The 221,223-nt window shown below is 50.5% G+C and overlaps 2 protein-coding genes and 2 non-coding genes across 4 annotated transcripts; all 4 read right to left on the bottom strand.

The window, feature by feature from the left end:
- Window positions 1-45,868: 45,868 nt before the first annotated feature.
- On the bottom strand, window positions 45,869-168,505 carry INTS1 (integrator complex subunit 1). Its single transcript, XM_060260485.1, has 47 exons — window positions 168,432-168,505; window positions 161,667-161,957; window positions 157,337-157,533; window positions 155,587-155,724; window positions 152,813-152,975; window positions 149,036-149,141; window positions 148,033-148,219; window positions 146,243-146,388; window positions 142,960-143,101; window positions 138,016-138,192; window positions 133,578-133,686; window positions 129,021-129,141; window positions 127,212-127,289; window positions 125,826-125,983; window positions 124,063-124,159; window positions 119,447-119,538; window positions 116,953-117,013; window positions 112,982-113,179; window positions 112,706-112,835; window positions 110,435-110,614; window positions 110,205-110,354; window positions 106,397-106,576; window positions 106,168-106,272; window positions 104,092-104,259; window positions 103,879-103,990; window positions 100,317-100,478; window positions 96,242-96,388; window positions 93,526-93,624; window positions 91,862-91,986; window positions 88,762-89,016; window positions 87,692-87,851; window positions 86,250-86,390; window positions 84,056-84,236; window positions 83,829-83,952; window positions 82,482-82,612; window positions 80,376-80,463; window positions 78,068-78,300; window positions 76,351-76,474; window positions 69,679-69,812; window positions 64,984-65,176; window positions 62,023-62,150; window positions 60,200-60,312; window positions 59,710-59,823; window positions 58,979-59,049; window positions 56,574-56,665; window positions 55,674-55,783; window positions 45,869-46,493 (listed from the first exon to the last, which is right to left on the bottom strand). Exons 1-47 carry the CDS (start codon window positions 168,487-168,489, stop codon window positions 46,378-46,380), a joined length of 6,585 nt encoding a protein of 2,194 aa, XP_060116468.1. The 5' UTR covers window positions 168,490-168,505; the 3' UTR covers window positions 45,869-46,377.
- Window positions 75,487-75,615, bottom strand: LOC132588630 (U6atac minor spliceosomal RNA). The gene has a single exon (XR_009556520.1). It is a non-coding gene; the product is annotated as a U6atac minor spliceosomal RNA (small nuclear RNA).
- Window positions 92,850-92,921, bottom strand: TRNAR-GCG (transfer RNA arginine (anticodon GCG)). The gene has a single exon. It is a non-coding gene; the product is annotated as a tRNA-Arg (tRNA).
- Window positions 168,506-178,618: 10,113 nt separating the features above from the next.
- Window positions 178,619-220,471, bottom strand: LOC132588361 (lysosomal alpha-glucosidase-like). Its single transcript, XM_060260734.1, has 20 exons — window positions 220,375-220,471; window positions 218,184-218,715; window positions 216,158-216,303; window positions 213,221-213,386; window positions 210,075-210,171; window positions 204,747-204,866; window positions 203,739-203,857; window positions 202,308-202,439; window positions 202,079-202,189; window positions 201,804-201,917; window positions 196,263-196,347; window positions 195,493-195,610; window positions 193,703-193,836; window positions 191,994-192,145; window positions 191,500-191,648; window positions 189,172-189,313; window positions 187,782-187,880; window positions 184,224-184,388; window positions 180,406-180,552; window positions 178,619-178,788 (listed from the first exon to the last, which is right to left on the bottom strand). Exons 1-20 carry the CDS (start codon window positions 220,431-220,433, stop codon window positions 178,726-178,728), a joined length of 2,850 nt encoding a protein of 949 aa, XP_060116717.1. The 5' UTR covers window positions 220,434-220,471; the 3' UTR covers window positions 178,619-178,725.
- Window positions 220,472-221,223: the final 752 nt, after the last annotated feature.

Raw genomic sequence — 221,223 nt, 5'->3', positions numbered from 1 at the left:
GGGGAAGTCTAGTAATGGAGGGAGGGGGGATTGAAAATATCATATGGGTTTAGGGTTGCCAAGTCCAATTCAAGAAATATCTGGGGACTTTGGGGGTGGGGCCAGGAGACTTTGGGGGTGGGGCCAGGAGACATGGGGGTGGGGGCAAGAGCAAGGGTGTGACAAGCATAATTGAACTCCCAAGGGAGTTCTGGCCATCACATTGAAAGAGACAGCACACCTTTTCCTTCCATAGAAAATAATGAAGGATAAGGGCACCTTCTTTTGGGGCTCATAAAATTGGACCCCCTGACCCAATCCTTTTGAAACTTGGGAGGTATTTTGGGGAGAGGCACTAGATGCTATACTGAAAATTTGGCGCCTCTACCTCAAAAAACAGCCCCCCCCAGAGCCCCCAATACCCGCAGATCAATTCCCCATCATTCCCTATGGGAATCGTTCCTGGAGGTGCATAATGGCTGTGGGGGTGGGGCTTCCCCCGCCAGCCAGCTGGCTGGGGGAGGGGGGAAGGCTGTAAAACCGGGGGATCCCCCGCTGGGACCTGGGGATTGGGAAGCCTATGGGTTAGAGATAGAAAGGATATAATTAAATATTGTAACCGTATGTTATCAATAAATTGTTAAAACGACAAAAAAAAAAAAAAGAACTGGGGGCTTTGGGGGTGGAGCCGGGAGACTCTGGGGGCGGAGTCAGGAGCGAGGTTGGGACAAGCACGATTGAAGGAAGGCAATAAAACAGGTTGTTTTTAATGATGTACGTTATGATTGTATTTTTATTTTTAAACCTCGTTGTGAGAATTATTATGTTGTGAGCCGCCCTGAGCCCGCCCCGGTGGGGTAGGGCGGGATATAAATCAAAGAAAATGAAAATGAAATGAACGCCCAAGGGAGTTGCGGCCCTCCCGGTTCGAAGGGACCGCGCGCCTCTTAAAGGCCTTCTCGCCGCTTGAAAGAATGAAAGTGAGGGGCACTTCTTTGATTTTGGATTTATATCCTGCCCTATACTCTGAATCTCAAGAGTCTCAGAGCGGCACACAATCTCCTCTGCCTTCCTCCCCCACAACAGGCACCCTGTGAGGTAGGTGGGGCTGAGAGTTCTTTCATAGCAGCTGCCCTTTCAAGGAGAACCTCTGCCAGAGCTCTGCCTGACCCAAGGCCATTCCAGCAGCTGCAAGTGGAGGAGTGGGGAATCAAACCCGATTCTCCCAGATAAGAGAGCTCTGGCTGACCCAAGGCCATCTCAGCAGGTGCAAGCGGAGGAGTGGGGAATCAAACCCAGTTCTCCCAGATAAGAGTCTGCACACTTAACCACTACACCAAACTGGTTCTTTGGGGGCTCATAGAATCGGACCCCCTGGTCCAATCTTTTTGAAACTTGGAAGGGGCTTTGAGGAGAAGCACTGGATGCCCTGCTGAAAATATGGTGCCCGTACCTCAAAAAATAGCCCCACTTGCTTGCGGAGAGGGCGGGATAGAAATTTAATGTAATAAAGAAGAGCTTTAAGCGGGCCCTGTGAATCGCGTCTTGTGGTCAGGCTGCTGTTTGTACGCTGCAGCCGGGGGTGGAGGGGGGAAGCCAAAGGAGCTGGAGGTCAATGGTTTTTATGAATAATGTTCTAGGGGTGCCAACCTCCAGGTGTCACCTGGAGATCTGCTATTACAATTGGTCTCCAGATCTCTTTCCACGGGGACTGATCTCTAGTCTGAAGAATTCCAAGGACACTTCAGACGTTACCTGGGGGCGGGAAACCTTGTTAATAAACACTTTTTTTAAAATTTACAAAAATATGGACACGGAAAACATTGTAAAGCATGAAGACACATTCTGAGATTATAGATACACATTCACATTTTTAAAAAAACAAACCCAGACTTCTTGTCAAGCATGCTATTTCCACATACATAATAGGCATACCAAAGAGGAAACAGAACAGCTCCCTGGCCTATTCCTCTCCTCCACCTTTGTAATGAAAGGGGGCATAATAAACCCATCTGAACCCAGGATGTTTAGGGTAACCTTGCAGTAACGGTGTAGAGTGCCTCTCCCCCTGATTCACACAGACAGGTCTTATCGGCTCTCAGAGAAAGTGTGAGAAAGGGAGATGTTTTTATTAGCCGACATTCTTTAGCCATAAAAGAGATAATAGCTAGTAGTCTTTGAACCCAAGGCTCAAATAGCATCTGTATGTTATTCTTTTGAAGTTAACTGTACACTATCCTTTTGAAGTCTCCCTATAAGTAACTATGCAATGATATGTACGTCATTACTTACAAGGAATCCGTCCTTGACCAATCTATGGAGTTTTTACAACTTTTGATTCAAATAACAAAAGCTTGATTATTGAGAAATATCGATGCTTGACGCTGCTGAACAAAATGAATCCACTGTTCAGTAATCCTATCTAAAATTCAGGTGGGTAGTTATGTTGGTCTAAAGCAACAGAACAACGTTTGAGTCCAGCGGCACCTTTAAGACCAACAGCGTTTAATTCTGGGTATAAGCTTTTGTGTTTATGCATACTTAGAAGTGTGCATACACTACACATGAAAATTTATACCCAGAATTAAACGCTGTTGGTCTTAAAGGTGCCACTGATGCAAACCCTATCCAAAATAGCCAGATTATTCATTATTCTCCATTACTGTGTATGGGTGTGAAAGTTGGACGGTGAAGAGAAAAGCACATAGAAGGGAAAGTGACTCATTTGGCATGCTGTTGGAGGAGAGTTTTATGAAGACCATAGCCCAAAAGACAAATCAATGGGTTCTAGACTGAGTCAAGCCTGAACCTTCCTAGAAACTGAAATGACCAAATTGTGCATACACACAAAAGCTTATACCCAGAATTAAACTTTGTTGGTCTTAAAGGTGCTACTGAATCCAAACTTTATTCTAACCCTTTGTCCTAACCCAAAACAGCCAGATTATTCATTCTTCTCCATTACTGTGCATGGGTGTGAAAGTTGGACGGTGACGAGGAAAGCACATAGGAGGGAAGGTGACTCATTTGACATGTGCTGTTGGAGGAGAGTTTCATGGAGACCATAGATGGCCAAAAAGACAAATCAGTGGGTTCTAGATTGAGTCAAGCCTGAACTCTCCTAGAAGCTGAAATGACCAAATTGAAGTTATCGTCCTTTGGTCACATCATGGGAAGACCAGAGTCACTGGGAAAGACAATAATTCGACAATAATAAATCAGTTGGCTGGCTTGGAGACGGCATTTCTCTCTTTAAATCCAGCTGGTGGTTTGGAGAATGCATTTAAAGTTGCTTTCTTTCCACCTCTCCCTTCCCTCATCTATCTTCCTCCCTTCCCTTCCCTTCCCTTCCCTCCCCTTCCCCCCTCTCAAATATGATATTCATGTCTTGTGGTTCTCAAACATCTGATGTTTATTCTATACAGCTCTTACATTAAGCAAGACTGGCCACCCTTGATAAAGATCAGAGGCTCCTATCAGGCCGCAAGCGAAGCAACTCACTGTCATCTGCTTCCTTCTCCTTCTCTTGCTTCCTTCTGCATCACAGCTTGCTTTGCCAGGCTTGCTCAATCAAGTACAGAGCAAAGCCTCTGTTTTCCCCACTGGCTGAGCAGCACATGAAGTGACTTATGTACAAAAGCTCACAACGCCCAGCCATTTCATGTTTTCCTCTGGGTCTTAGGCTCAAAGCATTGCCCATGAGATTTCTGTAACGAATGTCAGTAAATCACAAGTAGGTTTGCAGCCTACAGATACACGCCTGAACAACACCTGAACAGCATAGTCAAGATTGCTGCAGCACAGACTTTGCCTCTAGATTTTGATGCAATAATAAATCTTCTAAACATGTTTTAAATTTGGGGGGTTTTTTAAAAGATTTTTGTGTTTGTCTGTGTCCTTTATAAAGTTTATATTTCTGCTACCTGGGATTACATTTTATGACACACAGGACCCGGACCGACGAGATGTCATTTATATCAGATCCAGCCCTCATAACAAATGGGTTCAACACCTCTGATAAATTGACTCAGTACAGGAAGCTTTAGCCTTCCCTTTACATCAGGGGTGGGGAACCTTTTTTTTCTGCCAAGGGCCGTATGGATATTTATAACATCATTCGCGGGCCATAAAAAATTATCAACTTAAAAAACAGTGCTCCGCCGAGGGAGAACGATTCAGGCTGGCAAAATTAAGGCAAAGAATGTTTTTTTTTCTATTTGAAGTCCCGTGGGGAGAGCCTAATCTGATACACACACACACACTCGACCCGCTGCCCCTAGGTAAATGCCTAGGTCCTGTGCTTTTTTTGTAGAAAAAGCCCAGCAAGAACTCAGTAGCATATTAGACCACATCCCCTAATATTAGCATATTAGGCCACACCACCTGGGATAATCAACTGCAAACTGAACTGTGACAGTAACTTTTCCAGGCCCTGCAGCAATTCTGGCCGGCCAGCCAGGCCCCAGGGAGGCTGCCGCACAGTACATCTGGGCCCTGTGATCCCTGCCTGGCCTTGGGGAGGCTGCTGCACAGCGCGGCTGGGCCTCACGATCCTCGCTGGCCAGCCAGGCTCCAGGGAGGCTGCCACATCGCTCAGTTCGGCCCTGCAATCCCCGAAAGGCACACCAAGTGACCTCGAGGGCCTTCGGGACAGAGGTTCCCCACCCGTTTTACATGGACAAGGCTGTCAATAATAGGACGTTTTGGAAGCCATGAGTTCACAGAATCGGCTTAAGTTGGAAGTAACTTGGTGGAATTCAACCCACCTACTCATTCTTCCAAATTTCACCCCAGTCAACAAACGGCTTCAGTTAGGGTTGCCAAGTCCAATTAAAGAAATATCTGGGGACTTTGGGGGTGGAGCCAGGAGACATTAAGGGGTGGAGCCAAGATCAAGGCTGTGAAAAGCATAACTGAACTCCAAAGGGAGTTCTGGCCATCACATTTAAAAGGACGGCACACCTTTTCAATTCCTTCCTTCCATAGGAAAAAATGGATAGGGGCACCTTCTTTTGGGGCTCATAGAATTGGACCCCCTGGTCCAATTCTTTTGAAACTTGGGGGGTATTTTGGGGAGAGGCACTAGATGCTATACTAAAAATTTGGTGCATCTACCCCAAAAAACAGCCCCCCCAGAGCCCCAGATACCCATGGATCAATTCTCCATGATTTTCTATGGGAATAAATCGCCATAGGGAATAATAGAGTTTCCAGAAGACATTTCCCTCCCCTCCCCCCGCTTTCTGACGACCCTGAAACGGGGGGGAGGGCCTCCAAACCGGGGGATCCCCTGCCCCCACCTGGGGATTGGCAACCCTAGCTTCAGGCCTCTGCCACAGTTCATTCTATGCAATCTAAAATTCCTTTCCAGTGGAAATCAGATTTAAGTAATACCTTTGTTATTTTGCAGAGCCATCGAGTTGTATTACAATAGAGAAATCGCCCGCTTTTTGTAAAACTGCTTTCCTACTAGGAATTCCCTTTTCTTTCCATAGTTCGGAAAAGACTAATTGCCGCGGTCACGACAAATGGCAATCCCATGGAACTGTTTTGGAACTGATTCAACATAGTTTACTAAAAAGTAGTTCTGATGTAGGTACAACCTTAAATCCAGTATGTGAAAATACGAAGTTGCCTTCTACCGAATCAGACCCTCGGTCCATCACAGTCAGTCTTGTCTACTCAGACTGGTAGTGGCTCTCCAGGGTCTCAAACTGAGGCTTTTCACGCCTATTTGCCTGGACACTTTTTAGTTGGAGATGCCGGGGATTGAACCTGGGACCTTCTGCTTACCAAGCAGATGCTCTACCACTGAGCCACCGTCCCTCCCTAACACTTATGAGGCTCTCCAGGGTCTCAAACTGAGGCTTTTCACGCCTATTTGCCTGGACTCTTTTTAGTTGGAGATGCCGGGGATTGAACCTGGGACCTTCTGCTTCCCAAGCAGATGCTCTACCACTGAGCCACCGTCCCTCCCCAAAAGGGATTCTTTGGGGTGATTTTCGATAACAATTAAGTGTTAAAAATGTTAAAATGAAGAATGAAGGTGAATTATAAAAATGAAATTAGAGTTATATATAAGTAATATTAGAAATATGCAATTTCTTGACGAATAATAATAAGATTCTTAAAGGAGAAAGTTACCTTCTTTTTATAAGTATTTTAAATAAATGACACCGGCGGAAGTCAAGATGGGGGGGGGGGGCGCGGAAAGGATGAAAAATAGTAATGTATGGGATAGATAATGGGTTTATTAATGTTTTATTGAATATGAATACCATATGTTAGTAAATAAAATTGTTTAAAGAAAGTTTATCTACGGGGCCTTAAAACTTATTAGTGAGTATGTATTAGCCTTCGGATAACCGCAGTTTGTTTTAATAACTGCAGGTCTTGATTTTGGCGTTTTATATTGTTGGGGCTACAATAAGAACATAAGAGAAGCCATCTCTTTTCTAAACTGGTTAACTGGCTAAAAGTCAACAAATTGAAACCAAACCCCGAAAAGACATCAAGGGTCGGTTGAACTCCGGTAAAAGTGAGGGGAAACAATAAGAGGGGAAGCAATAAGATCTCCACCTCCCTAGGCAACCACCTAATTTGCCTAGTGGGCACGCCGGCCCTGTCCGTCTAGTCACTAGTCCTCCACGAATCTCTCCAATTCCCTTTTAAAGCTGTCGATTCCAGCGGCCGTCACAACATCCTCTGGCAGCGAACTATTAAAGAGGGATTTTTCTCCTTAGGGAACTGTTATATACCGGACTTTAGTGAAGATTGTTTTGGGCATTCCTGCCTGGCTCATTGGAACCATGAGAACAGAGCTTGTGGTACTTGGGAACAATGGACAGCAGTATCCAAATTCCTGCAGCCCTGCACCAATCACAGCCCCTGGTGGTTTGAATGGTCCAATAACGTGCTTGCGTGGGAACCCAGAGTTATATACAGTCGGCCCCGTTCCTCAGCCTTAAGTAGAGCAGCGAATACCATGCTGATCCTAATGAAGAGCTGTTTATCACTGTTACCTTGTCTCTGCAATGCTTAGAACCCACTATATTATAGGAACAGAGTTGCACGGCACAAAAGAAGTGGGATGAAGTGTGCATGCACACAAAAGCTTCTACCCAGAAAAAAAACCCACCAAACTTTGTTGGCCTTAAAGGTGCCACGGGACTAAAACTTTGTTCTACTGTACAAAAGGATTCGCAGACTTGCTTGGATAATAACTGAGAGACTCGTGGTCTATTCAAGGTCGTGCGTTGCTTATTGCAAATAGGATCCTGTTTCTCAGGGCTTTCGTTGTAGAAAAAGCCCAGCAGGAGCTCATTTGCATATTAGGCCACACCCCCTGGCACCAAGCCAGGCGGAGCTGCCTTCCTGCTAAAAAAAGGAAAACCCTGCTGTTTATGTAATTTCTGGACCTCTCTGTCAGGTTAATTCTCATGCTGTGCTTCTGTTCTTTCTGGTGGTCCCAAATTCCCAAATAGGGGAGGGACGGTGGCTCAGTGGTAGAGCATCTGCTTGGTAAGCAGAAGATCCCAGGTTCAATCCCCGGCATCTCCAACTAAAAAGGGTCCAGGCAAGTAGGTGTGAAAAACCTCAGCTTGAGACCCTGGAGAGCCGCTGCCAGTCAGGGGAGCGACGGTGGCTCAGTGGTAGAGCATCTGCTTGGGAAGCAGAAGGTCCAGGTTCAATCCCCGGCATCTCCAAAAAAGGGTCCAGCAAATAGGTGTGAAAAACCTCAGCTTGAGACCCTGGAGAGCCGCTGCCAGTCTGAGAAGACAAGACTGACTTTGATGGACCGAGGTTCTGATTCAGTATAAGGCAGCTTCATATGTTCATATGTTCTAATATCTTAAATGCACTGGTTGCTGGATGTCCTACTTTGTGATTGAACCGGCTCACTGTGGCACAAAGGTGGCCAGACACATGTGGCTTTTTCACACATACTGCGTGGTTCTAGAAGCCCCCACCACCCTGTCAGCCGGCTTGAAGAATTTCTCTCTTTAAATCATTTCTCCAAGCCAAGCCAACTGGTGTCTTGGAGAATGCATTTAAAGTTGCTTACTTTCCACCTCTTTCTCCCCCTCCCTCCTCATCTCTCTTCCTTCCTTCCTGAGAGAGCCAGTTTGGTGTAGTGGTTAAGTGTGCGGACTCTTATCTGGGAGAACTGGGTTTGATTCCCCACTCCTCCACTTGCACCTGCTGGAATGGCCTTGGGTCAGCCATAGCTCTGGCAGAGGTTGTCCTTGAAAGGGCAGCTGCTGTGAGAGCCCTCTCAGCCACCACCCACCTCACAGGGTGTCTGTTGTGGGGGAGGAAGATAAAGGAGATTGTGAGCGGCTCTGAGACGCTGAGTGGAAGGCGGAATATAAATCCAATGTCTTCTTCTCCTTCCTTCCTTCCTTCCTTCCTTCCTTCCTTCCTTCCTTCCTTCCTTCCTTCCTTCCTTCCTTCCTTCCTTCCTTCCTTCCTTCCTTCCTTCCTTCCTTCCTTCTCTCAAACATCTGATGTTCATGTCTTGCGGCTCTCAAATATCTGACATTATTCTATGTGGCTCTTATGTTAAGCAAGTTTGTCCACCCCCTTTCACCCTTACTAAATAATGCACTTTCAATCCACTTTCAACGCACTCTGCGACTGGCTTTTACTGCTGGCAAAAAAGAAAACGGCAAAACCTACTTGCAAACGGCCGCTGGAGTGGATTGAAATTGCATTATTTAGCACGTGCGAAATGACACGATGCGTTATCCACCATGACTCCTCGTGAGAAAGGTGAATTAGAAATCATGCAAATCAAATGGAATAATAACGCATCGGAATAAAGCGAGCAAAAGCCTTCATCACAAAAGCAGAACATGTAAAAATAACAACTGTGCGCCAGCAAATTGCCACCAACTCATGCTGTTGTGAGGAACGTGGGGGTTTCGAGGCAGAAGAAGAACAGAGGTGGGGTGGCCTCCCTGTGGCTCTAGCCAGTTCTTGGTTGGGGAACCGCAAGAAGCCCAGGGTTGCTACGCAGAGGCAGGCAATGACCAAATGGCCTATATGTATCTTCTGACCTGAGCTGAAAGGCCCAGGCTAGCCAAATCTCATCGGATCTCTGAAGCTAAGCAAGGCCAGCCCTGGTTAGTACTTGGATGGGAGACCACCAAGGAAGTCCAAGGGTGGCTACGCAGAGGCAGGCAATGGCCAACCACCTCTGTTCCTCTCTTGCCTGGATGGCCAGGCTAGCCCCATCTCATCAGATCTCAGAAGTAAAGTAGGGTCCACCCCTGATTAGCACTTGAATGGGAGACCACCAAGGAAGTCCAAGGGTTGCTACGCAGAGGCAGGCAATGCCGACCACCTCTGTTCCTCTCTTGCCCTGATCTAGATGGCCCAGGCTAGCCTGATCTCGTCAGATCTCAGAAGCTAAGCAGAAGCTCACCTAAGCAGGGTCCTTGGTTAGGACTTGGATGGGAGACCACCAAGGAAGTCCAAGGGTGGCTACGCAGAGGCAGGCAATGGCCAACCACCTCTGTTCCTCTCCTGCCTTGACCTGAATGGCCCAGGCTAGCCCAATCTTGACAGACTTCAGAAGCTAAACAGGGTTGCCCCTGGTTTGTACTTGGATGGGAGACCACCAAGGAAGTCCAGGGTTGCTACGCAGAGGCAGGCAATGGCCAACCACCTCTGTTCCTCTCTTGCCTGGATGGCCCAGGCTAGCCCCACCTCATCAGATCTCAAAAGTAAAGTAGGGTCACCCCTGATTAGCACGTGAATGGGAGACCACCAAGGAAGTCCAAGGGTTGCTACGAAGAGGCAGGCAATGGCCAGCCACCTCTGTTCCTCTCTTGCCCGGATGGCCCAGGCTAGCCCCACCTCATCAGATCTCAGAAGTAAAGTAGGGTCACCCCTGGTTAGTATTTGGATGGGAGAACACCAAGGAAGTCCAAGGCTTGCTATGCAGAGGTAGGCAATGGCATAGCCACCCTCTGTTCATCTCTGGCATGACCCGGATGGTCCAGATTAGCCTGATCTCATCAGTGCCTTAGAGGTTTCCCCCCACCCCCCCGCAAATGCTACAGTGTCCTCATGTGACATCGCTTCTGGGTGATGTCATTGCACCAGGCATGTTGGGTGCCCAGAGAGCTCTTTGGAGGCGGGGCTCCCCCACCAGCCAATCCTGTGGCCCAAAACTGGGAGAATTCCCACCCCCAGCGGGAGGCTGGGAAGCCTACAAAGAACACTATGCAGAGGCCAGTAATGGCAGACAACTTGTGCTCTTCTTCTGCCTTGAAAACCCCACGTTCCTCGGGTCACCGTGAGTTGGTTGCAGATTGGTGGCCCACAGTTATTATTTTTACGTGTTCCCGGCATGTTATAGAAAGCCTTTTTCATTGCACGGCATAAGGGTCGGAAAGGGGGTTAAGTCCCTTACAAGATCTCTGTCGCATAATCTTGCCACCAATAAACGTTTTGCCTACAGAAAATGAAAGCCGGGTTTGATCTTATTACTATTTAATGAAACAGTGTTATATGATATTACAATCCCAGTTTTAATAAGGCCCCAGTGTTGGTCCATACCTGCAATCTTCCAATGCATGGAAAGAAGAGATAATTTCCTGAACCTTCCCAGAAGGGTCTTCTAGCATGGCCATGGTTGCCAACTCTCTATTGGGAAATTCCTGGAGACTTTGGGGGCAGACCCTGGGGAGAGCAGGAACCTCAGTGGGGTATAATGTCCCAGAAGGTAGGACCAGAACCAATGGGTTGAAATTAAATTAGAAGAGTTTCCAGCTCAACATTAGGAAGAACTTCCTGACAGTGAGAATGGTTCCTCAGTGGAACAGGCTTCCTCGGGAGGTGGTGGGCTCTCCTTCCTTGGAGGTTTTTCAATAGAGGCTAGATGGCCATCTGACAGCGATGAAGATCCTGTGAATTTAGGGGGAGGGGTTTGTGAGTTTAGAGCGGTTCCTCAGTGGAACAGGCTTCCTCCTCGGGAGGTGGCGGGCTCTTCTTCCTTGGAGGTTTTTAAACAGAGGTGAGATGGCCATCTGACAGTGATGAAGATCCTGTGAATTTAGGGGGAGGTATTTGTGAGTTTAGAGCGGTTCCTCAGTGGAACAGGCTTCCTCGGGAGGTGGTGGGCTCTCCTTCCTTGGAGGTTTTAAATAGAAGCTAGATGGCCATCCAACAGCAATGCTGATCCTGTGAATTTAGGGGAATGGACTAGATGACCCCGGAGGTCCCTTCCAACTCTATGATTCTAAAAAACATGAGTGCACCATCAAAGAAAATCTGAAAACGACCCACTGGATGGGGATACCACCATGTCCGCGCTAAAACATTTTAAAACCCAACGCTTGTATCCAAAAACAGCACAAAGAAACACTCCCGCACCTTATCTAGTCCAGGACCAGCCTAAATTCTATGTTCCTCTGTGACATTCCACTGCATTGATTGCCCTGTATAAATTATAAACACTAATATTCCGGCTGAGCAAGGGGGATGCAAGTGTAATGTGTCGGGTCGGCGTGTGCCAAAGTGGCACTCGGTGGCCTGAAACGGAGCTACCATAAGCCAAAGCGGGAGAGAGAGGGGGTGACGTTCAATGCCAATCAATGGGAAAGCCCAACACGCTCCGGGGGGGGGGGGGTGGGAGGGGGTGGCGGGCGGAAATAGAACTCCGGTGGCTGAGCTCACGAAAAAGGCCGAGGTAAGGCTTTCCCTATTCGAGAGCGGCTGCCTATAAATTGGGTGGAAAGGATTAATAATACATATCCTATAATATATTAATGACAGTTGTACAGGCCCGATATGGATAACATACATTAATATATAACCACCCTTACAAATAATTCACTGCCTTTCTCGCCGCCTAGTCAATGGTCACCGGCCAATGTATTTACTTTATGGTAAGGATTATAGATGGCGTTACAAATGGGCTCGCCGGCCCGTGTCCGCCGCGTCGTACCTCTCCCGATTGATTATTAATGCGCTCCCCAACAGTAACGGCGCAAACAATGCCGCATGAATATTTGATGCGGCATCTATAGCATTCCTCTCTCCGCCCCCCCTTCCTCCCCACCCATTCATCATTTATAACAGGCTACAAAAACATTATCAAACATTTATTACACATTTATAGATCATTTCATGCTAAAGCAAAGTTGTGTGATAAATGCATTATTAATCCAAGACGCTGTTTATAGGAATCCCTTGTAATAAGAGTCCAGCATATGTCGTCCTGCAGCCGGGATAATAAATAGGATGTCGGCTGCTGATGGGAAATATATTACGCTGTGGAAACTTTGCTTTCTCCAGAGAAAGGCGTGCTGTTTGGACATCTGCTTCTCTTTAGAGCAGCACTAGGAATTAATCGGCAGGTCAACTGGGGAAGACGTAGCGTTGGGTTGAGTTTCAGCAACGCACGAGGCTGTGACGGAAGGTGTCTGCGGTTCGCTGGCAGAGTATCTGCTTGGCATGCAGAAGGTCGAGGGTTGCCAGGCCTGCGTTGGAAAATACCTGGAGACTTTCGGGGCGGATCTGGGAGAGGGTGGGATTTGGGGAGAGGAGGGGAGGGGCCTTAGCGGGGTACAATGACATAGAGACCACCCTTCAAAGCAACCATTGTTTCCTCCAAGGGAACAAATTGGAAAAATCACCAGAGAAATGGTTTAAAATGACCAATCAACATGGCTTTTTTTGTAGCAGGAAGTCTTTTGCATATTAGGCCACACACCCCTGATGTAGCCAATCCTCCTGGAGCTTACAGGGCCCTGAGTACAGGGTCTACTGTAAGCTCCAGGAGGATTGGCTACATCAGGGGTGTGGCCTTATATGCAAAGAAGAAGAAGAAGAAGATATTGGATTTATATCCCGCCCTCCACTCTGAAGAGTCTCAGAGCGGCTCACAATCTCCTTTCCCTTCCTCCCCCACAACAGACACCCTGTGAGGTGGGTGGGGCTGAGAGAGCTCTCACAGCAGCTGCCCTTTCAAGGACAACCTCTGCCAGAGCTCTGGCTGACCCAAGGCCATGCCAGCAGGTGCAAGTGGAGGAGTGGGGAATCGAACCCGGTTCTCCCAGATAAGAGTCTGCACTCTTCACCACTACACCAAACTGGCTCTCCTACACCAAACTGGCTCTCCACCAAAGGAGTTCCTGCTACAGAAAAAAGCCCTGAATTCATTAAAGTGAAAGATACTACCACATACATATACAAAGGTATCATCCAAAATACAGTTCGATGATAATTTATATCCGTTTGCAATAGTTACTGTTCCGGGATTCCATGTTAACTCTGTTTTTTTAGAAGTTTTACAGCGCAAGACTGTACGAAGAGAGTCAAACCAAGGCCACTGTTTCTTGCTTCCAGTGTTCATATGGGTATCTAAGCTCCAATCGCTAATTTAGATAAAGTCTGTTCCTTATAGAGTGACGCAGAGCACTGGCGAGCAGATAAGAGAATCCGCAGAAAACAAATAACTGGAGAGAAAGAAAACTTGTCCTTCCGGAACGTAAAGACAGTTTCATAGGACTTTGTCAACTCGATCCCTCATAGTAATAAAAATATTCTTCTCGGATTTGCAAAGAGACAAATTTCATCCATAGCTATTGTAAATGTATATACTAGATTGTCTTTGAACTGTATTTTGGATGACACTTTATTGTTAATTTTGTATATGTTATGTGGTAGTATTTTTCACTTGAACGAATTGTAGAAAATAGTAGTGGCCATTTTAAACCATTTTTCTTCAGTGATTTTTTTTTCCCTCAGGGGAGGGGAGTTCTGGCCATCACATTTAAAGGGACTGCACACCTTTTAAATGCCTTCCCTCCATTGGGAATAATGGATGAGGCACCTTGTTTGGGGCTCATAGAATTGGACCCCCTGGTCCAATCTTTTTAATAATAATAATAATAATAATAATAATTTTTGAGACTTGGAGGGTGTTTTGAGGAGAGGCATTGGATGCTATGTTGCAAATTTGGTGCCTCTGCCTCAAAAAACAGCCTCTATAGCCCCAGATACCCACAGATCAATTCTCCATTAGGGTACAAGGGAGAATTGATCCGTGGGTATCTGGGAGGGGGCTATTTTTTGAGTTAGAGGCACCAAATTTTCAGCATGGCATCTGATGCCTCTCCTCAAAACACCGCTCCCCCCAAGTTTCAAAAAGATTGTTGTCGGCACTCCAGAGGAACTGGTCAGCTGCTGTGTACGACAGGATGCTGTCTTCCACCATCCTCCAAAGTCTGCTCAAATTCGTGTTTGTTACATCAGTAACTCTGTCCAGCCGTCTCCTCTTTGGCCATCCCCTTCTTCTTTTGCCTTCTGTCTTTCTCAGCATCAGGGTCTTCTCCAGTGAGTGCTCCCTTCTCCTCCATTTGGGTGGCCAAAGTATTTGAGCTTTAGTTTCAGCATCTGACCTTCCAGGTCTAATTCTATGAGCCCCAAAAGAAGGTGCCCCTATGTTTCATTATTTCCAAATGCAGGGAAGACATTTAAGAGGCCCGGGGTCCCTTTCAAAAGGATTGCCAGAACCCCCTTCAGAATGCAATTGTGCTTGGCACACCCTTGCTCCTGGTTCCACCCCCAAAGTCCTCAGATATTTCTTGAATCAGACCTGGCCAACCTTTTGCATCTCCTCTACCGTTCATTACATTTTATGACACATTAGTCCAGTCTGACAAGGTCTCGTTTATGTCAGATCCGGCCCTCATGACAAAGGAGCCAACCCTCCAAAGCAGCCGTTTCCTCCAAGGAACTGATCTCTGTAGTCTGGAGATCGTTTGTAGTTCTGGTAGACGGCCAGGCCCTACCTGGAGGTTGGGAACCCTACACACAGCACGGCTCAGAAGGTTATGTCTTACTCCGGGCTTTCTCCAAAAGCAAAACAACACTGGGGACATGTCTTTATTCCTTTCATTTCCCAGAAGCAATTCGAGCAGAGCTCCAGCGATAATCGGGTCGAAGTCCGAGAGGAACGAGATAACCCTCCGCGCCGTAGGGATGCCTCCTCCCTCCCGGTTTGATTCGGCTTCGGAAATGGGAATCAGGCCGCACCGTGCCCGCAATTAAGGAAAAAAAGGATGATTAATGCCCCCTCCCCGGGAGCTGATAAGAGTTATTTAGCGATAACCAACAAATAGGTATTTAGCAGCCGCTCTGGGTCGAATCCTCGCACAAATGCGAACCAATTAACCTCCCTGCCCTGGCGAGGATGGCAAATTAATACCATGAACACAGACCTAGTGGTTGGGGCTGCTTTCCTCTAGGGCACGTGCAGGCAAGGTTACCAACCTCTAGGTGATGACTGGAGATTTCTTAGGATGACAACTGCTCTCCAGGTGACAGAGATCGGCTCTCCTGGAGGGAACCCTGTGGCATTCGACCCCACTGAAGCCCCTCTCCTTCCCAAACCTTGCCCACCTCAACCTCCACGCCCCAAATCTCTAGGAATTTCCTACTCCAAAGCTGGTGACCGTAACCAGCGAGAAATGAACGAGCCCCAAGGTTTGGTCCTAGAAGGGTATAATGGAGAAGAAGATATTGGATTTATATCCCGCCCTCTACTCTGAATCTCAGAGTCTCAGAGCGGCTCACAATCTCCTATATCTTTTCCCCCCACAACAGACACCCTGTGATGGAGGTGGGGCTGAGAGAGCTCTGACAGAAGCTGCCCTTTCAAGGACAACTCCTGCAAGAGCTAAGGCCAATCCAAGACCATTCCAGCAGTTGCAAGTGGAGGAGTGGGGAATCAAACTCGGTTCTCCCAGATCAGAGTCTGCACACTTTACTACTACACCAAACTGGCCCCAATCGATTGGGGTGGGGGGAGGGTTGAGGTAGATGTCCCAGATTCTCAACATAGTATCTGGTGCCTCTCCTCAAAAAAAATTCCCAAATTTCGAAAAAAATTGAGCCAAGGGGGTCCAATCCCATGAGCCCTCAAAGAAGGTGCCCCTGTTCTCCATCATTTCCAATGGAGGGAAGAAGAAGAAGACTGCAGATTTATACCCCATCCTTCTCTCTGAATCAGAGACTCAAAGCAGCTTACAATCTCCTATATCTTCTCCCCCCCACAACAGACACCCTGTGAGGTGGGTGGGGCTGAGAAGAAGAGGAAGAAGACTGCAGATTTATACCTCACCCTTCTCTCTGAATCAGAGACTCAGAGCGGCTTACAATCTCCTATGTCTTCTCCCCCCACAACAGACACCCTGTGAAGTGGGTAGGGCTGAGAAGAAGAGGAAGAAGACTGCAGATTTATACCCCACCCTTCTCTCTGAATCAGAGACTCAGAGCGGCTTACAATCTCCTATATCTTCTCCCCCAATAACAGACACCGTGTGAGGTGGGTGGGGCTGAGAGAACTCTCACAGAAAGCTGCCCTTTCATGGATAACCTCTGCAAGAGCTCTGGCTGACCCAAGGCCATTCCAGCAGCTGCAAGTGGAGGAGAATCAAACCCGGTTCTCCCATTTAAGAGTCCGCGCACTTAACCACTACACCAAACTGGCTCTGGGATGGCAAGGCATGTGGTCCCTTTAAATGTGATGGCCAGAACTCCCTTTGAAGTTCAGTCGTGCTTATCACAACCTTGCTCCTGGCTCCACCCCCAGAGTCCGCAGATATGTGTGCGGAAGGATGCTGGACCAGATGGACCAGTGGTCTGATACAGCAGGACTCTTACATTCTGATCTTATGGAGCCTGCTGGAAAGGATCCCATTGGCCGGAATCAGGCTGTTTCCTAGTAAGCTTTGAAATCAAGACGATGGACACACCCTTTTTTGCTTTGCAAGCAGGGCGGGAGAGGAGTCTTGAGAGCAGATGGGTAACAACACAGGAAGGAAGGACGCTTGAAGCAGCGACGGGCCTTTGGGCTCAGCCGCCGGCAGGAGGAATTAGGTCAGGCCATGCCACCTCAGCGACTACAGGGGCCCGGCTAGAGTTACCAGCCTCCAGGTAGGTCCTGGTTATCTGCCAGAATGTTAGCTGATCTGCAGACAACAGGGATCAGCTCCCCTGGAGGAAACGGCTGCTTTGGAAGGTGGAAAGACTGTGTTTTCTGGTATTCTCTAGTTCTCTAGGGCTCTGTTTACACTGGGCCAATGCTAAGGGCAAAAAGCCATGGCGGGTGCCCCACAAGAACCAAGCAAGCTATCCTAGAGAACGCCCCGTGGCCTCTAAGGCTATCAGCTCTGAGTTGGGAATAAAGTCTGAGTCCACCTTTAAGACTAACAAGGTTGTATTCAAGGTATGAGCTTTCTTCAGATATATCTGAAAAAGTGTGCATGCACTAGGGCTGCAAGCTGCCATGGGGGGCGGGTGATCCCATGGTTTTGTGGGGCCCAATCCGTCGGCATAGAGCACGCTGCTGGGGGATCCCCGCCCCCAAACAGCTCCGTCGCTGCACGATATGCCCTGCACATTGATGTAACCTGGAAGTGACATCATCGTGCCAGGCACGTCACACTGTGGATGCTCTAGGATTCATTGTAAAACTCTATGGTACCATAGACTCTTTACCTTGAATCCTTGAATGTCGCTATGGGGATAACCATAGAGTTTTTACTTTGAATCCTAGAATGTCACTATGGGGATAACCATAGAGTTTTTACCTTGAATCCTAGAATGTCGCTATGGGGATAACCATAGAGTTTTTACCTTGAATCCTAGAATGTCACTATGGGGATAACCATAGAATCTTTACCTTGAATCCTAGAATGTCGCTATGGGGATAACCATAGAATCTTTACCTTGAATCCTAGAATGTCGCTATGGGGATGCTCTAGAAGTCATGGTAAAACTCTATGGTTCAATAGAGCTTTACTGCAAATCCTAGACAGTCCATGGTACGATGTACGGGCATTATGACATCACTCCCAGGTGATGTCATCTCATAGCACGTGCATAGCACACATGATTGTTAGCTGCCCTGAGTCCGCTTGCAGAGTGGGCGGCATATAAATTGAAGGTAAATAAAATAAAAATAAATAAAAACATGAGAAAAGAGTCCCCCGCCACTTGGCAACCCTAGTGTGCACACAAAAGTTACACCTTGAATAAAACTTTGTTGGTATTAAAGATGGACTCTAACTTTATTCTAGGGTTGCCAGCCTCCAGGTGGGGCCTGGAGCTCTCTCGCTTGGACAACTGATCTCCAGTTGGCAGAGATCAGCTCCTCTGGAGAAGACGGCTGCTTTGAAGGATGGACTCTCTGGCACCGTGCCATGCTGAGGCCCCTCCCCTCCCCAAACCCCGCCCTCTCTCAGCTCCGCCCCCAAAGTCTTCAGGTATTTTCCAACCCAGACCTGGCAACCCAACTTTATTCTATTGCTTCAGACCAACATGGCTGCCCTACCTGTATCTGAATTGGGAAGATCCTGGAGATTTCCAGGTAGAGCCTGGGGAAGCGGAGCATTTGGAGAGGGAAGTGACCTCAGCAGGGCAGTGATGTCACGGAATTCACTACCAGAGATTGCTGGGATGGAATAAACAGATTGAAAAAGGGATTAGGTAGAGTCATGAAGTCTATCAATGGCTACTAGCCATGCTGACTGAGGGGAACCTCCACATTCAGAGACACTGAACCTCTGAATCCCAGAGCCAGGTGGCAACATCAGGGGAAGGCCTCAGTCTCTATATCCTGTCCTTGGAGAAATTGGCTGGCCACTGTGAGGCAGGATGCTGGACCAGAGGGACCCTCACTGGTCTGATCCAGCAGGGCTCTTCTGAGGTTCTTCTTGGGGGAAGGCCTCGGCCTCTCTGCCCTGTTGATGGCCCTCCAGAGGAACTGGTTGGCCACTGTGTGAGACAGGAGGCTGGACTGCATGGACCTTCACTGGTCTGATCCACAAGGGCTCTTTTTATGTTCATATGAAGGCCTCGGCCTCTATGCCCTGTTGTTGGCCCTCCAGAGGAACTGGCTGGCCACTGTGTGAGGCAGGATGCTGGACTAGAGGGACCCTCACTGGTCTGATCCCGCAGAGCTCTTCTGAGGTTCTTCTTGGGGGAAGGCCTCGGCCTCTCTGCCCTGTTGATGGCCCTCCAGAGGAACTGGTTGGCCACTGTGTGAGGCAGGATGCTGGACTAGATGGACCCTCACTGGGCTGACCCAGCAGGGCTCTTCTGAGGTTCTCAGGGGAAGGCCTCACTCTAAGCCCTGTTGTTGGTCCTCCAGAGGATCTGGTTGGCCCCTGTGTGAGACAGGATGCTGAACTAGATGGATTATTGGTCTGATCTAGCAGATGTCTTCTGATGTTCTTATCAGGGTGAGGCCTCAGCCTCTATGACCTGTTGTTGGCTGACCAGAATTACTGGCTTGGCCACTATGGGGAGAGCCAGTTTGGTGTAGTGGTTAAGTGTGCAGACTCTTATCTGGGAGAACCGGGTTTGATTCCCCACTCTTCCACTTGCACCTGCTGGAATGGCCTTGGGTCAGCCATAGCTCTGGCAGAGTTTGTCCTTGAAAGGGCAGCTGCTGTGAGAGCCCTCTCCAGCCCCACCCACCTCACAGGGCGTCTGTTGTGAGGGGGAAAAGGTAAAGGAGATTGTGAGCCGCTCTGAGACTCTTCGGAGTGGAGGGCGGGATATAAATCCAATATCTTCATCTACCTCACAGGGTGTCTGTTGTGGGGGAGGAAGGTAAAGGAGATTGTGAGCCACTCTTAGACTCTTCGGAGTAGAGGGCGGGATATAAATCCAATATCTTCTGCTTCTATGTGAGACAGGAGGCTGGACTAGAGGGACCATTGGTCAGATCCAAGAGGGCTTTTCTGATGTGTTTCTCAGGGGAAGGTCTCAGCCTCTGTGCCCTATTGCTGGCCCTCCAGAATCACTGGCTGGTCACTGTGTGAGACAGGAGGCTGGACTAGATGATGCTTGGGGGGGGGGGGGGCAACAGTGGGAGGGCTTCTAGTGTCCTGGTCCCACTGATGGACCTCCCGATGGCACCTGGTCTTTTTGGCCACTGTGTGACACAGAGTGTTGGACTGGATGGGCCATTGGCCTGATCCAACATGGCTTATCTTATGTTCTTATGTCTGGGGCAATGATGTTCTGTATTCTTGGTGCTTGGGAGGGGCAATAGTGGGAGAGCTTCTAGTGTCCTGGTCCCACTGGTGGACCTCACTGGTGTGACCCATCAGGGCTCTTCTGAGATTCTTATGTATGCTCTTCTGCCATATAGTCCTCCCTCTGAAACTGCCATTCTCTCCCAGGGAACTGACCTCCATCATCTGAAGATCAGTTGGAAATCTGAGAGATCTCCAAGCTCCATCTGCAGGTCGGAAATCCTAACCAGCCGTCCTAACGGGGGGAAAACAACCCAGCTTCCTGGGTGTCCTCTCCAGACTTTCCATAACAAGACCAACGCCAGTCGGAATACATGCTCCTAACAGCTTAATGTATTTATTTAGGTTGAGAGATCTTATCAGAGGCTATGGGCGGGTGCTGACAAGCTAATTAAAAATAGCTACATGTGCATGGGGGTATAATTGCTGATCTGCCCCACGGCGCAGAAGGTAAAGCTGCAGTATTGCAGCCCCAAGCTCTGCTCACAACCTGAGTTTGATCCCAGCGGAAGCTGGTTCAGGTAGCCGGCTCAGGTTGACTCAGCCTTCCATCCTTCCGAGGTCAGTCAAATGAGTCCCCAGCTTGCTGGGGGGGGAAGTGTAGATGACTGGGGAAGGCAATGTCAAACCACCCCGTAAAAAGTCTGCCGTGAAAACGTTGTGAAAGCAACGTCACCCCAGAGTTGGAAATGACTGGTGCTTGCACAGGGGACTACCTTTTACCTTTATCATGATGTATCGATGTATTTCCAGGGTGGGTTTGCTTTTTCATTCATGAGGGAAAGTCTCACGAGGGAAAGGTTCTAGAGTGTCATTGGCTGTCAGTCGAAAGGTGAGCTCAGACTTACCTGTCAAGTCTGTATAAAACTCTGGTCAAGTCTGTACCTAACATTGGCTCAGGTGAGAAGCATCCTGGGTAAAGCCAAACTGTATTCCATTGCTGCTAGCTCGAACTCTCCCCACCCCCCTCCTTTTCTTTGTTATGTAGTATTGCTTTGAAATGGGAATATGTGAACGTTTTATCTGAGCCTTCTCAGGCCTGGCACCGGGGGAGGTTGGAGCCAGAGACGCTCAAGGCCAAAGCGGGCCTTAGAACGAAATGGTAACATCAATGTGTGAATGTGCCCTGCATAGTACCCCTCCCTAAAGAATCCCTTTGAAGTGTACCTTATATGATTGCATTCTACTGTATGGACTTTAGTCTTTCAATACCAACTTAGTCGAGAACAACAGTATCAATAAACTAGTTATTTTGTTTCAACAACGACTCGTTATTGAATCTGCCGACTTGACATTACCTACCTCACAGGGTTGTTGTGAGGCTAAAATGGAGGAGAGAAGGACAGTGTGAGTCCCCCGTTGAGGAGAAGTTTGATGATAAGTGAGGTAAATAGCGGGCCCGTCTGTTCCCTCTTCCTTCATCACTAGATGCATTTCCAGCACAGCCTTTGAGAATTCAGTTTTGATTCCCACGAAATGTTGGGGGAATCAATTTGGGGCTGAAAAACCGGAATGAAGGCGGGGCTTTTTGGGAGGGGTGGAACGCAGCAGAATGGAGCTCCGAAACCTCTTGGTGGAAGCAAAATTCTAAAAAAAAAACAGTTTAGACGTTCGTGAGGGGCACCCACGTGTTTCCTCCTTCACTTCCCTCTTGAGAATTGCGGCACTTCTTTTTCCAGAAAAAAAAGCCCCGCGTCATGGGTGGCCAAATCTGCTTAACGTAAGAGCCGCATAGATAGGGTGGTCAAGAAATATCTGGGGATTTTGGGGGTGGGGCCAGAAGACTTGGGGGGTGGAACCTGGAGCAAGCTTGTGACAATGCAACACCGAAGGGGGTTCTGGCTGTCACATTTAAAGGGACCACACTCCTTTCAAATGCCTTCCCTCAATTTGGAACCATGAAGGATAGGGGAACCTCCTTTTGGGGCTCATAGAATTGGACTCTCTGGTTCAATCTTTTTGAAACTCGGGGGATGTTTTGAGAAGAGGCGCCAGATGCTATGCTGAAAATATGGTGCTTCCACCTCAAAAAACAGCGTCCCCCAGAGACCTATGAATCAATTTTCCATTGTATCCTATGGAAATTGGTCTCCATAGGGAAAAATGGAGTGCCCAGCAGACATTTCCCTTCCTCCCCCCCCCCCGGCTTTCTGATGACCCTAAAGTGGGGGGGGGGAGCCTCCAACCTGGGGGATCCCCTGCCCTCACCTGGGGATTGGCAACCCTACACACAAAATAAACATCAGATGTTTGAGAGTTGCAAGAAGAGGACAGTGGGGAGGGACAGTGGCTCAGTGGCAGAGCATCTGCTTGGTAAGCAGAAGGTCCCAGGTTCAATCCCCGGCATCTCCAACTCAAAAGGGTCCAGGCAAGTAGGTGTGAAAAACCTCAATGAGACCCTGGAGAGCCGCTGCCAGTCTGAGTAGACAATACAGTTCAGTTTTGGGCACCGCATTTTAAGAAGGATATAGACAAGCTGGAACGGGTCCAGAGGAGGGCGACGAAGATGGTGAGGGGTCTGGAGACCAAGTCCTATGAGGAAAGGTTGAAGGAGCTGGGGATGTTTAGCCTGGAGAGGAGGCGGCTGAGAGCTGATAGGATCACCATCTTCAAGGACTCGAAGGGCTGCCATATAGAGCAGGGGTGGCCAATGGTAGCTCTCCAGATGTTTTTTGCCTACAACTCCCTTCAGCCCTAGCCGTTGGCCATGCTGGCTGGGGCTGATGGGAGCTGTAGGCAAAAAACATCTGGTGAGCTACCGGTGGCCACCCCTGATATAGAGGATAGTGTGAAATTGTTTTCTGTGGCCCCAGAAGGTAGGAACAGAACCAATGGGTTGAAATTAAATCAGAAGAGTTTCCAGCTCAGCATTAGGAAGAACTTCCTGACTGTTAAAGCAGTTCCTCAGTGGAACAGACTTCCTCGGGAGGTGGTGGGCTCTCCTTCCTTGGAGGTTTTTAGAGGCTAGATGGCCATCTGACAGCGATGAAGATCCTGTGAATTTAGGGGGAGGTATTTATGAGTTCCCTGAATTGTTCAGGGGGTTGGACTAGATGACCCTGGAGATTCTATAATTCTACTCTGCCATGGAGGCTTGCTGGGTGGCCGATCTCGGCCCAGTCCCACACTTTCAACCTGACCTACCTTACAGGGTTGTTGTGAACGTAAAATAAAGAAGGGAAGAATGTTGTGCTGTGATCCCTGTTTGAAGGGGGAATGTGGGATATAGCTGAAGTAAGAGTTAAATAACCATCACTAAAGCACAATAAAGATTTTTGTTTGAATTGCCAAACAAAATTCCAGTTTGCCTCTTTTCTAGAATATACCTTTTTGTCTCTTTTCTCATCCTCTTCATTCTGCCCTCCACTTCGCCTCCCTTGAACGTCTCCTTTACAGCAACCGGCGACTAAATGGGGGGAAAAAACCCCTAGCAACAATTAAGAATTTCATTATGATACAATAGGACAGTTATGGCGGCGGCGTAATTATTAAGCTATAATTGCTAATTGTCTTATTAGCATTTTACAATTATGCAAATAATGGCAAACAGCCTGTAATAGCAATAAAATTACTCTCTTTTATTTTTTAACACTAATAAAGAGATTGCAGATTGCGGCAACGGCGATTTTCGTCTCCAGAGTTTATTGGGAATTGCGAGCCGAAAGAAGACCTGGTTAGTGCCTCTCTCTTCCTCTCTTTCTCTCTCTGCCCTCATGGCCAGGAAGGGGGGGTGGGAAGGAGGAAGAAATTGTCTTTGTTCAAATTGAACTAATGAATTTAGGTTAAAGGCCTAGCCTGGGCAGGTTACCCAGCGTCCCTGTGCTAATTCTGCACTGGAAGTGATTGAAAGAGGCAATTGCCCATGCAGCAGCCAAATCACCTGACCTCTAGCGAGATCAGAGCAGTATATCATGCAGAGAAACAGTGGGCAGCCTCCTCGGGGAGGAGAGGAACTTCAGGCTCGCAGGTGCCGTTTGTCATTTAATTATTTTTGCGTGGCACGATGGCAATCCTCTCCCATTTACGGAGGTGGGATTAGCCGTTCTGTCTCAGACCACAGGCTCATCGAACTCTGTTGCCCGTAGGTATCTTTCCAGAGGGAAGGAGTCCCCTTTTAGTGTGATAACAGTTGCATTCACGCACACAAGATCTCTGCTCCAGTCCCCAGCATCCTTAGCTAGCAGGATATGAGGTAGAAAGAGGAGGACCCAGGCAGAAAAGGGCAACTAGAAGGATTCAAGGGTTGGAACACTTTCCCTGTGAAAAAAGGTTAAAACGCTTGGAGCTCTTTAGCCTGGAGAAACGTCGACTGAGGGGTGACATGAGAGAGGTTTACAAGATGATGGGACAGAGAAGGTAGAGAAAGAAGGACTTTTCTCCCTTTCTCACAATACAAGAACTCGTGGGCATTCGATGAAATTGCTGAACAATCGAGTTAGAACTGATAAAAGGAAGTACTTCTTCATGCAAAGGGTGATTAACACGTGGAATTCACTGCCACAGGAGGTGGTGGCGGCCACAAGTATAGCTTCAAGAGGGGATTGGATAAGCATACGGAGCAGAGGTCCATCAGTGGCTATTGGTCATAGGGTATAGATGGAACTCTTTGTCTGGGGCAAGTGATGCTCTGTATTCTTGGTGCATGGGTGGGGGGCAACAGTGGGAGGGCTTCTAGTGTCTTGGCCCCACTGATGGACCTCCTGATGGTGCCTGGGGTTTTTGGCCACTATGTGACACAGAGTGTTGGACTGGATGGGCCACTGGCCTGATCCAACATGGCTTGTCTTTTGTTCTCATGAGACAAGGCAGTGTGGATGACTGGGATAGATCAGTTGTCTTCATCCCATGGACTGTGACCCTTGGGTGGCAGCAAACTCCTACAGTTAGCAGTCGCTAGAACTACCTCAGTAAATACCAGGAGATTTCAGGGTGGTGGCAGGGGAGGGAGGGTGGAGTTTAGGTAGGATGTGATGTCACTTCCAGGTGACACCATAGGAATTTCCCCTCATCTTTATGGTATAAACCATAGAGATATGGGTAACTTTCTAGAGTGTCACTACGGAGGCAATTTTCTAGTCAGTTTGCTCCTCCTGCTTCTCAAAGGTGGGAGGACTGGGGCTGAGGTGGGGGGGGCAGGTTTGACCCACTATGGACTGGCAAATGGCCAACCTAAATACAGTCCCCCAATTTTCTCTGTTGCTTTTTGAATTGTAGGATTTGTTTTTAAAGCGTCTTCTTTATTTTTCAAAGTCATAGACAATTCTTCAAGCCTTCTTTTATTCTGTTTTGCATTAAATTTTATCACTAAGCCTTTAAAAAAGGCTTTTCTAGTATCCCAAACTACGGCCCCATGGCGCAGAGTGTTAAAGCTGCAGTCCTGCAGTCCTAAGCTCTGCTCACGACCTGAGCTCGATCCCGGCAGAAGCTGGGTTCAGGTAGCCGGCTCAAGACTGACTCATCCTTCCATCCTGCCAAAGTCAGTCAAATGAGGACGCAGCTTGCTGGGGGGAAAAGCGTAGATGACTGGGGAAGGCAAGGGCAAACCACCCCGGAAAAAGTCTGGCGTGAAAACGTTGTGAAAGCAACGTCACCCCAGAGTCGGAAACGACTGGTGCTTGCACAGGGGACTACCTTTACCTTTAGTGTCCCAGACTACTTTATAAGGTGTCTCCGTCCTTGTATTAATTTCAAAAAAAAGGTCAGCGGTTCTTTTTGTTTGTTTGTTTCCGTAACAAAGTGTTCATTTTTCAAAATCTGTGCATTGAGTCTCCATCTAAATTTCTTTACTTCGCTTTTCAGCACCATCAACGAGGGACTGCGACCTGCAAACGTGATTTCTATTTTTACAAGTTCTTTCATCATTGTTGCAGTAAGCCAGCGCATGTCTATGCGGGACCATCGCTTGTGTCTTTGAGAATGAAACGGATAGTCTTTAACTGTAGGATTATGCGTTTTCCACAAGTCTACCAAAGCGTATTCTTCCGCCATCATCAGAAAACCTTTTGGTAATAACTGACCACCTCTTTGGACTTGTTTCGATGTTTTTCTGTCCTCATGATTATCAAATACCTCATTGTAATCACCTATTATACAAATATCATCATACTCAAAGGTCTTTAAGGTTTCCTGGAGAGTTTAAAAAAACCCCACACTCTTGATTCTCATCTGGCGCATATATATATATTCACCACTAATATATGGAAGGATCTTTCTGGAAGGAACTCTGGGCGCTTACAGAGCACCTAACCCTGGTAAGGTGAACTCAGTCACTGGTGGATTCCTCTTTAGCAAAGGCAAAGAGCAGATCTTGCAGATGCAACAAACAGATTTTGGTCAGTCGTTTTGACAGCTGGAAACAAACTCCGCCTTCTGAATAAGATGACCCTCGTCTTACGGTTGCCATTTCCCAGGGGGAAAATACAGCAGAGAGAATCACGGAGAGAGAGAATGAGAACCCAGTGAAAAGCCGTGAGAAAATAGCGAAAACAGTTATTAATTCATTTACAAATTATTTAAGTATGAAACTTAAAAACTTCAAAGCACTGCAGAGCGCTTGTAGGTCAAAGTGCCTGCGCAGATTTTTCTCCAAGAAAGAATATATCTGAAGATTCCTCGACGTCCCTCTGACGGAGCCCGGAGCTAGCAGGAAGCTTGGAATACTGTGTGCAATTCTGGTCACTGCACCTCAAAAAGGATATTATAGCATTGGGAAAAGCCCAGAAAAGGGCAACTAGAATGATTCAAGGGTTGGAACACTTTCCCTATGAAGAAAGGTTGAAACGCTCGGGGCTCTTTAGCTTGGAGAAACGTCCACCGCGGGGTGACATGATAGAGGTTTACAAGATAATGCATGGGATGGAGAAAGTAGAGAAAGAAGAACTTTTCTCCCTTTCTCACAATACAAGAACTCGTGGGCATTCGATGAAATTGCTGAGCAGTCGGGTTAAAACAGATAAAAGGAAGTACTTCTTCACCCAAAGGGTGATTAACATGTGGAATTCACTGACACAGGAGGTGGTGGCGGCCACAAGCATAGCCACCTTCAAGAGGGGGTTAGATAAGAATATGGAGCAGAGGTCCATCAGTGGCTATTAGCCACAGTGTGCATATATGTGTGTGTGTGTGAATATATATATAATTTTTTTGGGCCACTGTGTGACACAGAGTGTTGGACTGGATGGGCCATTGGCCTGATCCAACATGGCTTCTCTTATGTTGTTATGTGACCCAGAGTGTTGGACTGGATGGACCATAGGCCTGATCCAACATGGCTCCTCTTATGTTCTTATGTGACACAGAGTGTTGGACTGGATGGGCCACTGGCCTGATCCAACATGGCTCCTCTTATGTTCTTCTGTGACACAGAGTGTTGGACGGATGGGCCATTGGCCTGATCCAACAGGGCTTCTCTTATGTTTTTATGTGACACAGAGTGTTGGACTGGAGGGGCCATTGGCCTGATCCAACATGGCTTCTCTTATGTTCTTAAGTGACACAGAGTGTTGGACTGGAGGGGCCATTGGCCTGATCCAACATAGCTTCTCTTATGTTCTTAAGTGACACAGAGTGTTGGACTGGAGGGGCCATTGGCCTGATCCAACATGGCATCTCTTATGTGACCCAGAGTGTTGGATTGGATGGGCCATTGGCCTGATCCAGCAGGGCTTCTCTTATGTTCTTATGTGACCCAGAGTGTTGGATTGGATGGGCCATTGGCCTGATCCAACATGGCTTCTCTTATGTTCTTATGTGACACAGAGTGTTGGATTGGATGGGCCTTTGGCCTGATCCAGCAGGGCTTCTCTTATGTTCTTATGTGACACAGAGTGTTGGATTGGATGGGCCATTGGCCTGATCCAACATGGCTTCTCTTATGTTCTTATGTGACACAGAGTGTTGGATTGGATGGGCCTTTGGCCTGATCCAGCAGGGCTTCTCTTATGTTCTTATGTGACACAGAGTGTTGGATTGGATGGGCCTTTGGCCTGATCCAACAGGGCTTCTCTTATGTTCTTATGTGACACAGAGTGTTGGACTGGATGGGCCTTTGGCCTGATCCAACATGGCTTCTCTTATGTTCTTGTCGCACCATTTCCACTGTCTTTATCAAAGAGGAATATCCAAATTGTTGTATTTCACAATAGCACTACGGGCAAAGACTGAAGCTAAAACAAGCACGCAGTATCATTCCATAGGCCATTGTGAAATACAACAATTTGGATATCCCTCTTTGATAAAGACAGTGGAAACGGTGCGACAAGCATCCTGCCGGCTCTCGGACGTCGGGGAAGCTTCAGATATATTCCTTCTTGGAGAAAAATCTGTACAGGCACTTCGACCTACAAGCACTTTGCAGCACTAGGCACTTTAAGCAATTTGTTCTAATGAAGTTTGCGCTTAGATGCGTTTGGTAAATGAATTATATGTACTTACCTTAATATATTAATTGTCGAACTGCATAATGATAATCAATGCTTTGAAGTTTCATACTTAAATAAGTTGTAAATGAATGAATAACGGTTTTCGTTATTTTGTCACGTTTTTTCCACTGGGTTCTTAATCCTCAGGTGGGGCAGGTGATCCCCCGGTTTGGAGGCCCTCCCCCCGCTTCAGGGTCACCAGAAAGCAGGGGGGGAGAGGAAATGTCCGCTGGGCGCTCCATTATTCCTTATGGAGACCGATTCCCATAGGTTATAATAGAGAATTGATCTTTGGGTATCTGGGGCTCTGGGGGGGGGGCTGTGTTTTGAAGTAGAGGCAGCAAATTTCCAGCATAGCATCCAGTGCCTTTTCTCAAAACACCCTCAAAGTTTCAAAAGGATTGAACAAAGGGGTCCGATTTTATGAGCCCCCAAGGAAGGTGCCCCATCCTTCATTATTTCCAGTAGAGAGAAAGCATTTCAAAGGTGTGCAGTCCCATTAAATGTGACAGCCAGAACTCCCTTTGGAGTTCAATTATGGTTGTCACCACCTTGCTCCTGGCTCCGCCCTCAATGTCCCCTGGCTCCACCCCCAATGTCTCCTGGCTCCGCCCTCAATGTCCCCTGGCTCCACCCCCAAAGTCCCCGGATATTTCTTGAATTGGACTTAGGCAACCCTACCTCATTTGCTCATCAACAGCAAACACTTTTGACGAAATTTGTGCAGAATGTATTTCCGCTACGTGAAAGCAGTAAGGATCCCCACCCGCAATCGTGTTTCTAGTCCCTATGGAGTTTATTTTGTTTTCGTCTCCCTCGCAATGTGACTTGGGGGAAAGGGAGGAGGCAAAATTTTCACAATTCCTTTCCTTAAGGAGAGCCAGTTTGGTCTAGGGGTGAAGTGCGCGGACTCTTATCTGGGAGAACCGGGTTTGATTCCCCACTCCTCCACTTGCACCTGCTGGCATGGCCTTGGTTCAGCCACAGCTCTGGCAGAGGTTGTCCTTGAAAGGGCAGCTGCTGTGGGAGCCCTTCCAGCCCCACCCACCTCACAGGGTCTCTGTTGTGGGGGAGGAAGGTAAAGGAGATTGTGAGCCACTGAGACTCTTCGGAGTGGAGGGCGGGATATAAATCCAATATCTTCATCTACCTCACAGGGTCTCTGTTGTGGGGGAGGAAGGTAAAGGAGATTGTGAGCCACTGAGACTCTTCGGAGTGGAGGGCGGGATATAAATCCAATATCTTCATCTACCTCACAGGGTGTCTGTTGTGGGGGAGGAAGGGAAAGGAGATTGTGAGCTGCTCTGAGACTCTTCAGAGTAGAGGGCGGGATATAAATCCAATATCTTCATCTACCTCACAGGGTGTCTGTTGTGGGGGAGGAAGGTAAAGGAGATTGTGAGCCGCTCTGAGACTCTTCAGAGTGGAGGGCGGGATATAAATCCAATATCTTCATCTACCTCACAGGGTGTCTGTTGTGGGGGAGGAAGGTAAAGGAGATTGTAAGCCACTCTGAGACTCTTCGGAGTAGAGGGCAGGATATAAATCCAATATCTTCTTCTTCTTCTTCCAGAGCAGGGAAGCTGCCTCTCTGCTACTTTGGGTCAGTCGCTGACACAGCGAGAAGTAAAAACCATCCGCCAGGCCTGCACTTCAGATTCATCATTCTTAAGCTGCCCAGGGAAACACCTCCAGAATTAGCCTCGGATTTCATTTCAGGCCCGCTGTGAGCACTAAAGCCGTATGCCGAAGCGGCCACGGTCGAATATAAACGGTTAGTTTTTCTCCAGAGGTGGCAGCAATCTCATGTTATGGGGAACTCGCAAACTGATATAGCTAAGGCGGTGGAAGGAGCGGGAGAAGAGGAAAGAGGGGATTTTCAAGCGTGCCGCAGATGGACACAAAGTTAATTTCTTGGAGGCCGGATCTGACATGACCCCAGCGCTCCACGGCCAAACGGTTTCCTGAAGAAGCCAGCCTGATGAATCTGGAAGATCTTTACGAAGCGAATGAACTGCAAAGTTTGTCTCCTTTGGTTTGTCCCCCACCAGAGAGAGACTGCCACTGAACACGGAGTCTCTTTTTGGTTGGTCGCCCATTTTATAGCTATTTTATAACTGGCATATTCACCACCATTGCTTGGCTTTGACAGAGAAGCGGCGTATAAACAATTTGAACAATTAAAAGGTCAGTTCTACGTAGTGCAAAGAAGCCTTTGCTTGGGTCTGGCGTTGCCAACTCTGGGTTAGAAATTCCTAGAGGCCCTGAGGGGCAGAGCCTGTGGAGGTAGGGTTGCCAGCTTCCAGGTGGGGCCTGGAGATCTCCTGCCTTTACAACCGATCTCCAGCTGGCAGAGATCATCTCCCCTGTAGAAAATGGCTGCTTGGAAGGGTGGGCTCTAGGGCATTGGACCCTGCTGAAGCCCCTCCCCTCACCAAACCCCACCCTCTTCTGTCTCCATCCCCAAAGTCTCCTGGTATTTTCCAACACAGATCTGGCAATCCTATGTGGAGGGCAAGGTTTGGTGAGGGGCATCAGTGGGGGACAATGCCCCAGATTCCACCCTCCAGAGCAGCCATTTTCTCCAGAGGAACTGATCTCTGTTGTCTGGAGAAGGGTTGCAATTGCAGAAGAAATCCAGGTCCCACCCGGAGGTTGGCATCCCCACAAACCACGGGGGCAACTATCCTGTTTCCTTCATTTATGCCCTTCTTTTCTCCGGAACGGGGATCCAGAGCGGCCGATCACATTCTCCTCTCCCCCCATTTTGTCCTCACAACAACCCTGAGAGGTAGGTCAAACTGAGAGCATGTGACTGCCCCAAGGTCATTGGACAAGCTTCTGTGGCCTTGGGGATTCAGCCCTGGGTCTCCCAGATCCTTGTCCAATGCTCTAACTCTTATGCAAAACTGTCTGCCTGCCCCTATAGAAATGAATTATTGGCTGCACTTTATACATGTGGCAAAATCAACTTTTCTTTGGGGTAACTGGAGACCGAGTCCTATGAGGAAAGGTTGAAGGAGCTGGGCATGTTAGGACATTATATGCGCAGTTGTGGAAGCAAGAAAAAATACCAGCGAAATGGGATTGGATTATAAAAGTTATGACATGGAGTGAAATGGACAAATCAACAAGAATATTAAGAGACTATGATTTAGAAGTTTTTAAGACGGAGTGGAAAAAGTTTAGAAGATATGTAGAAAAAGAGTGGAAAATAAAAGGACATTGGACAATTTTTGATAATGATTCAGTTTTAAAAAGAAGAAGAATATAAATTTTTGTTTTAATAGTTAAGGGTACCTTTAAATATTTGCATTTTAAGTAAATAACACTGGCGAGGGTCAAGTAATGGGGGAGGGGTGAATAAAAAGTAATATATGGGGTAGATAAAAGAAGTTTTTAAAGATGTAAGAAATAGATTTATTAACATATGTTACCAACAAAATTGTTTTAACCACGAAGGAGCTGGGCATGTTTAGCCTGGAGAGGAGGCGGCTAAGAGGTGATAGGATCACCATCTTCAAGTACTTGAAGGGCTGTCATAACAGAGGATGGGGTAGAATTGTTTTCTGTGGCCCCAGAAGGTAGGACCAGAACCAATGGGTTGAATTTAAATCAAAAGAGTTTACGGCTCAACATTAGGAAGAACTTCCTGACCGTTAGAGCGATTCCTCAGTGGAAAAGGCTTCCTCGGGAGGTGGTGGGCTCTCCTTCCTTGGCGGTTTTTAAACAGAACCCAGATGACCATCTGACAGCGATGAAGATCCTGTGATTTTGGGGTAGGTATTTGTGGGTTTCCTGCCTTGTGCAGGGGGTTGGACTAGATGACCCTGGAGAATGCATTTAAAATTAAAGTAGCTTTTTCCCTACCTCTCCATCCCTCCCCCCTTCCCCATCTATTTTCCTTCCTTCCTTCCTTCCTTCCTTCCTTCCTTCCTTCCTTCCTTCCTTCCTTCCTTCCTTCCTTCCTTCCTTCCTTCCTTCCTTCCTTCCTTCCTTCTGTTGCCTTGCAGATCTCAAACATCTTATGTTTATTCTGTGTGGCTCTTACATTAAGCAAGTTTGGCCACCCCTGTTTTTAAACTTAATGCCTGCTCCTGTCCTCCATTATTGTTCCCTGCAAAAAAAAAGGGTGTGTGTGTGTGGATTTTGCAGCATCTCAAAAGACCTGTAAAGAAGCCACACTGCGGGAGTCACACGGATCTTGTGATTTATTCATAAAATTGCCCAGCGATAGAAAACATCACCAGCAGTTTAGCCTCCTGAAGAAAACGCTCTTGGTTTTCCAAAGCGATTTCGGTTTTCTGGCACTTGGAAAAGACATGCAGAGGAGGCAAAATTAGCATCATGAAATTAGGGTGGCATGAGATAATGGACCCGGAAGATGGGATTTTTAAAAAACCCCTATTTTAAGCAGTTATTTCCTCCCAAGGCTCACTGGTAAGAGAACTGCCAGCACTTTGCAGAAAAAGAAAACGGCTCATGAGCCCAGTTTCCACTCAAAAGAGGCTTCCTGTTGCATCTCTCTATGAATTCCTGTTCGAGAATGCCTGACTTCCAATCTGTCCCTGACAGGGAGTGGGTGATTCTGCTGTCTTTCTACATTAGTTGCTCCTGATCCAGAGAAGCAGAAGGATTATCGATGCCCCTTCAAAGAGGCCGGCTGCCGGCTCTCTGCCAGCAATATCAGTAAGCCTTCATATCTGAAGGAGGCAGAATCTTTAAAGGGTGGGTAAATCTTACTCCCTCACATTTAAAAAGTGCACATTTTTAGGTGCAACATGGGCCTTTCATTTTAACAAAATAGCTCGCCATAGCTACTGGACCAGGGGTGTCAGATACGTGGCCCATGGGCCAGATCAGGCCCCCGGAGGGCTCCTATCAGGCCTTCGAGCAACTGGCTGCCATCCGTTTCCTTCTCCCTCTCTTGCTTCCTTCTGCATCATAGCTTGCTTTGCCAGGCTTGCTCTATCAAGCTACAAGCTACAAGCAATGTTTTCTCCATTGGCTAACCAGCACATGAAGCGACTTACGTACAAAAGCTCACAACGCCCAGCCATTTCATGTTTTCCTCTGGGTCTTAGGCTCAAAGCATTGCCCATGAGATTGCTGTAACGAATGTCAGTAAATCACAAGTAGGTTTGCAGCCTACAGATACACGCCTGAACAACACCTAAACAGCATAGTCAAGATTGCTGCAGCACAGACTTTGCCTCTAAATTTTGGAAAGGAGGGTTGATTTCCCGCCCCCCCCCCCCAGAACCCCTGAATTTTTGCACCCCTTCTACAGAACGGTGGCAACAAACATGTTTGTTTATTGACATCCCAGATCTCTTTGGATACCAGCTAGGGTTGCCAATCCCCAGGTGGGGGCAGGGGATCCTCCAGTTTGGAGGCCCTCCCCCCCACTTCAGGGTCAACAGAAAGTGGGGGGGGAGGGAAATGTCTGCTGGGCATTATTCCCTGTTGTTGCACACACCGTCTGTGCCCAAAAGCTGAGTCCCTCCAGCCCAATTGGAGAGACTCAACAGCCAGAATTCCAAGTGAGTTGATCCAGAGATTCCTTTATTACCACCGGTGGCAGGAGGGGAAACCATATCTTTCTATACCACCATCCTTCCTGCGTTTTTCCTCAAACCCATCTTTACAAACCTAGCATATTTATACAATTCCTGATAACAAAGCAGGTCTCGCTGATGGGTTACAAACCCTCGCTCTTAGCCTTTTGTGGCATCTCATTGGCTTAAAGAAACCCGTATCTACCAGGGTGAGGTAATTCTTGGGGAGTTAAGAACATAAGAGAAGCCATGTTGGCTCAGGCCAGTGGCCCATCCAGTCCAACACTCTGTGTCACATAAGAACATAAGAGAAGCCATGTTGGATCAGGCCAATGGCCCATCCAGTCCAACACTCTGTGTCACAGAAGAACAAAAGAGAAGCCATGATGGATCAGGCCAATGGTCTCTATAGTCCAACACTCTGTGTCACATAAGAACATAACAGAAGCCATGTTGGATCAGGCCAGTGGCCCCTCCAGTCCAACACTCTGTGTCACACATAAGAACATAAAAGAAGCCATGTGGGATCAGGCCAGTGGCCCATCCAGTCCAACACTCTGTGTCACAGAAAAACATAAGAGAAGCCCTGTTGGATCGGCCAATGGCCCCTCCAGTCCAACACTGTGTCACAGAAGAACATAAGAGAAGCCAAGCTGGATCAGGCCAATGGCCCATCCAGTCCAACACTCTGTGTCACATAAGAACATAAGAGAAGCCATGTTGGATCAGGCCAATGACCACTCCAGTCCAACACTCTGTGTCACATAAGAGAAGCCATGTTGGATCAGGCCAGTGGCCCCTCCAGTCCAACACTCTGTGTCACAGAAGAACATAAGAGAAGCCCTATTTGATCAGGCCAATGGCCCATCCAATCCAACACTCTGTGTCACATAAGAACATAAGAGAAGCCATGTGGGATCAGGCCAGTGGCCCCTCCAGTCCAACACTCTGTGTCACACATAAGAACATAAGAGAAGCCATGTGGGATCAGGCTAGTGGCCCATCCAGTCCAACACTCTGTGTCACACATAAGAACATAAGAGAAGCAATGTGGGATCAGGCCAGTGGCCCAACCAGTCCAACACTCTGTGTCACAGAAAAACATAAGAGAAGCCCTGTTGGATCAGGCCAATGGCCCCTCCAGTCCAACACTGTGTCACAGAAGAACATAAGAGAAGCCCTGTTGGATCAGGCCAATGACCCATCCAGTCCAACACTCTGTGTCACATAAGAACATAAGAGAAGCCATGTTGGATCAGGCCAATGACCACTCCAGTCCAACACTCTGTCACATAAGAGAAGCCATGTTGGATCAGGCCAGTGGCCCCTCCAGTCCAACACTCTGTGTCACAGAAGAACATAAGAGAAGCCCTATTTGATCAGGCCAATGGCCCATCCAGTCCAACACTCTGTGTCACATAAGAACATAAGAGAAGCCATATTCGATCAGGCCAATGACCACTCCAGTCCAACACTCTGTGTCACACAGTGGCCAATATGTGTGTGTGTGTACATACATATAGATACACACACACACACATATACATACACACAAACATATATATATATATATATATATATATACACACACACACACACACACATATATATACACATACATATATACATACTGTGGCTAATAGCTACTCATGGACCTCTGCTCAAGAGTTCTTTGTTCCCTACTCCCAATCTCCCGTCTTCCCGGCATTTCCAACACTCTGTGTCACATAAGAACATAAGAGAAGCCATATTCGATCAGGCCAATGACCACTCCAGTCCAACACTCTGTGTCACACAGTGGCCAATATGTGTGTGTGTGTACATACATATAGATACACACACACATACATATATATATACACATACATATATACATACTGTGGCTAATAGCTACTCATGGACCTCTGCTCAAGAGTTCTTTGTTCTCTACTCCCAATCTCCCGTCTTCCCGGCATTTAGCACCTGCATGGAACTTTGTGGTTAGATGTTCCTCTAAGAATGTGCAGAGAGCCGAAAAGATGTTTTGGATCTCTGGCTTGGTTCCAGAGAATGTGTCAGTAAGTGCAATTTCTACTGCGTGGGCACGATGACTTCTTCACGCTAGGGGATCTTTCCTGAGGCAGGGGGGAAAAGCTTTTCTTACCAAAGGATGCTAACAGAACTCTGACAACATTTTCTTGCTAGAGAAATGTGCTTTGCGATACGCGTGCTTTCTTTCATATCTACTCTAACGGAGGCCTATTGTCCTTTGTTCCCCAGACCACTTCAGGCCTGGAATAGAGAGAAGAGAAAAGGCACTATACACTTGAAGGCAAGTTACTGCAAATGAGTTCTATGACCAGGATTAGTGCAATTCTATTTGGCACTCTGTCCATGCCCTGTCCAATGCAAATGTGAATCTGCGTCCTACACTGTGGAGACAGATTCCCATAGGGCCTAAAGGAGAATTGATCTCCGGGTCTCGGGAGGGGGGGCTGTGTTTTGAGCTAGAGGCACCGAATTTTCAGCATAGCATCCAATGCCTCTCCTCAAAACACCCCCCAAGTTTCAAAAAGATGGGACCAGGGGGTCCAATTCTAGGAGCCCCAAAAGAAGGTGCCCCTGTCCTTCATTATTTCCAAATGGAGGGAAGGCATTTAAAAGGCGTGCGATTCCTTTGAACTTGATGGTCAGAAGTCCCTTTGGAGTTCAATAATGCTTGTCACAACCTTGCTTCTGGCCCCACCCCCAAAGTCTCCTGGCTCCGCCCCCCAAAGTCCCCAGATACTTCTTGAATTGGACCTGGCAACCCTAATACCAGTTCTCTGAGTCCATCCGTTTCCATTGAACTGCCCAAGCAGAACTGAATTTACAGGGCTGGGAGAATGCTATTGGATTAGCGGGGAACAGTCGATCACAAAAGGCTTGCCTGGACAGAGACGAGATGCGGTGATGAAGACGGACTGCTGTCACTGTTCTAAGGAGCCCCTGCCATTTTGAAGGATGCCAGCTGTCCTTTTCCTAATGCTGAGTGACGGAAGAATGCCCGAGGCCACCCGGAACTTACCATAAACCAGTTTAGATCCTCCGTCTATCAAGCGCTGTCTTGTAACTATGGACTGGCGGTGGTTTCCCAAGGTCTCAAGCGGAGGCCTCCACATCGCCTTGATGCAAATATTTTTCACTGGAGATGAAAACCAGGTGTTCCCCGCATGGTGCTCCCCAAATGTTTCTGGGAGAGTGGCTGGGGCCAGGTGAAGCTTTTCCCCTGTAAGGCTTCTGATTGGGCACTGGAGATCTAAGTAGCTATGTAGAGTTTTAAAGAGCCAGTTTGGTGTAGTGGTGAAGTGCGCAAACTCTTATCTGGAAGAACCGGGTTTGATTCCCCACTCCTCCACTTGCAGCTGCTGGAATGGCCTTGCGTCAGCCACGAGTTCTCTCAAGGCTGTTCTGCTCAAGCTCTCTCAGCCCCACCTCCCTCACAGGGTGTCTGTTGTGGGAAGGGGAAGGCGATTTGTAATCCACCTCCCCCACAGGGTGTCTGTTGTGGGGAGGGGAAGAGAAAGGAGATTTGTAACCCACCTACCTCGCAGGGTGTCTATTGTGGGAAGGGGAAGAGAAAGCAGATTGGTAACCCACCTCCCTCACAGGGTGTCTGTTGTGGGAAGGGGAAGGAGATTTGTAACCCACCTCCCTCACAGGGTGTCTGTACTGGGGAGGGGAAGAGAAAGGAGATTTGTAACCCACCTCCCTCACAGGGTGTCTGTTGTGGGAAGGGGAAGGAGATTTGTAACCCACCTCCCTCACAGGGTGTCTGTTGTGGGAAGGGGAAGGAGATTTGTAACCCACCTCCATCACAGGGTGTCTGTTGTGGCGAGGGGAAGAGAAAGGAGATTTGTAACCCACCTCCATCACAGGGTGTCTGTTGTGGGAAGGGGAAGGCGATTTGTAACCCACCTCCCTCACAGGGTATCTGTAGTGGGGAGGGGAAGAGAAAGGAGATTTGTAACCCACCTCCCTCACAGGGTGTCTGTTGTGGGTAGGGGAAGAGAAAGGAGATTTGTAACCCACCTCCCTCACAAGGTGTATGTTGTGGGAAGGGGAAGGCGATTTGTAACCCACCTCCCTCACAGGGTGTCTGTTGTGGGAAGGGGAAGAGAAAGGAGATTTGTAACAAACCTCCATCACAGGGTGTCTGTTGTGGGGAAGGAAAGAGAAAGGAGATTTGTAACCCACCTACCTCACAGGGTGTCTGTTGTGGGGAGGGGAAGGGAAAGGAGATTTGTAAGCCACTCTGAGACTCCTTTGGCTAGTGCAGGGTGGTGTATATATCCAATCTCCTCCTCTTCTTCTTCAGCAGCAGCTGCCACCACAACACAAGGTTCTCTGCTGAGTGACAGAAGGTAAGCCGCAGCAGCCATTTTGTCGCTGCACCCATATTGTGTCAGAATTTCAAAGCTGGATGCCAGCTCAAAAGGTTTGGGGGCCTCTGTTGTACTTGCTAAGCAGATACTTACCCCACTGAGCTAAGGGGGTACAAAACCCTTCCTAGCTCTCTGGCCATCCTCTGAGGGGCAGCACGGAAAGACAAGGTGACCCACCATCTTCAAATGTATGTTTCCGGGCGCATCACTATGTGAGCCTGATCTTCTAGCTCAATTGGACAAAGTAGTAGATGATATGAAAAACCTCTGCCGGAGACCCTGCCTATGAGAGAGCCAACGTGGTGTTGTGATTAAGAGCAGCGGACTCTAATCTGGAGAACCAGGTGTGATTCCTCACTTCTCCTCCACATGTAGTCAGCTGGGTGACCTTGGGCCAGTCACAGCTCTCTCAGCCCCACCTACCTCACTGGGGAGAGGAAGGAAAGATGATTGGAAGCTGTTCCAAGACTCCTTCAGGCAGGGAAGGACAGGGCATAAAACCTCCTCTTCTTCCTCCTTCTCCCTCATCTTTCTCCTCCTCCTCCTCTTCCTCCTCCTCTTCTTCCTCCTTTCTCCTCTTCCTCCTCCTCTTCTTCCTCCTCCTCTTCCTCTTTCCTCCTCTTGGTGGAACCAACCAGGAAGTGGCTGCTGCAGGAGGTCAAACCAGTTTGGTGTAGTGGTTAAGTGCGTGGACTCTTATCTGGGAGAACCAGGTTTGATTCCCCACTCCTCCACTTGCAGCTGCTGGAATGGCCTTGGGTCAGCCATAGCTCTAATAGAGAGCCAGTTTGGTGTAGTGGTTAAGTGTGTGGACTCTTATCTGGGAGAACCGTGTTTGATTCCCCACTCCTTCACTTGCAGCTGCTGGAATGGTCTTGCGTCAGCCATAGCTCTGGCAGAGGTTGTCCTTCAGAGCGCAGTTGCTGTGAGAGCCCTCTCCAGCCCCACCCACCTCACAGGGTGTCTGTTGTGAGGGGAGAAGATATAGGAGATTGTGAGCTGCTCTGAGTCTCTGATTCAGAGAGAAGGGCGGGGTATAAATCTGCAATTCTTCTTCTTCCTCCTCTTCTTCGACAAGACCGAGTACGACACGCCACGGACCTGATTTCAGTATAAGGCAGCTTCATGTAAGACTCTTTGAGAGCAGGTGCGGGGATCGAACCCGGGTCCTTCCACCTACAGCCTTCTGCTCCTAGAAACTCTGCTCACGTGTCCCTTCTACATTAAGGGAAGCACACTGAAATCTGAAGTGTAACTAAGAAGCCCAGAAAGCCTCTGGCTGAACCACTTTTTTCAACACGGACCTTCTTGCTGGACAAATGGTCATCCCAGAGACAGACTGAAGGCAGGCGCTGTCCATCTCCCCTCAAACAGTCCTGAAGTTTATCAATCCCTGTCGCCCGCTGCCTTGGGAAGGCTAACTTCTAGCCTGGAAACTCCTTCCTACTGGGTGTTTATTTCATTAGTATCTGATCGTCTCTTACGGCAATTTAGTCTTGCACAGGAAGACAGAAGAGGCTTCTCTGACTTCTCCAAGAGGCCCTTCGACGCATGAGGGATGAGCTGGTAGGTGCTGGCTTTCAGTGGGCGGTTGGAGCTCCAGAAATCACTAAGGTTGTTCCTCCAGGTAGTTCTGCCTTTTGCTATTGTCAATTTCAAACAGTGGAGACGGTGAAGGACACTGTCCCCTGCTAGATGTGCCAAGACAGGGGTCCCTAGCCTTTTTGAGCCTGTGGGCACCTTGGGAATTCTAACACAGTGTGGTGGGCAAGGCCAGAAAATGGCTGCCACAGGAGGTGGAACCAGCCAGAAAATGGCTGCTGCAGGAGGTGGAACCAGCCAGAAAACGGCTGCCGCAGGAGGTGGAACCAGCCAGAAAACGGCTGCCGCAGGAGGTGGAACCAGCCAGGAAACGGCTGCCGCAGGAGGTGGAACCAGCCAGGAAACGGCTGCCGCAGGAGGTGGAACCAGCCAGAAAATGGCTGCTGCAAGAGGTGGAACCAGCCAGGAAATGGCTGCTACAGGAGATGGAACCAGCCAGGAAATGGCTGCCGCAGGATGTGGAACCAGCCAGGAAATGGCTGCCGCAGGAGGTGGAACCAGTCAGGAAAAGGCTGCCGCAGGAGGTGGAACCAGCCAGGAAACGGCTGCCGCAGGAGGTGGAACCAGCCAGGAAACAGCTGCCGCAGGAGGTGGAAGCAGCCAGAAAATGGCTGCTGCAGGAGGTGGAACCAGCCAGAAAACGGCTGCCGCAGGAGGTGGAACCAGCCAGGAAATGGCTGCTACAGGAGATGGAACCAGCCAGGAAATGGCTGCCGCAGGAGGTGGAACCAGCCAGGAAATGGCTGCTGCAGGAGGTGGAACCAGTCAGGAAAAGGCTGCCGCAGGAGGTGGAACCAGCCAGGAAACGGCTGCCGCAGGAGGTGGAACCAGCCAGGAAATGGCTGCCGCAGGAGGTGGAACCAGCCAGGAAATGGCTGCCGCAGGAGGTGGAACCAGCCAGGAAATGGCTGCCACAGGAGGTGGAACCAGTCAGGAAAAGGCTGCCGCAGGAGGTGGAACCAGCCAGGAAATGGCTGCCGCAGGAGGTGGAACCAGCCAGGAAATGGCTGCCGCAGGAGGTGGAACCAGCCAGGAAATGCCGCAGGAGGTGAAACCAGCCAGAAAATGTCATACCACTGCCTCCTTTAAACTCCCTGGGTAGACCCCTGAATGCTCCTTTAAACTCCGGGGTGAATCCCTGAACTCAGGGACAGATTTATAATTTCTGCTGAGGGTTGATGGTGGTCCGTATTCCATCTCCACTGCATTTAAGCAGGAATGATGGATACAGGCCCAGGAGGCAAGCTGTCAGTTTCACAGCTCCCAGGATCCTCTTGACATCATCCCAGGTGAACAGGCTCAATTGATCCAGTATTAGACCTGAAGACGGCCAAGGGGCCTCCGGTTCACGAACTGGATCAATATTGGCAGGCAGGTCCTGATGGAGCATCAAGATTTTATCAGCAAAACAAGCTTGCAAATGATTCACCGCAGATTTCCAAATGTCTGATTCTTGGAGTTCCCTCAGAGATGGATGTTGAAGACCTAATTGCCCTAAACAACTGAGCTGGCGGGTGGGGAGGGGAGAAATAACGGATGCGATGGAAGCGGTAGAGCATCCTTTCTTCACTGCCATCTGCTTCCTTCTTTCTCTCTTGCTTCCTTCTGCATCAGACCTTGCTTTGCCAGGCTTGCTCAATCGCACAGGAGCTACAGAGCAGAGCCACTGTTTTCTCCATTGGCTGACCAGAACATGAAGAAACTGATGTACAAAACCTTGCAATGCCCAGCCACTTCATGTTTTCCCCTGAGTCTTAGGCTCAAAGCATTGAACATGGGATTTCTGCAATGAATGCCAATAAATCAAGAGGAGGTTTGCAACTTACAGACACATACCTGAACAGCATACTCAAGATTGCTACAGCGCAGACACTGTCTCCAGATTTTGATGCAATAATTCGGAGCAAGAGGTGTCAGTGATCAAAATCTGTTAGATAAACAAAATATTGCTAATCTTTTAAGCAGGTTTTTAGGTTTTGGTTTTTTAAAAAAAATCCTTGTATCTGTCTGTGTCCTTTATAAAGATTACTTGTCCACTACCTGGCATTACATTTGATGACACACATGGCCCGGCCCAACAAGGTCTCATTTCTGTCAGATCCAGCCCTCATAACAAAAGAGTTTGACACCCCTGGTCTAAGCACCCTCTTCATCCCACGTTGCTCTGAGATATACCAAGGGGTTCAGTTGGTGTGGGAGGTGAAGACAGCATCCGGGAACGATCTCATAGGAGGGGTCAGAAAGACAGCTACGCCAGTCTTCTACCAGCGCATCCAACAGGCCACCAGGGGGCATCAGTTACCACAGAGTATTCTGGAAACCTACTCGATCCATTAGTCTCCACTTGCCGCCTAAGCAGAAAGGGGTTGAGGTACTCCGACAAGCCTTAAGAACGGAATGGCCTGACCACGGCACTGCGTCAATTGCCATCAGATCCATGTCAATTTGTTGTTGTTGTTCAGTCGCGCAGTCGAGTCCGACTCTTTGCGACCCCATGGACAAAGTCACGCCAGGCCCTCCTGTCTTCCACCATCCTCCGAAGTCTGCTCAAATTTGTGTTTGTTACATCAGTAACGCTGTCCAGTCATCTCATCCTTTGCCGTACCCTTCTTCTTTTGCCTTCTGTCTTTCCCAGCATCAGGGGCTTCTCCAGGGAGGGCTCCCTTCTCATTGGGTGGCCAAAGTATTTGAGCTTCAGCTTCAGCATCTGACCTTCCAGGGAACAATCTGGGATGATTTCCCATAGGACTGATTGGATCTTCTTGCAGTCCGAGGGACTCTCAAGAGTCTTCTCCAGCACCACAGCTCAAAAGCATCTATTCTTCTGTGCTCAGCCTTCCTTATGGTCCAGCTCTCACAGCCATACAGTACTACTGGGAATACCATCGCTTTGACTATACGGACTTTTGCTGGCAGGGTGATGTCTCTCCTTTTTATTATACTGTCCAGGTTCGCCATAGCTGTCCTCCCAAGGAGCAAACGTCTTTTAATTTCATGGCTACAGTCACCATCTGCAGTGATCTTGGATCCCAGAAATGTGAAGTCTGTCACTCCTTCCATATCTTCCCCTTCTATTTGCCAAGGAGTGATGGGGCCGGATGCCATGATCTTAGTTTTTTTTTATGTTGAGTTTCAAGCCTACTTTTGTGCTCTCCTCATGGATACTTTTGGTATAACCATAACTCCAGAAGCCCTCCTTTTTTTGCCCCTCACAAGTACCAAGAATACAGAGCATGACTGCCCCACACAGAAGAGAAGCCATGATTGATCAGAGCATGACTGCCCCACACAGAAGAGAAGCCATGATTGATCAGGCCAGCGGCCCATCCAGTCCCAACACTCTGTGTCACACAGCGACCAAAACCCAGGTGCCATCAGGAGGCTGCCAGCAGGGCTAGAACTCCAGAAGCCCTCCCACTGTTGCCCCCCAAGCACCAAGAATATAGAACACCACTGCCCCACACAGAAGAACATAAGAGAAGCCAAGTTGGATCAGGCCACTGGTTCATCCAGTCCAACACGCTGCATCACACAGTGGCCGAAACCCAGGTGCCATCAAGAGGTCCACCAGTTAGGAGGGTTTAAAAAAAAAAAAAAGAGGTCCACCAGCAGGGCCATAACTCCAGAAGCCCTCCCTTTTTTGCCCCTCACAAGTACCAAGAATACAGAGCATGACTGCCCCACACAGAAGAATGTAAGAGAAGCCATGATTGATCAGGCCAGCGGCCCATCCAGTCCAACACTCTGTGTCACACAGCGGCCAAAAAAACCAGGTGCCATCAGGAGGTCCATCAGTGGGGCCACGACACTAGAAGCCCTCCCTCTGTTGCCCCTCCAAGCACCAAGAATACAGAGCATCACTGTCCCAGACATAAGAACATAAGAGAAGCCATATTGGATCAGGCCAATGGCCTATCCAGTTTGACACTCTGTGTCACACAGTGGCCAAAAAACCCAGGTGTCATCAGAAGGTCCACCAGTGGTACCAGAACATCAGAAGCCCTCCCAATCTTGTCCACCACCCCCCAAGCACCAAGAATACAGAGCATCACTGCCCCACACAGAAAAATGTAAGAGAAGCCATGTTAGATTAAGCCAATGGCCCATCCAGTCCAACACTCTGTGTCACAGAAGAACATAAGAGAAGCCACGTTGGATCAGGCAAATGGCCCATCCAGTCCAACACTCTGTGTCACAGAAGAACATAAGAAAAGCCATGTTGGATCAGGCCAATGGCCCCTCCAGTCCAACACTCTGTGTCACAGAAGAACATAAGAGAAGCCATGTTGGATCAGGCCAATGGCCCCTCCAGTCCAACACTCTGTGTCACAGAAGAACATAAGAGAAGCCATGTTGGATCAGGCCAATGGCCCCTCCAGTCCAACACTCGGTGTCACAGAAGAACATAAGAAAAGCCATGTTGGATCAGCCCAATGGCCCCTCCAGTCCAACACTTTGTGTCACAAAAGAACATAAGAGAAGCCATGTTGGATCAGGCCAATGGCCCATCCAGTCCAACACTCTGTGTAACACAATGGTTAAAACCCAGGTGCCATCAGGAGTTCCATCAGTGGGGCCAGAACTCCAGAAGAACTTGGGCTGTGCCCTCCCCCCCACAGCACCCAGAATACAGAGCATCACAGCTCCAAACAAAATGTTCCGTATATACCTTTTGGCTAATAGCCACTCATGGATCTCTGCTCCAGAAGTTTCTCTAATCCCTTCTTGAAGCTGTCCGTGCTTGTAGCTACCACCACTTCCTATGGCAGGAAATTCCAGGTATTAATGACTCTTGGTGAATACATGATAGCTAGTTTGGTGTAGTTTTTAAGAGTGGTGGACGCTAATCTGGGAGAACCAGGTTTGATTCCCCACATATCCATACAGCTATTGGGTGACCTTAGGTCAGACACCCTGTGAGATAGGTAAGGCTGAGAGAGCTCTGAGAGAACTGGGACTGTGATTGTAAGGGAATGAAAGGTGATTGTAAGCCACTCTGAGACTCTGAGTGAAGGGCGGGGTATAAATCCAAAACCTTTTTCTCTTTGGGTGAAGGACTTCCTTTTATTGGTTCTAAGCCAACTGGTAATTAATTTCATTGAGTGCCCACAAGTTCTTGTATTGTGAGAAAGACAGAAAAGTACTTCTTTCTCTTACTTCTTCTATCTGCACTACTAGAATATTTTCAGGTGTTCCTCCATAACCATGTAAATGGGATAGATTTGCAGTTTGGTGTAGTGGTTAAGCGTGCAGACTCTTATCTGGCAGAACCGGGTTTGATTCCCCACTCCTTCACTTGCAGCTGCTGGAATGGCCTTGGGTCGGCCATAGCTCTTGCAGAGCTGTCCTTGAAAGGGCAGCTTCTCTGAGAGCTCTCTCAGCCCCACCTACCTCACAGGGTGTCTGTTGTGGGGGGAGAAGATATAGGAGATTGTAAGCTGCTCTGAATTTGATTCAGAGAGAAGGGCAGGGTATAAATCTACAATTCTTATCTGGGAGAACAGAGTTTGATTCCCCACTCCTCCACTTGCAGCTGCTGGAATGGCCTTGGGTCAGCCATAGTTCTCGTAGGAGTTGTCCTTGAAAGGTCAGCTGCTGTGAGAGTCCTCTCAGCTCCACCCACCTCACAGGGTGTCTGTTGTGAGGGGAAGGAAGGTAAAGGAGATTGTGAGCCACTCTGAGATTCAGAGCGGAGGGTGGGATGTAAATCCAATATCACAATCGTCGTCATCATCATCTAAATAAACTAAATGAAATTTAAGATTTTTAAAAAAGGATGATATATACCCCACCGGGGGCAGCCCAGACTTTACTCGCAGTGTGAAAATAAAAGGGAAACGGAATTGAGAGGTATAAAACGTAACAGTTGTTAACTTGTTTTAATTTAAAACAAAGAGGAACAAACGCTTTAAGGTTCTGTGAGCTACGGCTTTGGCTACGCTCCCGCCCACGTTTTGGAAAAGGCAGCTGGCCCAGAAGCCACGCTCCGGGGAAGTCAACAGACAACCCCAAAGAACAGGGGTCGCCCCGCGCTGGCTACCATTTCAGCTCTCCCACTTGACAACAAGTTAAAATCTTAAAAATCCTGTTTTCCAGCCTCCGAATGCGTTCGACTTCCACATACAGGACACTCAGAGGAGGACGAGAGCCAGCATCCTCCCAATCCAAGCCGACTTTTCCTTCAGTCAAGGCTGTCTCGTGGATCCGTCGCATCCGTCGCCCCGCTCTGGGAAGTGGCAAGTGTTTTCTCTTCAGCTGTCCTCTCAGCGGAATCACGGCACCGGGGAGAGGGACAGACGAGCCTCAACGCTTTCCTCTCTCCGGGTTTGGGGTCCTCCGATCCGACTCCTGTTCACATCATGGCTTCCATATGCAGAATCTTCAAGGCCTCCGAAATCTGGGAGCTGGTGTCGATCTGCCCGTACATCCCAACGAGGAAGGCCCGGTGCAGCAGGATAGCCGCGTGCTCTGGGAGGAGGAGGGAAACCGCTCGTTAGGAAGACCCATCTGAAGCAGAACACCTCGCCCTGCCTCACAGCTCAGCATCCAGATAGGCTGCTTCTGAACAGGGAGTTTCTATTTAAGTTTTCCCGGCTAACACTCTGACCGATTCCCCACCAGCCTTATGCTGCTCTCACGCTCCTCTTCTCCACGGGGCTTTTTATTATTATTATTATTATTATTACTGCTACTAATATATCACAGCGGATAAACAAAATATGGGAATACTTTATATACTCCAAATTGGCTTTTTTTTTAACATCAGCTCTCCTGATAAATATGAAAAAAGGTTGTTAAAACCTGGTTTCTGGTTACTGAATATCTGTTACACAATGGGATTATACCTAATAATCCCCTGTATGCAAAGATGTTATACTTCTAGTAATTGAAACCATGTAAAATTTAGATATAGATAGATAACAATTTATTAGGAAACTCTTAACCTACTATGCTAAAAATATGGCTTTGAATTTTGTTTTGTATTATATTTTATAATTTGTTATTGTGGCGGAACCGGCCCGATTCTGCCTTCAGGCCCGGTCCCGTCAGCTCCCTATTGAGTCGCCAACTCCTGGAGGGAGCTATGTCTCCTCCTGCCCCTTGGGCGCGCTGCCACCACCTGCTCAGTCCCGGGGTTCAGATTGAGAGGAACAGGACTCCCAATCCCCCTCTCCAGCTGTGAGGCTAGGCCTCCAGGTCCTCTGCCACCCTGCACTTGGGTTTCACAGAGACCTCAGCGCTTCTTTGGGGCACCCCTGGAGGATTGGCACCTTATCCAACTGCATGCCTTCCTCCTTCCCCGGGGCCCCCTTCTCAAAAACAGCGTGGCCTAAAGCGGTTTGGGGATCTATGTGGTACAGAGATTGCCAGTATTTAAAACAGAAAAAACATTTATTTAAAAGAGAAAAATATAGGAAAAGAAAAACACCAAAACAAAAGCAGTTGCATCTACAAAATTAGCACAGCACAGCCCAGCACAGCAAAGCCCAGCACAGCAAACAGCATAACAAAATAAAGTTGATTATAAACGCATCCGGCTGGCCCTGATCTAAACTTGCCCTGTCTTGTGAAGTACTTACTTAGTCTGCCTGCCTGGAGGCCTCATTTTCCTGAGCAGGCCTCCCCCACAGGCAGGAGCCTCCATTGCTCACCACATGCTCGCTCAAGCGCTGGCTTCCAACTGAGAAACTCTTCCTGCCTAGCACATGGCAAGAACAACAGCACTTCCTGCTTCTCTAGGAGACTTTCCCCCTAGCGTTGTTGGTTTGGCTCTGGAAGGGAGGGGGGGAGTGAGGGGAAGGCTACAAAGCCGGCTGAATGGATTTACTGATCCCTGCCTTTTTGGATGAAGCACCAACACTCTCAGATGGCGTTTCTCCACACGTCCCCCTCCTTAAATTCTGAGCCGGAGGGGTTGCCTCCTACAGAGGTGACCCCGTAGCAGAATCCAAACAAACAAGGAGAAACCCATTAACCAAAATATTACACAAACATTACACAAACATTCAGGTATTTCTCCAATAATACACAAAGTCCAGCACCCTAGGTGCTCATGTCCTTTCTGGACAAAACGTCGCATTGCTGCATGCAGCAGGAATGTCCAGTCTTTAAGATGTACTCCTCCGTCTCCCAGGACCACCTCTGGAGTTTGGTGCTCTCCCTCCGTTGCGGCTGTTGCTGGGGTGAGTGGCCCATCAAAGGAGCAAATTCCTGGCCCCACATATGGGGTTGGAAACTGCCCAGTTCCCACACAGTTGCTTCTTTATCCCTCATTGGTGGAATGTTCCCTCTGTCCACTCTGTCCTCCCAGAAAACTACCTCTGGTGCTCCAAACAATTGCTGTCCCAGCTTCTTTTTGTCTCCTTCCTTCCTACCTATATGCACCACCATGGACCTCGCAGAGACTGGCTGTGGTATATTCACCTGCACCACTTGAACTGCCTTTCCCATTTTCTCCATAGCTACCACATAAGTAGCATCGCCCAGGTCATCCACAATCACATGGGGTCCCTCCCATTCCACTTTCCATTCACCAGTATGAAGGGGCAGGAAATCCATCACCCTATCCCCTGTCTCAGCTTCTGAGAACTCCACTTCCTGGTCCCTTGCCAACTCACACAGTGGATCCAGCCTAGGGTCACTTTGAACCTCAGACAGGAACATTTCTGGCTCCCCCAAACTTCCTATCATCTGTTCCTTCAAGCCACCCCTAGTCCCACTGTTTCCAGAACACTCAGCCAAAGTTTGATCTGGGTTCTCCGCCACCTCAGTTGGTTTTTCAGCGTCAGCCAACTGAGCTCCTTCCTGCCTGGAAGGCCCCACAGCATGCTGCTGCCCTTGTGGAAATTGGCACCCCTCTTCCCATTGGGCACACCCTCCTGCAGGGCTTGAGACAGGCTGGTCCTCCCCCTCCCTGGTTAGTGGTGAGGTGGCTTCCCTAAAGTTGCCTTCCTCCCCCCACCTTCCCCTGAGGGTTTGGCTTGGGTTCTCAGTCCCCTCGGTTGGTTTTTCAGCACTACCCAGCTGACCCCCTTCCTGCCTGGAAGGTCCCACAGCTTCCCAGGATTCCTGTCTGCCCTGCTTCAAGACGACCTGTTTTGAGAGCATCTCGGACGATCCCACTTCCTGATCCACAGCTACTTGGTGAACCGGTTCCAACCTAAGGCCGCTCCGGACCCCCTTCTGGAACCGCTCCCGTCCCCCCAAGCCTTCAGCTATGTGCTCCTCTGAGCCCACATTAGCCTTGCTGCTCTCAGACCCTCCTGTGAAATCTCCACTCTCCACCTCGGTCCCTTCAGCTTGCACATCCTTTACGCTAGACAGGTTCCCTTCCTCGCTAGGAACATCCACAGCCTCTTGCTGCACTTGGGGAAAGCTACACCCCTCTTCCCCTTGGGAACACCCTACTCCAGGGCTTGAGATAGGCTGGCCCTCCCCCTCCTGGGTGACTGCCCTCTCTTCGTCCTCAGTAACCTGGGTTATTTCCCCCTCCCTGGTTGGTGGTGAGGTGGCTTCCTTAAAGTTGCCTTCCTCTTCCCACTTCCTCCTGAGGGTTTGGCTGTGGGTTACAGCATTGATAGAGTACTGGCCCACCAACAAATCCCGACCCAATAGCACTGGAACTGTCTGTTCCTTCATTACCCCACATTCAGAATAGGATTTACCTTCTTGTGGAGCCAAACCCCTGAACTGCCTTCGGGAGTGGTCTGGCCCCAGTTTAAACCTTTTAAACACAGTGGCTTTATAGGCCGCAAAAGTTATCCCCCCATCTTCCATAGGCATGCTGTAATAGATGGCTGATAGCTCTCCAGTCAGGTTGCTACAAAGGTAAGACATATAGTCCTCCTCTGCAATCCCCCACTGTTTGGCTGCCCTCTCAAAGTTGGAGAGGTATGTGGAGGGGTCTTCTCCCTCCTTGTACACTGCAAAGTCCTTGGGGGTGACTTGGATCTCTTTGCTTAGTTCAGCTTCCAGCCGTAGCACCTCAAGCTCATGGCGACGTTGCTCTTCCCGCTCCCGTCTGTGGATCTCTGCTTCTTCCTGTCTGCGGATCGCATCCCTCTCTGCTTGTCGTTCCTCTCTCTCTCTTTCCTCCCGTCTGCGCTCTTGGTACGCCTTGGTACGTATTCTTGCCAGTTCCAACCGTAGCCGCAAGAGTTCTTCTGACTGGGTGGGGAACACTTTTGCAAGTGCCCCTGCATGCTGATGATACTCCAACAGGAGGTCTTGCATATCTACTACAGTCATGTTGTCACACTCCAGCTTGTGCTTTGCACACTCTTCCTGGAGCTGTGGCTTTGTCATCTCCAGGATTTCCAGCCTCTTAGCACGCTCCATCCTAACTAACTAAACTTTCCCTACTCCAGTTGACCCGAAAATAAAACAAAACCGCTGTTGCTTCCTCTGGGTGCTTGCACGCATCAAAAACCAAAAATGCCTGGCCAATCAAGTTCTCTGTTTGTTCTTATCCCACCGCTGCCGCCAAGTGTGGCGGAACCGGCCCGATTCTGCCCTCTATGGAGTCGCCAACTCCTGGAGGGAGCTATTCCTCCTCCTGCCCCTTGGGCTCGCTGCCACCACCTGCTCAGTCTTGGGGTTCAGATTGAGAGGAACAGGACTCCCAATCCCCCTCTCCAGCTGTGAGGCTAAGCCTCAAGGTCCTCTGCCACCCTGGACTTGGGTTTCACAGAGACCTCAGCACTCCTTTGGGGCACCCCTGGAGGATTGGCACCTTATCCAACTGCATGCCTTCCTCCTTCCCCGGGGCCCCCTTCCTAAAAACAGCGTGGCCTAAAGCGGTTTGGGGATCTATGTGGTACAGAGATTGCCAGTATTTAAAACAGAAAAAACATTTATTTAAAAGAGAAAAATATAGGAAAAGAAAAACACCAAAACAAAAGCAGTTGCATCTACAAAATTAGCACAGCACAGCCCAGCACAGCAAAGCCCAGCACAGCAAACAGCATAACAAAATAAAGTTGATTATAAACGCATCCGGCTGGCCCTGATCTAAACTTGCCCTGTCTTGTGAAGTACTTACTTAGTCTGCCTGCCTGGAGGCCTCATTTTCCTGAGCAGGCCTCCCCCACAGGCAGGAGCCTCCATTGCTCACCACATGCTCGCTCGAGCGCTGGCTTCCAACTGAGAAACTCTTCCTGCCTAGCACATGGCAAGAACAACAGCACTTCCTGCTTCTCTAGGAGACTTTCCCCCTAGCGTTGTTGGTTTGGCTCTGGAAGGGAGGGGGGGAGTGAGGGGAAGGCTACAAAGCCGGCTGAATGGATTTACTGATCCCTGCCTTTTTGGATGAAGCACCAACACTCTCAGATGGCGTTTCTCCACAGTTATGTTATAAAATTTAATAAAATTTGAATGGGAAAAAATTACTTCTGCTATTAGTATATCTTGAGGACTTTCCCAGGAATTATTGCCTGGCCTCCCGGGGCAGTTTTGGATTTTCTGGCAAGGTCGTAGCCTGGGCTGGCCCCAATCTGTGGGGTTTTTGATCCACGTAGAGAGTCAGTTTGGTGTAGTGGTGAAGTGTGCGGACTCTTATCTGGGAGAACCGGGTTTGATTCTCCACTCCTCCATTTGCAGCTGCTGGAATGGCCTTGGGTCAGCCATAGCTCTGGCAGAAGTTGTCCTTGAAAGGGCAGCTGCTGTGAGAGCCCTCTCCAGCCCCATCCACCTCACAGGGTGTCTGTTGTGGGGGAGGAAGGGAAAGGAGATTGTAGGCTGCTCTGAGCCTCTGACCTTGAAAGGGCAGCTGCTGTGAGAGTCCTCTCCAGCCCCACCCACCTCACAGGGTGTCTGTTGTGGGGGAGGAAGGTAAAGGAGATTGTGAGCTGCTCTAAGACTCTGTCCTTGAAAGGGCAGCTGCTGTGAGAGCCCTCTCAGCCCCACCCACCTCACAGGGTGTCTGTTGTGGGGAAGGAAGGTAAAGGAGATTGTAGGCCGCTCTGAGACTCTTTCCTTGAAAGGACAGCTGCTGTGAGAGCCCTCTCCAGCTCCACCCACCTCTCAGGGTGTCTGTTGTGGGGGAGGAAGGTAAAGGAGATTGTAGGCCGCTCTGAGACTCTGTCCTTGAAAGGGCAGCTGCTGTGAGAGCCCTCTCCAGCCCCATCCACCTCACAGGGTGTCTGTTGTGGGGGAGGAAGGGAAAGGAGATTGTAGGCTGCTCTGAGCCTCTGACCTTGAAAGGGCAGCTGCTGTGAGAGTCCTCTCCAGCCCCACCCACCTCACAGGGTGTCTGTTGTGGGGGAGGAAGGTAAAGGAGATTGTGAGCTGCTCTAAGACTCTGTCCTTGAAAGGGCAGCTGCTGTGAGAGCCCTCTCAGCCCCACCCACCTCACAGGGTGTCTGTTGTGGGGAAGGAAGGTAAAGGAGATTGTAGGCCGCTCTGAGACTCTTTCCTTGAAAGGACAGCTGCTGTGAGAGCCCTCTCCAGACCCACCCACCTCACAGGGTGTCTGTTGTGGGGAAGGAAGGTAAAGGAGATTGTAGGCCGCTCTGAGACTCTTTCCTTGAAAGGACAGCTGCTGTGAGAGCCCTCTCCAGCCCCACCCACCTCACAGGGTGTCTGTTGTGGGGGAGGAAGGGAAAGGAGATTGTAGGCAGCTCTGAGACTCTGTCCTTGAAACGGCAGCTGCTGTGAGAGCCCTCTCCAGCCCCACCCACCTCACAGGGTGTCTGTTGTGGGGGAGGAAGGGAAAGGAGATTGTAGGCAGCTCTGAGACTCTGTCCTTGAAACGGCAGCTGCTGTGAGAGCCCTCTCCAGCCCCACCCACCTCTCAGGGTGTCTGTTGTGGGGGAGGAAGGGAAAGGAGATTGTGAGCCGCTCTGAGACTCTTCGGAGTGGAGGGAGGGATATAAATCCAATAGCTTCGTCTACCTCTCAGGGTGTCTGTTGTGGGGGAGGAAGGTAAAGGAGATTGTGAGCCGCTCTGAGACTCTTCGGAGTGGAGGGCGGGATATAAATCCAATTTCTTCTTCTTCCCCTTGTTCTGCTAAAAGGTTTATTTTATTTTTGAAAAGATCTATCGGAAAAGGCAGAGAACGACTTGCGACACGCTCGGCAAGGGGCGACGAATAACTGTTGCTCTTGATTCCCACCCTTCCCTTCTTAGCAGGCCTGTCAAGTTTCTCTTCCTTACTCACCTGTGGTGAGTCAAAACAGCTTCCCAGGCGAGCAGGGAAGGAAATTTTGAAAACTGGATGTGAACAGGATATTTTTCTCTTCCCACTTGGTGTATGCTACAGCAGGGGTGGCCAACGGTAGCTCTCCAGATGCTTTTTTTGCCTACAACTCCCATCAGCTCCAGCCAGCATGGCCAATGGCTGGGGCTGATGGGAGTTGTAGGCAAAAAAACATCCGGAGAGCTACCGTTGGCCACCCCTGTGCTACAGAATACTTTGGCGATTCACGGGCAAGGAGGCTTGTAACATTTTGGTGTGGGCTAGTGAACCTGGATGCGTTTTCTTTTTGTAAGACAAGCTTCTGCATCTCCTTTTTAAATTATCTAAATCATGGGGTTTGGGAGGCCATTTCAAGGGGGCAGAACTGCTTTGAGCACTGCAAAGATGGGAGCAAAAATGTTCTCAGCATATAAAGAGAATTTCACACTCTCTTCACTGCTAAAGACGGGTCCGGGAGCAAGAAACCGTTAATCAGGGACAGCAATTGATGCATTTGTGAGACTCTGGAATTCTCACATGCCCAGAACCCCTCCATAGCAGCCAGCCTCAGGTATAGGAAAACTTCACCCTCTGCCATGGCAACTGGGGGTGGAATGTGCCATAAAACTGTAGCTGACTTCCGGCGACCCCGTCTGGTTTTCAAGGCGAGAGCTAGACTTATTTTGGGGGCTGAGAGAGCTGTGACTGTCCCAAAGTCGCCCAGCTGGCTTCATGCGGAGGAGTGCAGAATCGAACCCAGTTCTCCAAAATGGAGTCTGTTGTTCTTAATCACTATACAGGAGGTGGTGGCAGCTGCAAGCATAGACAGCTTCAAGAGCGGATTGGATAAACATCTGGAGCAGAGGTCCATCAGTGGCTATTAGCCACAGTGTACTGTTGGAACTCTCTGCTTGGGCAGTGATGCTCTGTATTCTTGGTGCTTGGCGGGGGGGGGGGGCAACAGTGGGAGGGCTTCTAGTGTCCTGGCCCCACTGATGGACCTCCTGATGGCACCTGTTTTTTTTTTGGCCACTGTGTGACACAGAGTGTTGGACTGGATGGGCCATTGGCCTGATCCAACATGGCTTCTCTTAAGTTCTTATGTGACACAGAGTGTTGGGCTGCATGGGTCATTGGCCTGATCCAACATGGCTTCTCCTATGTTCTTATGTGACACAGAGTGTTGGACTGGAGGGGCCATTGGCCTGATCCAACATGGCTTTTCTTATGTTCTTCTGTGACACCGAGTGTTGGACTGGAGGGGCCATTGGCCTGATCCAACATGGCTTCTCCTATGTTCTTATGTGACACAAAGTGTTGGACTGGATGGGCCACTGGCCTGATCCAACATGGCTTCTCTTATGTTCTTATGTGACACAGAGTGTTGGACTGGAGGGGCCATTGGCCTGATCCAACAGGGCTTCTCTTATGTTCTTATGTGACACAGAGTGTTGGACTGGATGGGCCACTGGCCTCATCCAACAGGGCTTCTCTTATGTGACTCAGAGTGTTGGACTGGATGGGCCATTGGCCTGATCCAACATGGCTTCTCTTATGTTCTTATGTGACACAAAGTGTTGGACTGGATGGGCCATTGGCCTGATCCAACATGGCTTCTCTTATGTTCTTATGTGACACAGAGTGTTGGACTGGAGGGGCCATTGGCCTGATCCAACAGGGCTTCTCTTATGTTCTTATGTGACACAAAGTGTTGGACTAGATGGGCCATTGGCCTGATCCAACATGGCTTCTCTTATGTTCTTATTGGATTTATATATCCCGCCCTCCACTCCGAAGAGTCTCAGAGCGGCTCACAATCTCCTTTACCTTCCTCCCCCACAACAGACACCCTGTGAGGTGGGTGGGGCTGGAGAGGGCTCTCACAGCAGTTGCCCTTTCAAGGACAACCTCTGCCAGAGCTATGGCTGACCCAAGGCCATTCCAGCAGGTGCAAGTGGAGGAGTGGGGAATCAAACCCGGTTCTCCCAGATAAGAGTCCACGCACTTAACCACTACACCAAACTGGCTCTCATGTGACACAGAGTGTTGGACTGGAGAGGCCATTGGCCTGATCCAACAGGGCTTCTCTTATGCTCTTCTGTATACCACACTAGCTCTTGGTCACTGCAACTAACTTATCCTAATACTACTTAGTGCTCAGATAGCAATTGTGGGGTATTTAACATTCATTATCTGCATAACTCTTTGACAACAACCCTGTAAGATCAAGACAAGCAGTTCCAAGCATCTTGAGTGCCAGTTTGGCGGTCAGAGGGTTGGACTAGGATTCTGGAAGACACAGATTCGAATCCCTTACTGGGCCACAGAATCCTGCTAGATGGCCCTGGGCCAGTCACACGCTTCCCCTAACCTACCTCGCAGGGTTGTCGTGGGGATACCATGGAGGAGAGAACGACAAGAGCTGCTTTGGAGAGAAAAGCAGGGCCTAATGAAGCGGATCTGTCTCGCTCACCTTGGCAAAGGAGGGTGTATTCGGGCAGGTTCCTCAGGGCCGTCTGAACGACCTCAAAGTCGCGGCTGCCGAGGCAGTACATGAAGGTGGGAAGGAAGTCAGCGGCCATGCTGGAAACCCAAAAGAGACAAATACTTTAGAAAGGGATATCAAACAAGTGGCCGAATCAGCCCCCCGAGGACTCCTATTAGGCCCTCAAGCAACTGGTGTCATCTGCTTCCTTCTCCCCTCTTGTTTTCTTCTGCATCTCAGCTTGTTTTGCAAGGCTCGCTCAATCACACAGGAGCTACAGAGCAAAACCTCAATTTTCTCCACTGGCTGAGGTTCCTCCCTTGGGGAGGAAGGGGGGGTAGGCAGAGCTTGCTTTGCCTGGCTCTCTCAACCGCACAGCAGAGCTACTGAGCCAAGCCTCTCTTCCTTCTATTGGCTGAGGCTCCTCCCCCTCCTGGTCCCCTGGGGAAGGAAGGAAAGAGCCAGAACTTCCTTTGCCTGGTTCCCTGGATCCCATAGGAGAGATGCAAAAAAAGCACCTTTAAGTGCTAACGTTTTAAGCATTTTAATGTTTAAAGCATTTAAAAAAAACATATATATATATATATATGGACATATGAAGCTGCCTTCTTCTGAATCAGACCTTCGGTCCATCAAAGTCAGTATTGTCTACTCAGACTGGCAGCAGCTCTCCAGGGTCTCAGGCTGAGGTTTTTCACTCCTATTTGCCTGGACACTTTTTTTGGAGATGCCAGGGATTGAACCTGGGACCTTCTGCTTACCATGCAGATGCTCTACCACTGAGCCACCGTCCCTCCCCATTAATTCTGCTTGTCTATGTCTCAAAGGGAGCTTTATCCCACCTGTCCTCATCCCCTTCCCGCCTGCTGCTCCGCCTTCGCCTCTTACCTGGGGTTGTTTTGGATGGAGCGGAGGGCGAGGCAAAAGGCCAGTTTCCGGCAAGTCTCCTCGGGAGAGCTCATCAGCCTTTGCAGGTGAGTCTGGGTGGGTGGGAGAAACGGAGGTGCTTAGAATGTTCCCTCTGAGCTGCAGAGTCTTGTAAGCAAAAATGCTGTTTTGTGAGCCACTGGCATTCAAGTGGTGAATAAATAAATTAGTTTTGCTCTGAGGCCGCATAAATTAGTTTTGCTCTGAGGCCGTCCTTCCTGAGCTAAGATGAAAATCTGTCAGCCGGAGGCTAAAATCTGTGAGCTAGCTCACGCTAACTCATCTTAGAGGGAACACTGTTAGAGAGTTACCCTCCCAGAACACCCAAACGTGACACAACTCCGAGCAATGTAGTGGGTGGAGAATCAGACTAGGATCCGGGAGACCCAGGTTCAAATCCCGACCCTGCCATGGAAGCTCTTTGGGTAACCTTTGGCCACTCGGTCTTTCCTAGCCTAACCTACCTCACATGACCCCAGGAGGGCCCATAGGGTTCCACAAGGCTCAATAAATGTTGCCAGTTACAGTTCCTAAGTGTGAGCGGACTCTGGTGTTCCCTGCGCCCCGTGGGCATCTAGACCCTCCCAGAGTCCCGCTTTCCCAAATGTTATTAAAACCCTTTGCTGCCAATTACACACGTCCCTCTCTGCTAGACACTGATCTCAGGCCCTACCTCGTAGAGTTGTTGTGATGATAAATTGGAGGAGGGGGGAACATTGTAAGCCACTGGGGGGGGGGAGGGAAGGCATGGCATAAAGGAAGTAAATAAAATAAGCTTTCTCTGAAGGTGGGCTTCCTCGGGAGGTGGTGGGCTTGGAGGTTTTCCAACAGAGGCTAGGTGGCCATCCGATAGCAATGTGGATCCTGTGAACTTGAGCAGATCATGAGAAGGAGGGCAGGAAGGGCTGCAGCAGGGCTTTGTTCTCGTGGCCCCTTCTGACACATCCGGGGAGATGCTGTTCACCATTCTGGGGTCAGGATGCAATTCCCCTCCAGGCCAGTTTGGCCAGGGATCCTGGAGGTTTCTGCCATCTTCTGGGGCTGGAGCAGGGGTCACCAGGGGCGTGTGAAGGAGGTATTTGTGAGCAGTCTGCTAAAGTTCCCATCCCACAAAACATTACGAGGCTGTCTCTCAGCCCACCAGTATCACTAACTCAACACAACAGAAGAATCCAGGGAATGGGATCCAGGGAACTGGGCAAAGGAAGCTCTGGCTCTTTCCTTTCTTCCTCAGGGGACTGGGGGGGGGGGAGCCTAAGCCAATAGAAGGAAGAGAGGCTTGGCTCAGTCGCTCTGCTGTGCGGTTGAGAGAGTCTGGCAAAGCAAGCTATTCCTCCCCAAGGGAGGAGCCTCAGCCACTGGAGAAAACAGAGGTTTTGCTTGTAGCTCCTGTGCAACTGAGCAAGCCTGGTACAGCAAGCTGTGGTGCAGAAGGAAGGAAGAGAGAGAGAGAGAGGGAGAAGGAAGCAGATGACAGCCAGTTGCTTGAGGGCCTGATTTGGCCCCTCGGTTGCATGTTTGACAGTCAGCCAACTCCTACCTCCCACCTAAGAAGCTCCCCTAATTCTCTTCCAAGAGCCCCGTGGCGCAGAGTGGTAATGCTGCAGTACTGCATTCCAAGCTCTGCTCACGACCTGAGTTTGATCCTAGCGGAAGCTGGGTTCAGGTAGCCAGCTCAAGGTTGACTCAGCCTTCCATCCTTCCGAGGTCGGTCACTTGAGTACCCAGCTTGCTGTCGGGGGGGGGGGGGGGGAGTGTGTAGATGACTGGGGAAGGCAATGGCAAACCACCCCGTAAAAAGCCTGCCAAGAAAACATCCTGATGTGACGTCACCCCATGAATCAGTGCTTGCACAGGGGACTTTAATACCGAGCCCCACGGCACAGAGTGGTAAGCTCCAGTACTGCAGTGGAAGCTCTGCTCACGACCTGAGTTCGATCCCGGCAGAAGCTGGGTTCAGGTCATAGGCTCCAGGTTGACTCAGCCTTCCATCCTTCCGAGGTCAGTCAAATGAGTCCCCAGCTTGCTGGGGGGAAAGCGTAGGTGACTGGGGAAGGCAATGGCAAACCACCCCGTAAAAAGTCTGCCGTGAAAACGTCGTGATGCGACGTCACCCCAGAGTCGGAAATGACTGCTGCTTGCACAGGGGACTACCTTGACCTTTTTAAAATTCACTTCCACGAAAACCTTTGTTCGCCACAGACCATCTGTTGCTCTGGTTAAAGGGGTTAACCGTGGTATACTCCCCCCCCCCCGCTGCCCCAAAAGACCATGAAAATGCCCCAGCCGGGGAGATCCAAAGGAAGGAACGCAAATCAGATTCCAACGTGAAAAAAGCCCTGCACAAGGAATGGTGACGGACGTACAGAAAAGAAGGAGAGGATTTCGGGCCTCCGCCGGGACATCTCGTCGATATCGGTCAGCACCTCCAGGATATCTGAGACGTGGGAGAAAAAAAAGAACAAGGCCGGAGAGAGCTGTCAATTTTGCCTTGACAAAACTGGAGAAGTTGATGGATCTAACTCGAAATTTCGGCCCGTTCCGACCTCGACGAAACCGAACGGGTTCGCTGTGAGACTAGAGGAAGTCCTGATATTGGTGCTTGTAGGTGATTGGCAGGGTAAGTGGTGGCTGGGGGGAGGGTCCTCCAAAATGCCCTCTCTCATGCAAGAATTGGGGTGTATGCGTCTCAAGGAATAACAATTCAGTGCCTCTATGCTACGAGTTTAGTGTAGTGGTGAAGTGTGCGGATTCTTATCTGGGAGAACCGGGTTTGATTCCCCACTCCTCCACTGGCACCTGCTGGAATGGCCTTGGGTCAGCCAGAGCTATCGCAGGAACTGTCCTTGAAACGGCAACATCTGTCAGAGCTCTCTCAGCCCCATCCACCTCGCAGGGTGTCTCTTGTGGGGGGAGGGGGAGAGGTAAAGGAGATTGTGAGCTGCTCTGAGACTCTGATTCAGAGAGAAGGGTGGGGGTATACATCCGCAGTCGTCGTCGTCTTCCACTAGAGCCGTGCAAACATCAACATTTGGAATATTTATCATTCCCCTCAACCGCCATGTCTAGAACATTCCCGGCGGCCCACTGCCCGTACCTTCCACGGTCTGCCCTCTGGAGAGCCTCTTCATGTAGGGGGCCATTTCTGCCGGGGTGAGGAGGGTGAACAGTGAGATGCTGACCAGGGGCAGAGATCCTGCTGCGGCTTCATCTAGACAATGAGAGAAAAGTGGGGGTTTTTTGGTGGGAGTCTCACAACTGTACTCTAGCGCCACCTCTGCGGGTGGCCGAAAGGTGGGACTGCAGCCACCGACTCCGCAGCTGTCATCTGACCCCAGGAGGGCCAATAGCAGGGTCCCCCCCCCTGCTTTGATAAATGTTTCCAGTTGCGGTTCCTAAGCGTGAGCAGACGGCACTCTCTGTGCCCCTCTGGGCATCCAGACCCTCCCGGATTCCCACATTCCCAATTGCTATTAAAACCATTCGCTGCCTGATACGCAGATCTTTCTCCCTAGAGAGTGATCTCGGGCCCTTCTGCGCGGGGCCAACTCCTAAAACTAAACTCAGCCGGAAACCATGAGACTCACCGTCTTTTTCACTGTCGGCACCCCGGTCGGCAGTGCCGTTCGTGGTGGGCAGGCTCAGACCTGCCAAGAGGGACTTCAGCATTGCGAGGTCACTGTTATCCGATGAGAGGTCGCTGTGGAGAAAGGGCGTGATAGTGCATTGGAAGTTAAAAGTTGCTTTCTTTTCACCTCTCCCTCCCTCTAGCTATCTTCCTTCCTTCCACCATCTGATTTTCGCATCTTGCAGTTCTCTAACATCTAAAGTTTATTCTCTGTGACTCTAAAGCAAGGGTGGTCAAACTGTGCCTGGGGAGCCACGTGTGGCTCTTTCGCACATATTGTGTGGCTCTTGAAGCCCCCAAACGCCCGTTGGCTAGCTTAGAAAAGGCCTTTCTCTCTTTAATCGCTTCTCCAAGCCAAGCCAACTGGCAGCAAGCAGAATGCATTTAAAATTAAAGGATAACAGCCTCATTTCCCCCCCTCCCCATTTAACACTGGCCAACCATGCGGGATTGTTGTTTAAAAGGCGGGCAAGGCAGCTGGCTCCCTTCCTGGAGTGTGACGACCTAGCAACAGTGATCCATGCAACGGTCACCTCGAGGTTGGACTACTGCAATGCCCTCTACATGGGGCTGCCCCTGTGCCGAACCCGGAAATTGCAGTTGGTGCAGAACGCCGCCGCCCGGTTGGTATTGGGGCTCCCAAGATGGGAGCACATTCAGCCGGGACTTCGGGCTCTGCACTGGCTGCCAATACTTTATCGAGTTCGGTACAAGGTGCTGGTCATTACCTTTAAAGCCCTATATGGCCTAGGACCTGCCTACCTGAGGGACCGTCTCTCCCCACATGTTCCCCAGAGAGTACTGAGATCGGGATCTCAAAATCTCCTTGTTGTCCCCGGGCCAAAGGAAGCCTGTTTGAAATCTATGAGGGATAGGGCCTTTTCCGTAATGGCCCCTTCCTGGTGGAACCAGCTGCCGGAAGAGGTAAGGGCCCTGCGGGATCTTGCTCAATTCCGCAGGGCCTGTAAGACAGCCCGCTTCCGGCTGGCTTACAACTAGCCGGCACTGAAATTTGAAATCGAGTGTAGTTTTATAAGATTGCTGTATGTTTTAATGTTTTAATTATGTAAATCGTATGAATGGTCTAAATTTTAATCATGTAAACTGTACGAATGTTTAAACTTTTATATTTCTTTGTTAGATTTTATATGCTGTAAGCCGCCCTGAGCCACCTGGTGGGAAGGGCGGGATACAAATTACAAATAAATAAATAAATAAAATAAATAAAAGGGCAGGGGAAAAAATCACATAAAGGATAACAGCCTCATTTCCCCCCCTCCCCATTTAACACTGGCCAACCATGCAGGATCGTTGTTTGGCCACCCCTGCTCGAAAGCAAGTTTGGGCACCCCTGTCCTTGACTTTCTCTCCCAGCCTAGTTTACGGGGACGTCGAAAGCACCGGCCGGCTTCCGTGTAGCTGAAATTCGGCCCTACGTTTCTCCCAAGGCCGCTGACAGGAGAGAAGAACCTCCCAAAGCCAGAGACCCCTGCATACAGCGCCACAAGTGCATAACAGGATTCCAACGGTACCATTTGTGGAACAGAGAATGGGTCCTGGGTGGGGGAAGGCCAGAAAGGGACTCCCCCCCCCCTGCCGAATCCAGAACATTTACAGACCACTGAATTTGCTACTCGCTTGGAGAATTCCAGGAGTTCGGCAGGCTCCTGACGTCCTTTGGCACCCTCTGCCCCCCCCCCCACCGGCCCCATTTTCCAAACCACACCCCCTAAAGCGGAGTTGGGGTGCCAACAAAGAGAGAAGCCCGGTAAGGGTACATACTGGAGGGGATCCGAATGCTTCTGCAGGAACAAAATGGCCGCCTGGGCGTTGGAGGCGACGTACTTGTGGATGAACTGCACGAACTTGGAAATGAAGGCTGCCAGGTGGCGAGAAGATTTCCGGTAGCTCTGAAACGGCACCAAGGGGGGTGGGTGGATTTCAGAAGCTCCCCGGTCTCCCCCCCCCCCGCCCCCGTAACCCGTCAAACAGACATGGAAATCAAACTGGCTCACTTCAAGCTAAGTTCTCCCAAACTGCAGGCACGAAGCTGAGGAGTTGTGGATTGATCCCATACCCTCCACCCCTCCGAGCCGCTGGTCTTCTAATGCTGCCAGACCTCATGAATCGCTGCTCTCATGCAAGCTTCGATGTAATAGCAACAGAAACAAATCGCATCAAGCTGCAATGCAGACGATATTTTCTTATCAAAATAATACAGTATCACAACATGCTGCCAAAATTCATGCGGGAGTAACGATTTACAATAGCTAAACTGCCAGGACTCTGTCTCAGTGTCTCTTTAAATTCACGTTCTGCAGAGCTCTTTCACCGTAAACAGCCGTAACGTCCATCAAAATGGTTCAAAGTCCACCTGCTGTTCTAGAGCTGTGCGCTGAGAAGTTTTCTCACAGGTTAAAACGGATAAAAGGGAGTACTTCTTCACCCAAAGGGTGATTAACATGTGGAATTCACTGCCACGGGAGGTGGTGGCGGCCGCAAGCATAGCCACCTTCAAGAGGGGGTTAGATTAAAATATGGAGCAGAGGTCCATCAGTGGCTATTAGCCACAAAAATTTTTTGCCACTGTGTGACACAGAGTGTTGGACTGGATGGGCCACTGGCCTGATCTAACATGGCTTATGTTCTTATGTTAAGCCCAAACTTGGGAGAGAAAGGGAACTCGTCCTTTCCGGAACTTCAAGACAATTTCAACGTACTTCCTCTGCTCAATCTCTCATTGGGGAGGGATGGTGGCTCAGTGGTAGAGCCTCTGCTTGGTAAGCAGAAGGTCCCGGTTTCAATCCCCGGCATCTCCAACTAAAAAGGGTCCAGGCAAGTAGGCGTGAAAAACCTCCGCTTGAGACCCTGGAGAGCCGCTGCCAGTCTAGTAGACAATACTGACTTTGATGGACCAAGAGTCTGATTCAGTAGAAGGCAGCTTCATATGTTCGTTAGTAAATGATCATTCCAGATGGAGCCACGTAGTTTTCTGGTACATGTTTTCTGGTACGGATCAAAGCCTATCTTTCAAGGTTTCTGCAAACCAGCTCTAGAACAGGAGGTGGACTTTGAACCGTATTGACTGAAGTGACAATCGTTTACAGCGAAAGAGCCCTGCAGCGCCTGAACGTAAAGAGACATTTAAAGAGATACAGACACAGAGACCTGGAAGTCTGGTGATTTCTATATGAATTGTGGCACTATATTGTGATACTGTATTATTTTGATAAGAATATATTATTTGCATTGCGGTTTGGTGCAATTTGTTTCGATACCTTATGAAATCGCAAGATTTGAACCCAGGCACCCCTTGCTGCGTTCTTCCCCTCCAAAGCAACGGCACGGTCCCCCTGCTCTTTCCTTGCCTGCTATTCCATCCAGCCAGGAAGAGAAGCATTTTCCGGGGGCGGGGGGGGGGGGGAGCAGGTTGGCTTTAAGCAGGTGAGATGGGAAACGCGTATCAAGGAAATCCTGCTTCACTTTGGGGATCACATAATTCACTGTTCTTCCATTAAAAAAAACACCTTCTGCGGAGGACAAGGCAGGGGCGTGAGTTCTAATTCTGCCTCCCTGAAAACACTACATTTCCATGTGCAGGGAACTTAAACCCATTTGTTTCCTTGAACCAACCCTGGGGGGGCTGGATACACAGATACATGAGCACAAAGTCCCAGGCAGTTGCCAGATATCTGCTTCCCCTGCCTCATGTGTGCTATGGAGTATCCATCATGCTTAGGAGACGGTGGCCTACTGGGGGTGGGTGCGTCTGTGGCTCAACACATCTGCTGGGTGTGCAGGAGGTCCCGGGTTCAATCCCCAGCATCTCCAGTTAAAAGGAGCAGGCAGGAGGTGATGGGAAAGACCCCTGTGAACTCGGAGACCTTACATACGAATATACGAAGCTGCTTTCTACTGAATCAGTCAGTCTGTCTTGTCTACTCAGGCTGGCAGCAGCTCTCCAGAGTCTCAGGCAGAGGTCTTTCCCATCACCTGCTGCTTCGTCCCTTTAACTGGAGATGCTGGGGATTGAACCTGGGACCTTCTGCATGCCAAGCAGAGGCTCTGCCACTGAGCTATGGCCCCTCTCCATGGCTCTCCAGGGTCTCAGGCAGAGGTCTTTCCCATCACCTGCTGCTTCGTCCCTTTAACTGGAGATGCTGGGGATTGAACCTGGGACCTTCTGCATGCCAAGCAGAGGCTCTGCCACTGAGCTATGGCCCCTCTCCATGGCTCTCCAGGGTCTCAGGCAGAGGTCTTTCCCATCACCTGCTGCTTCGTCCCTTTAACTGGAGATGCTGGGGATTGAACCTGGGACCTTCTGCATGCCAAGCAGAGGCTCTGCCACTGAGCTATGGCCCCTCTCCATGGCTCTCCAGGGTCTCAGGCAGAGGTCTTTCCCATCACCTCCTGCTTGGTCCCTTTAACTGGAGATGCTGGGGATTGAACCTGGGACCTTCTGCATGCCAAGCAGAGGCTCTGCCACTGAGCTATGGCCCCTCTCCATGGCTCTCCAGGGTCTCAGGCAGAGGTCTTTCCCATCACCTGCTGCTTCGTCCCTTTAACTGGAGATGCTGGGGATTGAACCTGGGACCTTCTGCATGCCAAGCAGGTGCTCTTTGGCTAAGCCCCGGCCCCTCCCCTTGGAGAGCGGCTGCCAGTCTGAGTAGGCAATATTGACTGTGATGGTCCGATCCCAGAGGAGGCAGCTGCTTGCGCGTTCAAGAGGGCCCTCTTTCTCACCAGCAGCAGATGGATGAAGGAGAGCAGGCAGTCCCACAGCGCCCCCTGGTGCTCGCTCTGGAAGACCTGTGGCTGGAGGAGCTCCAGGATCCCCAAGACGTGGCTGAAGAAGGCCAGGTGGTTCTGCTGGCGGAACTCCTGGAAGTTGAGGTGAACCCGGCCATGGAGGAGGGCCGCAATCATTGGCAGGTGCCTGAGAAGACGACCCAGAGAAGAAAACAAATAAATAACGAAAGATCCACCTTAGGACGCTTCAGCAACGGGTAAATGGCTACAGCTAGGGTCCCCAGCTCTTTTGAGCCTTTTGACATTCTGACACAGCATGGTGGGCTCGGGCACAAAATGGCTGCCACAGGAGGCGGGGCCAAGCAAACAATGGTTGCTGCAGAGAGCCAGTTTGGCGTAGTGGTTAAGTGTGAAGACTCTTATCTGGCAGAACCAGGTTTGATTCCCCACTCCTCCACTTGCAGCTGCTGGAATGGCCTTGGGTCAGCCAGAGCTCTCTTATCTGGGAGAACTGGGTTTGATTCCCCCCTCCTCCACTTGCAGCTGCTGGAATGGCCTTGGGTCAGCCACAGCTCTCTTATCTGGGAGAACCGGGTTTGATTCCCCACTCCTCCACTTGCAGATGCTGGAATGGCCCTGGGTCAGCCATAGCTCTCTTATCTCGGAGAACCAGGTTGGCTTCCCCACTCCTCCACTTGCAGCTGCTGGAATGGCCTTGGGTCAGCCATAGCTCTCTTATCTCGGAGAACCAGGTTGGCTTCCCCACTCCTCCACTTGCAGCTGCTGGAATGGCCTTGGGTCAGCCAGAGCTCTCTTATCTGGGAGAACCGGGTTGGATTCCCCACTCCTCCACTTGCAGCTGCTGGAATGGCCCTGGGTCAGCCAGAGCTCTCTTATCTGGGAGAACCGGGTTGGCTTCCCCACTCCTCCACTTGCAGCTGCTGGAATGGCCTTGGGTCAGCCACAGCTCTCTTATCTGGGAGAACCGGGTTTGATTCCCCACTCCTCCACTTGCAGCTGCAGGAATGGCCTTGGGTCAACCATAGCTTTCGTAGGAGTTGTCCTTGAAAGGGCAGCTGCTGCGAGAGCTCTCTCAGCCCCACCCACCTTACAGGGTGCCTGTTGTGGGGTGGGGGGACGTCAAGGAGATGGTGACCGCTCTGAGATTCAAAGTATAGGGTGGGATATAAATCCAATTTCTTCTTCTTCTTCTTGTCACGCCGCAAAGATCCTTGTGCTGCGGTGACAGCAACTGCCAAAGCGACCTTTTACAAGACCTGCGCCTAGGATTAGTCTCGAGTAACCAAGAAACTGAAGATGAACCATGACGATGCTGTGAACCTTAGAGGCCTGACAAAACTGAGACTCTGACCTGGATAGCCCAGGCAAGCCTGATCTCATCTGATAGGTACTTGATAGGTACTTGGATAGGAGACCTCCAAGGAATAACAAGGCTGGGACACAGGGGCAGGCCACAGAAGTCACCTCCTTGAATGTCCAAGTCAACCATGACTTCCAGGCACGCATACACAATAACACACAGAGAGAGGGAAAATTAAAAAAAAAAAACAAGACCTGAGAATCTCAAGGCATCTTGAAAATTAACACAGGAAGAAGAAGAAGAGGAAGAAGAGGAGGAAGATGAAGAAGACTGGAGGAAGAAGAGGAGGAGGAGGAGGAGACTGGATTTATACCCCGCCCTTTGCTAACCAAAGGAGTCTCAGAGTGGCTGACAATCTCCTTTCCCCTCCCCTCCCCACAACAGACACCCTGTGAGGTCGGTGGGGCTGAGACGGCTCTCCCAAAACTGCTCTTGAGCAGAACAGCCTTGTAGCTGAACCGAAGTCACATCAGCAGGTGCAGGTGGAGGAGTGGGGAATCGAGCCGGTTCTCCCAGAGAAGTGTTCGCGCACTTAACCGCTACAGCAAATTGTAGCATCAGCTTGGGCAGGCTGGGGTGTACTCTTATTAGGTTAAGGAAGTTTCTGTTTCTCTTCCAGGCGTTTTGAAAGACTGAAAGGGCAGAGGAGACATCACGTTTCTTTCCCCTTCTGCAGATTCATTCAATGCCGCTAACTGTTCAAGCCTCTTCCCCCTTAACAAAAACTCTTAATACCAAGTAAATATTCTGATCAACCAAACCACACCCAGCCTCCCCCCGCCCCCCAAAAACCAGAGTTTTACTCCACAACTAATTCTTTGTAGACAGTTTCTAGACAAAGATATCTTTCCTGGATGGAATGAATGAGAAATGGATGTCAGAATGGGGAAATGCTTATTCATTCAGTTTGCTTATATCCCCACCTTCCTCCACAACGGAGCCCCGAAGTGGCTCTCCTCCATTTTATCCTGACACCAGCCCTGCGAGGTAGATCAGGCTGAGAGTGTGTGACTGGCCCAAGGTCACCCAGTGAGCCTCCACAAGAGGGTGGGGATTCGAACCCGGGTTTCTCAGAACCTAGCCTGAAACTCACGAGCCCTACTGGCTACTAATGCTCCTCAGACAACTTCTGTTGAGCATCACAGTGATGTTTTTTCTTTGAAGAAGAAGATATTGGATTGATATTCTGCCCTATTCTTTGAGTCTCAGAGCGGCTCACAATCTCCTTTATCTTCCTTCTCCACAACAGACACCCTGTGAGGTGGGTGGGGATGAGAGAGCTCTCCCAGAAGCAGCTCTTTCAAGGACAGCTCTGCGAGAGCTATGGCTGACCCAAGGCCATTCCAGCAGCTGCCAGTGGAGGAGCGGGGAATCAAACCCGGTTCTCCCAGATAAGAGAGCTCTGGCTGACCCAAAGCCATTCCAGCAGCTGCAAGTGGAGGAGCGGGGAATCAAACCCGGTTCTTCCAGATAAGAGAGCTCTGGCTGACCCAAGGCCATTCCAGCAGGTGCAAGTGGAGGAGTGGGGAATCAAACCCGGTTCTCCCAGATAAGAGAGCTATGGCTGACCCAAGGCCATTCCAGCAGGTGCAAGTGGAGGAGTGGGGAATCAAACCCGGTTCTCCCAGATAAGAGAGCTCTGGCTGACCCAAAGCCATTCCAGCAGCTGCAAGTGGAGGAGCAGGGAATCAAACCCGGTTCTTCCAGATAAGAGAGCTCTGGCTGACCCAAGGCCATTCCAGCAGGTGCAAGTGGAGGAGTGGGGAATCAAACCCGGTTCTCCCAGATAAGAGAGCTCTGGCTGACCCAAGGCCATTCCAGCAGCTGCAAGCGGAGGAGGGGGGAATCAAACCCGGTTCTCCCAGATAAGAGAGCTATGGCTGACCCAAGGCCATTCCAGCAGGTGCAAGTGGAGGAGTGGGGAATCAAACCCGGTTCTCCCAGATAAGAGAGCTATGGCTGACCCAAGGCCATTCCAGCAGGTGCAAGTGGAGGAGTGGGGAATCAAACTCGGTTCTCCCAGATAAGAGACCCATGGCTGACCCAAGGCCATTCCAGCAGGTGCAAGTGGAGGAGTGGGGAATCAAACCCGGTTCTCCCAGATAAGAGAGCTATGGCTGACCCAAGGCCATTCCAGCAGGTGCAAGTGGAGGAGGGGGGAATCAAACCCGGTTCTCCCAGATAAGAGAGCTCTGGCTGACCCAAGGCCATTCCAGCAGCTGCAGGCGGAGGAGGGGGGAATCAAACCCGGTTCTCCCAGATAAGAGAGCTCTGGCTGACCCAAGGCCATTCCAGCAGCTGCAAGCGGAGGAGCGGGGAATCAAACCCGGTTCTCCCAGATAAGAGAGCTCTGGCTGACCCAAGGCCATTCCAGCAGCTGCAAGCGGAGGAGCGGGGAATCAAACCTGGTTCTCCCCGATAAGAGAGCTCTGGCTGACCCAAGGCCATTCCAGCAGCTGCAAGCGGAGGAGCGGGGAATCAAACCCGGTTCTCCCAGATAAGAGAGCTCTGGCTGACCCAAGGCCATTCCAGGAGCTGCAAGTGGAGGAGGGGGGAATCAAACCCGGTTCTCCCAGATAAGAGAGCTCTGGCTGACCCAAGGCCATTCCAGCAGCTGCAAGCGGAGGAGGGGGGAATCAAACCCGGTTCTCCCAGATAAGAGAGCTATGGCTGACCCAAGGCCATTCCAGCAGCTGCAAGTGGAGGAGTGGGGAATCAAACCCGGTTCTCCCAGATAAGAGAGCTATGGCTGACCCAAGGCCATTCCAGCAGCTGCAAGCGGAGGAGCGGGGAATCAAACCCGGTTCTCCCAGATAAGAGAGCTCTGGCTGACCCAAGGCCATTCCAGGAGCTGCAAGTGGAGGAGGGGGGAATCAAACCCGGTTCTCCCAGATAAGAGAGCTCTGGCTGACCCAAGGCCATTCCAGCAGCTGCAAGCGGAGGAGGGGGGAATCAAACCCGGTTCTCCCAGATAAGAGAGCTATGGCTGACCCAAGGCCATTCCAGCAGCTGCAAGTGGAGGAGGGGGGAATCAAACCCGGTTCTCCCAGATAAGAGAGCTATGGCTGACCCAAGGCCATTCCAGCAGCTGCAAGCGGAGGAGGGGGGAATCAAACCCGGTTCTCCCAGATAAGAGAGCTATGGCTGACCCAAGGCCATTCCAGCAGGTGCAAGTGGAGGAGCGGGGAATCAAACCTGGTTCTCCCAGAGAAGAGTCCACACACTTAACCACTGCACCAAACTGGCTTTGGGCTCTTGGAACGCCTCAAATGAACGTGAAATCCCGAAGTGAGTTGAGAAAGACGAACCTGAGCAGAAGGATGGGATGAGCCACGGCGAGTTTCCGGCAGGCCATGTTGGCGTCCCACAGGCGGCTCTCGCTGGCTTTCGAATCGCTGGAATCGGAGAGGAGGGCGATGAACCGGTGGACCAGGGCATCCAGCTGTGGGAAGGATCGCAACCAAGTGAGTGGCAGGGGCCAGACCTTGAGCACCTCGCTCAAAACCAGCAGGGAAGTAGCTTGCCACTGCACGGGTGGACAAAAGTGGCAGCCTCCAAGCCATCTCCAGGTCCCTGGCCTGATCTGGAAACAGGAAGTGCCCAATGACAAAGCAGGTGCAGACCCCGCGTGGCCCCTTTCCCCTGCTCCGCTCATCTCCAGTGGTTTTTGGCACCTTGCGTTGTCAATTGTTTGGGATTGTCAGTCCACTGGGCAGCCGAAGTTCCCCACAAACTGCTCAAACGCTGCCATTGGCTAGTCGTGCCCCCTCTCCGCTGTAATTCAAGCCCCCCACCCCCCCTTAGACAAGATAATTCACTGCCACAGTGGCAGCTACAAGCATAGCCAGCTTTAAGAGGGGATTGGATAAAAATATTGGCCGCTGTGCGACACAGAGTGTTGGACTGGAGGGGCCACTGGCCTGATCCAACAGGGCTTCTCTTTTGTTCTTCTGTGACACAGAGTGTTGGACTGGAGGGGCCACTGCCCTGATCCAACAGGGCTTCTCTTATGTTCTTATGTCTGTGGCAATGATGCTCTGTATTCTTGGTGCTTGGGGGGAGCACAGTGGAGTGTCCTGATCCCACTGATGGACCTCCTGATGGCACCTGGGGTTTTTTTGCCACTGTGTGACACAGAGTGTTGGACTGGATGGGCCACTGGCCTGATCCAACATGGCTTCTCTTATGTTCTTATGGGACACAGAGTGTTGAACTGGATGGGCCATTGGCCTGATCCAACATGGCTTCTCTTATGTTCTTCTGTGACACAGGGCGTTGGACTGGATGGGCCATTGGGCTGATCCAACATGGCTTCTCTTATGTTCTTCTGTGACACAGAGTGTTGGACTGGATGGGCCATTGGCCTGATCCAACATGGCTTCTCTTATGTTCTTCTGTGACACAGAGTGTTGGACTGGATGGGCCATTGGCCTGATCCAACATGGCTTCTCTTATGTTCTTCTGTGACACAGAGTGTTGGACTGGATGGGCCACTGGCCTGATCCAACATGGCTTCTCTTATGTTCTTATGTGACTCAGAATGTTGGACTGGATGGGCCACTGGCCTGATCCAACATGGCTTCTCTTATGTTCTTATGTGACACAGAGTGTTGGACTGGATGGGCCACTGGCCTGATCCAACATGGCTTCTGTTATGTTCTTATGTGACTCAGAGTGTTGGACTGGATGGGCCATTGGCCTGATCCAACATGGCTTCTCTTATGTTCTTATGTGACACAGAGTGTTGGACTGGATGGGCCACTGGCCTGATCCAACATGGCTTCTGTTATGTTCTTATGTGACTCAGAGTGTTGGACTGGATGGGCCACTGGCCTGATCCAACATGGCTTCTCTTATGTTCTTATGTGACACAGAGTGTTGGACTGGACGGGCCACTGGCCTGATCCAACATGGCTTCTCTTATGTTCTTATGTGACACAGAGTTTTGCACTGGATGGGCCACTGGCCTGATCCAACATGGCTTCTCTTATGTTCTTATGTGACACAGAGTGTTGGACTGGATGGGCCACTGGCCTGATCCAACATGGCTTCTCTTATGTTCTTCTGTGACACAGAGTGTTGGTCTGGATGGGCCATTGGTCTGATCCAAGATGGCTTCTCTTATGTTCTTCTGTGACACAGAGTGTTGGACTGGATGGGCTATTGGCCTGATCCAACATGGCTTCTCTTATGTTCTTATGTGACACAGAGTGTTGGACTGGATGGGCCATTGGCCTGATCCAACATGGCTTCTCTTATGTTCTTCTGTGACACAGAGTGTTGGACTGGATGGGCCATTGGCCTGATCCAACATGGCTTCTCTTATGTTCTTATGTGACACAGAGTGTTGGACTGGATGGGCCATTGGCCTGATCCAACAGGGCTTCTCTTATGTTCTTATGTGACACAGAATGTTGGACTGGATGGGCCATTGGCCTGATCCAGCATGGCTTCTCTTACGTTCCTATGTGACACAGAGTGTTGGACTGGATGGGCCATTGGCCTGATCCAACATGGCTTCTCTTATGTTCTTATTTCTGTGGCAGCGATGGTCTGTATTCTTGGTGCTTGGGGGGAGCACAGTGGAGGGCTTCTAGTGTCGTGATCCCACTAGTGGACCTCCTGATGGCACCTGGGTTTTTTTTGCCACTGTGTGACATAGAGTGTTGGACTGGATGGGCCATTGGCCTGATCCAACATGGCTTCTCTTATGTTCTTATGTGACACAGAGTGTTGGACTAGATGGGCCACTGGCCTGATCCAACATGGCTTCTCTTATGTTCTTATGTGACACAGAGTGTTGGACTGGATGGGCCATTGGCCTGATCCAACATGGCTTCTCTTACGTTCCTATGTGACACAGAGTGTTGGACTGGATGGGCCATTGGCCTGATCCAACATGGCTTCTCTTATGTTCTTATTTCTGTGGCAGCGATGGTCTGTATTCTTGGTGCTTGGGGGGAGCACAGTGGAGGGCTTCTAGTGTCGTGATCCCACTAGTGGACCTCCTGATGGCACCTGGGGTTTTTTTGCCACTGTGTGACACAGAGTGTTGGACTGGATGGGCCATTGGCCTGATCCAACATGGCTTCTCTTATGTTCTTATGTGACACAGAGTGTTGGAGTAGATGGGCCACTGGCCTGATCCAACATGGCTTCTCTTATGTTCTTATGTGACACAGTGTTGGACTGGATGGGCCATTGGCCTGATCCAACATGACTTCTCTTACATTCTTATAACTTCAAAGTATCTCACTTAAGCTAATTTATATTCTTCTCTCTCTCTCTGTTTTTAAAACAACAACATCGTATTTTGATTCAGCGCTCAGATTTCCAGGTTCCTTCTCTTATGTGATGGAAGAATAGTTGAGGGAGATCAGATACGCATAAGGCCGAGAAGGGGGACAGAGAGAACTTTTCTTCTTCTCCTAAGAAGAATACTAAGACTCAAGGATGTCCAGACTCAAGGATGTCCCATGAAGCTGACGGGCAGCGGATTCAGGACGGACAAAAAGACAGCACTCTTCCACCAGGCATATGTAAACTAGACTGCTGGCCACTACGGTTCTAAGCAACGTACAAACCATCCCTCACAATCCGCTGTACAGCACCTGCGGAGAGGACAACTTACGAACTGCTTTACAGAGAATTATAAATTTGAAAACTTAAGATCGTAGCACTGAAATATTTTTTATGTATTTTATGTTTTATATTACTCTTATGTTTTATGGTTTTAATGCCACACCACTACGTCTACTCACGCATAGGCATGTCTGTGTAAGCCGCCTCGGCAGGGAGGGCAGGATATAAATGGAATAAAAATAAATTTAAAAAATTTAAAAATATCAAGCGATGAAAATGTGGAACTCTCCAAGCCACCAGCTGGCTTGGCTTGGGGAAGTGATTTAAAGAGAGAAATGCCTTAGAATCATAGATCTGGAAGGGATCTCTAGGGTCATCTAGCCCAACCCCCCGCACAATGCAGGAAACGCCTCCCCCTATATTCACAGGATCTTCATTGCTGTCAGATGGCCATCTAGCCTCTGTTGAAAAAACTCCAAGGAAGGAAAGCCCACCACCTCCCGAGAAAGTTTGTTCCACTGAGGAACTGCTCTAATGATCGGGAAGTTCTTCCTAATGTTGAGCCGGAAACTCTTCTGATTTAATTTCAACCCATTGGTTCTGGTCCTACCTTCCGGGGCCACAGAAACCATTCCACACCATCCTCTAGAGGACAGCCCTTCAAGGACTTGATGATGGTGATCATATCACCTCTCAGCCGCCTCCTCTCCAGGCTAAACATTCTCAGCTCAAAGAATCATAGACTCATAGAGTTGGAAGGGACCTTCAGGGTCATCTAGTCCAACCCCTTGCACAATGCAGGAAACTCACAAACCCCTCCCCCTAAATTCACAGGATCTTCATTGCTGTCAGATGGCCATCTAGCCTCTGTTGAACAACCTCCAAGGAAGGAGAGCCCACCAGCTCCCGAGGAAGCCTGTTCCACTGAGGAATCTCCCTGTCAGGAAGTTCTTCCTAATGTTGAGCCAGAAACCCTTTTGATTTAATTTCAACCCATTGGTTCTGGTCCTACCTTCTGGGGCCACAGAAAACAATTCCACACCATCCTCCATATGACAGCCCTTCAAGGACTTGAAGATGGTGATCCTATCACCTCTCAGCCGCCTCTTCTCCAGGCTAAACATGCCCAGCTCCTTCAACCTTTCCTCATAGGACTTGGTCTCCAGACCCCTCACCACCTTCGTCGCCTTCTCCAAGCTGAGGCCACACAAGAGCCACACAGTATGTGCGAAAGAAGTCCAGGGTTGCTACGCAGAGGCAGGCAATGGCAAGTCACCTCTGTTAGACGCTTGCCTTGAAAACCCTACGGCAGGGGTGTCAAACTCATTTGTTATAGGGCCAGATCTGACATAAATGAGATCTTGTCGGGCCAGACCATGTTTGGCCAGGCCATGTGTGTTCCTATTTAAGATTAGGTAGCAGAGATATAAACTTTATAAAGGACACAGATGAACACAATGATTTTTTAAAAAAACAACCTTAAAAATAAAACATGATTAAAACATTGATATTGGTCTTAAAGGTGCTTTCTTTGTATTTCTCCCAGGGGATCCAGGGAACTGGGCAAAGGAAGCTCTGGCTCTTTCCTTCCTTCCCCAGGGGACCAGGATGGGGAGGAGCCTCAGCCAATAGAAGGAAGAGAGGCTTGGCTCAGTAGTTCTGCTGAGCAATTGAGAGAGCCTGGCAAAGCAAGCTCTCCCTCCCCCCTTCCTCCCCAAGGGAGGAGCCTCAGCCAATGGAGAAAATAGAGGTTTTGCTCTGTAGTTCCTGTGTGACTGAGCAAGCCTTGCAAAGCAAGCTGTGATGCAGAAGAAAGCAAGAGAGTGGGAGAAGGAATCATCCGACAGCCAGTTGCTCGGGGGTCTGATTTGGTCCCCAGGCTGCATGTTTGACATCCCTGCTCTACGGGGTCAGTACTTGGGCGGAGGATCACCAAGGAAGACTTTGTAGAGGCAGACAATGGCAAAACACCTCTGTCCTTCTCTTGACTTGAAAACCTCACAGGGTCACCCTACAGCAAAACAGACTTGGTGGCAACTTTCCACCGCCATTTCTTCCCTTCGTTGTCGAGATGTTGGCATGAGAAGCAACTCCGGAACTCTTAAGACCTGGGGCACATTAGCACACTAACTAAACCCCAAATGTTTCTGCGCTGTGCATATTGAATCAAAAGGTTTCTGGCTCAACATTAGGAAGAACTTCCTGATTGTTAGAGCGGTTCCTCAGTGGAACAGGCTTCCTCCTTGGGAGGTGGTGGGCTCTCCCTCCTTGGAGGTTTTTAAACAGAGGCTAGATGGCCATCTGACAGTGATGAAGATCCTGTGAATTTAGGGGGAGGGGTTTGTGAGTTTAGAGCAGTTCCTCAGTAGAACAGGCTTCCTCCTTGGGAGGTGGTGGGCTCTCCTTCCTTGGAGGTTTTTAAACGGAGGCTAGAGGGCCATCTGACAGCGATGAAAATCCTGTGAATTTAGGGGGAGGGATTTGTGAGTTTGCCTTGTGCAGGGGGACAGACTGGATGACCCTGGAGGTCCCTTCCAACTGTATGATTCTATGTCACAAAGTAAGTGCCAATGCCTTAACCCTTTACACTTTGGGCAGGCCACTAGGACGTCTTCTGTCCTTATCAAGAGGCGCCATTAACCTTCTCTCCTTTCATATAGCAGTAGCGATGGCAATGCGTCAAGATTCTGCCCTCCCCTCTTACTTCACAGGTACAATCCTGGCTTGCCTTCACCCTTTCTTCTTTCTCCAGGCAAACTGCCTGGACGTAGCATCCAGACAAGAATAAAAGAACCTGAAAGACACTGCAGACTTGGCCAACCTGAAAAATCAGCAGTGGCTGAACAAGGCCTAATTCAAACAGATCTTATTCCAAGCTACTGTAATGCTGGACAACACATCCGATTATCACGTCAGATTAGACAGGGAAGCCACTGAAATCCATCAACATAAACACGATTTCAACAGGAAAGAAGAGGGTTACAAAATGAATAGGGCATGGGTTCCTGTCCCGAAAGACACAAAATGCTCCCCGTCTTACAACAGCACTACAGACAACATTAGAATTCCAACAGTCATTCCATATGCAAAGAACCTCCCCAGGAAAGCACCTCTGTTAGCGTGTCACAGCCCAGGAAGCTCCTACAAGATAATGATACAGCCCTACCCCGCCTCCTAAGTGGATATAAATTACCTACCTGCCATCTTCTTCTCACTTTGACACAGAGAGAACTCTAGCCTTTTGTGCTATACCCCTGAGGATGCTGGTCACAGCTGCTGGCGAAACATCAGGTTCTACAACGCCAAGACCGTGCCCATACAGTCCGGAAAATCTGCAACCACTAACAGCCCGGATTGTTTCTCTGACACTGCTCCCCCAAATCGGCCTCGATCCTTACTTTGCAGGTGCTGCTATCCGTGCCCCCTTCGCTGGACAGCAGAGTCTCCGGCACGGGCACGAGGATCTCAGGCAACTGGAGGTAGATCTGAAGAAGAAGATCTTGGCAACATTTTCCCATTGAGCTAAACACCAAGAAAAGGAAAGAATAAAAAGATCGGATGCGAAATTGACCAGATCACTATCAATGCACAGAGGGTGTGGGGGGCTTCTGAGTCCAGCAGACACTGGCAGCAGGGGTGGGTGGTGGGAAGCAAGTCCTCCATGATCAAAACCAACCCCACTGGTGAGACCGCTTTTTTGTTCCTCTTTGAAAATCCAAGGAGCTAGTCCTCATTATTAACAAAAGTTGTTGGTGGAATGAGAGAGAACTTAAAAAAAAAGTAATTAAACAGGCTACAGCTTCACAGAAAGTCCCAATCCATGATCACAGCTGAACATCAAGAAACCAAAAAGTAACGACTACTGGAGAGTTAGGCAACCACAAGGTTGACAATGAACTGGGGATAGTTCCAGACTTTCTGCTCCTTGGCTCCACCACCAGCCCAGAGGGAGGTGGCAACTGAGAAATCAGGAGACTGCGAAGGGTGGCCACGAAGAAGCCAGGACAGATTCTGAAGGATGAAGCTCTGTTGCTGGTGAAGGAGGAGGAAGAGGAGAAGAAAGGAAGTGAAGGAGGGAGGGAGAAGATGACGATACTGGATTCATACTCAGCCTCTGAAACTCAGAGTGGCTCACAATCTCCTGTATCTTCTCCCCCCACAACAAATACCCTGTGGAGTAGGTGGGGCTGAGAGAGCTCTTACAGCAGCTGCTCTTTCAAGGACAACTCCTCCAAGAGCTATGGCTGACCCAAGGCCATTCCAGCAGCTGAAAGCGGAGGAGTGAGGAATCAAACTTGGTTCTCCCGGATAAGAGTCTGCACACTTAACCCCTATACCAAACTGGTGGTGGTGAAGAAGACTGTAGATTTATACCCCGCCCTTCACCCTGAATCTCAGAGCAGCTTACAATCTCCTTTACCTTTCTTCCCCACAACAGACACCCTGTGAAGTACATGGGGCTGAGAGAGCTCTGACAGCAGCTGCCCTTTCAAGGACAACTCTGCAAGAGCCATGGCTGACCCAAGGCCATTCCAGCAGCTGTAAGTGGAGGAATGGAGAACCAACTCAGTTCTCTCAGAAAAGAGTCTGCACACTTAACTACTACACCAAACTGGATGTACCCCAAAATGAATTGAAAGTTCATTAAGATATTGGATTTATATCCCGCCCTATACTCTGAATCTCAGAATCTCAGAGCGGCTCACAATCTCCTTTACCTTCCTCCCCCACAAGACACCCTGTGAGGTGGGTGGGGCTGAGAGAGCTCTCACAGCAGCTGCCCTTCCAAGGACAGAGTCTCAGAGCGGCCTACAATCTCCTTTACCTTCCTCCCCCACAAGACACCCTGTGAGATGGGTGGGGCTGAGAGAGCTCTAACAGCAGCTGCCCTTTGAAGGACAACTCAAGGCCATTCCAGCAGCTGCAAGTGGAGGAGTGGGGATTCAAACCCAGTTCTCCCAGATAAGAGCACACTTAGTCACTACAACAAACTGGCTCTCCGTTTTACCTGAGCAAGGCCATCAACAGAAGGACGTTTCGGAGGTCACAAACTTATAACTGGCCGTAAGTCAGAAGTGACTCGACGGCTCTTAAGAGGTGCAGGCATATCCTCACCTGCTCCCCCACTGCTGGATGCAGCCCGTCAGGTACGCCACGACTTTCTTGATGCTCTCGACGTCTCCGTGGCAGCAGCTCAGCAAAAGCGGCAGTCGGGACTGAATCACGGAGCAGGCCGCCTCCTCCTCGGGCCCCGGGGGGCTTCTGGTCTCCGACTCCGCCAGAATCAGCTCCACCAGGCTGACCAGCTCGGGCGCCTTCAGGCGAAGCACAAACTCCTCCCGCCGTTTCTGGAAAAGACCATCCCGGGGATGGTTGGAGGGGAAGAACGGGATGAAGGAAGGCGAGAGGGCGGGGTTTATCGGAGGGTCTTCTCGCGCTTTGTCGGTTTTCCCGCCTGGAGCTCGGGGAAGTGATTTGAAGAGAGAAACGCCTTCCCCAAGCTGGCTGGTAGAGCCACACAATAGGGGTGAAAGAGCCACATGCGGCTCCCGAGCCACAGTTTGGCCACCCCTGCTCTACACGGGTCACAGGCCAGGCCTTTACGGGAGGGGGTGGGGAGTGCTCATATTAACTTGGCTGGTTTTTTGTCTCTGTGCTCGCTCTCACACCCTGCATCCAAACCCCGCCTTGAACCTCAGAATCAATCAGCCCGGAGCCTAGGAGCTCCTGCTAAGGAATTACATGTCCCCTTTCTCCTTCTCTGTGTCCTTACATCTATATATATATATATGTAAAGAGCCCCGGATTGCAGAGTCGTAAAACTGCAGAACTGCAGTCACAGCCCTCTGCTCACGACCTGAGTTCGATCCCGGCGGAAGCTGGGTTCAGACAGCCGGCCCCAGGTTAACTCAGCCTTCCATCCTTCCGAGATCGGTAAAATGAGTCCCCAGCTCGCTGGGGGGGAAAGTGTCGATGACTGGGGAGGGCAATGGCAAGGAAAAGGAAAGGTCCCCCGTGCAAGCCCCAGTTGTTTCTGACTCTGGGGTGATGCTTTCAGAACGTTTTCACAGCAGACTTTTTTCCGGGGTGGTTTGCCATTGCCTTCCCCAGTCACCTACGCTTCCCCGCCCCCAGCAAGCTGGGGACTCCTTTGACCAACCTCGGAAGGATGGAAGGCTGAGTCAACCTGGAGCCGGCGACCTGAAAACCCAGCTTCCACCGGGGATCGAACTCAGGTCGTGAGCAGAGCTTAGGACTGCAGCACTGCAGCTTTAACACTCTGTGCCACGGGGCTACTAGGCAATGGCAAACCACCCCATAAAAAGTCTGCCATGAAAATTGATTTACTTATCTATTTCATTGGATTTATATCCCGGCCTCCCCGCCGAAGCAGGCTCAGGGAGGCTCACAACAGTAAAAACATGTACAGGTATTAAACATTAACTAATAAAAATCTTAAACAATATAACAATTAAAACAATTTGGGGCTTTAGGGTTTGTAGAATCTTTCGGGCTCAAGTGCCGTGTTCTACTGGACAAAGTTTTTCTTCCAGACGTTTCGTTCTCAGCTGCGGAGAACATCCTCAGTGGCGTTGCAGCCGGAGCAGGCACTCTGACCTTAATAATAATAATAATAAATTTATTTTTGTATCCCGCCCTCCCCTGCCAAAGGCAGGCTCAGGGCAGCTCAATGCACAATGCAATGCACAGCAGCCAAGAAGGTCAGAGCGCCTGCTCTGGCTTCAACGCCACTGAGGATGTTCTCCGCAGCTGAGAACGAAACGTCTGGAAGGAAAACTTTCTCCAGTAGAACACGGCACTTGAGCCCGAAAGATTCTACAAACCCTAATGATGATGCCAGCCGTGAAAACCTGAAATCTTTGATCAATTTGGGGCTAATACTACACTCCAACAGTTTCAGTTTCAATGTTGTGAAAGCAATGTCACCCTACAGTCGAAAACGACTGGTGCTTGCACAGGGGACTACCTTTGCCTTTTTTCCTTTATATTTACATATATATATATAGATGAGATTTATATCCCGCCCTCCCCACCGAAGCAGGCTCAGGGCAGCTCACAACACGTGGCATACAATAAAAGAGGGGAGGCCAACAGTAGCTCTCCAGATGTTTTTTGCCTACAACTCCCATCAGCCCCAGCCAGCATGGCCGATGGCTGGGGCTGATGGGAGTTGTAGGCAAAAAAAAAAACATGTGGAGAGCTACTGTTGGCCACCCCTGCAATAAAACATTGACAGTAAAAAGCATTAAAACCAGTTATACATATATGGGATTTTTTAAACAAGAGAAACTGACAGTCCGGTCCAACTGGGCTCTTCTTACCCTCGATCCCTGTGGATGGGCGACATAACAAATGCTGCCCCCTCCCTCCCAAGCCGTGTGGCGGAGGGCAGGCCCCTTACCTGGGGTATCCTCTGGTCTCTGCCTTGCCAAATCCGAGGGATATGGATACAGGCCCACAGGAAATCGAGGGATGCGGGTGGGTCAAACCTGGCAGGAGATACAAGAACCTGGCGTAGATATGGCAGGGGTGGCCAACGGTAGCCCTCCAGATGTTTTTTGCCTACTACTCCCATCAGCCCCAGCCAGCTGGGGCTGATGGGAGTTGTAGGCCAAAAAAACATCTGGAGAGCTACCGTTGGCCACCCCTGATGTATGAGGAAAATGTAAATGAGTGAGAAACACGGATCCCTCCCTCGGGGGGCCTTGCCTGCAGCTTTTCCTGAGGCCTGCCCACCAGTCCACAAGCACAAACGCTCCCGAGCCTGCCCAAACAGGCGCCTGGGTTTAAAATACCGCAACCGGGAGCGTTTTTTCAATCTGCGAGCCGCTCGTAGCCTTGCCGGCAACAGAAAGGCTTAAGAACAGAGATTGGAAAGAAACGGAACGGCGTTCGATATGCCCGACGCTTCCAAACGTCTGTGACAGCTTTGTGCGAGCCGGGTGGCTCTTGGTAGGGAAGCTCCCAGGCCTCTGCTTGTTTTTCTTAGGACGCTTCGGGTTTATTTATTTATTTCATTCGATTTATATCCCGCCCTACCCCACCGAAGCTGGCTCAGGGCGGCTCACAACATAAAAATTCTAACAATAAAATTAAGAATTAAAATACATTAATAATTTACACAATAAAATAAGCGCAATTCATCAGTGTGCTATCCCGAAGTCTTCCTTAAAATATGCAGATGCCGGTCAGTTGTATGCCAACCGGAAGAGGACTGTCTTACAGGCCCTGCGGAACTGCCCAAGGTTCCGCAGGGCCTTCACCTCTTCCAGCAGCTGGTTCCACTCTTTAGCTTGGAGAAACGTCGACTGCGGGGTGACATGATAGAGGTTTACAAGATAATGCATGGGATGGAGAAAGGAGAGAAAGAAGTACTATTCTCCCTTTCTCACAATACAAGAACTCGTGGGCATTCGATGAAATTGCTGAGCAGACAGGTTAAAACGGATAAAAGGAAGTACTTCTTCACCCAAAGGGTGATTAACATGTGGAATTCACTGCCACAGGAGGTGGTGGTGGCCACAAGCATAGCCACCTTCAAGAGGGGTTTAGATAAAAATATGGAGCAGAGGTCCATCAGTGGCTATTAGCCACAGTGTGTGTGTACATATATATATATATATATATATATATAAAAATTTGCCACTGTGTGACACAGAGTGTTGGACTGGAGGGGCCATTGGCCTGATCCAACATGGCTTCTCTTATGTTCTTATGTGACACAGAGTGTTGGACTGGATGGACCATTGGCCTGATCCAACATGGCTTCTCTTATGTTCTTATGTGACACAGAGTGTTGGACTGGATGGGCCACTGGCCTGATCCAGCATGGCTTCTCTTATGTGACACAGAGTGTTGGACTGGATGGGCCATTGGCCTGATCTAACATGGCTTCTCTTATGTTCTTATGTTCACCAGCACGGGGCTGTAATCGAAAAAGCCCTGTCCCTAGTTGACTTCACACGGGACCTCCTTTGGCCCAGGGATTGTAAGATTTTGAGAACCCGATTTCAGTACTCTCTGGGGAACATATGGGGAGAGACGGTCCCTAAGGTAGACAGGTCCTAGGCCTAGGCTGTTGGGTTCAGTCCTAACGCAGCGCTCGCAAGTCCGTGGACTCCCCCCTCCCCCTGCTCTCTCCCAGAAACCTTTTCCAATGTCCTCCCAACAGCAGCTAAAGCAGGGGAGGCCAAACTGTGGCTCGGGAGCCTCGCACGGCTCTTTCAAACCTCTTGTGTGGCTCTCGATGCCCCCATCGCCCCACTGGCTGGCTCGGAGGAGGCACAGCTCTCTTTAAATCACTGCTCCAAGCCAAGCCAGCCAGCGGCATGGAAAACGCATAAAGTTGCTTTTTTTCCCCACCTCTCTCTTCCCCATCTCCCTCCCTCCCCCCCCTGTCTTGCAGCTCTCCAACATCTGACCTTTATTCTATGTGGCTCTCATGTTAAGCAAGTGCGGCCGCCCCTGAGTTAAGGAATCTTTGAGAACCGGCTCAGAGAAGGCGCACCTTTGCTCCCGGTGTTTGCCCAGCAGGATCTGGATGCAGCAGTGCAGGGTGGTCCAACTGGACTCGTGGGTCAGGAGCGCCAGCAGATATGGGCGGAAAGAGGGGGCCTCCGGTTCTGAAGAACCTTTATCCTGGAAAGAATGGCGTGGGAGGGGAGAAAGGTATGGGTTACAATAGAGAATTCACAGGGAGGATCGGAGCGCTCCAGCTCGTGGCATTACCCAGGGGTGGCCAAACTGTGGCCTGTTCACATGTATTGTGCGGCATTTATTATGCGACCACCCCGTCAGCCAGCTCGGAGAAGGCATTTCTCTCTTTAAATTGCTTCTTCAAGCCAAGCCAGCAAGCAGCCTGCGGAATACATTTGAAGTTGCTTTCTTTCCACCTCTCCTCCACCTCCCCATCTATTTTCCTTCCTTCCTTCCGTCCTCCCTCCCTCCCTGTTTGGTGGCTCTCAAACATCTGATGCTTATTCTACGCGGCTCTTACGTTAAGCAAGTTTGGCCACCACTGTAAAGGTAAAGGTAGCCAAGCACCAGTCGTTTCCAACTCTGGGGTGACGCTGCTTTCACGACGTTTTCACAGCAGACCTTTTGATGGGTCGTTTGCCATTGCCTTCCCCGGTCATCTACGCTTTCCCCCCAGCAAGCTGGGGTCTCGTTTGACTGACCTCGGAAGGTTGGAAGGCTGAGTCAACCTGGAGCCGGCTACCTGAAAACCCAGCTTCCGCCGGGGATCGAACTCAGGTCGTGAGCAGAGCTTAGGACTGCGGTACTGCAGCTTTAACGCTCTGCGCCACGGGGCTCTTTTGGAAGGAAGAGGGCATATAAATAAATAAATATCTGCTACTCAGGAAACATTGCGGATATCTGAAAAGTGAGAAGAATCACCAATTCCGGCAGGCTCCCTGCAGTCTCCTCGCAGGCGAAAAGCTAGTGTGTCAGCGATTAAGACAGCCTTCTCCCCGAGATTTTCCTAGTGGAAGTTGGAACCTGTGACCCAGTCTGCAGTAGTCCTGGACAGGGCAACTGGGGTCATGTGACTCTGCCGTCACATGAACACATGAAACCGCCTTATACCAAAGCCGACCATCAGTACATCAAGGTCAGTTTGCTCCATTTTATCCTCACAACAACCCTCGGAAGGATGGAAGGCTGAGTCAACCTGGAGCCGGCTACCTGAAAACCCAGCTTCCGCCGGGGATCGAACTCAGGTCGTGAGCAGAGGATTCCGACTGCAGTACTGCAGCTTTACCGCTCTGCCCCACGGGGCTCTTCTTGGCCACCCTTGTACATTATCCCATTTCGCAAACAACCCCCTGCCCACCCCACCCCCCGCCCCGCTCACCTTGTTCCATGAGAACAGCAGCCGCTGTTGGAGATCCGGGCAACTGCTTATCACCTCAGGATCCAGCATTTCCAGCCAGTCAACAAAAAGGCCAGAGGAGGGCCCCAGACGTGCCGTTTCGGTGCTGCGGGAGTGAAATGACGTCATGTGGGGGGGGGGGGGTCAAAGGTCCCCCTACCGAGTCAGCAAGAGAGAAACACGAGGCACGGCCTTCGTTCCCCGCCCACCTGCAGGCCTCTGCCTCATTCTTCACAGGGCTCTCCTCTTGGTCTTGGAGCAGCAGCGAGCTCACCACAGCGATGGGGCCCCGGGCGGGGAGGCGGGGCGAGGCCTCTGAGGTGACCGAGAAGAGGGCGGCCAGGAGCTCCTCCAGGTAGGGCGAACGGGTTTCTGTCAGGCCCTGAAGGACTGGGAGAAGCCATAAGAGAAGCCATGTTGGATCAGGCCAATGGCCCATCCAGTCCAACACTCTGTGTCACATAAGAACATAAGAGAAGCCATGTTGGATCAGGCCAGTGGCCCATCCAGTCCAACACTCTGTGTCACATAAGAACATAAGAGAAGCCATGTTGGATCAGGCCAGTGGCCCATCCAGTCCAACACTCTGTGTCACATAAGAACATAAGAGAAGCCATGTTGGATCAGGCCAGTGGCCCATCCAGTCCAACACTCTGTGTCACATAAGAACATAAGAGAAGCCCTGTTGGATCAGGCCAGTGGCCCATCCAGTCCAACACTCTGTGTCACATAAGAGAAGCCATGTTGGATCAGGCCAGTGGCCCATCCAGTCCAACACTCTGTCACACAAGAACATAAGAGAAGCCATGTTGGATCAGGCCAGTGGCCCATCCAGTCCAACACTCTGTGTTACACAGTGGACAAAAACCCAGGTGCCATCAGGAGGTCCACCAGTGGGGCCAGGGCACCAGAAGCCCTCCCACTGTTCCCCCGCCCCCCAAGCACCAAGAATACAGAGCATCATTGCCCCAGACAGAGAGTTCCATCAATATGTTGTGGATAACAGCCACTGGTGGACCTCTGCTCCATATAGCAACACAAGAGAAGCCATGTTGGATCAGGCCAATGGCCCATCCAGTCCAACGCTCTGTGTCACTTAAGAACATAAGAGAAGCCATGTTAGATCAGGCCAGTGGCCCATCCAGTCCAACACTCTGTGTCACAGAAGAACATAAGAGAAGCCATGTTGGATCAGGCCAATGGCCCATCCAGTCCAACACTCTGTGTCACATAAGAACATAAGAGAAGCCATGTTGGATCAGGCCAGTGGCCCATCCAGTCCAACGCTCTGTGTCACATAAGAACATAAGAGAAGCCATGTTGGATCAGGCCAGTGGCCCATCCAGTCCAACACTCTGTGTCACATAAGAACATAAGAGAAGCCATGCTGGATCAGGCCAATGGCCCATCCAGTCCAACACTCTGTGCCACTTAAGAACATAAGAGAAGCCATGTTGGATCAGGCCAATGGCCAATCCAGTCCACTCTGTGTCACACAGTGGCCAAAAAACCCAGGTGCCAGGGGAGAAGAGAAGGACCCTTAAGGACTTGGCGACTAAGCAAAATCCGCCATCGCTTGTTCTGACAGGGCCAAAATGAACCACGATGCTTTGGAAGCCACAGACCAGGATAACTGCAGGGCTGGAGTCGTGGTAAAGCAACTACTGCCAAACGGGAAGCTCACCAGACAAATTTGCCAATTTGTTTTTTATTCACAAAACTCGCATCCCGCCTTTCTGCCCTCACAAGGCCTCCAAGGAAGCTAACCATTTAAAACATACACGATAGAATGCCGCTGCCGAGTTCTTCAAACCTCTGTGCGCAGGGACCTCTCTTTCACGTATCGGGAATCGTCCTAATTGCTCCGCTTTCTACGACTGGGTAACCGAGGGTGAAAAATGAGACAGCCCGAAAGCCTTGGCTAGGGCACGAGTGACCAAACGGACTCTTTCACACATGTTGTGTGGCTCTCGAAGCCCCCCCCCCCACCCTACCCGTTGGCTTGGAAGAGGCATCTGTCTCTTTAAATCACTTCGCCGAGGCAGCCAGTGGCTTGGAGAATGCATTGAAAGTTGCTTTCTTTCTACCTCCCCATCTCCTTCCCTTTCTTCCTTCTCTCCCTCCCTGCAGCTCTGAAACATCTGACGTCCGCGCCTCGCGGCTCTCAAACATCCGACGTTTATTCTGCGTGGCTCTTGGGGGTTAAGCGAGTTTGGACACCCCTGGGCTAGAGGGCGCAAGCTGCTGACTCAGTGTATCACAGATGCAGCTTAAACTCGCTCTTTCCGTCGGGTAAAACTCGCTGCTCTTGCCCAGGGGGCGTGGACTCCCTTCGCAGCCGCCCAATCACATGGAACAAACTTGCCCAGGCCCAGCCCCTTGGTACCTTAGCAGGCCCCCCACCTTTGCTGATGAGCTCAGGTTCCACGCTGTACTTTCCACTGGACTTCAGGGTGGTTACGATGGCCCGCACGGTGGAGCCGATCACGTCAGCGTCGCGGCGGAAGGCCAGGGCGTCCACGAGGTGGAGGAACCCCCCTCGAACTGTTGGGGAGAAAAAGGAGGGCGAAGGAGTCAAAAGCGACCCACAAACTCGTACTCGGTTTTGCTGTTCGGCCAGCCTTGCTCCTTGTAACCCTTCAGGTTCGATCCAAGGACCCCCCAACGAGTGCCCAGGAGAGGCAGAAGAAAAATGGGTTTTGGTTATTTTGGGGGGTCTTCTACAGGGGACATTAAATACATGTGGGTAGGGAAGGCTTCTGACTGAAGAAGAAGACTGCAGATTTATACCCCGCCCTTCTCTCTGAATCAGAGTCTCAGAGCAGGTTACACTCTTCTTTATCTCCTTCCCCCACAACAGACACCCTGTGAGGTGGGTGGGGCTGGAGAGGGCTCTCACAACAGCTGCCCTTTCAAGGACAACTCAGCGAGAGCTATGGCTGACCCAAGGCCATTCCAGCAGCTGCAAGTGGAGGAGTGGGGAATCGAACTCGGTTCGCCCAGATAAGAACTGTAGATTTATACCCCGCCCTTCTCTCTGAAACAGAGACTCAGAGCAGCTCACAATCTCCTTTATCTTCTTCCTGCACAACCGACACCATGTGAGGTGGGTGGGGCTCAGAGAGCTCTCCCAGAAGCTGCCCTTTCAAGGACAACTTCTGCCATAGCTAGGGCTGACCCAAGGCCATTCCAGCAGCTGCAAGCGGAGGAGTGGGGAATCAAACTCGGTTCTCCCAGATAAGCGTCTGCACACTTAACCACCACACCAAAATAAAATGCATAATTGTATCATCCTGAAACCATGCCCCCCCCCACCATCCATAGAAAAATTGTCTTCCACAAAACCGGTCCCTGGTGTCAAAAAGGTTGGGGAACACTGCTCTAAATGCTAGAGACCAGATTGAATTTGTATAAATATTTCCTTATATATTACAATGTAGTGATAAGAAGACCATTGGATTTATATCCCGCCCTCCACTCCGAAGAGTCTCAGAGCAGCCTACAATCTCCTTTCCCTTCCTCCCCCACAACAGACACCCTATGAGGTGGGTGGGGCTGAGAGAGCTCTCCCAGAAGCTGCCCTTTCAAGGACAACCTCTGCCAGAGCTATGGCTGACCTAAGGCCATGCTAGCAGGTGCAAGCGGAGGAGTGGGGAATCAAATCCGGTTCTCCCAGATAAGAGTCTGAGCACTTTACCACTGCACCAAACTGGCTCTCAGAGATGGGAAGGAAAGGTTTGGGAGCCTTGCTTGACGATACCGAGAATGATGACTGAAAAAAATATGGTTAGAGAAACACCTTTGAGCAAAAGTTGATGGTTCAGTAACGCAATAGTGCCGCTTACCGTCGTTGATCCGGTGTTTGGATGAATACTGGACAGCAAAGGACTTGAGCTGGGTGCGGAGAGGACCTTCTTCCACAGCTGGATTCTCCAGCCACTTCAGCATCTGCATGAGGACTTTGAAGAACAGGGAGGAGAAGGTCGTGTCCAGGGGGACGAGGCGCTGAAAACGGGGTGGGCGGGAGACGGGGTTACATAGGAAAAAAGTAAAAGTTGGATTGCAACGGCATCGCTGTAGGGCCCCAAAGCCCACAGAAGTGAACGAGCAAGAGACAGTCTGGATATTTGAACAGACTTCATATTTGCACCCTCCCGAAATGAGAAGACGACGACAATGGCAGATTTATAACCCGCCCTTCACTCTGAATCAGAGACGGCTCACAATCTCCTATATCTTCCTCCCCCACAATCAACACCCTGTGAGCTGGGTGGGGCTGAGAGAGCTCTCACAGCAGCTGCCCTTTCAAGGACAGAGTCTCAGAGCGGCCTACAATCTCCTTTCCCTTCCTCCCCCACAACAGACACCGTGTGAGGCGGGTGGGGCTGGAGAGGGCTCTCACAGCAGCTGCCCATTCAAGGACAGAGTCTCAGAGTAGCCTACAATCTCCTTTATCTCCCTCCCCCCACAACAGATACCCTGTGAGGTGGGTGGGGCTGAGAGAACTCTCACAGCTGCTGTCCTTTCAAGGACAGAGTCTCAGAGCGGCCTACAATCTCCTTTATCTCCCTCCCCCCACAACAGATACCCTGTGAGGTGGGTGGGGCTGAGAGAACTCTCACAGCAGCTGCCCTTTCAAGGACAGAGTCTCAGAGCGGCTCACAATCTCCTTTCCCTTCCTCCCCCACAATAGACACCCTGTGAACTGGGTGGGGCTGAGAGGCTCTCACAGCAGCTGCCCTTTCAAGGACAACTCCTGCGAGAGTTATAGCTGACCCAAGGCCAGCAGCTGCAAGTGGAAGAACAGGGAATCAAACCTGGCTCTCCCAGGTAAGAGTCCGCATGCTTAACCGCTCCACCAAACTGGCTCTGGAATAACTGGGTAACGTGTTGGCCAAGACAGAGACACTCTCACCTGGTACTGGTAGAGCAAGCGCAGCAGTGGGCAGGACATGGCGTGGTTCCTATGCATCATCATCACCAGTGCCCCACCATGGGGGGAGTTCAGCAGGGCCCCCAAGGCCTGGAGGAGACGCGCTGCGGTTCCGGGAGCCGGGGAGTTCCCTTGGCGAAGCCGAGCCAGCTCTTGCCCCAAGGCTTGCTGCAGAGCCAGGGCAAGGGGGCGAGGGTTCGAATTCTGCCAGCGGGGATCTGGGTTCAGCGGGAACAGCTGGGCAAGACGGAAAAGATGGACTGTTGCGCACAAAACCCGCAATGCCCGGCCGTTTCATGTGTTCCCCCTAGGTCTTAGGCTCAAAGCGTTGACCACGAGATTTCAGTAACGAATGTCAAATAAATCAAAAGCAGGTGTGCAACTTACAGATATACATCTGAACAACACCTGAACAGCATACCTAAGATTGCTACAGCACAGACATTGTCTCTAGATTTTGATGGAATAGTTCAGAGCAAAAGATGTTAGTTATCAGAAACTGTTAAATAAGCAAAATATTGCAAGAGTGCTAATCTTTTAAGTGTATTTTAAGTTTTTTATAACAAAAACCCTTTAATTGTGTTTGTCTGTAGACCCAAGTGGGCGGCCGTATTGATACGAAGCAGTAGGACAAAGTAAGAGTCAAGGCGCACCTTTAAGACCAACAAAGTTTTATTCAGAATGTCAGCTTTCGTGTGCTCTAAGCACACCTCATCAGACGAGGAATCAGGTACAGTGAGCAGACCTACATATAGCTGGTAGGCAGTGGTTTAGAATGCAAAACGGTGGAAATCCAATGACAGAACAGTAAAATTAACCAATTGAGCAAACCTTTGATCTGGGTAGCATGAGAAGAAGAAGAAGAAGAAGAAGAAGAAGAAGAAGATATTGGATTTATATCCCGCCCTCCACTCCGAAGAGTCTCAGAGCGGCTCACAATCTCCTTTACCTTCCTCCCCCACAACAGACACCCTGTGAGGTGGGTGGAGAAGAAGAAGAAGAAGATATTGGATTTATATCCCGCCCTCCACTCCGAAGAGTCTCAGAGCGGCTCACAATCTCTTTTATCTTCCTCCCCCACAACAGACACCCTGTGAGGTGGGTGGGGCTGGAGAGGGCTCTCACAGCAGCTGCCCTTTCAAGGACAGAGGCTCAGAGCGGCTCACAATCTCCTTTCCCTTCCTCGCCCACAACAGACACCCTGTGAGGTGGGTGGGGCTGGAGAGGGCTCTCACGGCAGCTGCCCTTTCAAGGACAGAGTCTCAGAGCGGCTCACAATCTCCTTTACCTTCCTCCCCCACAACAGACACCCTGTGAGGTGGGTGGGGCTGGAGAGGGCTCTCACGGCAGCTGCCCTTTCAAGGACAGAGTCTCAGAGCGGCTCACAATCTCCTTTACCTTCCTCCCCCACAACAGACACCCTGTGAGGTGGGTGGGACTGGAGAGGGCTCTCACAGCAGCTGCCCTTTCGAGGACAGTCTCAGAACGGCCTACAATCTCCTTTCCCTTCCTCCCCCACAATAGACACCCTGTGAGGTGGGTGGGGCTGGAGAAGGCTCTCACAGCAGCTGCCCTTTCAAGGACAACCTCTGCCAGAGCTATGGCTGACCCAAGGCCATTCCAGCAGGTGCAAGCGGAGGAGTGGGGAATCAAACCCGGTTCTCCCAGGTAAGAGTCCGCACACTTAACCACTACACCAAACTGGCTCTCCAGCCCCACGAGAAAGCAATAAAACAGTAATATGTCAAAATGTGAGAAGGGGTTTGTCCTTTATAAAAATTTTGTCTCTGCAACCCGGAATTACATTTTATGCCACACACAGCCTGGCCCCACAAGGTCTCATTTATGTCAGATCTGGCCCTCATGAGAAATGAGTTGGACACCCTTCCCCTACAGGGACAGTGATGATTGGACCCAGGTGTTTGGGAATATGAGGAGAGATAGCAAAAGGGGGTGGGGGAGGCTACACCCCCTCTGTGCAACTCACTGCCACAAGATGTACCAACAGCCATTGGTTTAGATGGCTTCATATTTTAAGATTAAGACAGCAGACGGATTCCGTGGTCTATTATAGCATTGGAAAATGTGCAGAAAAGGGCAACTAGAATGATTACAGGTTTGGAACACTTTCCCTATGAAGAAAGGTTAAAACGCTTGGGGCTCTTTAGCTTGGAGAAACGTCGCCTGCGGGGTGACAGGATAGAGGTTTACAAGATTATGCTTGGGATGGAGAAGGTAGAGAAAGAAGTACTTTTCTCCCTTTCTCACAATACAAGAACTTGTGGGCATTCGATGAAACTGCTGAGCAGTCGGGTTAGAACGGATAAAAGGAAGTCCTTCTTCACCCAAAGGGTGATTAACATGTGGAATTCACTGCCACAGGAGGTGGTGGCGGCTACAAGCATAGACAGCTTCAAGAGGGGATTGGATAAAATATGGAGCAGAGGTCCATCAGTGGCTCTTAGCCACAGTGTGTATATGGATATATATATACATAAATTTTTGGCCACTGTGTGACACAGAGTGTTGGACTGGATGGGCCACTGGCCTGATCCAACATGGCTTCTCTTATGTTCTTATCAGCCGCTATGACTGATAATGGCTGAATGAAACCTCCATGTTTAGACAGAGTCTACCCTTGAATTGCTCAGTTGTTAGTGGACAAACCATACCCTGCTTGTCTGTAACGCAGGGGTGGCCAAACTGTGGCTCGGGAGCTACATGTGGCTCTTTCACACCTATTGTGTGGCTCTCAAAGCCCCCCACCTCTCCGTCAGCCTGCTTGGAGAAGGCATTTAAAGTTGCTTTATTTCCACCTCTCCCTCCCCATCTTCCTTCCCTCCCTCCCTCCCTCCCTCGTGACTCTCAAACATCTGATGTTTATTCTTTGTGGCTCTTATGTTAAGCAAGTCTGGCCACCCCTTCTGTAGTCCAAAGCCAGCCTGGCACACCTCACTGGAAATGAGATCAGACTGGATAAGGTGACCCAGCTTGGGGGGTGGGGCACATTTCTGAGGCCCGACCTGTGAGGAAAGTTGCACACAGGGCCTCCTCTCCGCTCTGTTGGGGGGTGAGGGCTTACCTGAAGGAGGATGGTCGCCAGGTCATCCTCAGGGGTCAAGACTCGTATCTGGGCCAGAGCCCGGATTCTGCCCTGGCCCTGGGGAGCCTCGAGACTCATTTTTGGCCGGGAAGCTTCGTCGCTGTCTGCAGAGAGATTACAGCCAAGTATTTATGTCTTTCAAGGTTAAAAAGTTGCACAGACACATGTGTGAACACATGAATCTGCCTTTTGCTGAATCAGACCCTTGGTCCTTCTTCCGTGGAGGTTTGGTATTTGGAGGTTTGTATTTTACAAACTTCCCTCCTTGGAGGTTTGCAAAATATAAATTTAAAGTAATAAACAAACAAACAAACAAACAAACAGAGGCTAGGTGGCCATCTGACAGCAATGAGGATCCTGTGAATTTAGGGAGAGGTGTTTGTGAATTTCCTGCACTGTACAGGGGGTTGGACTAGATGACCCTGGAGGTCCCTTCAGACTCTATGATTCTGTTCCATCAAGGTCAGCCCCGTCTGCCCAGACCAGCAGCCGTTCTCCACCTGATTCTTTGGAATCAGAGATGCCGGGGATTGAACCTGGGACCTTCTGCACCACAAACAGATGCTCTACCACTGAGCCACTGTCCCACTTTAGAATGGGTTTCAATTTTCATACATATGAACATATGAAGCTGCCTTCTACTGAATCAGACCCTCATGGTCCATCAATGTCAGTCTTGTCTATTCAGACTGGCAGCAGCTCTCCAGGGTCTCAAGCTGAGGTTTTTCACACCTCTTTGCCTGGACCCTTTTTAGTTGCAGATGCTGGGGATTGAACCTGGGAACTTCTGCTTACCAAGCAGATCCTCAGCCACTGAGCCACCGTCCCTGCCTCATATATGAAGCTGCCTTATACTGAATCGGACCCTCGGTCCATCAAAGTCAGTATTGTCTACTCAGACTGGCAGCAGCTCTCCAGGGTCTCAAGCTGAGGTTTTTCACACCTACTTGCCTGGACCCTTTTTAGTTGGAGATGCCGGGGATTGAACCTGGGACCTTCTGCACCGCAAGCAGATGCTCTACCACTGAGCCACAGCCCCATTCATGGCTCTCCAGGGTCTCAAGCTGAGGTTCTTCACGCCTACTTGCGTGGACCCTTTTTAGTTGGAGGTGCTGGGGATTGAACCTGGGACCTTCTGCACCCCAAGCGGATGCTCTACCACTGAGCCACAGCCCCTTCCCCGACCATCATGAACCCAAGAAGCTGCCTTAGACTGAGTCAGACCCTGGGTCCATCAAAGTCAGAACTGTCTACTCAGACTGGCAGCGGCTCTCCAAGGGCTCAGGCAGAAGTCTTTCCTATCACCTGCTCGGTCCCTTGAACTGGAGATGCTGGGGACTGAACCTGGGACCTTCTGCGTGGCAAGCAGAGGCTCTACCACTGGAGCCACCAGCCCCTCCCCACATACGGATGAGGGACTGCATACCTGAATGCACATTAGAACAAACAAAAAACTGAAAAAAGCCCCTTGCCTGCCCAAACCAGCAACTCATGGAAAAAGCTCCTAGCCTGAGCTTTCTCCTGAGAAACTAGTTTTCTACATGCAGAGAAGTCTGAGTCACTGGTGCCAAGACTGGAAAAATGGGAAGTAGGAAAGCCCAGTCTGATCTGTTGCTAAGGCGAAAAGCAAAGGCCCCAATTACCTCGGCGCGGGAGCAAGGAGGTGGTGAGAAGCGAGTGGAAGGTCTGTCCCCCCGTCGCTCCCCTCTCATGCTGGACCTCGACGAGGTGAGCCATGTAGTCTGAAAGAGAATGATCGGGTCAGTGCGCCCTTCCCACGAGGAATATGGCCACACGTCAGACGCTCTTCTGTCTCCCAGCAGGTCAGCTCAGCTGCGCTCAAAATCACCTTGGCTCTAGGATTCCGGCATCTAGCTTTTACCCTATCCTGGGAACTCATGCCTGAGAATTCCCTTTTTCTTGCAGCGGATTACATAGTGCAAGTCCAAGTCAACCGGCGTGCCCTGGGAAACCCTCGCTCTGCAGTGCCCCAGTGTCTGGACTGCTGGCTGGTGACAAACAAATTGTTCACCAGGCTACAGCAAATTCTTGGGCTCTGCAAAACTACGATCTTACTCGGAGCTAGTGATGACCTATGGGAGGAAGCAGAAGGCGGCTGCTCGGTTCAAATCAGGCCCAAGCTGCTTAATTTGTTGTCGACTCCGTTTATAACCCCCCTTTTCTCCTCGATGAACAAATGAAGTCCAACGAGATGCTTCAAAGCTGGGAACGGCAGAACATGGGGAAATTATCTGCATCCTGTTTTATCATTTATTCCCAGGGCTTTTTTTGGTAGAAAAAGCCTAGCAGGGACTCATTTGCATATTAAACCACTCCCTCTGACATCAACATCATTATTTCACACAGGGCTTTTTTGTAGGAAAAAGCCCAGCGGGAACTCATTTGCGTATTAGACCACAACCGGAACGGCGTTCCTGCTCAAAAAGGGCCGGGTTTATTCCACAATTCATGCTTGTAATGTCTCTGGTTTTGCAAAGTGGCAACTCTTTTGCTGTTCCCAGGGAGCGCCTTCCCCCCTCCCCCAGCCAAGTTCACGGAAAACTAACCCATACGCTCCTTCCCCCCCAGGATTTTTTTTTGGGAGCAGGAACTCCTTTGCATATTAGGCCACACACCCCTGATGTAGACAATTCTCCAAGAGCTTACAGGGCTCTTCTTACAGGGCCTGCTGAGAGCTCCAGGAGGATTGGCTGCATCAGGGGTGTGTGGCCTCATATGCAAAGGAGGTCCTGCTAGAATTCCTTACAGGGCTCTTCGTACAGGGCCTGCTGGAAGCTCCAGGAGGACTGGCTGCATCAGGGGGGTGTGGCCTAATAGGCAAAGGAGGTCCTGCTAGAATTCCTTACAGGGCTCTTCATACACGGCCTGCTGGAAGCTCCAGGAGGATTGGCTGCATCAGGGGTGTGTGGCCTAACAGGCAAAGGAGGTCCTGCTAGAATTCCTTACAGGGTTCTTCGTACAGGGCCTACTGTAAGCTCCAGGAGGATTGGCTGCATCAGGGGTGTGTGGCCTCATATGCAAAGGATATCCCGCTAGAATTCCTTACAGGGCTCTTAGTACAGGGCCTACTGTAAGCTCCAGGAGGATTCGCTGCATCAGGGGTGTGTGGCCTAATAGGCAAAGGAGGTCCTGCTAGAATTCCTTACAGGGCTCTTCGTACAGGGCCTGCTGTAAGCTCCAGGAGGATTGGCTGCATCAGGGGTGTGTGGCCTAATAGACAAAGGAGGTCCTGCTAGAATTCCTTACAGGGCTCTTCGTACAGGGCCTGCTGTAAGCTCCAGGAGGATTGGCTGCATCACGGGGGTGTGGCCTCATATGCAAAGGAGGTCCTGCTAGAATTCCTTACAGGGCTCTTCGTACAGGGCCTGCTGTAAGCTCCAGGAGGATTGGCTACATCAGGGGTGTGTGGCCTAATAGGCAAAGGAGGTCCTGCTAGAATTCCTTACAGGGCTCTTCTTACAGGGCCTACTGTAAGCTCCAGGAGGACTGGCTACATCAGGGGTGTGTGGCCTAATATGCAAAGGAGTTCCTGCTACAAAAAAAAGCCCTGCTACACCCTATCTGAATAGCCATGCGGGCTAGGAACTGGTGTGCGTGCGTGTAAATGAAAAGGCTGCAATTTTTAGGAAGCCAAATGCCTCCTCCGCAAACAAACATCCTATTCTTTTCTCCATAGATCCCGTGGAAGCCACAACAAATGCACACCCGGTCGCTGCCCACCCAGGGCATTTTTTGTAACAAGAACTCCTTTGCATATTAGGCCACACTCCCTGATGCAGCCAATCCTCCTGCAGCTTGCAGTAGGCCCTGTACGAAGAGCCCTGTAAGCTCTTGGAGGATTGGCTACATCAGGGGGGCATGGCCTAATATGCAAAGGAGTTCCTGCTACAAAAAAAGCCCTGCTCCACCCCATCTGAATAGCCATGGGGGCTAGGGACTGGTGTGTGTGCGTGTAAATAAAAAGGCTGCAATTTTTAGGGAGCCAAACGCTTCCTCCCCAAACAAACATCCTATTTTTTTCTCCATAGATCCTGTGGAAGCCACAACAAATGCACACCCGGATGCTGCCCACCCAGGGCTTTTTTTGTAACAAGAACTCCTTTGCATATTAGGCCACACTCTCTGATGCAGCCAATCCTCCTGCAGCTTGCAGTAGGCCGTGTACTAAGAGCCCTGTAAGCTCTTGGAGGATTGGCTGCATCAGGGGGGCGTGGCCTAATATGCAAAGGATCTCCTGCTACAAAAAACCTGCTCCCACCCGACACAATACAGATTTTGAAGGCACCAGGAAGGGCCGGTTTTAAAAGCACGCCCCTCCGCGGCAAACGCCTCCCTTACTCTTGTCCATGATGTTCTGCTCCAGAGTCTGAGGGTCGTGGGAGACGGCCTGATCCAGGTACTGCAGGAGTTTGCTCATGCTGGAGACGGGGATGCCGAAGGACTGGACGAAGAGGAGTAGCTGCTGGGGCTCGAGGTCCTGGAGGGCTGAAGCAAACACACACACACCCCCTCCTGGAGTCAGAATGCGTAGGGTTCAAATTCCTCTTGCGCAGTGGGAGCCCCTGGTTTTTGCCATCCCCGAGGACTGGGGGCCATAAACACCAAGATCAAAAGCTCCCCAAAGACAACGAAGAAGAAGATATTGGATTTATATCCCGCCCTCCACTCCAAAGAGTCTCAGAGCAGCTCACAATCTCCTCTACCTTCCTCCCCCACAACAAACACCCTGTGAGGTGGGTGGGGCTCAAGAGGGCTCTCACAGCAGCTGCCCTTTCAAGGACAGAGTCTCAGAGCGGCTCACAATCTCCTTTCCCTTCCTCCCCCACAACAGACACCCTGTGAGGTGGGTGGGGCTGGAGAGGGCTCTCACAGCAGCTGCCCTTTCAAGGACAGAGTCTCAGAGTGGCCTACAATCTCCTTTCCCTTCCTCCCCCACAACAGACACCCTGTGAGGTGGGTGGGGCTGGAGAGGGCTCTCACAGCAGCTGCCCTTTCAAGGACAGAGTCTCAGAGCGGCCTACAATCTCCTTTCCCTTCCTCCCCCACAACAGACACCCTGTGAGGTGGGTGGGGGCTGAGAGGGCTCTCACAGCAGCTGCCCTTTCAAGGACAACCTCTGCCAGAGCTCTGGCTGACCCAAGGCCATTCCAGCAGCTGCAAGTGGAGGAGTGGGGAATAAAACCCGGTTCTCCAAGATAAGAGTCCGCACGCTTAACCACTACACCAAACTGGCTCTCTGGATGTTTAGCCTGGAGAGGAAGCTCCCTCTGTCCTCCTTCCCTGACCCTCATTCCCATCTTCCCCCTCACCTCCCTTCAATCCCTTTCCTGCCCCCCCCCCGTCCAATTTTAAACTGCAGCCTCTTCAGGACAGGGGCCTATTTGCTAGCTGTTACAAGGGGAGAGAGACAGGAGCAAGCTGGCTCCCTTCTCCTCTGCCTAGGCTGAGACCATACTGAGGAGTCACACCGTGAACGCCCGTTAAATCCATATCGCTTTAATCAAGGCTCTTGTGGGGTTCTTTAACTGCCTCAGCTTGCCACGGGAGACGATTGTGGCGGGAACTGAAAAAGATGCAATTGAAAGCTTAAATTTCCAGTTGGTACCGGGGCATTAAAAACCCACTTTCATGCCAGTCAACATGGAGGATTCATCTCAGTTCCCACATCAAACTACCCACAAATGGAACCTGGAAGCTCTCTGGAATGGCAGAAGGAAGCCCTTGCCTTCTAAAGTTTATTAATTTACTCCCTTTATCTTCTGCCTTTCTCCCCAGTGAGGAACCAAACTGGCCTACATGAAGATCCTGTGAATTTGGGGTAGGTATTTGTGGGTTTCCTGCACTGTGCAGAGGGTTGGACTAGATGACCCTGGAGGTACTTTCCAACTCTATGATTCTATTCCTTCCTTCCTTCCGGCTCAACATTAGGAAGAACTTTGTACCATTAGAGCAGTTCCTCGGTGGAACAGGCTTCCTCTTCGGGAGGTGGTGGGCTCTCCTTCCTTGGAGGTTTTTAAGCAGAGGCTAGATGGCCATCTGACAGCAATGAGGAGCCTGTGAATTTAGGGGGAGGTGTTTGTGAGTTTCCTGCATTGTGCAGGGGGTTGGACAAGATGACCCTGGAAGTCCCTTCCAACTCTATGATTCTATTCCTTCCTTCCTTCCGGCTCAACATTAGGAAGAACTTTGTACCATTAGAGCGGTTCCTCGGTGGAACGGGCTTCCTCCTCGGGAGGTGGTGGGCTCTCCTTCCTTGGAAGTTTTTAAGCAGAGGCTAGATGGCCATCTGACAGCAATGAGGAGCCTGTGAATTTAGGGGGAGGGATTTGTGAGTTTAGAGCAGTTCCTCAGTGGAACAGCCTTCCTCCTTGGGAGGTGGTGGGCTCTCCTTCCTTGGAGGTTTTTAAACACAGGCTAGATGGCCATCTGACAGCAATGAGGATCCTGTGAATTTAGGGGGAGGTGTTTGTGAGTTTCCTGCACTGTGCAGAGGGTTGGACTAGATGACCCTGGAGGTACTTTCCAACTCTATGATTCAACGGTTCTCTGATTCTACGAGTTGGGGAAGTTTAGCCTGGAGAGGAGGCGGCTGAGAGGTGATTGGATCCCCATCTTCAAGTACTTGAAGGGCTGTCCTATAGAAAAGGGTGTGGAATCGTTTTCTGTGACCCCAGAAGGTAGGACCAGAACCAATGGGTTGAAATTAAATCAAAAGAGTTTCCGGCTCAACATTCCTGAAAATTGGAGCCATTCCTCAGTGGAGCAGGCTTCCTCAGGAGGTGATGGGCTCTCCTTCTTGGGAGTTTTTAAACAGAGGCTAGATGGCCATCTGACAACAATGAAGATCCTGTGAATTTAGGGGGAGGTGTTTGTGAGTTTCCTGCATTGTGCAGAGGGTTGGACTAGATGACCCTGGAGGTACTTTCCAACTCTATGATACAATGGTTCTCTGATTCTATGAGTTGGGGATGTTCAGCCTGGAGAGGAGGCAGCTGAGAGGAGATAGGATCCCCATCTTCAAGTACTTGAAGGGCTGTCCTATAGAGGAGGGTGTGGAATCGTTTTCTTTGGCCCCAGAAGGTAGGACCAGAACCAATGGGTTGAAATTAAATCAAAAGTGTTTCCGGCTCAACATTAGGAAGAACTTCCTGACCCTTAGAGCAGTTCCTCAGTGGAACAGGTTTCCTCAGGAGGTGGTGGGCTCTCCTTCCTTGGAGGTTTTTAAACAGAGGCTAGATGGCCATCTGGCAGCAATGAAGATCCTGTGAATTTAGGGGGAGGGGTTTGTGAGTTTAGAGTGGTTCCTCAGTGTAACAGGCTTCCTCGGGAGGTGGCGGGCTCTCCTTCCTTGGAGGTTTTTAAACAGAGGCTGGATGATCATCTGGCAGCAATGAAGATCCTGTGAATTTAGGGGGAGGGGTTTGTGAGTTTAGAGCGGTTGCTCAGTGGAACAGGCTTCCTCGGGAGGTGGTGGGCTCTCCTTCCTTGGAGGTTTTTCAACAGAGGCTGGATGGCCATCTGACAGCAATGAAGATCCTGTGAATTTAGGGGGAGGGGTTTGTGAGTTTAGAGCGGTTCCTCAGTGGAACAGGCTTCCTCAGGAGGTGGTGGGCTCTCCTTCCTTGGAGGTTTTTCAACAGAGGCTGGATGGCCATCTGGCAGCAATGAATATCCCGTGAATTTAGGGGGAAGTGTTTGTGAGTTTCCTGCATTCTGCAGGGGGTTGGACTAGATGACCCTGGAAGTACCTTCCAACTCTGTGATTCTATTCTCCTTGCTTCCCTTTTATCCTGGACTGTACTGAAATCTGCCATTAAGTTATGTAGCACCATGGTGGTTGTGTTTTAATGATTTTAGTAGTTTTAAGGGTTGTATTGTTTTTAAAATAATATTTGACAGTTAGCCGCTCTGAGACTACTAGCAGAGAGGGAGGGATAGAAAAAAAAATAGAATTTAAAAAATCCTCACAACAACCCTTTTATATTTTTATATTTGGCTTATCTTGTAATGAATTTAATCTTACCTGGAATTTTTTTTACCTGCGACTGTATTTCAGATAGCTTATCCTTGATCGTAATAAACACTGATTGACTGACACAACAACCCTATGAGGTAGGTTAAGTGGAGAGAGCGCGCCTGAGGACATCAAGTGAGCTTCCAGGGCAAAGGAGAGATTCAAACTGGGACTTGGCGATCTCTTTTACTGTGGACCAATGCAGCTCCCGTTGCAAAGTGAGGATTTGAACCTGGGTCTCTCAGATCCTAGTCTTTACACCATGCCAGCTCCCATGGAGTACAGAACCCACACCCCTCCCTCCTGCTGCTGAGCTGCGCAGCATGCCGCATTCACAGAAGTGCACATGGAAGTACGAGCAGAGACGCCCCCTGTGCCTACCCTGCAGGACCATCTTACCGGCATCCACCAACCGTGGAACCTCCGAGCGGATCATCCGCAGCTTTAGCCAATCTGGCAGAAGCAGGGCTTCTTCTGAAGTGTCCACCAGGAACGCCGTGGGAACCGGCTTCTTCTCAGGGAACCAGATGTCCAGCAGCGTGTAGAAGTCGCCGTCCCCAGCTTTATAAGAGAAGGACGGAGGTAAAAGAAGTGTTCGGTTTTTCTCTTGCTTGTGCACAATAACTGGAAATTCTGCAGGCAACCCGTGACAAGTGGAACCGCAAAAACTATCCAAATGGATACGATCGAGCCCGGCCACTCCAGGCGTTTTGGGAGGGGGAGGTCTTGCTTTGGTTGCCCCCACCATCTGAAATTAGATGGGTGGCAGCCCAAAAAAGGGCCACCTCAGTGGTGGCCCCAAAACTCTGGAACCCCCCTCCACAGGGAGATTCGTCTGTCTGTCGTGATCCTGGGCCTAGTGAGGCCTACAGGCTCCAGAGAAGCCTGCCTTGGAATTATACTGAAAAGCCTACATTTCCCAGGATCCCCCCTGTCCCTCTGATTGGGTGACAAGGTTTCGGAGGGAAACTGGCCCAGAGAGGGGTGGGGCTTGGGAAGAGAACATAAAAAGGCCAAGGCCAGGCAGGGGGTGTTCTTTTCCTAGGAGGCAGAGCTGAGGAAGAGCTGCTGCAAGGAAGAGACCCTCGCCCTTAGAGGAAGGGTGAGTAGGCCCAGGTCCGACTGAGACAGTCTAGGGACAGTAAGTGCAGGCGCGTTAGGGCACTTTGCTATTTTTCGTTCACCCCTTTTACTGTTTAATGCACCTTGTTTGTTATATTACACTGACTGATCTTTTAAATAAAACCTTTTTTTTTTTGTCTGTTGTTCACTCTGCCTGGTCCTCGTGAATTTAATCTTATCTGGAATTACTATTTGGCCTAAGCTAAAGGAGGCCTGAAGGGCTTAGGAAGGAACTCTGGGCCTTCTCAAGGGGAACCCTTAACCCAGAGTGGTGGCAGCAATTGGTCAGACCCCCCCCCGAGTCGTGACAGTCTCCCTCTATCGGTGTTTTTTGCCAGAGTGTAAAGACTTACAAGATGATGCATGGGATGGAGAAGGTAGAGAAAGAAGTCCTTTTCTCCCTTTCTCACAATACAAGAACTTGGGGGCATTTGATGAAATTGCTGAGCAGTCGGGTTAGAACAGATAGAAGGAGGTACTTCTTCACCCAAAGGGTGATTAACATGTGGAATTCACTGCCACAGGAGGTGGCGGCGGCTACAAGCATAGACCGCTTCAAGAGGGGAATGGATAAGCATATAGAACAGAGATCCATCAGTGGCTATTAGCCACAGTGTGTATATATATGTGTGTGTATATAAATTATTGGCCACTGTGTGATACAGAGTGTTGGATGGGCCGTTGGCCTGATCCAACATGGCTTCTCTTATGTTCTTATGTGACACAGAGGGTTGGACTGAATGGGCCACTGGCCTGATCCAACATGGCTTCTCTTATGTTCTTATGTGACACAGAGTGTTGGACTGGAGGGGCCTCTGGCCTGATCCAACATGGCTTCTCTTATGTTCTTCTTTCTTTCATCTGGCATATCCTCAGTAACGGTTCATGGCCCACTGCTGCTTACTCGTGTTTCTAATTATATCATTTTATACTTTTAACTATATTTCAACCAATCGAACATTTTAATTTTTTTTTCCTGTTCGACAGCTTGTCGGCCCTGACGGGGTGGGAAAGCAGCACAGAAACGTTTCAGACAAATAACTGCGCTGTTTTCAGAGTGTCAGAAATTCTCCAGGTGTCCGAATTCTGCGCCAAGAGACGTGCGATCTTGGGCTCCTTGTTAATGAAACTCAACTACGTCTGTGTACTTTATTCCGCTCTGCCCATTTCCGAGGGGTGGTATAAAAGAGTCTAAGGTTATGGATTTCTAGAATTGTAGAAGCCGTTAGTTTTACTTTCTGAACAGGCCTCTGTTTTGCATCTGTGAAATTCAAGGATCTTTCACAAACGAAAAGGCGGCCAAAAGATTCAACTAAAGCAGCTGCGAAACGATGATGTCCCTGCTGCAATGATGGTATCAAATCTTTAGTCCGTGTCATATTTGACTGTGAGATTTCTAATGATCGTCACAAAGCACTTCCACTTTCCACGGCCATGCCTTTTACCGGTAGTCAAAAACTGCAACTCCTTAAGAATCTTCTTGATGATTACATACAAATTAGCAAAATTTGGCTGGCTTGCCACAAGAATAAGGAAAACTCTAACGATTCAGTCAGGAAATGGCTAAATACCTTTTGCCAATCTGTTTGCTTTGACTGTCATGTCCTGTTATATTTGTAGTTTTACAACAGTATTGTATGCCTTTTTTAAATACCATTTTATGGACATGCAGCTTTAATTTTGTATGATTTTACTGTTTTAAAAGCTGGCTTGGGCTGTGAATGAACTAAACTAAAACAAAGCAGCTGCGTTGTTTTCTGCATTCTCACCAATACCTATTGTTAGAAATTCCCCAGGGATTCTTTTTCAGGACCCCTTCCCAGATTCTCTTGAGCTGAGCTCGAAGAATGAAGACCCACCCAAGTACCATCTCCAGGGCATCGGGTGGGCGACGGAGAAGGGCATCCCCGAATCCACGACCCACAGAAATCCATTTCTAATTGCTTACGTTGCACACAATGGCTGATTTTACACTGGGCAAAAGATCCAGTAATGCTGCGCTTTCAAAAGTGATCATCTACATTACAATGTGCCTTGACTTCTGTCTTGCTCCGGTGTTTTGACTGTGATTTACATTTAAATTCCTGAATTGGCTCTGACACCATTTTCAGCACGGAGTTGCCCCTGACTTTCCAAGACTACTTTTGATTGAGGGTTTTCCAGGAAGCGCATTCCACAGGACCATAAAGATGATGTCTTTCCTGGGAAACAGGGCAATAAACTCGTTTCTCAAGAAAGAACAAAGAAAGAAAGAAAGAAAGAACAAAGATTGCTCTGTATGGCGAACTTTCCACCGGCCATCGAAATAGAGGGGCACCAAAGAAGAGGTACAAGGACTCCTTGAAGAAATCCCTTGGCACCTGTCGCATCAACCATCACCAGTGGTCTGACCTAGCCTCAGATCGCAAAGCATGGAGGCACACCATCCACCAGGCTGTCTCTTCCTTTGAGAACGCACGCATAGCTGGTCTTGAGGACAAAAGGAGATTGAGGAAGAATCGCACTGCTACAGCACCAACGCCAAATCAGACTTTTCCCTGCAGCCGCTGTGGCCGGACCTGCCTGTCCCGCATTGGTCTTGTCAGCCACCAGCGAGCCTGCAGCAGACGTGGACTGCTGCACCCTTCTTGGATCTTCGTTCGCGAAGTCAAGCCGAGAGAGACTCTTAAACCTGCCCCACTCCCCCCCTCCAGTAAAGCAAGCAAGTGTGGAGGGGAAGTCCAGGAGCAAAATTTTGAGTGTAGATGAAAAAAAATATACTCCGGATTTCCAGAAGGCGATTTCAGCGCTCAGAAAATCAGACCCAAACATGAATGTAGAATTAGCCAAAGACATTCACCTCGAGGGGGCCCCAACGTTAGCAGAATCACCATGGCGTGGACTACGAGGATGTGCATCGTTGCCGTTTCCCCACTTATCCAGCGGAGGAAAACCTGATCCTGGGAATCCGACTGCAAAAAAGGAGCATGGAAGGAAAAGGAAAGGAGTGTCTAAAAGGTGTGCAAATTCCAAGGGAAGTGAGCGAATGCAGGGGGGGGAAAGGAGCGCTCACCCAGTTGTACATCTCGTCGCCCTCCTTGCTCTGGCGCATGCGCTGCACATAGCGCGAGAAGACGGAGAGCAGGGCCACCAGGACGGCGTCCGACTCCGAGCAGTAGGAGAGCTTCGAGAAGAGGTGAGACATGATGGTGGAGCGCTCCACAATCAGCCGGGCCACGTCCTGAAAGGCAGAGAGCCGGGAGGAACGAGGTGAACAAGAGACGGACTGACTGAAGATTCCATGCATCCCACTGGTAGGAAAGCAGGCAGGAAATGCTTGCATTTATTGATTTTTTAAAAAATTCTTTCCCTCTTTTTTTCTCACACCCATTACAAAACCAAGCACTATACAGCAAAAAAATTTTTTTCAAGCATTACAAAAAGAACACATGTAATCTGGGATAGTGCTTACAGTGTTGGGCTACGGAGACCTTGGGTCAAGCTTTTCCTCAGTCAGAAGATCACAACATGAAAATTGGCCACTCAAGCTTTCTTAGCTCAAACTACCTCACAGAACACAATGGAGAATGGGAGGACCACACCGGGTGACCCTGGGCTTGTCACTTATTCCCTAGGCCTCGCCTAGAGAATAAGTAAGGACAAAATGGAGAACGGGAGGACCTCAATGGGTGACTATGGGCTGACCACTCTTTCTTTAGGCCTCACGTACCTCACAGAGTTCTTGTGGGGACAAAACGGAGGAGGACCTCAATGGGTGACTTTGGGCTGACCACTCTTTCTCTAGGCCTCGCGTACCTCACAGTTCTTGTGGGGACAAAATGGAGGAGGACCTCAATGGGTGACTTTGGGCTGACCACTCTTTCTCTAGGCCTCACGTACCTCACAGAGTTCTTGTGGGGACAAAATGGAGGAGGGCCTCAATGGGTGACTTTGGGCTGACCACTCTTTCTCTAGGCCTCGCGTACCTCACAGTTCTTGTAGGGACAAAATCGAGGAGGACCTCAATGGGTGACTTTGGGCTGACCATTCTTTCTCTAGGCCTCACGTACCTCACAAAGTTCTTGTGGGGATAAAATGGAGGAGGACTTCAATGGGTGACTTTGGGCTGACCACTTTTTCTCTAGGCCTCACGTACCTCACAGAGTTCTTGTGGGGACAAAATGAAGAATGGGAGGACTTCACTGGGTGAACGTGGGCTCGTCACTCATTTTCTAAGCCCCACTTTCCTCACAGGGTTGTTGTGAGAATAAAATGGAGAATGGGTGGACCGCACTAGGTGACCCTGGGCTGGCCACTCTTTCTCCAGGTCTCGCCTACCTCACAGGGTTGTTGTGAGAACAAAATGGGAAGGGGAGAGGGAGGAAATTCCTCTCGGAGGAAGGTGGTATAAAAAAATGACCCTCAAGATAAACTGTTTAAAACAAAATAAAACAATGGATTTTTAAAAAGTAATAAATTTTTTTAACCAGCAGTGGGGTGGGGGGGGAAGAAACAGAAAGAAGCACAAACACCAGCAGTTGTGAAATCTGTGGGCAACAGCAGAATCTATAGAATAAAACTGCTTTCGAGGCATTTTAAAAAAAACACCCAGTATCCCCTGGAACAAAATGGTTGTCATATGTTTCTGGGAAGCCCAAAGGGAAGGGACCTGACAGACTGGAAAGTCACTGTATTTATGTATTTGACTTCTGCCTTCTTTTTCTCCCCAGCGGGGACCTGAAGCAGCTCACACCGTTCTCTTCTCTATTTTAATCCTCACAAGAACCCTGTGAGGTAGGTTAGGGCTGAGAGGGTGTGCCCGGGCCCAAGATCCCCCGGGATGCTTCCATGACAGAGTGGGGGATTCAAATCTAGGTCTCCCAGATCCCAGTCGGACACTGTAACCACTCTTCCATACTGTCTCTCGTTATAGGGGCCACAGCTGAAAAAGCCCTGCTGGAAGAGAGCATGCCAAGCTCAACAGAAGCCTGACTAGAAGAGGGACTTGTAAGGGCCCAACGCAAGGGAGGCCAGGGGTATCTGGTAGAACGGTAACAAATTAAGAGGAAACCTCCAAATGAAATGACCCCACGAGAGACCACTACCACCGTCTTGGGTGCGTGGTCCCAGATCCACTCCCCTCTCTCACCAGAGCCAGGTCGTTGTGATGCCCTTGTTCCTCAACCGGGGCATGCTGGGAAAGGTACATCAAGTAAGCGCTGATGGTCTGAGGCTCGGTCTCCATGTGGATGGCCTGGAATGAGATGGCACCGGCTGAATAGTGGGGAGCACGAGTAAAGGAGACCAAACCACGGCCTGCTGGGAAGACATTTCTTTCCCGAGAAGCCCGGTCCTTGCAGTTTCCCGAGATGGCTCACCTGCTGCAGGGCCACTGCGGTGGTGGCCCGCACGCTGTCGAAGAGCGGCAGCTTGGGCAGGTCCCGGAGCAGCCACTGGTAACCCTGCAGGAGCTCCGAGTCGCCCGAGTCCTCCTCCATCGGGTGGTCCTTCTCCTCCCTGTCGCGGAGACCTCCTTCCGAAAGCACCAGGGATAGTCCCTGTTAAAGGAGAGGGAGAAGAAAACATGGCAGCAGAGGCCAAAGAGGCGAGGCTGAAGCGGCCTTTCTGTTCTCAAACTGAGAATCTCGAGTGTTCCCAAGTTCCGGCATTCTCAGCCCCCTCAAGCATCAGGGGCGGAATCTCCCTCTTCTGCTGCTTTTCTCCAAATGGACCTTCCCTCCCCCGGACAGCCCCAGGCCCTTTTCCATTCCCACCAATGTTCCCTCTAAGCTGCAGAGTCTGGTGAGCAAAAATTCTACTTTGTGAGCTACTGGCACGAAAGCTGTGAGCTCCTGCATCAATTCGTGTGCTCTGGGGTCATCCTTTTTGAGCTAAGACAAAAAAGTGCGAGCCGGAGGCTAAAAAACTGTGAGCTAGCTCACACAAACTCAGCTTAGATAGAAGAAGATAAGAAGATATTGCATTTATATCCCGCCCTCCACTCCGAAGAGTCTCAGAGCGGCTCACAATCTCCTTTCCCTTCCTCCCCCACAACAGACACCCAGTGAGGTAGATGAAGATATTGGATTTATATCCCGCCCTCCACTCCGAAGAGTCTCAGAGCGGCTCACAATCTCCTTTCCCTTCCTCCCCCACAACAGACACCCTGTGAGGTGGGTGGGGCTGAGAGGGCACTCACAGCAGCTGCCCTTTCAAGGACAGAGTCTCAGAGCGGCTCACAATCTCCTTTACCTTCCTCCCTCACAACAGACACCCTGTGAGGTGGGTGGGGCTGAGAGGGCTCTCACAGCAGCTGCCCTTTCAAGGACAGAGTCTCAGAGCGGCCTACAATCGCCTTTACCTTCCTCCCCCACAACAGAAACCCTGTGAGGTGGGTGGGGCTGAGAGGGCTCTCACAGCAGCTGCCCTTTCAAGGACAGAGTCTCAGAGCTGCCTACAATCTCCTTTACCTTCCTCCCCCACAACAGACACCCTGTGAGGTGGGTGGGGCTGGAGAGGGCTCTCCCAGCAGCTGCCCTTTCAAGGACAACCTCTGCCAGAGCTATGGCTGACCCAAGGCCATGCTAGCAGGTGCAAGTGGAGGAGTGGGGAATCAAACCCAGTTCTCCCAGATAAGAGTCAGCACACTTCACCACTACACCAAACTGGCTCTACACCAAATTGGCTTAGAGGGAACACTGATTCCCACTGGCTCTTTCTGCTTACAGCTAGACAGTTCCCCATCCCAGCTGGGCTGTTCCACTTTGACTGACCCTTTCCTCTCCCGGAGAGCCCCTGCCCCTTCCCCTAGGCCAGGGGCGGCCAAACCGCAGCTCAGGAGCTGTGACTTGGGAACTATGTGGCTCTTTCACACACATTGTGTAGCACTCAAAGCCCCTAACGACCCCATTGGCTGGCACGGAGAAGGCATTTGTCTCTTTAAATCACTCTCCAAACCAACAGATCCAGTTGGGCAGCCGTGCTGGTCTGAAGCAGTTGAAGAAAGCAGGAGTCAAGTCCCACCTTTAAGACCAACCAAGTTTGATTCAGAAGGTAAGCTTTCGTGTGCTCTCTAAGCACCCTTCGTCAGATGAGGGGATCAGGTATAGCGGCTGGAATACATGCAGTTTGTTGATTAAGAGGGCAAACTAACTGATCACATGGTCACATAAAACACTGTGGCTTGGCCATTTGGCCTGGGGAGCCATAAAAGGTAATAAAATTCCCTGCCAAATGGTGTTTCTGCAAATCTAGGTAAATCACAAAAGGACATGTCTATCCTAGTTGTGGTCCACCCAATCTACTTATCAGCATCAGTCTATACATTATAAACATCATTCTAGTCCGCCATTAGAAAACAAGAATACATAAAATGAAAATGGGTTAAGTAAATGCATGGGATGGAGAAAGTAGAGAAAGAAGTACTTTTCTCCCTTTCTCACAATACAAGAACTCGTGGGCATTCGATGAAATTGCTGAGCAGACAGGTTAAAACGGATAAAAGGAAGTACTTCTTCACCCAAAGGGTGATTAACATGTGGAATTCACTGCCACAGGAGGTGGTGGTGGCCACAAGTATAGCCACCTTCAAGAGGGGTTTAGATAAAAATATGGAGCACAGGTCCATCAGTGGCTATTAGCCACAGTGTATGTGTGTATATAACATTTTTTGCCACTGTGTGACACAGAGTGTTGGACTTGATGGGCCGTTGGCCTGATCCAACATGGCTTCTCTTATGTTCTTATGTTCTTATATGTAATGAGATAAAGAGCCAATATCCCTTATTTGAGTATGTCAATATAAAACATTATTCTGATACACTATTATAAAAACGAAATACATTGGAATACTGTGGATATATAGCTATACTCACTGAGAGTGGGTTTAGCATACGTAATGAGATAAAAAACCAATATATTTGAAGGCAGCTTGGAGAACACATTTAAAATTGCTTTCTTCCCACCTCTCCCTCCCCCATCTACTTGCTTCCTTCCACCCTTTCCTTCCTTCCTGTCTTGCAGCTCTCAAGCATCTGATATTTACTCAGTGTGGCTCATACATTAAGCAAGTCTGTAGATCCAAGAGGGCCGCCGTGTTGGTGTGAAGCAGCTGAACAAAGCAGGAGTGAAGTGGCACCTTTAAGACCAACCAAGTTTTATTCAGAACGTCAGCTTTCCCGTGCTCTCTAAGCACCCTTCATCAGATGAGGGGATCAGGTATTGTCTGATGAAGTGTGCTCAGAGAGCACACGAAAGCTTCCCTTCTGAATAAAACTTGGTTTGTCTTAAAGGCGCCACTTGACTCCTGCTTTCATTAAGCGAGTTTGGCCATTCCTTTCTTAGACCTTCCCCGCTGCCAGCTAGACCCTTCCCTTCACTGCACTGCATTTTCCTCCAGCTAGACCCTTGACCGTTCCCCCCTTCCAGCTGAGCCCGCAGGGGTGGCCAATGGTAGCTCTCCAGATGTTTTTTGCCTACAACTCCCATCAGCCCCTGCCATTGGCCATGCTGATGGGAGTTGTAGGCAAAAAACATCTGGAGAGCTACCGTTGGCCACCCCTGTACTAGAGCAAGGGATGTCAAACTCATTTGTTATGAGGGCCGGATCTGACATAAATGAGTACTTGTTGAGCTGGGCCATGTTTGTACCTATTTAAGATTAGGTAGCAGAGATATAAACTTTATAAAGGACACAGACAATTAAAAATTAAAATAAAACAAGCTTAAAACATTAGCACTTGTTGATCTTAAAGGTGCTTGCTTTGCATCTCTCCCGTGGGATTCAGGGAACTGGGCAAAGGAAGCTGTGGCTCTTTCCTTCCATCCCCAGGGGACCAGGAGGGGGAGGAGCCTCAGCCAACAGAAACAGAGATTTTGCTCAGTAGCTGTATGATTGAGAGAGTCTGGCAAAGCAAACTATGCCTCCCCCCCCCCGAGAGAGTCTGGCAAAGCAAACTATGCCTCCCCTCAGCCAATGGAGAAAACAGTCTTTGCTCTGTAGCTCCTGTGCGATTGAGCAAGCCTGGCAAAGCAAGCTGGGATGCAGAAGGAAGCAAGAGAGGAGGAGAAGGAAGCAGATGACAGCCAGTTGTTTGAGGGCCTGATAGGAGCCCCCTGGGGGCCTGACTCGGCCCCTGGGCCGAATGTCTGACACCCCTGTAAAATAGAGCTTTTCCCTCTCCTCACCTTCATGGCCAGAACCCGCGAAGCCACCTGCGAGGAGCTCAGCCGCCTCAGGAAATAGTCCAGGACTTCGCAGGTCGTCTGCTCGTCCGCCTTGGGCCCCAGCAGCAGGTCCTGGAGGCGTCCCAGCAGCTGCCTCTGCTTCTGCTGCCTCTGCAGGGGAAAAGGATCTGTCGTTTCTGACCGTCTCACCGGGCAACCGGGGACTGACAGCTGAGGCGGGGCCATCTCACCTGCCGCTTCTTGGCCCGCTGCTCTTTGCTCTCGCCCTCTTCTTCCTCCTCGCCGGAGGCCGACTCGTCGGCTGCGTCGTGCAGCAGGAATTCGCAGAGGCACTGCACCGGCAGGACGTCCAAAGATCCCTCGCTGGACTGGACCAGATCCGCCAGCCAGGGCATCGATTGAGAAGACGCCTGAAGACGAAATGAAATCTAGCGCTAGAAGGATCGCGGGATTTGAAGTATCGACCAAAGGAAAAACTACTGGGAAAGAAAGATGCTAATAATGAAGGACAATAAAGGCGTGTCTCCTCCCTGGGGCCAACGACAGCCTCTGCCGTCTCTCTCAACAGCCAGAACAGGCAGGCCTACAAATAAACCCACCCTAATATTTTCAGTCCCTTCTCTCCCAGATTTCTCAACTGGAATCCCTTTTATGAAGAAAAAGAAAATATTAGATTTATATCCCGCCCTATACCAGGAGTCTCAAAGCGGTCACAATCTCCTTTACCTTGGAGAGGCAGTTTGGTGTAGTGGTTAAGTGTGCGGACTCTTATCTGGGAGAACTGGGTTTGATTTCCCACTCCTCCACCAAGCACCCAGAATAAAGAGTATCCCTGCCCCAGACATAAGAACATAAGAGAAGCCATGTTGGATCAGGCCAGTGGCCCATCCAATCCAACGCTCTGTGTCACACAGTGCTTGGTGGACAAGAGTGGGAGGGCTTCTAGAGTTCTGGCCCTGCTGGTGGATCTCCTGATGGCACCTGGGTTTTGGCCACTGTGTGACACAGAGTGTTGGATCGGATGGGCCACTGTCCTGATCCAACACGGCTTCTCTTATGTTCTTATGTCTGGGGCAGGGATACTCTCTATTCTGGGTGCTTGGGGGACAAGAGTGGGAGGGCTTCTAGAGTTCTGGCCCTGCTGGTGGATCTCCTGATGGCACCTGGGTTTTGGCCACTGTGTGACACAGAGTGTTGGATCGGATGGGCCACTGTCCTGATCCAACATGGCTTCTCTTATGTTCTTATGTCTGGGGCAGGGATACTCTCTATTCTGGGTGCTTGGGGGACAAGAGTGGGAGGGCTTCTAGAGTTCTGGCCCTGCTGGTGGATCTCCTGATGGCACCTGGGTTTTGGCCACTGTGTGACACAGAGTGTTGGATCGGATGGGCCACTGTCCTGATCCAACATGGCTTCTCTTATGTTCTTATGTCTGGGGCAGGGATACTCTCTATTCTGGGTGCTTGGGGGACAAGAGTGGGAGGGCTTCTAGAGTTCTGGCCCTGCTGGTGGACCTCCTGATGGCACCTGGGTTTTGGCCACTGTGTGACACAGAGCGTTGGACTGGATGGGCCACTGGCCTGATCCAACATGGCTTCTCTTATGTTCTTATGTGACTCAGAGGGTTGGACTGGATGGGCCATTGGCCTGATCCAACATGGCTTCTCTTATGTTCTTATGTGACACAGAGCGTTGGACTGGATGGGCCACTGGCCTGATCCAACATGGCTTCTCTTATGTTCTTATGTGACTCAGAGTCTTGGACTGGATGGGCCATTGGCCTGATCCAACATGGCTTCTCTTATGTTCTTATGTGACTCAGAGGGTTGGACTGGATGGGCCACTGGCCTGATCCAACATGGCTTCTCTTATGTTCTTATGTGACACAGAGTGTTGGACTGGATGGGCCATTGGCCTGATCCAACAGGGCTTCTCTTATGTTCTTCTGTGACACAGAGTGTTGGACTGGATGGGCCATTGGCCTGATCCAACATGGCTTCTCTTATGTTCTTATGTGACACAGAGTGTTGGACTGGATGGGCCATTGGCCTGATCCAACAGGGCTTCTCTTATGTTCTTTTGTGACACAGAGTGTTGGACTGGATGGGCCATTGGCCTGATCCAACATGGCTTCTCTTATGTTCTTCTGTGACACAGAGTGTTGGACTGGATGGGCCATTGGCCTGATCCAACATGGCTTCTCTTATGTTCTTCTGTGACACAGAGTGTTGGACTGGATGGGCCATTGGCCTGATCCAACAGGGCTTCTCTCATGTTCTTTTGTGACACAGAGTGTTGGACTGGATGGGCCATTGGCCTGATCCAACATGGCTTCTCTTATGTTCTTCTGTGACACAGAGTGTTGGACTGGATGGGCCATTGGCCTGATCCAACATGGCTTCTCTTATGTTCTTCTGTGACACAGAGTGTTGGACTGGATGGGCCACTGGCCTGATCCAACATGGCTTCTCTTATGTTCTCAACCCCTCGGGTGACCCTACCTGTCTCTGGATGATGTTGAGCAGGAAGTCGGGGTGCCGGCTGCGGCAGAGGAGGTGTCCCAGGCGGAGGGACTGATTCAGGCTCTTCACCTGATCCAGGACGTGCTGCGGAGGCCTGCGGGGAGGGCCCCTGCCGGAGACACAGAAAGGGGGATTTACCCAGCTCCAGTAGAAAACGGATCAAAGTTCCCTCCTTCCCCTCTATGATCGCATTTCCCTCGCTCTCCCTCCCTCCCCTCCACGCACACGGCCCAGGGAACAGTGACGGCTGCTCACTGCGGGTCCAGGCTGGTGAGCTGCGACAGCAAGAGGCTGCTGCTCTCTGTGATGGTCTGCTTGGTCGAAGCAGCGGCCAGGTGGCCCTCGAAAGCCAGGATCTCCTGCTTCTCCCGCTGCGAGATCTGCAGCTCCCGGTTGATCATCTCCGTGCGGGTCTCCTCGTCCGTCAAGGTACAAGGCGGGTAGGAGTAGTTACTGCAAAAGAACAGGAAGAAGAGTACGTTGGAGTGCATCCCGTTTTTTTTTTTAAACATCCTCACGTGCCCCCCCCCCCCAAAAAAAAAAGATCCTGAAGCAATGCAGGGCACAGAAAAGCTGTGAACGTTACGTGCAAATCTCAAGTCTATTTTTGCAGTTTATGCACACTTGGGATTTGATTTATTAAGCAGAGTTGGCAGGCGATCACCTTTCTCTCCCTTTCTGCTGCCATTCCTAAGATGAAGAAGATAATATTGGATTGATATCCTGCCCTGCCCTCCATTCCAAATCTCAGAGCATAAGAACATAAGAGAAGCCCTGTTGGATCAGGCCAATGGCCCATCCAGTCCAACACTCTGTGTCACATAAGAACATAAGAGAAGCCCTGTTGGATCAGGCCAATGGCCCATCCAGTCCAACATTCTGTGTCACAGAAGAGCATAAGAGAAGCCCTGTTGGATCAGGCCAATGGCCCATCCAGTCCAACACTCTGTGTCACACAGTGGCCAAAAAAATTACACACACACACACACACACTGTGGCTAATAGCCACTGATGGACCTCTGCTCCATATTTTTATCTAAACCCCTCTTGAAGGTGGCTATGCTTGTGGCCGCCACCACCTCCTGTGGCAGTGAATTCCACATGTTAATTACCCTTTGGGTGAAGAAGGACTTCCTTTTATCCGTTTTAACCTGTCTGCTCAGCAATTTCATCGAATGCCCACAAGTTCTTGTATTGTGAGAAAGGGAGAAAAGTACTTCTTTCTCTACTTTCTCCATCCCATGCATTATCTTGTAAACCTCTATCATGTCACCCCGCAGTCGACGTTTCTCCAAGCTAAAGAGTCCCAAGCGTTTCAACCTTTCATAGGGAAGGTGTTCCAGCCCTTTAATCATTCTAGTTGCCCTTTTCTGGACTTTCTCCAATGCTATAATATCCTTTTTGAGGCGCAGCGACCAGAACTGCACACAGTACTCCAAACGAGACCGCACCACCGATTTATACAGGGGCATTATGATACTGGCTGATTTGTTTTCAATTCCCTTCCTAATAATTCCCAGCATGGCGTTGGCCTTTTTTATTGCAAACGCACACTGTCTTGACATTTTCAGTGAGTTCTCTACCACGACCCCAAGATCTCTCTCTTGGTCAGTCTCTGCCAGTTCACACCCCATCAACTTGTATTTGTAGCTGGGTTTACAATCTCTTTAAAGTTCACTACCTTTAAAGCCCTATACGGCCGAGGACCTGCCTACCTTACGGACTGTCTCTTCCCATATATTCCTGTGGGAATCATGCCGCGAAAGGCTTGCTTGATTCCCGGGTCCCACAAAGGCTGCAGACAGGAACGTGGGGGAGACCATGTGTCTGGCATACCAGCCTGGAGCCCTGCATTCCCCATTGTGTCTGAAGAGTCAAAAGGGCACAGGCATCTCACATTTGCTGAGCAGACAGGTTAAAACGGATAAAAGGAAATCCTTCTTCACCCAAAGGGTGATTAACATGTGGAATTCACTGCCACAGGAGGTGGTGGCGGCCACAAGCATAGCCACCTTCAAGAGGGGTTTAGATAAAAATATGGAGCACAGGTCCATCAGTGGCTATTAGCCACAGTGTATGTGTGTATATAAATTTTTTTGCCACTGTGTGACACAGAGTGTTGGACTGGATGGGCCGTTGGCCTGATCCAACATGGCTTCTCTTATGTTCTTATCCGTGTTCACCCACATTCTCACTCCCTTATGCTGACCCATGCAGTATTGACAAATTGATGACTGTATTGAATCCTATAAACAAGTATAGATTTGGTGTCCCTTGAACAGATGTTTCCTGTTTAAGCACTATGTACTAAGCAAATAACGTAGCTTCAAGACAGGATGTATAAATAAAGCGAAGGTTGGCTAAAGAAGTCAGACCTCTCTGCTTCCTCAAGATCCATGTGTCGACTGTTCATTCCTTCATACTCCCCAGAGGGTGTTTTGATCCGGTTCACAAAATCTACCGGTAATCTCCGGGCCGAAGGAGGCCAAACTGAAGGTCACCAGGGAAGGGGCCTTTTCGATCGATCGCTGCCCCCCCCCCCCACTGGTGGAACCGACTCCCAGAGGAAATGCAGGCCTTGCAGGAATCTTGGTCAGTTCCGCGGGGCCTGCAAAACTCTCCTCTTCCAGCTGGCCTTTAATTGATACAGAGCCTACATCATAGATGGAATACCGTCACACTGTGAAATCTAACAAGATAATATCCAGATCTGAGCACTAAATGATATGTTGTTTTAATTCCTAAATATATAATTTTATATAATAGAATGTGCTATTTTATAATATGTACTGTTTTAATTCAGTTTTATGCTGTAAGCCGCCCTGAGCCTACTTTGGCAGGGAGGGCGGGATACAAATCAAATCAAATCAATAAATAAATAAACAAATAAATTACCTTCCTCCCCCACGACAGACACACCCTGTGAGGTGGGTGGGGCTGAGAGGGCTCTCGCAGCAGTTGCCCTTTCAAGGACAACTCCTGTGAGAGCTATGGCTGACCCAAGGCCATTCCAGCAGCTGCAAGTGGAGGAGTGGGGAATCAAACCCAGTTCTCCCAGATAAGATTCCACGCACTTCACCACTACACCAAACTGGCTTTCTGAGGACAGCTCTGTGAGAGCTATGGCTGACCCAAGGCCATTCCAGCAGCTGCAAGTGGAGGAGTGGGGAATCAAACCCGGTTCTCCCAGATAAGAGAGCTCTGGCTGACCCAAGGCCATCCCAGCAGGTGCAAGTGGAGGAGTGGGGAATCAAACCCAGTTCTCCCAGATAAGATTCCACGCACTTCACCACTACACCAAACTGGCTTTCTGAGGACAGCTCTGTGAGAGCTCTTGCTGACCCAAGGCCATTCCAGCAGGTGCAAGTGGAGGAGTGGGGAATCAAACCCGGTTCTCCCAGATAAGAGTCTGCGCACTTCACCACTACACCAAACTGGCTCTCCCCACCCCTGCTTTTTCTCTACCTCCCCCAAAAGACAGCGACACAATTAGAAATTCTGACATTTTTAGCTCCGAGAAGGTTTTGATTACATACTGTTTAAACCAGGGGTGTCAAACATGCAGCCCTGGAGGGCTCCTATCAGGCCCCCAAGCAACTGGCTGTCATCTCCTTCCTTCCTTCTCCCTCTCTCTTGCTTCCTTCTGTATAACAGCTCGCTTTGTAAGGCTTGCTCAATCACACAGGAGCTACAGAGCAAAACCTCTGTTTTCTCCATTGGCTGAGGCATCTCCCTTGGGGAGGAAGGCAGAACTTGTTTTTCTAGTCTCTCTCAATCGCACAGCAGAGCTACTGAGCCAAGCCTTCTTCCTTCTATTGGCAGAGGCTCCCCCCCCTCCTGGTCCCCTGGGGAAGGAAGGAAAGAAAGCTTCCTTTGCCCAGTTCTCTGGATCCCATGGGAGAGATACAAAGAAAGCCCCTTTAAGACCAACGAGCGCTAACAGTGTAAGGATTTTTTTTTAAAAAAATAATTTAATTGCGTTTGTGTCCTCTATAAAGCTTATATCTCTGCTACCTAATCTTAAATAGGTATACAGATGGCCTGGCCTGACATGGCCTAGCCCGACAAGGTCTCCTTTATATAAGATCCAGCCCTCATAGCAAATGAGTTCGACGCCCCTGGTTTAAACCGTTGGGATGGTTTTATTATTTTATTATTATTGCTACTGCTGTTTACTGCCTCAAGGCCCGCGTATGCATTTGGGGGAGGGCAGCTTCTCGGCTTACTTGGTCATGACCATTTCCATGAGCATCTTCAGCGTGGGGTACTCCTCCCAGGCAGTGAGACCTAAGAGAGGGGAAGGGGTCAAAGAAGCGAGAGGGAGAAGAGCAGAGAAAAACATCACAGGAAAAAAAACCCCAAGTGTCTGAAATATCTTTGCAATGCACTTTGGCAAAGACCTACCGTATTTTTCGGACCATAAGACGCACTCCCCCCCCCCCAAAAAAAAGTGTGGGGGGGAAGTATGTGCGTCTTATGGTCCGAAGGTACGTACCTTCGGGGGGGGGGGGGAAGCGATCTGCTGCCTCTTCCTCCGATCCAGCGCTTCCCCCGCGCCTGCCTGCCTGGCTCCAACTTCTTCAGGCAAGCGCTGGGATCGCTCCACGTGGCCCCAGCTCTTCGCAAGAGCCGGCTGCGGAGGGGGCAGCGTGCTTCCTCCTTGCCTGTGTGCCTAGCTTCAGCTGTGATGTTTAAAGCAAGTGCTGGGATCGGAGGGGGGAGGGAGCGATCCCAGCGCTTGCTTTAAACATCACAGCTGAAGCTAGGCACGCAGGCAAGGAGGAAGCACGCTGCCCCCTCCGCAGCCGGCTCTTGCGAAGAGCTGGGGCCACGTGGAGCGATCCCAGCGCTTGCCTGAAGAAGATGGAGCCAGGCAGGCGCGGGGGAAGCGCCGGATTGGAGGCAGAGCCAGCGGATCGCCCCCCAGGAGGAAGGTGCGTCCTATCCTCCGGAGCGCCTTATGGTGCGAAAAATACGGTACTTTCCCAAGAGGTCATGCATTCTTACTAATGAAACATATTGGGGCGCGAAACCTAGGCAGCGATGCCGATGAGTTGGGGCTTGGGTGCCCTGTTCGGAACCCGCCCCTTCCTGCTTTAGCCCCTCCCACTGAAAACCACCACAGCTGGTCAACTGGGAATTCTAATACTGCCCTGACTTGGACGGCTGAGACGACCCGGTTTTGTCGGATCTCAGAAGCTAAGCGGGGACTGGCTCTGGACGGTAGTTAAGAGGGGAGACCATTAAGGAAGTCCAGAGGAGGGCAGTGGCAAACCACCTTTGTTATCTCTCGCCCTGATGCAGATGGCCGAGGCTAGCCCGTCTTGTTAGATCTCAGAAGCTAAACAGGGTCAGCCCTGGTTAATACTTCGACGGGAGGCCACCATGGAAGTCCAGGGTTGCTACGCAGGGGCAGACAGCGGCAAGCCACCTCTGAAATCCCTTGTCCTGGCCCTAAAGGCGTAGCCAAGCTCAAATCTCGTCAGCTCTCAGAAACTAAGCAGGGTCGGCCCGCGTTAGTATTTGGATGGGAAGCCATTAAGGGAGGCCACGGTTGCTACACAGAGGCAGGCAACGGCGAGCCAGCTCTGTTCACTTCTTGCCCTGACCGGGGGGACCCAGACGAGGCCAGTCTCTTCTGGTCTCATATGAACATGAACATAAGAAGCTGCCTTATACCAAATCAGACCTTTGGTCCATCAAAGTCAGTATTGTCTTCTCAGACTGGCAGCGGCTCTCCAGGGTCTCAAGCTGAGGTTTTTCACACCTATTTGCCTGGACCCTTTTTTGGAGATGCCAGGGATTGAACCTGGGACCTTCTGCTTCCCAAGCAGATGCTCTACCATTGAGCCACCGCCCCTCCCTAACACTTAAGAGGCTCTCCAGGGTCTCAAGCAGAGGTTTTTCACACCTATTTGCCTGGACCCTTTTTTGGAGATGCCAGGGATTGAACCTGGGACCTTCTGCTTCCCAAGCAGATGCTCTACCACTGAGCCACCGCCCCTCCCTAACACTTATGAGGCTCTCCAGGGTCCCAAGCTGAGGTTTTTCCATGCCTACTTGCCTGGACCCTTTTTTGGACATGCTGGGGATTGAACCTGGGACCTTCTGCTTCCCAAGCAGATGCTCTACCACTGAGCCATTGCCCCTCCCTAACACTTATGAGGCTCTCCAGGGTCTCAAGCTGAGGTTTTTCACACCTATTTGCCTGGACCCTTTTTTGGAGATGCCAGGGATTGAACCTGGGACCTTCTGCTTCCCAAGCAGATGCTCTACCCCTGAGCCACCGCCCCTCCCTAACACTTACGATGGTCTCAAGCTCAGGTTTTTCCACGCCTACTTGCCTGGACCCTTTTTTGGAGATGCTGGGGATTGAACCTGGGACCTTCTGCTTCCCAAGCAGATGCTCTACCACTGAGCCACTGTCTCTCCCCTGCTCTCCAGGGTCTCAAGCTGAGGATTTCCACACCTATTTGCCTGGACCCGTTTTTGGAGATGCCGGGGATTGAACCTGGGACCGTCTGCTTCCCAAGCAGATGCTCTACCCCTGAGCCACCGCCCCTCCCTCTCAGGAGCTAAGCAGGGTTGGCTCTGGTCGGGAAGACAAGGGTTGCAACGCAGAGGTAGGCAACGGCAAAACACCTCTGGTCATCTCTTGCCTCGAAAACCCTACGGGGGGGGGGGAGCCTTAAGTCAGCTGCGACTTCCTTCTAGACTCACCGATGTTCTCGGGGTTGAAGGCAGCCACCACCAGCAGAAGGGGCCAGGCCTTCCAGTAGAGAGTGGAGATCGCCAGGTTCGGAGGCTGGTACCTTGAAACCATCAGAAGGGGGGAAAAAAAGTCGCGGAGGATTCGCAGTCGACTTGTAAATGTGCAATGCGTCAATATGCAACCGTATACTGGGTTCGTTACAAGGTGCTGGTTATCACCTTTAAAGCCCTACATGGCCGAGGACCTGCCTACCTCAGGGACCGCCTCTCTCCGTATGTTCCCCAGAGAGCGCTGCGTTCCAGCTCACAAAATCTTTCGGAAATCCCTGGGCCTAAGGAGGCCAAACTTAAAACAACCAGGGAGCAGTCCTTCTCTATAAAAGCCCCCCAATGGTGGAATCAGCTGCCGGAGGAGGTGTGGGCCCTACAGGATCTTAATCAGTTCTGTAGGGCCTGCAAAACTGCCCTCTTCCAGGTAGCCTTTTAAGATCGAACCAGAATTAATACTACGTTGCCTTGGATAAACAGAGACTGTAGCACCATTGTATTGTTTTAGCTTATTTTTAATTCATTTATATATTGTATTTATACTGTTGATTGTCGATTGATTTTATCTGTTATTGTTATACCATGATACTGTATCATGCTCTGTAAGGCGCCCTGTGAGGTGGGTGGGGCTGGAGAGGGCTCTCAGAGCAGCTGCCCTTTCAAGGACAGAGGCTCAGAGTGGCCTACAATCTCCTTTACCTTCTTCCCCCACAATAAACACGCTGTGAGGTGGGTGGGGCCGAGAGAGCTCTCCCAGAAGCTGCCCTTTCAAGGCCAACTCCTGTGAGAGCTATGGCTGACCCAAGGCCATTCCAGCAGCTGCAAGTGGAGGAGTGGGGAATCAAACCCGGTTCTCTCAGATAAGAGAGCTATGGCTGACCCAAGGCCATTCCAGCAGCTGCAAGTGGAGAAGTGGGGAATCAAACCCGGTTCTCCCAGATAAGAGAGCTCTGGCTGACCCAAGGCCATTCCAGCAGCTGCAAGTGGAGGAGTGGAGAATCAAACCCGGTTCTCCCAGATAAGAGAGCTATGGCTGACCCAAGGCCATTCCAGCAGCTGCAAGTGGAGGAGTGGGGAATCAAACCCGGTTCTCCCAGATAAGAGAGCTATGGCTGACCCAAGGCCATTCCAGCAGCTGCAAGTGGAGGAGTGGGGAATCAAACCCGGTTCTCCCAGATAAGAGAGCTATGGCTGACCCAAGGCCATTCCAGCAGCTGCAAGTGGAGGAGTGGGGAATCAAACCCTGTTCTCCCAGATAAGAGAGCTATGGCTGACCCAAGGCCATTCCAGCAGCTGCAAGTGGAGGAGTGGGGAATCAAACCCTGTTCTCCCAGATAAGAGAGCTATGGCTGACCCAAGGCCATTCCAGCAGATGCAAGTGGAGAAGTGGGGAATCAAACCCGGTTCTCCCAGATAAGAGAGCTCTGGCTGACCCAAGGCCATTCCAGCAGCTGCAAGTGGAGGAGTGGGGAATCAAACCCGGTTCTCCCAGATAAGAGAACTCTGGCTGACCCAAGGCCATTCCAGCAGCTGCAAGTGGAGGAGTGGGGAATCAAACCCGGTTCTCCCAGATAAGAGAGCTCTGGCTGACCCAAGGCCATTCCAGCAGCTGCAAGTGGAGGAGTGGGGAATCAAACCCGGTTCTCCCAGATAAGAGAGCTCTGGCTGACCCAAGGCCATTCCAGCAGCTGCAAGTGGAGGAGTGGGGAATCAAACCCGGTTCTCCCAGATAAGAGAGCTCTGGCTGACCCAAGGCCATTCCAGCAGGTGCAAGTGGAGAAGTGGGGAATCAAACCCGGTTCTCCCAGATAAGAGAGCTCTGGCTGACCCAAGGCCATTCCAGCAGCTGCAAGTGGAGGAGTGGGGAATCAAACCCGGTTCTCCCAGATAAGAGAACTCTGGCTGACCCAAGGCCATTCCAGCAGCTGCAAGTGGAGGAGTGGGGAATCAAACCCGGTTCTCCCAGATAAGAGAGCTCTGGCTGACCCAAGGCCATTCCAGCAGCTGCAAGTGGAGGAGTGGGGAATCAAACCCGGTTCTCCCAGATAAGAGAGCTCTGGCTGACCCAAGGCCATTCCAGCAGCTGCAAGTGGAGGAGTGGGGAATCAAACCCGGTTCTCTCAGATAAGAGTCCGCACACTTTACCACTAAACCAAACTGGATATCGAGTTATGTCTGATTTTTTTTTTTATCGTTTCCTTCGATTCCTCCTGACAAAGCTGCATGCGAAACGCACAGGAGTGGTACAATTACTAAAAATTCCATTTCTCTCTATACCAATTTGTTTCTTCATCTTCGTTCCGCTTTGGTGCGGCTGCCTTTTCCTTCGCCTTAAAGGTTCAATTCAAAACGAACAAAAAAGGGTTCTTCCCGCCAAAACGTATACTGTACGGCAAAGCGATTCAGCCACGGCTAGGAAGGGATGTGCGGAAATATTATTTCCTAATATTTAACTTGCCTTGACCTGGATGGACCAGGCTGGCTTGATCTTGCCGGATCTTGAAAGCTAAGCAGGGTCAGACAAGGTTATTCCTTGGATGGGAGACGACCAAGGAAGCCCAGGGTCACTTTGCAGAGGCAGGGAATGACAAATCACCTCTTTAACATCTCTTGCCCTGACCTGGGTGCTCCAGGCTAACAAGATCTCATCAGATCTTGGATGCTAGGCAAGATTATCCCTGGTTAGTACTTAGGTGAAGATCACCAAGGAAGTCCAAGGGTTGCTACGCAGAGGCAGGCAATGGCGAAGCACCTCTGTTTGTCTCTTCTTCTGACTTGGATGGCCCAGGTGAGCCTGATCTCATCAGATCCCAGAAGCTAAGCAGGTTCGGCCTTGGTTAGTCCTTAGACAGGAGATCACCAAGGAAGTCCAGGGTTGCTGCGCAGAGGCAGGCAATGGCCAACCACCTCTGTTCCTCTCTTGCCTGGATGGCCCAGGCTAGCCCCATCTCATCAGATCTCAGAAGTAAAGTGGGGTCACCCCTGATCAGCACTTGAATGGGAGACCACCAAGGAAGTCCAAGGGTTGCTACGCAGAGGCAGGCAATGGCCGACCACCTCTGTTCCTCTCTTGCCTGGATGGCCCAGGCTAGCCCCATCTCATCAGATCTCAGAAGTAAAGTGGGGTCACCCCTGATCAGCACTTGAATGGGAGACCACCAAGGAAGTCCAAGGGTTGCTACGCAGAGGCAGGCAATGGCCAACCACCTCTGTTCCTCTCTTGCCCTGATCTAGATGGCCCAGGCTAGCCTGATCTCGTCAGATCTCAGAAGCTAAGCAGAAGCTCACCTAAGCAGGGTCCTTGGTTAGGACTTGGATGGGAGACCACCAAGGAAGTCCAAGGGTTGCTGCGCAGAGGCAGGCAATGGCAAACCACCTCTGCTCCTCTCCTGCCTTGACCTAATGGCCCAGGCTAGCCCAATCTTGACAGACTTCAGAAACTAAACAGGGTCGCCCCTGGTTTGTACTTGGGTGAGAGACCACCAAGGAAGTCCAGGGTTGCTACGCAGAGGCAGGCAATGGTGAACCACCTCTGCTTGTCTCTTGCCCTGACTTGGATGGCCCAGGCTAGGCTGATCTCGCCAGATCTCAGAAGCTAAGGAGAGTCGGCCTCGGTTAATATTTGGATGGGAGACCACCAAGGAAGTCTGGCGTTGCTTCGCAGGGGCGGGCAATCGCAAATCTCCTCCGTCCCTTGAAAATCCCATGAGGGATTGCTGTTAGGTTTATACACATACACACGTGCAATATTTAACAAAATCTATGAAAGGCGCCCCTACGAGGAAAGGTGATCTATTTGCGGAGACGGGAGGACAGAGACGAGCAGGGGTGGAATTCTAGCAGGAGCTCCTTTGCATATTTGGCCACACATCCCTGATGTAGCCAACACTCCCGGAGCTTCCAAAAAAGAGCCTTGTAAGCTCTTGGAGGATTGGCTACACCAGGGGTGTGTGGCCTAATATGCAAAGGAGCCCCTGCTAGAATTCCAAGCTCTTGGAGGATTGGCTACATCAGGGGTGTGTGGCCTAATATGCAAAGGAGCCCCTGCTAGAATTCCAAGCTCTTGGAGGATTGGCTACATCAGGGGTGGGGGGCTTAATATGCAAAGGAGCCCCTGCTAGAATTCCACCCCTGGAAACAAGAGAGCCCATTCTCTTTGAACGTAAGTTTTATCAGAACATTTGCTCGGCTTATATTCCTATTTGTGTGACCAATTCCCGGGGAGAGATTCTAACTTTTATTTAGATGAGATTTTAGCCGAGAGGAACCAGGAAATGACTACGAAGGCGTTTGCTGTACATTTGCTGCACAAACTCCGCAAACAACTAATGGATAGAAATGTTTACATTTCTACGAAATATTTTAATTTACTTTGTTTTATAACTAAAACGGGAAATGTATAATATTTTATACTGTGCCCAAGCAAAATTGTATACCTTGGGATTTTTCTAATGTCGCTTGTTACTTATTTTTCTTTCTTTTTTTGGATGAGTCTATGACCGTATTGAACTTGACTTCAACTTAAAAATCTGTGTTCCCCCCCCCCCCCCCCGGAACCGAATGCCTAAAAACTTTACCCCGGGGGCAGCTGGATGTTCTCCGGGTGGTGGTAGGTGCAGAGGTTCAGGACTGCGTCGATCAGCTGGATTCTTTCCACTCTCAGGACTTCGAGATCTGCAAGTGACAAAACCTCATTAGGAAGAAGACGACAACAGATTTATACCCGGCTTTTTTCTCTGAATCAGAGACTCAGAGTGGCCTACAATCTCCTTTACCTTCTTCCCCCACAACAGACACCCTGTGAGGTGGGTGGAGCTGAGAGAGCTCTCCCAGAAGCTGCCCTTTCAAGGACAACTCTTGCGAGAGCTATGGCTGACTCATGGCCATTCCATCAGCTGCAAGTGGAGGAGTGGCGAATCATACCCGGTTCTCCCACATAAGAGAGCTCTGGCTGACCCAAGGCCATTCCAGCAGGTGCAAGTGGAGAAGTGGGGAATCAAACCCGGTTCTCCCAGATAAGAGAGCTATGGCTGACCCAAGGCCATTCCAGCAGCTGCAAGTGGAGGAGTGGGGAATCAAACCCGGCTCTCCCAGATAAGAGAGCTCTGGCTGACCCAAGGCCATTCCAGCAGGTGCAAGTGGAGGAGGGGGGAATCAAACCCGGTTCTCCCAGATAAGAGAGCTCTGGCTGACCCAAGGCCATTCCAGCAGCTGCAGGTGGAGGAGTGGGGAATCAAACCCGGTTCTCCCAGATAAGAGAGCTCTGGCTGACCCAAGGCCATTGCAGCAGCTGCAAGTGGAGGAGTGGGGAATCAAACCCGGTTCTCCCAGATAAGAGAACTCTGGCTGACCCAAGGCCATTCCAGCAGCTGCAGGTGGAGGAGTGGGGAATCAAACACGGTTCTCCCAGATAAGAGAGCTCTGGCTGACCCAAGGCCATGCCAGCAGGTGCAAGTGGAGGAGTGGGGAATCAAACCCGGTCCTCCCAGATAAGAGAGCTCTGGCTGACCCAAGGCCATTGCAGCAGCTGCAAGTGGAGGAGTGGGGAATCCAACCCGGTTCTCCCAGATAAGAGAGCTCTGGCTGACCCGAGGCCATTCCAGCTGCAAGTGGAGGAGCGGGGAATCAAACCCAGTTCTCCCAGATAAGAGAGCTCTGGCTGACCCAAGGCCATTCCAGCAGCTGCAAGTGGAGGAGTGGGGAATCAAACCCGGTCCTCCCAGATAAGAGTCCATGCGCTTCACCAGTACACCAAACGAAAGCAAGGGGAACGCTCTGCTTTGACCGCTGGAGGACAGCGACAGGACGCTGCGGTCGGGAAACGGAGAGCACGGACTTGCAAAACGCAGGGCAGTTTTTAATTGAACAACAGTCAATCAATCAAACAAACCTTTAATGGCATAATAATACAATAAAACAAGGGTAAACAGTCCAGGAACTAGACACCTAAAAATGGAAAATAGGTCACCACCAACCAGAACCCACCGAAATTAAAAAGGCAGAGCAGGTAAGCAGAATAGATCTATACAGGGCTTTTGTTGTAGCAGGAATTCCTTTGCATACTAGGCCACACCTCCCTGATGTAGCCAATCCTCCGAGAGTTTACAGTCGGCCCTGTACTAAGAGCCCTGCAAGCTCTCGGAGGATTGGCTACATCAGGGGGTGTGGCCTAATATGCAAAGGAATTCCTGCTAAAAGAGCCCTGCTTTAGCAGCTGCTAAATATTTAGCCGGGGCGATCGTCTGTAAGAGGGTTCGATCTTGATCAGCTCGAGAGCTTTTGAGTCCAAAGAGTGGGAAGGCAGAAAGAAGCCCAAACGCCCGAACGGGGAGAACCCTACCGTCGGCCTGCACGGCAGCTGCCCGTTTCACCAAGTGGTCGGCCAGCTCCATGGCGTCCGCGGGGCCGAGGGGGAGGTCCCGCGACAATCCGATGACCAGGATCCGCATGAGCGTGTCTTCGAGGATGGGCACTTCGGAGCAGAGGCGGAGGAAGAAGCTGGGGAGGGAAAAGGGGGGAGCCGTTGACGGCAGGGGGCAAGGAAAGCGGCGCACAACCGATCGGCGCGGAGGGGCTTTTCCTTCTAAAGCGGAGCTGCCGCTCTCCCAAAGACTCCCAAGGGAACAAACACAGCTTGCATTCTGCAGCGGAGAGCGGTTCAGTCTCCAGGCCACTAGGCAAACGCCTAGGGCGCTGGCCTTCTGGGCGTGCTGAATTGGGCACCCTCCATATGATTCGGTGACATTAGCCTTGCCAAGGGTGCCGGACAGTCTAGGGCCGGCCATGTCAGTGTCTCAAACCAGGGCAGGGGAGTTTGGGGCCTCTTCCAATCGTTCCAAAGCCATGGGTCACCAAAACAGGGTGTCCCGCCCAGCCCGGGACTCTGCGGAGGGCCCCCCCCCCACCGGCCGTTCGCCCCCCCCCCTGCCGACTTCCCCGAAGCACCCCGCAGTGCCGCGGGGGGGGGCCTTCGAACCTGCCGCCACTCACCTGGGCATCCAACGCCTGAGCCACGGCCCCAGCCGACCCCTTCAGCCCCCGCAGCCAGCGCACCCGGCCACAGAAGTGAGGAGTCCGGTCGGCGTGCTGCATTGAAGGAGACTGGGAATGGGAGGCCAAGAGGACAGCCAGCAGTGGAGGAGGTGGCCCAGCACAGAGCCCCAGGAAGGCCCAGAGGCTCCAGCCTGTCCAGGCCCCGGCACACCTCCCCCCCCGCCCCCGGCATCTGAGCTTATGAACGGGGGCGGAGCCAGCAGGGGGTGGGACCCGGGGAGTGGGGAGGAAATGGCCAGGGAGCTAAAAGGGAAGGAAGCCCGAGGTCAGGGAGGAAGCTGGCAATTGCACTGGATGGCTGCCTCCTGAGAGAGAATAAGGAGCCTATACACAGCCAGAGGGGAATAGGGGTCTGAGGTGACGTAACCTGGCTCCCGCCCCTAATTCTGAGACCTACTCGCACCAGACCCCGGGGCGGCAGACCCGTCAAGGGGGGCGACGGCCGCACCTGGAGACCGAGAGAGGCGCCTGGGGTGCGACACAGGGAAAAGACTGGAAGGCTCTCAGGCTAGGAAGCTCGGATGGAGAGGGGCTTCCCCCAGCTCTGCTACCTGCAAGGTTCATAACTCAAGGTGAGGGGATCGAACCGGAGAGCTTCTGCACAGCACTAGGAGCAGCTGTCTCTCTCTAGGACAGCCGGCCGCAAAGCATTTAAGTCTGGGCTCACACTCACTTGCGGTCGCTCTCTGGGGGCCAGTTGTCCCATTTGTAGTAGGTCTCCGGTTGCTCTGTGAACAGCACTTTGTGGAGGCTGTGTTGAAAGACAAAGCACATCATCAGAAACCGCTGGATGCCCAGGGACCCCGGCCGGCCGGAGCGAGACCCCCAGGAACCCGTTGTTAGCCCACAGGGCTCCCCCGGCTCCCGCCGCAGAAGGAAAACAGTCGGCTGAAGTAGGTGGCATCGAGTGCAATTTGCGATCACGGGGAGGGGCGAAACACTTTCTGCTACCAACAGCCCGCCGGGGGGTCTGAAGGTTGACAGAGAGTTCCTGTCGAAAGAGAAGCTGGTCTGACTCTGCGAGGTGCCAAGAGAATGCCCAGAAACCACGTGCAAGTCGGAACGACCTCTTCGGGGGGAAAGCGGGAAGGAGGTGCAATAGATAAATGAGAGGATGCACAGTTGCCGTCGACCAGACCTCCCCAACGGAGGAATCCCTCACAGGCGTTACTAACAATCGGCAACGGAGACCCCCCAGAACAGGCAAGTTTCTGTTCCCCAGGAGGAGGAGTCCTTTAAAACCAGGACGGGGAAATATCTGGCACTTTTCATGCTTAGCTGGACAAAGAAAATGGAGAAGGAAGGGAGGGAAAGAGGAAGGGAGGGAGGAGATGGAGTTGGAGGAGGAGATTGGATTTATACCTCGCCCTTCACTACCCAAAGAAGAAGATGACGACACTGGATTTATATCCCACCCTCCACTCCAAAGAGTCTCAGAGCGGCTCACAATCTCCTTTACCTTCCTCCCCCACAACAGACACCCTGTGAGGTGGGTGGGGCTGGAGAAGGCTCTCACAGCAGCTGCCCTTTCAAGGACAGAGTCTCAGAGTGGCTCACAATCTCCTTTCCCTTCCTCTTCCCACAACAGACACCCTGTGAGGCGGGTGGGGCTGGAGAGGGCTCTCACAGCAGCTGCCCTTTCAAGGACAGAGGCTCAGAGCAGCTCACAATCTCCTTTCCCTTCCTCCCCCACAACAGACACCTTGTAAGGTGGGTGAGGCTGAGAGGGCTCTCATAGCAGCTCCCAGAGAAGAGAGGGCTCTCACAACAGCTGCCCTTTCAAGGGCAGAGTCTCAGAGCGGCTCCTTTGCCTTCCTCCCGCACAACAGACACCCTGTAAGGTGGGTGAGGCTGAGAGGGCTCTCACAGCAGCTGCCCTTTCAAGGACAACCTCTGCCAGAGCTATGGCTGACCCAAGGCCATTCCAGCAGCTGCAAGTGGAAGAATGGGGGATCAAACCCAGTTCTCCCAGACAAGAGTCCACACACTTCACCACTACACAATCTCCTATATCTTCTCCCCCCACAACAGACACCCTGTGAGGTGGGTGGGGCGGAGAGGACTCTCACAGCAGCTGCCCTTTCAAGGACAACCTCTGCCAGAGCTATGGCTGACCCATGGCCATGCTAGCAGGTGCAAGTGGAGAAGTGGGGAATCAAACCCGGTTCTCCCAGATAAGAGTCTGCACACTTAACCACCATACCAAACTGGCTCTCAGAGCTTACTATCTCAGAGCTTACTATCTCTTTTCCCTTCCCCTCCCCACAGCCAGGTAGGGCTGAAAGAGCTCTGACAGAACCTGCTCTTGAGACGAACAGCTCTATGAGAACTTGTGACTGACTCAAGGTCACCTCAGCAGGTGCATTTGGAGGAGTGGGGAATCAAACCCGGCTCTCCCAGAGAAGAGTCCACGACACCAAACTGACAACACGCCGGGCCTGTGTTTCCACCCTCCCCGCCACCACTCAGCTCCATTTCCTACCAGTGCACGTAGTCCTTGGGCGCCAGTTTGGTGATGGAGGGGACGACCGTGTGCAGCCACCAGACGGCATCCCGCTGAATTGCTGCAATCTGGTTCTGGAACGCCCGCAGGACCTCCAAGTCTGGGTGGATACGGCAAAATCCAAGTCAACCAGAATAAAAACACTACTTTGCATCTAATCAACTGCCCACATGCTCTCCTGGTGGTGCTCCTTCCCCAAACAGCCCCCCTTTTGGGGGGGGGCGGGGGTTTCAAACAATTTTATTAGTAACATATGGTAATAAATTTCAATTTCTTACTTCATTATTACTTTTTTATCTATCCCATATATTACTTTCAACCCACCCCTTCCCCTGTTACTTGACCCCCACCGGTGTTATATACTTAAAATCTTAATATTAAAGGTACCCTTAATTAATAAGAACCAAAATTAATATCCTCCTCCCTCTTGTACTTAGTCATTATCAAAAACTGTCCAATGTCCTTTATTTTCCACTCTTTTTCTACGTATCTTCTGAACTTTTCCCACTCCATCTTAAATACTTCTAAATCACAGTCTCTTAAGGTTCTTGTTAACTTGTCCATTTCACTCCATGTCGTAACTTTTACAATCCAATCCCATTTCTCTGGTATTTTTTCTTGCTTCCGCAACTGCGCATACATTGTCCTAGCGGCTGAGAGCGAGTACCAAATTGAAGTTCTATCTTCTTTTGGAAATTTTTCCATTTGTAATCCCAACAGAAAAGTCTCTGCAACATTGTTAAATTCGTATCCCAAGTTCTCAGAAATCTCTTGTTGAATCATCTGCCAATACTTTTTAGCTCTTTCACAAGTCCACCACATATGGTAGAAAGAACCTTCATGCTTTTTACATTTCCAACATCTGTCTGGCATCTTATTATTCATCTTTGCCAACTTTTTAGGAGTCATATACCATCTGAACATCATCTTAAAACAATTTTCTTTAATACTCTGACATGTTGAGAGTTTCATAGAGTTTCCAAACAGCCCCTTTTGACCCTGTAGCAGGCATCCTCAACATCCTGCTTCTGACTGGCTTCGTAGATTAAAAAAAAACACGTTGCTTAGCAGCAGCTGCTACCACAGCACAAGGATCGACACTGTGTGACTGAAGGTAAGCTGCGGCAGCCATTTTGTGGCTAGCTCCCGCCTCCTGTGGCAGCCATATTGTGGCTGCACCCACCATGCCGTGTCAGAATTCCAAGCATGCCCGCAGGCTCAAAAAGGCTGGGGACCCCCACTCTGTTAAGGACGAAGCAGGAATTGCAGGTCCAGCGCCTTTGGCCAGCCTTCAGCTGAAAGCAACTTGGTGGAACTTAAGAACATAAGAGAAGCCATGATGGATCAGGCCAATGGCCCCTCCAGTCCAACACTCTGTGTCACGTAAGAACATAAGAGAAGCCATGTTGGATCAGGCCAATGGCCTCTCCAGTCCAACACTCTGTGTCACAGAAGAACATAAGAGAAGCCCTGTTGGATCAGGCCAATGGCCCCTCCAGTCCAACACTCTGTGTCACAGGAGAACATAAGAGAAACCATGTTGGATCAGGCCAATGGCCCATCCAGTCCAACACTCTTGTCACACATAAGAACATAAGAGAAGCCATGTTGGATCAGGCCAATGGCCCATCCAGTCCAACACTCTGTGTCACTTAAGAACATAAGAGAAGCCATGTTGGATCAGGCCAATGGCCCCTCCAGTCCAACACTCTGTGTCACATAAGAACATAAGAGAAGCCATGTTGGATCAGACCAATGGCCCCTCCAGTCCAACACTCTGTGTCACATAAGAATAAAAGAGAAGCCCCGTTGGATCAGGCCAATGGCCCTTCCAGTCCAACACTCTGTGTCACAGAAGAACATAAGAGAAGCCCTGTTGGATCAGGCCAATGGCCCATCCAGTCCAACACTCTGTGACACATAAGAACTTAAGAGAAGCCCTGTTGGATCAGGCCAATGGCCCCTCCAGTCCAACACTCTGTGTCACATAAGAACATAAGAGAAGCCCTGTTGGATCAGTCCAGTGGCCCCTCCAGTCCAACACTCTGTGTCACATAAGAACATAAGAGAAGCCATGTTGGATCAGGCCAGTGGCCCATCCAGTCCAACACTCTGTGTCACAGAAGAACATAAGAGAAGCCCTGTTGGATCAGGCCAGTGGCCCATCCAGTCCAACACTTTGTGTCAAAGAAGAACATAAGAGAAGCCCTGTTGGATCAGGCCAGTGGCCCATCCAGTCCAACACTCTGTGTCACAGAAGAACATAAGAGAAGCCCTGTTGGATCAGGCCAGTGGCCCATCCAGTCCAACACTCTGTGTCACAGAAGAACATAAGAGAAGCCCTGTTGGATCGGGCCAAGGGCCCATCCAGTCCAACACTCTGTATCACACAGTGGCCAAAAATTTATACACACACACTGTGGCTAATAGCCACTGATGGACCTCTGCTCCATATTTTTATCTAACCCCCTCTTGAAGCTGGCTATGCTTGTAGCCGCCATCACCTCCTGTGGCAGTGAATTCCACATGTTGATCACCCTTTGGTGAAGAAGGACTTCCTTTTATCCGTTCTAACCCGACTGCTCAGCAATTTCATCGAATGCCCACGAGTTCTTGTATTGTGAGAAAGGGAGAAAAGGACTTCTTCTCTACTTTCTCCATCCCATGCATTATCTTGTCAATCTCTATCATGTCACCCTGCAGTCGACGTTTCTCCAAGCTAAAGAGCCCCACGCTTTCTTCATAGGGAAAGTGTTCCAGACCTGTAATCATTCTAGTTGCCCTTTTCTGGATTATTTTGTTCCAGGACAGAACTCCTATATTATTGAGTGCAACAAAACAAATAAACCAAGTTTCACTCTCCTTGAACTTTAAGCCCAAAGTAGTCAAGGTCCAGGGACCATACTCCCACCTAAACCTGCCCTCCCCTCTAAAACAGGGGTGGCCAACGGTAGCTCTTCAGATGTTTTTTGCCTACAACTCCAATGGGCAATGGCTGGGGCTGATGGGAGTTGTAGGCAAAAAAATACCCATCTGGAGAGCTACTGTTGACCACCCCTGCTCTAAAACAATCGCCTGAAGCCAGCTTGGGTTCTTTGCATTTCCAAAGGTTTGGTGAGTGGAGACCAGATCTAGAGACCTTCTTGGTTGGTGGCACCTGACATGGAATTCACTCTCCAGAAATACCCAACCACCACCTAGCTAGCCAGCTTTTAGAAACAAATGAGAATGCTTTTAAACTCTGCAGAGTTTTGAGCTGTTGTTATCTGTACGTAAAGTGCCGCCAAGCTGCAGCGGACTCAAGGTGACACTGTAGGGTTTTCAAGGCAAGAGACCTTTGGAGGTGGTTTCCCCTTGCCTGCCTCTGCATAGCAACCCCTGGAGTTCCTTGGCAGTCTCCCATCCAGGTGACGCGGTACCTCGCAACTTTTAATGCCAGTCGCTCACAAAGCAGAACTTCCAAGATCGGAGGAGACTGGGCTAGCTTGGAACGTCCCGATCAGAGCAGTTGTACTCTACCAGTATCTTAACTGTTTGCTGATTCCCCCCCCCCCCCAGTAATTTCACCTTTTTAAGCACATTTATGGCTAACTGGAAACCCCTGATGGACTTTTTGCACAAACTGGAAAAAAATAAACTAATGAACTATGAGTTTGAAGATTAAGAAAAGAACTATAGACAAAAAAAAGGATTTTTTCCCTATTTATGCCTATTTAGAGAGAACAAATAGAGAATTTTTGGACTAGTTATAGATGAGGCAAAACACATTCCCTTCTACGCCCCCCCCTCCTTTTTTCTCCCCGTTTTCCTTGTAGGGTGTTCTTTTCTGGATTCTTTTTTCTTTTGCTTTTTGGTGTGTGTGCATTCTCTCTCACACACTCTCACTCTCTCTCTCACACACTCTCACACACACTCTCTGTCTCTCTCTCATACACTCTCTCTCAAACACACTCTCACACTCTCTCTCACTCTCACTGTCTCTCTCTCTCTCACACACACACACTCTCACACACACACACACACTCTGTCTCTCTCACACACTCTCTCTTTCTCTCTGTCTCTCTCACACACTCTCTCTCTCTCTCACTCTCCCTCTGTAACGCTCGCTCTGTCACTCTCTCTCTTGACTCTCACTCTGTCTCTCTCACACGCTCTGTTTCTCTCTCACACACTCTCTGTCTCATTCTCTCTCACACACAATCTCTCTGTCTCTCTCACACACTCTCTCTCACTCTCTCTCTGTAATGCTTGCTCTCACTCTCTTGACTCTCTCTCTCTGTCTCTCACTCTCTCTCTCACTGTCTCTCTCACACACTCTGTCTCTCTCACACACACTCTCTCTCTCTCCCCCTCTGTAACGCTCGCTCTCTCACTCTCTCTCTCTCTCACTCTCTCTCTCTCACTCTGTCTCTCTCTCACTCTCACACACTCTCTGTCTCTCTCTCTCTCACTCTCTCTCAGTCTCTCTCTGTAATGCTCTCTCTCTCTCCCCCTTGCCCCGTTCTCAGAGGCCACCCCAGTGATGTCGGGACTTACTCTTTTTCTCGCCCTTGTCCCAGGCAATTCCTGCTTCCTTCACCTGGGCGGTGATGCTGAGCATCATGGAGACAGCCAGCAGGTCCGTAATGTGGATGACAAACCGGTCCTGTCGGAACGAGAGAGAAACAAAGGAGTTGTCAGTGCACTGGCTGCAGCCCAACAGCTCTCACGCCAGTCACCGGCAGGCCACCGGAGGAGAGCAAGTGGCGTCAACTCCAACACAATAAGCACAAAACCAATTTCAAAACATCGGCACATGAAAAATACACATGCCTTGCCCGGGTCTTAAATTAGGGGTGCATCAGGCAGCTTTCTGTTGCCTCCCCCCCCCCCCTCAAAGCAAACAAACAAGGAAGACAGGCTGATGCACAGATTCGAGTCCAGGAGCTCCTTAGAGACAAACAGCATCTTTAGGGTTTGAGTTTTCATGAACCAAAACTCCCTTTGTCACACAAAAGACTTTTGACTCTCAAAAGCTTCTACCCTGTTGGTCTCCAAGGTGCTAACGGACTCAGATCTAACAGTTCTACTTCTTGACATAGTTAATACATCCCTTGTGAGCAAAACAGGCGTTCCTGCTATTATGCGTGAAAATTAAGAGAAAACTAGGAATTCTGGATCGACATGGATGACGACTGTATAATTTTTGGCACCGCTGCACCTGAAAGTTGCATGTAATATACAAGATTGGTCCCCAAAATGGCTTGGTAAGCGGACCTTTTCTCAAATATAGCACTGGAATATAATACAGCGGCTTTGTGCCATATAAGGGTAGTATAGTAGCATTGCGGAACTAAGGAGGTTTTAACTTTCTGCGTGGCTGATATGTTTTGTATTGATGATACTCTTTTTCTATTGTGATACCATATAATCATTACACAGTCAGAATTGTGTTTTAACACAGAGAGTTTTATCTTTGTTGTGGTTTAGCAAGAATTGAGGACCCCAGTTGCCCCACAGACCCTTCTCCAGAAGCACTCTGGGAACACCTAAAAACTACCGTCCTGCAGATCTCTGAAGAAGTCCTCGGGTTCTCCACAAGGAAGAACAAGGACTGGTTTGATGAGAACAATCAAGAGATCCAAGATTTACTGGCGAAGAAGAGATCTGCCTACCAAGCACATCTTGCTCAGCCCTCCTGTCCTGGGAAAAAAGCAACCTTTTGCGCTACATGTAGCAACCTCCAGCGCAAGCTTCGAGACATTCAGAACGATTGGTGGACCAAGCTTGCAGAGAGAACCCAGCTGTGTGCAGACACTGGTGATTTAAGAGGGTTCTACGAAGCCCTGCAGGCAGTATATGGTCCATCATATCAGGCTCAGAGTCCCTTGCGTAGTGCAGACGGCCAAGTGCTCCTCACAGACAAGGCATCCATACTGAACCGGTGGTTGGAGTATTTTCAGGTTCTCTTCAGTGCCAACCGTGTAGTTCAAGATTCAGCAATCCACCTCACCCCACTTCAATCAGTGAAAACAGAGTTGGATGAGATCCCCACCCTAGAAGAGACTGTTAAAGCCATCAAGCAACTGAAAAGTGGCAAGGCAGCAGGAGCTGATGGAATTCCACCAGAGATCTGGAAGCATGGGGGCACAGTACTACATAGCTCACTTCACAAAGTACTTGTCACCTGCTGGGAACAAGGCAAATTACCACAGGACTTTCGCGATGCAATCATCATCACCCTACACAAGAACAAAGTGGAAAAGTCAGACTGCTCCAACTACCGGGGATAACCCTGCTCTCCATCGCAGGCAAAATCCTTGCCAGAATACTCCTGAACAGACTGGTGCCCACCATTGCAGAAGAACTCCTCCCAGAGAGCCAGTGAGGCTTCAGAGCTAACAGGAGCACCACCGACATGGTATTTGTTCTCAGGCAGCTCCAAGAGAAATGCAGGGAACAGAACAAGGCTCTGTATGTGACTTTTGTCGACCTTACCAAAGCTTTCGATACCGTTAGCAGGAAAGGCCTGTGGCAAATCTTGGAACGTTTAAGATGTCCCCCAAGGTTCCTCAGCATGATCATCCAGCTACACGAAGACCAGCGAGGCCAAGTCAGACACTGCAACGACCTCTCGGAGCCCTTCCCAATAGGCACAGGTGTAAAGCAAGGCTGCGTTCTCGCGCCAACTCTCTTTACGATCTTCTTTAGCATGATGCTTCAAAGAGCCACAGTAGATCTAGATGATGACGACGGTGTCTACTTCCGCTATCGCACCGAGGGCAGCCTGTTCAACCTGAGGCGACTAAAGGCCCACTCCAAGACAATGGAAAAACTCATCCGAGAGCTACTGTTTGCTGATGATGCTGCACTCGTCTCCCACTCGGTATCAGCTCTGCAGCATATGACGTCCTGCTTTGCAGAGGCTGCCAAGCTATTCGGCCTAGAAGTTAGTCTGAAGAAGACAGAAGTTCTCCACCAGCCTGCACCCCAGGAAGATTATCACCCTCCCTGCATCACTGTGGGTGAATCAGTTCTGAAGACAGTCCAGCAGTTCAGCTACCTGGGGTGCATCATCTCCTCAGATGCCAAGATCGACAAGGAGATTAACAACAGGCTGGCAAAGGCAAACCGTGCATTTGGCCGACTGCACAAAAGAGTGTGGAGCAACAAGCATCTGAAAAAAGGCACAAAGATCAATGTTTACAAAGCGGTTGTGATGACAACCCTCATCTACGGCTCCGAATCATGGGTTTTATACCGTCATCACCTGCGACTCCTCGAGCGCTTTCATCAGCGCTGCCTTCGCACCATCCTCAACATCCACTGGAGTGACTTTGTGACCAACACTGAAGTCCTCAAGCAGGCGGAGGTTACCAGCATTGAGGCACTGCTGCTGAAGGACGCAGCTGCGCTGGGCAGGGCATATTTCCAGGATGGAAAACCACCGCCTTCCCAAGATTGCCCTGTATGGCGAACTCTCCACCGGCCATCGAAATAGAGGGGCACCAAAGAAGAGGTACAAGGACTCCTTGAAGAAATCCCTTGGCACATGTTGCATCAACCATCACCAGTGGTCTGACCTAGCCTCAGATCGCAAAGCATGGAGGCACACCATCCACCAGGCTGTCTCTTCCTTTAAGAACGCACGCATAGCTGGTCTTGAGGACAAAAGGAGATTGAGGAAGAATCACACTGCTACCACACCAACCCCAAATCAGACTTTTCCCTGCAGCCACTGTGGCCGGATCTGCCTGTCCTGCATTGGTCTTGTCAGCCACCAGCGAGCCTGCAGCAGACGTGGACTATTGCACCCTTCTTAAATCTTTGTTCACGAAGCCAAGCCGAGAGAGAGAGAGGTTTAGCATCTCCTCCATGGTCCCGGCAATACTGTGACACTCTTTCAAGGACAGCACTGTGAGAGCTACGGCTGACCCCAGGCCATTCCCAGCAGCTGCGAGTGGAGGAGGGGGGAATCAAACCCAGTTCTCCCGGATAAGAGTCCATGCACTTCACCACAACACCAAACTGGCTCTCCAAGGACAGCTCTGTGAGAGCTATGGCTGACCCAAGGCCATTCCAGCAGCTGCAAGTGGAGGAGTGGGGAATCAAGCCCAGTTCTCCCAGATAAGAGTCCACGCACTTCACCACTACACCAAACTGGCTCTCCGAGGTCAGCTCTCTGAGAGCTATGGCTGACCCCAGGCCATTCCAGCAGCTGCCAGTGGAGGAGTGGGAAATCAAACCCGGTTCCCCCAGATAAGAGAGCTATGGCTGACCCAAGGCCATTCCAGCAGCTGCCAGTGGAGGAGTGGGAAATCAAACCCGGTTCTCCCAGATAAGAGAGCTATGGCTGACCCAAGGCCATTCCAGCAGCTGCCATGGAGGAGTGGGGAATCAAACCCGGTTCTCCCAGATAAGAGAGCTATGGCTGACCCAAGGCCATTCCAGCAGCTGCCAGTGGAGGAGTGGGGAATCAAATCCGGTTCTCCCAGATGAGAGAGCTATGGCTGACCCAAGGCCATTCCAGCAGCTGCAAGTGGAGGAGTGGGGAATCAAATCTGGTTCTCCCAGATGAGAGAGCTATGACTGACCCAAGGCCATTCCAGCAGCTGCAAGTGGAGGAGTGGGGAATCAAATCTGGTTCTCCCAGATGAGAGAGCTATGGCTGACCCAAGGCCATTCCAGCAGCTGCAAGTGGAGGAGTGGGGAATCAAATCTGGTTCTCCCAGATAAGAGAGCTATGGCTGACCCAAGGCCATTCCAGCAGCTGCAAGTGGAGGAGTGGGGAATCAAATCTGGTTCTCCCAGATGAGAGAGCTCTGGCTGACCCAAGGCCATTCCAGCAGCTGCAAGTGGAGGAGTGGGGAATCAAACCCGGTTCTCCCAGATAAGAGAGCTATGGCTGACCCAAGGCCATTCCAGCAGCTGCAGTGGAGGAGTGGGGAATCAAACCCGGGCTTCGGCTCTCCCAGATAAGACGAGGGCCCCTCACCTTGAACTCCATGTCGACGTAGAGAGCCTCCTTCCGCTCTTGCATGAGGCCCAGGCAGAAGGCCTGGAAGTTGATCTCGTGCTTCGTCTGCTTGATGATCTCCCGCAGCAAGGCCCGCGAAGCCCGCAAATAGTCGTCCTTGTTGGTCAGAAGATCCTGAAACACCATTGCCAGGAACTGGAGAGAGAGATCCGGGGGGGGGGGGGGGGGAAGAGGTGAGATGGTGACTGGCCAAGCCTGAACTGCAGAATTAACACTTAACAGACAGTGACCAGGTGGGAAGGTGGCAAGCTGGCAGGGAGGAATCACAGAGTGGGAAGGACCCATAGAGGCCATCTAGTCCAACCCTCTGCTCAATGCTGGATCAGCGAAGAGCAGGGGGGCCAAACTGTGGCTCAGGAGCCACCTGTGGCTCTTTCACACATGTTGTGCAGTTCTTGAAGCCCCTGCTGCCCCATTTGCTGGAGACATGGAGAATGCATTAAAATTGCTTTCTTTCCACCTCTCCTTCCCATCTATTTTCCTTCCTTCTTTTCTTCCTTCCTTCCTTCCTTCCTTCCTTCCTTCCTTCCTTCCCTTCCATCCTTCCTTCCTTCCATTCTTCCTGCCTGCCTTCCTTCCTTCCTCTCCTAAATATGATGTTCATGTCTTGCGGTTCTCAGACATCTGGTGGCTCTTACATTAAGCAAGTGTGGCCCCCTTGGCCCACAGCGTTCCTGATGAGTGTTTGTCCAGCCGCTGCTTAAAAACCTCCAGCCGGGGTGGGGGGTGGGGCTCACCGCCTCCCTCGGGAGCCAATTCCACCGCTGAACAACTCTTACGGTAAAAAAGCGTTTCCTGATATCCAGTCGGCACCTTCCTGCCCTTCATTTAAACCTATTATTGTGAGTCCTCTCATCCTCTCTGCCATCAGGAACAGCTCCCTGTCCTCTAAGCGACAGCCCTTCAAGAGAGCAATCCTGTCCCACCTCCCCACCCCCCAGACCTCTTCTTCTCCAGACTGAACATTCCCAAGTCCCTCAGCCATTCCTCAGAGGGCTTCTGGGTCTCCAGGAAGGCGGGAAACGTCTTTGAGCCCGCTGAACGGGACACAGGCTGAGCTTCTGTCCCTTGTCCGATTGCAGGTATTTCACCTAGAGGCATTTCTACCATGCAGGAATGGTTGGGAACATTTCACTGCCGGATGAACGGAATCGGAGCTAAGCCTCAGCTCCTCCTCTGCGTGCAGGTAATGAACTTAGAAACATTTCTATCAATGGGGGGGGGGGGGGGAGAAATAAGAAGAATCTCTTTTGTCAGTTGAATGGGATGCAGGCTGAATTACTGTTCTTCCTCTGCTCGCAGGTAATTCAACCCAGAGGCAATTCTACCGTGCAGGAAGGGAGTAAACCTTTCACTGATCTGGGGGGACACGATCGAGGTCTATAACCTTATGCACGGAGCGCAGAAAGTTGGCAAACAGAAAATCCCTCCCCTCCCCAAATACTAGCGCTCCGGGGCATCCAATGAAACTGATGGGCAGGACAGACAAAAGGAAAGTGGCTCAGTGGTAGAGCATCTGCTTGGTAAGCAGAAGGTCCCAGGTTCAATCCCCAGCATCTCCAACTAAAAAGGGTCCAGGCAAGTAGGCATGAAGAACCTCAGCTTGAGACCCTGGAGAGCCATGAATGGGGCTGTGGCTCAGTGGTAGAGCATCTGCTTGGAAAGCAGAAGGTCCCAGGTTCAATCCCCAGCATCTCCAACTAAAAAGGGTCCAGGCAAGTAGGCATGAAGAACCTCAGCTTGAGACCCTGGAGAGCCATGAATGGGGCTGTGGCTCAGTGGTAAAGCATCTGCTTGGTAAGCAGAAGGTCCCAGGTTCAATCCCCGGCATCTCCAACTAAAAAGGGTCCAGGCAAATAGGCGTGAAGAACCTCAGCTTGAGACCCTGGAGAGCCGCTGCCAGTCTGAGTAGACAAGACTGACTTTGGTGGACCGAGGGTCTGATTCAACAGAAGGCAGCTTCATATGTTCATATGTACTTTACAGAGAGAGTGACTGAAATGTGGAATTTGCTGCCAGAGGATGGCTGCGTGGAAATAAGCTGTCTCTATCAGTTTTCCTTTCCTTGTCTGAATTATATTTTTCTATTCTTCTTTGTATTCTTTTTGTAAGCCAATGGGGAGAAAAAAAGAGAGAGAAGAATACCTAAATCAAAACAAGAAGGGTATGCATATTTACTCAAGCGAAAACAACTCATAAATATAAAAAAGCAGACGGAATCAAAGGCTGTCAATTCAAACAAATGGGCGGAGGTGACTGCTGACATTGATAGCACACCAGAAGCCTTTCAGCTTTCATCTGTCTCAAACACGGGAACAAGAATGAGGCAGTGGTGGTAGCTACAAGCATAGACAGCTTCAAGAGGGATTGGATAAGCATATGGAGCAGAGGTCCATCAGTGGATATCAGCCACAGCATATTGTTGGAACTCTCTGCCTGGGGCAAGTGATGCTCTGTATTCTTGGTGCTTGGGGGGGTGCAAAGTGGAAGGGCTTCTAGCCCCACTTGTGGACCTCCTGATGGCACTTGGGTGCTTTTTTGTGTGGCCACTGTGTGACACAGACTGTTGGACTGGATGGGCCATTGGCCTGATCCAACATGGCTTCTCTTATGTTCTTATGTGACACAGAGTGTTGGAATGGATGGGCCATTTGCCTGATCCAACATGGCTTTTCTTCTGTTCTTATGTGACACAGAGTGTTGGACTGGATGGGCCACTGGCCTGATCCAACATGGCTTCTCTTATGTGACACAGAGTGTTGGACTGGATGGGCCATTGGCCTGATCCAACATGGCTTCTCTTCTGTTCTTATGTGACACAGAGTGTTGGACTGGATGGGCCATTGGCCTGATCCAACAGGGCTTCTCTTATGTTCTTATGTGACACAGAGTGTTGGACTGGATGGGCCACTGGCCTGATCCAACAGGGCTTCTCTTATGTTCTTATGTGACACAGAGTGTTGGACTGGATGGGCCATTGGCCTGATCCAACAGGGCTTCTCTTATGTTCTTATGTGACACAGAGTGTTGGATTGGATGGGCCACTGGCCTGATCCAACAGGGCTTCTCTTATGTTTGGGGCAGTAATGTTCTGTCTTCTTGGTGCTGGGGGGAGCAACAGTGGGAGGGCTTCTAGTGTCCTGACCCCACTGATGGACCTCCTGATGGCACCTGGTTTTTTTGGCCACTGTGTGACAAAGTGTTGCACTGGAGGGGCCACTGGCCTGATCCAACAGGGCTTCTCTTATGTTCTTATGTCTGGAGCAGTGATGCTCTGTATTCTTGGTGCTTGGGGGGACGGCAACAGTGGGAGGGCTTCTAGTGTCGTGCCCCACTTGTGGACCTCCTGATGGCATCTGGGGTTTTTTGGCCTCTGTGTGACACAGAGTGTTGGGCTGGATGGGCCACTGGCCTGATCCAACAGGGCTTCTCTTATGTTCTTAAATTTATCATTTGTTAAATTTTCAATTACCAATAATTGCTCCTCAGATTAATCTCATTGGCTACGATATTGCCACTCTTGATTAAAGAGAAGGTGGGAGGTCCCTGGTCAACAGACTTGGTTACTTGCTAAAAAGATCTGGTGTTCAGGGTGAGGGTTGGGTGCCAAGGGCAGAAACGAATGTGCAGGTAGAAATATTCAAGCAAACCACATGACGCTCAGTTTCCAGTTTGATTTGGGACATGGGATTTAGCTATTGTGATCCATGCAACCGTCACTTCCAGGTTGGATTACTGTAACTCGCTCTACGCAGGCTTACCCTTGCGGCTGATCCGGAAACGCCAGCTAGTGCAGAATGCAGGAGCGCGGCTGTTAACTGCATTGCCTTTATGGGCAAGCATTCAGCCAGCGCTGTGAACATATGAAGTTGCCTTATACTGAATCAGACCTTTGGTCCATCCAAGTCAGTATTGTCTTCTCAGACTGGCAGCGGCTCTCAAGCTGAGGCTTTTCACACCTATTTGCCTGGACCCTTTTTTGGAGATGCCAGGGATTGAACCTGGGACCTTTTGCTTCCCAAGCAGATGCTCTACCACTGAGCCACCGTCCCTCACCGTCCCTGTGCCAGCTGCACTGGCTACCTATTGAGTACCGAATCCGTTTCAAGGTATTGGTACTGACATTTAAAGCCTTGCGTGGTCTGGGACCAACATACCTGAGGGACCGCCTTTCCCCATATATGCCCCAGAGGTCATTGTGATTGGCTACGCAACACCTCTTGACCACCCCTGGCCCTAAGGACACCCAGCTCATCTCAACCAGGGCCAAGGCCTTTTCAGCCCTGGCCCCTGCCTGGTGGAATCAGCTCCCTGTGGAGATCCGGGCCCTACCTGAACTACTACCATTTCGTAGGGCCTGCAAGACGAAGCTGTTCCACCAGGCTTATGGTTGAGGCAGCGGGCGTCCTATTATTCCATCATTTGGCCTCCCTTGGGGTGACATCGGCCCTTATCGCAGCGCTATCGCCATCGTTTAAACGTGGGCTTACAACTGGCTACTTGACACGCTGTGCCTTTTTCACAATGGTGCCTTTGATGTATCGGTTATTGTTTTTACTGTTTAATTTTTAATGTGGTATTTTAACTCTGCTTTATAGCTGTGTATTATTACTATTATATGTTGTGATCCGCCTTGAGCCCAGTTACGGGAGAAGGCAGAATAGAAGCCTACAAAAATAAATAAAATAAAATAAAATAAATGCTTGCTAGATGGGACCAACCGTGCTCAGCAGAGGCAAAAAATCTCCACCGTGGAATAAAACACTGAGTGAGTCCTGTCCTTAAACTAGATAGTGTGAGGAAGACTCCCGTGCTCTACAAACGCCAACGGCAGTTTGAGCCGGTTCCTTGCCTTCTCCAGCGTTCCCAGCTAGCCCGCCGGCCTTTCCCGAATTCCCCTACCTTCGGTGCCAGCTCCGGGCTGTGTTGGAGGACAGTATACAAAATCTGCATGTTGTTGGGGTTCCTGGCATTGGACAGCTCATTGAAGATCACAGACTTGACCACCGTCCCCAGGTTGTCCCGGTGAGCATTCAGCAGCTCCCTGCAGGATGGAAAACACCAGAGCGGACAGGTAAAGGACACCCCACAAAGTCCCCTATGATGGGATCGACAACTGTCCCAAAAATCTACCATGACTGGGCCAGAGAATTCCTCCCAGTTTGCAACTATGGCAATTGGACTCTGCTCTGGTAAGACATCACCTAGAGTATTGTCTTCAGTTTTGGGAACCACAATTTAAGAAGGAGGCACACCAGCTGGAACGTGTCCAGAGGAGGACGACAAAGACAGCGTGGGATCTGGAGACCAAGTCCTATGAGGAAAGGTTGAAGGAGCTGGGAATGTTCAGTCTGGAGAGAAGATGGCTGAGAAGTGATATGCTCACCATCTGCAAGTACTTGAAGGGCTGTCCTAAAGAGGATGGGGTGGAATTGTTTTCTCTGGCCCCAAAAGGTTGGACCAGAACCAATGGGTTGAAATTAAATCAAAAGAGTTTCTGGCTCAACATTAGGAAGAACTTCCTGACCGTGAGAGCAATTCCTCAGTGGAACAGGCTTCCTCGGGAGGTGGTGGGCTCTCCTTCCTTGGAAGTTTTTCAACAGAGGCCAGATGGCCATCTGACAGCAATGAAGATCCTGTAAATTTAGGGGGAGGTGTTTGTGAGTTTAGAGCGGTTCCTCAGTGGAACAGGCTTCCTCAGGAGGTGGTGCGCTCTCCTTCCTTGGAGGTTTTTAAACAGAGGCTAGATGGCCATCTGACAGCAATGAAGATCCTGTGAATTTAGGGGGAGGGGTTTATGAGTTTAGAGCGGTTCCTCAGTGGAACAGGCTTCCTCAGGAGATGGTGGGCTCTCCTTCCTTGGGGGTTTTGAAACAGAGGCTAGATGGGCTTCTGATAGCAATGAAGATCCTGTGAATTTAAGGGGATTTGTGAGTTTCCTGCATTGTGCAGGTGGTTGGGCTAGATGACCCTGGAGGTCCCTTCCAACTCTTCTAGGATTCTAACAGGCTTTCTTGGGAGGTGGTGGGCTCTCCTTCCTTGGAGGTTTTTAAACAGAGGCTAGATGGCCATCTGACAGCAAATACCGATTCTGTGAATTAGGCAGATCGTGAGAAGGAGGGCTGGAAGGGCTGCAGCAGTGCTTAGTTCTCATGGCCCTTTCTTACACGCCCACAGAAATGCTGATTGTCACTTTGGGGCCAGGCAGCAATTTTTCTCCAGGCCAGTTTGGCCAGGGATCCTGGAGGTTTTTGCCATCTTCTGGGCATGGCGCAGGGGTCACTGGGGACATATGTGTGAGGGGAAGGTATCTGTGAAGTTCCTGCACTGTGCAGGGGTGTCAGGATCCTGGGCCTAGTGAGGCCTGCAGGCCCCAGGGAAGCCTGCTTAGGAGTTACTGGGGAAAGCCTACATTTCCCAGGATCCCATCTGTCCCTCCGATTGGGTAGCGAGAGTTTTGAAGGGAAACAGGCCCAGAGAGAGGTGGGGCCTGGGAAGAGAATAGGAACCACAATTCCCAAGGTGTTCTTTCCCTGGAAGGCTGAGCTGGACGTAGGCTGTGCCTGGAGAGCTTGAGCAGGGGAAAGCTTCCTTATCCAAGGCAAGGGGTGAGGTGTTGGTATTCGGTAGGGACTGTATAGATAGACGCATTAGGGCATTTGTTTATTTTCCCTTCACCCTTTTGCTGTTTTATGCACCATGTTTGCTATATTGCACTGGCCTTTTAAATAAACCTTTTCGTTGTTGTTCACTCTTCCTGATCCTCACGCCTATTATTTGGCCTAAGCTACACGAGGCCAGGAAGGGCTTGAGAGGGTACTCTGGGCCTTCTCCAGGGAGACCCGTAACCCAGAGTGGTGGCAGCAATTGATAATAAGAATATAAGAGAACATAAGAGAAGCCATGTTGGATCAGGCCAATGGCCCATCCAGTCCAACACTCTGTGTCACAGAAGAATATAAGAGAAGCCATGTTGGATCAGGCCAGTGGCCCATCCAGTCCAACACTCTGTGTCACAGAAGAACATAAGAGAAGCCATGTTGGATCAGGCCAATGGCCCATCCAGTCCAACACTCTGTGTCACAGAAGAATATAAGAGAAGCCATGTTGGATCAGGCCAATGGCCCATCCAGTCCAACACTCTGTGTCACAGAAGAACATAAGAGAAGCCATGTTGGATCAGGCCAGTGGCCCATCCAGTCCAACACTCTGTGTCCCATAAGAACATAAGAGAAGCCCTGTCGGATCAGGCCAGTGGCCCATCCAGTCCAACACTCTGTGTCACAGAAGAACATAAGAGAAGCCCTGTTGGATCAGGCCCGTGGCCCCTCCAGTCCAACATTCTGTGTCACATAAAAGCATAAGAGAAGCCATGCTGGATCAGGCAAATGGCCCCTCCAGTCCAACACTCTGTGTCACATAAGAACATAAGAAAAGCCATGTTGGATCAGGCCAGTGCCCCATCCAGTCCAACACTCTTTGTCACATAAGAACATAAAAGAAACCATGTTGGATCAGGCCAATGGCCCATCCAGTCCAACACTCTGTGTCACGTAAGAACATAAGAGAAGCCCTGTTGGTTCAGGCCAATGGCCCCTCCAGTCCGACACTCTGTGTCACATAAGAACATAAGAGAAGCCCTGTTGGATCAGGCCAATGGCCCATCCAGTCCAACACTCTGTGTCACAGAAGAACAAAAGAGAAGCCATGTTGGATCAGGCCAATGGCCCATCCAGTCCAACACTGTGTCACAGAAGAACATAAGAGAAGCCATGTTGGATCCGGCTAATGGCCCCTCCAGTGCAACACTCTGTGTCACACAGTGGCCAATATATGTATGTGTGTGTGTGTATACACACACATACACATATATAAACACACTGTGGCTAATAGCCACTGATGGACCTCTGCTCCATATTTTTATCTAACCCCCTCTTGAAGCTGGCTATGCTTCTAGCCGCCACCACCTCCTGTGGCAGTGAATTCCACATGCTAATCACCCTTTGGGTGAAGAAGCACTTCCTTTTAATACCCCCCCCCCAAGTTGTGACAAGGGGGTTGGACTAGATGACCCAGAAGGAGGTCCCTTCTGACGCTATGGTTCTGTTTCCCAATCACTGACGCCCTGCTCCTCCCAACCCCTCCGCTGCTGACATTTCTGAAGGGGAAATGAGCCCCCACTGACCTGACACACAACATGTAGTGGTTCAGCAGGACTTTGGGCTTCAGGCGGATCTTGATCAGGTTGGAGACGACCTCCACGTCCTCGGAGCTGTGGGTGTTGCAGTTCATGCAGACCGACATGAGCAAGTCCTGCGCCGGCCTGGTGAGCTGAGGGGTCAGAAAGGGAGAGGGGGGCCGTTGACTCTCACCATTGCAAAACCCCTTTGCCGTATCGACAGGGATTAGACGGAATTCATGAAGGAGAGGTCTATCAGCGGCTGCTAGCTGAGGGGCGAAAGTGAACCTCCGCATTCAGAGGCTGTCATCCTCCGAAACCTCGTGCCAGACAGTGTTCCCTCTAAGCTGAGTTAGAGTGAGCGAGCTCAGTCCTTTCATCTCTGGCTCACACCTTTTTGTCTCAGGAGGAAGAACGACCCCTGTGCAGTGTTCCCTCTAGGCTGAGTTAGAGTGAGCGAGCTCAGTCCTTTCATCTCTGGCTCACACCTTTTTGTCTCAGGAGGAAGAACGACCCCTGTGCAGTGTTCCCTCTAGGCTGAGTTAGAGTGAGCGAGCTCGGTCCTTTCATCTCTGGCTCACACCTTTTTGTCTCAGGAGGAAGAATGACCCCTGTGCAGTGTTCCCTCTAGGCTGAGTTAGAGTGAGCGAGCTCGGTCCTTTCATCTCTGGCTCACACCTTTTTGTCTCAGGAGGAAGAACGACCCCTGTGCAGTGTTCCCTCTAGGCTGAGTTAGCGTGAGCGAGCTCACAGATTTTTAGCCTCCAACTCACGCATTTTTGTCTTCGCCCAAGAAGGATGACCCCAGAGCACAATAACTGATTGACGCAGGAGTTCACAACTTTAAGGCTCACAAAGTGGAATTTTTGCTCACAAGACCCTGCAGCTTAGACAGAACATCTGCCCCTGAGCAGATGCAGGAGCTAATTGATGCAGGAGCTCACCGCTTTAATGCCAGTAGCCCATAATGTAGAATTTTTGCTCACAAGACTCCACAGCTTGGAGGAAACATTGGTGGCAGGAGGTGTTGAACCGGGGTCTTGGCCTCTCTGCCCTGTTGTTGGCTCCTTAGAGGAACTGGTTTTCCCCCCTATGGGAGAAAAGATTCTGGACTAGATGGGCCCTCCCTGGTCTGATGCAACAGGGCTCTTCTGATGTTCTCATCAGGAGAAGGCCTCGGCCTATCTGCCCCGTTGCTGACCCTCCAGAAGAACTGGCTGGCCACTATGTGAGAAAGGATGCTGGACTAGATGGACCACTGCTCTGATCCAGCGAGGCTCTTATACTCTTACGATAGAAGGCCCTGGATGGAACAAGGGAGGTAAGACCTTAGACGAGGGGGACAGAGCCTATACCTGGGTCCCCAACCTCTTTGAGCCTGCAGAAGAGCCCTGTTGCATCAGACCAGCGAGGGTCCATCTAGTCCAGAATCTTTTCTCCCACAGGGGGCCAACCGGTTCCTCTGAGGAGCCAGCAACAGGGCATAGCGCCTGCAGTCACCTTTGGAAGTCTGAAATAGTATGGAGGTCAGTCACAAAATGGCCGCCGCAGCCTATCTTCGGTCACGCAGCGCATGCCCTTGCGCTACGGTGGCAGCTGCAGCTGAAACGACGCTTTCAAGAATCCACACAGGCAACTAAAATCTCCGCCGGCCAATCAGAAGCCCTGCTGAGCAAAAGACCCTCCTGGTCTCACCCACTTTCTTAAAACGCCTGAGGGGCGTCGGGAATACTTGGGGGGAGGGATGTCACACCACCCATGGGCACCATGTTGGGCCATACCGCCTGACCTCCCACCTTGGGGTTCTGCAGCCACATCTCCAGCCTCTGCACGGCCATCTGGCGGATCTCCTTGTAGCCGCACGTGGCCGTGAGAAGGCGCAGGAGGTTCCGGGAGACGCTGTCCATCGGCTGGCGCCGGTTGAGCTGGTCCCGCAGCATATCCAGGACGTACTCCTCCACGCTTTCCGCAAGGTCGTCATACCTGGGTCAAGACAAGCCGACATTTGCACAGCGGGTTTCGCTTTCATTCAGGAAAGCCCCATATTGATTGGGACTGAGGAACCTGAAGGACCGCCTTCCCCCATAAGGTCCTGCCCGGGAACGAAGATCACAGCAAGAGAGCCTCCGGACTCTTCCGTCAATCAAAGAAGGTTGTTTGGTGGGCACAGGCGACAGGGCCTTTTCGGTGGCAGCCCCCTGATTGTGGAACGACCATCCCACGGAGGCAGACCTGGACCTGTCACTTCCAGTTTTTAAGGAGACAGCTGAAAGAGGTTTTATTTAGGACTATATTTGATTAAACAATCCCAAATTGTGATTTTCAATTTTGCTATAACGGATTTTTATGCGCTGTTTCATGTATATTGTAAGCCTTCTAGAACTCCGTAAGGAAGAGAGGTGGCTAATAAATGTTCCAGGTCGATGAGGATGATGAAGAAGAAGAAATTATTGGATTTATATCCCGCCCTATACTCTGAATCTCAGAGTGGCTCACAATCTCCTTTGCCTTCCACGCCACCCCCCCTCCACAACAGACACCCTGTGAGCTGGGGGGGGGGGGGCTGAGAGAGCTCTGAGAGAAGCTGCCCTTTCAAGGACATCTCCTCCGAGAGCTATGGCTGCTGACCCAAGGCCATTCCAGCAGCTGCAAGTGGAGGAGAGGGGAATCAAACTCAGTTCCCCTAAATAAGAATCTACACACAGATGCTGATTTGGGTAACCAAGTCTTCGGGCTTCAGGAGGCAAGCCAGAGAGGGTAGTTCCTAAACCGCACATTGGGAGGCAAAGGACTTCCTACCTGGGCATCAGCTGGCCCTCCTGCTCCGGGCTCATCTTGTCCTCCGCGATCAACAGCTCACTCTGGCTGTCCTCTTCGTCGGGCACCGAGGGGTGGGGGCTGTTTCCTGCAGGCGGGCCCAGAAGACACGTTCATCACTTCCCACGCCCACCTGAAGCTGCCTTAGGCTGAATCAGACCCTGAGTCCTTCCAGTCGGTGTTGCCTATTCAGAGCAGCAGTGGCTCTCCAAGGTTTCAAGCAGAGAAAGATTTTCAGGTCACTTCCTGCATGGTTCTTTTGAACTGGAGATGCCAGGGATTGAACCGGGGGGACCTTCTGCGTGCCAAGCAGATGCCCTGCCACTGAGCCAGGGTCTCAGGTCAAGGTCTTTCCCATCACCTCTTGCCTGGTCCTTTCTAACTGCAGATGCCAGGGACTGAACCTGGGACCTTCTGCATGCCAAGCAGATGCTCAGCCACTGAGCTACAGCCCCATTTCATGACTCTCCATGGTCTCAGGCAGAGGTCTTTCCCATCACCTCCTGCCTGGTCCTTTCTAACTGCAGATGCCGGGGATTGAACCGGGGACCTTCTGCGTGCCAAGCAGATGCCCTGCCACTGAGCCAGGGTCTCAGGTCAAGGTCTTTCCCATCACCTCTTGCCTGGTCCTTTCTAACTGCAGATGCCAGGGACTGAACCTGGGACCTTCTGCATGCCAAGCAGATGCTCAGCCACTGAGCTACAGCCCCATTTCATGACTCTCCATGGTCTCAGGCAGAGGTCTTTCCCATCACCTCCTGCCTGGTCCTTTCTAACTGCAGATGCCGGGGATTGAACCGGGGACCTTCTGCGTGCCAAGCAGATGCCCTGCCACTGAGCCAGGGTCTCAGGTCAAGGTCTTTCCCATCACCTCTGGCCTGGTCCTTTCTAACTGGAGATGCCAGGGACTGAACCTGGGACCTTCTGCATGCCAAGCAGATGCTCAGCCACTGAGCTACAGCCCCATTTCATGACTCTCCAGGATCTCAGGCAGAGGTCTTTCCCATCACCTCCTGCCTGGTCCTTTCTAACTGCAGATGCCGGGGATTGAACCGGGGACCTTCTGCGTGCCAAGCAGATGCCCTGCCACTGAGCCAGTCTCTTCCTTCACACAAAACCACGACCAACTCAGGTATTGTGCCTGGGCACCGCTGGCCGCTGGGAGCCAGAGAGGGAGAAGGGGGAACACACCTTTACCACAAGCTTGACATGAGATCTCAGCTGCGTTTCTGTTCCTGCTTTGTTTGCAAGCAGTTAAGCCCAAGCAGAACTAAAGGCACTTCTGAAACGACTAAAGGGCTCTCGGCTCTTAAGCCCACGGCTCGAGACAGAGACCCTAAAGCAAGTCAAGGAAGAGGATCCAGGACTAAGCTGGTGTGCTGCATTGCTCGTCATTCACTTATTTAAATTGCATTTCTATATTTGCAAGCTGTTTTGGGTCCCCGTTGGGGGGAAAGTGTGAGGAACCACCCCCCCACCCCCGCCAAAATACATTTTACTCAAGGGACAGGCCACTCCTCCCCCTCCCCCATAAGAAGATCATAGAAGACGACTGCAGATTTATACCCCGCCCATCTCTCGGAATCAGAGTCTCAGAGCGGCTCACAATCTCCTTTATCTTCTTTCCCCACAATAGACACCCTGTGAGGTGGGTGGGGCTGAGAGAGCTCTGACAGAAGCTGCCCTTGCAAGGACAACTCCTGAGATAGCTATGGCTGACCCCAGGCCATTCCAGCAGCTGCAAGTGGAAGAGTGGGGAATCAAACCCGGTTCCCCCAGATAAGAGAGCTATGGCTGACCCAAGGCCATTCCAGCAGCTGCAAGTGGAAGAGTGGGGAATCAAACCCGGTTCCCCCAGATAAGAGAGCTATGGCTGACCCCAGGCCATTCCAGCAGCTGCAAGTGGAAGAGTGGGGAATCAAACCCGGTTCCCCCAGATAAGAGAGCTATGGCTGACCCAAGGCCATTCCAGCAGCTGCAAGTGGAAGAGTGGGGAATCAAACCCGGTTTCCCCAGATAAGAGAGCTATGGCTGACCCCAGGCCATTCCAGCAGCTGCAAGTGGAGGAGTGGGGAATCAAACCCGGTTCCCCCAGATAAGAGAGCTATGGCTGACCCAAGGCCATTCCAGCAGCTGCAAGTGGAGGAGTGGGGAATCAAACCCGGTTCTCCCAGATAAGAGAGCTATGGCTGACCCAAGGCCATTCCAGCAGGTGCAAGTGGAGGAGTGGGGAATCAAACCCGGTTCTCCCAGAAAAGAGTCCGCACACTTAACCACTACACCAAACTGGCCACCTTCTTGGCATCTGGTTGGCATGCAGAAGGTCTCTGGTTTGATCCCTGGCATCTCCAGTTCAAAAGAACCATGCAGGAGGTGACATGAAAGACCTTTCTCTGCCTGAGACCCTGGAGAGCTGCTGCCGCTCTAACTAGTGGTTAAGAACATCAGAAGAGCCCTGCTGGGTCAGACCAGGGAGGGTCCATCTAGTCCAGCCTCCTGTCTCACACAGTGGCCAACCAGTTCCTCTGGAGAGCCAACCACAGGGCAGAGAGGCCGAGGCCTTTCCCTGAGAAGAACATCAGAAGAGCCCTGCTGGATCAGACCCATGAGGGTCCATCTAGTCCAGCCTCCTGTTTCACACAGTGGCCAACCAGTTCCTCTGGAGGGCCCACAACAGGGCAGAGAGGCCGAGGCCTTTCCCTGAGAAGAACATCAGAAGAGCCCTGCTGGATCAGACCCATGAGGGTCCATCTAGTCCAGCCTCCTGTCTCACACAGTGGCCAGCCAGTTCCTCTGGAGGGCCAACAACAGGGCAAAGAGGCCGAGGCCTTTCCCTGAGAAGAACATCAGAAGAGCCCTGCTGGATCAGACCCATGAGGGTCCATCTAGTCCAGCCTCCTGTCTCACACAGTGGCCAGCCAGTTCCTCTGGAGGGCCAACAACAGGGCAAAGAGGCCGAGGCCTTCCCTTGAGAAGAACATCAGAAGAGCCCTGCTGGATCAGACTAGTGAGGGTCCATCTAGTCCAGCCTCCTGTCTCACACAGTGGCCAACCAGTTCCTCTGGAGGGCCCACAACAGGGCAGAGAGGCCGAGGCCTTTCCCTGAGAAGAACATCAGAAGAGCCCTGCTGGATCAGACCCATGAGGGTCCATCTAGTCCAGCCTCCTGTCTCACACAGTGGCCAGCCAGTTCCTCTGGAGGGCCAACAACAGGGCAAAGAGGCCGAGGCCTTTCCCTGAGAAGAACATCAGAAGAGCCCTGCTGGATCAGACCCATGAGGGTCCATCTAGTCCAGCCTCCTGTCTCACACAGTGGCCAGCCAGTTCCTCTGGAGGGCCAACAACAGGGCAGAGAGGCCGAGGCCTTCCCTTGAGAAGAACATCAGAAGAGCCCTGTTGGATCAGACCCATGAGGGTCCATCTAGTCCAGCCTCCCGTCTCACACAGTGGCCACCGAGTTCCTCTGGAGGACCAACAGGGCAGAGAGGCTGAGGCCTTCCCCTGAGAAGAGCATCAGAAGAGCCCTGCTGGGTTAGACCAGGGAGGGTCCATCTAGTCCAGCCTCCTGTCTCACACAGTGGCCAGCCAGTTCCTCTGGAGGTCCAACAACGGGGCGTAGAGGCTGAGACCCTCCTCTGATGTTGCCTCCTGGTTCTGTGATTCAAAGGATTAGTGCCTCTGAAACACAGAGCCTAGTCGACCCTCCTACCCACTACACCAATTTGGTTGTTGTCTTCTCTTCACCAAAGATTGCCTTACCAGCACTGAGGTCGCCACCACCGCTGCGCCCCGCCTCCCCGTGGAGCAAAATATTCTTGGGGGGGATCTTGGTGCTGAAGGCTGTCTGAATGTTATCCACAAAGGTCTTGCAGTGAGGGCTGTCCACCCAGATACGCTCCCCCAGGGAGTCCTCGATGTAGACCTGCAAAGAAGAGCAGAGCCCCCTTTAAGCTGTCACTTAAGATCCAGCTCTATCTCAGTTTTCCCGTTTGGGGGGAACTGCACATTTCAAGAAAGCCAGCCCCGTGAACACCGAGACAGAGTTACAATCTCCTTTCCCTTCCCCTCCCCACAACAGACACCCTGTGAGGGAGGCGGGTTATTAATCTCCTTTCTCTTCCTCTTCCCACAACACACCCTGTGAGGGAGGTGGCTTACAAATCTCCTTTCTCTTCCTCTTCCCACAACACACACCCTGTGAGGGAGGTGGCTTACAAATCTCCTTTCTCTTCCTCTTCCACATCACACACCCTGTGAGGGAGGTGGGTTACTAATCTCCTTTCTCTTCCCCTTCCCACAACACAGACCCTGTGAGGGAGGTGGGTTACTAATCTCCTTTCTCTTCCCCTTCCCACAACACAGACCCTGTGAGGGAGGTGGGTTACTAATCTCCTTTCTCTTCCTCTTCCCACAACACACACACTGTGAGGGAAGTGGGTTACTAATCTTCTTTCTTTTCCCCTTCCCACAACACACCCTGTGAGGGAGGTGGGTTACAAATCTCCTTTCTCTTCCCCTTCCCACAACACACCCTGTGAGGGAGGTGGGTTACAAATCTCCTTTCTCTTCCCCTTCCCGCAATACACCCTGTGAGGGAGGTGGCTTACAAATCTCCTTTCTCTTCCTCTTCCCACAACACACACCCTGTGAGGGAGGTGGGTTACAAATCTCCTTTCTCTTCCTCTTCCCACAACACACACCCTGTGAGGGAGGTGGGTTACAAATCTCCTTTCTCTTCCTCTTCCCAGAACACACACCCTGTGAGGGAGGTGGGTTACTAATCTCCTTTCTCTTCCCCTTCCCACAACACAGACCCTGTGAGGGAAGTGGGTTACTAATCTCCTTTCTCTTCCCCTTCCCACAACACACACACTGTGAGGGAAGTGGGTTACTAATCTCCTTTTTCCCCTTCCCACAACACAGACCCTGTGAGGGAGGTGGCTTACAAATCTCCTTTCTCTTCCCCTCCCCACAACAGACACCCTGTGAGGGAAGTGGGTTACTAATCTCCTTTCTTTTCCCCTTCCCACAACACAGACCCTGTGAGGGAGGTGGCTTACAAATCTCCTTTCTCTTCCCCTCCCCACAACAGACACCCTGTGAGGGAAGTAGGTTACTAATCTCCTTTCTCTTCCCCTTCCCACAACACACACACTGTGAGGGAAGTGGGTTACAAATCTGCTTTCTCTTCCCCTCCCCACAACAGACACTCTGTGAGGGAGGTGGGTTACTAATCTCCTTTCTCTTCCCCTTCCCATAACAGACACCCTGTGAGGGAGGTGGGTTACTAATCTCCTTTCTCTTCCCCTCCCCACAACAGACACCCTGCGAGGTAGGTGGGGATGAGAGAGTTCTGAGAGAACTGCTTTTTCCAGAAGAACTCCTGACAGAGTTATGACTGACCCCGGGTAGAGAACCGGTCAAAGGCCGACAGCTTCTACCTGGACCGCTGTCAATTGACACTAAGAGCAGCCGCATTTTTGGAGTTAGAGGAGAATTTTGGCCAACACCAGCCAAGGATAAGGAATGCAGAGGGAGCCAGAAAACTGACAATCCCAACATTGCTGCTTCTCCCAGTGTTATAAAGTAGTAATCTCTGGCTTACTACCGTCACATACACACACTTAAGCAAGCAAGGTACACATTCCAAGAACACTTGGGAGGGGCCGTGGCTTAGTGGAAGTGCATCTGCTCAGCATGCAAAAGGTCCCTGGTTCAATCCCCAGCATCTCCAGTTAAAAGGACCAGGTGATGGGAAAGACCTTGACTTGAGACCCTGGCTCAGTGGCAGAGCCTCTGCTTGGCATGCAGAAGATCCCAGGTTCAATCCCCAGCATCTCCAGTTAAAAGGACCAGGCAGGAGGTGAGGGGAAAGACCTTGAGCTGAGACCCTGGCTCAGTGGCAGAGCCTTTGCTTGGCATGCAGAAGATCCCAGGTTCAATCCCTGGCATCTCCAGTTGAAAGGACCAGGCAGGAGGTGATGGGAAAGACCTCAGCCTGAGACCCTGGAGAGACATACAGTGGGGCTGTAGCTCAGTGGCATAGGATCTGCCTGGTAAGCAGAATGTCCCAGGTTCAATCCCCAGCATCTCCAGTTAAAAGGACCCGGCAGTAGGCGATGGGAAAGACCGCCACCTGAGACGCTGGAGAGCAGCTGCCAGTCTGAGTAGACAATACCGATGCAGACAGACTGAGGATCTGATTCAAGAAAAGGAGGCTTCATTTAAGGAGAGGCATTGGCTCAGTCACTGAGATTCTGTTTGGCACACACAAAATTCCAGGTTCAATCCCTGGCATCTCCAGCTAAAAGGACTAGGAAGTAGACGTTGGGAAAGACCTTTGCCTGAGACCCTGGAGAGTGGCTGCCAGTCTGAGTAGACAAGACTGACTTTGACAGACCGAGGGTCTGTCTCAATATAAAGCAGCTTCACGTGTGCACACACCTCTCCTGTTTGTCCCTTTCCTTCCCGACCGTTTCCTTCCTCAGCCACAGGTGGTCCGACCACCCCCTTCCCCTCCGGTCCAGCCGCACCTTGACAAAGATCTCGGGCCAGTTTTCGTCCTCTTCGTAGGCTGCCATGAGGAGGTTGCAGGCAAGGACGGAGACCAGGCTGTTCCCCTTGGCCTTGAAGTTGATGGAGGCGTCTCTGCGGAGGAGGCTGCACAAGGCCTGGGGACGCAAAAACGCCTCGTGAGAAACAAAGAGCCCTCCGGGGGTAACGGAGAGAGCAAAGCAGATCCATGTGCAATTCGGCTCTAGGAAGCACTGCTTTTCCCAGGAAGGTAAGCCCCGAAGTTTAGTGAAGGCAGAGAGAGATGGAGAACCCCATTGTTCGAGAGGGATGAGGTGATAAGTCAGCTACGTGGGTCTTCAAAAATGTACCATTTCTGGAAAACGTGAAGTGCAGGGGTGACTATCACTTTGGGGTTTGGCTATTATCATACAATTGGTGTTTCTTGAGGGGGGGGGGGAGGACCCGTTTAAAAACAAAAAAAAAAGCAAATTACCCAATGCATAATTTCCCTGACTGATTGACAGATGAAAACATTCCATTGAATTTCTTGTTTTGGCATATTGGGCCTTGGGGCAGAAATGGGGAAAATATAACCCCGCCCCATGAACCTTCCTATTCTTAATAAGAACATCAGAAAAACCCTGCTGGATCAGACCAGTGAGGATGCATCTAGTCCAGCATCCCATCTCACACAGTGCCCAACTGGTTCCTCTGGAGGGCCAACAACAGGGCAGAGAGTCTGAGGCCTTCCCCTGAGAAGAACATCAGAAGAGCCTTGCTGGGTCAGACCAGGGAGGGTCCATCCAGTCCAGCCTCCTGTCTCACACAGTGGCCAACCAGTTCCTCTGGAGGGCCAATAACAGGGCAGAGAGGCCGAGGCCTTCCTCTAATAAGAACATCAGAAGAGCCCTGCTGAATCAGACCAGTGGTCCATCTAGTCCAGCTTCCTGTCTCACACAGTGGCCAACCAGTTCCTCTGGAGGGCCAACAACAGGGCACAGAGGCCAAGGTCTTTCCCTGAGAAGAACATCAAAAAAGCCCTGCTGGATCAGACCACTGAGGGTCCATCTAGTCCAGCATCCTGTCTTACACAGCGGCAACTGCGATCAGGGACAAAAAAATCTGCTGTCTGCCCCTGGCCCAAAAGAAGCCAGGCTATGCGCAACAAGATCTAGGGCCTTCTCGGTGGCAGCACCAGAACTCTGGAACACCCTCCCAGAAGCCATAAGGGCCCTGCGGGATTTGTCGACGTTCCGCAGGGCCTGTAAGACTGAACTGTTTAGACAGGCTTTTCTGGTTGACTGAAAATGGGCTGCCACCGGACATCCTACAGAATCTGGTGGTCATAGTCAGAACCCAATACCGCCAGACTGGATTGAGATAGCGTAATAGTTTTAAACTGATAAATGTATTATGGTTTTATATGTTTTATGGAATTGATTGTTTTTATGATACTGTAAGCCGCCCTGAGTCCGCTTGCGGAGAGGGCGGGATATAAATGCAAAGTAATAAATAAATAAATAAATAAACTAGTTCCTCTGGAGGGCCAATAACAGGACAGAGAGGCCAAGGCCTTCCTCTGTGAAGAACCTCAGAAGAGCCCTACTGGATCAGATCCGTGAGGGTCCATCTAGTCCCGCCTTCTGTCTCACACAGTGGCCAACCAGTTTCTCTGGAGGACCAACAAGAGGGCAGAGAGGCTGAGGCCTTCCCCTGATGCTGCCTCCTGGCTCTGGGATCAACAGCAGGGTGAAACCTTTCCCTCACCTCAATCACGCCCTCCGTGGCAAAGATGTTGGGCTTGATCTTGGCCAGGTACATCAGGCTCAGGTACAGAGTGGGGTCCGGTTTGGCCCGGTTCATCTTCAGCTGCTTCACAGTCCCGCACAGCACCCCTTCGATCCGGTCGTCGTTGCCCTCGGCTTCTGCGGCCTCGATCTCGTCCAGCAGAACGGTGGGTGCCACTGGGAAGGGAAGCAAAGCAGTATGGGCTTTGAGAGCCGTGGCGAGTCTGTCAACTTCCTTGCTCTTAAAAAAGGTCAAGGTACTCCCCTGTGCAAGCACCAGTTGTTTCCGACTCTGGGGTGACGTTGCTTTCACGACGTTTTCACGGCAGATTTTTTAAGGGGTGGTTTGCCATTGCCTTCCCCAGTCTTCTGCACTTTCCCCCCAGCAAGCTGGGGACTCATTTGACCGACCTCGGAAGGATGGAAGGCTGAGTCAACCTGGAGCCAGCTATCTGAGCCCAGCTTCCACTGGGATCAAACTCAGGTCATGAGCAGGGAGCTCAGACTGCAGTACTGCAGCTTTAACACTCTGTGCCACGGGGCTCTAAAGGTAACGGTAGTCCCCTGTGCAAGCACCCATCGTTTCCGACTCTGGAGTGACGTTGCTTTCACAACGTTTTCCCGGCAGACTTTTTATGGGGTGGTTTGCCATTGCCTTCCCCGGTCATCTACACGTTCCCCCCAGCAAGCTGGGTACTCATTTTACCGACCTCGGTAGGATGGAAGGCTGAGTCAACCTCGAGCCGACTACCTGAAAACCCAGCTTCCACAAGGGATCGAACTCAGGTCGTGAGCAGAGAGCTCCGACTGCAGTTCTGCAGCTTTACCACTCTGCGCCACGGGGCTATCGTCTTAAGGTTTGGGTCCTGCTTAGAAGGACACGGTCCTTTGATTAAGGCAGAGACAGCAGCTCTGCTTGACAGGTGCGTCTCAAATACTGTTCAGAGTTTGCATGCCGGAAAGCATACTTGTTATTTTACGCAGTGCTTTATATCTGCCTTGTAGATCCGGAAAGGACTGAGAGCACAAGGCAGTGGGAGAGCGAGGTCCAAAACCTCCCTTTGCCAATCAAATTGGTTGGGAAATTGTAAGGCAGTCACTTCCTTTTGGCCTGGCCTACCTCACAAGGTGGTGGTTGTAAGGACATTGGATTTATTAAAGAAGATATTGGATTTATATCCCACCCTCCACTCCGAAGAGTCTCAGAGCGGCTCACAATCTCCTTTCCCTTCCTCCCCCACAACAGACACCCTGTGAGGTAGATGAAGATATTGGATTTATATCCCGCCCTCCACTCCGAAGAGTCTCAGAGCGGCTCACAATCTCCTTTACCTTCCTCCCCCACAACAGACACCCTGTGAGGCGGGTGGGGCTGGAGAGGGCTCTCACAGCAGCTGCCCTTTCAAGAACAGAGTCTCAGAGCTGCCTACAATCTCCTTTCCCTTCCTCCCCCACAACAGACACCCTGTGAGGTGGGTGGGGCTGAGAGAGCTCTGACAGAAGCTGCCCTTTCAAGGACAACCTCTGCCAGAGCTATGGCTGACCTGAGGCCATTCTAGCAGGTGCAAGTGGAGGAGTGGGGAATCAAACCCGGTTCTTCCAGATAAGAGTCCGCACACTTAGCCACTACGCCAAACTGGCTCTCCGAGTTAAAATCAGAGGAGGAGAGAATGATGTTGCAAGTCACTTTGGGTCCCCACCAGGGAGAAAAGTGGGGTACAAATATCAAAATGCATAAAATGGATTAGGAAAGAAAGAAGAGAGGGAGAAGAAGGAGAGGAGGAGATGGGATTTATACCCTGTCCTTCACTACCTGAAGGAGACCCAGGGAGGCTTGCAATCTCCTTTCCCTTCCACTCCCCACAACAGACACCCTGTGAGCAGTGTCCCCTCTAAGCTGCGTTAGTGTGAGCTAGCTCACAGTTTTTTAGCCTCTGGCTCACAGATTTTTGTCTTAGCTCAAGACAAATGGCCCCAGAGCAAACTCAGTTACGCAGTACCTCACTGCTATAAGGCCAGCAGCTCACAGAATAAAATCTTTGTTCAAAAGAGTCTACAGCTTATCTGGAGTATTATCTGCGAGGCAGGTGGGGCTGAGAGAGCTCTCCCAGAACTGCTCTTGAGCAGAACAGCTTCTGACAGAGTTCTGACTGACCCTGGGTAGAGAAAGTCTAGTAGTTAGGAGGTCAGACTAGGATGTGGGAGACCCAGGTTCGAACCCCCATGCTGCCATGGGAGCTCGCTGGGTGACCTCGGACCAGTTATTCTCTTGGAGCCCAACCTACCTCGCTGGGCTGTTGTGAAGAGAACGTCAAGGAGAGGAGAATGACAGAAGCTGTTTTAGGTCCCCACTGGAGAGAAAGGAAAGAGATAAACGAAGGGACACGTGCAGCCTTGCTTACCTCACAGGGATGTTGTGAAGAGAAAAAATGGAGGAGAAGGAGAATGACGTAAGTTTGGTGTAGTGGTGAAGTGTGCAGTCTCTTATCTGGGAGAACCGGGTTTGAATCCCCACTCCTCCACTTGCAGCTGCTAGAATGGCCTTGGGTCAGCCATAGCTCTCACAGAGCTGTCCCTGAAAGGGCAGCTCCTGGGAGAGCTCTCTCAGCCCCACTTACAGGGTGTCTGTTATAGGGGAAGAAGACAGTGAGCCGCTCTGAGATTCCAAGTCATACTCTGGTTCCTCTTCAGATTGCATAAATCATTCGCCTTTTACTAAGGATTCCCCCCCTGAGGTTCGGAGTGGAGGGCGGGATATAAATATAATATCCTCCTTGTTCCCCACCCCAGTGACCCAAGCAGCTTCTACCCTCCTGCATTTTAACTAACAACCCTGTGAGAGAGGTTACAACACAATAATTTGTGCAGTAGCTCACAACTTTCATGCCAGTAGCTCACAAAGGAGAATTTTTGCTCACAAGACTCTGCAGCTTTGAGGGAACATTGCTTACAAGGGTGTCTGTTGTGGTGGAAGAAGATAAAGTAGACTGAGAGCTGCTCTGAGACTTTGAGATTCAAAGTGGAGGGCGGGATATAAATCCAAATCCAAATCCCTTTATTGGCATAGAAATAAAAAGTACAGCATAGCAAATTTACATGGAGTTTCAGCTATAAAAACCAGTCAAACATCAGGAAGGGGAGCTGATCTTTTGCTCTCTGATTGTTATGGCAGCCGAAAGGTACTTTGCAACCAGGCTTGTGATATGGGAACATTGGTCGGATCGTAGGAAAAAAACTAACTTCGCTTCAGGTAATCCATAAAAATTAGACAGAATAGGTTTGATTATGCAGTCCCCCACTTCTCCAAAAAAGCACAATAAAGTAAGACATGAGCGACTGTTTCAAGGTGCCTTCCATTACATGGGCAGACTCTATCCTGATAAGGGATGTCGGCAAACCTTCCAGACACCGCTGAGAGTAGAACATTGAGTCTTGCTAACATAAAAGAGTGGCGTAACTGGGGTGAAGTAATCTGGGAAGAACATAACAGAAGCTATGTTGGATCAGGCCAATGGCCCATCCAATCCAACACTCTGTGTCACACAGTGGCCTCTCTCTCTCTCTCTCTCTCTCTCTCTCTCTCTCTATATATATATATATATACACACACACACACACATACACATACACACACTGTGGCTAATAGCCACTGATGGACCTCTGCTCTGTATTTTTATCCAATCCCCTCTTGAAGCTGGCTATGCTTGTAGCCGCCACCACCTCCTGTGGCAGTGAATTCCACATGTTAATCACCCTTTGGATAAGAACATAAGAGAAGCCATGTTGGATAACGCCAATGGCCTATCCATTCCAACACTCTATGTTACACAGTGGCCAAAAATCCAGGTGTCATCAGGAGGTCCATCAGTGCAGCCAGGACACTAGAAGCCCTCCCACTGTGCCCCCTCCAAACACCAAGAATACAGAGCATCACTGCCCCAGACAGAGAGTTCCAATGATAAGCTGTGGCTAATAGCCACTGATGGACCTCTGCTCCGTATTTTTATCTAATCCCCTCTTGAAGCTGGCTATGCTTGTAGCCGCCACCACCTCCTGTGGCAGTGAATTCCACGTTCTTCACCCTTTGGGTAAGAACATAAGAGAAGCCATGTCGGATCACAAGGCGGCCCATGACCTGGGAAGATCCCAAATGCTAAAGGGGAACAAGTTTTATGTCCGGAAGAACAAAGGGACTGTTTCTCAAAGGGACTTAGATATATAAATCCCATATCATCCAAATCAGTATAAATGAAGCAAGTTAACAAACTGGGGACAGCAAACAAAGCAAACGGCTCCTGCTGCTACTTTACCTTCAATAGGGATGACCGAGGGCTCCTTGATGGAGGGGGAAATGGCCCGCTTCTCGGCCACCGCGGCCTCTGCCAGGCGTCCCAGGGCACTGAGCGGGGGCGTGGAAGACAGCTTGGGCCGCTTGGCCAGGCTGGTCAGCCCGGAAGGGCCAGACAAGCTGGCGGAGGCGTCTCTCTTGCGCTCGGAGGGCAGCCCCCCGGAAGCCGGCTTGAGCAAAGCGGCAGCCGCTTTGGACTCGCTGGCTTGGCCTTTGGAGCCCAAGGCGATGAAGTCTCCGGGCGGCGGGTGACCTGGAAGGAGAAATGGAGAGCTGTCAGCGGAAACGAGAAGCCTGCAGGGGACTTTTCAGCACTTTATGTGGGGAAAAGAAGAAAATATGTGTTCCCGGAAGATCTTTAGAAATAGCAACCACTTATTGAAGCAAAGAAGCTGTGGGTCAAGACGACTATTACGATTTCGCCCCATGGGATTCCCAAACAGAACATAAGAACATAAGAACATAAGAGAAGCCATGTTGGATCAGGCCAACGGCCCATCAAGTCCAACACTCTGTGTCACACAGTGGCAAAAAATGTTATATACACACATACACTGTGGCTAATAGCCACTGATGGACCTGTGCTCCATACACTGTGGCTAATAGCCACTGATGGACCTATGCTCCATACACTGTGGCTAATAGCCACTGATGGACCTGTGCTCCATATTTTTATCTAAACCCCTCTTGAAGGTGGCTATACTTGTGGCCGCCACCACCTCCTGTGGCAGTGAATTCCACATGTTAATCACCCTTTGGGTGAAGAAGTACTTCCTTTTATCCGTCTTAACCTGTCTGCTCAGCATTTTCATCGAATGCCCACGAGTTCTTGTATTGTGAGAAAGGGAGAAAAGTACTTCTTTCTCTACTTTCTCCATTCCATGCATTATCTTGTAAACCTCTATCATGTCACCCCGCAGTCGACGTTTCTCCAAGCTAAAGAGTCCCAAGCGTTTCAACCTTTCTTCATAGGGAAAGTGCTCCAGCCCTTTAATCATTCTAGTTGCCCTTCTCTGCACCTTCTCTAAAGCTATAATATCCTTTTTGAGGTGCGGCTTGCCCCGTGATCTTTGCCTGATGAAGAATTTGGTTTGGCAACAGGAAAATAGCTAGCAAACCTGTTGAACGTATGAACACACGAAGCTGCCTTATACTGAATCAGACCCTCGGTCCAACCAAGTCAGTATTGTCTACTCAGACTGGCAGCGGCTCTCCAGGGTCTCAAGCGGAGGTTTTTCACACCTCTTTGCCTGGACCCTTTTTTGGAGATGCTGGGGATTGAACCTGGGACCTTCTGCTTGCCAAGCAGATGCTCTACCACTAAGCCACCGCCCCTCCTTATTGCCCAGTACTTCAAAAGGTCAAGGTAGTCTCCTGCGCAAGCACAAGTCGTTTCTGACCCTGGGGTGACGTCGCATCACAATATTTTCATGGCAGACTTTTTTTTTTAATGGGGTGGTTCTGCCTTTGCCTTCCCCAGTCATCTACACATTCCCCCCAGCAAGCTGGGTACTCCTTTGACCGACCTCGGAAGGATGGAAGGCTGAGTCAACCTTGAACCGGCTACCTGAATCCAGCTTCCGCCAGAATCAAACTCAGGTTGTGAGCAGAGCTTTGGACTGCAGTACCAGTTTGCTGTAGTGGTTAAGTGTGCGGACTCTTATCTGGGAGAACCGGGTTTGATTCCCCACTCCTCCACTTGCACCTGCTGGAATGGCCTTGGGTCAGCCATAGCTCTCTTATCTGGGAGAACCGGGTTTGATTCCCCACTCCTCCACTTGCATCGCTGGAATGGCCTTGGGTCAGCCATAGCTCTGGCAGAGGTTGTCCTTGAAAGGGCAGCTGCTGTGAGAGCTCTCTCCAGCCCCACCCACCTCACAGGGTGTCTGTTGTGGGGAAGGAAGGTAAAGGAGATTGTAGGCCGCTCTGAGACTATCCTTGAAAGGGCAGCTGTTGTGAGAGCTCTCTCCAGCCCCACCCACCTCACAGGGTGTCTGTGGTGGGGGAGGAAGGGAAAGGAGATTGTAGGCCGTTCTGAGCCTCTGTCCTTGAAAGGGCAGCTGCTGTGAGAGCCCTCTCCAGCCCCACCCACCTCACAGGGTGTCTGTGGTGGGGGAGGAAGGGAAAGGAGATTGTAGGCCGTTCTGAGCCTCTGTCCTTGAAAGGGCAGCTGCTGTGAGAGCCCTCTCTAGCCCCACCCACCTCACAGGGTGTCTGTTGTGGGGGAGGAAGGGAAAGGAGATTGTAGGCCGTTCTGAGACTCTGTCCTTGAAAGGGCAGCTGCTGTGAGAGGTGGGTGAGGCTGAGAGCGCTCTCACAGCAGCTGCTCTTTCAAGGACAACCTCTGCCAGAGCTATGGCTGACCCGAGGCCATGCTAGCAGGTACAAGTGGAGGAGTGGGGAATCAAACCCGGTTCTTCCAGATAAGAGTCCGCACACTTAGCCACTACGCCAAACTGGCTCTCAGAGTTTGAATCAGAGGAGCAGAGAATGAAGTTGCAAGTCACTTTGGGTCCCCACCAGGGAGAAAAGTGGGGTACAAATATCAAAATACATAAAATGGATTAGGAAAGAAAGAAGAGAGGGAGAAGAAGGAGAGCAGGAGATGGGATTTATACCCTGTCCTTCACTACCTGAAGGAGACCCAGGGAGGCTTGCAATCTCCTTTCCCTTCCCCTCCCCACAACAGACACCTTGTGAGCAGTGTTCCCTCTAAGCTGCGTAAGTGTGAGCTAGCTCACAGTTTTTTAGCCTCTGGCTCACAGATTTTTGTCTTAGCTCAATACAAATGGCCCCAGAGCAAACTCAGTTACGCAGTACCTCACCGCTATAAGGTTAGCAGCTCACAGAATAAAATCTTTGTTCAAAAGACTCTGGAATGCAGCTGCATCTTTAAGACTCTGTCCTTGAAAGGGCAGCTGCTGTGAGAGCCCTCTCCAGCCCCACCCACCTCACAGGGTGTCTGTTGTGGGGGAGGAAGGGAAAGGAGATTGTGGGCTGCTCTGAGACTCTTTCCTTGAAAGGGCAGCTGCTGGGAGAGCCCTCTCCAGCCCCACCCACTTCACAGGGTGTCTGTTGTGGGGGGAGGGAGGAAGGTAAAGGAGATTGTGAGCCGCTCTGAGACTCTTCGGAGTGGAGGGCGGGATATAAATCCAATATCATCTTCTTCTTCAATACTGCAGCTTTACCACTCTGCGCCACGGGGCTCATTGCACAGTACTTACATAATTTTTAATTGGAAGACTGAAAGTCTGATTATATGAATCCTAAGCCTTCATTTGAAATGGACAATTGAGAGGATCAAATCTTATTGGAAATCAAGACTTGCTGACACTGAAGGTTTCCAACTGAACTGGATATTGATTTATGGATGCAGACAGACTTGCAAAGGAGCTGGATCTTGTCAATCCCTGTGAATTTATTTAGATTTGTTTATTGGAGTAAAGGCGTTTGCAATTCTCTTAATAAAAGTATTGTCCACTTTACATCAGGGGTGTCAAACATGCAGCTTGGGGGCCAAATCAGGCCCCCGAGCAACTGGCTATCATCTGCTTCCTTCTCCCTATCTTTTGCTTCCTTCTGCATCACAGCTTGCTTTGCAAGGCTCGCTCAACTGCACAGGAGCTACAGAGCAAAGACTCTGTTTTCTCCACTGGCTGAGGCTCCTCCTTGGGGAGGAAAGGGGGAGGAATAGCTTGCTTTGCGAGGCTCTCTCAACTGCACAGTGGAGCCACTGAGCCAAGCCTCTCTTCCTTCTATTGGCTGAGGCTCCTTCCCCCTCCTCCACTCCCCTGGGGAAGGAAGGAAAGAGCCAGAGCTTCTTTTGCCCAGTTTCCTGGAGCCTATGGGAGAAATACAAAGAAAGCATCTTTAAGACCAACAAGTGCTAACTTTTTAAGAACTGCAGATTTATACCCGGCACTTCTCTCTGAATCAGAGACTCAGAGCGGCTTACAATCTCCTATATCTTCTCCCCCCACAACAGACACCCTGTGAGGTGGGTGGGGCTAAGAGAGCTCTCCGAGAAGCTGCCCTTTCAAGGACAACCTCTGCCAGAGCTATGGCTAACCCAAGGCCATTCAGCAGCCGCAAGTGGAGGAGTGGGGAATCAAACCCAGTTCTCTCAGATAAGAGAGCTCTGGCTGACCCAAGGCCATTCCAGCAGCTGCAAGTGGAGGAGTGGGGAATCAAACACGGTTCTCCCAGATAAGAGAGCTGTGACTGACCCAAGGCCATTCCAGCAGCTGCAAGTGGAGGAGTGGGGAATCAAACACGGTTCTCCCAGATAAGAGAGCTCTGGCTGACCCAAGGCCATTCCAGCAGCTGCAAGTGGAGGAGTGGGGAATCAAACCCGGTTCTCCCAGATAAGAGAGCTGTGGCTGACCCAAGGCCATTCCAGCAGGTGCAAGTGGAAGAGTAGGGACTCAAACCCGGTTCTTCCAAATAAGAGAGCTCTGGCTGACCCAAGGCCATTCCAGCAGCCACAAGTGGAGGAGTGGGGAATCAAACCCGGTTCTCCCAGATAAGAGTCCTCACACTTAACCACTACACCAAACAAGCATGTTTTAAGTTTTTTCAAAAATAAATATTTGTGTTTGTCTGTGTTCTTTACAAAATTTGTATCTCTGCTACCTGATCTTAAATAGGTACACACTGTCAAGTCTGAATATAACTCAGGCTCAACCAAAGAGCATGCTGGGTAGAACCAAAGTAGAACCAAATGCTGCTAGTGCCTCTCTGCTGTTCTCCCCCTCCCTTTCTTAGAAACTCTCCCTGCTTTGAAATGGTGATGTGTGAAAAGTCTTATCTGAACCTTCTCAGCTCAGGCCGGGGGAGTCCTAGGAGCCTGGTAAAACATCAAGGCCACTACGCCTAATCAACATGAGAATGTACCAGTAACATCAAGGTGTGAATGACCCCTGCACAATTTCCCTGCCCGTAGGAACGCTTTTGAAGTACTCTTTATATGCAATGTATCTACTGTATGGTTTCAGTCTCTCCAAGCCCTGGCTTAGGCCGCAAGCATCCAGTATCAATCAACTAGTTATTGAATCTGCAGACTTGAAATTTTGAAGAGACTGCCTTTGGAATTAATCCACCCTGGCAACTTTGTAACCTGATGGCCGAAAAGATTCCAGGAGATCTCCCCTATTTGGAGGAAGAGCCGGAGGCACCTTGGCAAGTACTAAACGCCCGGCGAGCCGCGGTTTCCCCTACTATTCAATGGACAAGGAAGGTGGGGAGGAGGAGGGGGAACCCTCAGAAAGGTTCAGGAGCTGTGCTCCGGTGAGCTCCTGCTGAATCCGAGGCCTGGTTCTCCTTCTTTGGAGGTTTTTAAACAGATGGCCACCTGACAGCTAAGCCATTTCTGGGAATTTTGGCGTCAGGGAGAGCAGGAAGGGAGGAGCTGTGCCAGGCACTGCACAGACCCCCCCCCCCAAAAAAGTGTTCCCTCTAAGCTGAGTAAGCGTGAGCTAGCTCACAGTTTTTTAGCCTCCAGGTCACACATTTAGAAGAAGAAGATATTGGATTTATACCCCGCCCTCCACTCCGAAGAGTCTCAGAGCGGCTCACAATCTCCTTTCCCTTCCTCCCCCACAACAGACACCCTGTGAGGTGGGTGGGGCTGAGAGGACTCTCACAGCAGCTGCCCTTTCAAGGACAACCTCTGCCAGAGCTCTGGCTGACCCAAGGCCATTCCAGCAGGTGCAAGTGGAGGAGTGGGGAATCAAACCCCGTTCTCCCAGATAAGAGTCCGCACACTTAACCACTACACCACACTGGCTCTCAGGAGGCTCAGGAAACATGGCCTCAGAGCACGCTAATAGATGCAGCAGCTCATATGAAGCTGCCTTCTACTGAATCAGACCCACCTTAGTCCATCAAAGTCAGTATTGCCTACTCAGACTGGCAGCGGCTCTCCACGGTCTCAAGTTGAGGTTTTTCATGCCTACTTGCCTTTTGAGTTGGAGATGCCGGGGATTGAACCTGGGACCTTCTGCTTACCAAGCAGTTGCTCTACCACTGAGCCATCATCCCTCCCTAAACACTTATGAGGCTCTCCAGGGTCTCAAGCTGAGGTTTTTCACGCCTACTTGCCTGGACCCTTTTTAGTTGGAGATGCCGGGGATTGAACCTGGGACCTTCTGCTTCCCAAGCAGATGCTCTGCCACTGAGCCACCATCCCTCACCTGCTCCCCAGGGTCCCAAGCTGAGGTTATTCACGCCTACTTGCCTGGACCCTTTTTAGTTGGAGATGCCGGGGATTGAACCTGGGACCTTCTGCTTCCCAAGCAGATGCTCGGCCACTGAGCCACCCTCCTCCCTAACACTTATGAGGCTCTCAAGCTGAAGTTTTTTGCACCTACTTGCCTGGACCCTTTTTAGTTGGGAGATGCCGGGGATTGAACCTGGGACCTTCTGCTTCCCAAGCAGATGCTCTACCACTGAGCCACCATCCCTCCCTAACACTTATGAGGCTCTCAAGCGGAGGTTTTTCACACCTACTTTCCTGGACCCTTTTTAGATGGAGATGCCGGGGATTGAACCTGGGACCTTCTGCTTTTAACGTCCGCAGCTTTGGCTCCCAGCCTCCATTGACAGGGCTGCCAAGTGCAATTCAAGCAGAATCTTTGCTCAGGAGAGGCAGCGTTGCCCCTCCCCCCTCCCAGGGTCCAGTTTTGCAAACGCGCCACGTGCACGCGCACGCCCTCCCCCGCCCACTCACCGGAGGGTTTGGCGGCGGCGCTGGGGCGGCGCGCGGCCGCGGGTTTCGGGCGGTTCATTTTTGCACTCGGGGGTCGGAGCTACGACCGTGACGTCAAGGGGAAAGGCGGTGGGATGAGGCCCGCCCGCCCCCTGCCCTCGATTCCAGGTCTACATTCGGGCACCGGCTCTGCGACGAGACCGGGATCCAAAACCCGGAAGCGGAAGTCGCGTTGCCCTCCGTCGACCCGGAAGTCAAAGGCGCGATGGAGCAGCCGCGGTCTGCGCTGCGGTTGGCGCCACCTTTCGGCCCAAAGGTGGAACTGCGCCCCCCTCGGCCGCCCGCGGCTGCGCGGAAAGGAAAAGCGGGGCGCCGCGGTGCCACCTAGAGGCCACAGCTGGTATTGCATCGGCTTTTTTAAAAAGGGCTCCTCAGATAAAAGTGGACGCGTAAGCTGGAGCCCGGCGGCTCCTTTAAAAGACTTACAAAATGTTTATTCCAAGTAACGAAGTTTAACTCAGGATATAAAGCTTTGGTTGTGCATGCGCAGGAGAAAATAGATGCTTTGAAAGGTGGACTCTACCCTAATGGGATGATGTCGCTTTCTTCTCCAAATATGTCAACCCCCAAATATCCAGGGGATTGGATAAGCATATGGAGCAGAGGTCCATCAGTGGCTATTAGCCACAGCGTATTGTTGGAACTCTCTGTCTGGGGCAGTGATGCTCTGAATTCTTGGTGCTTGGAGGGGGCGACAGTGGGAGGGCTTCTAGTGTCCTGGCCCCACTTATGGACCTTCTGATGGCACCTGTTTTTTTTGGCCACTGTGTGACACAGAGTATTGGACTGGATGGGCCATTGGCCTGATCCATCATGGCTTCTTTATGTTCTTCTGTTCTCCACCATGGAGCTGCCAGCCCTATATTCTTGCACTGTTCTTTATTAGGTTTGAAAACTGCACATAGTTAGATGTGTCCTTAATTTCCGTAGGGTTTTTTCCCCTTTCCTTTTTCAAATTCTCTTTCATAAAAACAACCATTCGCTCAGTGTCTGTGACACTTTGGGGTCAGTCAGTTTTTCTCCAGCAAGGCCAGTATGGCCTGGAATCCTGGAGGGTTTTGCCATCTTCTTGGCATCGAGCAGAGGTCTCTGAGGATGTGTGTGGGGGGGAGATATTTGTGAATTTCTTGCATTGTTCAGGAGGTTGGACTAGATGACCCTGGAGGTGCCTTCCCATTCTAGGATTCTAACTCCAACCAAACAGAAGTCTGAATAAACTCTTGATAACCTTTAATGTACCACAAGCCTCCTGCTTACCCTTTTCATTAGGGCTCCCAACCTCCAGTGGTAGGGTTGCCAAGTCCAATTCAAGAAATATCTGGGGACTTTGGGGGCGGAACCAGGAGCAAGGGTGTGACAAGCATCATTGAACTCCAAAGGGAGTTCTGACCACCACATTTAAAGGGACCGCACACCTTTTCAATGCCTTCCTTCCATAGGAAATAATGAAGGAGAGAGGCATCTTCTTTGGGGGCTCATAGAATTGGACCCCCTGGTCCAATCTTTTTGAAACTTGGAGGGTCTTTTGGGGAGAGGCACTGGATGCTATACTGAAAATTGAATGCCTCTACCTCAAAAAACGGCCTCCCCAGAGCCCCAGATACCCGCGGATCAATTCTCCATTATTTCCTATGGGAATAAGTCTCCATAGGGAACAATGGAGTTCTCAGCAGACATTTCCCTCCGCCCACCCCCACTTTCTGATGACCCTGAAGTGAGGGGAAGGCCTCCAAACTCGGGGATCCCCTGCCCCCACCTGGAGATTGGCAACCCTACCTGGTGATGACTGCAGATTTCCTGCTATCACAACTGATCTCCAGGTGATGAGAGAGAGTTCCCCAGGAGCAAATAGCCACGATGGAAGGTGGGCTCTATGGCATTCGATCCAATTGAAGTCCCGCCCCTCCCCTCCCCAAACCCCACCCAACTCAAAGCTCAGGCTCCACCCCCCAAATCTCTAGACATTTCCCACCCTGGAACTGCTTTTCAAAGGCTATCAAACTCCAGGCGACACCTAGAGATTCAAGCGACCTCTAATAGGCTTGCCAATTGCCAGGTGGGGCCTGGAGATCTCCCAGAAATAAGATGACAGAAATCAGCTCCCCTGAAGAAAAACAACCACTTTGGAGAGTGGACGCCCATCCAGTCCAACACTCTGTGTCGCACAGTGGCCAAAACAACCAGGTGCCATCAGGAGGTCCACCAGTGGGGCTAGAAGCCCTCCCACTGTGCCCCCTCCCAAGCACCAAGAATACAGAGCATCACTGCCCCAGAGAGTTCCTACAATATGCTGTGGCTAATAGCCACTGATGGATTCTGCTCCATGGGCTTATCCAATCCCCTCTTGCAGCTGTCTGTGCTTGTAGTCACCACCACTTCCTGTGGCAATGAATTCCATGTGTTAATCACCCTTTGGGTGAAGAAGGACTTCCTTTTATCCGTTCTAGCCCGACTGCTCAGCAATTTCATTGAATGTCCATGAGTTCTTGTATTGTGAGAAAGGGAGAAAAGTCCTTCTTTCTCTGCCTTCTCTATCCCGTGCATAATCTTGTAAACCTCTATCCTGTCACCCCACAGTCGACGTTTCTCCAAGCTAAAGAGCCCCAAGCGTTTTAACCTTTCTTCATAGGGAAAGTGTTCCAACCCTTGAATCATTCTAGTTACCCTTTTCTGCACTTTTTCCAATGCTATCTTTTTTTGAGGTGCGGTGACCAGAATTGTGCAAAGGACTCCGGGCCAATGAGGGCTCTGCAGGTAAAAGGAAACTGAAAATCTGCACCAGGGACGATCAGAAGATGGGTGGGACAGCCCTTGCTTCTCTCCAAAGAAACACGCCTCGTGTGCTGGGGAGTCTCGGTTTCAACTTTTGCATTTTGTTTATTGACACAGAATCCATACAGAAAACAATCCAGTTTAGCCAGGCATCACTTTTTTAAAAAAAATCAAGCATCCCCAAACCTCCTTCCCCCAAATTTCTTCCACATCTAGGGTTGCCACCCTCCAGGTGGTAGCTGGAGAGCCCCTGGGATTACACCTGATCTCCAGGTGACAGAGATCAATTTCCCCTGGACAAAGGGGCCAATTTGGAAGGTGGGCTTTATGGCAGTTTACCCCTGCAGAGCTCCCTCCCCTCCCCAAACCCCGCCCTTCTCAGATTCCACCTTTCAAATCCCCAGGTATTTCCCAACCTGGAGCTGGCAACCCCATTACAGCAACCGAAAAGCTTGTCCAGGCTGAGAGTCCCTGAATGACTCTCCACCCACCTCACAGGGTGTCTGTTGTGGGGGAGGAAGGGAAAGGAGATTGTGAGCTGCTCTGAGACTCTTTGGAGTGGAGGGCGGGATATAAATCCAATATCTTCATCTACCTCACAGGGTGTCTGTTGAGGGATGGGGAGGGAAAGGAGATTGTGAGCCGCTCTGAGACTCTTTGGAGTGGAGGGCGGGATATAAATCCAATATCTTCATCTACCTCACAGGGTGTCTGTTGAGGGATGGGGAGGGAAAGGAGATTGTGAGCCGCTCTGAGACTCTTTGGAGTGGAGGGCGGGATATAAATCCAATATCTTCTTCTTCTCTTCTGTCTTTATTTAACGCTTTTTTGTCATTCGAATCATGGTTTAGAAGGTATATTTGTCACTGCTCTCCTTCCTTCCGGAAAACTCACTAAGAGTGGCTTCACTGTTTGGATTAGCTCCTCATACTTTTCCGATGCATAACCTGGATTTAGGGTGGGGGGGCACTAAAAGTCTGGCAGTAAGTTTGAAGATTCTTGACTGTTAGAACTGCCTTCACCTCTAGGTCTAGCTTAGGGGACCACTGCATCCTACAGCCTTGGCGTCCGGTGGTATAACATTAACAGGGTATGTGGAGTTGAGTGCCTCCTTATCTAGGCGAACGTCAAGATGGAGTGGGAAATGGTTGCTTTCGAGATGTGGGAGAATCTGAAACTTTTCCAGAAAGCAGAGGAGCCCTCTGTCTACCAGTGCTTGGTTCTTCTCCCAGCCAGAAAAGTGAATTCACCTGGTCTGTCTCCCTTGGTGGAACCATTTAATATAAACATTCCTGAACTAAGCGTTAACTCTGCCAAGAAGGCTCCAGCTAGGCTAGCGGTCTGGACTTTGGAGCAGTGTGTCTGAAGAGGAGGCTCAGTGGCCTTCTCAAAGCCATCCAGATGGATCTTGTATTTGTATTTGGCAGCAAGAATGGAATCGTCCGGTCCCATTGGGTGGTCTGTCATAAGGGACCCTACATATTGTTCCAACCGCTGTCGCTTGTTCGTGTAAATCTGTCAGAATTGCTTTAGCAAGAACTCCACTGGGTGGGGGGGGGCGCTTTAGCTAGGCTTCCCAATCCCCAGGTCCCAGTGGGGGATTCCCCGGTTTTACAGGCTTCTCCCCGCCCACAGCTAGCCGGCCGGCGGGGGAAGCTCCTCCCACACAGCCACCCTGTACGTCTAGATCTTGGGCAGGACCTGCAAACGGGTCCGGTTTTAAAATGCGTGTGTGCCTTTGAATTGGAGCAGGAAGTACTTCCTGGGGGAGGGTTAGCAACAGCAGACCTCGTGAGAGTGCAGCCCCTCTGTTTGTTTGGCTTTGGTTTTGGACGAGTGTTAAAGAGCAGCGTAGCCCCTGTACTTTCCAGACCTCCTTGTGGAGGCACCGGAGACTCCTGCTTTGTTCTACTGCTTCAGACCAACACGGCTGCCCACTTGCACCAGAGACAGTTAAGCGGGTGCGTGAGTGAGAGAAAACGGGGGGAGGGGAGGGAACTCTATTATTCCCTATGGAGACTTATTCTCATAGGAAATAATGGAGAATTGATCCGCGGGTATGCGGGGCTCTGGGGGGGCCTGATGTTTTAGGTTGAGGCACCAGATTTGCAGCATAGCATCCAGTACCTCTCCCCAAAATACCCCCCAAGTTTCAAAAAGATTGGACCGGGGGTCCAATTCTACGAGCCCCAAAAGAAGGTGCCCCTATCCTTCATTATTTCCTATGGAGGGAAGGGATTTAAAAGGTGCGCCGTCCCTTTAAATGTGATGGCCAGAACTCCCTTTGGAGTTCAATTATGCTTGTCACACCCTTGCTCCTGGCTCCGCCCCCAAAGTCCCCAGATATTGCTTGAATTGGACTTGGCAACCCTAGCTTTAGCCCTTTAGTCCCCTGCAGTTTTCTCATTGGAAAAAGGCTTCTTTTCCCAATGTGTGTTGATATTTAGACCCACCTCTGCCTCCTAGCTACAGTCACGAAAGTGGAAAGGCTAGAGACTCCGGTGTTCCTTCTAAGCTGAGTTAGCGTGAGCTGGCTCGGTTTTTTCGCCTCCAGCTCACGCATTTTTGTCTCCGCTCAGGAAGGAGGACCCCAGAGCACACGAATTGAAGCAGCAGCTCACAACTTTAATGCCGGTAGCTCACAAAGTTGAATGTCTGCCCGTAAGCCTCCACAGCTTAGAGGGAACGCTGAACTTAATGTAGCCGGTGTTGTGACCAAGAGCAAAACTAGGAGGTTACGAGGACGTCGCCTAACAGGCTGGCAGTACATTTACGTTAAGGGGAAAGGCAGTGTTGACTGACGGCATTCATCGGAGAAAGTTTGAGTTCGGCCGTGCCTTTAAGGCCAATGAAGTTTAATTCTGGTTATAAGCTTTCGTGCCCACGCACGCTTGTTCGGATACCAGAACAAAGCTGGAGTCCAGGGGCACTTTGAAGACCAGCAAAGTTTAATTCTGGGTAGAAGCTTTCATGTACATGCACGCTTCTTCAGATACTTCTAAAGGTCAAGGCAGTCCCCTGTGCGAGCCCCAGTCGTTTCCGACTCTGGGGTGACGTTGCTTTCACGGCAGACTTTTTAACGGGGTGGTTTGCCCTTGCCTTCCCCAGTCATCGACGCTTTCCCCCCCAGCAAGCTGGGGACTCGTTTGACCGACCTCGGAAGGATGGAAGGCTGAGTCGACCTCGAGCCGGCTACCTGAACCCGGCTTCCGCCAGAACAGAACTCAGGTCGTGAGCAGAACTTAGGACAGCAGCTTTACTGCTCTGCGCCACGAGGCTCTTGCAGATACTTCTACCCAGAATGAAACTCAGTTGGTCTTAAAGGTGCCACTGGAATCAGTCTTTGTTCTACAACGACCGACACGGCTGCCCACCTGAGTCTATCTTGATGGCATTTGTGTCCATGCATTTCTCTTTTTTTGTTTTTTTGGGGTGGTGGTGGTGGTGGATGACCAATGGCTGAGATGGCTTGGAAATTGGGGGGGGGGCACTGATAAAACCAGGGAGAAGGGTGGTTATCATTAACCGTCAGAGCTACGTGGCTCCTCCATGGACAGAGGACGTTTACCTCTGAATACCAGGGGCTATGGGAAAGAAATAGCAGGAAGTCAGGTGAATGTGTGAAGTTGTCTAATGCTGAGTTAGACCATCAGTCTGTGCGGTGAGTGGCAGAGCATCTGCTTGTTACGTTTTTAAAAAAAATACAGGTTCAATCCCCGGCATCTCCAGTTCAAAGGATCAGATGATGGGAAAGGCCTTCTCATGAGACCCTGGAGAGCCGCTGCCAGCCGGAGTAGATGGTCGGATTCAGCAGAAGGCAGTTTCACAGGCGTTCAGATCTCCAGGAACTTCCAAGCCCGGGGCTGGAAGCACTAATCTGACCCGTTTCCCATTTTTTATTTCCTTTTTAAACCTTCGCGCTGCCAAGAAGCGACTCTCCTCCTGCTCCGGAGAAGCAGAGGGGTTCTACTGACGGACGACGTGAAGCAGGGAGAATTTTGGCTCACAGATAAAGGGATCAAGGCCTCCGTACAAAATAGTGCAAACAAGGGTTTCTTCCTTTTCCTCCTAAGCATGTCCAAGCAGCAGATATTTAACACTGAAGGCGATTTCGGGGCTGAATCGGATTGCTCTGGGCAACCCAGCTGTGGCCCGCCGTGCGTGCAGCCTGAGAGGTGTGGCCGCCCTGAGCCTGCTTCGGCTGTGGCCCGCCGTGCGTGCAGCCCGAGAGGTGCAGCCGCCCTGAGCTTGCTTCAGCGGGGAGGGCAGGCTATAAATCTAATGAATCAAATCGGAGCAAGATTCTGCACAGTGAGTTCCAGGAAACTGGATTCCCAGGAGCACCTGCGGCACTGCCGGGGATCCTGGGGAGAACCTGACTCAAAGCAAGGCTTTCCAGCTGGCCAAAGGCCACCGATGAGTTTGCGTGTCACATCTCGGGCACGGCAGTAGCGCCGTCTCATCGCGCGACAAACGAGAGGCAGGGCTCGCGGCTGATTGCAGACCTCCGCCCTTATTCAGCCGGAGGGAGGCTGCCGATTTTGGCCTCCCTGGGCAGGATCTTTGAGCTGTGTTCCCTCTAAGCGGAGAGAGCGTGAGCTAGCTCGCAGGTTGTTTGGCCTCCGTCTCGCGCATTTTTGTCTGCGCTCAGGAGAAATGTCCCCAGAGCAAGCTAATTTGAGGCGGGAGCTCCCAACTTTCGGGCCGGTAGCTCGCAAAGTAGAATCTTGGCTCTGCGACTTAAAGGGAGCACTGCCTTTGAGCACAACCGGAGACCCACCAGAAGGACTGGAGCAAGGTCACTGGAGGGTATAAACCCCGCGTAGCCCAGTGGGCTTTCCCACAGATATTGGCAAAGCTGACGGTGGAAGACCAAAAGCTGCCTGAAACCTGCCCAGGATTTTGGGCTGGAACCTTAGGAGGGGATTAAACTTATAGGGAGCGTTGCTGCTCTTCGGGTATGGATGGCAGAATAAAGGGTGCTGTGCCGGTCCCTTTGCTTGGCAGCCAGCACATAAAAGGGCCTGGATCAGCCAGGTTTGGCACAGACCGGGGAATCCCCAGCAGGCTGCCCGTGGGTGCCACGGCGCCTGCCAAACGTTCTAAGAAGCGGGCCACGGCCTTTGCCCAGCAAGGCTACTGACCCGTCATGGGAGATTTGATTGGCTGTGCACATTTTTAAGAACATTCTTTTGGCAGCAGCCGCCCCCGCAGCGCGGGCAAAACGGAAGGGAAGCCGTGCGCGTGCAAGGGAGATATTCTTAAGCGATAGCTTTGTTTCAAAGGCATCCCGTTAAATGGACATATGAAGCTGCCATACTGAATCAGACCCTCAGTCCATCAAAGTCAGTATTGTCTACTCAGACTGGCAGCGGCTCTCCAGGGTCTCAAGCTGAGGTTTTTCACACCTATTTGCCTGGACCCTTTTTAGTTGGAGATGCCGGGGACTGAACCTGGGACCTTTTGCTTATCAAGCAGATGCTCTGCCACTGAGCCACCGTCCCTCCCCTAAAGAGAAGACAACAACAGTGAACATATGGGGTAGCCATATGAATATATGAAGCTGCCTTCTACTGAATCAGACCCTCATGGTCCATCAAAGTCAGTCTTGTCTACTCAGACTGGCAGTGGCTCTCCAGGGTCTCATGCTAAGGTTTTTCATGCCTACTTGCCTGGACCCTTTTGAGTTGGAGATGCCGGAAATTGAACCTGGGACCTTCTGCTTCCCAACCAGATGCTCTACCACTGAGCCATCGTCCCTCCCCTGAGTGGCAGCAGCTCTCCAGGGTCTCAAGCGGAGGTTTTTCACGCCTCTTTGCCTGGACCCTTTTTTGGAGATGCCGGGGCTTCTGCCTGAAATGTCGAACAGCTGCTGTTACAGTTTCGCATGACATCCCTCCCTGATTTGGGGCGGCTGGCTCCGCCTCCCGCAGCCGCCATCTTTGGGGTTGCGCCCACTGGCCTGGGGCAGAATTCCAAAAGGGCCTGCAGGCCAAATTAGCTTTGCTTGCTACAGGTCAAAGAGACTACAATTTTGGCCTGGTTGGATTACCTGCTTCTCTCCATCAGAAGCCCAGTCTTCACCAACTGGGACCCTGAATTGGAAGCGGGGAGGGCTGAGTCACTGCAATCAGTCATCTTGCCCCGGACTCAATAGGAGATACATTCCATTGTCTCTTCCTTCCAGCTTTACTACCTGAGATCCCTTAAATTGGGACGACCTTTTTCTGTTTTGCATCCAGGCCGTTGAAGGCACGCTAAGTACTCTTTCCCCTGCTGAGAGACGGGGTTTCCTCTCCAGAGAGCCAGTTTGGTGTAGCGGTTAAGTGTGCGGACTCTTATCTGGGAGATCTGGGTTTGATTCCCCACTTCTTCCCTTGCAGCTGCTGGAACGGCCTTGGGTTAACCATAGCTCTCGTAGGAGTTGTCCTTGAAAGGGCAGCCGCTGTGAGAGCCCTCTCAGCCCCACCCACCTCACAGGGTGTCTGTTGTGGGGGGGGGGAGATAAAGGAGATTGTGAGCCGCTCTGAGACTCTGTCCTTGAAAGGGCAGCCGCTGTGAGAGCCCTCTCAGCCCCACCCACCTCACAGGGTGTCTGTTGTGGGGGAGGAAGGGAAAGGAGATTGTGGGCCGCTCTGAGACTCTGTCCTTGAAAGGGCAGCTGCTGGGAGAGCCCTCTCAAGCCCCACCCACCTCACAGGGTGTCTGTTGTGGGGGAGGAAGGTAAAGGAGATTGTGGGCCGCTCTGAGACTCTGTCCTTGAAAGGGCAGCTGCTGTGAGAGTCCTCTCAGCCCCACCCACCTCACAGGGTGTCTGTTGTGGGGGAGGAAGGGAAAGGAGATTGTAGGCAGCTCTGAGACTCTGTCCTTGAAAGGGCAGCTGCTGTGAGAGCCCTCTCCAGCCCCACCCAACTCACAGGGTGTCTGTTGTGCGGGGAGAAGGGAAAGGAGATTGTGAGCTGCTCTGAGATCTGGAGCAGAGAGTGGGATAGAAATCCAATATCTTCACCAATCTCTTCACCCCTGAGAAACCAGAGGAGTCGGGATTACAGAAGGCACCAGTATCTTGCGGTCAAAGGTTCCCGTACAAAAAAAAATCTTACATCCCACAAACTCTAACCCAGCAAATGCAATTGACTTTTCTCCCTTCCGGATGAAACCCTGAAGTCCCCGCCTGAGAACGTTGGGCGGATCGTGGGACGATTGGCAATGTGCAAAGGAGTTAAAGCGCAGAAGCGAGATGGGAGACTTGTGGTGGGAAATGCACAAGTATAGCAGCAAAAAGAGCCAGAGGGGTCTCTTCCGAGGCAGACCCCTCCAAGGCCCAGTCTCATCAGATCTCAGAAGCCAAGCGTCCAGGGGAAGTCGCGGAGACTTTCTCGGGGTGCCCCCCCCCCCCCCGGACCGGAAGATCCTTGCAGGCACAGACAGAGCAACAGACCCCGCTGGTTCACAACACTACGTTCGTAAGACTGGGGCCACCTCACATCCATCGTATGGAGAATCCGTAGCTGAGGTTCAGCTGCAGGTTTCCGACAGAGAGAACCTGCAAAGAAACGACGGGGAGCAGAGGTCGGTGGCAGAACCAGGCTGTTAAGAGGCCCCTGTTCTTCCACCACCTGGCAGGAAGTCTCAACAGCAATCTGGGGGCAGTTACTCTGAGCCCTGCCCTACCCTGGCTGGTCTCGTCAGATCTCAGAACCTCAGCAGAGTCAGCCCCGGTTAGTCCTTGAATGGGAGACCACCAAGGAAGGCCAGGGCTGCTGCATAGAGGCAGATAATGAGAAACCACCTTTGTTCATATCTTGCCCCGGCATGGATAGCCCAAGCTAGCCCCATCTCATCAGATCTCAGAAGCTAAGCAGGTTCAGCCCTGGTTAGTAGTCGGATGGGAGACCGCCAAGGAAGCCCAGGGTTGCTACGGAGAGGCAGGAAATAGCAAAGAACGCCCAATCATTGCCTTTTGTTAGGGTTTGTAGAATCTTTCGGGCTCAAGTGCCGTGTTCTACTAGAGAAAGTTTTTCTTCCAGACGTTTCGTTCTCAGCTGTGGAGAACATCAGATACCCTTGTATGCTTGAAGAAGCAACTGGGAAACAAGGCAATAGTACATCCTTGTTTCAATAATTGGCTGCCTTAAAATCTGAATCTACTTGGACATCACTCATCCTTCCTCTCCAGGGCCACATCAGACCTTTCATCAAGGAAACAGCTTTGGACGGCTTTAAAAATTGGACTTGATTTCTGATGGCTACTTTGGGATGTTCTGTTTCCTAAATTATGGAGCTGTGTCTGCGCTTTAGGTTACACAGAATACGCTAAGCTGTTGATAATATTATTAGGGTTTGTAGAATCTTTCGGGCTCAAGTGCCGTGTTCTACTGGAGAGAGTTTTTCTTCCAGACGTTTCGTTCTCAGCTGCGGAGAACATCCTCAGTGGCGTTGCAGCCGGAGCAGGCGCTCTGACCTTCTTGGCTGCTGTGCATTGAGTGAAGCCAGGGCTGCTGGAGAGCTGCTATTTCTAGGCTGGAGGGGGTGTGGTGAGAGGGCAATTGGTTTGTGAATGTACCCATTGTTTGGTGGGGCTTCCTGGAAGGGTGGTGATAAGGAAACTGGCTGTGGAATGTGACCATTGTTCTGTGTTGATTGCTGGGAGGGTTGGAAGGGGTGTGAAGATAAGGAAGATGGTTGTTGATTGTGCCAACATAGACTGCACCACAGGAGCAGGGTATTTTGTAGACTCCAGGGGTTGAAAGTGGATCTCTCATATCTTTGGCAGAGCGCAGCATGTGGCAGCTCTCCAGCAGCCCTGGCCTCACTCAATGCACAGCAGCCAAGAAGGTCAGAGCGCCTGCTCCAGCTGCAACACCACTGAGGATGTTCTCCCCAGCTGAGAACAAAACGTCTGGAAGAAAAACTTTCTCCAGTAGAACACGGCACTTGATCCCGAAAGATTCTACAAACCCTAATGATGATGCCAGCCGCGAAAACCTGAAATCTTTGATAATATTATTGTTTCTTTGGTGTTTGAGGCTGGTCATGACGGAAGCTTTGTGCTTAATTTTCTCGCTACCTACCACCGTGGTTCTCTTGTGGCGTTACCCATCTGGGGATCGGCAACCCAAGTCTCCCCTGGGGGTAAAACGGCACCTTGGCGGCAGATTACCTGGTTTTCCAAATAGGAGAAGGGCGTCTCCTTCCCGTTGACCGTCACTCTCTTTGGCGCATCCTGGACCCCGTAGACTGTCAGCTCCTCCACAGTGATGTAAGTCGCTTCCAAGTTGGAATGCAGGACAGTGGAAGCGAAGGTGTTCTAGAGGAACGGAAGTACACATGAACGCATGGATCTGCCTTATACCGAATCAGACTCTTGGTCCGTCAAGGTCAGTCTTGTCTACTCAGACTGGCAGCGGCTCTTCGGGGTTTCAGCAGAGGTCTTTCCCATCATCTACTGGCTGGTCCTTTTAAATGGAGATGCCAGAGGCTGAACCTGGGACCTTCTGCATGCCAAGCAAAAGCTCTACCACTGAGCATTCACCCCTCCCCTTAAGATCCAAACTCCGGAGACCTGGACCGAGGCTACTTTTTGCAATGGCGGTGGCGTACTTATTCTCCCTCCCATGCACATTACTACAGATTTATGAATCCATCCTGTTCCCTGAAATATTTGCTTCAGAATTTAGTGTGCCATCTCTCATCCATTCTGCTAGAAGGCCCCCTAATATGCCATTGAGTCATATGGGATCAGTTGAGACCCAGTTTGCTGTAGTGATTAAGTGCATGGACTCTTATCTGGGAGAACTGGGTTCGATTCCCCATTCCTCCACTTGCAGCTGCTGGAATGGCCTTGGGTCAATCATAGCTCTCTTATCTGGGAGAACCGGGTTGGATTCCCCCCTCCTCCACTTGCAGCTGCTGGAATGGCCTTGGGTCAACCATAGCTCTATTATCTGGGAGAACCGGGTTGGATTCCCCCCTCCTCCACTTGCAGCTGCTGGAATGGCCTTGGGTCAATCGTAGCTCTCTTATCTGGGAGAACCGGGCTTGATTCCCCACTCCTCCACTTGCAGCTGCTGGAATGGCCTTGGGTCAATCATAGCTCTCTTATCTGGGAGAACCGGGTTGGATTCCCCCCTCCTCCACTTGCAGCTGCTGGAATGGCCTTGGGTCAGCCATAGCTCTATTATCTGGGAGAACCGGGTTGGATTCCCCCCTCCTCCACTTGCAGCTGCTGGAATGGCCTTGGGTCAATCATAGCTCTCTTATCTGGGAGAACCGGGTTCGATTCCCCACTCCTCCACTTGCAGCTGCTGGAATGGCCTTGGGTCAGCCATAGCTCTATTATCTGGGAGAACCAGGTTGGATTCCCCCCTCCTCCACTTGCAGCTGCTGGAATGGCCTTGGGTCAATCATAGCTCTCTTATCTGGGAGAACCGGGTTTGATTCCCCCCTCCTCCACTTGCAGCTGCTGGAATGGCCTTGGGTCAATCATAGCTCTATTATCTGGGAGAACCGGGTTGGATTCCCCCCTCCTCCACTTGCAGCTGCTGGAATGGCCTTGGGTCAATCATAGCTCTCTTATCTGGGAGAACCGGGTTGGATTCCCCCCTTCTCCACTTGCAGCTGCTGGAATGGCCTTGGGTCAGCCAGAGCTCTCTTATCTGGGAGAACCGGGCTTGATTCCCCACTCCTCCACTTGCAGCTGCTGGAATGGCCTTGGGACAGCCATAGGTCCCTTATCTGGGAGAACCGGGTTTGATTCCCCCCTCCTCCACTTGCAGCTGCTGGAATGGCCTTGGGATAGCCATAGCTCCCTTATCTGGAAGAACCAGGTTTGATTCCCCCCTCCTCCACTTGCAGCTGCTGGAATGGCCTTGGGACAGCCATAGCTCCCTTATCTGGGAGAACCGGGTTTGATTCCCCCCTCCTCCACTTGCAGCTGCTGGAATGGCCTTGGGACAGCCATAGCTCCCTTATCTGGGAGAACCGGGTTCGATTCCCCACTCCTCCACTTGCAGCTGCTGAAATGGCCTTGGGTCAGCCATAGCTCTCTTATACAGGAGAACCGGGTTGGATTCCCCACTCCTCCACTTGCAGCTGCTGGAATGGCCTTGGGTCAGCCATAGCTCTCTTATACAGGAGAACCGGGTTGGATTCCCCACTCCTCCACTTGCAGCTGCTGGAATGGCCTTGGTCAGCCATAGCTCTCGCAGAGTTGTCATTGAAAGGGCAGCTGCTGTGAGAGCTCTCTCAGCCCCACCCACCTCACAGGGTGTCTGTTGTGGGGGGAGAAGAGAAAGGAGACTGATCCCAGTAGGCAGCCGTGTTGGTCTGAAGCAATAGAACAAAGCAGTAGACAAAGGCACCTTTAAGACCAACTAAGTTTTATTCAGAATGTAAGCTTTCGTATGCTCTTAAGCAGACTTCATTAGACAAAAATGGAACGGCAAGCAGCAGTTCTTAATATAAGTGGGCACTGAGTTGGTATGTAGAATCATGGGAATGTTTTTAGCAGATGAAAAGAATCACAAATTGGGGGCTGTGTTTATTAGCTAGTGTTGTTCACTGGGCTGGAACAACATTGGAGGGTGACATCAATCTGCTTTTTATCACTCTCCAATGTTGTTCCAGCCCAGTGAACAACACTAGCTAACAAACACAGACCCCAATTTGTGATTCTTTTCATCTGCTAAAAACATTCCCGTGATTCTACGTGCCAACTCACTGCCCACTTAGATTAAGAGCTGCTCCTTGCCGTTCCATTTTTGTCCGATGCGGTCTCCTTAGAGCATACAAAAGCTTACGTTCTGAATAAAACTTAGTTGGTGATAAAGGAGATTGTAAGCCGCTGAGATTCGGAGTGGAGAGCAGGATATAAAGCTAGTGTCGTCGATATCATCTTATTATTACATTGTGATATATAATGAAATAATTATACAACTCACGGCCCAGTTGCTAACAGGCCACGGACCGGTACGGGTCCATAGCCCAGGACTGGGCACCCCTTATATAGAGAATAAGTCTTTCAATGGCTACTAGCAGCGTAGAGCTTTTTCCCTTGCCAGATGCAACGCCATGCCCTCGGCCATTCTTTATGGCAGATTTAACAAGACAGCCTACTCAGTCAGATACTGGCTCTGTAAGCAAAAATGCGTGGAGTCAGTTACTCATATTCTTCTTTCTTATAACTTGTATACAGATCTTCGTCACAAGTCTTTGCATCCTCTTTTAGTCAGCGTGGTTGATTGTTCTGATGCACTTAAGGTCGATAGTCTTTTGAACGATACTTCATCGAGCGTCACTGAGAAAGTGGCGAAGTTTCTTTATTCTGTTTTAAAGGCACGCCGGAGGATCTCATAGAAATAGTTTATGCTTACGCTTTTCCTGATGTAGATGTATGAAATCGTTCCGTTTTATCTTTTTTTTTTTTTTAACCAATTTGCTCTGACATATATCTCTATATATCTTATGCCAATAAAGGCTAACTTGACTTGACTTGAAATATAGAGAATAAGGGCGTTTTCGCACAGGGCTTACCCCGGAGCGACGTCCCTCTTCACCGCGCAGCGTCTGCACGGATTTCGCACCAACTGCTCCACAGAACCCGGAAGAGCCGCGGCTTTTGCGTCGCAAATGTAAAGTTGGGTTTTGGCGGTTTACATTTGCGACGCAAAAGCCGCGGCACTACGCGGCTCTTCCGGGTTCTGCGGAGCAGTTGGTGCGAAATCTGCGCAGGCGCTGCGCGGTGAAGAGGGACGTCGCTCCGGGGTAAGCCCTGTGCGAAAACGCTCTTTGTCTATCAATGGCTACTGGCCATGGTGACTGAGCAGAACCTCCACCTTTAGTGGCACTAGTCCTTTCTTCTGACCATGCCCGGAGGTAACCGAAGCTCTACAAAGCCACCTCTGGACTTGATGTGGCCTGTACGAAACGCCTTCCCTCTCTGAGCCCAAAGAGGATTCTCTTTTGAAAGGGTTCTCTTACCTGCGTGACATTGAACACCAGGTAAGAGTAGTCGCCCTTCTCAAAGGTGTCCAGGCTCTCGCCGTCATCCCAGAAGAGGTCTCCCCAGGCGTTGGCGTTCTGCGACAAGGCCGCGATCAGGCGCAGGGGATTCCTGCGGCTCACTGAAGTGGTGGTGGCTGGTTTCTGAGCGATCGAAGTAAAGTAAATTACTTTAGAAGGGCACTCTCTTTGGCAAGGAGTCTTAGAACTTCCCTCTGCGGTTCTTGAAGGCAGGTATAAGAAAGCCCCCTACTTGGAAAGGCTACACTCAATTGGTATATTTCTTATCTCTCCTCTCTGTTTGTATATAAGAATGCATACATAAGAACATAAGAGAAGCCCTGTTGGATCAGGCCAATGGCCCATCCAGTCCAACACTCTGTGTCACACAAGAACATAAGAGAAGCCATGTTGGATCAGGCCAATGGCTCACCCAGTCCAACACTCTGTGTCACATAAGAACATAAGAGAAGCCATGTTAGATCAGGCCAATGGCCCATCCAGTCCAACACTCTGTGTCACATAAGAACATAAGAGAAGCCATGTTGGATCAGGCCAATGGCCCATCCAGTCCAACACTCTGTTTCACATAAGAGAAGCCATGTTGGATCAGGCCAATGGCCCATACAGTCCAACACTCTGTGTCACATAAGAACATAAGAGAAGCCATGTTGGATTAGGCCAATGGCCCATCCAGCCCAACACTCTGTGTCACATAAGAACATAAGAGAAGCCATGTTGGATCAGGCCAATGGCCCCTCCAGTCCAACACTCTGTGTCACATAAGAGAAGCCATGTTGGATCAGGCCAGTGGCCCCTCCAGTCCAACACTCTGTGTCACATAAGAACATAAGAGAAGCCCTGTTGGATCAGGCCAATGGCCCATCCAATCCAACACTCTGTGTCACACAGTGGCCAAAAATATCTATATCTATATAGATATACACACATTGTGGCTAATAGCCACTGATGGACCTCTGCTCCATATTTTTACCTAACCCCCTCTTGAAGCTGTCTATGCTTGTAGCCGCTGCCACCTCCCGTGGCAGTGAATTCCATACTTTTCAACTTTTAATTTTTAACTTTTGTTTTGTATTTTTTCTTCTGTACATGGATGGTCTAATGACTGTAATAAATATGACTGACTGACTGACTGACAGGCCCGTAACCAGTGGATTTGGCCCAAGAAAAGGAGAGTGCTACTCTCATGGCGTGACAGGAGGAGGGGCAGAGATAGCGGGACAAGCAGTGTGTCATCAGTGAGGCCTTTTGGAGACACAGGGCAGGGGAATGTTTTATGGTGCACCGGTGTCAGCAGTTGTCCAGGTAGGCTTGCCAATCCCCAGGTCCCAGCAGGGGTTCTTCCGCTTTCCCAGGCTCCTTCCCGCCCCCAGTCAGCTGGCCGGTGGGGGAAAGCTCCGCCCTCAGAGGACCATGTGCCTTTCCACCTCCGGAGGCTTCAATCTCTGATTGAAAGGCTTCCTCTTGGGATGGGGTGTCCGTGAAGAAGTTGGCAGCTACTTGTGAGTAGAGACGCCAATCCCCCTTCAGGGTTGCCAGAAACGGGGTGGGGGGGAGGAGAGCAACGTTTCCTGAGCACTTCATTATTCCCTATGTGGAGATTGATTCTCACGGGGTATAATGGGGAATTGATCTGGAGGTTTCGGGGCCTCTGAGGGAGCTGTTTTTTGAAGTAGAGGCACCAAATTTTCAGTATAGTATCTTGTGCCTCTCCCCAAAGTACCCCCCAAGTTTCAAAACCACTGGACCAGGGGGTCCAGTTCTATGAGCCCCAAAAGAAGGTGCCCCTATCCTTCATTGTTTCTTATGGAAGGAAGACATTTAAAAAGGTGTGCGGTCTCTTTAAATGTGATGGCCAGAACTCCCTTTGGAGTTCAATGATGCTTGTCACACCCTTGCTCCTGGCTCCACCCCCAAAGTCTCCTGGCTCCGCCCCCAAAGTCCCCAGATATTTCTTGAATTGGACTTGGCAACCCTATCTCCAGGACACTAAGCAAGGTGGCCGAGATTTTGTCCTAAACAATGTGGTCAAATAGCATCGTACTTTCATTATTAGTGATCTTGTCCTTTTATTATACAATACTGGAAAAGAGCTATTTCAGTGTTAAATCAAATGTTGAGTGTTCGTTTGCCTGCTGACCCCGCACTGATTTTGCCTGACTGCTGGATTGACTAGGAGGTTGAACACAGGAAAAAAGAGGTTATATCTATTCTGTTCTCTACAGCAAAAACTGGCCCAGCGACGAAATGGAAAGATAAAAATCCTCCATCTTTGAAGAATCGGGAGGACAAAATATGGGATTGTTTCATTTGAACGAAAATGGCGTCTTCTTCAAAATGTTCTCCTCTGTCTTTTGTGGGAAAAGTCGTGATACCTTGGCTACCAGCTGCGACTTATCTTATGAATAATAATAATCTTTTACAACAAAATCCTGTATGTCAAAAGAGGGTGCATTTTTAATGTTGATGGGAAGTGAAAACATTTGTTCAATAAAATCCTTTTTATCAAAAAAAGAAAAAGAAGAAAAAGAAGGCCGAGATCCGGTCGGCGCCTGCCGATGAGGAACACCTCTCAAGAGGGCTCAAGCCCCACCCCGTGCCCCCCCCCCCACACACATGAGGCCAGCAAAGCCTCCCCTCCCCAGGGGATTGAAAAGAAAAATAACTCAGTAGCACCTAGGGTTGCCAATCCACATAGCATCGTGCTTTCATTATTAGTAGTCTTGTCCTTTTATTATACAGTACTGGAAAAGAGCTATTTCAGTGTTAAATCAAACGTGGAGTGTTCATTTGCCAATCCCCAGGTGGGGGCAGGGGATCCCCCGGTTTGGAGGCCCTCCCCCCGCTTCAGGGTCATCAGAAAGCAGGGGGGGGGAGGGAAATGTCTGCTGGGAACTCTGTTATTCCCTATGGAGGCTTATTCCGATAGAAAATAACGGAGAATTGATCTGCAGGTATCTGGGGCTCTGCGGGGGCTGTTTTTTGAGGTAGAGGCACCAGATTTTCAGTATAGCATCCAGTGACTCTCCCCAATATACTCCCTAAGTTTCAAAAAGATTGGACCAGGGGTCCAATTCTATGAGCCCCCAAAGAAGGTGCCCCTATCCTTCATTATTTCCTATGGAAGGAAGGCATTTAAAAAGTGCGCGGTCCCTTGAAATGTGATGGCCAGAACTCCCTTGGAGTTCAATTGTGCTTGTCACACCCTTGCTCCTGGCTCCACCCCCAATGTCTCCTGACTCCACCCTCATGTCTCCTGGCTCCAACCCCAAAGTCCCCAGATATTTCATGAATTGGACTCGGCAACCCTAGTAGCACCTTAAAGATTAGCAAAAATTGGGGTAGGGTATGAGCTTTTGTGAGTCACCGCTCACTTCTTCCGACTCTTCCTCTTTACTGCTGTTATAGACAGGCTAAGGCGTCTTTATCTGAACCCTCAAGGGGGTGGAGTCTAGCAAGTCTGTTAAGAGCCAAGCCCCACACTTGAAGGGATGGGGAGGCAGCAATTCCTCTCACCTGAGTGGGCAGGATGGTTCCCTCACGGAGGTGTACGTTGATGCGGTCCAGAGGTGCCTCCATTTTGAGGTTCTCCCCGCTGCTGTTCACCGAGGAGCCCTGTTGGGGGCAGCGTGGTCAAATTTGTTAGGAGAGGTTAAGAACGTAAGAAGGGCCCTGCTGGATGAGACCAGTGGTCCACCTAGTCCAGCATCCTGTCTTACACAGAGGCCAACCAGTTCCTCTGGACAGCCAACAGCAGGGCAAAGAGGACGAGACCTTCTCCTGATGTTGCCTCTTCTACAGGGATTCAGAGGCTTCGTGCCTCTGAATGTGGAGGTCCCCTCAGTCACCGTGGCTAGTAGCCACTGATAGGGTTACCTTGCATGAATCTGTCTAATTCCCTTTGAAAGCTGTTGATTCCTGTGGCAATCCCTACATCCTTTGGCAGAGAATTCCACATTTAAATCACTCTCTGTGCGATGCAGTATTTCCTTTTGTCCGTCCTGCACCTACTGCCCGTTAGCTTCATCAGAGGCCCTCGAGTTTTAGCATTTTGGGAGAGAGAAGAGAATTCTCCTTGTCAACTCTCTCCACCCTGTGCATCGCTTTAGAATTCTCTATCACAGGGGTGGCCAACGGTAGCTCTCCAGAGGTTCTTTTGCCTACAACTCCCATCAGCCCCAGCCGTTGGCCATGCTGGCTGGGGCTGATGGGAGTTGTAGGCAAAAAAAAATCTGGAGAGCTACCGTTGGCCACCCCTGCTCTATCAGGTCCCCCTTAGTTGTCTTTTTCTAAGCTGCAAAGTCCCAGACCGATTCCCCACTAGCCTTATGCTGCTCTCACTCTCTTCTCAGCGGGGCTTCCCCACTAGGCCTTATGCTGCTCTCACTCTCTTCTCAGCGGGGCTTCCCCACTAGCCTTATGCTGCTCTCACTCTCTTCTCAGCGGGGCTTCCCCACTAGCCTTATGCTGCTCTCACTCTCTTCTCAGCGGGGCTTCCCCACTAGCCTTATGCTGCTCTCACTCTCTTCTCAGCGGGGCTTCCCCACTAGCCTTATGCTGCTCTCACTCTCTTCTCAGCGGGGCTTCCCCACTAGCCTTATGCTGCTCTCACTCTCTTCTCAGCGGGGCTTCCCCACTAGCCTTATGTTGCTCTCACTCTCTTCTTAGCGAGCTTTCACGCTATCTGCCCCGGGGCCGCAATTCGCTCTGTCTCTTTCGCGCAGCAAACAACATCCTCGAAAACCCAGTTTCTGTTTGCCGCGCAAAAACAGAATCCTGTTACGTACGATTTACTGGGGATTTCCTTTGCTCGATCTTGATTACCCCCAGGACCTCGTGTGTTTGTTTTTTAGCACCCATGTGGCCGAGTAGAGAAATCAGACCATTGCAGTCGAGCTAAACTTACCGTATAGTAATCGTACCACACGCCTCTCGGGAAGTAGCCGACCACAGAATCCACGCCCGGATCCAGCACTGGGGTCACCAACAGTCCCCTCCCCCACAGAAACTGCTTGTCTATCGAGTAGGTGGCCACGTCTTTTGGGAATCTGGAGTGGGGGAAAGAGACATCCGTGAGCCATTAGCCTTCAGTTAAGCTCACCCGGACTCATTCATGGAGTTTCTAAGCATCCCTAGGTAGGGCAGCCAACTCCGGGTTGGGATGTCCCTGAAGATTTTGTTGGGTATTATAACTTTACATGCAAGAGGATCTTGGGACAGAAAGGGTTAAGCAAATCCTCTCCGTTCCGTAGACTTGGTGGTTAGCCCCACCCTCTCATCAGATGTTGAGCCTCTTTGGCCCTTGTTTGCCTTCCGCGTTCAGGGCCGGATTAACAATTAGGCCAAGTAGGCACTGGCCAATGGGCCCCCAAGCCTTTAGGGGCCCCGGGCTGGCTCCCCCGCCCCGGTTTCCCCCCTGCTTGCAGCCCTCCGAGCCCGCACGTGCAGCCAGCAACTGAGCTGCTTTTTGCCCGACCTGCCTGGTGCGGCTGCTGCTGGCGTTGTCGCCAAGTTTGCCTCTCTCTGCCTCTCTCCTGCAACTTTGTCAAAGGGGCTTTTGAGAAGGTGCCTGTAGGTTGCAGTGGGGGGGGGGTGCTCTGACTCTGAGATAATTTGCAAGGGGGCCCCTGAGATTTTGACTGCCTAGGGGCCTCCACAGGGTTTAATCCGGCACTGTCTGCATTTCCTCTAGGACTTCTCTTCTTCTCTCTTTTACTTGGACTTGTAACAAGTTAAACTTTTTGGAAGTTAATCTGTTCACAGTAAGTTAAACGCACCGACATGAATATACCCTGTAAGTGATGCTTCTATTTTTGTAAAAGTAAAATTTCGTTCTCTTGTCAGATCGTCTTTGTAATTTGTTTGAACAGCATTTTGCCCTTAACCGGGAAACAGGGAGGATTGGGAATACTGCATAATGCTTCCAAGAAGAAAATTTTTAAATATATATTTAACCCAATAGTTTGGGGGTAAAATTTCTTTCTCTTGTTACCGTTGGAGTCAGGTCATCTTTGTAATTTGTTTGAACAGCATTTTGCCCTTAACTGGGAAATGTGGAGGATCGAGGATATAGCAGAATGCTTCTGTGCTTCCAAGAAGAAAAACTTTAAATCTATATTTAACCCAATAGTTTGGGGGGAAGAGCCTAGCAAATGCATGGCTTGGGGGTGGGAGGGACCTCCGTGGGGTATGAAGGAAATCTTCAGGGGCCCCCTTGCAAATTATCTCAGGGTCAGAGTGTCCAGCCCATGGCCCCCACTGCAACCTGCAGACACCTTCTCAAAAGCCCCTTTGACAAAATTTCAGGGGAGAGGCAGAGAGAGGCAAACTTGGCAACAACGCCAGCAGCAGCCGCACCAGGCAAGTCCAAGTAAGAGAGAGAAGAAGAGAAGTCCTAGATGAAATTCAGACAGTGCCGGATTAAACCCCGTGGAGGCTCCTAGGCAGCCAAAATCTCAGGGGCCCCCTTGCAAATGATCTCAGAGTCAGAGCGCCCACCCCACTGCCCATGGCCCCCACTGCAACCGACAGGCAGCTTCTCAAAAGCCCCTTTGACAAAGCTTCAGAGGAGAGGCAGAGAGAGGAATAATAATAATAATGCCATAGAGTCAACCCTCCGAAGCAGCCATTTTCTGCAGGGGAACTGATCTCTACTGTCTGGAGAGCAGTTATAATTCCAGGAGAACTTCTAGGAGACGTTTCTTTCTAGGAGAACTTTTAGGAGAAGTTGCTTTCCGTGAATCTCTTTGTGGTTGTATGGCTTGAAGTGTGGCAAACCTATTCCTGGCCTGAAGTTCTACTTCATGTAACGCCTTATAGGTCAATAGAAGAAGAAATTATAATGATGGCTGTCTACGCCAATTTAAAGGTGGAGTGGACAACCTGGGGAGGAAGCATGGTTCAATGGTAGAGCACCCGCTTGGCACGCAGAAGATCCCAAATCCAATCCCTGGCATCTCCGTGTCAAAGGATCAGTAACGGGTGATGGGAAAGACCGCTGCCTGAGATGGTGGAGGATATGGGGAGGGGCTGTGGCTCGGTGGTTGAGCATCTGCTTGGCACGCAGACGGTTCCGTGTTCAATTCCCAGCAACTCTTGTTTAAAAAGGTCTAAGCAGCGGGTGTCATGAAAGGCCTGTGACCCTGGGTCTGAGTGTACAGTAATGACCTTGATGGACCAAGGGTCTGGTTCGGAATAAGACAGTTTCATGCGTACGCTTGTGTACTCCACTTACTCAAAAAACAAAGGCCGGGCCACAGTGTCGCCTTGCAGGTGTGCCCGGTGGAAGAGGGAATAGAGGAACGGCAAGAGGGTGTAACGAGTCTCCAGGGCCTCCTTCATGGCCGTCCGTGCCTCAGGGCTGAACGCCGTAGGGTCCTGGGCCTGAACATAAGAGAAACTGATTCAGTCTGAAAGAGTGGACCATACATGGCATCTTTGAGGCAGGATCCTCCTCGTGGACAACCACGTTGCGCTTCACGGGCGCCTGAATCTGGCCCCCTTTTTCATACGTAACGTTTCGCCCAGCTGTCAAGGGGCGGAGGTGGGAAAACGGCCACAATGTTAAGGGTACGCCGAACTTCCCATTCGTGCTGGAATTCGCACACAAAATTCGCTCGCCGGAAAGTGTGTTTGAGCTAGGTGACATCTGGGGGAATTGACCTCCTATAAGTGGCAGAGAAGGGGAGAAAAAAAAAAAAAAACGGGCATACACCCTTTGGCCCTTACCTTCTCTTTCTGGGTGTTGTGGTTTCGTGAGAACGGATAGAAGGCGCCAAGCTGTGTCCAGCGAACACAGAGCTCCTCAGAGGTGGAGCCCCCGAAGCCGCAGATATCAGCCCCGATTAGCGGGACCCCAAAGAGACTGAAGCTCAGTAATCCTGCAGGAGGAAGGCCAGGGAAGAAATGAGGAAAGCAGGTAGCCACGGTGTTTCAATGAAATTGCTGAGCAGTCGGGTTAGAACGGATAAAAGGAGGTACTTCTTCACCCAAAGGGTGATTCACATGTGGAATTCACTGCCACAGGAGGTGGGGGCGGCTACAAGCATAACCAGCTTCAAAAGGGGTTTGGATAAAAATATGGAGCAGAGGTCCATCAGTGGCTATTAGGCACAGTGTGTGTATATATATAGATAAATTTTTGGCCACTGTGTGATACAGAGTGTTGGACTGGATGGGCCATTGGCCTGATCCAACATGACTTCTCTTATGTTCTTATGTGACACAGAGTGTTGGACTGGAGGGGCCACTGGCTTGATCCAACACAGCTTCTCTTATGTTCTTATGTGACACAGAGTGTTGGACTGGAGGGGCCACTGGCCTGATCCAACACGGCTTCTCTTATGTTCTTATGTGACACAGAGTGTTGGACTGGAGGGGCCCCTGGCCTGATCCAACATGGCTTCTCTTAAGTTCTTCTGTGATACAGAATGTTGGACTGGATGGGCCACTGGCCTGATCCAACATGGCTTCTCTTATGTTCTTATGTGACACAGAGTGTTGGACTGGATGGGCCATTGGCCTGATCCAACATGGCTTCTCTTATGTTCTTATGTTGTAGTGGGATACCTGACTCCAACATCTGTCTACAGAATTCCAGCTAGATTTTCGGGGTATGAGCTTTTGAGAATCAAAGCTCCAAATTCTGACTCTCAAAAGCTCATAAACCAAAAATCTTGTTGGTCTTTAAGGCGCTACTCGATTCAAATCTAGCTGTTCTACTACAGATCAACAGTTACTTTCTGTAACTATTTGCTGAATTCTAGTAGTACCATCTCACAGAAGGGCCTTTTCTATGGCCCGATGCAATATTTTCCCATCTGCAGTTGTTGAAGGCCATTATAGAAAGGTGCCAATAGTCAAGCGGGTTTGCTCTTGCTGTACAGAGAAAGTGGGAACGATCGACCATGTTTTGCTTGAGTGTGGATTACACAAAAGCATACGTGTTGAGTATACCCATCCTTTGCTAGAGAGATGCCGGAGCCTTTTGGACTCCAAAACTAGAAATATATTGTTAGCTGGCTGCAATCCCCAAGTTACGTATGATTGCGCCAGATTTCTGGCCACTGCCGGGAGAATTCGTGACAATTTTGTAAAGGAGGGACTTGAAGTTGACTGCTTTTATCCTTTTTGTATATTTTATAATTTTGCAGAGCTCGCTTTTCCGATTATTTTTATTCTACCATAACAACCATGCCTAAATGTTTGAGTACTTTCCACATTGGATTTGAATGGATTGGCTTCTCAAATTGTTTTTATTGGTTATATACCGTAATAAATAATCTGAATCGGGTTGTCTATCCCGTCCCTGTTATCTCATTTCAGGTCGGAATTCCGGCATGAAACTATAGAATGAGTTACTGTTGACCTGTCTTTCTGGAAAGCCACGCCCCTAAGTTTGAGGAAGACAGAAATATATGCACAAGGTATGTACAGACCTGGGATAGACCAGAACATGTCCTTCCACTCGCTTTGGTTGTCTCCAAGCCAATGTCCTGAATACTTCCCTTGGCTTGGGAAGGTGGAACGTGAGATGACAAAGGGCCGTTTCCCTTGGATTTTGATTAAAGCACTTGAAAGAGACAAACAGAGAGTATGCAGGTGAAGACCCTCAACTGGAGGTCTATCAGAACAAGGTTCTCTTCCTAGAGAGTGCTGGTCTTTGACTGAAACAAAGATTCCCCAAGGGGTAGACCCTTCCATGGAGGAAAGCTTTCAGGAGCATTGTAAGGACCAAGCCATATCAGGTTGTGCCTTGATAGGCCATATAGGGACAGGAAGTGAGGCAATCATCCCTTGTGGGTGCAACATCTCCCCTCTGGTAAGATTCCAGGGAAAGGAAGTCAGCAAACCATCCCTTTTGGGGAGCAACATCTCCCCTCCCCTCCAAGAACAAGAAGCCTCCGTTGCGGAAACAACATCTCTCCTCTGGCAGGCCTCCAGGGACAGGAATTGGGCAAACCATCACTAGTAGGGGCTCCTCAGCTAGGCCTCTGGGGAAAGATTCCTTGTGGGGGGCAACATCTTTCCTTTGGTAGGCCATCCAGAAAAAGGAAGTGAGCAAACCATCCCTTTTGGGGACAACATCTCCTAACTGGTAGGACTGCCAGGGACAGGAAGTAATCAGACCACCCCTTAGAAGAAGAAAAAGAAGACCGCAGATTTATACGCCACCCTTCTCTCTGAATAAGAGTCTCAGAGTGGTCACAATCTCCTTTATCTTCTCCCCCCACAACAGACACCCTGTGAGGTGGGTGGGGCTCTCACAGAAGCTGCCCTTTCAAGGACAATTCCTACGAGAGCTATGGCTGACCCAAGGCCATTCCAGAAGCTGTAAGTGGAGGAGTGGGGAATCAAACCCACTTCTCCCAGATAAGAGTCTGCACACTTAACTGCTACACCAAACTGGCTCTCTTAGAAGGCAACAACTCTCTGGAAAGGCCTTCAGGGACAGGAAGTGACCCCACCATCCCTTATAGGGACAACACCACCCATCTGGTAGGACTCTAAGGACAGGAAGTGATCAAACCCTCCTTTATGGGGCAACATCTCTTTGGGAAGGCCTCCAGAGACAGGAAGTGATCCAACTGTCCATTGTGGGGACAACATCACCCGTCTGGTAGGACCTCCAAGGACAGGAAGAAGAAGAAGATATTGGATTTATATCTCGCCCTCCACTCCAAAGAGTCTCAGAGAGGCTCACAATCTCCTTTATCTCCCTCCCCCACAACAGACACCCTGTGAGGTGGGTGGGGCTGAGAGGGCTCTCACAGCAGCTGCCCTTTCAAGGACAACCTCTGCCAGAGCTATGGCTGACCCAAGGCCATTCCAGCAGGTGCAAGTGGAGGAGTGGGGAATCAAATCCGGTTCTCCCAGATAAGAGTCCGTACACTTAACCACTACACCAAACTGGAAGTGATCAAATCAACCTTTATGGGGCAACATCTCTCTGGGAAGGCCTCCAGAGACAGGAAGTGGCCCAACCGTCCATTGTGGGGACAATATCACCCATCTGGTAGGACCTCCAAGGACAGGAAGTGATCAAACCATCCTTTATGGGGCAACCTCTCTGGGAAGGCCTCCAGAGACAGGAAGCGGCCCAACTCTCCGTTGTGGGGGCAACATCTCCCACCTGGTAGACCCACCAGTGACAGGAAGTCAGTAAAATGGAAGCACAGCAAAGAAACAAGAGGTCTGCTGCCAGTGGGGGTGAGCTCAGGCCATTTACCTGGCGGTGGCTTTGGCTTCCATCAATCCGTAGAGGCTGTGGAGGTTGTAGTGAACGGAGGTGCTTTGCACGGCTGAGGCACAGACTGTTCTGGAGGAAAGGGACCCTCCCGTTATGGCTAAAGGGGACGGAGGGAAGCGGATCAGGAGAGGAGGATGCAGCAGAGGAACCAAAGGCAATCCCCGCTTTCTGGAAACACAACCCACGGTGCTGTTTCAACACACCCGCCTGGACAGAATCTTGAAGGCGCAGAATGACGCGTCGATGCATCTGGCAGAGCTAGTTTTATGCAAAACACCTTCAGCAACCATGCAGGGACATAAAGCAAATGACAGCGACCAGTGAACCATACGGCCAGGGCGCTATCTCTCACCATCCCATCTCTCATTACACCAAACTGGCTCTCTTAGAAGGCAACAACTCTCTGGAAAGGCCTTCAGGGGCAGGAAGTGACCCCACCATCCCTCATGGGGACTGCGCACCCACCTGGTAGGACTCTAAGGACAGGAAGTGATCAAACCCTCCTTTATGGGGCAACATCTCTTTGGGAAGGCCTCCAGAGACAGGAAGTGATCTGGAGGAAAGGGACCCTCCCGTTATGGCTAAAGGGGACGGAGGGAAGCGGATCAGGAGAGGAGGATGCAGCCGAGGAACCAAAGGCAATGCCCGCTTTCTGGAAACACGACCCACGGCGCTGTTTCAACACCCACAAGCAGAATACATTTAAGCAACTACAAGAAAATGGCAAGGGATCTTGACACTCCTCTTACCGGGCACATAGGGGGGCTTATCCAGTTCTCCTTGGGGACAACCTTCCTTGGAGCCATCCAGAAAGTTGGACGGCTCATTCATGTCCTGAGTCAAGAGACCGAGAAGGATTAGAACAGCGGCCGTTGGAAGCAATTCTTTCCTTATACGGAGGTCAGTTATGAACACCGGATTCTATCCCGCAGCTAGCAGGACCATCCCGAGCACAACGTTTCAAATTCCCAGACGGCTTTAACTTAATTTTTAATTGTAATTTTTTTTTAAAAAAATTCATACCCTGCCCTATCCCGCAAGCAGCCTCAGGGCGGCTTACAGCAGTAAAAACAAACATCAGAATTAAAACATCACGAGACGTCATAAAAACAGTTTCAATAGTCAAGACGGCATATGCGGAAGAAACAGACACGTCTGGTCAATGCATGTCAGCTCTATATAAGCACCGTGAGTGTAAAATGGTGGAGGGAAGCGATTGCATTCAAAGGGACATTTGCCGGGTCAATTAAAAGCCTGACGGAAGAGCTCCGTCTTGGAAGCCCTGCAGAACTTTTGACAAGTCCCGCAGGGCTCGAATCTCCAAGGGGCCTGGACCAAAAAGGCCAGGGCCCTTGTTGAAACCAGTCGGGCCTCCTTAGGCCCAGGGGCTACACGTAGATGTTGTGAGGCAGACTTCACAGCCTGGGGGCGGGGTTCATATGGGGAGAGGCGGTCCCTAAACGGAAATGCAAAAGAGTTTGGGGGTGTTCAGCTCTGAATCTCTGCAGGGTTGAAGGCGTAAGGGACATGATAGAGAAGGGATTCCCAATTTTTTTCAGCCTGCAGGTGCCTTTGGGATTCTGACAAAAGGCGGTGGGTACAACCACAAAATGGCTGCCGCAGGAGGCGGAGCCAGTCACAAAATGGCTGCTATGGCTTACCTTCAGTCACACAGTGGCAATCCTTCTGCTGTGCTGGCAGCTGCTGCCAAAGTGACTTTTTAAAAAATCTGCCCAATCAAATCTCCAGTCAGAAGCCTTGCTGGGCAAAAGCTCCAGCTACTTTATAAAAACACCTGACAGGTGCCAGGGATATCGTCACGCCCATGGGCAGCACATTGGAGAACCCTGCAGAGGTCTATAAAATTAAGCATGAAGCAGAGAAAATGGAGAGACAGAATGTTTGCTTCCCCACTCTCAATTAAGAGCCTTTCAGTCTAAGTCCAGAAGGCAAGCCATGTTAGTCCATATAGCAGCAAAACAACTTACAGACTAACCAACTTTCTTTCAGGGTAGCCTTTTGTGAAATAGAGTTTGTAAGAACATAAGAGAAGCCATGCTGGATCAAGCCAATGGCCCATCCGGTCCTACACTCTGTGTCACATAAGAACACAAGAGAAGCCATGTTGGATCAGGCCAATGGCCCATCCGGTCCTACACTCTGTGTCACATAAGAACACAAGAGAAGCCATGTTGGATCAGGCCAATGGCCCATCCGGTCCTACACTCTGTGTCACATAAGAACACAAGAGAAGCCATGTTGGATCAGGCCAATGGCCCATCCGGTCCTACACTCTGTGTCACAGAAGAACATAAGAGAAGCCATGTTGGATCAGGCCAGTGGCCCATCCAGTCCAACACTCTGTGACACATAAGAACATAAGAGAAGCCATGTTGGATCAGGCCAATGGCCCATCCGGTCCTACACTCTGTGTCACATAAGAACACAAGAGAAGCCATGTTGGATCAGGCCAATGGCCCATCCGGTCCTACACTCTGTGTCACATAAGAACACAAGAGAAGCCATGTTGGATCAGGCCAATGGCCCATCCGGTCCTACACTCTGTGTCACATAAGAACACAAGAGAAGCCATGTTGGATCAGGCCAATGGCCCATCCGGTCCTACACTCTGTGTCACATAAGAACACAAGAGAAGCCATGTTGGATCAGGCCAATGGCCCATCCGGTCCTACACTCTGTGTCACAGAAGAACATAAGAGAAGCCATGTTGGATCAGGCCAGTGGCCCATCCAGTCCAACACTCTGTGACACATAAGAACATAAGAGAAGCCATGTTGGATCAGGCCAATGGCCCATCCGGTCCTACACTCTGTGTCACATAAGAACACAAGAGAAGCCATGTTGGATCAGGCCAATGGCCCATCCGGTCCTACACTCTGTGTCACATAAGAACACAAGAGAAGCCATGTTGGATCAGGCCAATGGCCCATCCGGTCCTACACTCTGTGTCACATAAGAACACAAGAGAAGCCATGTTGGATCAGGCCAATGGCCCATCCGGTCCTACACTCTGTGTCACATAAGAACACAAGAGAAGCCATGTTGGATCAGGCCAATGGCCCATCCGGTCCTACACTCTGTGTCACATAAGAACACAAGAGAAGCCATGTTGGATCAGGCCAATGGCCCATCCGGTCCTACACTCTGTGTCACACAGTGCCCCAAACCCAGAGGTCCGCTAGCGGGGTCAGAACTCCAGAAGCCTTCCCACTGATGCCTCCCAAGCACCAAGAACACAGAGCATCACTGCCCCGGAGAGAGTGTTCCATCTAGACTTTGTGGCTAATAGCCACTAATGGACCTCCGCTCCAGATGTTTATCCAGACACTTCTGGAAGCTGTCTATGCTTGCAGCCGCCACCACTTCCTGTGGCAAGGAATTCCACCTCTTAATGACTCTTTGGGTAAATAAAGACTTCCTTTTATCTTTTCTAAGCTCATTAATTTCGTTGAATTCTTGTATTGTGAAAAGGGGACAAAAACTTTTTTCTCCACCCTATGCATAATTTGTAAAGATCTGTAAAGATTTTTCTCCACCCTATGCATAATTTGTAAAGATCTGTAAAGATTTGTAAAGGAGAGCCAGTTTGGTGTAGTGGTTAAGTGTGCAGACTCTTATCTGGGAGAACCGGGTTTGATTCCCCACTCCTCCACTTGCACCTGCTAGAATGGCCTTGGGTCAGCCATAGCTCTGGCAGAGGTTGTCCTTGAAAGGGCAGCTGCTGTGAGAGCCCTCTCCAGCCCCACCCACCTCACAGGGTGTCTGTTGTGGGGGAGGAAGGTAAAGGAGATTGTGAGCCGCTCTGAGACTCTTCGGAGTGGAGGGCGGGATATAAATCCAATATCTTCTTCTTCTTCTTCTTCTTGTCATGTCACCCCTTGGCTGTTGTTTCTCCAAGCCCTAACCTCTCTAACCTTTCTTCATAGGAAATGCGTTCCATCCCTTCATCATTTCAGTTGCCCTTTTCTGCACTTTTTCAGTGCTAGAACTGTACACAGCATTCCAGATGAAGCTACACCACAGATTTATACAAAAGCATTATAATACTGGCCAGGGGTGGGATTCTAGCAGGAGTTCCTTTGCATATTTGGCCACGCACTCCTGATGTAGCCAATCCTCCAAGAGCTTAGAAGGCTCTTTTTTTGGAAGATTGGCTACATCAGGGTTGTGTGGCCTAATACGCAAAGAAGCTCCTGCTAGAATTCCACCCCTGATACTGGCTGATATTTTTTTCACTTCATCAGGTGCACAGGAGTGTACATTCATTAGGCTAATACGTTTATACTAAAAACTGCAAACAGAAAGGCAGGAAAGATTTTACAAAGAGCCATCCGTTCAAAACCAGATCCGATCAAAAGTATCATCATCTCTGTGGGGAGGGACGGTGGCTCAGTGGTAGAGCATCTACTTGGGAAGCAGAAGGTCCCAGGTTCAATCCCTGGCATCTCCAAAAAAGGGTCCAGGCAAATAGGTGTGAAAAACCTCAGCTTGAGACCCTGGAGAGCCGCTGCCAGTCTGAGAAGACAAGACTGACTTTGATGGACCAAGGGTCTGATTCAGTATTAGGCAGCTTCATATGTTCATATATTCATGAGGAGGATTGGTAGCTCAGTGGTAGAGCATCTGCTTGGGAAGCAGAAGGAACCAGGTTCAATCCCCGGCATGCCAACTAAAAAGGGTCCAGGCAAGTAGGCGTGAAAAACCTCAGCTGGAGACCCTAGAGAGCCGCTGCCAGTCAGGGGAGGGACAGTGGCTCAGTGATAAGAGCATCTGCTTGGTAAGCAGAAGGCCCAGGTTTAATCCCTGGCATCTCCAATTAAAAAGCGTCCAGGCAAGTAGGCGTGAAAAACCTTAGCTTGAGACCCTGGAGAGCCACTGCCAGTCTGAGTAGACAATACTGACTTTGATGGACCAATGGTCTGATTCAGTATAAGGCAGCTTCATGTGTTCATCGGCCCACTAAAAATGCGCAAGGACCAACCCCAATGGCTGGCCGACCAGCGAAGGAGGATTTACATGAAATATAATCTGGGGAAGTGTACAATAAAATGAGATAAGCAGATCCAATAAGAAAGCTTCACCATCAGTGAAACTGACCGGAACAGTGAAATTGACCAGACCAGTGAAAGTGACAGCTCTAGGTCGCCCTCTAGAGGAAGTGGTTGGCCACAGGACTAGATGGATCACTCATCTGATCCAGCAGACTCTTCTGAGGTTCTTCTCAGGGGAAGGCCTCAGCCTCTTTGCTTTGTTGTTGACTCTGCAGAGGAACCGGCTGGCCACTGTGTGAGACAGGAGGCTGGACTAGATGGACCCTCATTGGTCTGATCCAGCAGGGCTCTACTGATGTTCTTCTCGGGAAGGCCTCAGTCTCTGTGCCCTGTTGTTGGCCCTCCAGAGGAACTGGCTGGCCACTGTGTGAGACAGGAGGCCTGGACTAGATGGACCATTTGTCTGATCCAGCAGGGCTCTTCTGATGTTCTTCTCAGGGGAAGGCCTCAGTCTCTGTGCCCTGTTGTTGGCCCTCCAGAGGAACTGGCTGGCTCGTGTGTGAGATGGGAGGCTGGACTAGATGGACTATTTGTCTGATCCAGCAGGGCTCTACTGATGTTCTTCTCAGGGGAAGGCCTCGGCCTCTCTGCCCTGTTGTTGGCCATCCAGAGGAACCGGCTGGCCACTGTGTGAGACAGGAGGCTGGACTAGATGGACCCTCATTGGTCTGATCCAGCAGGGCTCTACTGATGTTCTTCTCAGGGGAAGGCCTCAGTCTCTGTGCCCTGTTGTTGGCCTCCAGAGGAACTGGCTGGCCACTGTGTGAGACAGGAGGCTGGACTAGATGGACCATTTGTCTGATCCAGCAGGGCTCTACTGATGTTCTTCTCAGGGGAAGGCCTCGGCCTCTCTGCCCTATTGTTGGCCATCCAGAGGAACTGGCTGGCCACTGTGTGAGACAGGAGGCTGGAACAGATGCAGCACTGGTCTGATTCAACAGGGATCCTCATGTTCTTCTCGGGGAAAGGCATCGGCCTCAGTGCCCTGCATTTGGCCCTCCAGGTTGCCTGCTGAGTAAAACTGGATACCAGATTGATGGCCCACACTGCCGTGATCCAGTAGGGCTCTTCTTTATTTCCACTTCAACTTTGTAAGATGCTTTAAAGTGCTTTCGGCAGTGTCGAATCGTTCCCAAGTCTAAGCCATGCCCCTTCCTCTCGTGCCCCTCAGACATCACACACACACACACACACTAGGGAGGCACGAATGACACTTACAATCCAAACGCCATCAAAGGGAACGTGGGTGTGGAAACGGTTCAGGTTTTCCATCCACCACTGGTGAGTGTTTGGGTTTGAGAAGTCAGGAAAAGCAGTGAGGCCAGGCCAGACCTGGGAGAACGTAAGAAAACACTGTGACGGAAGGCAGGGTGGAGAGGGCCGTGGATTCTAGAAAGCCCCAGGCCAGAAGGCAAGACCCGTTTGCCTCAATGTAATTCCCCGTCGTTTTTCAAAGCCTTTAAAAGAGCTGGGGGAAAAAACCTGCCGCTCACCTTCCCTATCAGAGGTTTCCCTTGGGTAGTGTTGATGAATACTCCACGCTTCAGGCCTTCATCATAAGGCCAATAAGAGCCTGGTGAGTAAGTGCTACTAATCCCGGGATCCTGAGAAAGGAGAAGATAAAACCGTGTCAAAAGATATCAAAACAATAGCTCTGCCGCTCCGATTCCAGAAAGAACAGCACCACAGCCATTTTTTTTTTTTTTTTAAAAAGTACCCTACCAGAATCATCACATAACGCTGTCCGTGCTTGTGAAGGTCTTCCACCATCTGGGGAAGGGTGCTGAACCTCTCGGGGTCTGCGGTAAAGTCCCGACTGCCGTCCATGTAGTCGATATCGTTCCACTGGGTGTCCTACCCCACGAGGAAGAAGCCCAAGGAAAAAGAAACAGATCAAATGACAATCCCTATGGCATAAGGACAGAAGAGAAGCCATGTTGGATCAGGCCAACGCCCCATCCAGCCCAACACTCTGTGTCACACAGGGGCCATCAGGAGGTCCATCAGCAGGGCCAGAACTCCAGAAGCCCTCTCCCGTTGCCCCCGAAGCATCAAGAAGACAGAGCATCACTGCCCCAGACATAAGAACATAAGAGAAGCCATGTTGGATCAGGCCAATGACCCATCCGGTCCAACGCTGTGTCACGCAGTGACCAAAACCCAGGTGCCATCAGGAGGTCGACCAGCAGGGCCAGAATCCAGAAGCCTTCCCACTGTTGCCCCCCCAAGCACCAAGAACACAGAACATCACTCCCCCAGACATAAGAACAGAAGAGAAGCCATGTTGGATCAGGCCAATGGCCCATCCAGTTGCTCAGGGACCTGATAAACGCCCTCTAAGGGCCTGATATGGCCCCCGGGCTGCATGTTTGACACCCCTGCTTTAAAGTGCTCCTGGACTCTTGCTCTTTTCTACTGCTACAGACTTAACACTGCTACCCATTTTGATCTTGTTTCTGACCAGGGGTGTCAAACTCATTTGTTATGAGGGCCAGATCTGACATAAATGAGACCTTGTCAGGCCACGCCATGTTGCGTTGGGCCGAGCCATTATGGGCCAGGCCATGTGTGTACCTGTTTAAGATTAGGTAGCTGAGATATAAATCTTATAAAGAACACAGATAAACAACAAATACATTTTTTTAAAAAAAACTTAAAGCATGCTTAAAACGTTAGCACTCATTGGTCTTAAAGATGCTTTCTTTGTATCTCTCCCACAGGATCCAAGGAACTGGGCAAAGGAAGCTCTGGCTCTTTCTTTTCTTCCTCAGGGAGTGGAGGAGGTGGGAGGAGCCTCAGCCAATAGAAGGAAGAGGGGCTTGGCTCCGTAGCTCTGCTGTGCAATTGAGAGAGTCTGGCAAAGCAAGCTCTCCCTTGGCCCCTTCCTCCCCAAGGGAGGAGCCTCAACCAACGGAGAAAATAGCGGTTTTGCTCTGTAGCTCCTGTGCAATTGAGCAAGCCTTGCAAAGCAAGCTGTTATGCCGAAGGAAGCAAAATATAGGGAGAAGGAAGCAGATGACAGTCAGTTGCTCGGGGGCTTGATAGGAGTCCTCCGGAGTCTGATTCGGCCCCCAAACTGCATGTTTGACACCCCTGACCTACTTTCTTTCTCTTTGATGGTGGAGGTATTTCCCTTTTCTTTTCTTTTTTTACCTGGGGGATCTGATAATTCCGCATAGCTTTTACAGTCTCCCAGGTCCCATTGCTCGTTTCGTATCCCCAACGGCAGAGGTGGAATCCCAAGGCCCAAAATGGCGGCATGGCTGGAAACCCTGTAACACAAGAGGAAGGAATCCAACACACAGCTTAGGAAGGGTGGATTCCTATCAAAGGAAGTGAGACCCCTCAGGGGCAGTGTAGTCTAAGGGTTGGCATTTTGGAGCAGGGTTGAAATTCTCCACTCAGTCATGGAGTTCATTGGGTGAAGTTGGGCTGCTCACATTCTCTCTCGGCACAGCCTACTCTCACAGAGTTGTCGCCAGGGGTGGGATTCTAGCAGGAGCTCCTTTGCATATTAGGCCACACATCCCTGATGTAGCCAGTCCTCCAAGAGCTTACAAGGCTCTTTTTTGTAAGCTCCAGGAGGATTGGCTACATCAGGGGTGTGTGGGATCAGGGCCGGCTCGCCCACTAGGCAAACTAGGCGGTTGCCTAGGGCGCTAGAAGGTGAGGAGCGCCGAACTGGGCTCCACCCCCTCCGGTGCTCAAGACAACCAGCTAGTTTGCTTCCCTCCCCTGCCGCCACGGCTGTCGCCAGCCCCCTCCGGCCTGCCGCTGCCGCCTCTGCTCGCTTGCCCTCCCCGAAGCGTTTTGTTAAGAGACGGATGGAGGAAGCTTTGGTCCCCCCTCACTTCCCATTCCAGAAAGGAGGGGGAAGATAACTCCTCCATCTGTCTCTTAATAAAACGCACAGCCGTGGGCTACGAGAAGCTGGTAGGGCTCAGTTTTAGTTGTGGCAAGCTGCGGGGCGGGGCGAGCGAGCAGAGCACGGTGGCGGGCTGAGGGGGGTGCCTGTCTACGGCACTATTCGCCCTAGAGTTGATGCTGTGTGGCCTAATATGCAGAGGAGCTCCTGCTGCAATTCCACCCCTGGTTGTCGCAAGGATAAAACGAAAGGAGGACAGAAATACATACGGATCTCTTCTAAGGAAGGTGACTCACCGATCACTTGCTGGTACTGCTGGACCACCGAGTTGGGATCTGGTCCCAAAAAGATGTAGAAATCCAGAATGCCCCCGATGGTTCTCCAGGTGAGGGCAGGTGCGGGCTGCAGAGCCACCTCTGGGCAATGAACGCAAAAGTAACATCATTTTAATACCGTTGTTTTCAAACTGCAAATCGACAACCCCGTGGCACTAGAACCTGGACCCCCTTCTCAATCTGCAGAGCCTGAAAAGTCTTTTAAAAACATCTGAAGCACAGTGTCAAGCATGATATTTCTGTGTATTAAATCAATGGGGATATTAGAAGCCATTTCTCTTAGGCCTGAAAATTTTTCTTTTTCTCATAGCTGCATTTCAAAGCTTAGTTACACCCCCCTTCTTTTCTTTCTCCTCTTACTTTCTCACCCCTGGGCAGGAGATTTAGAATATGCTGATGATAGAAGAAGGTGCCTCCCCCCCGAACTGTTCCCATTCTCACACCTTATCAGAAAGACAGGAATGCCTGGGAACAGGGAGAAGTTGTAACCACATAATAGTAGTATGTAGTACCCTTTGAACACCTGTTGCAATTCATATCTGTATGTTATGGTTTGAAGCTATCTCTTCTATTGCTTTTGAAGTATCCTTTAAGAATCTGTACCGTGTGAAACTTTGTATCACTTTCAAGATATCGAACCTTGGAAGAGCACCGGATTATCAAATAAAATGAGTCTTTGTATTAGACAAGTGCTTGCTTATTTGAAATACCGATGCTTGACACACAGAGCACCAAACGAAAGAAAAATCAAAAGTCATTGTCTGGAAGTAGGGAACTTGTAGAGAACCAGTTTTTTCTAGCGTAGGGCAGGGGTCCCCAAGGTAGGGGTCCCCAACCCCTGGGCCGTGGACTGATACCAGCCGTGGACTGATAGCAACCGGGCTGTGAGTTGTATAATTATTGCATATATTACAATGTAGTAATAATAGCAATAAGAAGACATTGGTTTTATATCCTGCCCTCCATTCTGAATTTCAGAATCTCAGAGCGGCTCACGATCTCTTTACCTTCCTATTCCACGAAACCCTGTGAGGTGGGTGGGGCTGAGAGGCTCTCTCAGAAGCTGCCCTTTCAAGGACAACTCCTGCGAGAGCTATGGCTGACCCAAGGCCATTCCAGCAGCTGCAAGTGGAGGAGTGAGAAATCAAACTCGGTTCTCCTAGATAAGAGGCCGTACTCTTAACTACCACACCAAACCTGTCCCTGGTGCCAAAAAGGTTAGAGACCGCTGGTGTAGGGTAATTAGTTTGGTCATGGTAAGTATGTGGGTGAGAGAACACAAAAGAATGGAAGGGCAGCCACCAAGGGAGACCTGAAGTCAGTATGAGTCAGTCGAGGGCATGTGTTACCCTGATCTCCTCAGATCTCTGAAGCTAAGCAGAGTTGGTCCTGGTTATGACTTGGATGGGAGACCACCAAGGAAGTCTATGGTCCCTACGCAGAGGCAGACAATGGCAAACCACCTCTAAGAACATAAGAGAAGCCAAGTTGGATCAGGCCAATGGCCCAATAGCCTTCTGAATTTTGCAATGAGTAGCTCATGATCTTCTCTAACCAGATGCAAAAGCCTTTTGTCATCCAAATTCAAAAGGCTTTTGCATCTGGTTAGAGAAGATCATGAGCTACTCATTGCAAAATTCAGGCTTAAACTGAAGAAAACTGGGAAAGCCATTAGGCCATTCAGGTTTGACCTTGATCACATCCCATATGAATATACAGTGAAGGTGAAGAATAGGTTTAAGGAACTAGAGTTGATAGATGGGGTGCCTGAAGAAATATGTACGGAGATTCATGACATTGTACAGAAGGCAGCAATCAGCACCATCCCAAAGAAAAAGAAATGCAAGAAAGCAAAGTGACTGTCTGATGAGGCTTTACAAATAGCTGAGGAAAGAAGGAAAGTGAAAGGCACAGGTGAAAAGGAAAAATTCACCCAACTGAATGCAGATTTCCAGAGAACAGCAAGGAGAGATAAGGAAGCCTTCCTGAACGAACAATGCAAAGCAATAGAGTAAAATAATAGAATGGGAAGGACAAGAGATCTTTTCAAGAAAATTGGAGAAATCAAGGGTATGTTTCGTGCAAAGATGGCCATGATAAAGGACAAAAATGGTAGGGACCTAACAGAAGCAGACGAGATCAGGAAGAGGTGGCAAGAATACACAGAAGAATTATACAAGAAGGATCTCAATGGGGTTGCAAAGAGTTGGACTTGACTGTGCGAATGAACAACAAAGAGAAGAGGTTCAGGAATGGCTTGCTCCTAATATAAACATAATGTAGAGCGCATTTTGCCAGCAAAATTCAGAAGGCTTTTGCATTTGGTGGCCAAAACCCAGGGGTCATTAGGAGGTCCACCAGCAAAAGCCCTCCCACAGTTGCCCCCCAAGCCAAGCACCAAGAATACAGGGCCCCAAACAGTGCTCCATCTATACCACTTCCTGCAGCCATGAATTCCATGTGTACACTAATCTTTGTGTGAACAAGGACTTCCTTTTGTCTGATCTATCACCTCTTGCCTTGAATATTGTTGGTTAGCTTCTGCAATCTGATGAGATTGGATTGGCCTAGATCATCCAGCAAGAGATGAACAGAGGTGGCTGACCATTTTCTGCCTCTGCACAGCAACCCTGGACTTCCTTTGTGGTCTCCCATCCAAGTCCTAACCAAGGTCGACTCTGCTTAGCTCCCAAGATCTCCCAAGATCAAGCTAGCCTGGACCATCCAAGTCAAGAGATGAGCAGAGGTGGTTGGCCATTGTCTGCCTCTGCACAGCAACCCTGGACTTCCTTGGTGGTCTCCCATCCAAGGCCTAACCAGGGCCGTCTCTGCTTAGCTCCCAAGATCTGACGAGATTAGGCTAGCCTGGGCCATCCGGGTCAGGGGAGTTCTGGTAGTAATACATTTAATCAAGCTGGGATGGAAGGAAGCCATCAGTCTCCCGTTTCCTTACAGACCTCGCTTGGAAGAAGTGCTTGTTCTTAAGAGACCCTGGGGCCCCCACTAAGGTTCCGCTGCCTTTGTTGTCCCTGCCCTTGCTGACAAGCTTGACCTGCTGGAGATCTGTCTGGTTTCGGCTTTTGTGTGGAGAACAGTCCCTGAAAACCTCATCGTTTATCACTCTCTCTGCCAGCTGGTTTACTGTCTCCACGTAGCCAAAGGGCAAAGACCTCCGAGGGGAAGGTCAGCAAAACCAAACCGCCAGGAGGTGCCGTGGCCAGCCGCTGCGGCTGAAAGCCGGCGGTTAAACCGCTCGGTAATTGCTAAAGAGCCAGGAAACAGATGTCTCAGCTCCTGAAAGAAGCCTCGCCTCGTTTCCCTCTGTCCCTTCTTGACACACACACACTCTGCGTTTCTGAGGTTACAGGCTCCGAACAACATTGCCTGGTGGTTTCGGCCCCTAAAAAACACCACCCTGCCGGATATGCAGGATCCAATGGACCTTTCATCGCCCCCTGCCAAGGCTGTTACAAGAAATCAGGGGCCTTGCCAGCCCCATAGCTAAGAGTCACAGGGGGAGAGGGCCACAGGGGGGCCATGGGGGTGAGAGCAAGAAGCTGGAGAGGCTGGGGGCCACTCCTCTCCCTCCCCCCTCCAGTGTAATTTAAATTGCATGGAAGCTCCGATTCCCCTTCTGTCTTTCCTGGAGCTCAGCTTGCAGCGATCAGCTCCCAATTCCGAAGTTCCAAAGAAAGTTGATTTGTATCTCTGCGCTCCCTCCCCATTTCCTTGCTTTCCTGTGCCCTTCCCCAACCGGGAGCAGCAGGGAACATGCGCAGCTTGTACATGCTAGCTGGGGGAGACATGTCCTGGCTGCCCTCCTCCCTCCCCAACCCAAAAGGGCTCTAGCTGCCCTTGCAGCCTGTGCAATCTAGGGACCTCTCCTTCCTTCCTTCCACCCACCCAAGAATTTGCAGTTCAGGCTCACAGTGGTGGAAAACAGGCAGCACATGGAGCCCCCAGCTCTTCACAGTTGGACTAAGGGCTGCTTTCAGAATCCACCCACCCAACTCTGCTCAGAGTGCTTCAGGGGAGAGCTTGCCAGTGCCGCTACCTGCTTCATGTGCTGTGGCAATCCGGGGGAGGGGTCCCCAGGGGGAGGGGGGAGCCAAGGCTTGGGGAGGGGGCCCATAAAATCCACAAGGAGGCTGAGCCCTCTGGGCCCCATGGGGCGCTACAGGCCTGGGTCTTGCATAGAATTTTGTGGCTTCTGACGAAGACGTTCTTTTTCATGCTCTCGTCTTTCGGAGCTATCCCACTCTTGTTTTGAGACATGCCTAGGATTACCAGCTCTGGGTTGGGGAATTCCTGGATGTTTGGGGGGCGGAGCTTGAGGAGGGCAGGGCTTGGGGAGGGACCTCGGTGGCACACAACAGCGTGGAGATCCCTCTCCAAAGCAGCCATTTTCTCCAAGGGTAGCAATAACTTGCCGGAAATGATTTAACTCTCACACTCAAAATGTGTACATCCTAATAACTTCTACAGTAGGGGTGGTCAAACTGGTCTGGGAGCCACTTGGGTGTTTTAAATGCAAAACGGCTCTGGATAAGATTCTGGCAATGTGGCATGTAGCTTGCTGGTTAGCACAGTGCACTGTAGAACCCATTAACTGCAGAGCTCAACCCCACAGTGGAAAAGATACATCTGGGTGAAGCACAGTTAAGGATGCTTCCAGGGCAGCCCCAATGATCTTAACATGCTGCTTCTGTCTTCACTCCATATTAAAATGTTGCTTCTATCTTCACTTCATATTAAAATGTTGCTTCTGTCTTCACTCCATATTAAAATGTTCCTTCTGTCTTCACTCCATATGAAAATGTTGCTTCTGTCTTCACACTGTATTAAAATGTTCCTTCTGTCTTCACACTGTATTAAAATGTTCCTTCTGTCTTCTCTCAGAATATATTCCACATGTTAAAAATTGACCCTATTCTCTGCAGTCTTTTATACCAGTTTTATATGAGGGAGAGGTGATGGCTCAGTGGTAGAGCATCTGCTTGACATACAGAAGGTCCCAAGTTCAATCCCCAGCTTCTCTAGTTACAAAGGAGCAGGTAGGAGATGATGTGAAAGGCCCCTACCTGAGAACTTGGAGAGCTGCTACCTTTCTGAGCAGACAATACCTAGCCTTTATATACCAGATAAGACAGATCTCGAATTAATGTGTTCCAGCGCTCTGAACATTCAGGCTGGGAAGGGACGCAATTCTCCCATCCCTCTGATCGAGGCACATTCAGCTCCTCCCCCACCCTCCTTCATGCTCTCAAATGTGCAAAAGGAAATACACACCCATCGCGTTGCTGTTCAAGAGGAAAACTCCATGGGCGCTTCCGCCATTTTCCATTACCAGGTAAAAAGGGTGAACACCATAGAGGTTGCTGGACTCCTGAAAACCAAAATAAAGCAGTCTTGTTTTAAATATTTGCCTCTGAACTCCCAGTCTGCATTGCATGTTACTGTTTGCAGCTTGCTATTGAGGTCCAACTAATTCCTGGCATTTTCAGGTGAAAGGGGGCAAAGCTGTTGCCAGTCAGAGCCAATAACAGTGGTCTGTTGTAAGTACATGCTTTGACCACAGAAGGTCCCAGGTTTGACTCCTGCAGCAAAAAGCTTTTCAGCTAGCAGAGCCGGACAGGACCCCAGAGAACCACTGCCAAAAACAGCAGATCTCAGACAGCCAATTAAATGCTGCTAAATTTCTGATGTGACTTACTATATGGTAATTTGGTAGGTTCAGAAAGCAAGAAAAGGGCGGCACCAATGAAGCCAAGGAATGAAGAAATGAACAAGTTGTACTGTGGGAACAATTTTTTTTTTCCGCTCTATAACTGGGTGAAAAACATCATAGAATCACAGAGTTGGAAGGGACCTCCAGGGTCATCTCGTTCAACCCCTTGCACAATGCAGGAAACTCACAAATACCGCCCCCTAAATTCACAGGATCCTCAATGCCGTCAGATGGTCATCTAGTCTCTGTTCAAAAACCTCCAGGGAAGGAAAGCCCACCACCTCCTGAGGAAGCCTGTACCACTACGATCACATGGAGAGAGGCTGTAGCTCAGTGGCAGAGCCTCTGCTTGGCAGGCAGAAGGTTCCAGGTTCAATCCCCGGCATCTCCAGTTAAAAGGATCAAGCAGAAGACGATGTAGACCCTGACCTGGGTGGCCCCGACTAGCCCAGTCTTGTTGGATCTTGGAAGCTAAGTGAGGTCAGCTGAGAAGCCATCAAGTCGCAGACAACTTACGGCAACCCTGAGGGTTTTCCAGACAGAAGACATTCAGAGGGGGGTTCGCCGTTGCCTGCCTCTGCGTAGCAACCCTGGACTTCCTTGGTGGTTGCCCATCCAAGGACTAAGCTATGCTGACCATGCTTAGTTTCTGAGATATGATTTGCTCTAGCTAGCTTGGGCCATCCAGGTAAGAACATAAGAGAAGCCATGTTGGATCAGGCCAGTGGCCCATCCAGTCCAACACTCTGTGTCACATAAGAACATAAGAGAAGCCATGTTGGATCAGGCCAGTGGCCCATCCAGTCCAACACTCTGTGTCACATAAGAACATAAGAGAAGCCATGTTGGATTGCAGCAGGCGCTCGGGAAGGGAGGCTGCTTGCCTGTGGGCTCCTGCCTGGGAGGATCCAGGCAGTAAGACTAAGTAAGTAATTCAAAAAGGGCAGGGCATGTTTAGATCAGGGCCAACCGGATGCGTTTATAATCAACTTTTCTTTGTTATGCTGTTTGCTGTGCTGTGCTGGGCTGTGTTAACTTTTTAAAGGCAACTGGTTTTGTTTTGCTTTTCTTCCCCTATATTTTTCTCTTTTAAATAAATGTTTTTTCTGTTTTAAATACTGGCAGTCAATCTCTGTACCACCTAGATCCCCAGACCGCTTTAGACCACGCTGTGTTGAGAAGGGGGCCCCGGGGAAGGCATGCAGCTGGATAAGGTGCCAATCCTCCAGGGGTGCCCCAAAGAAGCGCTGAGGTCTCTGTGAAACCCAAGTGCAGGGTGGCAGAGGACCTGGAGGCCTAGCCTCATAGACGGAGAGGGGGATTGGGAGTCCTGTTCCTCTCAATCGGAACCCTGAGACTGAGCAGGTGGTGGCAGCGAGCCCAAGGGGCAGGAGGAAAAATAGCTCCCTCCAGGAGTTGGCGACTCAATAGGGAGCTGACGGGACCGGGTCTGAAGGCAGAATCGGGCCGGTTCCGTCACACTGTCCAACACTCTGAGTCACATAAGAACATAACAGAAGCCATGTTGGATCAGGCCAATGGCCCATCCAGTCCAACACTCTGTGTCACACAGGGGCCAAAAAAAAATAATTATACACACACACACACATATATATACACACTGTGGCTAATAGCTACTGATGGACCTCTGCTCCATATTTTTATCTAACCCCCTCTTGAAGCTGGCTATGCTTGTAGCCGCCACCACCTCCTGTGGCAGTGAATTCCACATGTTAATCACCCTTTGGGTGAAGAAGTACTTCCTTTTATCTGTTTTAACCTGGCTGCTCAGCAATTTCATCGAACGCCCACGAGTTCTTGTATTGTGAGAAAGGGAGAAAAGGACTTCTTTCTCTACTTTCTCCATCCCATGCATTATCGTGTAAACCTCTATCACGTCACCCCGCAGTCGACACCATATCTGTACTGATTTCTCAACCACAGATACTTTTATTTTTAACAGATTGTAAAAACTCTGCTGCTGGTGAGGTGAGGTGAGGGGCGTGAACCTCAGGCAAAAAGGACAATCGTGGAGTAAATCTCCATATAGTCCGGATCCCCCCCTCCGAATGCCTCTGCGGTCACAACAGCAGCAGTTGGGGGGGGAGGGGAGAGAGGGACTGCCCCATCCCTGATGGAGAGCAATCGCAATCATCCCTGGAGATTTTGACAGGTCTGTCTCCCAGTTAAAAGTGCACGTGACTCCGGCTTTGGATGGCCACGGAAGCAGAAAGAGCATACGGTGAGGACCAAAATGGTAGAGCATCACTTTGGCATGCAAAAGGTCCCCAGTTCAATCCTTGGCATCTCCAGTTAAAAGGACCAGGTAGGAGATGATGTGCAAGACTTCTACTCTGGAGAGCTGCTGCCAGTTTGAGTAGATAATGCTGAACTTGACGGACCAACGGCTCGATTCAGAATACGGCAACTTCATTTAAGGAGAAGCCGTGGGTCAGTGGCAGAGCCTCTGCTTGGCAAGCAGAAGGTCCCAGGTTCGGTCCCCGACATCTCCAGTTAAAAGGAACAGATAGCAGAGAATGTGAAAGATCTTTCGCTGAAACCCTGGAGAGCAGCTGCCAGTCTGAGCAGACAATACTGACCTCGATGGACCTGGGGCCTGATTCAGTATAAGGCAGCTTCATACGTACATACACACAGCAAGCATGGCTGGAAGTAGCTAGACTGGGCAATTATGCATAAACGGTACCATGGGAGGGATGTCTCGGGCCCAGAAGGTTAAGGTGTTCCACTCCAGGCTGTGGAGGAAGTCGCTGCGATGTTCCCCAAGCCCATACAGGAATTTGGAAGGAAGGAGAGTAGAGATCTGGAGAAACTGATCCGCAAAGAACAAGGGCGCCGCTGTTGTGTTTATCCTAGAGAAGGAGAGGGGAAGTTAATAGGCTATATCGGGGTCCCCAACGCGGTGCCCACTGGCGTCACGAGGCCCACCGACACATTTCCTGGAGCCCGCCAACTGGTTTTAGAAAGTGGGCAGAGCCAGCTGGGATTTGTGCCCAGCAAAGGTCCAATGGGACCACCGGGGATTTGATAGGCTGCGCAGATTTTTCAAAAACGTTGCTTCAGCAACAGCCGCCGCTGCAGCACAAGGATCTTCAACCGCGTGACTGAAGGCGAGCTGCGGCAGCCATCGTTTATTTATTCCTTGGACTTTTATCCCACCTTCCCTGGCACTTCAGGGCTTATGGGAGATTGCACCAAAAAAATAAAACAGTCAATTAAAACGCCGTTCCAATACTAAAGCTACAGCAACAATTGCAGTACACCAGATGGCAATCCGGCACTGTTAGGGACTGCTCCCCAAAATTTCTGCATGTAGATGGGCCCACGATGGACCACTTTCTGGTTGGCTCTGCCCCCTGAGCAGCCAATGGGTGGCAGCCATTATGTGGCTACGCCCACCATGCTGTGTTAGAATTCTGAAGGCGCCTGCAGGCTAAAGAAAGCTGCAGTACCCTGCCTACGTACGAGCCCCTATAAAATAATAAAGAATTACCATTCACCGAAGTTTCTAGTCCTCATGCCTGCTGATTTTTCAAAGGGATTGGAAAACAGAAGACAAGGCATACTTTATATGTAAGCCAGGTTGGTGTAGTGGTGAAGTGCGGGGACTCTTATCTGAGAGAACCGTGTTTGATTCCCCACTCCTCCACTTGCAGCTGCTGGAATGGCCTTGGGTCAGCCAGAGCTCTCTTATCTGGGAGAACCGGGTTTGATTCCCCACTCCTCCACTTGCACCTGCTGGGATGGCCTTGGGTCAGCCATAACTCTCTTATCTGGGAGAACCGGGTTTGATTCCCCACTCCTCCACTTGCACCTGCTGGATTAGTCTTGGGTCAGCCAGAGCTCTCTTATCTGGGAGAACCGGGTTTGATTCCCCACTCCTCCACTTGCACCTGCTGGAATAGCCTTGGGTCAGCCATAGCTCTCTTATCTGGGAGAACCGGGTTTGATTCCCCATTCCTCCACTTGCACCTGCTGGAATGGCCTTGGGTCAGCCATAGCTCTCTTATCTGGGAGAACCGGGTTTGATTCCCCACTCCTCCACTTGCACCTGCTGGAATGGCCTTGGGTCAGCCATAGCTCTCTTATCTGGGAGAACCAGAATCAGTTGCAAGTGGAGGAGTGGGGAATCAAACCTGGTTCTCCCAGATAAGAGAGCTCTGGCTGACCCAAGACCATTCCAGCAGCTGCAAGTGGATAAGAGTCCGCACACTTAACCACTACACCAATCTGAACTTTTTCAATGATTCCGTGGCTGACGAAAAATTTGAAACGGGAAAAAGAAGTCGGTGGTACTGTCACAGCACATTTATTGCTTCATGGGATTAATAGAAAATTGGAATCTGCGCTGCATAAACATCAGAATATCAACTTAAAAAAAAATACGATATTTTAAAAATTCTAAGTTATACAGAACGTTGTTGGTTGAAGTATATCAAGTAGATTAATTCCACACAAAACAAAATTCTACTGTGCATAAAGTACTATGGTATATACAATTTTGTTGAACAGGGGTGGCCAAACTGTGGCTCGGGAACCACTTGTGGCTCTTTCACATATATTGTGTGGCTCTCAAAGCCCCCAGCACCCCATCAGAGAAAGCATTTTTCTCTTTAAATCACTTCTCCAAGCCAAGCCAGCCGCCGACTTGGAGAATGCATTTAAAGTTAAAGTTGCTTTCTTTCCACCTCTCCTCCCCATCTATGTGTTTTCCTTCCCACTCTCAAACATCTGACATTCATTCCAACTCTATGATTCTATGTCTTGCAGCTCTCAAACATCGGACGTTTTTTCTGTGCGGCTCTTACATTAAGCATGTTTGGCCACCCCTGTTGTAGAACATCTTATTTTGCATTTAAGCTAACATCCAGTTCACCAATCAATCAATCAATCGATAAATAAATACATATATAAATAAATATCTTATTAAGGATAAATTAACTGATAATTGGGCTAGAATTTCAACTTCATTAGGAGCACTGTCTTCAATAGACTTTTAAATTTCTTGGGGCGCATTATCATCAATGAATTTGTATAATTTTGTGTACTGATACTGCATGGATACATTTCCAATTGTTTTGATAATAAATCATACGCAGATTATTAGGTTCCGTAGTGATTTTAAGTCACAGTTGGTTTTTATGATTTTATAGGGGTCTGTACGTGGTGCAGAGTGGTAAAGCTGCAGTATTGCAGCCTGAACTCTCTGCTCATGACATGAGTTCGATTCCGGCAGAAGCAGGATTCAGGTCGCTGGCTCAAGGTTGACTCAGCCTGCCATCCTTCCGAGGTCAGTAAAATGAGTCCCCGGCTTGCTGGTGGGGAAAGCGTAGATGGCTGGGGAAGGCAATGGCAAACCACCCCGTAAAAAAGTCTGCCGTGAAAACGTCATGATGCGATGTCACCCCAGAGTCAAAAATGACTGGTGCTTGCACAGGGGACCTTTCCTTTTCCTAGTTTTTTTTTCCCATTTTGGCATGGACACTGCGTGACTTCTCTCACTGCTATTGTGTCGCCCACCTGGAGGCTGGCAACCCCATCTGAGCCCCCTCCTTGGAGAGGATGATGTGATCAACTTTCCTGTTCAGAATGCATAGCATAAAGGGGGGAGGGAGGGTCTTACAGCACAGCTCCAGAAGTCCGGCGCTTCACGATCAGCCCAAAGCGGTCCTTGGAGAACTCAACGGTGTACACGGGATTCTCTGCTCTCTTCGTCATCCGAGGAACTTCAATTGGCACTTCATAACGAGGGACAGAGGCATCAGTAATCTACAGAAAGAGAGCACCCCCCCCCAAACACATTCATGTCAATGGAAAGGATCATGAATTAGGATATATTAAGGCAGGGGTGTCAAACTCATTTGTTATGAGGGCCGGATCCGACATAAACGAGACCTTGTTCTGTTGGGCTGGGTCATGTTGGGTCGGGCCATGCGTGTACCTATTTAAGATTAGGTAGCAGAGATACAAACTTTATAAAGGACACAGAAAAACACAATTAAATATCTTTTAACAAAATGTAAACATTTTTAAAACATTAGCACTCGTTGGTCTTAAAGGTGCTTTCTTTGTATCTCTCCTGTGCAATCCAGGGAACTGGGCAAAGGAAGCTCTGGCTCTTTCCTTCCTTCCCCTGGGGGCCAGGAGGGGGAGGAGCTTCAGCCAATAGGAAGAGAGGCTTGGCTCAGTAGCTCTGCTGTGTGATTGCGAGAGCCTGAAAAACAAGCTCAGCCTCCCCACATTCCTCCCCAAGGGAGGAGCCTCAGCCAACGGAGAAAATAGAGGTTTTGCTCTCTCGCTCCTGTGTGATTGAGCAAACCTCACAAAGCAAGCTGTGATGCAGAAGGAAGCAAGAGAGAGGGAGAAGGAAGCAGATGACAGCCAGTTGCTCGGGGGCCTGATAGGAGCTCTCCAGGGGCCTAATTCGGCCCCCAGGCAACAAGTTTGACACCCCTGTAAGGGTTTCAAGGCCAGCAGGAAAGTTTAGAACAAAGTCTGAGTCCAGTGGTTCCATTAAGACCAACCAGGTTTAATTCTGGGTAGAAGTTTTTATGTGGATGTGGACTTCATCAGATAAGGATCAGAAAAAAAGCTATTCGGGGTTTTTTTTGTAGCCGGAACTCCTTTGTATATTAGGCCGTGATGTAGCCAATCCTCCAAGAGCTTACAGGGTTCTTCGTACAGGGCCTACCGAAAGCTCCAGGAAGATTGGCTACATCGGTGTGTGTGTGTGTGAGGGGCCTAATATGCAAAGAAGTTCCTGCTACAAAAAAAAGCCATCCAGTGCCATTGTTTCTTTTTGTGGACCAAGTCACGATCTAATCAGTTTAACCTGAAATCTGTGGCAGAATCAAAATTCAAACCAGAGGAGCCCCAGTTTGTATGCCTTTTAGCCATCATGTGCTAACTTTTGTGAGAAAGGCAGATTTCATGGAGGGAACTGTGGGCGCCATGGTATCTGCTAACAGCTTTCCTGGTACTGCAAAGGGTTTTTAGAAAATGGGCAAGGCTTCTCTCCAGCAAGGTTTCTGAGTGGCTGTGCAGTTTTAAAAAATGGTTCCTGGGCAGCAACTGCCACTACATCACCAGGCTCTTCATTGCGTGACTGAAGGTAAGCTGTGGCAGCAATTTTGTGGCTGGCTCCACCTCCTGAGGCAACCGTGCTGTTTCAGCCATTTTGTGGCTGGCTCCACCTCCGGAGGCAACCGTGCTGTTTCAGCCATTTTGTGGCTGGCTCCACCTCCTGAGGCAACTGTGCTGTTTCAGCCATTTTGTGGCTGGCTCCACCTCCTGAGGCAACCGTGCTGTGGCAGCCATTTTGTGGCTGCTCCCACATGGTGTCAGAATCCTAGAGGTTCTTGCAGGCTCAAAAATGATAAGGACCCCTGAACTATGTGTTCCGGTAGGGACCTCCACACCAAGGGAAGGGGGACTACAAACAGAAAAAGAGGGTATTGTGGCAACTTATTAAAGATGGCCTGGTTTCAGTTCAGTTGCTTTCTATCCATTGCTGGGCACAAAATGTGAGATCTGTCCGGGTCTCTCTCTGTCCAAGTCAGCTAATTGCTGTCTTTGTTTCAAAACCTCAGCATGGTGGAATGAGAAACATGGCAGAGGGGAGGTCAAAAAAGCCACAGGAAACGACTCACTTTGACATGCAAGCGGGTGTCTGTTTCAAACTCCACCGTGAGCTGCAGCTTCGCGACATCCCTTGGATAATAAGTCTTCGTCTCCCTGGTCAGGAAGCCCACCATCCCCAGCTGTGTTTCGTTGATGCTCCCCAAGGCGTAGGTGGGGAAATTTGGGGGGTAAAAGCACCAAGGGACCCCTCTCACACCACCCGAGGGCAGGTCAGTTTCAATGAAGCAGCATCCCCGCTTCTCACATAATTCCCTCGTCACCACCGTGCCCATCTCTGGGTAACAGTCGAAGCGCAGGTTTTCGGGCAAGGAGGTGCACTTGGCAAGAGGGGGAACGGTGTGCTGGCTCCACCAGATCTGTCCGAGGACCCAAACGGTCACCCCGCTGAGCAAGGCAGCAACGGTCAGGAGACCCCCGCCCATCCACCAGGCTGACAACTTCTGGTGGCACAAGGGTTTCTCGTCAGCGGCTTCGTCCCCCAACTCCGTCGTCCGAGGGTCATCGGCGGCCAGTTTCTGATAGGATTTCATTTTCCGCGCACTGGATGAAGAAGAGGGGAATAAAAGTCATGGAGAGAAACACCCCCTGACCAGGAAGTCTTTGAAACATACACACACCAACGTTCCCTCTAAGCTGTGGAGTCCTGAGCAAAAATTCTTTGTGAGCTACGGGCATTAAAGTTGTGAGCGACTGGCATGACTGGATGGGCCACTGGCCTGATCCAACATGGCTTCTCTTATGTTCTTATTATATAGAATTCACTACCACAGGAGGTGGTGGCGGCTAGAAGCATAGACAGCTTCAAGAGGGGATTGGATAAGAATATGGAGCAAAAGTCCATCGATGGCTTATGGTTGGAACTCTCTGTCTGGGGCACTGATGCTCTGTATTCTGGGTGCTTGGGGAGGGAAACAGTGTCCTGGCCCCACTGGTGGACCTCCTGATGGCATTTGGGGGGTTTTTTGGCCACTGTGTGACACAGCGTGTTGGACTGGATGGGCCATTGGCCTGATCCAACATGGCTTCTCTTATGTTCTTCTGTGACACAGAGTGTTGGACTGGATGGGCCATTGGCCTGATCCAACATGGCTTCTCTTATGTTCTTATGTGACTCAGAGTGTTGGACTGGATGGGCCATTGGCCTGATCCAACATGGCTTCTCTTATGTTCTTCTGTGACACAGAGTGTTGGGCTGGTTGGGCCATTGGCCTGATCCAACATGGCTTCTCTTATGTTCTTCTGTGACTCAGAGTGTTGGACTGGATGGGCCATTGGCCTGATCCAACATGGCTTCTCTTATGTTCCTATGTGACACAGAGTGTTGGACTGGATGGGCCATTGGCCTGATCCAACATGGCTTCTCTTACGTTCTTATGTGACACAGAGTGTTGGACTGGATGGGCCGTTGGCCTGATCCAACATGGCTTCTCTTATGTTCTTATGTGACACAGAGTGTTGGACTGGAGGGGCCACTGGCCTGATCCAACATGGCTTCTCTTATGTTCTTATGTGACACAGAGTGTTGGACTGGATGGGCCGTTGGCCTGATCCAACATGGCTTCTCTTATGTTCTTATGTGACACAGAGTGTTGGACTGGATGGGCCACTGGCCTGATCCAACATGGCTTCTCTTATGTTCTTATGTGTCACAGAGTGTTGGACTGGATGGGCCACTGGCCTGATCCAACATGGCTTCTCTTATGTTCTTATGTGTCACAGAGTGTTGGACTGGATGGGCCACTGGCCTGATCCAACATGGCTTCTCTTATGTTCTTATGTGACACAGAGTGTTGGACTGGATGGGCCATTGGCCTGATCCAACAGGGCTTCTCTTATGTTCCTATGTGACTCAGAGTGTTGGACTGGATGGGCCATTGGCCTGATCCAACATGGCTTCTCTTATGTTCTTATGTGACTCAGAGTGTTGGACTGGATGGGCCATTGGCCTGATCCAACAGGGCTTCTCTTATGTTCTTATGTGACACAGAGTATTGGACTGGATGGGCCACTGGCCTGATCCAACATGGCTGCTCTTATGTTCTTATAAGTTGTGAGCTACTGCATAGTTCGCTCTGGGGCAATTTTTCCTGAGCTGAAAAATGTGTTTGGTGGAGGCTAACAAATTGTGAGCTGGCTCACACTACCTCAGCTTAGAGAGAACTCTGACACACACTCAAAACGCCCCAAGTCTTTTAGCACCTCAAAGGTTGACGATGGTGTGATCGTTCCTGGAAGAAGGCCCACTTCATCAGATGCATGGCATGTCCTCAGCTGGCAGGTATCTATATAACACATGAGACAGGGAACGAAATGTGAGGTGGAAAGGCAAAGAATCGCTGGGTGTCCCACCCTGAAAGATTCCCACGCAGAGTTCAAAAGTCTTCTAATTCCAGCAGTGACTATCTGCAATGCCGAAGCTGTTCAGTGGAACCTATCTCACAGAACTTTGAGCAGGGATGTCAAACTCATTTGGGGAGGGAGGGTGGCTCAGTGGTAGAGCATCTGCTTGGTAAGCAGAAGGTCCCAGGTTCTATCCCCGGCATCTCCAAAAAAGGGTCCAGGCAAATAGATGTGAAAATCCTCAGCTTGAGACCCTGGAGAGCAGGGGAGGGATGGTGGCTCAGTGGTAGAGCATCTGCTCGGTAAGCAGAAGGTCCCAGGTTCAATCCCCAGCCTCTCCAACTAAAAAGGGTCCAGGCAAGTAGGTGTGAAAAACCTCAGCTTGAGACCCTGGAGAGCTGCTGCCAGTCTGAGAAGACAATACTGACTTTGATGGACCGGGGGTCTGATTCAGTAGAAGGCAGCTTCATATGTTCATATATGTTCATATGAGGGCTGGATCTGACATAAATGAGACTTTGTCAGGCTCGGCCATGTCGGATTGGACTGAGCCATTACAGGCCGGGCCATGTGTGTACCTATTTAAGATTAGGTAGCAGAGATCTAAACCTTATAAAGAACATCGATAAACAACAACTACATTTAAAAAACCCAAAAAACCCTTAAAACACGCTTAAAATATTAGCACTCATTGGTCTTAAAGATGCT

The sequence above is a fragment of the Heteronotia binoei genome, chromosome 20 (genome assembly GCF_032191835.1).
Source record: "Heteronotia binoei isolate CCM8104 ecotype False Entrance Well chromosome 20, APGP_CSIRO_Hbin_v1, whole genome shotgun sequence".
NCBI classification, from domain to species: Eukaryota; Metazoa; Chordata; class Lepidosauria; order Squamata; family Gekkonidae; genus Heteronotia; species Heteronotia binoei.
Note: the sequence above shows the minus strand (reverse complement) of the source record. Positions and strands in the feature narration are given on the sequence as shown.

Bases quoted from the DNA above. Each gene is read 5' to 3' on its own strand.
- INTS1 (XM_060260485.1), bottom strand. From the start codon at position 168,489: ATGAACCGCCCGAAACCCGCGGCCGCGCGCCGCCCCAGCGCCGCCGCC. The intron at 152,976-155,586 runs GTGCGGCTGGAC...TCTTCTTTGCAG, and splicing joins GGCCCGAGATCTTTGTCAAG to GTCTACATCGAGGACTCCCT. The intron at 113,180-116,952 runs GTAAGCCGAGAA...GTTCTTTTGCAG, and splicing joins ATGGAAATGGTCATGACCAA to TAACTACTCCTACCCGCCTT.
- LOC132588361 (XM_060260734.1), bottom strand. From the start codon at position 220,433: ATGCATCTGATGAAGTGGGCCTTCTTCCAGGAACGATCACACCATCGT. The intron at 184,389-187,781 runs GTGAGAGGAATT...TCGATCGCTCAG, and splicing joins GAACCATCCTGCCCACTCAG to AAACCAGCCACCACCACTTC. The intron at 180,553-184,223 runs GTAAGAGAACCC...CCGTTCCTCTAG, and splicing joins TGGTGTTCAATGTCACGCAG to AACACCTTCGCTTCCACTGT.